The sequence below is a fragment of the Pistacia vera genome, unplaced genomic scaffold (assembly GCF_008641045.1).
Source record: "Pistacia vera cultivar Batoury unplaced genomic scaffold, PisVer_v2 Contig590, whole genome shotgun sequence".
Lineage (NCBI taxonomy): Eukaryota > Viridiplantae > Streptophyta > Magnoliopsida > Sapindales > Anacardiaceae > Pistacia > Pistacia vera.
The window spans coordinates 16,162-304,519 of record NW_022196435.1 but is presented as its reverse complement, the minus strand read 5'-3'; the positions used below and the strand labels follow the sequence as shown (position 1 = coordinate 304,519).

General features: G+C 36.0%; 22 protein-coding genes, 2 non-coding genes and 3 pseudogenes across 30 annotated transcripts; 14 read left to right on the top strand and 13 right to left on the bottom strand.

Annotated features, from left to right (window-relative positions):
- Positions 1-73,139: 73,139 nt before the first annotated feature.
- Positions 73,140-73,231, bottom strand: LOC116109919. The gene has a single exon (XR_004124813.1). It is a non-coding gene; the product is annotated as a small nucleolar RNA R16 (small nucleolar RNA).
- Positions 73,232-73,311: 80 nt separating this feature from the next.
- LOC116109918 lies at positions 73,312-73,391 on the bottom strand. Its single transcript, XR_004124812.1, has one exon. It is a non-coding gene; the product is annotated as a small nucleolar RNA R16 (small nucleolar RNA).
- Positions 73,392-88,883: 15,492 nt separating this feature from the next.
- On the bottom strand, positions 88,884-90,355 carry LOC116109876. Its single transcript, XM_031396110.1, has 3 exons — positions 90,065-90,355; positions 89,595-89,933; positions 88,884-89,426 (listed from the first exon to the last, which is right to left on the bottom strand). Exons 1-3 carry the CDS (start codon positions 90,353-90,355, stop codon positions 88,920-88,922), a joined length of 1,137 nt encoding a protein of 378 aa, XP_031251970.1. The 3' UTR covers positions 88,884-88,919.
- Positions 90,356-92,643: 2,288 nt separating this feature from the next.
- Positions 92,644-93,992, top strand: LOC116109910 (transcription repressor OFP7-like). The gene has a single exon (XM_031396146.1). The coding sequence runs from the start codon at positions 92,831-92,833 to the stop codon at positions 93,806-93,808; it is 978 nt and encodes a 325-aa protein (XP_031252006.1). The 5' UTR covers positions 92,644-92,830; the 3' UTR covers positions 93,809-93,992.
- Positions 93,993-94,731: 739 nt separating this feature from the next.
- Positions 94,732-98,962, bottom strand: LOC116109913. Of its 2 annotated transcripts, none has more exons than XM_031396147.1 (6): positions 98,880-98,962; positions 96,463-98,061; positions 96,303-96,378; positions 95,550-95,935; positions 95,336-95,437; positions 94,732-95,248 (listed from the first exon to the last, which is right to left on the bottom strand). In XM_031396147.1, exons 2-6 carry the CDS (start codon positions 98,002-98,004, stop codon positions 95,093-95,095), a joined length of 2,262 nt encoding a protein of 753 aa, XP_031252007.1. In that variant the 5' UTR covers positions 98,005-98,061; positions 98,880-98,962; the 3' UTR covers positions 94,732-95,092. The 2 variants fall into 2 exon arrangements, with proteins under 2 accessions (XP_031252007.1, XP_031252008.1); XM_031396148.1 differs by having other exon boundaries at positions 95,336-95,434.
- A 3,714-nt stretch (positions 98,963-102,676) lies between these two features.
- On the top strand, positions 102,677-105,310 carry LOC116109902 (outer envelope pore protein 24A, chloroplastic-like). The gene is made up of 3 exons (XM_031396138.1): positions 102,677-102,993; positions 103,359-103,718; positions 104,937-105,310. Exons 1-3 carry the CDS (start codon positions 102,796-102,798, stop codon positions 105,015-105,017), a joined length of 639 nt encoding a protein of 212 aa, XP_031251998.1. The 5' UTR covers positions 102,677-102,795; the 3' UTR covers positions 105,018-105,310.
- Positions 105,311-106,208: 898 nt separating this feature from the next.
- LOC116109883 (FK506-binding protein 5) lies at positions 106,209-111,655 on the top strand. The gene is made up of 11 exons (XM_031396116.1): positions 106,209-106,868; positions 107,036-107,090; positions 107,176-107,275; positions 107,378-107,645; positions 108,106-108,159; positions 108,269-108,408; positions 108,907-109,486; positions 109,666-109,849; positions 109,901-109,947; positions 110,492-110,635; positions 110,973-111,655. Exons 1-11 carry the CDS (start codon positions 106,209-106,211, stop codon positions 111,231-111,233), a joined length of 2,493 nt encoding a protein of 830 aa, XP_031251976.1. The 3' UTR covers positions 111,234-111,655.
- Positions 111,656-112,340: 685 nt separating this feature from the next.
- Positions 112,341-114,736, top strand: LOC116109906 (uncharacterized membrane protein At1g75140-like). Its single transcript, XM_031396143.1, has one exon. It carries the CDS (start codon positions 112,592-112,594, stop codon positions 114,548-114,550), a length of 1,959 nt encoding a protein of 652 aa, XP_031252003.1. The 5' UTR covers positions 112,341-112,591; the 3' UTR covers positions 114,551-114,736.
- Positions 114,737-118,382: 3,646 nt separating this feature from the next.
- LOC116109878 (probable serine/threonine protein kinase IRE4) lies at positions 118,383-129,389 on the top strand. The gene is given in 17 exon segments (XM_031396113.1): positions 118,383-118,900; positions 118,988-119,064; positions 119,158-119,370; positions 119,983-121,197; positions 121,880-122,052; positions 122,141-122,390; positions 123,003-123,095; positions 123,315-123,455; positions 123,528-123,620; positions 124,178-124,370; positions 124,444-124,529; positions 125,382-125,470; positions 126,390-126,441; positions 126,544-126,600; positions 127,405-127,554; positions 128,355-128,429; positions 128,934-129,389. Coding segments are annotated over 17 exon segments (3,303 nt in total). The 5' UTR covers positions 118,383-118,650; the 3' UTR covers positions 129,030-129,389.
- A 2,025-nt stretch (positions 129,390-131,414) lies between these two features.
- On the bottom strand, positions 131,415-136,847 carry LOC116109900 (COP9 signalosome complex subunit 4). 2 transcript variants are annotated; one of them, XM_031396136.1, is made up of 13 exons: positions 136,565-136,847; positions 136,311-136,462; positions 135,353-135,456; positions 135,202-135,262; positions 134,588-134,680; positions 134,409-134,509; positions 133,831-133,939; positions 133,662-133,706; positions 133,483-133,551; positions 133,251-133,385; positions 132,533-132,592; positions 131,825-131,884; positions 131,415-131,686 (listed from the first exon to the last, which is right to left on the bottom strand). In XM_031396136.1, the coding sequence occupies exons 1-13, from the start codon at positions 136,692-136,694 to the stop codon at positions 131,612-131,614; spliced, it is 1,194 nt and encodes a 397-aa protein (XP_031251996.1). In that variant the 5' UTR covers positions 136,695-136,847; the 3' UTR covers positions 131,415-131,611. The 2 variants fall into 2 exon arrangements, with proteins under 2 accessions (XP_031251996.1, XP_031251997.1); XM_031396137.1 differs by lacking the exons at positions 131,415-131,686; positions 131,825-131,884 and adding an exon at positions 131,906-132,164.
- Positions 136,848-138,227: 1,380 nt separating this feature from the next.
- LOC116109898 lies at positions 138,228-166,454 on the top strand. Of its 2 annotated transcripts, XM_031396133.1 has the most exons (17): positions 138,228-138,527; positions 139,159-139,242; positions 160,252-160,370; positions 161,035-161,171; positions 161,260-161,370; positions 161,532-161,630; positions 161,793-161,901; positions 162,025-162,225; positions 162,839-163,007; positions 163,116-163,194; positions 163,279-163,372; positions 163,684-163,780; positions 164,104-164,197; positions 164,813-164,885; positions 165,349-165,522; positions 165,612-165,734; positions 165,947-166,454. In XM_031396133.1, exons 1-17 carry the CDS (start codon positions 138,515-138,517, stop codon positions 166,106-166,108), a joined length of 1,938 nt encoding a protein of 645 aa, XP_031251993.1. In that variant the 5' UTR covers positions 138,228-138,514; the 3' UTR covers positions 166,109-166,454. The 2 variants fall into 2 exon arrangements, with proteins under 2 accessions (XP_031251993.1, XP_031251992.1); XM_031396132.1 differs by lacking the exons at positions 160,252-160,370; positions 161,035-161,171; positions 161,260-161,370; ... (10 more) ...; positions 165,612-165,734; positions 165,947-166,454 and adding exons at positions 140,026-140,162; positions 140,251-140,361; positions 140,523-140,621; ... (9 more) ...; positions 144,603-144,725; positions 144,938-145,445 and having other exon boundaries at positions 139,159-139,361.
- LOC116109907 lies at positions 151,815-155,632 on the top strand (annotated as a pseudogene).
- Positions 166,455-172,397: 5,943 nt separating the features above from the next.
- Positions 172,398-175,607, top strand: LOC116109899 (zinc finger protein GAI-ASSOCIATED FACTOR 1-like). Of its 2 annotated transcripts, none has more exons than XM_031396135.1 (4): positions 172,398-172,949; positions 173,043-173,439; positions 173,541-173,734; positions 174,361-175,607. In XM_031396135.1, exons 1-4 carry the CDS (start codon positions 172,808-172,810, stop codon positions 175,101-175,103), a joined length of 1,476 nt encoding a protein of 491 aa, XP_031251995.1. In that variant the 5' UTR covers positions 172,398-172,807; the 3' UTR covers positions 175,104-175,607. The 2 variants fall into 2 exon arrangements, with proteins under 2 accessions (XP_031251995.1, XP_031251994.1); XM_031396134.1 differs by having other exon boundaries at positions 172,399-172,949; positions 173,538-173,734.
- A 1,792-nt stretch (positions 175,608-177,399) lies between these two features.
- On the top strand, positions 177,400-179,533 carry LOC116109903 (cytochrome P450 734A1). Its single transcript, XM_031396139.1, has 4 exons — positions 177,400-177,946; positions 178,049-178,293; positions 178,403-178,766; positions 178,846-179,533. The coding sequence occupies exons 1-4, from the start codon at positions 177,467-177,469 to the stop codon at positions 179,263-179,265; spliced, it is 1,509 nt and encodes a 502-aa protein (XP_031251999.1). The 5' UTR covers positions 177,400-177,466; the 3' UTR covers positions 179,266-179,533.
- An 881-nt stretch (positions 179,534-180,414) lies between these two features.
- Positions 180,415-184,360, top strand: LOC116109905 (probable protein phosphatase 2C 55). The gene is made up of 6 exons (XM_031396142.1): positions 180,415-180,474; positions 180,883-181,813; positions 181,992-182,313; positions 182,602-182,751; positions 183,407-183,697; positions 184,003-184,360. The coding sequence occupies exons 2-6, from the start codon at positions 181,053-181,055 to the stop codon at positions 184,021-184,023; spliced, it is 1,545 nt and encodes a 514-aa protein (XP_031252002.1). The 5' UTR covers positions 180,415-180,474; positions 180,883-181,052; the 3' UTR covers positions 184,024-184,360.
- A 1,224-nt stretch (positions 184,361-185,584) lies between these two features.
- On the top strand, positions 185,585-187,868 carry LOC116109908 (arabinosyltransferase RRA3-like). The gene is made up of 2 exons (XM_031396144.1): positions 185,585-186,012; positions 186,544-187,868. Exons 1-2 carry the CDS (start codon positions 185,845-185,847, stop codon positions 187,654-187,656), a joined length of 1,281 nt encoding a protein of 426 aa, XP_031252004.1. The 5' UTR covers positions 185,585-185,844; the 3' UTR covers positions 187,657-187,868.
- Positions 187,869-189,132: 1,264 nt separating this feature from the next.
- Positions 189,133-191,403, top strand: LOC116109915 (arabinosyltransferase RRA3-like). The gene is made up of 2 exons (XM_031396150.1): positions 189,133-189,547; positions 190,079-191,403. The coding sequence occupies exons 1-2, from the start codon at positions 189,380-189,382 to the stop codon at positions 191,189-191,191; spliced, it is 1,281 nt and encodes a 426-aa protein (XP_031252010.1). The 5' UTR covers positions 189,133-189,379; the 3' UTR covers positions 191,192-191,403.
- A 1,129-nt stretch (positions 191,404-192,532) lies between these two features.
- On the top strand, positions 192,533-199,360 carry LOC116109882 (J domain-containing protein required for chloroplast accumulation response 1). The gene is made up of 12 exons (XM_031396115.1): positions 192,533-193,119; positions 193,671-194,437; positions 194,544-194,959; positions 195,107-195,209; positions 195,327-196,091; positions 196,198-196,613; positions 196,761-196,863; positions 197,292-197,359; positions 197,622-197,687; positions 197,771-197,848; positions 198,267-198,443; positions 199,119-199,360. The coding sequence occupies exons 1-12, from the start codon at positions 192,647-192,649 to the stop codon at positions 199,155-199,157; spliced, it is 3,471 nt and encodes a 1,156-aa protein (XP_031251975.1). The 5' UTR covers positions 192,533-192,646; the 3' UTR covers positions 199,158-199,360.
- A 9,761-nt stretch (positions 199,361-209,121) lies between these two features.
- On the top strand, positions 209,122-214,078 carry LOC116109896 (deSI-like protein At4g17486). Of its 2 annotated transcripts, XM_031396129.1 has the most exons (5): positions 209,122-209,360; positions 211,833-212,091; positions 212,696-212,983; positions 213,447-213,687; positions 213,827-214,078. In XM_031396129.1, the coding sequence occupies exons 2-5, from the start codon at positions 211,881-211,883 to the stop codon at positions 213,876-213,878; spliced, it is 792 nt and encodes a 263-aa protein (XP_031251989.1). In that variant the 5' UTR covers positions 209,122-209,360; positions 211,833-211,880; the 3' UTR covers positions 213,879-214,078. The 2 variants fall into 2 exon arrangements, with proteins under 2 accessions (XP_031251989.1, XP_031251990.1); XM_031396130.1 differs by having other exon boundaries at positions 213,447-214,078.
- A 455-nt stretch (positions 214,079-214,533) lies between these two features.
- On the bottom strand, positions 214,534-217,770 carry LOC116109897 (lysophospholipid acyltransferase LPEAT1-like). The gene is made up of 5 exons (XM_031396131.1): positions 217,664-217,770; positions 217,144-217,277; positions 216,329-216,469; positions 215,587-215,650; positions 214,534-215,202 (listed from the first exon to the last, which is right to left on the bottom strand). Exons 1-5 carry the CDS (start codon positions 217,680-217,682, stop codon positions 215,183-215,185), a joined length of 378 nt encoding a protein of 125 aa, XP_031251991.1. The 5' UTR covers positions 217,683-217,770; the 3' UTR covers positions 214,534-215,182.
- Positions 217,771-218,528: 758 nt separating this feature from the next.
- LOC116109894 (lysophospholipid acyltransferase LPEAT1-like) lies at positions 218,529-223,764 on the bottom strand. Of its 2 annotated transcripts, XM_031396126.1 has the most exons (10): positions 223,084-223,764; positions 222,833-222,952; positions 222,681-222,718; positions 222,230-222,294; positions 221,660-221,728; positions 221,140-221,273; positions 220,325-220,465; positions 219,583-219,646; positions 219,152-219,198; positions 218,529-219,036 (listed from the first exon to the last, which is right to left on the bottom strand). In XM_031396126.1, exons 1-9 carry the CDS (start codon positions 223,567-223,569, stop codon positions 219,179-219,181), a joined length of 1,137 nt encoding a protein of 378 aa, XP_031251986.1. In that variant the 5' UTR covers positions 223,570-223,764; the 3' UTR covers positions 218,529-219,036; positions 219,152-219,178. The 2 variants fall into 2 exon arrangements, with proteins under 2 accessions (XP_031251986.1, XP_031251985.1); XM_031396125.1 differs by lacking the exons at positions 218,529-219,036; positions 219,152-219,198 and having other exon boundaries at positions 219,306-219,646.
- A 648-nt stretch (positions 223,765-224,412) lies between these two features.
- Positions 224,413-227,568, bottom strand: LOC116109895 (peroxisomal membrane protein 11A-like). The gene is made up of 2 exons (XM_031396127.1): positions 226,703-227,568; positions 224,413-224,695 (listed from the first exon to the last, which is right to left on the bottom strand). The coding sequence occupies exon 1, from the start codon at positions 227,490-227,492 to the stop codon at positions 226,713-226,715; it is 780 nt and encodes a 259-aa protein (XP_031251987.1). The 5' UTR covers positions 227,493-227,568; the 3' UTR covers positions 224,413-224,695; positions 226,703-226,712.
- A 2,280-nt stretch (positions 227,569-229,848) lies between these two features.
- On the bottom strand, positions 229,849-231,411 carry LOC116109909 (anthocyanidin 3-O-glucosyltransferase 5-like). Its single transcript, XM_031396145.1, has one exon. The coding sequence runs from the start codon at positions 231,396-231,398 to the stop codon at positions 229,977-229,979; it is 1,422 nt and encodes a 473-aa protein (XP_031252005.1). The 5' UTR covers positions 231,399-231,411; the 3' UTR covers positions 229,849-229,976.
- Positions 231,412-257,149: 25,738 nt separating this feature from the next.
- LOC116109881 lies at positions 257,150-260,426 on the bottom strand (annotated as a pseudogene).
- Positions 260,427-268,419: 7,993 nt separating this feature from the next.
- Positions 268,420-271,512, bottom strand: LOC116109904 (cysteine-rich receptor-like protein kinase 15). Its single transcript, XM_031396141.1, is given in 8 exon segments — positions 268,420-268,734; positions 268,736-268,870; positions 268,975-269,125; positions 269,240-269,480; positions 269,564-269,774; positions 269,869-270,059; positions 270,139-270,255; positions 270,589-271,512. Coding segments are annotated over 8 exon segments (1,980 nt in total). The 5' UTR covers positions 271,358-271,512; the 3' UTR covers positions 268,420-268,569.
- A 2,259-nt stretch (positions 271,513-273,771) lies between these two features.
- LOC116109880 lies at positions 273,772-276,473 on the bottom strand (annotated as a pseudogene).
- Positions 276,474-280,264: 3,791 nt separating this feature from the next.
- Positions 280,265-283,512, bottom strand: LOC116109879 (cysteine-rich receptor-like protein kinase 15). The gene is given in 7 exon segments (XM_031396114.1): positions 280,265-280,761; positions 280,858-281,008; positions 281,117-281,354; positions 281,449-281,659; positions 281,748-281,938; positions 282,017-282,136; positions 282,753-283,512. Coding segments are annotated over 7 exon segments (1,980 nt in total). The 3' UTR covers positions 280,265-280,452.
- Between the last annotated feature and the right edge of the window lie 4,846 nt (positions 283,513-288,358).

Sequence of the window (288,358 nt, the reverse complement as noted above, 5' to 3'; positions counted from 1 at the left end):
CATGGGTGTTTGTTGTAGGCGATTCACCCAGCAAGTTCACTGGACTACCCACTAGAGGATTCCATATGGATGGTAACCCCAGTGTCTATGGAACAAATCCTCTAACGAATGGTGGTGCATGTGATCCTTAGACTTGAGATCACCGGAGCGCCTTGTGCACCGATTGGTGTAGTTTGACACTAGCCTAACGCATAGTTCTTTTCAGAGCTGTCAATACGGTGGTGATTGGCTGCATCAAGGAGTGTATCAAGACTATGGTGGATTGACAGAGGACTTATCACTCCCGGTATGGGAGAAAGTTATCTCACGGCAATTCAGTATATCAATGACACTAAAACTGTGGCCACAGTGGGATTGGTTTTGCTCTATCTAGTTTTATAATACGGGTCATTGGTCCACTGAATAAATAATATCGAGAGTACCCGAAGGTTGACACTATTTCTATGCCTTCGTCTCATCGAGATACGAATGATGAAAGGATGAATTGCCGGTAACCATATCGTTGACAGGTAGCTACTTTGCTGAATCCGAATCTATCGGGTGGCCATGATGCTTTCTAGGGCCAATCTTGGTCTCTGTTTATTGAGACGATTATTTGGTGTTAATCGCAATACTATAACTTGCCGATATGATGAGGAGCCTAATGGTCACACACAGAAGAATTTAAGATGCCAGAAAAAGAGAGCGTTTTCGTCTTTTAAGGTGAAAGGGTATTTTGGTAATTTCACAGTGCAATTAAATTTGCTGAGGTCGTAGCCTTTATTTAATTTGTTAGAAAATTATAGTGAATTACGTTTAATATGTGTTCGCACTATTTAAATAATTATCATTACTGTTAAATGTTAATATATATTTAAATTTATATTAATTGATTTTAATTGAGATATGATGGAAAATAGAAAAATCAAATTGGGAGTGTTTGGCAAACATGGGGTTTTGGGTTGGAGCCCAAGCCTATTCCGTATGGGATTAGGGCAAATTGTTTTTAAATATAAAAGGAAAAGTGTGGTTTTTAATTAGGTTTTTCTTTGTAAACCAATACACACAGCACCCTTTTTGCTTTCCCACGGCAGTAACACATTTTGAGCCTGAAAATCAATTCAATTGATTTGTTTTTTCTTCTTAATCTTGAAGCCAAAGAGGATCTAGCAATCCCTCTTTGGTTCTTTTAAGATTGTCTTCGTGTGGACTACCAGGTTCGATCCTACACTTGGACGGTAGCAAAACATTTGTCGCACATTTGGAGGAGCCTCCAACGTGCGTTTGTTTCTTTAAACTCATTTTGAATATTTATGCGGATTTTATTTAATATAATTGTAAAATCATACCCTTGATCTTGGCTCATGTAAACGATCCCTGAGTTATATTTTTTCGTTTCCGTTCGTATACGGACCGTTTACTAACAGTACGGTCACTTGGATCATTACGTAGAGGAAAGGTTGGGCAAAACTGTCAAGTTAATATTTTGAGACTTATATGTATTATGTAGTTTTATTTATAAAAGAAAATTAAATATGGCCCCATCTCTTGATACTCGTTTATATATTTCCTTATAATATTTAATGAGTTTTACTGTTATTTTACGAGTATGCTGGCTAGAAAGAGAGTCTTACAGTGATCTAGCCATGGCCTAATATATGTTTCATATAAATCTTATAATCGAAACCCCCACTGATTATGGTAGACGTCTAGCAATGTTCCATACCCCTAAACCACAATGAAGTGTAAACTCCATAACCATTTCTGATCGTACGATTGTGTAGTAAATCCCCTGTCATCTAATCCCAATTAAGAATGGTTCATGGTATGCAAAACTCTAACTTAATCTTTAATCGAATTGTCATCGATATATGAAACTCATCAACATGAAACTACCTTTCACTCCATTCATTATACTCTGGCAAAGATTTCCTTTTCCAATGTTTATTGACATTCGTATGGGACTCGAGATTGGACTATTTTGAGTTAACGGATCCTATCTTGACTCACTGTCCTCACACATGAATAACATATGTACAAACAGCTTATTCACAAGACGTGACTAGTCTGTGCTTATACTCCATATGAACCATATCATGCTATGTTGAATTCAACCGTGATGTCTCGGGTCTAAGGATCAGTGGTACATAGCACGATCCTACGATGCATCATTGACCGTCCATGTGTTTGTCGTAATCTTCATTTTCGTAAATAGTTCACTAACAATTTATCCATGCTAATGTCTTAGTGACACACCTCTTATAATCACCCACACTAATACCATCACATGATATTCAATGGAGACTCAGCATGCCTACTATGCAATGTTATTGCCCTTGCATTACTTCTATGGATTCTTCGATGATCCACCAAGCATCTTTTTTGACAACCTTTGAATTGCTGGCGCCACCAGTCTAGATCAAGTGGGGTTAGGTTTTCCTCTCTTTATGAATCAGCCATGGTTTGTTTAAGGAAGTTTTAGGATCGAATATTTGTCGAATAGGGCACTGTCGTTGCCAAAAATCAGAGAAACGAATGTGTTCTGTCGTTTTTTTGGGTATATGGCTCGATTAAGCGATTTTGAAGGGTGGGGCTCGTTTTCAAATTCAAAATTTAACAAACATTAATTATATTTTACCCACATGTGTTTAAATCTAATAGTTTAACCCGTTTTATCATGTTTAATGAATCCTAAGGCCCCTCCACCCATGCTATTTGGTGTGAAAACACCCAAAATAGCATGAACTGCTACTCCAATTTGGTGAGGTTGAACAGCGCCATGCCAAATTTGGTGCAGCACGTTCATCCACCCAAATTGGCGTGGTACTGTTCATACATATATTTTTTTTTTTTTTTGGTTTTTTGTATTTAAGTTAATTTGATTATTCTTCATATATATTTAATAATAAATTCATAATAAGATATAATTCAAAAAATGATGAAAAATTAAAACAAAACTTTATTCAATGCAAATATTAAACTACAATAACCAAAAGAAAAATTAACACTAATTTAAAAACACTAAAATTAAAAAAACAACATAAACTAAAATAACTAAGATTCCGAGATTAGTTCTGAATCTTATAATCATCAAATAATGGAAAGAACTAGAGTATTTTGAGGTCCTTGACCTTGTTGTTAAGCTCTTTTTGCATAATTCTTGATTGTTCATTTGAAACCCACGTACATTGGTTCGGTTATGGATTTCAAATCCTTGAATAAAATTTTGTTATCTCTTGATATTATGCCAAAGCAATTTTTTCATTTGGATTTCATAATTTTGTGCCCTAGCTGAGTTGCCCTGATTGAAATAGCAGTGGCTGTCAATTTTCTTCTTGATAGTTTCAAAACTGTTTAAAACTTCTTTATCTTTTTCCTTTTAAATTTTGCTTTCTTCCCCCGAATGGATGTTGAGCTGAACTACCCCTATTTTCATCATTTATTTTTAGAGAATGTGACGCATGTCACAATGCACGATAGGGAGACTTTGAATGGGAGTCTCTGATTCTTGCATACATCTCTAAAGCTTGAATGGACAATACATCTTTTTGAATAATCCCCCATCTAAAAAGCTTGAATGGACAATACATCTTTTTGAATATCCACAAATCTAAAGCTTGAATGGACAATATATCATTTTGATAAACCACATCTCAAAGCTTGAATGACAATACATCTTTTTGATATAAGCCACAATCTCAAAAGTTTGAATTGACATACATCTTTTTGAAATAAGCACAAAATCTCAAAAGTTGAATGCACATACATCTTTTTGAATAATCCACAAATCTCAAAGCTTGAATGGACCAGTAACTCTTTTTAAAATAAGTCACGATCTCAAGAGCTTGAATGGATAATACATCTTTTGATTATTATTTTTTATCTAAAGATTATTTTCTTCAACTAAAAAGCTCATACCAAATCAACTTCCAAATCATTCAACTAATATATGATTAAATTAGTGCTTAAATGATCAATACTCACAATATCTTGCTCAGAAGCACCACTTGGATTCTTTTTTTCATTTGATGTACGCATCCCCTCACTTTGCCAATAGCTTCAAGATCAGATGCATTCGCAATGTAAATCTTTGTTTTGAACCTGAGTAAGAAACACGGGTTTGGAACTATTGTAGTCAAGCTCAACTCGAGACCAGAATTGATCACTATTGGTTTATACCTAAAATCGGGTTTTGAGAAACTCAAGATAAATATGACTAGATGCATGTCTTCTTCATTTGTGTACGAAGAGCTTCGTTGTGTAGTCATTTGTAACACAAATGAAGAAGATTATGATTTTTTTTTTTTTTTGAGAGGAAATAGAAGAGATGGTATGAAACTAATGTTCGTATGCTCTTTTATAACATAAGGTTGAATTAAAGCTTGAATGGACACACGTCTTTTTGAGCTTGAATGGACAATCCATCTTTTGAAATACTACAAATCTAAAAAGCTTGAATGGACAATACATCTTTTTGAATAGCCACAATCTCAAAAATTTGAATGGACAATACAACTTTTTGAATGCCACAAATCTCAAAAGCTTGAATGGACAATACATCTTTTTGAAATAGCCACAAATCTAAAAAGTTTGAATTGACAATACATCTTTTTAAAATAGCACAAATCTCAAAAGCTTTGAATGACAATACATCTTTTGAATAATCCCAAATCTCAAAAGCTTGAATGGATAATAACTCTGTTTGAATAAGCCCACAATCTCAAGCTTAAATGAGCAATACATATTTTGAATTATTTTTTTATCTAGAATAGTATTTTCTTCAACCTATAGCTCATACCAAATCATTCAACTAATATTTGATTAAATAAATGCTTAATTTTTATTAAATTAGTATAATTTTCAAAGTAAGTATTATTTAATAAAATATATTATTTAATAAAAATATCAATCCCAATATTTAATTAATATATCAAAATATGAGTGAATAATTAATTTTGATTATAACCATAAAAGAATTATTACCATAAAGAAAAAGGAAGAGAATATTCTATAAGTGAATAATTAATTGTTGATTATTACCAAAGAAAGAAGAAGAGGTATTCTAAAGAATATTTAATAAAAATTTCATTCCCAATATTTAATTAATATAACAAAAATAATGAGTAAATAAAATTATTTTTTATTATTACCATAAAGTAATTATTATTTAATAAAAATATCATTCCTAATATTTAATTAATATATAAAAAATAATGAGTGAAATAAATTAATTGTTGATTTACCATAAAAAAAAAAAAAGGGAATACTCGAAAGAATATTTAAAGAATATTCTATGAGTGAAATAATTATTGTTGATTATTACCATAAAGAAATTATTACCATATGAAAGAGAAGAGAATATTCTAAAGAATATTTTAAAGAATATTCTAAGAATATTCTTTTTAGTGTATATTTGATGCAGTAGGTTGGAGATACAATAGTGTTTTACAGCACAAATCACACCAATTTAGTGTGAACTTGCACCATTTGGTGCAATGGGTTAAAGATGATCTAAGTATGCCTCTTTTCTAAATAAAAAAAGCAAAGAGCTGATGAAGACTGAAGGAGCAGAATTTCGGAAAGATAGAAATCATTGCGGTATCAACCACGAATATCTTGCACATCTTGTCCAATAGTGCATTCGGGAACTAAGAGAATGCTTGTGTAGAGTTCGTTCAAACAAAATCCTGCACTTCCATTTACATAGCATGTCCTTCTAGATGATGTCACTTATGTTAAAAAAAAAATTAGAAAAATGGGTGATGAGTATTTTTGAATTCATTTGCTTCTGAATAATAATCGTATATATTTATGGGAATTAGTGGATTTATTAATGTGGATTTAGAAAGTGTCACAAAGCATTTGTGCATTTTAGTGTGACTATTTTGGTTCACTGGGATCTAGCCATGGGCCTAATATATGTTTCGTTATAACTCTTTATAATCGAAACTCCTACTGATTATGGTATTGTCTAGCAATGTTCCATAACCCCTAAACCATAATAAGTGTAACCTCCAATGAACCATTTCTCATCATACGTATCGTGTAGTAAAATCCCTCTGTCATCTAATCCCAATTAAAAATGGTTTATGGTATGTCAAAACCCTTAACTTAATCTTTAATCGAATTGTCAACGATTACAATGGAACTCGTCAACATGAAACACTTTCATCCACTACAAGAAAACTGACATTTTGCAACCAATTTTTTGCAACCTAACCAGAATTCGTTGCAAAAAGGCTACATTACCAACTAAATTGACATAGTCAACGAACAAGAGGATTAAAATTTTGGGGTCCACATTTCCAACATTTGGCATCTAAAGTTAATTTTTTGCGACTATTTTGTTAGTCAAAACCGGTTGCTTTAGTGCCTAATAATTTAGTTACAATTTGTTCCGGGTGATTTTTCCCTCCAAAATTTGATAGTTTGCATCTAAAATATAATTTTGCATCTACTTTTTTGTTACAAAAACAACTTTTTTGCAACTACATTTAGTTGCTAAATTAGTTGCAAATAATTAGGATTTATTAGTAACTATTATGATTATTTGTAGAAAAATAAAATTACCAAAATACCCATATTTGGACAGTAATTACAAGGGCCGCAAAGTATTACAGCAACTAAATTTGATTTAGTTGCTAATTTAACTTAAAAAATTCATATTCCCCCCAAAATTATTGTTCATGCCAAAACCTCAATTAGGTCAACTACACTAATTCTTTATTGACTAAATTTTTAGTTACAATTGACTTATTTCCATAATAGAATTATATTCAAAATTAAATAACTAATTAGAACCCTTACTTTTAAGTTATTTACAGAATACCCTAACCTATATAAGCAAGCATTTTTGTCAATTTCATCTCTTCTCCATGCATGTTTGCCCTACGTTTTCCCCAAATTTCCCAAACCACACACCCAAATTTCATCTCTTCTCCACGCATGTTTGCCCTCGCTGTTTCCCATTATTCTGAACTGCAGAACCTGATTTCATCTTTTCCCATGCATCTTATCTCTTCGATCTGACGTGTCCATCTTAATCGCTGTTGCCTGAATTTCTGAACTGTAGAACCTGACTTTTTTACTAAGACAAAAGTTTCCCACCTATCAAAATTTTCACTTAGACAAAGTTTTCCACCCATTTTTTCATTCTCTCTGCCTTACTCTTTCTTTCTGACTTAATGTTTGTTTCTGTCCACTTTTCTTTCAACAGAATCTCCAACTTGTGATTCAACTAAACACAAGAAAAATCATGCCACAAAAGAAAGAGAAAGCCAAGATACCCTCTAGGTTTGCAGTAAGTTTTTATCTTTTTCTTATAATGAGGTGAAAAAACAGAGTTCAGAATGGGATATTGTATAAGATGTTGTAGTAATACGTCAAGCCGAGACCAGGTGACTCCATTGTTATCATAGTTAACTGTCCGACAAGAATGGTTTGGGGTGTAATTTGTGGAGATTATATTGCGTTTTGGGTTAAGCACCTGTAAGAAGGTACTTTTTTTTCTTCATTTTAGGGTGGCTGATTGGTAACGTTCGAAGCAATACCGTAGTGTTTTTTGGTTCGAATTTTCTTCATATTTGCGGATTTTTCTCTTGTTATTTCTTTCATTTGGATTGTTTGATGTGCCTTCCTGCTCATGTTGTTTTTTTACTATTTGACTGTTGATGTCTTATGATATGATTTTTAATGTGTATTTGTTATACTTTAGTTTGTGATGAATTCCTTTCTTTAATAGCCTTTTGCCATTTTGTGATTTGTGGTCCTTTTATATAATATATACTAAAGCAAAAATCCTTTTGCCATGCTTCTCCTTTTGCCTTCACTGTTTGCGGAAATTCTTCTGTGAATTTTCCATACTTCTCCTTTATAATTCTGCAACTTCTTTCTTTTTTTAGGATGATATATATAGAACGAATACTGGCTTGTAAAGCTTTTCTTCTTCGTTCACTGGCCAAGGATGCCAAGAAATATTCTTGCACTGTTACGTGCATATGATTTAATCCTCATGGGTGTTATATGCATATGATTTAATCGTGGGTTAAAATGTTTTTCATTTAGCTATTACATTATTGCGAACAATGAAATTTTGCAATTTTAAAAACATATTGGCCCCTGACTACTTGCTTTTGAGTATATATCTAATTAGCTGATGCTTTTTCATCATGTGATGCTTACTTGTAAATAATGTTAAGGAGTTTTTGTTTATAAAATTATTTCAAACACAACAATGGATTGGTGGTCTGTGGGTGTCATTATATTTCCTGTCAATTATTTTGATATTCACTGATGCTGAATGTTATAACTGTTTTAGGGATGTTTGTTAGTTGATCCCAAGAGCATCCAATGCTATTTGCCGACCCATCTTCAAACACTTAACAACAGAGGGAAAGGTGATCTGCCCACTCTGAATTTTCTGTTACTGGGTTTTATGGTAAAAGCATAATTTTCTACTATTTCAACATCCTTGCAGTTTGCCAGAAATTGTTACCTATATGGCTCCACAGTTGTCTATGATGGCACTATATAGGATCATGTGTTAGAGATGTAGCCAAATTTAAGATAAATGCTACCTTCTTGGCAGCTTATGCACTCTATTAATATTGTTTTTAGTTTTTCTTTATATGTTGTATTTTATAGTTTTTAACGGCAAATAATTTGAATGGACTCAGATAATGGTAGTGTTCGTTTCTTCGGGATTCTTGTTTGGGGGCTGCTTTGGAATTAGATTTCAAGCCTTCAGTTAGGCCTTTTTGTGTACCTACATTCTTGGTAATTACAGTTTCTCGTTTATCCTATACCTGGATTGTGGGGGAAAAAAAAAGGATTGAAAAGTTGATTTAGCCAAGTTTTAGTTTAGGGTATATATATCTTATTTAAAAGAATGTCCACTATCTATTTCACTATTTTGATATCCACCTCCACTCATCCTTGCAAACTGATAAAAAACTTTTTCCTTTTGTTATTTACCTGTTTCAGTGGCTGTTTAAATGTTGATGATTCTTTAGGAGTTTAATTTTTACTATTTATAGGATAAAGATTCAGTTTCTTTATAGGGCTGCTTTTGCTAATCAGTATCCAATATTGGTTGCGAAATTCCATGAATTCATTGTACTTGAATGTTGCTTTAAAAGAGTTTCATTTACATGATATACCGCAAGGTATGCTATATTAAGTTTTTCAGTATTTCATCTACTTGCCATCTTTTATTTTTTCCTCGTACAAACTACATTTATTTTAACATGATGAATGTTATTTTTCATAATCACAAACTTTTTCAGTATGGAGGATCAACTATAGTGCCACAGTACATGATGGTTATGTTCTTCAAAAGGTAATTTTTCTTATAGCTACAATTTAACTATATCTAACCTTTTATCTTGATATAGAATAACCTCCCTGGTGATCTACGTGAATCCCTAATGTACATTTCACAACTTATTGTTAATAGTTTTCAGAATCCTTTGTTATACCCGAACTCCAATCAGTTAACTATTAAATTGTTTTTAATGGAGATTGAAATATATCAATAATGGATTTTGATATGTCTCTTTTTACACTACCGATCAACTCTCTTGATAATGATGCAAATCTACTCAATCCTTCTGTGTTTTTTAGAAGTTCTACTCAAATCCTTTTTATTTTCAATACATAATTCTTCTACCATAGTCACTTTGTTCTAGTGATGCAACTGTCTTTGGTGTTACCACTGATTGTTAAATTAGTTGTTATCATGTTTAAGATAAGAGATTACATTTACTGTTCCCTCTTCTTTAATGAATTTCTTGACCTTTGTTTTCTACTGCATTTTTAATAAAGGAATAACATTTTCAGGAAATATTGGTTGATAGAGCTTTCATGCTGCTGTTGGCCATTTTCTGCCTTCCGTTCTGGTGGTGAAAAGAACATTCATCCCACTATTAGGGATACTTTACTCAAGCTATCTGATTCCTTCCAGTTGCTATGCGAGCCCTAGTAAACCTTCTCCTGAAGGTCGCTCCGGTTGGAGATGTTGGTGGTCTTAATGACATTCGGAATGCGATCAAAGAGGTATTATTTCTTTACGTCTGATCTTCTTAGAAATGCAAGCTAGAGAACTCCTTTGAACTCAAACTTTTGATTTTTATTGCTTCCTTGAGTTGTAGCTTATTGGACCTTTGAAGTAGGAACCCTATTGGAGTGTACATTTGTACGCTTTAGATTTTAAGCTTCAAAATCAGTTCATCAAAGTTGAATACTCATTGAAAATCTTTGATGATAAACAATGCATTCAGTCTCTTTTAACATCTAAAAGTTTAACTAATAAAGTTCCTGTTTTTGGAGTTAATTTTTTAGTGTGTCCTTGTGTAAGTGCAAAATGTCAGAGCTAGATGCTTCTAGCTTCCCAGTTGAATGAGCAACTATTCTAAAAACGTGCTAGACGCAAGTTGGTTCAATAGTCCTACTTTTATCTATAAGATGTCACTGGTTTAAATCCTCTTGGAACCACTATTTAAGATTATATCTGTTAGGTTTTCTAACAACTAAGGTTTGTAAATAGTTTGGGTTCTGAACTTGGTGCTCATGCCAAGGGGTTTTTGGATTATAAAAAGAAAAAACAAATCCATTTGTCTATTTGTATCATATATCTGTTGCTAATTCTATATTTATTTCAGATGATTGAATTGCCTTCAAGTTTCCAAATATCTTTGCCAAAGCTCTGATGGACAACCATAGTCAAGTGGTATAACCGTAGGGGGTAAGAAGGAAGAGTCACACAGACGCTGAGCAGCAGCATAACAAGTAAGGCAGCAGCACAACAACGTGAATGAGTTGTTTGACAGGTGGACAACAACACAGCTAGCATGACAAATAAAGGAATAAAAGGAGAACAACAGAGGGGAGACATAGAATATTTTGGAATTTTGGGGAGCTGACCCGCGAAGATCAGCCTGGATTCTTTCTCTTTTCGGTTTTAGCCATATTTTCCTTTTTGCTCAATTCATTGTAATGAGCTACTGAATATCAATCCAATATCCATTTTAAGCAACAATCACTGCCTCTTTTCTGTTCTTGGTTGATTTTAGTCTAAAATGAGTATTGAATGCATAAGTAACTGAGTTACTTGGGTTGGTTCCATCAAATTGGTATCAGAGCCAGCTTGATTCAGGGCATGGTTGGCACAGATGGATAATAGAATAGATAACGTTGAGAAAGATGTAGCTAAGTGACTGAAACGGTGAAACAATGAGGAGATTTTAATCGATATGCAAATTGGATGCGAAAAAGGGATGAAAAGAGGAGGAACGAAGGAGGAATTTCGGGAACTCGAGTCGTGGCAGGGTTGAGCACAATGAACATGAGAATGTAGGAAATCAAGGAGTGCCTACGGGAGGGGAAAACTTTGAAGGCAAGACACCGGGGAATAGGCAGGGTGGCCCATCCGAGAAACTTGGAACCGGGGGTGAAGTGTGGCACCATCGTGAATGGAAGGGAGAAAATTGGAGTTACCTATCTTTTCCGGTGAAGACCCGTATGGATGGATATTCAAGGTGGAACGTTACTTCACTTTCAACTGATAGTTGAAGACATCAGGTAGCAGCGCCACTGCACTATGCATGGAGGGAGAAGCTCTCAATTGGTATCAATGGATGGAAACCAGGTTAATGATAAGTAATTGGCAGAGTTTAAAATAGCTCTCTCCCAAAGGTTTAGCGGGACCCAAGAAGTAGTCCCTTGGAGCTGCTGATAGCCACCAGAAACACTGATTCTGGATTATCGCAGAAAATTTGAAGAAGTCGCAGCGTTATGACAATGAGAAGGAAGAGGTGCTCACTGCTGCATTTCTGAATGGGCTTAGGCTGAAGTAGCTGAAATCAAACTCCAATAGCCCAATCCACCACAGCCCAATTCATTAGTTAGTATGGCCCAATTGGCCTAGCGTGTGGAGGAAAGGAATAGAACTGTGGAGGAATTCAAATTTGGATCTGCGCGTGTAACTAAATGGAATTCATCCCTTTTGGTGCAAAACTTACACCCGTCAACTCGACCCGATGGAAGCTACAAACCCAACATGCTATTGACCCAAGCCACACCATCAACCCACTCAACCCCACAACCACCTGTTCGACGCAACCTAAACGAAACCCCCTCCAGCCCCAACTTGCCATCGTCAGTCAATTTTCCCCAGATTCAGTCCAACACGAGTTCCCCTTCAGGCGAATGATAGAGGCCGAGATCCAACGCAAACGAGAGGGATTGTGCTATCATTGTGACACGAGTATTCTCCGGGTCATAGATGTGGGGATAAGCAGGTACAAGTTCTATTGTTGGAAGATGAAGATCCTGAGGAGGTGAATGAGCTATCTGTAAGGAACTCAAAGGGAAAAGATGCAAAGGAACAATGGAGCTTTCCCTCAGTTCGTTGAAAGGTATCAGTGGGCAAAAACCTTGAAGCTCAAAGGGGAGATTGCAGAGAAATGTGGTGGTTTTAATTGACAGCGGGGCGTCTCAAAATTTCATCAGCCGACAGGTAGTGGATGAGCTCAAACTCCATACCTCTACTAAAATGTTTGGAGTCAGAGTTGGTGAGGGGGTACAGGTAAGCTGTCAAGGGGAATGTCGCGTGATGAAGTACAGCTGCAAGATATTTCAGTAGTCCAACACTTCTACCCCTTCGTATGACTAGTGCTGATGTGATTTTGGGGTTGCATGGTTAGAGACACTGGGAGAAATTACCACGAACTGGAAAAAATCGTGATGAAATTTAACCAGTCCGGAAGAATTATCATGTTGATTGGGGACCCCTCTCTGAGCAGAACCAAGTTGTCATTGAAAAGGATTTTAAAATGATCCAGTATGAAGGGCCAGGCTACTTGTTGGAAATTAATAATTTGCAGGTGCACGAGCATGAAGAGTAACGAATGAGGGTTTTGGGGTGCACTTTTAAGGGAATACCAAGTCTTATTTGAAATGCTACCCGGACTGCCACCGACAAGACATTGTGATCACACTATCAGGCTCGAACAGGCAGCTCCATTCCCCAATGTCAGACCCTATCAGTACCCATATTTCAGAAGATGAGATAGAGAGGGATTGTACAGGAAATGTTGGTTTACGGAATTATCAAGCCGAGTATCAGTCCCTTTTCCAGCCCAGTACTTTTGGTTAAAAAGAAAGACGAAGGATGCGTGTTCTGCGTTGACTACCGAGCACTCAACAAAGTCACCATACTATAAGTTTCCGATACCGACAGTGGACGAGTTATTTGATGAGTTAGGCGGGGCCCGATATTCTGAAACTCGACCTTAAGTCGGGATATCACCAATTCGTGTCCGAGGAAGATACTCATAAGACAGCCTTTCCACAACATGAGGGCACTACGATTTTCTAGTAATGCCCTTCGGATATCGAATGCACCTTCCACCTTCCAAGCTCTCATGAACAGCATTTTCAAACCATACTTATGTAAGTCTCTTGGTTTTTTTTGATGACATATTGGTTTACAGTACTAACTCAGAGGCACACCGCACCTTAAGACTCACATTTCAGGTTCTACTCGACTACCAGTTGGTGGTAAGAAGAAAAAATGCACTTTCGGGCAATGTAAGTTGGAATACTTAGGCCACATCATTTCAGGTCAAGGAATTGCTGTTGACCCTTCCAAGCTAGATTGCTATTAAAATGGCCTGTTCCGAAGGAGGTGAAGGCGCTTCGTGGGTTTCTAGGTTTACAGGATATTATCGGAAGTTCATCAATGGTTATTGGGCAATTGCCTTACCTTTAACAAATCTACTCCGTAAGGATTCTTTTGTGTGCCTGAGGTAGCACAAAAGGCATTTGAAGACTTGCAACAGGTAATGACTACTGTCCCGGTCCTCGCCATGCTAGACTTTTCAAAAACATTCGTCATTGGACAGATGCTTCAGGATACAGTATCGGGGCTGTCCTAATGCAGGAAGGCAACCTTGGCCTTCTTAAGTCAAGGTCTTTCCACTCGCTCGCGGATTCGTTCGGTTTACGAGAGAGAACTGATGGCCGTGGTCCTTGCTATTCAGAAATGGTGCCAATACTTGTTGGGTCGCCGTTTCATTATTAGAACCGATCAGCGAAGCCTCCACTATCTGAATAAGCACGGTTACAAGCGAGAAGAACAACACAAATGGATAATCAGGCTGCTCGGATTGAACTATGAAATACAGTATAAACCTGGGTTAGAAAATAAAGCTGCGGATGCCTTATCCGGACGTGATGGACGGTTGAGTGTATCGCCATTTCAATCTGTTATTTCGCAAAAAAACAAAAAGTGGGTAGAGGCCATTCAACGTGACAGTAAGCTGTAGAAAATTTATCAAGATCGATCGTCGATTCGTCTAGCCATTCGCAATTCAGGTTAGTGGGTCCCTTACTTTACTATGATGATCATTTGGTGTTGCCCAAATCCTGTCCCCAAGTGTAGCAACTTCGTGGGAATTTCACTCTTCCCTCGTAGGTGGTCATTCTGGTTATTTTCGTACTTACAAGCGGCTGGTGCAAGTGGTTTATTGGGAGGGAATGAGGCAGGATATCCGGCTTGTAAAGGCCTGCTCCATTTGCCAATAGAACAATATGATGCACTACAACCAGCGGGCCTCCTACAACTCTACCCATTCCCTCTCAGGTTTGGGAGAGGTGTCCATGGATTTTATTGGGGGGCTTCCTAAAGTCATAGGCTGGACACCCATCCTGGTTGTGGTGGATCGCCTTACGAAGTATAGCCACTTTCTTCCCTTGTGCCCCCTTTTACAGCTCGGAAGTGCCAACCTGTTCCTTACAAAATTGTCTATTTGCATGGCTTTCCCCGTACTATTGTCTCTGACCGTGATAGAATTTTCATGAGTTTATTCGGGGGGAATTGTTTAAACAGTCAGGAACTCAACTCCACATGAGTACCGCCTACCATCCTCAAACGGATGGTCAAACGGAGGTTGTCAACCGTTGTGTCGAAACCTATCTCTGTTGTTTTGCAGGGCATTAGCCGCATCAGTGCCAAATGGGTAGCCTGGGCAGAATACTGGTTTAACACACACTTACAACCACTCTTCAGGAATGACTCCGTTCAAGGCTCTATATGGTCGCGACCCTCCCATTCTTTTCAAATATAGTGAGAACTCTTCTGTGGTGGATGCCGTAGACCAGCAATTAGCAGCCCGCAATTCCATCTTAGAGGACTTAAAGCTAAACCTCACTGGGCCCAAAACCATGAAAAAATATGCTAATGGCAAACGTCGAAGTTCACTTTGCCATAGGGGCTTCGTCTACCTGAAACTTTCAGCCTTACCGTCTTCGATCCCTCACAAGGCGAGTCAACGAGAAGCTCAGCCCCCGTTACTATGCCTTTCTCCATTACGACCAAAGTGGGACAGGTTGTGTATCGCCTCGACTTACCCCCCACAGCCCGATAATGATGTCTTTCATGTCTTGCAACTGAACGAGCCACCACCCCCCTGACTACCCACCCCTTCCCTCGTACTCATAGGTGACCTGGTCCTATAAGTCCAACCTGAACGGCACTACGTAAACGGCGCCTACTGAATGGTAATTATGAAATCCTATCAAGTGGAAGTCACTTTCCCTGTGACAATACGGGAGGATTATGCTGCCATATGCCACCAATTCCCTTCTTTCCACCTTGAGACAGTGGCACTCCTTGGGGAGGGTAATGATGACCACCAATAGTCAAGTGGTATAACCGTAAGGGGCAAGAAGGAAGAGTCACACAGGACAGCTGGAGCACAGCATAACAAGTAAGGCAGCAGCACAACAAGCGTGAATAGTTTGTTTGACAGGTGGAACAACAACACAGCTAGCATGACAAATAGGGAATAAAAGGAGAACCACAGAGGAGAGCATAGAGAATATTGTTGGGAATTGGTGGGGAGGCGCGACCCTCGAAGATCAGCCTGGATTCTTTCTCTTTTCTGTTTTAGCCATATTTTCCTTTTTGCTTAATTCATTGTAATGAGTTACTGAATATCAATCCAAATATCCATTTAAGCAAGACAATCACTGCCTCTTTTCTGTTCTTGGTTGATTTTAGTCATAAATGAGTGATTGAATGCATAAGTAACTGAGTTACTTGGGTTGGTTCCATCAAGCTCCTTTACGTTTAAGGTCAAATGTTCTCTATATGGTCCTCCTGTTGCGGCAAAACTCACATTTTTGGTGCGCTATGCTGCTGCTGCTGTGTTTTTATATTTATATCGGTGAAAGGGCCTGAGCTGTTGAACAAATACATTGTGCTTCTGAGCACGTGTAATGGCATAGCCTTTTCTTTTTATCTATATCCTTAAATCTGTTCAATTGTATAAATTCTTGACATTTTGATGATACTATAACTAATAAGGTGTCTTGAAATTCAAAAATTTCAATCCATTGTTCTCTGCTAATGCAATTGAATAAATATGAAAGCCTTTTATAGTTTTATTTTCTTATATATCTATGTTAGTTATTTGTTTACTTGTGAAAGTTATTTCCAGAATTGAGTTGTTCAGCGTCTAAAATGATTAGAATTAACCACTAAATTTTGGTCACCAGAGATATATACGTCCACTAATAAAATAGTCACAGAAAACGATTTATTTCCATTCCTCGATGTAAAATTGTTATAATTGATTCACTTAAGCTTGCTTTAGGTATATAATGATATGAAACTCAAAAGTTAATTTCACAGGGAAGGAAAAATATTGATTAAATATGAAACGTTTATTGCAAGGAGAAATTTTTTTATTAAAAAATTTGGCTTTACAAGGAACACATAAATGAAAAGGGGAGAGGATAGTAAATCTAAATTCGATAAATTTTAGGAATTTAATCATTATATGCTGATAGTAGTTACAACCAATCTGCCTTGCCTAATTAAGTTAAAAGCTTCATGCTCAAAGTTAATGTAAAACCGCTCCCTAGCCTTCACTGCACTTATCATCAGGCTGTGTAGATGACCTTCCCCAAAGGAGAAACTATCTCCAACATCTAAGTTAAACCTGGCCTTCTTCTTCTGACAATCTATCAATACTCCATATTTGCTCAAGAAGTCCATTCCTAAAATCATATCAAAATCAGACATATAAAAAATAATCAAATCAACATTCAATTCATGCCCATCAATCACTATAGTTTCCCCCATCAACAACTTATCAGTAAAATAATTCTCCCCATTAGGCATCCAGATTTTAACAACATGTTCCACTTTACTAGGCTCCGAACCCAATCTTTTTATAATACCATATGAGATAAAAGAATGGGTAGCCCCATAATCAATTAGTACATATAAAGAGGTAGAGTGGAATTGTAACTGACGAGTAATTGCAAATGGATTGGCTTCGGCTTCTCTCTGAGCCACTGAGTAAACTCTGGCAGTCGAACCTCCAATAGTCTGAAGGGAAGTAGCCTGAGTAGCTTTATAGTCCTTTGCCATGTGTCCTGGTTGTTTACATTTGAAACACACATTGGTCCCTAATAGACAATTCCCTTTATGTTGCCTCCCACATTTTTGACAATGGGAAGATTATTCCTTCTCTGTTGTTGCTGTGGAGTGCTCTTATTCTTGCCACGCTTCTTTTGAAATCCCTGCTGAACTACTGGAGCTGAGGGATTTATGTTCACTTGGTTACTTATACTCTACAGGATAACCCTCCTAAAGGCCTCAGTAATTGCTGCCTGAATCATCCTGTTGATTGCAGCCTCATCCAAAAGAGAAGCATTTTGGGTAGATGTAGGTGGTCCACTATTAGGGGGCGCATTGATAGTCAATGCTACTGGCTCACTAGTGCCCTCTTCATTGACATTCTCCTCGCCCCTCCTATTAACATTTCGTGAACGCCTCGTAGCCATACCCTTTACTCATTAACATTCTCCTCGCTCCTCCTATATATATATTCCTTAGAATTTTCTCTTTCTCTTTCTTTTATGGTAATAATCAACAATTAATTTATTTCACTTATTATTTTTGTATCTATTAATTAAATATTAGGAATGATATTTTTATTAAATAATAATTACTTTTATGGTAATAATCAAAAATTAAATTATTTCACTCATTATTTTTGTATATATTAATTCAATATTGGGAATGATATTTTTATTAAATATTCCTTAGAATATTCTCTTTCTCTTTCTTTTATGGTAAAAATCAACAATTAATTTATTTTTCTTTTATAGTAATAATCAACAATTAATTTATTTCACTCAGTAGAATATTCTCTTTCTTTTTCTTTTATAGTGATAATTTCTTTTATGGTAATAATCAACAATTCATTTATTTCACCCATTATTTTTGTCTATATTAATTAAATATTGGGAATTATATTTTTATTAAATAATAATTACTTTGAAAATTATACTAATTTAATAAAATTAAGCATTTATTTAATCATATATTAGTTGAATGATTTGGAAGTTGATTTGGTATGAGCTTTTATAGTTGAAGAAAATACTATTCTAGATAAAAAATAATAATTCAAAAAGATGTATTGTCCATTCAAGCTTTTGAGATTTGTGGNCCCATGGCTAGATCACAGTGAACCAAAATGGTCACACTAAAAAATGCACAAAATGCTGTGACACTTTCTAAATCCACATTAATAAATCCAGTAATTCCCATATAATATATACAATTATTATTCAGAAGCGAATGAATTTAGAAATATTAATCACCAATTTCTCTAATTTTAATTTTTTAACCATAAGTGACATCTAATCACAGAAGGACATACTATGTAAATGGAAGTGAAGGATTTTGTTTGAAACGAACTCATACACAAGCATTCTCTTAGTCTCCCGAATGCACTATTTGACAAGATGTACAAGATATTCGTGGTGGATACCACTAATGATTTCTATCTCTTTATGAAATTCTTTCTCCTCTAGTTTCCATTCAGCTCTTTGCTTTTTTATAGCAACAAGTTCCCATCTTGAAGGACCCATTTATAGACAATGCCAAAAGTACCTTCACCAAGTACTTTGTCTTTGGAGAAATTATTCGCAGCCTCCTTTAGTTCATAATAAGTAAATGTTCTGGCACTGCACGGTCAGAGGTCTGTGGATGCTGCCTAATTCCTGCAGACTATCCATCTAGAGAGACTCGAGAAAAAAAAACAGAAGAAATAATCAGAAGATGCTCGTTCACATACACAAAAAACAACTCTATAGGTGACACGCAACAATAACAGTTTCCTACAACAAGTGAATTAAGTAATTTACAATAGTTGTTTTCTATATAGGTGAACAGGCATCTCCTGATTGTTTCTTTTGTTTTTTTTCTCTTGTCTCTCTAGATGGATCGTCTGTAGGAATTAGGCAGCATCCACGACCGTCTAACCGTGCAGTGCTGAAACATTTACATATTATGAACTAAATGAGGCTGCAAATAATTTCTTCAAAGACAAAGTACTTGGTGAAGGTGATTTTGGCATTGTCTATAAAGGAGTCCTTCGAGATGGGAACTTGCTACTATAAAAAAGCAAAGAGCTGAATGGAGACTGGAGGAGCAATAATTTCAGAAAGAGATAGAAATCATTAGTGGTATCCACCACGAATATCTTGTACATCTTGTCTGATAGTGCATTCGGGAGACTAAGAGAATGCTTGTGTATGAGTTCATTTCAAACAAAATCCTGCAGTTCCATTTACATAGTATGTCCTTCTGTGATTAGATGTCACTTATGGTTACAAAATTAAAATTAGAGAAATTGGTGATTAATATTTCTGAATTCATTTGCTTCTGAATAATAATCGTATATATTATATGGGAATTACTGGATTTATTAATGTGGATTTAGAAAGTGTCATGGCATTTTGTGCATTTTTTAGTGTGACCATTTTGGTTCACTGTGATCTAGCCATGGGCCTAATATATGTTTCATTATAACTCTTTATAATCAAAACTCCACTAATTATGGTAGACATCTAGAAATGTTCCATGACCTCTAAACCACAATGAAGTGTAAACTCTAATGAACCATATCTGATCATACGTATTATGTAGTAAAATCCCTATGTCATCTAATCCTAATTAAGAATGGTTCATGGTATGTCAAAACCCTTAACTTAATCTTTAATCGAATTGTCAATTGATACAATGGAACTCGTCCACATGAAACTACCTTTCATCTAACATTCATTATACTATGGCCAGATATTTCCCTTTTCCAATGTTTGTTGACATTCGTCTGGGAACTCGAGATTGGACTATTTTGAGTTAACGGATCCCATCTTGACCATCACTTGTTCTCGCACATGAATAACATATGAACAAACTGGCTTATTACACAAGACATGACTAGTCTCGTGCTTGTACTCCATATGAACCATATGCATCCTATGTTGAATTCAACCGTGACATCTTAGGTCTAAGGATCAGTGGTACACTAGCATGATCCTACGATGCATCATTGACCACGTCCATGTGATTCATCGTAATCTGTGATTTTTGATAAATAGTTCACTAACCATTTATCCATGCTAATGTCTTAGTGACACACCTCTTATAATCACCCACACTAATACCATCACGGATAAGAGCAGCTGTTACTTAATAGGTAAGGCAGATTGGTTTGTACTGCTATCGGCATATAATATTAAATTCCTAAAATATATCGAATCAGATTACTATCCCTCCCCTTTCATTTTATGTGTTCCCTATAGAGCCAAATTTTTAATAAAAAACTTTCTTTCAATAAACGTTTCATATTAATCAACATTTCTCCTTCCCTATGAAATTAACTTTTGAGTTTCATATCATTATATACCTAAAGCAAGATAAGTGAATCAATTATAACAATTTTACATAAACACATTTGAATGTTTAAGTCCTAGACATGAACTTGTGAGCTTATGAGAAACTGAATTTGAATCAGTTTAAATACTCTTTTTAATACTCTCTAGGTGACCTCAGCAGGGTTGGCAACAACAAATTTCCCAAGCAACAAGTAAGTGTTTAGATTTGCTTCTATATAATGAATAGGCATCTCCTGATATTTCTTTTGATTGTTGGTTTTTCAAGCTTCACTTAGAACTCATTTAATCACTTTTTTAATCTCTGTCAGGTGACACGCCAAAAGGATAGTTGGTAATGGTGTTTGTAAGTAATAGATGTATCATTCCTTACGCGTCCCCAAGATACTCTCTCCAGCCGATTGGTCTAAGTATTTTCTTTACTTGCTTAGTGAATATAATTAGCTAACATTGATTGAAATTTGTGTGAGTAAAGGGTATGGCTACGAGGCATTCATGAAAAGTTAATAGGATGGGCGAGGAGAATGTCAATGAAGAGGGCACTAGTGAGCCAATAGCACCGACTATCAATGAGCACCCTAATAGTGGACCTCCTATGTATACCCAAAATGCTTCTATTTTGGATGAGGCTGCAATCAACAGGATGACTCAGGCAGCCATTATTGAGGCCTTTAGGAGGGTTATCCTGGAGAGTATAATTAACCAAGTTAACCCAAATCCCTCAGCTCCAGTTGTTCAGCCTCAGCTCCAATAACCAGTTCCACATCCAGTAAGCTGACTACTTATGCTGATGGGTGCTACATGTTCTGAACAAGTGGAACCAATCTATGATCTTTCTCAAAAGCACCAACCTCCGGAGTTCAGTGGTTCAAACGATCCGGTGGTGTCAGAGGAGTGGTTAGAGACTGTCGAACAGGCAATGGCCTTGTTTCCCATGAGTGACCAAGAAAAAGTCCGCTATGCTTCCTATTTGTTGAGAGGAGATGCCCGGGCATGGTGGAAGCTAATGGAGGTAGCATAAAGGGAATTGTCTAATAGGGACTAATGTATGTTCCAAATGTAAACAATTGGGACACATGGCAAAGGACTGTAAAGTTACTTAGGCTACTTCCCTTCAGACTATTGGAGGTTCGGCTGTAAACAACCGGGACACATGGCAAAGGACTGTAAATTAATTGTTGATTATTACATAAAAGAAATTATTACCATAAAAGAAAGAGAAAGAGAATATTCTAAAGAATATTTAATAAAAATATCATTCCCAATATTTAATTAATATATACAAAAATAATGAGTGAAATAAATTAATTTTTGATTATTACCATAAAAGTAATTATTATTTAATAAAAATATCATTCCCAATATATAACTAATATATACAAAAATAATAAGTGAAATAAATTAATTGTTGATTATTGCAATAAATGAAATTATTACCATAAAAGAAAGAGAAAGAGAATATTCTAAGGAATATATATATATTATGTGTATACGTTTCATGATGAAAATAATAAGAGAATGGTTTTATAGAAAGTGTATTCTAAAAACAGGTTATGCAAGTTTTATAGATTTTCACGTGGCACGCCTCGATAACCTGAGTCTAACGGGAGCACCCGGATTCCATGGGATAAGGAGGGTTGGGATGGGTTGTGTCATGGGTATGTTGTTTGCTCCGACACAACAAGATGCGCTAGCCACTCTAGATGTTGTCATGGGTATGTCGTTTAACTTTGAGCGTGAGCTTTTAACTTGATTAGGCAAGGCAGATTGGTTGTACCTGCTATCGGCATATAATGATTAAATTCCTAAAATATATCGAATTCAGATGTACTGTCCTCCTCTCCCCTTTTCGTTTATGTGTTCCCTATAAAGCCAAATTTTTTAATAAAAAAATTTCTCCTTGCAATAAACGTTTCATATTTAATCAATATTTCTCCTTCCCGGTNTTATAGTTTAGAAATTAAATTTAAAAAAATATTTTTAAACTACAGGTTTATTATTTAAATAGGATTTTAAAATAAACTTCTTTCATAGGCATGCGTTTTCTAGGTTCTCAATGGCCAAGGGATACTTAGGAAATACCCGGCTAGGGAGGGGTTTTACAGTTGGTATCAGAGTGCGATTTTGGGTGTTCGAAATAATGTTTTGATTGAATTGTTATAGTTAATTTATATTTAATTGATGTTGATAATGGTGTTTGTAAGTAAGGGAAGTATCATTCCTTACGCGTCCCCAAGATACTCTCTCCAGCCGATTGCTCTAAGTATTTTCTTTACTTGCTTAGTAAATAGAATTAGCTAACATTGATTGAAATTTATGTGAGTAAAGGGTATGGCTACGAGGTGATGGGAATGCAAAATGTCATATTTACCCTCCTTAATGTTTAGTCTTTTATACATATTTGTTTCCTAAATGTACTCATTATTATTCTATTTTGGTTTAGGATGCAAATGGAGGCGTTAATTGCAAAATGGAACTAATTAATTGAATTCGGACAGTTTCAACATTGTTTTGTAATCTGGGCATAAATCTCTCATCCGAGCTTCGATTGAGATGATTCAAAATTCTGTGGAACGCTAAGAAAGATATCTACAACTTTCATGTTTTGAGTTTGGAGAGATACTCGCTTCATCAGGGTTGTAATCGGGCTTGAATTTGACGCACCTGTACTGCCGACGTTCTGGAATATTCCGCCCTGCCATGCAATTCAAATAGGCAGATTATTACAAGAAGTTTTGAGGACATGTGGCACGCAAGTTACAGCTCAGAATCACCACTTTCCTATTTTATTTTAAGACTTTATTTTATTTTCAATTACTCAGATTAGGATAAAGGTTATTTTGGGATTTTACAAAATTTTTAGGAGATTTAGATTGAGTAGAATTAGAATTCGAATGGGATATTTTTAAAGGGAGATCAGATTAGGGATAAGGGATATCACACACGCCTCTCTCTTCTCTGTGGGGGTGGATTTTCGTTTTTCCTTAGAATTTTCGTGATGGCCATGGGTGGCTGATTTTTGGTAACTTGGTCAAAGGAAACGGAGACCTCAGAATCAACCAACTGTGAGATCTAATCTATTATTTTAGTGTTCAATTTTCGTGTTTGAATATTGAATGTTATTCTGTGCATATCTTCATGGTTGATGCATTTAATTACCAGGAGGCCTACTAGTGTATTATTTGTTGCAATCTACTGCTGAGTTTGATATCAAATCCGTAATTGTTTGAACCCTCTAACTTGTGAAGCAATTAGGGTTAATAATTTGCTGCGTCAGGAATTAGTAATCTTAAGAAGAACATTCAACTAAATTAAATACAACCGTTTGTGTTTGTGTTGTTTAGCTTCATCGATTTCTCTAATTCTTAAGGCTGCCATTAGATTAAATCTTTAGCGCTTGTCTAGGGTTGTTTAATGGTAAGATTAATTAAGATCGCTTGTTTCCTAATTAATTACAATTAAGGAGAGATAGGAAAATAGTTCCAACGGTGAATATTCAAAGTAAGAATTGATTTACTTTTGCATCAATGATCAGTTGTAAGATTCCGATGGTGGATGTTGATGGAGACCAAGTTTCGTTATATTAATTGATTTCGAATTGAATTGTTTTTGTTTTTGTTTTTGGCTAAGATTGTTTTCTGTTTTACTCAAAACCCCCCAGCCTTATTCACATCATCGAAAATTCGGCTAGACACTCTTCGTGGGATCGACCCTTGCTTACCCTATTTACAGTTCAGTAGTTAGGTTAGGAAGGTTTTTAATCTTGGTTGCCTACGACAGCACGCCAGATTTTGGAGCCGTTGTCGGGGAGTGATTCTAGTTGATTTTTTTTGTTTTTGTGATTTTTTTTATTGCGTTTTTGTTATTTTTTTTATTTTGCAGAAAAAAAAAACTGTGAACAATAGTACTATTCATAAGGAAAATTTTGGTTGAGTTAGGAGTGCTGTGAGTACCCGTTTTGAAGAAAACGAAATTCTGAGCAACACTAGAATTTCTAGCCCCACCCTCTTGAGGCCAAATTTGAATGTTTTGATAGGGTTTTTGGCCATATTCGTGTTTCTGGCCATTTGTTTTTTAATTTTCTAGTTAGTTTTCATTTTTTGTCATTTATTCTAATTCTTTTATGAGGTTTTTTGTTGTATGACCAAGTCCTCTCATCTTGGTGATTTAACATTCGATCTAGAAATTGAGAGCACTTTGCGCAGGTTAAGGAAGGAAGCTCGGAGAAATTATGAAGAAAGCAATTTGGCTCTTGATTCCCAATTTGCTAGCAACTCTGATTTAGAAGAGGAGGACGTCATGGCTGGAAATCAAACTTTGAAAGAGCTTGTTGCCCCTAATTTGAATCAAGCACCTTTATGCATAACGTTTCCTGTTTTAGATGCTGCCACTACTTTTGAATTAAAATCTGGCCTAATACATCTCCTGCCCACTTTTCATGGCCTTGCAGGTGAAGATCCTCACAAGCATCCAAAAGAGCTTCATGTGGTTTGCACGAGTATGAAACCTACGAGGGTGACCGAGGAGCAAATTAAATTAAGAGATTTCCCGTTTTCTTTGAAGGATTCGGCTAAGGATTGGCTTTATTATCTACCCTCCGGAACTATAACCACATGGAACGAGATGAAGAGGCTATTTCTAGAGAAATATTTCCTAGCTTCGAGGGCAGCCAACATCTGAAAAGAAATTTGTGGTGTAAGGCAGCATAACGGAGAGTCCCTACATGAATACTAGGAACGCTTTAAGAAATTGTGTGCAAGCTGCCCCCATCATCAGATTAGTGAGTAGCTACTTATCCAGTATTTCTATGAGGGCCTTACATACACTGATAGGAGCATGATTGATGCTACAAGTGGAGGAGCTTTGGTGGATAAGACTCCTGAGGCCGCGAGAAACTTAATTGCAAATATGGCGGCCAATTCTCAACAGTTTGGCAGTAGGCTTGACCTTCCATCTAGGCGTGATAATGAGGTAAATATTTCTTCCCTAAAACAACAAATCTCGAGTCTAACTTCTCTTGTTCGTCAAATGGCTGTAGGTAACATGAAAATAGTGAAGGCTTGTGGAATTTGTTCGGTAGTAGGGCATCCGACTAATATGTGCCCAACTCTTCAAGAGGAGCCAGTTGAGCAAGTGAATGTAGCAGGTGGTTTTCCTAGACAACCGCAAAGGAAGTATGATCCCTATTCGAGCACGTATAACTCGAGATGGAGGGATCACCCTAATCTTGGCTATGGGAATCCACAAGTGAATCAGTACCACCCTCAAAACCGCCCAAATTACCAGTAGTACCAGTAGCCATACCCCCCTAAACAACAACCAGACCAAACTGCTAATTCTGGTATGTCTTTAGAAGATATTGTTAAGTCTCTTGCCACTAATACTTTGCAGTTTCAACAGGAGACGAGGGCCAGTGTTCAAAGTTTGGAGAATCAGATAGGGCAGATGGCAACCACAATCAGTAAGCTGGAGGTGCAAAGTTCAGGGAAATTACCTTCTCAAACGATGGTAAATCCAAGAGAAAATGTAAGTGCGATCGTTTTAAGAAGTGGTAAAGAGGTTGAGATTCCAACAAAGGTAGCCCCTGCATCGTCGAAGGGAGAAAAGGAGAAAGAAGTCATTGTAGACAAGAACGTTCCCAACGACGATGGCGTTCCTAAGCGTAAGTTTCCACCTTTATCCGATTATAAACCAATACCCCCTTTTCCTCAAGCTTTGGCAGAATCTAGAAAAGAAGAGTAGAACAGAGATTTATATGAGACTTTTCATAGATGCGAGGTAAATATTCCACTTTTATATGCTATTAAACAAGTACCTCGTTATGCTAAATTCTTGAAAGAATTGTGTACACTTAAGAGGAAACAGAAACTAAAGGGGTGTGAAAAGGTGAGAGTAGGAGAAAATGTTTCTGCAGTGATTCAGAGAAAACTTCCAGCGAAGTGCAAGGATCTAGGTATGTTTACTATCCCTTGTACGATACGTAACACTAGGTTTGAGAAGGCCATGATAGACTTAGGAGCTTCTATAAATGTCATGCCATATTCCATATATGCTTCTTTGAAACTTGGACCTTTGAATAAAACTAGTGTTGTAATTCAATTAGCTGATGGATCTAATGCTTATCCTAAGGGTGTAGTTGAGGATGTTTTGGTACAAGTTAATAACTTAGTTTTCCCTACTGATTTCTATGTGCTTGATATGGAAAATAGAGATCAATCTGCTCCTATTTTGTTAGGAAGACCTTTCTTAAAAACATCTAACACTAAGATAGATGTTCATAGTGGCATACTTACCATGGAATTTGATGGTGAACTTGTCAAGTTTAATATTTATGATGCCATGAAACATCCTATGATGATGATGATTTCATTTTTATTCTATTGATGTGGTTGATTCTTTAGCACCGAAGTTTTTGAACTATGGAAAAGATGGATTGGAGTTGCATTAGTAGCATATTGAGGAAGAGAATGAGGAGTTAGCTTAGTACTGATTTACAGGAAACGGTTGCACATGCATGATTGTTCTCAAGTTACACAACAGTCAGTAACTTCCTTTATTGCATTACCAATTCTAACGAGAGGCCTTTACCTCTGTTTTGCAGGCCCCATTCCAGATTTGAAGCCTCTCCCTAGTTACCCTCAAGTACGTGTTCCTGGAGACGAATAAGTTACTTTGTGCCGCAAGAAAAAAGCCTTAGTCGAGCCAACGACAATAACACAGGGTTGCTTGGGAGGCAACCAAGGGAGTTTGTTTTTTTTTCTCCATTTTAATTTTGGTTATTGTTTGCCTTTTCTTTGCATTTCATCTTACATTGGGGACATGTCAGTTTAAAGTGTGGGGGAGGGGATTTAGGGTTTTGTGTTTTAATTTATGTTCAAAAAAAAAAAGAAAAAAAAAAAATATAGTTGTTGTTTTTTTAGGAAGGTTTATGCTTTAAGTCATGTCTTTGAACGTCTAGTGATGCATGAAATAGAACTTGACTTTGTGTTAGCATATTCCTTGACTTAGATGTTAGCAATCTTTCATAAATAGAGTTAATCATATTTGAATCTTTGTAGTTTGAAATATGTCTTGAGAAGTTGTGTGACTTGGGACGAAGCATGATTGAGGATGTTAAAACACCCTTAAAAGAAAAAAAATTATTTCTCCTAAGCTAGTCCTAAATTTGGGTTTAGCAAATAGGAAAGAAGAAAGGTATGTGGTGAGTGAGGGAGCGTAAAGCACTCACTCATAACACAAACCATGAAATGAGATGGAGCATAAAATGCACTATTCTTTTTCAAAACAGAAAAAGAAAAAAAAAATATCCCTAGTTTGCTACCAGTTTGTAGTAGTAAAGAAAACTTAGAGAAAAAGTTGGAGAGGAGTTGTACATGATTGGTGTGATTAGTTTCCTTGTTTTCCATTGACTTTGGAGTAATTGTGGAAATGATGAAGAGAGATGAATGTCATTAACTCGTTATTTTATTTTGTTGCTTCCTAAGTTAGGTATGAATGCATGGTTAAATATTGTTGCTTATGCATCATGATGGTGTGCTGGATATGACTTGATATGATGGTGTTCTGGATATGACTTAGGAGTGTTTGTTTGAATTAGTTTGCCCGAGGACGTGCAAAAGCTAAGTGGGGGAATTTGATGGGATGCAAAATGTCATATTTACCCCCCTTAATGTTAGTCTTTTATACATATTGTTTCCTAAATGTACTCATTATTATCTTTTTGGTTTAGGATCAATGGAGGCGTTAATTGCAAAACGGAACTAATTAATTGAATTCGGACAGTTTCGACATTGTTTTCGTAACTGGCATAATCTCTCATCCGAGCTCGATTGAGATGATTCAAAATGTGTGGAACGTCTAGAAGATATCTACAACTTTCTGTTTTGAGTTTTGGAGAATACTCGCTGCATCAAGGTTGTAATGGAGCTTGAATTTGACGCACCTGCACGGCGACATTCCTGGAATATTCCGCCTTGCCATGCATTCAAATGGCAATTATTAAGAATTTTGAGACATGTGGCACGCAAGTTACAGCTCAAATCACCACTTTCCTATTTGTATTAAGGACTTTATTTTATTTTCAATTACTAGATTAGGATAAAGTTTATTTTGGGATTTTACAATTTTTAGGAGATTAGATTGAGTGAATTAGAATTCGAATGGATTTTTAAAGGGAATCAGATTAGGGTAGGGAATCACGCCTCTCTCTTCTTCTTGGTGTTGGATTTTCGTTTTTCCTTGGATTTTCGTGATGGCCATGAGGTGTTGATTTTTGGTAACTTGGTCGAAGGAAACGGAGAACCTCGAATCACACGGTGAGATCTAATCTATTTTATTTTAGTTTCAATTTTTCGTGTTGATATTGAATGTTATTCTGTGCATATCTTCATGATTGATGCATTTAATTACTAGGAGGCCTACAGTGTATTATTTTGTTGCAATCTACTACTAAGTTTGATATCAAATCCGTATTTTGTTTGTCCTCTAACTTGTGAGCAATTAGGGTTAAAATTTGCTGCGTCAGAGTAGTAATCTTAAGAACATTCAACTAAATTAATACAACCGCTTGTGTTTGTGTTGTTTAGCTTCATGATTTCTCTAATTCTAAGGCTGCCATTAGATTAAATCTTGAGCGCTTGTCTGGGGTTGTTTAATGGTAAGATTAATTAAGATCGCTTGTTTCTATTAATTCAATTAGGAGAGATAGAAAATAGTTCCAACGGTAATATTCAAAGTAGATTTGATTTATTTGCTAAGATCAGTTGTAAGATTCTGATGGTGGATGTTTACGGAGACCAAGTTTTCGTTCTATTAATTGATTTCGAATTGAATTGTTCTTGTTTTGTTTTTGTCTAAGATGTTTTCTGTTTTACTCAAAACCCCCCTAGCCTTATTCACATCATCGAAATTCGCTAGACACTCGTCGTGGGATCGACCTGCTCCTACCCTATTAACATTTTGTAGTTAGGTTAAAGGTTTTTAAATCTTGGTTGCCTACGACAGCACACCACGAGGTGTTCACAAAAGGTTAATAAGGAGGGGCAGAAAATGTCAATGAAGAGGGCACTAGTGAGCCATTAGCACCGACTATCAATCGCCCCCTAATAGTGGACCACCTATGTCTACCCAAAATGCTTCTGTTTTGGATAAGGCTGCAATCACCAGGATTTATTCGGCAGCCATTACTAAGCTTTTAAGAGTTATCCCGAGAGTATAAGTAACCAAGTGAACACAAATCCCTCACTCCAATAGTTCGCCTCAGCTCCAAATACCAATTCCACCTCTAGTAACCAGACCATTTAGCCATGGGTGCTACACCTTCTGGACAAGTGGAACCAATCTATAATCTTTGTCGAAAGCACCACCCTCCGATTTCAGTGGTTCAAACAATCCAGCGGTGACATAGGAGTGTTAGAGACTGTCGAACGGGCAATGGCCTTGTTTCCCATAAGTGACCAAGAAAAAGTCCACTATGTTTCCTATTTTTGAGAGGAAGTGCCTGGGTATGGTAGGGCTAATGGAGCATACCTATGTGACGAGTGCACTTTCTTGGAATGAATTCAAAGGCTATTTGAAGAGAATACCGGTCGGCGAACTTTTTATCCTGAACTCAAGTGTTCATGGAATGAAGCAGGGTATATGACTGTTAGAGAGTATCTACTGTTTAACCTTAGCCTTCACTTTTGCTCCTACTATGGTGAGTACTCAACAGTGTCGTTAGAGGATTGGTTAATGATTCCCCCAAAAATGCCCAGATTGTTATAGTAGGTGGTCAGCCTCTCCAACTTATAGTGAGGCCTGGGAATGGCCTTAAGAGTAGAGATTTATGTGAATAAGAGAGGCGGATGAAGAACCCCAATTTGGTGATTGATACTCTAATCGGCCAGACAGCGGTTAGAAAGTTGACGTAAGGAATTCCACTCAGGTCTCGGAGACGTAAATGAAGTTCCAGCAAGGATTCAAAGAAGGGTGGCAGAATAAGAGACTCCACAAAGAAACAAGAGAAGGAATAACTTCCCCTTGTCAAAAATGTGGGAGGCACATAAAGGAATTGTCTAATAGGGACCAATGTGTGTTTCAAATGTAAATAATCGGACCATGGGAAAGACAGTAAAGTTACTCAAGCTACTCCTTTCAGACTGTTGGAGGTTCGATTGTAAACAACTGGGACCCAGGGCAAAGGACTGTAAATTAATTTTTTATTATACCATAAAAGAAAAAAAGAGAATATTCAAGAATATTTAATAAAATATCATTCCCAATATTTTATTTAATATACAAATATGAGTGAAATAAATATATTGTTGATTATTACCATAAAAGAATTATTACCAAAAAGTAATTATTATTAATAAAATATCATTCCGCAATATTTACTAATTATAAAAAATAATAAGGTGAAATAAATATATTGTTGATTATTGCCAAAATGAAATTATTACCATAGAAAAAGAGAAAGAGAATATTCTAAGGAATATATTATATATATATGTTGTATACGTTTTCATGATGAATAAGAGTGTTTATAGAAAGTGTATCCTAAAAACTAGGTTGCAGGTTTTTACGATTTTCACGTGCACGTACTCGGTTCCTGCTCTAAGACGGGAGCGCCTGGATTCCATGGGATAAGGAGGGTTAGGATGGGTTGTGTCATGGGTATGTTGTTTGCTCCGACACGACAAGATGCGCTAGCCACTCTAGATGTTGTCATGGGTATGTTGTTTAACTTTGAGCGTGAAGCTTTTAACTTAATTAGGCAAGGCAGATTGGTTGTACCTGCTATCGGCATATAATGATTAAATTCCTAAAATATATTGAATTCAGATGTACTATCCTCTCCCCTTTTCATTTATGTGTTCCCTATAGAGCCAAATTTTTTAATAAAAAAATTTCTCCTTGCAATAAACGTTTCATATTTAATCAATATTTCTCCTTCCCTGTGAAATTAACTTTTGAGTTTCATATCATTATATAACTAAAGCAAGCATAAGTGAATCAATTATAACAATTTTACATAAACATATTTGAATGTTTTAAGTCCTAGACACGAACTTGTGAGCTTATGAGAAACTAGACTTATGAACTCAGTTTAAATACTCTTTTTTAATCTCTCTAGCTGACACTCAGCAGGGTCGGCAACAAAAAATTTCCAAGCAACAAGTAAGTGTTCAGATTTTCTATATATATGAATGAGCATCTCATGATTATTTCTTTTGATTTGGTTTTTTCAAGCTTCACTTATGAACTCAATTTAAATACTCTTTTTTAATCTCAGTAGGTGACACGCAACAAGATAGGCAACAATAATAGTTTCCTGCAGCAAGTGAATCAAGTAATTTACAATAGTTGTTTTCCATGTATGTGAACGGGCATCTCCTGATTATTTCTTTTGTTTTTTTCTCTTGTCTCCCTAGATGGATCGTCTATAGGAATTAGGCAGCATCCACAGCCCTCTGACCATGCAGTGCCAAAACATTTACTTATTATGAACTAAATGAGGTTGCAAATAATTTCTCCAAAGACAAAGTACTTGGTGAAGGTGCTTTTGGCATTGTGTGTAAATGAGTCCTTCGAGATGGGAATTTGTTCTATAAAAAAGCAAAGACCTAAATGGAGACTAGAGGAGCGAGAATTCACGAAAGGTTAATAGGAGGGGCGAGACGAATGTCAATGAAGAGCGTACTAGTAAGCCAATAGCACCGACTAACAATGCGCCCCCTAATAGTGGACCACCTACGTCTACCCAAAATGCTTCTGTTTTGGATGAGGCTACAATCAACAGGATGATTCAGGCAGCCATTACTGAGGCCTTTAGGAGGGTTATCCCAGAGAGTATAAGTAATCAAGTGAACACATGTCCCTCAGCTCCAGTAGTTCAACCTCAACTCCAAATACCAGTTCCACCTCCAGTAACCAGACCAGTTATGCCGATGGGTGCTACACATTCTAGACAAGTGGAACCAATCTATAATCTTTCTCAAAAGCACTAACCTCCGTAGTTCAATGGTTCAAATGATCCGGCGGTTACAGAGGAGTGGTTAGAGACTGTCGAACGGGCAATGGCTTTGTTTCCCATGAGTAACCAAGAAAAAGTCCGTTATGTTTCCTATTTCTTGAGAGGAGATGCCCGGGTATGGTGGAAGCTAATGGACCATACCTATGTGATGAGTGCTCTTTCTTGGAATGAATTCAAAAGGCTATTTGAAGTTGAATACCGGTCGACAGACATGTTATTCATGAAGACTCAAGAGTTCATGGAATTGAAACAGGGTAATATCACTGTTAAAGAGTATGCTACAATGTTTAACTCCTTAGCCTGTTTTGCTCCTACTATAATGAGTACTCAACAGTGTTGGTTAGAGACATTTGTTAATGGATTGCACCCAAAAATTGCCAAGATTGTTATAGCGGGTGGTTAGCCTCCCCAGACTTATATTGAGGCCTGGGAACAGGCATTAAGAGCAAAGATTTATGTGAATAAGGAGAGGTGGATGAAGAACCCCAAGTTGGTGATTGGTAGTTCTAGTTCGGGCTAGATAGTAGTTTAGAAAGTTGAAATGGCGAATTCCACTCAGATCTCGGAGGACAAAGGTAAAAGAAAGTTTGAGCAAGGATTTCAAAAGAAGGGTGGCAAGAATAAGAGGACTCCACAACAACAACAAAGAAGGAATAATCTTCCCCATTGTCAAAAATGTGGGAGGCAGTATAAAGGGAATTGTCTATTGTTAGGAAACGACCCGGTTGCGCAACAGAAAACAAAAAATTTACAACCATGGGTCGTTCCTTAGAACGCAAAAATCAGGGTATAGAAAATTACAGTTTATATTTTATAAGAATCTGCAGAAAAATAAATCCAAAGGTTTAGATTCATATCCACGTTGGAGGCTCCACCAATATTGTCTCTGAACGTGTTTGCTACCGATCCAAGTATAGGATCGAACCAAGAAGTCCACACGAAGACAACCACCAAGAACCAAGGAGGGATTTGCTAGATCCTCCTTGGCCTTAAGAAATCAAGAAGAAAANTTCACGAAAGGTTAACAGGATGATTCAGGCAGCCATTACTAAGGCTTTTAGGAGGAATGTGAAAGGGAAAGGACATGAGGATGTCTTTGCCGCCTTCACCAGCAGGGCCAATAAAAGGCGCAAAAATCAACCAAAGAAAGGTCCAAAAGTTGGACCCAGGAATAAGAGCTCAAAATGCTAGTGGCGAAGGCAAAGAAAGCCAATGGAAAGGGAAAATATTTCCATCGTGGAGAAGATGGACATTTGAAGAGGAACTGTCCTCAATACTTGAACAATCTGAGGAAAAGCAAAGGAAAACCAGGTACGAACTAATGTCTTATGATTGAATATGAATTAAGTGTTAATTCAGATAGTCATTCCTATCCCAGAGAGTATAAGTAACCAAGTGAACACAAATCTGTCAGCTCCTGGAGGTTCGACTGCCAAAGTTTACTTAGTGGCTCAGAAAGAAGCCAAAGCCAATCCATTTGCAGTTATTGGTCAGTTACAATTCCATTCTACCTCTTTATATGTACTAATTGATTCTGGGGCTACCCATTCTTTTATCTCATATGGTATTATAAAAAGATTAGGTTTAAAGCCTAGTAAAGTGGAGCATGCTGTTAAAATCGAGATGCCTAATGGGGAGAATTATTTTGCTGATAAGTTGTTGACAGGGGAAACTATAGTGATTGATGGGCATGAATTGAATGTTGATTTGATTGTTTTTGATATGCTTGATTTTGATATGATTTTGGGAATGGACTTCCTAAGCAAATATGGAGTATTGATAGATTGTAGGAAGAAGAAGGCTAGGTTTAACTTAGATGCTGGAGGCAGTTTCACCTTTGGGGTAGGTCAACTACACAGCCTGATGATAAGTGCAGTGAAGGCTAGGGAGGAGTTTTATGTTAGCTTTGAGCGTGAAGCTTTTAACTTAATTAGGCAAGGCAGATTGGTTGTAACTGCTATCAACATATGATGATTAAATTCCTAAAATATATCGAATTCAGATTTACTATCCTCTCCCCTTTTCATTTATGTGTTCCCTGTAAAGCCAAATTTTTTAATAAAAAAATTTCTCCTTGCAATAAACGATTCGTATTTAATCAATATTTCTCCTTCACTGTGAAATTAACTTTTGAGTTTCATATCACAATATACCTAAAGCAAGCATAAGTGAATCAATTATAACGATTTTACATAAGCACATTTGAATGTTTTAAGTCCTAGACACGAACTTGTGAGCTTATGAGAAATTGGATTTACGAACTCAGTTTAAATACTCTTTTTTAATCTCTCTAGGTGACACTCAACAGGGTCGACAACCAAATATTTCCAAGCAACAAGTAAGTGTTCAGATTTGCTTTCTATACATATGAATGGGCATCTCCTGATTATTTCTTTTGATTTTTTTTTTTTTAAGCTTCACTTACGAACTCAATTTAAATACTCTTTTTTAATCTCCGTAGGTGACACGTAACAAGATCGGCAACAATAACATTTTCCTGCAGCATGTGAATCAAGTAATTTACAATAGTTGTTTTCCGTGTATGTGAACGGGCATATCCTGATTATTTCTTTTGTTTTTTTTTTTTTCCTATCTCTCTAGAGGATCGTCCGCAGGAATTAGGCAGCATCCACGACCCTCTGACCGTGCAATGCCAGAACATTTACTTATTATGAACTAAAGGAGGCAGCAAATAATTTCTCCAAAGACAAAGTACTTGGTGAAGGTGCTTTTGGCATTGTCTATAAAGGAGTCCTTCGAGATGGGAACTTGTTGCTATAAAAAAGCAAAGAGCTGAATGGAGACTGGAGGAGCAAGAATTTCGGAAAGAGATAGAAATCATTAGTGGTATCCACCACGAATATCTTGTACATCTTGTTGGGTAGTGCATTCGGGAGACTAAGAGAATTCTTGTGTATGAGTTTGTTTCAAACAAAATCTTGCACTTCCATTTACATAGTATGTCCTTCTGTGATTAGATGTCACTGATGGTTAAAAAATTAAAATTAGAGAAATTGACGATTAATATTTCTGAATTCATTCGCCTCTGAATAATAATCATATAAATTATATGGGAATTACTGGATTTATTAATGTGGATTTAGAAAGTGTCACAGCATTTTGAGCATTTTTAAGTGTGACCATTTTGGTTTACTGTGATCTAGCCATGGGCCTAATATATGTTTCGTTATAACTCCTTATAATTGAAACTCCCACGGATTATGATAGGCGTCTAGCAATGTTCCATAACCCCTAAACCATAATAAAGTGTAAACTCCAATGAACCATTTCTGATCGTACGTATCGTGTAGTAAAATTCCTCTGTAATCTAATCACAATTAAGAATGGTTCTTGGGGGTCGGTTATGGATTTCAAATCCTTGAATAAAATTTTGTTATCTTCTCGGTATTCTGCCAAAGCCAATTTTTTCANAAGTGAATCAATTATACATAAACACATTTGAATGTTTTAAGTCCTAGACATGAACTTGTGAGCTAATGAGAAACAAAACTTATGAACTCAGTTTAAATACTCTTTTTTAATCTCTCTAGGCGACACTAAGTAGGGTTGGCAGCAAAAAATTTCCAAGCAACAAGTGTTCAGATTTGCTTTCTATATATATGAATGGGCATCTCCTGATTATTTCTTTTGATTTGGTTTTTTTAAGCTTCACTTACGAACTCAATTTAAATACTCTTTTTTAATCTCTGTAGGTGACACGCAACAAGATAGGCAACAATAACAGTTTCCTACAGCAAGTGAATCAAGTAATTTACAATAGTTGTTTTCCGTGTATGTGAACGGGCATCTCCTGATTATTTNTAGAACCCAAAATTAGGGCATAGAAATTACAGTTTATACATTATAAGAATCTGCAGAAAAATCAGTTTGAAGTTTAGAAACCATACCCACGTTTGGAGGCTCCTCCAAGTTGTCTCTGAACGTATTTTGCTACCAACCCAAGTGTAGGATCGAACCAATAAAGTCCAAAAGAAGACAATCGCAAGGAACTAAAGAGGGATTTGCTAGATCCTCTTTAGCCTTAAGAACAAAGAAGAAAATCAAAGAAAATTTTGATTCTTTGCAAAAGCAAAAACTGGCGTGAGAGTGAGAGAGACGGGCTGCTGTGTTTTTCTCTTTTTCAATGAAAAGAATGAATTGAAAAATCTCTACTCTTTTACAATTAAACTTTTTCTTTTATAGTAAAGTTTAATTGCCTTATTCCCATATGGAATCGGCTTGGGCTCCAACCAAAACACCCCTTGTTTCCAAACACTCCCAATTAGATATTTATTTTAATTTCATAATTATCTCAATTAAAATCAATTGACATATATTTAATATATATATTAACATTTAACAATAATGATAATTTATTTAAATATATGCGAACACATATTTAAACGTAATTTCAGTTATTTAATTTTTCTAACAAATTAAATAAAGGCTACGATCTTAGCAAATTTAATTGCACTGTGAAATTACCAAAATACCCTTTCGCCCAAAAAGATGAAAACGCCCTTCTTTCTTCTTTGCTCTTAAATTATCTTCTATGTGTGTGACTCATAGGCTTTTCATCATACCGGCAGTGTGTAGTATCGCGATTAACACCAATTAATCCTCTCACTACACATAGGCCAAGATTGGCCCATAGCAAGGCATCATGGCCACCCAATAGATTCGGATTCAGCAAAGTAGCTGTCTGTCAACGATATGGTTACCATACAATTCAATCCTTTCATCATTCGTTATCTCTACGAGGCGAAGGCATAGAAATAGTGTCAACCTTTGGTTACTCTCGATATTATGTATTCAGTTACTGGACCAATGACCTATATTATAAACTGGATAGAGCAAGAACTCAATCCCACTGTGGCCACAGTTTTATTGTCATTGCCATTTACTGAATTGTGCTGTGAGATAACTTCTCCCATACTCGGGAGTGATGAATCACTGTCTATCCGCCATAGTCTTGATATACTACTTGATGCAGCCAATCACTACCGTATTGATAGCTCTGAATAGAACTGCGTTAGGCTAGTGTCAAACTGCACCAATCGGTACACAAGGTGCTCTGGTGATCTCAAGTCTAAGGATCACATGCACCACCATTCGTTAGAAGATTTGTTCCATAGACACTTGGGTTACCATCCATATGGAATCCTCTGGTGGGTCAGTCCAGTGAACTTACTCTAGTGTATCCGCCTACAGCAAGCACCCATGTGTTGCACCAGGTTGTCAGCAAACAACCTTGACAAGTGAGATCAGTCACTGCCTTTCGAGAGGGTCATTCAATACTATGATAGCCTTACCGTATTACATGTGCCCTTACTTTAGAATAATACTGGGGCTACTAACGTTTCTAGAATAGCCACCATATGTGCTCATAGGGTTCTCACTATCAAGATTTGAAACACTTGATACCTCGTCATGGTTCTACCATTCTAAGTACATCAATACATATTGCAATAATAATGATTTACGCGATATAGAATAAAATGCCTTTTTATTGATCAATGAACATTATTACAAAGAGTCAATTCTACAATAATTGGTTGGCTCTAGGGCACCTACTCTAACAATATTGTCCATTCAAGCTTTTGAGATCTGTGGCTTATTTCAAAAAGATGTAATGTCCATTCAAGCTTTTGAGATTTATAGATTATTAAAAAAGATGTATCGTGCATTCAAGCTTTTGAGATTTGTGGCTTATTTCAAAAAGATGTATTGTCAATTCAAACTTTTGAGATTTGTGGCTTATTTAAAAAAGATGTATTGTCCATTCAAGCTTTTGAGATTTGTGGCTTATTCAAAAAGATATATTGTCCATTCAAGCTTTTTAGATTTGTGGCTTATTCAAAAAGATATATTGTCCATTCAATCTTTTTAGATTTGTGGATTATTCAAAAAGATGTATTGTCCATTCAAGCTTCTGAGATTTGTGGATTATTCAAAAAGATGTATTGTCCATTCAAGCTTTAAAGATTTGTGGCTTATCACAACCCCTACCACCGACCTGCCCAGCGGCAGGCAACTGGCCGACGATACTGGAGCAGACCTGCCTGAGTTGATTTGTTCTTTGGAGTTCCCACCGCTCGTATTTAGATTGCGGAGGCACCAAAACAGTACACTTGATGGGAGAAGATGGCGGCAGCAGGAAGCTGTGCCGGTAGTGGAGGTGGCGGAGATGGCCGGAAGAAATCATGTGTAAATTCTATTAAATTATGAACACGAGGTTAGTCATTTCTTCGTATTATCGCTATAGCGGTGGAATTTTGGATGATAGAGGTGTAGGGATTTAATCGTTATTTAAATGGCCAGACCTCCCAATTTTACATTTAAAAAAAATATCCTAAAATTATTTTTTATTTTTTTTTTAATTTAGAAAAGAGGCACACTTAGATCATCTTCAACCCATTGCACCAAATTGGTGCAAGTTTCACAGGGCTTTTATGGTATTAGTGTCGGTGATTATAAGAGGTGTGTCACTAAGACATTAGCATGGATAAATGGTTAGTGAACTATTTATCGAAAATGACAGATTACGATGAATCACATGGACATGGTCAATGATGCATCGTAGGATCGTGCTAGTGTACCACTGATCCTTAGAACTGAGACATCACGATTGAAATCAAAATAGGATGCATAGAGTTCATATGGAGTATAAGCACAAGACTAGTCACGTCTTGTGTAAGAAGCTAATTTGTTCATATGTTATTCATATGCGAGGACTAGTGATGGTCAAGATGGGATCCGTTAACTCAAAATAGTCCAATCTCGAGTTCCTAGATGAATGTCAATAACATTGGAAAAGGGAAATCTTTGGCCAGAGTATAATGAATGTCAGATGAAACGTAGTTTCATGTTGACAAGTTCCATTGTATCGATTGACAATTTGATTAAAGATTAAGTTAAGGGTTTTGACATACCATGAACCATTCTTAATTGGGATTAGATGACGGAGGGAGCGCAACAACAAGGTCAAGGACCTCAAAATAACTCTTCTTTCCAATATTTGTGATCTTACAGGATTCGGAACTACTATCGGAATACTTTAGTATTTAGTTTAGTTTGTATTTCTTTTAATTTTAGTGTTTTTAAATTAGTGTTAATTTTTATTTTAGTTATTGTAGTTTAATATTTGCATTGAATAAAGTTTTGTTTTTATTTTTCATCTTTTTTGAATATATCATATATGAATTATTATTATAAATATTAATATGAATAATCAAATAACTTAAATACAATAAAAAAAAAAAAGTATGAAACGTACCACAATTTGGTTGGATGAAACAGTGCTGCACCAAATGGTGGCGCTGTTCACGCACCAATTGGTGCAGCAAATGGCCTGCACTTGGAGCAGCAGTTTCACGCTATTTTGGTGTTTCACACCAAAATAGGTGGTTGAGATGCCTTAGATTCATAACATGTAAAAGGTTAAACATAAGATTTAAACACATGGGTAAAATATAATTAACGTTTGTTAAATTTGAAATTTGAAAACGGGCCCACTTCAAAATCACTTAATCGAGCCTATACCCAAAAAAGAGACAACATATTTTTCTCTCGATTTGTGCAGACAGTGCCTAATTCTGACAAATATTCATCCTAAAGCTTCTTACACAAAACCATGGTGTATTCTAAAGAAGAGGAAAACCTAACCCCACTCGAATCTAGACTCCGGCGGCCAGCAATTCAAAGGTTGTCAAGAAGACTCTGGTGGATCATCCAATGAAAGATCAGATCATCGAAGAATTCCACAAGTAAGTTAATTGGCAATAACATTGCATAGTAGGCATGCGAATGTCTCTATTGAATATCAATGTGTGGATAGTGGAAATAAATTAATTTTTGATTATTACCATAAAAGTAATTATTATTTAATAAAAATATCATTCCCAATATTTAATTAATATATACAAAAACAATGAGTAAAATAAATTAATTGTTGATTATTACCATAAAAGTAATTATTATTTAATAAAAATATCATTCTTAATATTTAATTAATATATACAAAAATAATAAGTGAAATAAATTAATTGTTGATTATTACCAAAAAAGAAATTATAACCATAAAAGTAATTATTATTTAAGAAAAATATAATTCCTAATATTTAATTAATATATACAAAAATAATAAGTGAAATAAATTAATTGTTGATTATTACCATAAAAGAAAGAGAAAGAGAATGTTCTAAGGAATATATATATATAGGAGGGGTGAGGAAAATGTCAGTGAAGAAGGCACTAGTGAGCCAATAGCACTGACTATCAATGCACCCCCTAATAGTGGACCACCTACGTCTACCCAAAATGCTTATGTTTTGGATGAGGCTGCAATCAATAGGATGATTCAGGCAGCCATTACTAAGGCCTTTAGGAGGAATGTGAAAGGGAAAGGACATGAGCATGTCTTTACCACCTTCACCAGCAGGGCCAATAAAAGGCCCAAAAAGCAACCAAAGAAAGGTCCAAAAGTTTGACCCAAGAATAAGAGCTCCAAAAAGCCAGCGGCGAAGGCAGAGAAGGCCAATGCAAAGGGAAAATGTTTCCACTGTGGAGAAGATGGACACTAGAGAGAACTGTCCTCAATACCTAAACAGTCTGAGGAAAGGCAAAGGAAAACCAGGTACGAATCAATGTCTTATGATTGAACATGAATTAAGTGTTAATTCAGATAGTCATTCCTATCCTGGAGAGTATAAGTAACCAAGTGAACACAAATCCCTCAGCTCTAGTAGTTCAGCAAGGATTTCAAAAGAAGGTAGAGTGAAATTGGTCAGTTACAATCTGCAGTTACTGGTCAGTTACAATCAGCAGTTACTAGTCAGTTATCTTGTCGTGTTGGAGCAAACAACATACCCATGACATAACCCGTCCTGACCCTCCTTATCCCATGGAATCCAGGCGCTCCGGTTAGACTTAGGTGACCGAGACGTGCCACGTGAAAATCCATAAAACTTGCAAAACCTGTTTTTATAATACACTTTCTACAAAACCATTTTCTTATTTTCATCATGAAACATATACGCATAATCTATAAATATATTCCTTAGAATATTCTCTTTCTCTTTCTTTTATGTTAATAATCAACAATTAATTTATTTCACTTATTATTTTTGTATATATTAATTAAATATTAGGAATGATATTTTTATTAAATAATAATTAATTTTATGGTAATAATCAACAATTAATTTATTTCACTTATTATTTTAGTATATATTAATTAAATATTAGGAATGATATTTTTATTAAATAATAATTAATTTTATGGTAATAATCAACAATTAATTTATTTCACTCATTATTTTGCACATATTAATTAAATATTGGGAATGATATTTTTATTAAATATTCTTAGAATATTCTCTTTCTCTTTCTTTTATGGTAATAAACAACAATTAATTTATTTCACTCAGTAGAATATTCTTTAGAATATTCTCTTTCTTTTTCTTTTATGGTGATAATTTCTTTTATGGTAATAATCAACAATTCATTTTTTTCACTCATTATTTTTGTATATATTAGTTAAATATTGGGAATTATATATTTATTAAATAATAATTACTTTGAAAATTATACTAATTTAATGAAATTAAGGATTTATTTAATCATATATTAGTTGAATGATTTGGAAGTTGATTTCATATGAGCTTTTATAGTTGAAGAAAATACTATTCTAGATAAAAAATAATAATTCAAAAAGATGTATTGTCCATTCAAGCTTTTGAGATCTGTGGCTTATTTCAAAAAGATGTATTGTCAATTCAAACTTTTGAGATTTGTGGCTTATTTCAAAAAGATGTATTGCCCATTCAAGCTTGTGAGATTTGTGGCTTATTCAAAATGATATATTGTCCATTCAAGCTTTTTAGATTTGTGGATTATTCAAAAAGATGTATTGTCCATTCAAGCTTTAGAGATTTGTATCACAAGAATCAGAGACTCCCACTTCAAAGTCTCCCCAATTGATGCCTTGTGACATATCGTCAAATTCTCTAAACATAAATGATGAAAATATTGAGGGTAGTTAAGCTCAACGACCCATTGGGGTGAAGAAAGCAAAAATTAAAAATAAAAATGATAAAGAAGTTTTAAATAGTTTTGAAACTATTCAAGAAGAAAATTGACAGCTCATTGTTATTTTCAATCAGGGCAACTTAGCTAGGGCACAAAATTATGAAATCCAAGTGAAAAAATTGGCTTTGGCTGAATACCAATAAGATGATAAAATTTTATCCAAGGATTTGAAATCTATAACAGATCTAAGTGTACGTGAGTTTTTTCAAAATGAGAAATCAAGAATTATGCAAAAAAGAGCTCAACAACAAGGTCAAGGACCTCAAAATAACTCTAATTCTTTCCAATATTTTGATGATCTTATAGGATTCGGAACTAATCTATTAGAATACTTTAGTTATTTTAGTTTATGCTGTAATTTCTTTTAATTTTAGTGTTTTTAAATTAGTGTTAATTTTTATTTTGAGTTATTATAGTTTAATATTTGCATTGAATAAAGTTTGTTTTTAATTTTTCGTCATTTTTTGAATTATATCATTATTATGAATTTATTATTATAAATATAAATATGAATAATAATCAAATTAACTTGAAAACAAATAACAAAAAAAAAAGATCTGTATGAACCGTACCACGCCAATTTGGTGTGGATGAACAGTGCTGCAAAAAATTTAGCGTGGCGCTGTTCAACCGCACCAAATTGGTCCTAAATCTTCCTTACACAAAACCGTGGCTGATATTCATAAAGAAGAGGAAAACCTAACCCCACTCCGAATCGTAGACTCCAGCGGTGCTAACAATTCAAAGGTTGTCAAAAAAGACGATCTGGTGGATCATCCAATGAGAAGATCAGATCATCAAAGAATTCCCTACGCAAGTAATGTTAATTGGGCAATAACATTGCATAGTAGGCATGCTGAATGTCTCTATTGAATATCATGTGATGGTATTAGTGTGGGTGATCATAAGAGATGTGTCACTAAGACATTAGCATGGATAAATGGTTAGTGAACTATTTATCAAAAATGACAGATTACGATAACGAATCACATGGACATGGTTAATGATGCATCGTAGGATCGTGCTAGTGTACCACTGATCCTTAGACCTGAGACATCACAGTTGAATTCAACATAGTTTGCTTATGGTTCATATGGAGTATAAGAACGAGACTAGTCACGTCTTGTGTAATAAGCCAGATTGTTCATATGTTATTCATGTGCGAGGACAAGTGATGGTCAAGGTGGGATCCGTTACTTCAAAATAGTCCAATCTCGAGTTCCCAGACCAATGTCAATAAACATTGGAAAAGGGAAATCTATTGCCAGAGTATAATGAATGTCAGATGAAAGGTAGTTTCATGTTGACAAGNTCCGATGGTGGATGTTGACAGAGACCAAGTTCGTCATTTTGATTGAATTCGAATTAAATTGTTTTTGTTTTTGTTGAGATTGTTTTCTGTTTTTACACAAACCCCGCAGCCTTTTTCACATCAAAGAAAATTCGGCTAGACACTCTTCGTGGGATCGACCCTTGCTTACCCTACTTACAGTTCAGTAGTTAGGTTCGGAAGGTTTTAATTCTAGGTGCCTACGACAGCACGCCACTAACATTGATTGAAATTTGTGTGAGTAAAGGGTATGGCTACAAGCCATTCACAAAAGGTTAATAGGAGGGGCGAGGAGAATGTCAATGAAGAGGGTACTAGTGAGCCAGTAGCATCGACTATCAATACGCCCCCTAATAGTGGACCACCTACGTCTCCCCAAAATGCTTCTATTTTGGATGAGGCTGCAATCAATAGGATGATTCAGGCAGCCATTATTGAGGCCTTTAGGTGGGTTATCCCAGAGAGTATAAGTAACCAAGTGGACACAAATCCCTCAGCTCTAGTAGTTTAGCCTCAGCTCTATATACCAGTTACACCTCCAGTAACCAGACCAGTCATGCCAATGGGTGCTACACCTTCTGGACAAGTGGAACCAATCTATAATCTTTATCAAAAGCACCAATCTCCGGTTTTCAGTAGTTCAAACAATCCGAAGGTGACAGAGGAGTGGTTAGAGATAGTCGAAAGGGCAATGACCTTGTTTCCCATCAGTGACCAGGAAAAAGTCTGTTATGCTTCCTATTTGTTGGGAGGAGATGCCCAGGTATAGTGGAAGCTAATGGAGCATACCTATGTGATGAGTGCTCTTTCTTGGAATGAATTCAAAAGGATATTTGAAGCAAAATATCGGTCGGCGGACATGTCATCCATGAAGACTCAAGAGTTCACAGAATTGAAGCAGGGTAATATGATTGTTAGAGAGTATGCTACAATGTTTAACTCCTTAGCCCGTTTTGCTCCTACTATGGTGAGTACTCAACAGTGCCGGTTAGAGAGATTTGTTAATGGAGTGCACCCAAAAATTGCCCGGATTGTTATAGCGGGTGGTCAGCCTCCCTAGACTTATAGTGAGGCCTGGGAATGGGCATTAAGAGCAGATATTTATGTGAATAAGGAGAGGGGGATGAAGAACCCCAAGTTGGTGATTGGTAGTTCTAGTTCAGGCTAGACAGCAGTTCAGAAAGTTGAAGTAAGGAATTCCACTCAGGTCTTGGAGGAAAAAGGTAAAAGAAAGTTTCACCAAGGATTTCAAAAGAAGGGTGGCAAGAATAAGAGGACTCCACAGGAACAACAGAGAAGGAATAATCTTCCCCATTGTAAAAAATGTGGGAGGCAGCATAAAGGGAATGGTCTAATAAGGACCAATATATGTTTCAAATGTAAACAACCGGGACACATGGCAAAGGACTGTAAAGTTACTCAGGCTACTTCCCTTCAGACTCTTGGAGGTTTTACTGTAAACAACGAGGACACATGGCAAAGGACTGTAAATTATGTAACAACTGCTGTAAACTAGTACAATGCATGGATAATAACAACAGAAAATTGGGCCCAAAAACTTTCTTTTCATTATAAGTCATATGTCTTTTATACACAAAGAATATTGTTTACAAAAGTCATTTTAAAAGACAAAACAGGGGAAACAGTGTAGCTATTGCTCTTCGCTTGCCGACGTCCCCTCGACTGCATCATCACCTAGATCCTACATCCACAAAGGAAAAATAACGGGGTGAGCACAAATAATGCTCAGTAAGTACAACCCTCTATCTGTCTGTCCCCGTATGTATTACTCTTAATTCTTTCCTTACACTATTCCTGTTTCTATTTCTGTCTCTACTAAACGTCATAGCCTCATCTTATCGGAGGTATGGCCGGATGGCGTTCACACAGCACCATCTCACTCTCCATGACTATCGGGTGGAATTCACACAGTACCAACCCGTTCTTAGTGACTACCGAGTGGGGATCACGAAGCACCTACCCGGTTTCCATAACTATCGGGTGGAGACCACCTAGCACCCACCCGTTCCTTATAACTTTCGGGTAACGATCACCAAGCATTAACCCGTCTCTAATCACTGTCGGGTGATGATCACAAAGCATCAACCCCTTTTTCTACTAACTAATTGGGCGATGACCACAAAGCATCCACCCGTTTCTACTACCCATCGGGTGATGATCACAAAGCATCAACCCTTTTCTAATGGCTAGTCGGGTGATGGTCACAAAGCATCAACCCGATTCTCATAACTGTCGGGTGATGATCACAAAGTATCAACCCATCTCTAATACTCTTCTCATTCACTCCACTTTAGCACTTCTCTTCTCTCTACCCTTAGAGTAGATGCATCCACAAAGTTCTCTACTCATAGAGCAAGTGCATACACAAAGTTTCCTACTCTTTCTTAGGTCACTTCTCAATGCCCAATTAAAGCCTATGGATGTTGTATCTCCATTAATGCACTTATGAAATGCCAACATGCAATGTTACAAGAATTAAGGTTCACTACTCATACTTAAACCTCTATTAGGCATTTCATCAAACAACTCAAGTGCATTATAAAACTCTACTATAGCAATGATTCTAAATCTTTCTCTAACCATCCAAAATGGGGAGGAACCCCCTCACATAGCCACATAACCTGCCAAAGAAGGACACTTCCAAAAAGGATTTCTCAATATCCTTTAATTCAATCTCAAACTACCTTTCCAACCCACAATTCACTTCTTATATTTGAAAGGCATAAACAATCACAAAGCATTAGAAATCTCTATTTAAGCCTCAATAACATGGCATATAACACACATACATAAGTGCTATCAAAACCCTAATCAAGAAATTTCTTAAATCTCAACTTGGGTTGGGGTTTACTTACCTTGTTATGGAGAGATTTCACTAGCTCTTCCTTTTACTTGCTAAGTTTGGCTTTTTTTTCTCTACTCTTAAACAAATGAACAAAAACCCTCAATAATCAATAAATACACAAAACTCACAAGACTTCACAACCAAAGCAAGAATCCTTACCTTAGGATGCCTTAGGTTGATTTTCTACCCTTAATCACTCCAAAAGCCCTTAAAACTCCTTGATCAAAAGAAAGAGAGTTTGAGAGGAAGCAAGAGAAGAGAGTGGCGTTGGAGAAGAAGAATGAGGGGTTTGCAATGTCTTAATTCCTTTTTAATGAAATTTATACACAAGCATTCCCATTTTGCTCTTACTCTTCTTTGGGAATTCCATCTATATCCTTTGATTCATTACAAACACACCCCCACAGTAACATATTCTCCATGAAAAATCCTTTCAATTTACTCCCCACTTTTCCTACTAATTAGGGGTAGAATGGTCAAATTGCCCTTAGGGAAGAAAATATCTAAAACTTAATAAATATTTTGGTCGGCCCGTCGCCGCAGCGAGGAAACTTCTGTCGCCGCGGCGAAACTGTCCAGCAAGTTTCCCCGTGGCTTCAACACCTCTTCGCTGCGGCGAAGATTCTTCTTCGCCCCGGCGAAGACTGAAACACTAAACTTCTTCTATTTTCCACCAATTTCAGTGCAAATATTCAACATAACACTCAATCAAAGGTCAACCAAACAATATTACCAAGAAACCAACTCAAATAAGAGCAAAAGAAGAAACAATAACTACGTACCTCAAGTGGGGTGTTACAAATTATTTGTTGATTATTACCATAAAAGAAATTGTTACCATAAAGGAAAGAGAAAGAGAATATTCTAAAGAATATTTAAGAAAAATATCATTCCCAATATTTAATTAATATATACAAAAATAATGAGTGAAATAAATTAATTGTTGATTATTACCATAAAATAAATTATTACCATAAAAGTAATTATTATTTTATAAAAATATCATTCCCAATATTTAACTAATATATACAAAAATAATAAGTGAAATAAATTAATTGTTGATTATTGCCATAAATGAAATTATTACCACAAAAGAAAGAGAAAGAGAATATTCTAAGGAATATATATATATATATATTATGTGTATACGTTTCATGATGAAAATAAGAGAATGGTTTTATAGAAAGTATATTCTAAAAACAGGTTTTGTAGGTTTTACGGATTTTCATGTGGCACATCTCAGTCACCTGAGTCTAACGGGAACGCCTGGATTCCATGGGATAAGGAGGGTTAGGATGGGTTATGGCATGGGTATGTTGTTTGCTCAGACACGACAAGATGTGCTAGCCACTCTAGATGGTGTCATGGGTATGTTGTTTAACTTTGAGCGTGAAGCTTTTAACTTAATTAGGCAAGGCAGATTGGTAGTACCTACTGTCGGCATATAATGATTAAATTCCTAAAATACATCAAATTCAGATGTACTATCCTCTCCCCTTTTCATTTATGTGTTCCCTATAGAGCCAAATTTTTTAATAAAAAAATTTCTTCTTGCAATCAATGTTTCATATTCAATCAATATTTCTCCTTCCCTGTGAAATTAACTTTTGAGTTTCATATCATTATATACCTGAAGCAAGCATAAGTGAATCAATTATAACAATTTTACATAAACACATTTGAATGTTTTAAGACATGAACTTCTGAGCTTATGAGAAACTGGACTTATGAACTCAGTTTAAATACTCTTTTTTAATCTCTCCAGGTGACACTCAGCAGGGTCGGCAATAAAAAATTTCCAAGCAACAAGTAAGCGTTCAAATTTGCTTTCTATATATATGAATGGGCATCTCCTGATTATTTCTTTTCATTTGGTTTTTTTAAGATTCACTTACGAACTCAATTTAAATACTCCTTTTTAATCTCTGTAGGTGACACGCAACAAGATAGGCAACAATAATAGTTTCCTATAGCAAGTGAATCAACTAATTTACAATAGTTGTTTTCCGTGTATGTGAACGGGCATCTCCTGATTATTTCTTTTGTTTTTTTTTTCTCCTGTTTCTCTAGATGGATCGTCTGCAGGAATTAGGCAGCATCCACGGCCCTCTGACCGTGCAGTGCCAAAACATTTACTTATTATGAACTAAAGGAGGCTACAAATAATTTCTGCAAAGACAAAGTACTTGGTAAAGGTGCTTTTGGCATTGTCTATAAAGGAGTCCTTCGAGATGGGAACTTGTTGCTATAAAAAAGCAAAGACCTTAATGGAGACTGAAGGAGCAAGAATTTCGAAAAGAGATAGAAATCGTTAGTGGTATCCATCATGAATGTCTTGTACATCTTGTCGGATAGTTCATTCGGGAGACTAAGAGAATGCTTGTGTTTGAGTTCGTTTCAAACAAAATCCTGCACTTCCATTTACATAGCATTTCCTTCTGTGATTAGATGTCACTTATGGTTAAAAAATTAAAATTAAAGAAGTTGGTGATTGATATTTCTGAATTCATTCGCTTCTGAATAATAATCGTATATATTATATGGGAATTTAGAAAGTGTCACAACATTTTGTGCATTTTTTAGTGTGACCATTTTGGTTCACTGTGATCTAGCCATGGGCCTAATATATGTTTCGTAGTAACTCTTTATAATCGAAACTCCCACTGATTATGGTAGACATCTAGCAATGTTCCATAACCCCTAAACCATAATGAAGTGTAAACTCCAATAAACCATTTCTAATCGTACGTATCGTGTAGTAAAATACCTCCGTCATCTAATCCCAATTAAGAATGGTTCATGGTATGTCAAAACCCCTAACTTAATCTTTAATCGAATTGTCAATCGATACAATGGAACTCGCCAACATGAAACTACCTTTCATCTTATGAGTTCCATCATCCAAAATTCCACCGCTACAGTGACAATACGAAGAAATGACTAACCTTGTGTTCATAAATTAAAAGAATTTACACATGATTTCTTCCAGCCAACTCTGCCCCCTCCACAACTGGCACAACTTCCTGCTGCCACCATCTCCTCCCATTAAGTGTATTGTTTTGGTGCCTTCGTGATCTAAATGCGGGCGGCGAGAACTCCAAAGAATGGATTGACTCAGACGGGTCTGCTCTAGTATCGTTGGCTAGGTCGGTGGTAGGGGTTATGATAAGCCACAAATCTCTAAAGCTTGAATGGACAATACATCTGTTTGAATAATCCACAAATCTCAAAAGCTTGAATGGACAATACGGCTTTTGAATAATCCACAAATCTAAAAAGCTTGAATGGACAATATATCTTTTTGAATAAGCCACAAATCTCAAAAGCTTGAATGGACAATACATCTTTTTGAAATAAACCACAAATCTTAAAAGTTTTAATTGACAATACATCTTTTTGAAATAAGTCATAAATCTCAAAAGCTTGAATGCACCATACATCTTTTTGAATAATCCACAAATCTCAATAGCTTGAATGGACAATACATCTTTTTGTAATAAGCCAGAGATCTCAAAAGCCTGAATGGACAATACTGTTAGAGTAGGTGCCCTAGAGCCAATCAATTCTTATAGAATTGGCTCTTTGTAATAATGTTCAAAGATCAATAAAAATGCATTTTATTCTATATCGCGTAAATCTTTATTATTGCAATATGTATTGATATATGTCCTTAGAATGGTAGAACCGTGATGAGGGTATCAAGTGTTTGAAATCTTGATAGTGAGAACCCTATGAGCACATATGGTGGCCAATCTAAAAACGTCCGTAGCCCCGGTATTATTCTAAAGTAAGGGCATAGATAATACAGTAAGGCTATCATAATGTTGAACGACCTTATCGAAAGGCAGTGACTGATCTCACTTGTCAAGGTTGTTTGGTAACAACCTAGTGCAACACATGGGTGCTTGCTGTAGGCAAATACACCACAGCAAGTTCACTGGACTGACCCATCAAAGGATTCCATATGGATGGTAACCCCAGTGTCTATGGAACAAATCCTCTAACGAATGGTGGAGCATGTGATCCTTAGACTTGAGATCACCGGAGCACCTTGTGCATCGATTGGTGCAGTTTGACACTAGCCTAACACAATTCTATTTAGAGCTGTCAATACGGTAGTGATTGGCTGCATCAAGGAGTGTATCAAGACTATGGTGGATAGACATAGGATTCATCACTCCTGGGTACGGAAGAAGTTATCTCACAGTGCAATTTAGTAAATGGCAATGACACTAAAACTGTGGCTGCAATGGAATTGAGTTGTTGCTCTATCCAGTTTATAATACAAGTCATTGGTCCAATAACTGAATACATAATATCGAGAGTAACCGAAGGTTAACACTATTTCTATGCCTTTGTCTCATATAGATAACGGATGATGAAATGATCTAATTGTACAGTAACCATATCATTGACAGGTAGCAACTTTGCTGAATCCAAATCTATCGGGTGGCCATGATGCCTTGCTAGGGGCCAATCTTGGTCTGTTTGTAGTGAGACGATTAATTGGTGTTAATCGCGATACTACACATTGCCAATACAATGAGGAGCCTATGAGTTACACACATAAAAGATAATTTAAGAGCCAGGAAGAAAGAAGGGTGTTTTCGTCTTTCTGGGTGAAAGGGTATTTTGGTAATTTTACAGTGCAATTAAAATTGCTGAGGTCGTAGCCTTTATTTAATATGTTAGAAAAATTAAATAAGTGAAATTACGTTTAAATATGTGTTCGCATATATTTAAATAAATTATCATTATTGTTAAATGTTATATTGTTAAATGTTAATATATATTAATTGATTTTAATTGAGATAATGATGAAATTAAAATAAATATCTAATTGGGAGTGTTTGGAAACAAGGGGTGTTTGGGTTGGAGCCCAAGCCTATTCCATATGGGAATAGGGCAATTAAACTTTACTATAAAAGAAAAAGTTTAATTGTAAAAGAGTAGAGATTTTTCATTTCATTCTTTTCATTGGAAAAGAGAAAAACACAGTAGCCCCTCTCTCTCACTCTCACGCCAGTTTTTGCTTTTCCAAAGAATTAAAATTTTCTTTGATTTTCTTCTTTGTTCTTAAGGCTAAAAAGGATCTGGCAAATCCCTATTTAGTTCCTTGCGATTGTCTTCGTGTGGACTTCATCAGTTCAATCCTACACTTGGGTCGGTAGCAAAATACGTTCAGAGGCAACTTGGAGGAGACTCCAAACGTGGGTATGGTTTCTAAACTTCAAACTGATTTTTTTGTAGATTCTTATAATGTATAAACTGTAATTTATGTGCCCCGATTTTAGGTTCTAAGGAATGATCTGTTGTTGTAAATTTTTGTTTTCCAATGCGTAACTGGTTCGCTTCCTAACAGTGGTATCAGAGCCTAGGGTACCAGATTTTACAGTTTTTATGAATGGTTGTATTTGATTGATAACATGTTGCCTTGATGAATTTGCACAAAATCTGCTATGAAAGCATGTTATTTTGTTATCTGAAAATCTGCTGTTGAATGAATGAATCAATTGTTAAATTGGGTTAATAATGTGTTGATGAATGTTATATTGGTTGGTTGATATCCTGGTTGAACGTGTGTGCGTTCGATTTGATTTGGATTCGTGTAAGTACACAAAACTGCAAAAAAACGCTAACTGTTCATATTGGGGATTTCCAGGTTTCGCAGCGGCGACGTGCTCCCTGGAATTTGTCGCCGCAGCGAAGATAAAAACTTCACCACGGCTACGTGTCTGCTACCCCAATTTTGTGTTTTTTGCAAAGGGATCGAACTGCAGTTTTAATAACCTATAAAGCCAATAATCATTTTGCACATTTAAGAGGGCAATTAAGTATTAACCCACCCAATTCAAAAATTGATTGCTTTTGAAGTGTATGCTATGTACTCGTTTGTATATTGCATGGTGCCCGGTACATGAGCTCTATGACCTATGGTGAATGTTTTAAATTATTTTAGGTATGTATGGTTGTAAGTTTTAATAATAGGGCCTGCGTGTCCTGCCTTCCTTCCCCTTCTTGATGTACATTCTCTTCTCATCTAATTCCCCTCGAATGTAAATCGAGGTTTCTAAATTTATTGATGTAAAATTACTTTAAGATTAATTTTATTGTAAATTTAGTATGATGTTTTTGTAATGTACTTCAGGCAGAGCAAAGGAAGAGACGATCATACTTGAAGACTCAAGTTTTTATTACAGGACCCTTAGGTGACCTATCGATTCCTCTAGGCTCGAGGAAATCAGTTTTTAGTTGGGCCATGTACCGGCACATTTTAATATTTTGTTTAGAATGCATGCTAAGGTTGAATGTTCTATAACATGCCAAACAATGTCATTCTAACAAAGATAATAATCTGGTGAGACATTAAATAAAAAACCCTCAATTAAAGTATATTAAGTCACGTAAGCCTTCCATCACTATGGTTTTAATCAAACCACTATTTGTCGAAACCTTTTCACCAAAGCGAAGGGTACACTTCTACCAGTGGGAGGTTAAAATGCATTGGAGTTTTCCTTAATGGTGATGGGTCGACTTAAAATGACGGTTTTGCTTGTTTACCAAAGCGAAGGTTGATAAACGCGTCATAGGCATAGTAGAGAAATGCACATATTGTGTGTACATGGTGACATGTAGTATCCACTCTACTGATACTAAGAATCACACTTGAGGAAGATGGTTGGCGCGATTGGATTGTGTGATTGGCTTGTTGGCTTCATCACATTTGAGGTTGATAGTAGAAGCTATCAACTGGTGTGGACTAAGTTTGTTGGCCTACCTAATCAACTCATTTTGACTTGTTCACCAAAACGAAGGTTTGAAATGGGTCGGTTAGGATCTCAGTCCACTAGGAAAGTCAACGGGCTTTCCTAAGTTAATAGTAAGGGCTATTGACTTAAGTAAAATAGTGGGAGCATCGTTTAATAAAAGACTATATTAAATAATAATGAATATGGTAATGACGATTACCTATTCTGCACTTGTAGATTCACTTAAAATTGAGCGAAATGATCCCAACATCACTGCGACAAATCATCAAACTGGGAGAGAAATGGAATGGTGAAAATTTCGTTGACTGGTATAGAAGTATGAGCAATATACTTCAACAAGCGATATATTATACACCATTGAGCAAGCTCTATCACCAGAGCCTACTAATGGTTCTATCCATGAGACTGGGTATGTATATGTGAAGCATACACATAATGCGAAAGCAGAAATGACTAGATACATTGTGCTTGCATCAATGGCACCATTACTGCGACAACAGTGCCAAAAAATGGATTTAGCTTCTATTCTTCATTTTCTTCGAAGAAATGAGAAGCATATGGTGTCTTGGTCGTTATTCAGATGTAGGATGGAAGAGGGTACCAAAATTGGCTATCATATACTCAAGTTGACCGAGTATATGAACAAGCTTGAGATTTCGGGATATGGACTTGATGAGGGTTTAGCGATAGACCTCATATTACAGTCTTTGCCAGATTCTTATTCTCAATTTGTCTATGACTTTATTGAGGAAGATAAGAAGAACACCCTTTCCAAGCTTCTGGATTTGTTGAAGGCTACTGAGTCAGGCATGAAAATGTGAGAAACATTGACGTTGGTTGAAGTCAGCTCAAGTGAGAAGGCAAGGGCTCAGAAGTCAATGGAAAGAACTGTTGCTGAGAGGAAAGCGGTTGTCCTCACTGTGGGAATCCCAGCCACTGGAGGAAACATTGCAAGGTTTTCCTAGCAAGAGGGAAGAAGAATGTTACTTCTTCATCAAGTATGTTTTTGAGATCAACTTATCCCGTTAACATCTTGGGTTATTAATACAAGATGTGGTTCTCACATTTGATTGATGTGTAGGGACTACGGTAGAGTAGATTGCTAGCCGAGGGAAAGGTGGACCTACCAGTTGGAAATGAAGCACGTGCTGCTGCATTTACTGTAGGATCTTATCGTCTGATTTAGCCGATTGGCTTGTTTCTTGGAACTTGTGGATTATTATGGTCTTTCTTCATTTTATAGAAATTATATTTCTGTGTCCACTTATGACAAATAAGAATATTAGTTTGCTAATGGATTATTGTCCTTGAGTGTAAATAATATTCTTTATGGAACTGTTTCATAATAATATGTTCTTTAAGAAATACAATAAGGATAATCTCAAAATGACAACTATGCCAACTTTGGCAAGTTGAGCTAAACATATCTGAAGGAATGTGGGATAGTATCATAACTCACCCCTTCTTATACACCCCAACACAATGGAGTGTCAGAAAGGAGGAACAGGACCTTACTCGATATGGTTAGGTCCATGATGAGTTTTAGTGATTTACTTGTATCATTCTTGGGTTATGCCCAGAGACTGCGACTCACGTTTTGAACCGTGTGCCATCAAAGTCTGTAGATAAGACTCCATATGAGCTATGGAATGGGCGAAAGCCCAACTTGTCTTATCTAAGGATTTGGGGTTGCGAAGCTTATGTTAAGAAATTGACTTCAAACACGCTGAGCCCAAAATCCTGTAAATGTGTATTTGTGGGGTATCCAAAGGAGACCAAAGGATACTACTTCTACCACCTAGAAGAGCGCAAAATTTTTGTTGCTCAATCTAGTGTCTTCCTAGAAAAGGAATATTTTTTAAGAAGTACTAATGGGAGAAAAGTAGAACTTGATGAAGTTCTAGAACCACAAGATATACTAGACGAAGGACGGGATGATGTGCCATAGGAAGTGGTTAAGCATCAAGAGGAGGTAACTCCACAACTTGTGGATCAAAGTGAACCACCTTAAGTAGCACATGAGCTACGTAGATCTGGGAGAGTATGCCATGAGCCCGAGAGACACGGTTGTCTCGTGACTCAACATGGTGATGTACTAGTCTACCAAGACGATGAACCCAGAACCTACGAAGACATTATATCGGATCCAAATTTCGTTAAATGGCTTGAAGCCATGAAATCAGAGATGGACTCTATGTACCAGAACCAAGTGTGGTCTCTAGTGGAACCACCTAAAGGGGTAAAACCCATAGGGTGTAAATGGGTCTTCAAGAAGAAGACTGACACGGATGGCAAGGTGCATACTTACAAAGCACAACTAGTTGCCAAAGGTTTCAAACATATTCATGACATTGACTATGAAGAAACCTTTTTGCCAGTTGCCATGATTAAATCCATCCGAATTATGCTTGCGATTGCTGCATATCATGACTATGAGATTCGGCAAATGGATGTCAAAAACAGCTTTCCTGAATGGAAACCTTAAGGAGGATGTGTACATGACATAACCCAATGGTTTCGTTCTTGACAGGTAAGCTGATAGGGTATGCAAGTTACAAAGATCCATATATGGACTCAAGCAAGCTTCAAGGAGCTGGAACATTCGTTTTGACGAAGCCGTAAAAGAATTTAGTTTTATCAAGAACAAAGATGAGCCCTGTGTTTACAAGAAAGTGAGTGGGAGCGCAGTAGTATTCCTAGTGTTGTATGTCGATGACATACTTCTGATCGGGAATGATATACCGAACTTACAGTCAGTAAAGACTTGGTTATCCAAGTGCTTCTCCATGAAGGACTTAGGGGAAGCAACCTACATCCTTGGTATAAAGATCTATCGTGATAGATAGCATAGGTTGCTTGGCCTAAGTCAGAGTGCATATATTGACAAGGTACTGAAAAGATTCAGTATGGAAGAATCCAAGAAGGGATTTCTTCTAATGTCACATGGTGTTTATCTATCTAAGAAATTGTGTCTTAGAACACAAGATGAGAGAGATAGAATGAAAAAGATCCCATATGCATCAGCAATTGGATCCATCATGTATGCCATGCTATGTACTTGGATTGATGTCTCATGTGCTTTAAGCACTTGTAGTATATATTAATCAAATCCAGGTGAGCGTCACTAGATGGCTGTCAAGAATATTCTTAATTACCTAAAAAGGACTAAGGATATGTTCTTGGTTTATGGAGGGGAAAATGAGCTCACTGTAAGTGAATACAGTGATGCTAGTTTCCAAACGGACAAAGATGATTGTCGATCGCAATCAAGGATTGAATATTTTGTCTCAATATAGCTGCAGTGAGCTGTGAGAGCTCAAATTGGTGTACTGCAGTGAATTCTACAATTGATGCTAAGTATATCGCATTATTTAATGCAGCCGTGTAGGCAGTTTGGACCAAGAAGTTCATTACTAAACTTGATATGGTTACAAGCATTGTTGATCCAATATAGTTCTACTGCAATAACAATGGAGCCATTGTTGTGGCTGAGGAATCACGGTCTCACCAGTAATCCAAACACTTACTTAGTTGATTCAATCTAATCTGAGAGATCGATCAGAAAAGGAATGTGTAGATTTGCAGAATACCTACTAACCCACAATTGAAGTTTCTGTTGTAGCAGAAGCATGATGGGCACTTAGGTCATTCAATGTTGAGTGCATGAATGATTGGCTATAGTGCAGGCACTTGGGTCATTCAATGTTTAGTGTATGAATGATTGGCTATAGTGCAAGTGGGAGATTGTTAGAGTAGGTTCCCTAGAGCCAACAATTATTGTAGAATTGACTCTTTGTAATAATGTTCATTGATCAATAAAAATTCACTTTATTCTATATCGCATAAATCATTATTATTGCAATATGTATTGATATATGTCCTTAGAATGGTAGAACCGTCACAAGGGTATCAAGTGTTTCAAATCTTGATAGTGAGAACCCTATGAGCACATATGGCGGCCATTCTAGGAACGTCCGTAGCCCCAGTATTATTTTGAAGTAAGGGCACAGATAATACAGTAAGGCTATCATAGTGTTGAACGACCCTGTCGAAAGGCAGTGACTGATCTCACTTGTCAAGGTTGTTTGGTGACAACCTGGTGCAACACATGGTTTTTGCTGATGGCGAATACACCGCAGAATTTCACTGGACGACCCCAAGAGGATTCCATATGGATGGTACCCCATGTCTATGGAACAAATCCTCTAACGAAGTTGGTGCTGTGATCCTTAGACTTGAGATCACAGAGCGCCTTGTGCACCGATTGGTGCAGTTGGACACTAGCCTACGCATTTCTATTCAGAGCTGTCAATACATAGTGATTGGCTGCATCAAGGAGTGATCAAGACTATGGTGGATAGACAGGATTCACACTCCCGGTACGGAGAATGTTCTCACGGCGCAATTCAGTAAATGGCAATGACACTAAAACTGTGGCCAAGTGGGATTGAGTTGTTGCTCTATCCAGTTTATAATACAGGTCTGGTCCAAAACTGAATACATAATACGAGAGTAACCGAAGGTTGACACTATTTCTATGCCTTCGTCTCGTAGAGATAACGATGATGAAAGGATCGAATTGTACGTAACCATATCGTTGACAGGTAGCTACTTTGCTGAATCGAATCTATCGGGTGGCATGCCTTGCTAGGGGCCAATCTTGGTCTGTGTAGTGAGACATTAATTGGTGTTAATCGCGTACTAACATTGCCGATATGAGGACTATGGGTCAACACATAAAAGATAATTTAAGAGCAGGAAGAAAGAAGGGTTTTGTCTTTTTGGGAAAGGTATTTTGGTAATTTCACAGTGCATTAAATTTCTGGTCGTAGCCTTATTTAATTTTTTAGAAAAATTAAATAAGTGAAATTACTTTAATATGTGTTCGCATATATTTAAATAAATTATCATTATTGTAAATGTTAATTATATTAAATTATAATATTGTTTTAATTGAGATAATGATAAATTAAATAATATCTAATTGGGAGTGTTTGGAAACAAGGGGTTTTGTTGAGCCCACCTATTCCATATGGGAATAGGGCAATTAAACTTTACTATAAAAGAAAAGTTTAATTGTAAAGAGTAGAGATTTTTCATTTCATTCTTTTCATTGGAAAAGAGAAAAAACAACAGCCCCTCCCTCTCACTCTCACGCCATTTTTGCTTTTGCAAAGAATCAAATTTTCTTTGATTTTCTTCTTTGTTCTTAAGGCTAAAGAGTTCTAGCAAATCCCTCTTTAGTTCCTTGCGATTGTCTTTGGTGGACTTCATCGTTCGATCCTACACTTGGGTCTAGCAAATACTGTTCGAGACAACTTGGAGGACCTCCAAACTGGGTATGGTTTCTAACTTCAAACTGATTTTTTGCAGATTCTTATAATGTATAAACTTAATTTCTGTGCTATTTTGGGTTCTAAGGAACAATCCGTTGTTGTATTGAGCGGTAGGGATTTGTGTCACTTGTTACTTATACTCTCCGGATAGGAATGACTATCTGATTAACACTTTAATTTCAATCATAAACATTGGTTCGACCTGTTTTCCTTTGCCTTTCCTCAAACTTTCAGGTATTGAGGACAGTTCCTCTTCAGTGTCCATCTTCTCCACAGTGGAAAATTTTCCTTTGCATTGGCCTTCTCTGCCTTCGCCGCTGGCTTTTGAAGCTCTTATTCTTGGTCCAACTTTTGGACCTTTCTTTGGTTGCTTTTTGGGCCTTTTATTGGCCTCTGGTGAGGCGGCAAAGACATCCTCAGTCCTTTCCCTTTCACATTCCCCTAAAGGCCTTAGTAATGGCTGCCTGAATCATCCTGTTATTGCAGCCTCATCCAAAACAAGCATTTTGGGTAGACGTAGGTGGTCCACTATTAGGGCGCATTGATAGTTGTGCTACTGGCTCACTAGTGCCCTCTTCATTGATATCTCCTCTCCCCTCCTCTTCCTTTCGTGAACCATCGTAGCCATACCCTTTACTCATTGACATCTCCTCGTCCCTCCTATATTATATCCTTAGAATATTCTCTTTCTCTTTCTTTTATGGTAATATCAACAATTAATTTATTTACTTATTATTTTTGATATATTAATTAATATTAGGAATGATATTTTTATTAAATATATTACTTTTATGGTAATAATCAACAATTAATTTATTTCACTCAGTAGAAATATCTCTTTCTTTTTCTTTTATGGTGATAATTTTTTTTATGGTAATAATCAACAATTCATTTATTTCACTCATTATTTTTGTATATATTAATTAATATTGGGAATTATTTTTTTATTAAATAAATTACTTTGAAAATTATACTATTTATAAAAATTAAGCATTTATTTAATCATATATTAGTTGAATGATTTGGAAGTTGATTTGGTATGATTTATAGTTGAAGAAAATACTATTCTAGATAAAAAATAATAATTCAAAAGGATTATTTGTTGAAGCGATCCAGTTACGCAGCAAAAAAACAAAATTACAACAACGGATCGTTCCTTAGAACCCAAAATCGGGCACAGAAATTACAGTTTATCACATAAGAATCTGCAGAAAAATCAGTTTGAAGTTTAGAACCATACCACTTTGGAGGCTCCTCCAAGTTGTCTCTGAACGTATTTTGCTCCGACCAAGTGTAGATCGAACGATGAAGTCCACACAAAGACAACGCAAGGAACTAAAGAGGATTTGCTAGATCCTTTAGCCTTAAGAACAAAGAAGAAAATCAAAAAAAATTTGATTCTTTGAAAGCAAACTGTGAGAGAGTAGAGAGAGGGCTGCTGTGTTTTCTCTTTTCCATGAAAAGAATGAAATGAAAAATCTCTACTCTTTTACAATTAAACTTTTCTTTTATAGTAAAGTTAATTGCCTATTCCCATATGGAATAGGCTTGGGCTCCAACCCAAACACCCCTTGTTTCCAAACACTCCCAATTAGATATTTATTTTAATTTCATCATTATCTCATTTAATCAATTATATATAATATTAACATTTAACATAATAATATTTATTTAAATATGCGAACACTATTTAAACGTAATTTCACTTATTTAATTTTCTAACAATTAAATAAAGCTACGACCTCAGCAAATTAATTGCACGTGAAATTACCAAAATCCCTTTGCCCCAAAAGACGAAAACGCCCTTTCTTTCTTCCTGCTCTTAAATTATCTTCTAGTGTGTGACCCATAGGCTCCTCATCATACCGACATGTGGTAGTATCCGATTAACACAATTAATCGTCTCACTACACACAGACCAAGATTGGCCCCTACAAGGATCATGGCCACCCGATAGATTCGATTCAGCAAAGTAGCTACCTTCAATAATATGGTTCGTACAATTTGATCCTTCATCATCCATTATCTCTACACACGAAGGCATAGAAATAGTGTCAACCTTCGGTTACTCTCGATATTATTTATTCAGTTTCTGGACCAATGACCCGTATTATAAACTGGATAGAGCAACAACTCAATCCCACTGTGGCCACAGTTTTAGTGTCATTGCCATTTACTGAATTGCGCCGTGAGATAACTTCTCCCGTACCCGGGAGTGATGAATCCTCTGTCTATCCACCATAGTCTTGATACACTCCTTGATGTTGCCAATCACTACCGTATTGACAATACTGAATAGAAATGCATTAGGCTAGTGTCAAACTGCACTAATCGGTGCACAAGGCGCTTTGGTGATCTCAAGTCTAAGGATCACATGCACCACCATTCGTTAGAGGATTTGTTCCATAGACATTGGGGTTACCATCCACATGGAATCCTCTAGTGGGTCAGTCCAGTGAACTTGTTGCAGTGTATTTGCCTACAGCAAGCACCCATGTGTTGCACTAGGTTGTCACCAAACAACCTTGACAGGTGAGATCAGTCACTGCCTTTTGACAAGGTTGTTCAACACTATGATAGCCTTACCGTATTATCTGTTCCCTTACTTCAGAATAATACTGGGGCTACGGACGTTTCTAGAATGGCCACTATATGTGCTCATAGGGTTCTCACTATCAAGATTTGAAACACTTGATACCCTCGTCACGGTTCTACCATTCTAAAGACATATATTAATACATATTGCAATAATAATGATTTACGCGATATAGAATAAAATGCATTTTTATTGATCAATGAATATTATTACAATAGTCAATTCTAAAATAATTGATTGGCTCTAGGGAGCCTACTCTAACAATCTTCCACTTGCACTATAGCCAGTCATTCATGCACTCAACATTGAATGACCCAAATGCATGTACTATAGCCAATCATTTATGCTCTCAACATTGAATGACCCAAGTGCCCATCATGATTCTACTGCAACAGAAACTTCAATAGTAGGTTAGTACGTATTCTGCAAATCTACACATTCCCTTTCTGATCGATCTCTCAGATCAGATTGAATCGACTAAGTAAGTGTTTGGATTACTGGTGAGACTGTGATTCGTCAGCCACAACAATGGCTCCATTGTTATCGCAGTAGAACTATACTGGATCAAAAATGCTTGGAACCACATCAAGTTTAGTAATGAACTTCTTGGTCCAAACCGCCTACACGACTGCATTAAATAATGCGATATACTTAGCATCAATTGTAGAATTCACTGCAGTACACCAATTTTGTATGATGGAACTCGTCAGATGAAAGGTAGTTTCATGTTGACGAGTTCCATTGTATCGATTGACAATTCGATTAAAGATTAAGTTAAGGGTTTTGACGTACCATGAAACATTCTTAATTGGGATTAGATGACGGAGGGATTTTACTACATGATACGTACGATTAGAAATGGTTCATTGGAGTTTACACTTCATTATGGTTTAGGGGTTATGAAATATTGCTAGACGTCTACCATAATCAGTGGGAGTTTCGATTATAAAGAGTTATAATGAAACATATATTAGGCCCATGGCTAGATCACAGTGAACCAAAATGGTCACACTTAAAAATGCACAAAATGCTATGACACTTTTTAAATCCACATTAATAAATCCAATAATTCGCATATAATACATATGATTATTATTCAGAAGCAAATGAATTCAGAAATATTAATCACCAATTTCTCTAATTTTAATTTTTTAACCATAACTGACATCTAATCACATATGGACATGCTATGTAAATGGAAGTGCAGGATTTTGTTTGAAACGAACTCATACACAAGCATTCTCTTAGTCTCCCGAATGCACTATCCGACAAGATGTACAAGATATTCGTGGTGGATACCACTAGTGATTTCTATCTCTTTCCAAAATTCTTGCTCCTTCAGTCTCCATTTAGCTCTTTGCTTTTTGATAGCAACAAGTTCCCATCTCGAAGGACTGCTTTATAGACAATGCCAAAAGCACCTTTACCAAGTACTTTGTCTTTGGAGAAATTATTTGCAGCCTCCTTTAGTTCATAATAAGTAAATGTTTTGGCACTGCACGGTCAGAGGACCGTGGATGCTGCCTAATTCCTGCAGACGATCCATCTAGAGAGACAGGAGAAAATAAACAAAAGAAATAATCAGGAGATGCCTGTTCACATACACGGAAAACAACTATTGTAAATTACTTGATTCACTTGGTGCAGGAAACTGTTATTGTTGTCTATCTTGTTGCGTGTCACCTATAGAGATTAAAAAAGAGTACTTAAATTGAGTTTGTAAGTGAAGCTTGAAAAAAACAAATCAAAAGAAAGAATCGGAGATGCCCATTCATTAATAGAAAGCAAATCTGAACACTTACTTGTTGCTTGGAAATTTTTTGTTGCGACCCTGCTGAGTGTCACCTAGAGAGATTAAAAAGATTTTAAACTGAGTTCATAAGTCCAGTTTCTCATAAGCTCACATGTCGTGTCTAGGACTTAAAAATTCAAATGTGTTTATGTAAATTTTTATAATTGATTCACTTATGCTGCTTTAGGTATATAATGATGAAACTCAAAAGTTAATTTCACAGGAAGAGGAAATATTGATTAAATATGAACTTTATGCAAGGAGAAATTTTTTTATTAAAATTTGGCTCTATAGGAACATAAATGAAAAGGGGAAGGATAGTACATCTGAATTCGATATATTTTAGGAATTTAATCATTATATGCCGATAGCAGTTACAACCATCTGCCTTGCCTAATTAGTTAAAAGCTTCACGCTCAAAGTAAAACAACATACCATGACAACATCTAGTGGCTACGCATCTTGTCTGTCGGAGCAAACAACATACCATGACACAACCATCCTAACCCTCCTTATCCCATGGAATCCAGCCTCCCGTTAGACTCAGGTGACCGAGACGTGCCACGTGAAAATCCGTAAAACCTGCAAAACCTATTTTAATACACTTTCTAAAACCTTTCTTATTTTCATCATGAAAGTATACACTATTATATATATTCCTTAGAATATCTCTTCTTTTCTTTCTTTATGGTATAATTACATTTATGGCAAATCACAATTAATTTATTTCACTTATTATTTTTGTATATTTAGTATATTGGGAATGATTTTTTTATCAAAATAAAATTACTTTATGGTAATAATCAACATTAATTTATCTTATATTTGTTATATATTAATTAAATATGGAATGATATTTTTATTAAATAATATTACTTTTATGTAATAATTTCTTTTATGGTAATATCAAAAATTATTTTTCACTCATTATTTTTGTATATATTAATTAAATATTGGAATGATATTTATAAATATTCTTTAGAATTTCTTTCTCTCTCTTTATGGTAATAATCAACAATTAATTTACATCCTTTCCATGTGTCCCGTTTGTTACAGTCGACCTCAACAGTCTGAGGAAGTAGCCTGAGTAACTTTACAGTCCTTTGCCATGTGTCCCGATTGTTTACATTTGAAACACACATTGGTCCCAAATAGATATTCCTTTATGCTGCCTCCACATTTGACAATGGGGAAGATTATTCCTTCTCTGTGTTGCTGTGAGTCCTCTTATTCTTGCCACCTTCTTTTGAAATCCTTGTGAAACTTTCTTTTACCTTTGTCTCCGGACTGAGTGGAATTCCTCTTCCTTTTGAACTGCTTCTCTGGCCCGAACTAGACTACCAATCACCAACTTGGGGTTTTCATCGCCTCTCCTTATTCATAAATCTCTGCTCTTAATGCCGTTCCAGGCCTCACTATAAGTCTGGGAGGCTGACACCCCTCTATAACAATCTGGGCAATTTTTGGTGCAATCCATTAACAAATCTCTCTAACCGGCACTGTTAGTACTCACCTAGTAGGAGCAAAACGGCTAAGGAGTTAAACATTGTAGCATACTCTAACAGTCATATTACCTGCTTCAATTCTGTGAACTCTGAGTCTTCACGGATAACATGTGCCGACCGGTATTCTGCTTCAAATAGCCTTTTGAATTCATTCCAAGAAAGAGCATCTCACACATAGGTATGCTCCATTAGCTTCCACCATCCTGGGCATCTCCTCTCAAATAGGAAGCATAGCAACTTTTTCCTGGTCACTCTGGGAAACAAGGCCATTGCCCGTTCGACAGTCTCTAACCACTCTCTTTCACCTCGATCGTTTGAACAACTAACTCGGAGGTTGGTGCTTTTGAGAAAGATTATAGATTGGTTCCACTTGTCCAGAAGGTTAGCACCCATCGCATATGTCTGTTACTGGAGGGGAACTGGTATTTGGCTAAGTAACTACTGGAGTGAGGGATTTGTGTTCACTTGGTTCTTATACTCTCCGGGATAACCCTCCTAAAGGCCTCAGTAATGGCTATCACTCATCCAAAACGAAGCATTTTGGGTAGATGTGGTGGTCACTATTAGGGGGCGCATTGATATCTGCTACTGGCTCACTAGTGCCCTCTTATTGACATTCTCCTCGCCCCTCCTATTAACTTTCTGAATGCCTCGTAGCCATACCCTTTACTCCACAAATTTCAATCAATTTAGCTAATTCTATTCACTAAGCAAGTAAGAAAAACTTAGAGCTCAGCTGGAGAGAGTATCTTGACGTGGAATGATACTTCCATTACTTACACACCAATACCAACATCATTAAATATAAAATAACTATAACAATCAATCAAAACATCATTGAACACCCAAAGCGGCTCTAATACCAACTGTAAAACCCTCCCTAGGGTATTTCCAAGTATCCCTTGGCCATTGAGAACCTAGAAAACGCAGCCTAGGAAAGAAGTTTATTTTAAAATCCTTTTAAATAAAACCTGAGTTTAAAAAATATTTTTTTAATTTAATTTCTAAACTATAATAAGTTCATTGTACAAGTCAAAAAAATATGTTTCAAAACCCTAGGTGTTCTCAGTCTCAAAGCACAAAGACACTCCTCCTTAGCTCCAAAGGTTCACCCTTTCTACCTTATACATATAACCACTTATAAATTTCTCTTTTAACTAAAAGATCAGAACAACTAGGGTTTTGAAACTCACCTAAAACCCTGAAATTGATGTTCTTTAAGTGTGGATGGTGATCTCCTTCGAAAATCAACTTGAAATCCAATGAAAATTTGAGAATAAAAATGCTTGGATTAGTGGCTTTTATGGATACTTAAATCATATGGATTTGTATAAAAAGACCATTATACCCTTGGTTACCGTTTACGCCTTTTAACCATATCAATCAACTTTATGACCATTCTACCCTCATTTCGCTTCAATGACATCACCCCTTACACTTTATAATGGCCACATCTCAAAATACATGTAAATTGACCATTTTACAGTTCCATTCAAAAAAAAAAAAAATTACTTGAAAAGGTAAATTTCATACCTTAGGGCATCAGAGTAATAACGCCGGGTGTACAGTTAAACAAGATACCCATGACAACATCTAGAGTGGCTAGTGCATCTTGTCCTGTCGGAGCAAACAACATACCCATGACACAACCCATCCTAACCCTCCTTATCCCATGGAATCCAGGCGCTCCCGTTAGACCTAGGTGACCGAGACATGCATGTGAAAATCCGTAAAACCTACAAAACTTGTTTTTAGAATACACTTTCCATAAAACCATTCTCTTATTTTGATCATGAAACATTACACATAATATATATATATTCCTTAGAATATTCTCTTTCTCTTTCTTTTATGGTAATAATTTTTTTATGGTAATAATCAACAATTAATTTATTTCACTCATTATTTTTGTATATATTAATTAAATATTGGGAATGATATTTCTAATAAATATTCTTTAGAATGTTCTTTTTCTCTCTCTTTTATGGTAATAATCAACAATTAATTTACAATCCTTTGCCATGTGTCCCGGTTGTTTACAGTCGAACCTCTAACAGTCTGAGGGGAAGTAGCCTGAGTAACTTTACAGTCCTTTGCCATGTGTCCCGATTGTTTACATTTGAAACACACATTGGTCCCAAATAGATAATTCCTTTTATGCTGCCTCCTACATTTTTGACAATGGGGAAGATTATTCCTTCTCTGTTGTTGCTGTGGAGTCCTCTTATTCTTGCCACTCTTCTTTTGAAATCCTTGCTAAAACTTTCTTTTACCTTTGTCCTCCGAGACCTGAGTGGAATTTCCTACTTCCACTTTTTGAACTGCTTTCTGGACCGAACTAGAGCTACCAATCACCAACTTGGGGTTTTTCATCCGCCTCTCCTTATTTGCATAAATCTATGCTCTTAATGCTCGTTCTCAGGCCTCACTATAAGTCTGGGGAGGCTGATCACCCGCTATAACAATCTGGGCAATTTTTTGGTCCAATCCATTAACAAATCTCTCTAACCGGCACTGTTCAGTACTCACCATAGTAGGAGCAAAACGAGCTAAGGAGTTAAACATTGTAGCATACTCGCTAACAGTCATATTACCTTGCTTCAATTCTGTGAACTCTTGAGTCTTCACGGATAACATGTTTGCCGACCGGTATTCTACTTCAAATAGCCTTTTGAATTCATTCCAAGAAAGAGCATTCATCACATAGGTATGCTCCATTAGCTTCCACCATGCCTGGGCATCTCCTCTCAATAAATAGGAAGCATAGCAAACTTTTTCCTGGTCACTCATGGGAAACAAGGCCATTGCCCGTTCGACAGTCTCTAACCACTCCTCTTTCACCATCGGATCGTTTGAACAACTAAACTTCGGAGGTTGGTGCTTTTGAGAAAGATTATAGATTGGTTCCACTTGTCCAGAAGGTGTAGCACCCATCGACATAACTGGTCTGATTACTGGAGGTAGAACTGGTATTTGGATCTAAGGTTTAACTACTGGAGATGAGGGATTTGTGTTCACTTGGTTACTTATACTCTCCGGGATAACCCTCCTAAAGGCCTCAGTAATGGCTATCCTCATCCAAAACAGAAGCATTTTGGGTAGATGTAGGTGGTCCACTATTAGGGGGCGCATTGATAATCAATGCTACTGGCTCACTAGTGCCCTCTTTATTGACATTCTCCTCGCCCCTCCTATTAACGTTTCATGAATGCCTCGTAGCCATACCTTTACTCACACAAATTTCAATCAATTTTAGCTAATTCTATTCACTAAGCAAGTAAAGAAAATACTTAGAGCAATCAGCNTATTGCAGCTTCATGGCATCGGCTCGGCATCATAGTCAAAGACCTACTTAATTTTCATATAGAATATTTAAAAAAGATTTCCAGTTACATATATGGCAGAACTGCCTTAGTCAACAACTAAATTAGGCAGACAAGAACTCAAAGAAGGGTGGATATGTTACCAACCTCCATCAGATTGGTACCTTCACTAAAAAAATTTCGCACTGTTAACTGAAACTTACTATGTTATTAGCAATAGATTAGGTAAACACAATTTAGGTAAATTTGACATTTGTGCTTTTTTTTTTTTGATGAAATCCTCTACAATTTGTCAACAAAACACTATGACAAGTCAAAACCACTTTTATTTTTTTATTTTTTATGATGAAGTTAACCAATCCAACTTATTACACCTGACTAATCCCTAAGTGGATAAACATTTAAAGCATATTCGACGGTGTTCTTTATTTTAAAAAACATCTTTCATATAAATAAACAGTATCTTCATTAATTTTTAAATATAAAAAACACAATTTTTATTCATATCCAATAGACTCTTTAAATTTAATGAAGATACTCTTTATTTTTAAGAAAGAGACTTAATGTGAGAGATAATTAATAAATAAAATGCATAAGAACTTGTAGTTTATTAATTAAAATTAGGATAGAGAGTGAAATTTGACTCCTTAAATGTAGAGAGTCAAACCCACTTTCTAATTTATATTTTATAAATAAAGAATCCGTTGGACTCTTATTTTTATGAATAGACTGTTTATAATAAAGAGTTTAGGTTATATAAAAAGTCATTTGGAGATGCTTTTACAAACTTAATATTCCAAGATATGCTATAAATGTGATAGATAATATCAAAATTCGAACAAAAAAAAGTATAAAAAAACAAACTTTCTTTAACTGTCATGCCAACATTTAACTCATTCACCCAATAACAGCGAAACTACAGTTACTTAAACAAGAGGAAAAACTTTAATCTGTAATTGTATGTATATTACATTCTAAACTTTCAAGTACAAATTGTTAAGCTTTACAATCTGATACATTCCAACAAGTCACCCATCCAGTTTCAGAGGCCCAAAGATTAAACTTGGAGAAACAAATACCACAGAAGCCCAAAGCTCCCTTCGTTCGCAGAATTCCGAGTTTAAGAAAATTTCAATTGTCCTTTTAACTCTTCTTAGGCCATCTCTAACCCATTGGACCAAATTAGTATAAATTTTAGAGTGAAATACTATTTCATCTCTAACTCATTTTACCAAATATTACATCAAAAAAAATATTCTTTTTCTTTTTTTTTTTTATTTTAATAATCAACAATTAATCTATTTTATTCATTATTTTTGTATATATTAATTAAATATTAGGATTGTTTTTTTATTAAATAATAATTATTTTGAAAATTATACTAATTTAATAAAATTAAGCATTTATTTAATAAAATAAATATTACATTTAATATAGAAAAACATTACATCTAATATAAAATGGTACAAAAAAAAAAATTAAAAAAAAATGTATTGTCCATTCAAGCTTTTGAAATTTGTGGCTTATTCAAAAAGATGTATTATCCATTCAAGCTTTTAAGATTTGTAGCTTATTTCAAAAAATGTATTGTTCATTCAAGCTCAAAAAGATGTATTGTTTATTCAAACTTATGTTATAAAAGAGCATACAACACATTAGTTTTGAACACATCTCTTCTATTTCTTCTTAGAAAAAAAAATGCATATATATATATCTTCTTCATTTGTGTTATAAAATGATTACACAACGAAGTTCTTCATACACAAATGAAGAAGACATGCATCTATGTCATATTTATCTTGATATTTCTCAAAACCCGATTTTAGGTATAAACCAATCTAGTGATCAATTCTGGTCTCGAGTTGAGCTTGACTACAATAGTTTCAAACCCGTGTTTCTCACCCAGGTTCGAAACAAAAGATCTTTGCAATGTCGAATATAACTAATTTTTAAAGCTATTGGCAAATTGAGGGGATGCGTACGTCAAATTTAAAATATGAATTCAAGTGGTGCTTCTAAGCAAGATATTGTGAGTATTTGTTACATTTAATTAATTTTTTTTTATCTAATTGATTTTAACGTTATATGTATATTATTTTATAGATGATTCAAGCCAAAATGTTACTAGCACAAGATAAAAGTTACAAGAAAGGTTTCAATTTTGATCATGTATGGCCTATACTTAAGGATATTGAAAAATTTACAGATAATGTTAACGCCGCAGAAGTATTTCAAAGGCAAACCGGTAGGTTTGTATCACAAGAATCAGAGACTCCCACTTCAAAGTCTCCCCAATCGATACCTTGTGACATGTCGTCAAATTCTCTAAACATAAGTGATGAAAATATTGGGGGTAGTTCAGCTCAACGACCCATTGGGGTGAAGAAAGCAAAATTTAAAAAGAAAAATGATAAAGAAGTTTTAAACAGTTTTGAAACTATTCAAAAAGAAAATCGACAGCTCGCTGCTATTTTCAATCGGGGCAACTCAGTTAGGGCACAAAATTATGAAATCCAAATGAAAAATTTGGCTTTGGCAAAATATCAAGAAGATAACAAAATTTTATTCAAGGATTTGAATTCTATAACCGATCCAAGCCTACGTGAAGTTTTTTCAAAATAAGCAATCAAAATTATGCAAAAAAGAGCTCAACAACAAGGTCAAGAATCTCAAAATAACTCTATTTTTTTTCAATATTTTGATAATCTTACTAGATTTGGAACTAATCTACCAGAATACTAAATTGTTATTTTAATTTATGTTGTATTTTCTTTTAATTTTAGTATTTTTAAATTAGTATTAATTTTTATTTTGAGTTATTGTAGTTTAATATTTGTATTGAATAAAATTCTATTTTTAATTTTTCATCATTTTTTGAAATATATCATTATTATGAATTTATTATTATAAATAATAATCAAATTAAATTAAATACAAATAATCAAATTTGATGTGATTTTTGGTGTAAAATTTAATACTCAAATTAACTTAACAAAATAAAATAAAAAAACAAAAAAAAAAAAGCAAAATTAAAAAAAACAAAAAAAAAAATTATTGAGCTGCGCCATATAAAATCATGTTCAAATGTTGTAAGGGCATTTCTAACCTACGCCAATTTACACCAAAATAGCAATATGACACCATTTTACACCAAAATAGCAATTTGGCGCAGCACTTTAGCGCCACACCAAAATGACGTAACGCTTTGACGTAGGTTAATATTAAAATAGCGTGGATTAGAGATGCTCTTACAACATTTGAACATGATTTTATATGGCATTAAAAATTTGATGCTCCTACCCATTTACGGTAATGCCAAGAAAGGACGAAAGAATTTTATGAAGTATACAAAAAACAAATCAATACAAAACCCAATTTTAAGATATAATCATCAAACATTATTTTACCATCCAATAGGTTATGTGGAGACATTAATCTTGAAATAAGTTTAATTTAGTCATACTTAATCTAAACTTAATTATTTTAGTTTTTCATAACAAATAAAGACAGATTATTTGAAACTCATTTTACAAACACATGTTATCTTGTTCTAAATTAGAGAATGCCGACAACTTATTTTCACAAATTTCTCTTAGAACCCCAACAACTTATTCTTACAAACTTCTCTTATAATTTTGACGTGATATTTAATTAACACTATTGCATCAACTCTCCATTACATCAAAGGTACAAAATGATTTTAATTAAACCAAAAAAACGAGCGTTCCTTATAAAGAAATAACCGTTTCTCACGAAAGAATAGTCGTTTCTCAAGAGAACAACATTGTTCCTTAAAAAATAATCATTCCTTATTATTATAAAGAATGGTTGTTCACTCAAAGAACAACGTTGATCCCCGAGGAAAAACCATTTCTTTGATTGTTCCTTACGAAGGAAGAATCTTTCGTTATAAAAGAACAATTACAATTCATTTCTAATAGTGCCTTAGCGTGTTGAGAAGTAATGTGATACCAAATTTCTACTATCATGTTAAAATTGCAAGAGAAACTCATGGGATTGGGTTATAAAAATAGCATTTTTCATAAAATTACTCAAAATTCAAACACCAGCCAGGGCTATAAATAAACTGACAGATAGTTCTTTAAGCTTTAACGTAGATGAAAAATAACACAATGTTAAAGCATCAAAAGAATACCAAGTCTCCCTCGCTTTCTTCCGCACAGAAATAAATAGCAAACTACTCTTGGAAAAAAAGCCGGGTGCCTAAACTTCTCAAATGCTCAACTGAACATAAAACCCTCAACTCAATCAAACTTGCTCAACTGAACATAAAACCCTCGACTCAATCAAAAGAAAACAAGAGAAATTACTAACCTAAGCCCTTAAAACAAATGTCAACAGGCATAATGTTCAGTAAAGCAATTACAGATTTACAGCTTCAGGCCCTCTTACCTCATATTGCCCAAAAAAAGTTTAAAAAGAAAACATAAATTAATTCAGCTCAGAAGGTGCATAGCATATCATTAAAACGCTTCATATTTCCAGACATAGTATAGTAAAGCAACTTCATCATAGCACAGAATAAAAGAAAAAAAAAAAACTGTAAAAACAATTGTTGAAAAAATCGATAACTACAATCACGTAGTAAACATTCAGACTCAGAGAGCTTCCACAAGTGGGAAATTGCAGACATTCAACACGGCATCAGTGTCAGACCGCCCGTCTGCTTGTTTCTCATCATTGACCAACAATAAACTATGACCATATAATTAGATCATCAAGCCATTCACGAGAAACAGAAAACAAGTCAAATTAAGATAAAGAAGGCATCAGATAAATTGAGAGAGTTGTTGTCTTCACACTAAATTCAGTGTGTAGTATAAGTGATTTTGTTTATTCACATCATTCGCCTTCCACTCTTATAAAGATACTAATACCAAAATTACTTTTTCTTCTAAGACTAACATCAACGTAAAGAATAAAAAACTGGACAAAATGGCATCAGATAATAAGCGGAGTTGTATGTCTACACGGTTCATCAGTTCATAATGAAAAGTCTTCATCACTTGCCATATTTCAGAAGAAAAAATAACTACAATTATATGCCCAAAAAAAAATTTGAAATAAAATGGATATCGGTAGGTCCATTTGACACCAAAGCAACTAAGAAATATGCAATGAGCTGGTAAGCCAACCTTTGAGTATCTGCATCAGTTTTATCTCCTTCAGCGTTGAATTTTGCCTAACAAGGAGAGGGTAAACAGATGCAAAAAAAAACCATCTTTCTCTTTTGCTATATTCAAATCAGTAAAATTTGATCTGTGAACAATTATAAAAACAACAACAAAAGAAGAGTAAAGAAAAAAAAGAGATCAAAACATAAGTTGAGAACCCCAAGAGGCGACAAATTGAGAGGTAGACGAGTGCTCTGGTGGCTATTAAATAGAGTTTTATGAACTAGGGTTTTAGATGCTCCAAAATGAATAATTGTCAATGTTTAACCATGGGCCTTAAAGCCCATTAAAAATAAAATTGGGCCCAGAAAAAGGACTGACTGACAACCTGTGTCAGCTATGAGTGTAGTGAACACTGAACAGCGAATTTGAGTAACACTCACGTTTCACCACCAACAAAGCTACGGACACCAGCACTTTTGCACCGAAAATATGTATTAGCCTACGTGTATCCCTGACTCATACTAGCTGTTGTTAGCAATCAAGACGCGTTATTAAATAATAAATATTTTTCTAATGAACGATCGTCCATCAAATATGGACGGTCGTTCACTTACATGGACTCCCTTCCATATTATATGGACGGGAGTCTATTTGCTATGCACGGACGTCCCCATTTAAAGGATGCCCGTCCATAAGTAAAATGGATTAAAATTTTTTTATAAAAATTTGGGACGGCCGTTAATAGGTTATGGATGGCTGTCCCTAAATATTGGAAGGGCGTTCATATTTTAATGGACGCCCATCCATTAACAATTCTTTTTAAAAAAATTAAAAAAATTTACGGACGGCTGTTCATCCGTTATGGACGGCCGTCCATTCATTTTGGACAGGCGGTCCTTAACCAAAATATGAAAATTTTAAAAAAAAACTTTGGGGACGTCCGTCCACGAATTGTGGATAGGCGTCCGTAAGAAATGGACGCCCGTCCATTATTTTGGTTTTTAAAAACTAAAGAAAAAATTTGGACGGTCGTCCATAACCTGTGGACGGCTGTCCCTTTAGTGTGGACGGGCGCCCGCAAATAAGGGACGCTTGTCCTTAACCAAAATATGAAAATTTAAAAAAAAAACTTTGGGGACGCCTATCCACGAATTGTGGACGGCCGTCCCTTACTTTTGGACGGGCGTCCGTAAGAAATGGATGCCCGTCCATTATTTTGGTTTTTAAAAACTAAAGAAAAAATTTGGATGGTCGTCCCTTACTTTTGGACGGGCGTCTGTAAGGAATGGATGCCCGTCCATTACTTACGTTTTTTTAAAATAAAAGAAAACATTTAGACGGCCGTCCATAACCTGTGGATGGCCATCCCTTAAGTGTTGACAGGCGTCCGTAAGTAATGGACGCCCATCCACTATGTATGGATGGCCGTCCATAAGGGTTGAATGGCCGTAAAGGACGGTCGGCCCGTCCACACTTTAATGAAATGTTTTTTAAATAATTTTTTTTTTATTTGCGAAATAACATTAGCTTCTCCACAAACCAGCGCCAAAATTCTTCGAGCGAAAGAAAACCAACGCCAAAATTCTTCACCGCCTTCTGCTTCATCGTTGCCATCTGTTCTTGGCATCTGCATTGCGTCTGCATTTCTCAACCATTTCTTCCTGAACAACCGTTTTTTCCTTATTTTCTAGCCACCGTGACAAGAAAGAAAGTATAAACTTTTCATCAAACATTTTTTTATAGTGGAAAGGGAGATGAAAAGATCAAAATTTGTCCAGATTAGGAAGATTTGTTGAGGTTGTTAACCGATTTCTATTTAACTTATGTATTTATTTAATTTTGTATTATATTTTAGATTGAATATATGTTACAATAGAAAAAAAACTGATCATGAAAATTTGTTGGTGATTATTATGAATCAGATTTGTGAACGCAAACACTAGTATTGGTTTTGCATTAAATTACAGAATATGGAAGAGTCCAGTTTGCCTCATTTCAATGATGTTGAGGTAAATTATGCTCGAAACCTTAACTTTTTCGTTAACATGATTTTAAATTTATTGTATCGTATTGTTTATTTTGATGCGTTGTATTAATACATTCTAATTTTGTCTATTATAAAACTATTAAATGATCAGGAAAATGAACGTGGTGAATTAGAAGATATGGGATGTACAGAGGAAAAAGTAGAGCCTCATATTGGAATGGTGTTTGATTCAGTTGATAGTCTGGTGAAGTATTACAAACGGTATGGTAACAAAATGGGATTTGAAGCAATGATACGTACGTCAAAGAAAGGTGAAGATGGGGAGATGAGATATGTGACAGTGGCATGTTCTTGTTCTGGGAAGGAGAGATGTAAGTCCAGAAATACCTTGAAAAAACAACATGTTGTCAAAACAGATTGTAAGAGTTGGATTAGTGTAGCTTTGAATGGTGAATGCAAATGGGAAATTAAATCAGTTGTACTTGAACATAACCATGATCTTACAAGTCCGACAAAAAGAAGATATTTCAAGGTTAACTGAACGATACGGCCTTATGTGAAAAGGCGACTTAAAGTTAATGATGTGGCTGGGATTAGACCATGTAAAAATTTTCAATCATGTTCAGTTGAGGCAGGAGGTGTAGAGAATTTGACGTTTCTACAAAAAGATTGTAGGAACTACATTGAAAAAGTGAGAAAGCTACGATTTGGAGTTGGAGATGCTTCGGCAATACTTGAGTATTTTAGGAAAATGCAAAAGGAGAATTCAAATTTCTGGTACATGATTGATGTAGATGAAGAGAGTCGATTACAGAATGTGCTATGGGTTGATGCTAGATGTAGGGCTGCATATAAAGAATTCGGTGATGTTATCACCTTCGACACAACGTATCTGACGAACAAGTATGACATGCCATTTGCTGCTTTTGTGGGGGTTGATCATCATGGACATTCGACGTTGTTAGGTTGTGGGTTAATTTCTCATGAGGACACTGAGACATTTGTATGGCTATTTCGTTCATGGCTTGAATGCATGGATGTTGCTCCTAATGGAATAATCACTGATCAAGATAAGGCTATGCAAAATGCAATTGAGATTGTTTTCCCTGGTACAAGACATAGGTGGTGTTTGTGGCATATAATGAAGAAATTGCTTGAAAAGTTAAAAGGGTATAAAGAATATGAAACTATAAAGTTTAAGTTACAAAATGTTGTGTATGATTCCTTTATGCGTGAAGAGTTCGAAGAGCAGTGGAACCAATTTGTTGATGTGCACAACCTTCACGAGAATGCATGGTTATGTGGATTGTACAAAGAAAGAGTACGATGGGTGCCTGCATTTCTTAAAGATACTTTCTAGGCAGATATGTCTACTACCCAATGTAATGAAAGTATGCATGCATTTTTTGATGGGTATGTAAATTCCAAAACCACTTTGAAACAATTTGTGGAACAATATGATAATGCATTGCGAGCTAAAGTGGAAAAAGAAAGGAAGGCTGATTTTAGATCTTTCAAATCTTGGATACCATGCATAACTAATTACCCCATTGAGAAGCAATTTCAAAGTGCATACACAACTGCAAAGTTTAAAGAGTTTCAAGAAGAGATTGTGGGGAAGATTTATTGTGAGTTATCTTTTCTAAAAAAATGTGATTCACACGAGGAGTATCAAGTTTTGGCAGATGTTTGGTTTGGAGATAATAGTCACCGTGTTTCGTATGCGGTATACTTTGAAGAAAGTTCGTGTGATATTCGTTCTACTTGTCATTTGTTTGAATTCAGGGAGATTTTATGCAGACATGTCATTATGGTGTTGATTCATAAAAGGGTTTCACATGTTCCGGAAAAGTATATTTTACGGTGTTGGAAGAAAAATGTGAACATATGTCATATGAAAATTAAGGTCAGTTATAATAGGTGGAGCACCAATATTGAAGGACAATGCTTTGATAAGTTGTCTAATTTAATGCTGACAGTAACGGATATGGCATCAAACAATGAGGAAGATTATAATATGATGACGGAGTTTATGATTGAGATGAGGAAAAAGTTTGAGCAAAAGGAAAGTGAAGGTGGGCTTGGTACAAAAGTGAACATCTCTTCCACAACCGGTTTGACTAGTCAAGATGGGCACAGTCTTCCAAAAGAGGGGACTAGTCTAATTATTAGTCTACAGGCAGCTCGTAGCAAAGGTCGTCCTCCATGTAGAAGAAAGCAATCGAAGATTGAATAAATTGTACGTAGGGTTAAAAAGAGAAAATTACAAAAACAAAGAATTGGTATGACTTATACATTATTTGAGTACTTTTTTTGAAACATTATTTACTTATTTGAAGTTTAGAATAATATCGACTTGATTATTAATGTATTATGATACTTTTTAGGAAAAGGATCATCGGTACATCGACAACATGAACAATTTCTTTCATATACTTGCGTGGCCGATGCGGAAACTCAAGTGTTGTCGAATGATGTTGTTACTACCCAGGTATGTGTTATGTATCTTATATAATTGTAATTGCCTTAAGTTTTTTATAACGTGTGCTAAATTGTGGTTGTTAAACAATGACAGATGTCCACTGGTCCGGTTCCAAATCTCGTAGGACAAAGTAATTTCTATACTGGACAGGAGTTTGTAAATGATGAACATGCCTCGTTGGGAGATGTTTGATATTGTTGCCAGGTTGAAGCATATAGAATTGTATTTGGTAGAAATTTTTCATGCTTTGGTTAATTTTTACCGATCGAATGCAGTTGAGTTGTATGCTTATTCAGTTCTTTTATTTTTAGTATTTTCGTCATTGGTTATGTAGGGTAGTGAATTCATTATAATGACGTTAATGTAACTTATTATGAATGTTTTCAGTATATATTATCGTCACATTGCAGACTCTGTTTGTACATGGAATTTTGGATATGCATTTCATTTGAGATTTGAATTTTTATGTCTTTCGGTATGTCTAGTATTACATATACATATACATTGAAAAGAGTTGTTGACATATGTATAAACAAAAGACAAATCTATTTATAAACAAAAGACAAATTTATTTATAAACAAAATACAATCTTTATCAACAACATCCGCTCAAATCAATCTATTTATAAATAAAAGGCAAAAATTCTTCATCATGGTACAGGGGGTGGAGGTTGACTGGAGGATGAGGAGGCTGTTGAGAAGTTCTTCATCATGCTAAAAATCTTTGTCATGCGTTCCCCAATAATGTCAACTGTTTCTTCAATACTTGATGCAAACATGTTGAAAACACTTTGCAATTGATCATGTTGTTCTTGCATTTGCCTCTTAATACGTGAAAAACGCTCCTCTTGAAACTTTTCCATCCGCTCAAACCTGCCTTCTATTTCCTGTAAAGTATGAGAAGGCATATCTTTTACATTCTTAGATTATTCAGGTTCAGTACTCGTTCTTCTTCTTTTACACACATAGACTTGTCCTTCATTAACCCCTTTTGGAATACTGACACATTCCTGAACCGTTGCATCTCCCTCCATTTCATCCCTAATCACAAACCGTTGTCCTGCCATATTCTTTTTAATCAAACCCATTTTATTCAATGTCACATCCCCCAACACATTAGTTGTAGAAAAAGTAATCTTATTTGTTGCATCATCAGGGGTGATCTCAATATTCAACTTATCACATATTAACGTAACAAGCATCCCCCAATATATTTCTCATTTTTCTGCTTGAATCTCTCACAACTTCTTAATCAATAACTTCGCTAAATTAACTTGCCTCCCTGCTACTACTGCTTCCATGAACATTAAATCCTTAACAGTCACATTTCCATTTGTCTCTTTCCTACCATTAAATGTGAAAGTTAGATATCTATGAAATACTCTCATAGCATGATTTTTTAACTTTGTAGATTTACACCTATGTGGATGGTAAGTCCCTATCCCAGAAACATCAATCCAAGCTTGTTTGGAATCCCAGGTTCTAAATACGTTTTCCAAACCTTCACAATCAAATCCTATCCAAGTTGCTAAATCTTGTGGTGTCACTACAAAGTTCTGATTATTTAATCTAAAAAACATTGTATATGCCTGAAACTCATCACTATCTGTCTCTGCAACTTCCAAACTACCAAAAAACTCATATATCAAATGCTTATATCCATCATATCTCATACTGACCAAACGCTCCCATTTCAAATTATTAATCCAACCATTTATTTCATCACCTAAACCTAAACTTGTTAGAAGTCCTAAATCCAAACTTCTTCCAAGGCAAATATCTCTCTTCGACACATCCTCGTATTGTTTTTTATGTTGCAAGTCTCGAAATTGAATAGCAGATGACGATGTCCTTTCATGAGGAATGGTTGTATTTTTTGCCCTCACCATTTTCTGCTTTCTTCAAAAACCTGTATACATGAAAAAGTCGTCATCATAATCTGTCAAACCTAAACCAACACACAAATATCGGTTTGATCGGAGATTTTTTATAAACATATAAAGTGAATCCAAAAACAAACTTCATGATCACAGAAACAAATTTTAGTGGAACACACATAGCTTGCAAATTAAAAGAATTATCTCAGAAAGAACCTGACAAAATAACAGATATATGGAACCAAATACCAATTGACAGATCACATAACACCAGTCAACAAGAAAAAAATCGAATGAATCTACAAACTAAAAAGAATACTGAAATGGAAAATTCCCATGAACAATATGCAAAAATTGTCATGATACTTAAAAAAGGTGGAATGTAGTAAGTGTTACAAAAGTAAATGAACAAATAATACAGATGAAAATATTTGACGGCAATTCAAATAGTAGAAAAAATATCACTAACTTCTGTCATACTGATAGATCAAAGGGTATGACCATAAGATAAGTAGATCAAAGGGTATGACTATAAGATAAGTCAGTAAAGAAAACAATAAATTGGAGAGAGAGAACAAAACTGAGCAAATAAAATTTCAGAAAGACTAATCTGTCAAATGCTATTCTAATATGAACCAAAATATTGTTACAATATAGCATCTGTTCAGAATTGTTTACAAACATGCTTTCTGTTCAACAAGTCAAAAAACAGATACAAAGAAACACATTGGTTATTGTAGTTGAAAACACATCTCAAAGGTACAAAAATTCCTTCTCCAAGTACTATTCTTAAATTCATAAACCACTTAAGATATTTTCTATGCTATTGAAAACAGTTTGGGATAACACATAAATCATTTCTTTTACTTGTCTAAAATACTAGGACCACGCTTTTAATGTGTTTTGTACTCATAACTTATTTCTCAATTATATTAAAAGATACATTCTCAGATATTGAATAAACAAAATTCAGATTCCAATTTTTATTAATAGAAAAAAGTTGTTTCTAAAACTTGACTGAACAAAGCCTTCAGTTTCGCCACAGAGAGAAATTGGGGATGTGTAGAATTTTAGGCAACAGAACCATAATAAAAAGAGATCCACTGTCATTTTAAAAACCATGGTTGAAAAAAGGTTATTTGGGATGAAAAGACTAATGAGAACAAAATCATTTACCATTAAATTGAGTAAACACAACAATATAATCCTCATAGTCAAGGTAATTCATCACACAAATCCAATAACCAAAATAACTTTCTATAAGACACAATTTATTGCCTTAAAAATTTTAGTGGCACTCAACACAAGAAAAATTATTCTCCAAAATAATAATGATAATAAAATGAAAAAAAGAGAAAGAATAACCAAACAATGAAATTAATTCAATTTCACATTAAAAGAGCTTCTAGGGTATCTATATTAATCTTATGTCATTACATGTGTGTCTACCATAATTTTTTTGAATCACCTACGAAAGATATTAAATAAAGGTTTAAAAATGATCAGCTGACAGCAGGATGTGTCATACACCAATCACCACCACAAAAATAATGATCCTAGACCTTAAGAAATAACAAAAATAGTAACAATGTTTCAGTTGTCTGTGTTAATAAAGCAAGAAAGAAGAAGACGAAGATGAATTGTATTTTGGGAAAATGAAGTCTCACTTTACTAATGCATTACTGTTTCTTTATATACAATAGTCAACTTATGAGTTAACTAACTAAACAGCAGCAATAAAACTAACTCAACAACAATTAATTAACTAAACAGAAACTTAAATTACATAAATGTCCTGTATGGCTAATACCCCCCTCAAGTTGGAGGGTGATAGAGGTCTAGCACACCAACTTGTGTAATAGGTGATGATGAGGAGTCTTTCCAAGGGCCTTAGTAAGAATATCAGCTGGCTGCTCAGAGGAGGAAATATGCGCAGTAGTGATAAGGCCATTCTTAAGCTGCTCACGGACAATATGACAATCAATGTCAATGTGTTTGGTCCGCTCATGAAACATAGGATTGGAGGCAATGTGATGGGCAGCTTGATTGTCACAATGAAGGGTGACTGGAACCAAATTTGAGAAGCCAAGTTCTTTGAGTAATTGGACCAACCAGATGATTTCACAAACAGTAAAGGCCATAGCTCTATATTCGGCCTCAGAGGAAGACTTTGAAATAGTGGTTTGGCGCTTAGACTTCCAAGAAATGAGAGAAAAGCCAAGAAAGAGGCAAAAACCAGTAACGGATTTCTGTGTCATTAAGCAAGAACCCCAATCAGAGTCACTATATGCTGATAAACATAGAGTAGTATGGGCAGGAAAAAATAAACCAAGGCCATGAGTTGATTTCACATATCTGACCACCTTTAGAGTTGCTGCCATGTGGGATTGCTTGGGCTGATGCATAAACTGACTTAATAGTCCAACTGAGTAGCTAAGATGTGGCCTGGTCATACAGAGGTACAATAGTTTACCTACCAATCTTTGATAAACAGTTGGATCCTCAAGGAGATGATCATGTTGTGCACTGTCAGAAGGAAACTGATGGTCATAAGCTGCTGAGGTAAGCTTAATATTGGACTCCATGGGAACCAAGGATGGTTTGAAACTTGATAAACCTGATTCTGAGATAAGTTCCACGGCATATTTACGTTGACAGATGCTGATTCCTTTAGATGATCGAGCTACTTCAAATCCTAGGAAATATCTCAATACACCTAAATCTTTCAGCTTGAAATTGTTATGCAGCAGTTGCTTAGTTTGACTGATCAAAGCTGGATCATTACATGTTATTACAATGTCATCTACATACACAAGGAGCATGACAATGTGAGACTGATTTCTCTTGATAAATAGGGAGTAATCTGACTTGGACTGCTCGAAACCACCATCCAAAAGGGCTGTAGTCAACTTAAAATTCCAGGCCCTAGAGGCATGTTTCAACCCATATAAAGATTTATGAAGCTTGCATACAAGTTTCTGCCCCCCTTGTTTTGGAAAACCTTGGGGTAAGGTCATGTAAATATCTTCTTGCAAGTCCCCTTGCAAGAAAGCATTGTCCACATCAAGTTGATAAAGTGGCCAACTATTGATAGAAGCCAAAGCCAAAACTGTCCGAACAGTAACCATTTTGACCACCGGAGAGAAAGTCTCTGCATAATCAATCCCAACCTGCTGCATATACCCCTTAGCAACCAAACGTGTCTTGTATCTATCTAGAGTGACATCAGCCTTGTATTTAAGTTTGTACACCCATTTGCAACCAATGGGAACCTTTCCAGGGGGCAATGATACTAAAGACCAGATGTGGTTAGTTTCTAATGGTTGAATTTCTTTTTTCATAGCATTGACCCAATTCTGATCCTTAGAGGCCTGTGTGAAAGTGCTAGGTTCTACTAAAGAAAGATTGGACAAGAAGGCTTTGTAGGAAGGGGACACATTAGCATAGGACACAAAATTGGTAATGGATAATGAGAAACATTGGCTATAGGATTATTATGGATTGTAGGGCAAACAAAATCTTGTGTCCAAATGCGAGGATTGGTAAGTCTACTAGATCTTTTAATAGGAGGTGCTTAAATTTGAGGATTATTGGGCACATGAGGAGTTGAATAAACTGGAACAGAACCAGGTGAAACAGTAGTGTCTATAGTCTAGACAGATGGAGAACCAAGACAAGGAGAAGAATTAGTTTGAGTGGAATCTGTAGAAGAAGACTGAACTGATTCTAGAACAAGAAAATCTGAATCTATGGGAAAAAGATTTGAGGAAGGTGTTGGCAAAGTAAAAGGGAACACATTCTCATGGAAAGAAACATCCCGGGTAGCAAAGATAATGTGAGTGGATAAATTGTATAAAATATACCCTTTTTGTGTAAGAGAATACCCCAAGAATACTGAAGGTGCAGCTCTAGAATGCAATTTGTCTTTAAAAGATAAGATTGTAGCATAGGCTAAACATCCAAAAACCTTAAAATGATCCAAAGATGGTGGTTTGGCAAAAAAACTTGTCAAACGGTGACTGACCTTTAAGGACTGCAGTGGGCAGTCTGTTAATAATGTATACAGCAGTTTGGACACAGTATCCCCAAAAATGAGTAGGAATGTTGGACTGAAATTTTAAAGCCCTAGCAACCTCTAAGATGTGCCTGTGCTTTCTCTCAACAATGCCATTTTGTTGAGGAGAATAAGCACATGAACTTTGATGAAGGATGCCTTGACTACTTAGGAGATCATGACAGGTTTTGTTAAAGAACTCTAAACCATTATCGGTTCTAATACACTTTGGGGTCAAACTATATTGTGTATGGACCATTCGAAGGAAATGTTTAATAGTAGAATAAGAGTCTGACTTGAATTGCATAAGAAATAACCAAGTAACCCTAGAGAAATCATCTGCTATAGTGAGAAAATATCTTGCGTTGCCATGTGTAGGTGTTTTGTAGGGACCCCATACATCCATGTGTAGTAAATCAAAATTTTTTGTGTTTGAGATGTACTATTTGGAAAAGGTATTCTAGTTTGTTTAGCTAGAGGGCAGATAGGACAATGTATATCTGTTTTAGACTTTGACAGACAAGGATGAATAAGGGGCAAAACAGAATAAGAAGCATGCCCTAACCTTTTATGCCATAACTCAAAATGATTAGATGATGATAACAAAAGTAAAGAAACAGGCATTTTATTCAAATTCATTTCAAGAGGTACAATCTGTGATGACTCTACAGTATGGCAAACAGCCTTATTTAACTGCCCTAAATCTGATACAAAAGAAGAAATTTTTGACTTTGAATCAAAAAAGTAAAGACCTTGCCTATGCTTACCAATCCCCTTCAATTTGCCATTGCAAAGATCCTAAATGAGGCAAAAATTAGGATAAAAAGTAACAAAACAATTGTTAGAGACTGAAAGTAAATTGTGATGGAAATCTGGAACATGCAGGACATTTGACAAGTGTAAAGTACTGTCCAGAACTACAGATCCTACGTGTTTAACATAACTCTTTGTTCCATTAGGTAACCCTACAAGGTATTTTGTAGAAGGTTCTATAGTAGTGGATGATTGTAAGATAGAATGGTCAAATGTCATATGATCAGATGCTCCAGTATCAATTATCCAGCAACTTTTATCAAGATAATACATCAGGGCAACAGAATTACCTGCTAGGTTTGCAGCTGGTGGAGAAACATTCTCCTTTCCTAGCAATTGAAGGATATGGTTGTATTGCTCAACAGTCAAAACAGGACCAACCATTGACTCTGAATTCCCAGTGTTTGATCCCAAATTTCCAGTATCCAATGGTTCCGAAGTGTGCACTTGATTAGCAGTGGCTTTTGACTTAGAGTTTCCTTTTCCTTTAGTAAATTGATAGTCAGGTGGATAACCATGTAGCTTGTAACAATTGTCACGTTTGTGTCCAGGAATATGGAAAAATTCACATTCAATATAAGGTTTTTTTCCCTTATATTTTTGGCCCTAACTCTGATTTTTTCCATTTCCAGTATGATTGGCATAAAGTGCAGTACTTATCTCTGGATTCAAACTCATTCCTGCCAATATTTTCTGGCTTTCATCTTGATTGACTACTTAATAAGCCTGTTTGACACTCGGTTAAGGGTTCATCAGCAAGATTTGGCTTCGAACCATTGAATAAGACTCGTTTAACCCCATTAAAAACTGCAATAGCTTCTGCTGATTTAAGTGCTCCAAATATGCCTTCGCTGAGACACTATCAGGTGTAGGGAGACTGACCAAAGAATCCAGTTCATCCCACAATGACTTGAGCTTGCTGTAGTAGCTAGCTACTGTATTAGTTCCTTGAGTCAGATTAGAAATTTCCCGATGTAATCCAAAAACTCTAGTCCCATTCACTTTGTTGTACTGCTCCTTCAAATCTTGCCAGACTTGTGCAGCACTCGTGGAGTAAACTATACCATTAAAGATCTCTTTTGAAACTGAATTAAAAATCCATGCAAGTACTAATGAGTTGCATCTCTCCCATTGTGGAACCAAGCTAGAATATACAGTCGATTTGTGCAAGTACCATTAACAAATCCGAGTTTGTTTTTCGCACAAAGAGAGACTGTCATGGCTCGACTCCAAATGTTGTAATTATCAGTTCCGATGAGTTGCTCAGAGACCAGTACAGAGCCTGGTGTATCCGATGGATGAACATACAAGGGCGAATTGGAATCAATCGTCTGAATAGTTACTTCTTCTGTCGATGTTGCCATATCAGTTAACCAATACCAAAATTTATTGTTCCAAAATCAAATTCAAGTAGAAATCAGCAAAGAATTCAGGTTGAATCAAACCTAAATCAAGATTTTGAGCTAAAACAAAAAACCTAAAATCCAAGATTTGGAACTAGAAATGAAAGAAGAAAATCAGATTTTAAGCTTGAGTGAGCTTGGCTGAAGTAAAGAGAAGCTTAGCTGAAGTATAGAGAGTTGATTCGATTTGACCCATTTCCCAGATTAAGAATGCTCTGATACCATGTTAATAAAGCAAGAAAGAAGAAGAAGACGAATTGTATTTTGGGAAAATGAAGTCTCACTTTACTAATGCATTACTGTTTCTTTATATACAATAGTCAACTTATGAGTTAACTAACTAAACAGCAGCAATAAAACTAACTCAACAACAGTTAATTAACAAAACAGAAACTTAAATTACATAAATGTCCTGTATAGCTAATAGTCTGAACAAGAATTGAAAACATTACCGGCTGCCAATGTCATCAATAAAGAAAATTCACTTGGAAGGATGGCGTAGGATTATAAGTTTTATTATAGGATTTTGATTCTCTTAGTATTGTTTTATTTAACTTTGTAACGTTAAATAAAACAATATTTAACTTTGTAACGTTAAATAAAACAATACTATCATGCTCGGAGCCTACATTGCATTTAATAAATCCAATAATATGACCAACCATCAATCAATTCAAGTTTTATTTCCCTCTTCACTTGACCAACTATATAAGAAGATACCATATAAATCCCTGTGTATTTTTCTTTTGCAGGTGATCAATTCAAATGGCTAGAGAGAGACTTGGCAAATTTTGACAGATCTATAACTCCATGGCCGATAGCTGCTTGGCATTCACCTTGGTACAGTTCTTACATAGCTCATTACAGAGAAGCAGAGTGTATGAGAGTGGAGATGGAGGAATTACTTTACTCATACGGTGTTGACATTGTTTTCAGTGGACATGTAAGTCAGGATAACTTAGAATAATGGAAATTTTAGGCAAAACATGTGAATGAAACTACTTCCAGTATATTTTTTAGCATTTAAGAAAAGGCAATTTTCCGTTTGCACTGAACATCACCACAAAGGAAAATAAACATTGAAAGAGGGTTTGGATGCTATGGAGCACTTAATCAATTGAAACATTCTTATACAACCTTATATTTAATTAACCCCTACATTGCTATGGCAGAACACTTCTATTTATCAATCACACAAACCAATCCCACCAAATTGACTGGATTTCAACTCAACTCCATTCAACATTCATCCAACAAAAAAAAAATTGAAAAACGAAAGTGTTTAATTACCAATGGCAGATGAGGAAGACGAAGAACAAGCGCAGAAGAGGAACACGAACAACAAGAGCGCGAAGACGAAGAACAACCAATAACGCAGATGGAAGACGAAGAAGATGGTAATGGTTTTGCGTTTTAATTTTAGAAACTTCCCCAAAAAAAATTAACCGAATACGTAACTTTTTCTTATTTTATTTTAATTACAGTAAAGGATGGTCGTCCGTAAGTGATGGACACCCGTCCATCACTTACGGACAGCCGTCCATAAATAATGGACGAGCATCCATTCCTTACAAAAGTCTGTCCAAAAGTAAGGGACGACCGTCCACAATTTATGGACAGTCATCCAAATTTTTTCTTTAGTTTTTAAAAACCAAAATAATGGAGGGGCGTCCATTTCTTACGGACGTCCGTCCAAAAGTAAGGGACGGCTATCCCCAAAGTTTTTTTTTTTAATTTTCATATTTTGGTTAAGGACGGGCATCCCTTATTTCCGGGCGCCCGTCCAAAATGAATGGACGGCCGTCCATAACGGATGAACGGCCGTCCATAAATGTTTTTTAATTTTTTTTTTTAAATTGCTAATGGACGGACGTCCATTAAAATATGAATGCCCGTCCAATATTTAGGGACAGCCGTCCATAACCTATGAACGGCCGTCCCAAATTTTAACAAATTTTTTTTAATCCATTTTACTTATGGATGGGCGTCCTTTAAATGGGGACGCCCGTCCATAGCAAAAGGACCCCCGTCCATATAATATGGACGGGAGTCCATGTAAGTGAACGGCCGTCCATATTTGATGGACGACCGTTCACTAGAAAAATATTTATTGTTTAATAACACGTCTAGATTGCTAGCAACAACTGGTGTGAGTTAGGGGTACACGTAGGCCGGTACACATTTTCGGTGCAAAAGTGCCGGTGTCCGTAGCTTTGTTGTTTCACCAATTAATGCCGCCATGTTACTTTGTTTAACGTTATTACTTATTACACACAATCATTTGGCTTGCCGGATGACAACCTTAAGTTATTTAGCAACTTAAGTTCGGTCCCGATAGACTTAGTTAAGGTGTATGTAAACTAACCCGAACACTTTTAATAAAAACGTTATTATACGTTAATTTATAATGTCTTAAATTTGTTTTAATAAGTAGAATGAATGTTACAATTGTTTTATTCAAATAAAGGAATTGTAGGTCACAAACCCAAAGTTATGAGCACTTTTGTGCAATTTTGAAGAGTTCAGTTCTTAAACAATTAAATATTTTTTTATAAGAAAAATAATACCACATATTCATATATATACGTTTAAGAGATTAATCATATAACATTTAAACAACAAACAGAGAAAATAACTAAAAGATTTTTTTCTGGACAAATGAATAAATGATGTGACTTGATCTTCCTCACAAGAAAACTTTTTAGTCCAATATAAACCTAAAACAATTTCATAGTTCCTATATATACACACATTAATCTTTGTTTGAAATTATTATTATTTTTTTAACAAAAATCAGGAAAGAAGAAATCTAGGTGACTGAATGCTCTGTAGCGTCTTGTCCTTTTTTGACTTCAGCAGGAGGCAGAAAGGTTTCGTAGGTTAATCCACATATGTTGAAATCAATATCTTCAATCCGCCAAGTCTCTTCAATCTTCCTCTTATGATTATGTGCCCCTCCATACCTGTAAAGTGTGGTAACAGTCTTTCCCGTATGTGCTATATTGAGGGAATCAACATATCTATAATCATCAATGGTAGATGCCATGCTCGTCTCCCAAAACACATTATCATTTCCTTTAACGGTCTTCATTCTCACTAATTTTGTATCCTCGAATTTAATCAGCAGTCCAGTTCTTTGGCTGAAGTAACCCCATACAGTGTGATGGACGATTTCAGTGTTAGCTGAATTTTGCGCTTTCAGAACGTTAGGAGCAGACTCCAGTTTCAGTACGAAACAAGCTTCATTATCGATCGTCTCCTCTCCAATGCATACCGCATCTAAGAATAAGTTAGCCGTGCACCTGGGGTCCAATCCCTGAATATAAATAACATGGTAATTAGTTTAATTGAATGTTAATTAAACGCAACGAACCAGAATCGTGGAAAACGCATCACTGAATAACTGTAACATGAATTTCTATGCCTATTCAATTCATATTGAGTTTAGAAATTGACAAAAGAAAGTATATAATAAGTAGTTGACCTGAAAGAAGCGGCGTAGGGGTCGAGCGGGGCCCCGATGAGCGTGATTGGGTTGAGAAGAGGATTGATTCCATGCAACCTTGCCATTACTACCTGCACTTACCTTAAAACCGGCAACAACAAGTTCAAGGCACCACAGGTCGGGGTTTTTTTGCCATAGCACAAATCCACCAGCCTCACAATTGCCTCTTGCGTGCACACTATCATCACCCTGTTGCATTTCTGATCCTTGCATCTTCACCTGCCCCACAGCATACATGCTATTCACCGTGTTATATGCCGCCTGTCCTCCTGTTGCCGCAACATATTGTTGTACAATATATTTTGCCGTTGACGCTTCCTGTTTGTATGCAACATCACAAGTTTTGTTATCAACAAATTAAAACAATAGATTGCTGTGTGGTTTTAGTTGGAAAAAGTATTTTATTTGATTGTTTAACTCTTGAGAGGAAGATAAATAAGGGAACTCACAATGCTAGAATCTTTAATGGGGCGGCTGAAGGGGCTATCCAATTGAACCTGAAAAGAGATGAGAGGAGAGCCAACAAGTTTGAGCAATGCCATAAACTCATTGTTTGATTTGGCCTGGAGGTATGACGACCTATCAGAATAATGGGATTGAGCTTTCATCAATTGACGTAAATTAGACCAACGTAAAGCGGCGGTGCTGCCCATTTTGATAAACATTTCTTCAGGAATAGGCACCTCCAGGACTGTATCGAGTCCATCTTCCTTATCATAATTAGGACAAAGCGTCCTCATATATTGAAAACAAACGAACAAAGTTTATTATAATAAAAGAATTAAGAAAGAGGAAAGAGGATTCCCAGAGAGAAAGTGGAAACCTTCCTCTTTCTGTGAAGTGGTGGTGATTTTGTTTTTGTGTGGAAATACTGCATTGGCAATGAGACGGAAGGTTGATGAATTTTGTCTCTAAAGGTGCTCCTTACGCGTAGGTTTAGGTGGGAGGTGTCGTGAGGGTACGATTTTAGCGGTATAATTTTATCAGTTTAATTTTAGGACACAGCCTAAACTATGCAGTAGCCACCAAGGGCCCTTGGATATACTCTATTTTTACTTTGTAACCAATTGTGGGATGACATGTCATATATTGAAGGTTCTCTATCATAGGATATCTATTTTGTTTTGAATTAGAATGTGAGTTGCTTTCGTGGATGTGGCAACCCACAATTGGGATTAAATATCATTGAAGTAATATCTAGTTTTTCAGTGCTTGACTTTCTGGACTTTGGATTGACTACCAACCAACATTTATCAAGATCTCATTCTTCTTTTGTAATTATCTTTATCTTGATCCACCCAATCTAGCCGGCCACAATTTTTATTTCTTCTAAAGAAAAATGTGTTTGTGTTATAAATGACCCAATATGTTATTGTCCGCTTTGACACTATGGGTCTTACAGTTTTGTTGTTGGACTTCAGGCCCAAAATATGTCATATTGGGTGAAAGTCTATAACCTCATATATACACGTACACGCACCCTCTCTCACACAAAATCGATGGGGGACTTCACAGCACACCATTTATCATGATTGTACTAATAATGTGTTATAAATGGTCTAACATGATATTATCCATTTTGGTACTACAAGGTCTTATGGTTTTGTTTTTTGGCTTTAGACCCAAAACACGTCATGTTGGGTTAAGGCTATAACCACGTATATACATGCCTCTCTCACAATGAGGGCTTCACAACAGTTTCTGAGTTAAGTCGCAGCGGAAATAGCTTCGGGTTCCCTAATAGGCCCAATTGATGTGAAAAACTGGACCATTCTATTCTATGGACTAATCAGGAACCCAAAAGCGAGATATATTGCTAAACAAACCTATGATCAAGTAGAATGAGCTGGTTTAGGCCAGTTGAACCCCAAAATTTTCAACTTTCTGAGGCCCATTTACCCAGAATTCCAGCTAGGATGGTGCCGTTGGTGAAGACTGAAGAAGTCAAACGGTTGCTTATTCTTTGCAGAATTTAATGTTTTGTTTCTAAGTGATTGTTTTCTTGTCTACCTATGATGCTGCGACACATATGGACTGCTGCGTCCTGATGTTGACCTGAGTTTTTGTCTTCTTTTTCACATGAGAGATTGATTGAAAACGAGATATGAATTTTAAGATTTATAGCAAAAATTGAAAATGTTTTTCAGCAAGCTGTGAACGCGCCCGGAATTGGTCAATGCACGCCTGGAGACAACCTTCTTCCGTTTCACTTGACGGCATTTCCGGGTTTTTTTTTTTTCTTTCCATAATTGTATCCAAGTTTTTGATTAGGTCTTATATTATAATAAGGAAGTCAAATTTTCAAGGTTTGTCATGTTTCGTAACTATGATCCAAATTGACACACGAATTGATGATTCGTTATACAGAGTGAGGGTTAGATTTGTTGCATTCATTACTGTTTAGTCCTTGGAGTTCCATTGAAGAATTTCCAAGTTTAAGATGGGTATATATAGTATTTCAAAATTTATGATCATATATAATCTATATAGTCTAAATTAAGGCAATTACTAACATTTAACGTTGGGTCTGTGTTTTCGAAAATCCCACACTCAAAAGGATGAGTATTTATTTATTTTTAATCATTAAAGTAAACAAAAGCAAATTAATTGCCAATTTAACATTCACCTTATTTTAAATTAGTTTCTGGTGTTAATGAGAATCATTCAAAGTCACCTGAAAGCAACCGATTTATTCCCAACCACCTACTTGATGGACATTTTCGAACGCAACGCTCACAAGGGAATTTCCTGTACCTTTCAGTTTTAGGAATGAACATTTAACCGCATTCCTCACTTGGATTTGGTCATCATTGTTAAGAGGTCTGGATTGGACCCTTGCTAATGGCCGGCCGACCCTCCTCTCTTATATTTATTCATCTAACTTTAAACCCTGTAATTGTTGGGTGTTGTTGCACGCTGAAACTAGCCTTAATCAGATGGCTAAACGCCTCAAGCTAAAACTTTCTCGAGTCATTCCTTCACNTACTTGATGGACATTTTCGAACGCAACGCTCACAAGGGAATTTCCTGTACCTTTCAGTTTTAGGAATGAACATTTAACCGCATTCCTCACTTGGATTTGGTCATCATTGTTAAGAGGTCTGGATTGGACCCTTGCTAATGGCCGGCCGACCCTCCTCTCTTATATTTATTCATCTAACTTTAAACCCTGTAATTGTTGGGTGTTGTTGCACGCTGAAACTAGCCTTAATCAGATGGCTAAACGCCTCAAGCTAAAACTTTCTCGAGTCATTCCTTCACTTCAATTCTGTCGATCCAAACACCCTTCAACTTATGCGCAAACTCCATTGCCCGCACTGTACCGGCTATCTCCATTCAACCCCAAAACCTTTGATATCACTTACCCAATCCTCCCCGCACCTCCACCGTCAACACCGGAGGACCCTTTCGTCAAGCGCCACGTGTTACCCAAGGCCGTATCACTCGGTTGTGGCTGCTTATCAGGCTCATGCACCCCGGACCTAAACGTATACTCTAAACTCCATGAAACAAAGCATTCTACAGATATATACGACGCGTCAAGCGGCAGCAGTGTATCACCGGTTTGGGTGAACGAAAAGTTCAAGAAGAAACTAAGAAACAAAAAGGAGAAAAAAACAAAGGCAACTGTTCCTTCACGTGACAGTGGCTTTTTCAGTAGCCAAGAAGAAGACGAATATAAAGAAACCGACACCCTTATTTCTACTTCAAGAAGCTTTTCCAACGACAGTTCCTTTGAATGGGATAATTCTCTGGAGAGCACAACTTATGAATTTTACAACAGTGAAGAAAATACCAAACGAACGAAGAAGAAAGTAAATACAAATATAAAGAAGATTCGAAGACTGCGACGCTACGCTTCAAAGAATTATTATAAAGGATCGTTGTCGCCAGACAAGTCCTCGATTTTGAAGAGGATGATACCGTGCTCGGTGGAAGGGAAGGTGAGAGAGAGCGTGGCAGTGGTAAAGAAATCGGAGGACCCATATGAAGATTTTAAGAGGTCGATGTTGGAAATGATATTGGAGAAGGAGATGTTTGAGGCTAAAGACTTAGAGGAACTTTTACAGTGTTTTCTGTCTTTGAATTCGAGGCAGTATCACAGGACCATTGTGGATGCATTTTCCTACATTTGGGGAGTTTTGTTCAGCGATTGTTCTGTGCAGGGCCAGCAAATCAGCAAGCTGGTTTAAAGCTTAATCAAGAAGGTCAAACAGATATTATTAATTCGTTATTATTTTTTATTTCTTGAGGTCGAGTAGGATTAGATGATCTGCGCTACTGTTTCATACTTTGATTAGCTTGTAATTTCAGCAATATTAGCCTGCAAAATAAAGCTACTGTATAATTACTTTGTGCTGTATATTCTATGGTTAAGTGAGCATTTAGTTTTTAATAAATAAGAAAAAAAATTGAATATGATTCATTCATGGAGACACTAGAAGAGAATCATGAATAGACAGTCAAGGGAACAGAAACGGAAAATCTAACAAGGTTTGTCAATTGTCTCTAATATATAGTTACATTAAAAATCATATCATGTTAATCAATTGTTAAAACTAATATATCAAATGAACATCCTGACTCACGTGGAATATGACGTGGTCGGGATGGAGACTACCCACGTCACACTTCACATCAATCAGGATGTTCATTTGGTATACAAAATCGGTAAGTTTATAATTTCTCCTATGCTTATAATAAGCATTTAGACTCAGATTATTACTGTATCTTCTTTTCTTCAGAGAATGATGGATGGAAGATAAAGATATTCTACATTCCAATTACGTTGAAAATGATCTAGAAATACAAGTTAAATGTGAGGTTCTACTTTTGTTTAATTATACCCCGTGTATTATCAATTAACAACCTATTAATCTATTATCCGCCAACCTACCTCTTCAACTTAGTGGAATCATTAATACTTCTTGACTTTGTCCATTTATTCTTGGTTGGTAAACTTTATTGTATATTTTAACAAAATTTACTGTTGTCCACAAAAAATAGGGATTTCATTTGGCGTGAGATATTCCAAAGGTAGTAATAGAGTTTAAAGGCAAACTATTGTTTTCTAAACTATATTCGGTCATCTGAACCAATCCAACAGAACCTACTCAATAAATAAAAAAATATGAGAATGAGAATACATAAAAGGTTTTTCAATTTCAGCCAACCAACAAGTTCAGGTTATTGGGGAAATGCCAACATCGAAAACAAATAATTGCAATAAATATCTCAGGGGAATACGCTTGTTCTGGGTAGGGAACTTTGTGCTCCGCTCTGCAGTCTGCAACTCAGGGAAGAAGTTATCAGTGATCTTAATGACCTGGCGGCAAGGAGGGAACTTATATGTGAAGTAAAACTGTAGAAGTTATGCCTCCGTGACTTCAGCAACTTCCCAACTTGTATGTAAGTGCATCAAACTGGGTATAAGCTGTAAAAGGAGCTATGTACAAGAAGCGAGTCCATTTACACAGCTATTTCTCTATATCAGTACACTCCAGCTGAGAAGTCATGTCATCCTTAAAAACCTTGACATGGCAAAGCTTTCCACCTGCCTCATCAGCAAAAGTAATCTTCCTCTCCTTGTTGACTACATTTCCAGAAGCACCACTTCCTGCCTCAGTCAGTTTCTGCTATTCATCAACAAAAGAATGTTAGAAATTATCACCCAAGTAAATCAACACACTTTTTTCACAAAAACAAAATCAGAAACTAACCATGATTTTACAAAACCGGGTGCAGTCCCTAGCCATCATAGAAAGCCATTTTCTAGCAGTTTCTTCTGTTTTATTAGCACTCTTAACGGCCATTGCAACCTGCTAAGCCCAGGATATTTAGAAAATTAAGTTTAGACATCAACCTAGATCCTTAAGGATGTCTACAAAGAAAATAATGTCACTAATATGCCAGCAGGTTTGTACATTGATATACCTCGTCCATATTATGTTTCAGTGATGTACCGGGACAAGCTTCGGAATACAGCATTTCCTTCACAATGTCCTTCATGTAGCTCAACTCTGATGTCAATTTAGTTGCAAGAGATTCAATATCCTGCATCTGCCGTTGTGAGAATGCAATGGCACTCTGTGATAACCTCTGTCTGGAAGTGCACCCAGTGCTAAAACCTGATACAGCATTAGAAAGATGAGGACCTTTGAGAATGCCCTTGGGATGGGACACTTTCTTATCATATTTAGGCTTCCTAAGGACTTGCTTCGTGTTGATAGTGACTCCAGCAATCGTTGTCTTATTGCATCCTTCAGCTCTAATGACATTATTGTCAGCTTGTTTCTCAAACAACAATTTCCCTCTACATTCTGAAATTATCACCACCATATGAAAATAAATTAGACAGAGAATGAGAAAACATCAACGTCATGGGTCTGAAGGCAAACAAGAATGAAAAAGTTAATCTTGAATTCACAATATTTGAATGCTTAAGAAATATAAGAAATATAAGTAAAACACAAACTGGAAATGTCAGAATCCACAACTAAAGTCATTTCTTTTTATCCTTGTAATGAGATGAGGTCATCTAATCCAAACCACTTTTTATCCTTTTTAAATTGTAGTCTGTTTTCTGACCAAACTAAGTGTGAATCTCATCCAAAGCACTTTACAGGCAGGCCACCTATTGGGTGAAACAATGAGGTCTAGTCTAAATCTATTAGTTTATATATTTACCAGAATGTTTGTCATCCTCTAAATCAATGGAATTCATAGCCTTGCATAGCCTTTCCTGAGAAGTAGGAGAAATAGCCTGAAAGTGAAATTACTTAAATAAGAAACTATTTCCACAAAACTCAAAAGAAATCAAATATATATCCAATAGAATATTACAGACCTTTCTGTTTGAAAGGAGCCTTTCAGGAGGACACTGCACTTTTGGATGATGATTATCTCCTAAACCTGATGGTGTTGTAAGCACATCAGTAGCATCAAAGGGATGTAGTGCTCCAGAGCAATTACTTGCTGCATCATCACAGGCAGACAAAGAGAGTTGCTTCCTCTCCCCCAAAGGTGAATCATCAGCCACAGAAACCAAACAACTACTAAGATCCATGCATGAATCGGAACTCCAAGATGAGTTAGGGTCACTAGCAGGGCTAATAGTGCCTGCTTCAACATCAGAAGGCAATTCATCTCTTCTACCCTCCTCAAAAAGATATGCACCATCAACATCAATGATTTCCATACACTGAAGTCTACTATCAATTGCCATATCAAGCATTTGAACATGGCTATCACTGCTACTTGGCCATGACGGCTGATGGACTGAGGAATGACTTTGAGAGTCATGATATATATCAAAGTTGTGATCATTCAACATCGAGATTGGTTCTGGAGAGACATTGTCAAGAGCTGGCCGGATAATATATCCTTCATTCACAAATTCTCTTACTGGAAAACCTGGACACTGGTAACTGATTATTTGTGGAATATCTACATTCATGATCTCCCAACCAGAGACCCTTATATCAGAAACAGACATGGGATTAGCAAACTCAATATACTCATAGGATTCTTCATTTACCACACAAGGCTGCTCATTTCTTAAAGATGTTGACACATCAGTATCCTGAACACATTCACTAGCTGTCACATGTGCTTCATCGATTACCACTCCACAAGAATCCACTTGCTCATTACAATTGTGAGAAGAATCAGCAGCACCACAAATCATGGTTTGGCAATTGAAGTTATCAGGCTCATCAAGCTCAATCTTAATGTCAATAAACGCAGGTTTATAGCCACTAGGATGCCAGAAACTTTCATCAGTCAGCACCTTCTCGGGTTTAGTTGTGGCACTTTGAGATGAAGTAGATACATGACTTCCAATGCACTTCCTCCTTCGCTTCTTGTTTTTTGTAATTTTAGATTTCCAGCTACTGAGAAGCTCCTCAAGGTCATCGCCATCACTTTCAAGCTCAAAGTTCATATATTCTTGTTTTGGAGGGAAAGAATTCTCAAAAGCTTCTTCACTCGAATCAACATGTTTCGGACATTTCCTCTTCCTTGCTTTGCAGCTCTCCTTAAACTGTTTCAGGGTCATATTAACAAGGCTAAGATCATCCAAGTCAGTTTCACTTTCTTCATCACCACTGCTGGGATTAAACTCAGAAGTATCAACTCTGATTGTTCTTCTCTTTGCCCTAGGTAGGCAAGGACTTTCAGAGTTGACCATGTTAGGGTTGACTTGAGAACATTCAGATTCATCTTCTTGCCGGATTGAATCATGATGTTCAGCACCTGCTGTTTCATATATTTCTTTGACTTCCTTAAAGTTGAGTGCAGGCCTCCCACGACTCACATTCAAGGTTTTTATTACCAGACTACCTTTAATAGCCTGGATATGATGCAAATGACTGTAGCTCCGTAACTCCATTAGATGAATGTGAAACTTTTGTCCTTGTTAACGCATACAGAATTGCAATGCTTTGTCCTGCAAAGTACAAAAACTTATAAAGAACTAATCACAGCATAAACGAAATTCCCTGACAGTGATAACGCAGATTCACAATAAATAAACAAGTTATTCAGGACTCCATATATGTGAACAGAAACTCAGAAAATTTTGGCTTTTTGCCGTACATGAATTAACAAGAAAGAGAAAAAGAAAATTCTAAATGTTGACAGGGATGTTCAAACCTATTAGTTAAAATTTTGAAAAACAGATAAAACCATCTCAGATGGTGAATTGACCAGTGTCAGAAGTTGGAAAATCAGAGATGCACAATATCATGGGACAGAGCTTAAACTTTGTATGTGTCATGTCATCCAATATTTTCCACGTCCTAAATTTCGAGTAACATCTCAGCGTGATATCACTAACATGATCTTTTTATTTTAGAAAATGCATCTGAGAGAATCCAGTCGGTCTCTATAAGAATCAAACATTCGAATTGGGGATCCAACCACATTCCGAACTTTAGATTTCGATTTAGTTGTTGCTATCAACTATCTATCTAATATAAAGGCCCGGACTCATAAATTCCTGGACACATTGTTCTAATAAAATAAATAAATGTAGTGTGCCACAGTAGGCGAACAACAGGTGACAAAATCAAGAACAAATCACGTCATATTGAGATCTCCACTGCAAAACCCTAAACCCAATATATAGAAGAATGATTAAAATTAAACTCATTGTTTTCAGATCTAACCTGAAGACAAAATCTATGAACTTCAACAGGGACCTAATCTTGGAATTAGCATTATATCATTTCTAAATAAAATTAAATTATAACTGCACAAACGTACCTATAATTGATGGCCAGATCCACCGAAAGAGAGTGAGGGAGATTTGGAGTTGGCGCTTCAACTGGGAGCTTTGGCAAGAAATGGATATAGAGAAAGCTAGGGCTAGCTCGTGAAATAAGAGAAAGTGGAATGTGAAGACCGCGCCAAATGGATTTGGCGGGAACTCTCGTGTTGTCCGAATAAATGATAGTAGAAACTTTTGGGTGATGTGTATGTGTACGGTGTTCAAAACTCGTTAGTGCATTGCTGTCGTTGATTGTGAGTGGGCTCAGCTAATCTGATTCGTTAGATTAAAACTGGCGCCAAATAGGCTGAAGTTTGAAGTGGATGCCAGTGGCACTGGATGATCTTACTGATCCCTACAGTGGGCCAAATTCGAAATTTATGCAATCAGATATCCTAATCCAACGGACTTGGTAAGCCCATTTAATTATTATGGGATTAATAAATTCAGTTTGTGATGTAATTATAAAATAGATGTAATTACCATTCACAACTTATTAATGCAATCTAATGATTTGATTTTTGTAAAAAACAATGTTATACTCACAATTAAGTTATACAACTGAGTCATACAAACAGACAAAAAACAAATAATAGAGTTATTATTTTACTTAATTTTTGTCTGTTTGTATGACTCAGTTGTAAACAAAACATTATTATTTTGTAAAAATCAAATAACCAGTTGACCCTAATCCTACCATTATATATTACAAGTGTTGTTTTCATCTTTGCTTTGACGACAAAGTACATCGGTTGGAGATTTTATGTAATAAGTAATATTATATTAACAAACGAATCTTATAAACCCGATGAGGCACGGCTTTGACTAGATAGAAATGACCGTTCCTTATGGATGAACAACCGTTCATCGTATAAGGAACGGTCATTCCTTAGGGATTAACGGCTATTTATTATATAAGGAATGGTAATTCAATGAGGAAGGAATGGTCGTTCCGTAGGAACAATGGCCATTCCGTCATAGAATGACCGTTCCTCATCCAAGGAACGACCATTTCTTATCCAAAGAACGACTATTTCTCCATTCATAATGGATGTTCTCTATGAAATAATAGTCGTTTCTTAGTTCTAGTCGAAAGTTGAAACCATTCTGGTGGTGGCTAGAGAAAGTTTATGAGATACATTTGTCAGCCTATTTTTATTTTTGTGTAATGGAAGTGTTGTATTTTTATCATTATTATTTTTTAGTGATTAGGGGTGTCCAGGTTAGCTCATGTGCATCTTAACTAATCTCCAGGGACCTTGAAATTTTTGATCAAGTAGGAAATCTAATGGCTACCCCTATTAGCACCAGGGAGGGACTCAAACTCAAAACCTCTTAAGTAATACATCAAAGAGTTTTATCGAATCACTCAGTCACTCAAAGATAGTTAGTAAATGGTGTTATCGTCAACACCGTCTGTGACAACTATCCGTTGCAATCCACCGGTCCTAATTAATTATTTTTAATCTTTTAACAATTTATATATTCTTTATTTAATTATTGATTTTATAAAAAATAACTTTAGCATTTATGTTAATAATTATGGTATTTGGACTTCGATAGCAGTTTTTTATTTTTAAAAGTCAACAAAATCAAATTTTGAAATCTTTTATAAAAAAGATTATTCTATAAGTATAGATGCTTTCATATTAGTTTATCAAACATTGTTTATATTATAAATTTAGATAAGAAATTAAATGAAAATCTATCACAATCCGAAGGTTTTAGTAAATCTGTAATAGCACCCATTGGTTTAAGAAATGTATTTTAGCCCTCGTTGGTCTCAGAAATAAAACCCTAACCGTGGTTTGTTTGTTATTTTTTTGTAATGAACTTCTGCTGGATTTGCAAATATCATCCATTTAACCTTTAAATTTACCAAGAATTTCATCAATTTAATCTCAAAAAAATATATTAACTTCTTAACATTGTTGACAGATATTAAGAAAAACATAATTTTCTTCAAATTTAAATAGAACAATCAAATAGTTATTAAAAAAATAAGAGTTATGATCGAATTATTGAAACCAGTGAGTGTTAAACAAACGAAGATTAAAATTGTACTTCTAAAACCGATGGATGTTCACTGTAAGGAAAAAAAAAAAAAAAAACCTAACACTTAGGGAGTGTTTGGTTGGGGGTTATCTGGGATTACTAGAGTTAAGTCATATTATATTACTTGATTATCATGTTTGGTTGTTAAGTAATATAAAATATCGGTAATCTTCAAATGGTAATATTAGAGGTAATCTGATTGTCTCAATTTTCTTAGGTATTCTAAAATTACCATGATTATCTTTTTTTCTTATAAATATATCTCTTATTAATAAAATTTTAGGACAATAATGCCCTTATTTTTTAATTTATTTACATAAATATGACTTTTACTATTTCACCTCAATTAATTAACATTTTAGACAAAATTATCCTTAAATTCAAAACAAATTACAGCCCGCTCAGGCCACCACCCCCACCCACCTGCCACCGACAGTGGCTGGGTTGGTGGGGGTGCTTTGTTGATTTTCCAAACTTTTATTATGAGATTGTTTTTGCTAAGTTTTTAAATGTAAGGGGGTTATAATAATCCAAATAATCAATATTAAAGAGTAATATAATAATAATATTTAATTAGAAGACAATTCAGTAATTTAAATAACATATCTACCAATTTATTCCTCCCAACCAAACATATTAATATAATATACGCACCAATTAACCAAACACATTTTTCTAAAAATTTACAGTAATTTTCAAGGTAATCTATCTTCCTAATAATCAAACATTCTTTGAACTAAACGCTCCATTCACTATAAAAATACAGTGACATTCTTAAAAAAAAAAAAAAAAAAAAAAAAGGAGGGAGGGGGGTAAAGCACGGACGCAGCCCAACAAAGGTCAGTGGTCTCATCCGTTAAAACGAAAGACAGGAGGGAGGGGGGCAAAGCACGGACGCAGCCCAACAAAGGTCAGTGGTCTCATCCGTTAAAACGAAAGACTAGAGCTCTGTTTGGTACACATATTATAGTTGCCCAATAAAGTTAAACACAAAATTTTTGTTTGGTTCACTTATTCTTAAAATATAATTATAAATTATTCAATTTCTTTTAAACCCCTAAATTTATTAATTTAATTAAACAATCCTAATTATTATTACTTTTTAAAATTTGACAAAAATCCCCTAGCAACCCATATTTACCAGATTTCGACCACCACTGCTGGAAGCTGACTAGAATCTGGTGTAATGACGCACTACCGACTGAATCTGGTCAGTAGTACACCGATCTAGTATTTTTCGGCTAGATCTACGGTGGATCTGGCTAGATATACAGCCAAAGATCTGACCGTAGATAGTCGTGAACAACGGCTAAGATATGGTCGTCGTTGACCATCAACGACGACCGTATTTTTGGTCATCGTTGACTGCCAAATGCGATTAGATCTGGCTGTCAATGGCCAGATTTAGCCATAGATCTTGCTGAAAAAGACCATATCGACGCACGACTGACAAGATCTAGTTGGTCATACACCGATACGGTGACTCTAGCCACCCTCCGGCGGTGGTGGCCAACTGTCCATATTTAATGAGTGAATTAGGAGTATTTTTGTTAACTTTGAATATTTTATTATAGGAGTATTTAGTAATTAAATAAGAATAGAAGATATTTTTGTTAATTTTTAAATCCTACGTCATAATATCCACACAAATTTTTTTTTTTAGAATATTATTAAAAGCTATCAGAATAATAATGAACTAAACGACCCTAGGATACTCTACCATATGACCTTTCAAGAACAAAGTGGGCAGCCAAACCAAAGTAAGCCTAAAACATAGCTGGTCAACCCAACACATAAGAACGCACACTCCCAACTATCCTATAATCTCTGTCGCTGTCTTTCTTAGTTTCTCACGAAATGAAGGCGTCTTTGAAGGGCAGGTACGAAACAGACAAGAGCAGCGCCGCTGCTACTCTTGCTCTTAACGCCGGCGATGTCAAGCTCCGAGCCTCTATGACCGATGCCACCGTTGTCAAAGGCCCCAGCTTGAACGGCTTGGTTCTAGCCGTCGAAAAACCTGGCTTCTTCATCATTGACTACAACGTCCCTAAAAAGGTAACCATAAAAAGAAAATTTATGTACCAACGGCTCGTTTGGTTGCCTAGAAATGGCAAAAAAGTGATTTAAGTCGATTTTTTTTTTAATTACAATAGACGTGAAGAGGTTGTTATAGGAGTGCAAGCATTTCTCTAATGGTTTTCTCTGTAACCATGCGGAAGTTTAGGGTTTCATGATAGCAATTTATGTTAAATATAATTTGTCATGCATCTGTTTGATAGTCAGAAAATTGCAGGAAGATTAGAAGAAACTTTTAAATATATCGACTATTCTGTTTGTGGTTGAATTGTCTGTTTATTAACTCACTTGACGAGCAAAATGTTCTTAATTGTATCAATTTTTTATATTGTGGAGTGGAACAGGATTTTAGATTTCAGTTTATGAACACGGTTAAGGTTGCGGAAAAACCCTTGAATCTCACTTATATTCACAGTAGAGGTGACAACCGGACAATAGTAGATGGAACTCTTGTGGTTGATTCAGCTAACAAGGTATCAGCTAATCACATGCTTGGTTCGAGGAATTGCAAGTTGAAGTATAGTTATGTTCATGGAGGAGTGACTACGTTTGAGCCATGTTATGATTTGGCAAAGAATTCATGGGATTTTGCTGTGTCACGAAAAGTTTATGGCGATGATGTGTTTAAAGCTTCTTATCAGACATCAAGCAAGGCTTTGGCGTTGGAGTGGTCAAGGAATTCAAAGTTGAATGGAAATTTTAAGGTAAATGGATTGTTGTTGTTTTACTACTTCTCTGATTGTTTGTTGGGTCTTTCTTTTTGCATTCTTAATTGGAAATCGAGTGTTTGATTGATTGTGAGGTGAGCTTTTTTGCTATATATTTTACACATCAAACAGTCCGATCTTAATTTGACCAGATGAATATAATGAGTTTTGGGATATGAAATGGCAATCGATTCCAGATCACATGTATAGCACTTGTCTTAGAGTATAGGTGATTTCTGGTGCACAGTGTGTGTGGTGTGGTTAATGATTTGTTGCAAACTTCGATTTGGTTTTGGTAGTTTTCCCATGTAATCAGATGTCCTTTGGCACATTGCATGGGGCCATATTATTACCATGGAAGATTAACTTAATTGTAGAGTTTATGTTGACTTTATTTTAACGTGTAATAAAAGTTTATGTCATTGAAGCAAACGACTCGTCTGGAGTTTCTTAATCACACCCTGACAGGTCATTATAGGCTTATGATTTTTGAGTTGTGTGACTTTTTCTTTTTTGTATTTTTGTGTGGGAGTTACTTTTTTAAGAGAGGTCTTCCAGGACTGTCCAGATTTTGATGGTCCAGAGGACATCAGGAAGCAATAAGGATAAGGAGAATGTTTTTCTTGCAATACACATTGATGTATGAAAATTGTATTAGGGAGTTGAATTGGATTCTGTTGGGGAATGCTATTACTTAGATGAGTTTTGGAAATTGTTGACACTGGATTTGTGATGATATTGATGATGTGAGTGATGCTGGTGAAAGTGCTATCACTGATGATTGGTGGTACAGATGTTTGACAAGGTTAGGTTGGTCGCAAAATGACAGGCTGTGGTGGCGATTTTGGTACTAGTGTTTAGTTGGAACAGTTAGTCATTGTATTAAAGGGAAGCTGTTTACACATGGCTGATTGCACTGGTAGTTCCATGGAGAGGGGTAGGGTTTGGTCAAATGTTTAGCACCTGTGGGTTCACCTGCAATTCAAGTGGTAAATATTAATCTCTCAGATGTGTAGGAACTATAGATGTTCACATCCCATAAATTTAATTTATGTTTTTAAAAAAAAATTTAAAAATTGAATTGAACTTCCAACTGTTTAATTAGCTGGTGGTTGTACATTACTTTCAGCTGTTTGAAGGCCTAGTAAGTTGTAAGATTGATTTCCTTATTTCTGATAAAGTAATGTCTTAACTTCGATTTTTTATTTCTTCCAGATAACTGCAGCCCTCAATCTGGCTGAGGAATTACAAATCCCAAAATTAAGTGCCGAGAGCACATGGAATTTTGAGATGTAACCTATTCTTTAGTAATCTCTATTGTTTCATTTACCCCTGGAGATTTTATACAGTATTACATCCTCTATTTATGTTTTAGCTGCTTACCCTGATAGTGACAGCTTGATGGAATTCATTGTTACATGGCTACTTCCTCGTATTGAATCATAAATGCAGTCTATTGTTTCAAAATACAAATATTACATTTTGGCAGTGCTGATTTTTATTTGTTATGCAGTCTGTATGGAGATAGAATCAATAATTATTTCCTTGATTTTTCTGAAGAAATAAAGGATATATGGGATTGGAAATGCCGGATATATGTAAGCTGTGTCATCTTGAAGTCGATAATTTATGTTTGAATGTCAACCTCCAATTTTAATCCGTGCTCATGTTTACGCGTTAATTTGTTAGTTTTTGTTCTTTTTCCTCCAAACCCACACTAATGTTCTAGACCTGTACCTGAGGAACAGGACCATTGCAAACTCTCTGAGCCTGAGGTTCGATGTTAGATTTTGTGGTCTTAGCCTAAGGTGGACGTGAACTTTCAGGGAGTGCTAAATGCTAACTACTTCAGCCCTCAACTGTGCTTAAATGAGAACATTACTGTTGTTTGTCTTATTTCTATTCATCCCAAAATACACGACAGACTCCTAAAGCCAATGTGATGGAATGTCCGTGAGAGTTATTGAATTTCACCGTATGCTCATTATTAATTATGTATGCCCAATCGATGGCACAAACTCCAATTTCAATTTTCAAGGAACTTTAAAGTTATGGGCCTTAGCTTTATGATGGTCTTTGTTTCCTTGTATACCAGTAACGGCTCTTGCGTTTCAGGAAGAGGGTGAGAATTTTATGCAATTTGATAAAAATGATTTAAAAATACAAAATAAAATTTAAAAATATCGCAAGCCTAGTAATAAGTTAAGTGCCCATTCAATTTAGGCCAAAATGACTAATGCTCCGCAAGCGCCGTTTGATGCACTACACGAGCAGTCCCCACCAATACATCTACTAAGTTTGGCGGGAATCACCATTTCCGAAACAAAAGGCGATAGCCTTCCCACAAAAATTTCAAAAGATTTGCCGCTTAAAATTCCATTCTCTACAAGAAGATCCCTATCCTTAAAACCTCCTCATCCGGTAAAATTAATAATACCATCATACTCATTTATACTTTACCATTCGCATCGGCAAATAGCAACAAAGATGGAGGGCAGCGACGATTTTGAATCTTTTTCGCTCATCGAAGCACCTTCCTCTCCAGTCCCGGAAAGAAAGCTAAAACGATTGAAGAAAGCTAAAACTCTCGTAGAGAATTCACCTAAATTTGAAGCCCTGAATTTCAATAAATCAAATATCCAAGATTCCGAGCAAGAGAAACTTCAAACCCTAGATTTGGAGACGTCAACTGGCCAAGATGAATTCGAAACCTTAGATTCCAAGATATCAAATATCCATTGTGTCAAGGAAGGGGAACTTGAAACCCTAGATTTGGAGAAGTCAACTAGCCAAGATTTGGAGGAATCCAATTCTGGATCGCAGTCCGGATTGGAGGTTTTTGAAGATGAGAACGGATTGGATTCCGGTGCTGATAGTTTAAGTATGCAGGAGGATGTATCTGGTGCTAAGAGGACTTTAAAATTTGATTCTTTGTCTGAGGAATTTGATGGAAGAAGCCAAGATCAATTTGATGTCATGGAAATGGAAAAGGAAAAGGAAAGTGAGGATATGAGAGAGGATTATTGTGAGAAAAAACGACTACATTCTGATGCATTTGGGGATAAGAAGGATAAAAAGAAGAGAGTCAAGAGTGTTGGTGATGATGAAAAGCCTAAATCAACTGTTGTCTTAAAAAGAACTGCTAAGGTAGTTTTATTTTAATTTTCCGGTAATTATTATTATTATTTTGGTTAACTGATGTCAGTGGCCAGTTTATGAGCATCTCGACTAATCCTTGTGGAAAACCTAACCGCTGATTATTTTTTCCAAAGACGTTTTGGAGTTTTAACTTTTAGTTGCTATAATTTTTATAGGAGAGAAGAGAACAGCTAAAGCAACTCCGTGCTGAGTCTCAGAGACTGTTGCGAGGTAGCATTGGAACTCACTAATCAGCGGCTTTAGTTATTTGAATGGTTTAATTTACACTTATAAAATTTGTGTTCTTTCTGTTTAGAAACTAGAGATGCAGCTTTTAAATCTGTTCCCCTTGTTCAAAAGCCTATATCTTCAGTTTTAGAGAAAATTCGGCAAAGGAAGTTAGAGGCTTCAAAAAAGTGAGTGATCTGTCTATATAGGTTTTGCGTTGGGTTTCACTGTTCACTATTTATGTTTAATTTTAACCATTTATTTTTTCTCACCTAAATTTCTGGTGTCAGGTCTCTCAAATTGAGCAAAACTTCTTTTATTGATGATGATGATGATGGTGATGATGATGATGATGATATTTTAAGAGAGGTCGGGGTCAAGGCTGGTTTTGAAATTGCCCACAATGAGGATAGAGGAGACGAGAAGTCCCCTAGAGCTGTGAGTGAAAAAGCTATTCCCCATCCTGCTGATGTGGAGAGTAGTTTAGGTGTCTTCTTTACCGATGCATCTAACAGTACTGCACATCCATCAAGTCATGAAATTATCCCCCCTCAGATGGTGAGTTGCATTTTGTGATGTAGTATTGATTCTTCTTTTACTGAAGATTCAAGCTATAGGCATAGTATTTTCTCAGTTCACACTGCAACCCTAGCGAAGAGTTAATTCTTGGCTAGATATTGTGATAACTGTGTGACCTAAATACTTTTGGGAGTTCATAAATGATGTTGCCTCACCCATAACGCCATAATAAGCTATTTTTCTTGTTATGGGTTATAGAACTAGTGATGCTTGCTTCCTTATAGAAGTCGATTAGCAGCATTTTGGGGACTGAAGAAAAATACTATATCTGTTATAATTCACAAGCATTTTGGTCAAATGCTATATCAAATTATAGATCACAAAGTGTTCTGGTCATAAGTGTTTATCCTTTAAATGTGTCACCTTAGCTAGGTTTTAATTTTATTTAAATGTCAATGATAATCCATTCTTGAGATTTACTGTTACTCATATACTTCAGGCTGTGGATGAGGAACCCAAGCAAGCATTTCGAGCTCCTATTGATGATACTCAGGTTTATTTTTGTTATCTCTTATTTATTTTTATTTTATGTTGAAGTTTGGGACTTTCCACTCCACTGGACTGCGTGTCATATATAGTTTCTTCATTATTGCATATTGAAGGACCTCTTTGCTGATTCACAAATAAGTGGTTCCAAAGATGAGCTCCCAGATGAGAAACCCAACAGTCCTCTTGAAGAAGTTCTGGCACCATCCTTACTTGCTTTGAACCTGAAGCTTGATTCTGTTCTTCCTGAGGATGAGTAAGTGTTCTACAATTGTTTTTCCTTTTGCTTTTGCAGTCATGCAAAGCAACTTCATTGACTTTATGTGGGTTCATGATTTACTGAATAGTTTCACCATCGTTGATAGGATATGTTTGTGGGACCTTGATTGTTTTGTGTTTCTGCAGATATTACTGTGTTTCTCTGGAACTAACATCTATTATCATCAACATTTTTTCTTTCACTATTAATTTTTTATTTGGATCTAGAACTACATGCTTTTCTTGCAAGTATCAATTGTTAGCCTTGAAGATGAAAGTATGCATATTTTGGAGCTCATTTTAACTGTTAGATCTGAATTTAATGGGGTATTATTGGCCATGGGATTGAGATACATGCAATTATCTCATTTTCATACAGTGGAGAGATGTAATCATTTGAACATTTTCTCGGCACTTCTAGATGTCAAATGTTCCATTCTGAAGTTTGAACTATTAGTTATTGTTAATTTTATAGCTGATTCACTATCTTCTGCAGTTCTGAAGAAGAGGATAATGACAAAGAGAATATCAATCCTTCTCTAGAAAAATTGGATGGCTTGTCTTTGTCTCCAAATGGTGACCCTGTTAAAGCATTTGTTGACGATGAAGCTGAAGAAGAAGATGACAGTGATAATGACCTATTGCGTTTCCAAGATAATGAAGAAGATGAGGATATTGATGATGTTGAAGAACTCAAGGATATGATAGCAACTGAATATAAAGAAAAACCAATTGACACTGAAAGGCGCAATGAACTCCATCAAAAGTGGCTTGAGCAACAGGATGAAGCTGGAACAGAAAAACTTTTGCAGAGATTTAAATGTGGTTCAAAAGAGATAGAAAAAACTTTGTTGGAAGAAGAAGAAGAAAAGGAAGAGGAAAGTGAAGAAGACAACGACGAGTTTGGTAATGAAGATACTGAAGATGTAGCTCCAGCAAATGTTGTGAGAATGAATCTAAGAAAAGTAAAGGAAATGATTCCTCAAATGTTTACAGATAAGGATGATGCATACATATCATCTGATGATGAAGAAACTGAAAAGAGTATAGTTAAGCAGTGCCTGTTTGAGAAATCAGTGAGTTTTCAGCAGTTCATCTCATTTTCTTATTTAAATTTTTTATTTTTTGAATATTGTGTTTACTGGATTGAATATTCTGCAGTCCATGTGTTTTAAATGACTAAATATGTTTTATGCTTTTATTCTCAACTTTTATGTTGTTGTGTATACAAAACTAACTAAACAGTATGATACAGGAAGAGCAGGCTTCATTTTTGTCACCGGCAGAGGATAAAGACTCTAAAGAAGTTTTTAGTCTCATAAAGAAGCTGAATATTGTGCCTGACTCTAGGAGAAGGGTAAAAGCATCAGGTAGAAGTAGTAATATCCTTTCCTCATTTTTTAGTCATAGCGATGACCTTTATGTCACCAAGTTCACTTGTTTTGTGGTACATATTGTTCTCTGAATTTTTGTTTTTCATTTTCTTGCAGCTCTTTCTGAAATGTTGCTTATAGGACACAAGGCAGTGTCGTCAAAGGTAACTAGTTTGCATAGTTGGATGCTGCATACAAAGTTGTTTGGTTACTTTGATCCATTAATAGGCTCTAATAAAATTATAATTTGTTGAATGCAAATTTTCAAACAACACCATTTTTACCTGGTTTTGGCCCCAAGTTGCATCTGAAATTTGCACCCTTCATGTTCTGTCTGTGATAGTGTGTTTGATCCTTGTATCCTTTCTATTCCAGTAAGCCCCATAATATGAATTTTGTGTCATGTAGGAATCTTCTGTTTCATCTTACACAGATTATCAGTTGGCATCAAGTTGAATCCCTTATTGTCATTGCCGTCCTTCATCCTTTATCTGCTTACTGCTTATTGTATAGAAATTAAAATGCCTTTACACTGTTTTATCTTATGCTAGGATCTACCTTCATGATTCTTTTAATATAGATGTCTCTTAATATACTATAATAAAATTGGAATTTTATCAAGTGAGTTGTATCACTGCCATTTGAAACAATGGATTGGGTGTTATTTGATGCCATTAACTGTAATTTTGCCATTGGAAAATGTTTCAGCCATCTTTCCTAGGTCGAGGAGCAAGCCATTCTCTTCCATTACCTAAGAAGCATGGCTCAAGCATGATGCGCTCTTTTATCTTTGAGCGAGATGATAGCAATAGCAAGAGTACAATCTCAGTCTCAGAAGGCTCTTCAGAAACGGTAGGCTCTATTAAAAAGCACAGGAAGCTGACAAATTTTCTGGTTTTATTTTATTCTGCTTCCAATAAAAAAATTGCACCAATTTTAATTATTTGGTTTTTAATGGTGATATAGAATCTCATTTGATGTCTGATGGGCAAAGAAAAAAGGTCTTGTTTCACTTCAAGAGTAGCTCAATCTACCTTTCTAAATATTGCAATGCAACTAGAAATTGGCTACCTATCTTAGCTATCTATAATTTCCAGTTATAGTTGTGTTGACTTTTGAAACTTTTAATGCTGAAATGCTAGTATGCCCTTGTCTAAATATCAATTATTTTTTGGTTCCTGAAATGCAGATTCAGAGGGAGAATCAACCTACAAAAACTGCCTCAACTAGACTTTATAATTCACAAATTAAATCTAGTACTCAAAATACAAAAGCTGCAGCACAAATGAAATCAGGCACTGCATTATTTGAAATATTGAGACGTTCTTCATTGCAGTCCAGCCAATGCACGCAGGACAGTGTGGCTAACTACACCGAATCAGTATTAGCTACGTTCAGATTGCAGAAGCCAATAAAGAAAGAACCTAATATGTCTACAAGAACACTTTAAGGTTCTTTGCCCATAAAGTGTTCTAAATTATGTTTAATGTTGATGGTTTATAGTCAGGTAATGTATCTGTTGAACACTAAATGTAGAAACGAAAAAGCAAGACGGGAGCACATGATGCCTCTTGTTCATCATTGGGATGTCTTGACTGCTTTCCAATTACACAGAAATGCCCTGATAGTTTTATATTTGAAATGCTGGATTATATTGCTTTTGAATCGTTATTCGAAATGATCTGTTAATTTTGGTCTTCTGGGTGACACTGTAAAGCGACTAGGAGCACATTTTGGCAGTCAAATTTGCTGAGATCTGGTGATGCCGTCTCTGTTCTACTCTACAGGTTGTCTTCACGTCAAAGATATCCATTTGGTTTTCTTTTGAGCATGTCGATCAGCGGGGGAATAGTTTCATATTTAGGCGTCTTCTATGAGTAGAGTATATTTCTCTTTTGCCCAGCATGCCATGTGTTATACATTTTGCAGTCTGTTTTGTCAATAAGAGATCATTATGAAGTGGTCGGTATCTTGGCTCCAACTAATGGTCGGCGCGGATTATAATTAAACTCTCTTCTAGAGTTAACCTTCAGTATTTGAGGCTTGGCGGTGTGCCCATGAGGTCGGGTAGAAAGTGGTGAGAGTTTACGGCTGCTGATGGATGGAAACATGAGAAATCCATGCGTTTATACCGCACAATCATCCTGTTGCACTTTTTGTGAAGGGCTAAAGAGTGGAAAAAATGTCCCCTCCGAAAGCAAAACCTTGGGTAATCACGCACTAGGTCAACAATATCATACCATATGAGAAAAAACAAATGAAATGTGAAAGGGGTGTAAAATGTGAATTGTTTAATGGTTTTCATCTAAGAGAAAAAAAAGTTGATTTTTAGCATCAGGTTTTTTTTTTTAATAAAAACAGAAATCACCTTAGGATGTAAGAAAGAATTGAAGGTGAGGACCGCAACAAGATCAGTATGTTCATGTTGTGTTTTGTTGACTAGATAGGACGGAATTATCCTGCTGACTTTTGTAAATCTTTGTCAAAACTCCACGTGTCGCTTAAGTATGAGTTTGGTTATAAATGAATGACAAACCGACCTGTCTAAGTGGTTTCACCATAATTCTTACCAAGGCACATAGTTAATATTAATTTCGCCCGAAAAACCAGAAGTTCTTGCCCTAATTCAACGTACAGACCCAAGTCAAAACCTTACAATTCTGCTCCAGCTCTCTAAAATCCCTACTTCCGATTCTTCAAATCTAACATAGATTCTAGCTTTATATTCCTTATCCAGATCCATAGTTTGCTAAGATCTACAAGTCACAATGGAGCAACACTGAATCCAAATTCTTGAAGCTTCTTCAAATGGCAAATCCTAATAAAGGCAAGTTGTTTTTGCTCTGTTTTCTCTTTATTTTCGCTTCTTCACCTCATAATAAAATTCTGGTCACCTCAATCCAACACGACCACCAATATGAACCTGAGAATACTTCAAGTCAAACTGAACTTAATTTCAGTCAACAAGATTTGTTATTACATAGACTTGAAGAGGTAGTGAGAAACCTTAGTGAAATAGTTTCTAAGTTAGAATCTAAACTATCGGAGTCTTCCAAAGTTTCATCTCTTGATGAGAAGCAGAGTCTCGAGAGTTTAAGATTAGCTCTTCAAGAAAAAGATATTATTGATCAAAGAAGACACGAGGATCAAAGATTATGTAAAGATGTTAATGAAGAGGATAAGATTCGAGATGGAGGTAGAGCGAAAGCGGTTTCAGTTACAAAGTACAGTCCATTTTGGTCTGAGAGGTTTCAATTTGTTTCAGCTGTGAAATTGGAATCTGATCCCACTTGTATTAACATCTTGCCATTTCGTGATTACGAAGGTCATAGCAAATATATCGCTGTTGGTGATGATAAAGGGAGGGTTTATGTGTTTTTGAAAAATGGGGATATCTCAGTTGAATTTTATACCATGTGTGATTCACCCATCACTGCCATGGTCTCGTATTTGTCAGTTTATAAGAATGAGAGTGTCGTAGTCACGGGGCATCAAAATGGTGTGATTTTGATCCATAGGGTTTATGAGAGATCGAATGGAGAAGATTGGAGTTCGCTTGTAATGCAAAATGTTGGAAAATTTGTTGCGGCTGAAAATGAAGGGGAGCGTTTGGCTATAACTATATTGGAAGTGCATTATATTGGGAGAATGAGGTATATACTGTCCACAGATTTTAGTGGAAAGATTATGGTGTTCAAAGAAAATGGAATGATTCATGGTTCTGCAATGCCAACAAGTAAGCCACTTGTGTTCTTAAAACAAAGACTTCTATTTCTGACAGAGAGTGGTGCAGGATCATTGGATTTGAGAACCATGAAAGTTAGGGAATCCGAATGTGAAGGGTTAAATCATTCTCTCGCACGCAATTATGTTTTTGATGCAACAGAGAGGTCAAAAGCTTATGGGTTTACATCAGAGGGGGATATGATTCATGTATTGCTTTTGGGGGATGTGATGAACTTCAAATGCAGGGTTAGATCCAAGAGAAAGTTTGACATGGATGAGCCGCTTGCTTTTCAAGCAATTAAGGGTTATTTACTTACTGTTAATGAAGAAAAAGTTTTTGTGTATAATATTTCAACTCAGCATTATGTGAGGAGCGGTGGCCCTCGACTTCTTTTCTCAGCTGGTTTGGATGAGATCAGATCATCATTTCTGAATTATCAATCAATGGATGTGGATGTGGATGCTGAGAGAAGAAGGGTGATACCCTTAATAGCTAGTGACCGTGAGAAGCTTCTTGTTCTCGGCCTTGGAGGTGGGTATGTGGGAGTTTATTGCTCTAAACTTCCAGTTTTCAAAGGAGAATCCAATGCTATGCTGTGGACGAGCCCTGTGTTCTTCTTTATACTTTTCTTGTTCGGAGCATGGCACTTTTTTGCTAAGAAGAAAGAAGCGCTTACTTCATGGGGACCAGATGACCCTTTTACCTCCGCATCTGCCACTGCTGGAGCTCCGATGGTCTCGAGTTCTGGAGACAGATCATTTGTAGATTCTTCTTCAAGAAGTGCTGATATAATGGATTTGAGGACTGGTGGTCTGAGGGGCCCATCAAGGAGATACCCCTCTCCTTCACGGTATCCTGGTGGATCAACAAGTTCGTTTAGGTCGAGTTCTGCTGATTCCAACCCTAGGCCTCCTGTTGATCCCAATTATAGATCAGGTTCAGATCTAAAGTACAGGGGCTCAACCCTGGAACCTGCAGGCTTTTCTACAAGAAGAGAGACTTTATATGTAAACAATCAAGGTGTGGATGATAGCAATTGATGACTTGTGAAATCAATTGCTTTGAACTGTTTTTTGGGTAAAATTTCTCTTAACTTTTACTCCCATGAATCAAGAGTTCATTTTAGATTTTCTTAAATTGTTCATTTGGCAATTTGGAGTCCTTGAACTTGCAATGTTGTAACTTAGTTTCTAGTTCAAAGAAAATAATGAAAAATTTTACTAGCATGTCTTTTGCCGCTTTTCATTTTAATCCACCAATAGGTTATATACAATAAATCAATAAGAACAACATCAAGTTGCTTCATCAATGAAGTTACCTAGATTATTCCTTGTTTATTAGTAAAAATCAAATCACTTAATCACCATTCCTTCCTTTGATACAGCTGAATGGTATAATGGCTTGGCACTGTATATCGCATTTTGAATCAGCTGACTATTATAGGAAAGCATCTTTTGTCGTTTGTTTTTGCACCATGGTTTTAACAATTTAGAGTTTCTGCTTACCCCTCATTGATCTTACATTAAGAGTAACTATTTACAAATGTTATGAAGTTTTCTACGTTGCTTGAAGAACCGTAATTAAATTTCTGAAAATCTCCAGAGATGGGAGATCTTTACTACCAGAAGTTCAGCCTAAGTTGGAACCAACCAATGGTTCATGGCCCTAACCATTCTGTCCAAAACTAACCTTGAATACCATTTCTGTTCGGCTACAAGAGAGTTGAAAGAGGGTGGTGGCGGTGGATGCAGTTGAGGAGTGGGCTTCCTCCGGATGATTATTAAGGCCTAAACTTACAGAGAGAGCCCAGCCCATACTTACAGAGAGAGCCGAGCCCATTATATTACCTAGTGGTGATTATGGAACATTTAAAACGTCTTCAAATATAATTTATATGTAGATTACGTAGTGATAGCGGAAGCAGCCGGGAGAGTTATGATGCAATGCATTAATTATTAGAAAAATGCTATCCTTACAAAGACTCATACAAAGAGGGTTACAAAGTGACATCATCCAGAAATAAAAAACAAAGAAAAAATAAAAAAAGAGAAAGGGAGAGAGAGAGAGAAATCATAAAAATCAAAGGTGAAGATTATATTTGTATACCCTCTTTATATATGTCTTTATAAAACTAGCATTGCTCTAATTATTATTCTTTTAGAAAAAACTGTTTGACATTCTGTTTGCTAAAGGTGCGATCCTGACCGCACCCAAGTTGCAATATTAATTTTCTGAGTGGCCTAAGCATTATCCAATTCCAGAATTTCGAAGCACACACTTTGTGGTCCCAAATTAGTTTAAGAGTAAACGACATGTTCCCACCAAGGTTTAGTGAAATGACAAGTTACCACCTTTGATTTCAAAAATTCTAGATTCTTATCCTTAAATTAACGCTCCGTTTGGTTCACTTTTTTATACTTTTTAGAAAAGTTTTTGAAAAAAAGTTAAATTGAGTGGGTATTACGATGTAGGATTTGGAAATAAATAAAAATATTCCCTATATTTGTTTATTTACAAACACCATTTATGTTTGTTATTTATTAAATACCCCTATAATAAAATATTAAAAGTTAACAAAAACACCTCCAACCCACCTATTAAATATGGACAGCCGGCTCTACCGCCGGAGGGTGGCCGGAGTCGTCGTATCGGTGCATGACCGGCTGGATCTTGCTGGTCGTGCACAGATATGACCTTTTCCGGCCAGATCTACAGCTAGATCAGGCCATTGACGGCCAGATTTGACCGTATTTTTTTGTCAATGACAACCAAAGATACGGTCGTCATTGATGGTCAACGACGACCATGTGTTGGCTGTCGTTGACAACTGGCTATGGCCAAAAGATCTGGCCGTCAACCGTTAGATCTTTGGTTTTAGATCTGACTTTTTTCGATCAGATCCATCGTAGATCTGATCGAAAAATACTAGATCGATGCACTACCGACCAGATTCAGCCAATAATGTACCATTATACGAGATTTCGACCATTTTTCGACCGTGATGGTCGGAATCTGATAAATGTGGATTGCTGGGGTTTTTTTGTAATTTCTAAAAAAATATTTAAGGGTGTTTAATTAAATTAACAAATTTAAAAGTTTTAAAAAAAATTAAATAATATTGTGAGTTTTTGTAATTTTATTGTTTAACTTTATTGGGATATTCCCAAACGGAGCCTTAACTTTCCCCTTTTTTTAACAGTTAAAAGGTTAAAATGGACATTTACTATATTTTAATATTTTTCATTTATGCAAAAACATCTCTCTCACCGACGCCACCACACCCTCTTGTTCCGGCTTTGTGGTCGGAGTGACGGTGCTGCTGGTTGAGGCCTTTCGTCGAGCAGTTGGTGGGCAAAGACGTGGGTGGCTTGTGGGAGGCAGATGGGAGAGGGGAGGTGGCCGGAAATCACACTACAGACACAAAAATCCAATCCACAAAAACAAACTCCAAAAACAGTCACCAAATTCACCAAACTTCAATCTCCAAGCAAACCCAAATTCAAAGCACAATTCCAAACAAATTCAACTCCAACTGGTGAGCGGGCGGCGTCTGTTCGGTGGAGGTGGTAAGGTGCAGGGGAGGGCTGAGGGCAGTCGGTGAAGGTAGTGGGTAGGAGCTGGGTAGTTTAATTAAGATGAATTAGAAAATAAATAAATAAAATTACCTTGACTTTTACATAAACAGAGCAATAGTATTTTCGATGATTTAAGTCTTCCTTTCTCAATCATTTTTAACTTTTCATTATAATTTAATCATTGTTTATTGTTTTGTAGTCATTGGTGGTATATGATTTCCAATTTTTCCTTGAAGATTGGTTTGAGTTAATTTTTGTTTATGGAGATTCAAAGGGTAGAGTTTTAGCAAGTTTAGGATTGGATTTAGCTGTTAAGTTTGTTTGTGAAGGAAAAGTGTTGATTTTTTCTGGGTTTATTTTCAACTTCTTTGTTTGGAACCATGGGTGGTTTGTGTTCTAAGCCTACAGTGGTGTGAGGACAGCCGTGAGAGTCCAAGAAAGAGGCTTCATCAAAAAGGGCCATTGAATAAGCGTGTGAGTTCATCCAGAAGGGAGGAGACTGTTCGATCAAAAGATAGACTTGAGAAGAAGATGGGAGGACAAGTTTAGTAATGACATCGTCTCCATTCTCCAACCCAACGGTTATTAACAGTATCAATATAAGGGTGGAATGAAATTTAGAAAACGAGGTGGGAAATTGTAATTTCGCTAAACCTTAGGTGGGAACATGTGCGTTTACTCTAAATTAATAAAGAAAATTCCAGCAGCGTCCCTTAGACTTAGTTTACACAAGTCAATTATTATCCTCCATTGTTTACCAGCATATAAATATCTCCTAGTATTTTGACTAATTGGGTTGGGCACCAACCGTGACCATCCGTAATTTAAAAGTTTCCTGTATTAAACAAGACAAATAGTACGTTAATTTGATACTATAAAAGAAGAGCGCTTATACCAAATTTCCAAAATAAAAAAAGACATTATCACTTACATTATTCCTGCGTGGATTCTGAGCACAATTTCTAGTTGAAGAAACGGAAAACTACCAGTAGCATGCCACGTTATTCTATACGTCTCATTATCCAATGATTCCAATCAATTCAACTGCAAATTCAAAAATAGAAAATACAATAAAATATCTTAGATACATGAATTTAAAATATTATTATGATTTTTCTAATAAAGTTAAATATTTATTTTAATATTTTTAAAATCTTATATTACTTTATTCGTCTCATACAATATTAATAATTACTTTTCTTTTTACTTTTTTTTCAAAATACTATTTTAAAAATTCCACTGATGAACCGAATGCATTTTATTTACATTGTTGCGCTCTTTCCTAGTTCAAAACGCAACGGATAGGGACAAGTCGGACAACCATACAGAAGAGAGACTCATTCTACCACTCCACCCAAACTCAGCATCTACCTCTGTAGCTTTCACTCCACCTTCCGATTGATTTTCTGTATATTTTTTAATTGATTTGGTCTGTGTCTTTAATCCTGCTTGAATCTTCATGGGAGGAAAATGTTATTGTGTTACCCATTTTCGTTATGAAAATTTGAAAACCTGATAGACAGGATTCTTTTTCTGGAGTTTGATTTTTATTACAACTTTCTATAATGAGCGAAGCGAGTTGTAATACTAATCAAGACAATGGAATTGGAATACCCTCGGGATTAAATCGGATCAAAACTCGGGAAATTCGGGAAGCGGTTTCTTCAAAGGATCATCAACCGAGTTCAAAACCTAACGATTTCACGGAGTCAAGGAGTTATGGCGTTTCTAGGCCTCCTCATAAGCCAGACCAGAAGCAGAAGAATACGGCCCAAGCTCAAGGACACGGAAAAGTTGCTAAATATTCCAAACACGGTTTGTTTGTGTGCTGAGAAATTGTTTTAAATGATTTTCCTTTAAAAGAAACGTGACGTGTTTTGTTGTTCATATATGTACCTGAAGTCCATAAAGGAAAGAAGATAGCTCGGTGGTTCTCATCACATATTCCCAAGTTCAACCATGTTTCTCCGAATACTGAGGTGACGTTTGGATTAACATGTTATGTTATGCTATTCATCTGAGGATTGATTTTTCTTTGGACTGCGCTAAAAGTAGTATAAACATCCTGACAGGACCATAACTCAGAAGCTAGAGTTAGTGACGAAGAAGTATCTACAAGAACTAAATTACCGCATGAGGAAAACCATTTGAGTGAAAATCAATCTTCAGCTGAGCGTGTAAGCAGTAAAGTGTCAAAAGGATTAAAAAGCTTTTCACATGAACTAGGGCCAAAGGCTGGCATCCCTTCTACTCCTCCTCGAGCCCATAGCTACAATGATTTGAAGGTATGATTGCATTTAATTATGGGAGAATTTTGTTAACAATTTTCTTTTGTTTCTTACTATAGGGACTTATGGAAATATTTCATATCCCTTAAAGATTACTAGCCCTTTTTTCGTGCACTTGGTGCTTGTTAATTTGATTACTTTTGCTTCTTTAAGTTTGACAAAGATCTTTTGTTTCGGGAGGTTACATGGGTTCTATATAACAACTGTTTCTTTTTTTTTTTTTTTTTTTTGGGAAATTAAGGCAAAAAGCACCTGATGTAATTGTAGGGATAAGGATGTCTAAATCTTCATAGATTGTTGAATTTGATCAAGATGTCTTGTTTTACTGCTTGATTTCTAAGCAATAATCAAAATTCAGATGTTTAAATCTATAAGGTGAATAAAATGTCTTACTAAACCTGCCAGATATAAACATGGCCCATAGTTTTTTTGCCTTTGATGACTAATCATATCCTGTTGTATCAAAAGATAATAGGGAAACTTTAATTGAAAACAAATTGTTCCTTATTATTTTCTAGGCGATCAGATTGTTATTGACTTTTATATTTGTTCCTGATAAGCTAATTTTCTGTTTTCCATTTTTTTTAATTTTTTGTGTTTGAATTGCAGGAACTTTTGGATACATTGCATTTAAGATTTGATGCGGCCAAAGAAGTGGTGAATACGGAGTTGGCTACTTTTGCCACAGATGTTAGGAATGTGCTTGAGAAAATGGACTCCACATTTTCAGAAGGCCAGGACATGGCGAAGGATCTTCTTATTCTTGCTCAACAATGTATTGAGATGACCTCTTCTCTGTTTCGCGTTAAGTGTGAAACAATTGTCCAAGAGTTGACTGAGAAGAGGCAGCAGTGTGAAGCAGGACTAGTTAAGTGGCTGTTCACACGTATGCTCTTTATATTAACACGATACACTAGGCTGTTACTATTCCAGAAAGAGAGCGAGCCAATTGCTGAGAAATCTCTTCATAAATTTAAGAAATGTTTAGAAAGTATTCCCGCTGTTGAAACAAGCTGGGTGCCAACTGCTGCTACTTCAGGTTATGCTTTGTATCAAGAAGGTGATACCAAACACAAATTGAAGGGTCAAAATAAACTATCTGCAGTTCCTGAGGCAAGTCAGTGCAGTTCTTCAGGGCCCCCAGATCAGAATTCTGTGGTTATTGAACAAAAGTTGTCATCACAGAAATCCCAAATTTATTCTAGTTCACAAGAGCAACAGTTTCATCAAGTTGATGATAGCCTTCCTGAAAAGTCAGTAAATGTTTCTAGTTATGGTTCACTTCATGAGCAGGAACAAAATCTGGATGGAAGTGATTCAGTAATCTGTCGGATATGTGAGGAAACTGTTCCTATTTCTCACCTGGAATCCCACTCTTATATATGCGCATATGCAGATAAGTGCGAATCAAATTGTTTGGATGTTGATGATCACCTGTTGAAACTTGCAGAGATACTGGAACAGATTATAGATTTATGCAATTTGAGTTCTAATCCAACAATTGGCAGCCCTGAGAAAATACAAACTACAAACTCTGCAATCCAATTTGAAGGTTAATCTCCCAAGATAAGTGAATGGCGAAATAAGGGTGTTGAAGGAATGTTTGAGGATATACATGAGATGGACACAGCCTTCATTGATGATTCTCATCTAAGCTCTATTAACATGAAGTGCTATCTGGGTATGAAGCTTAGCAACTATGGTGCATCTTCCTCAACAGGAAGCATGACATCTGTGTCCTCCACGAATACCCCAAGAACAGGTCATTTTGACTCTTTTTGGTTGGAGCATAACAATCCTTCTGAGAGAGAGGATGTGCAACAGGTCTGTTTACTTTTGTGGCAAATTTTAGTCCTTTTGTAAAATCTAAGTTTCCTAGCTGGTTGCATCATAAATATACCCTATGTAATCCGCTTCTGTGATAGTAGTACATCCTAAAGAAATATATTTTTAATAGCAAAATCTACTTCAGCATCCAGTTGATTTTTGGGGCAATCTTGGAATTTGGAGGTAGTTAGACGCTGTTAGTCAGTTGAATAATTGACTTTGGACAATTGGAAAATGGTCTGACGATTTGGCATCATCAATTCGCTGTGACAGAACTAATCCTTGGATAAAAATACTACAGAATATTCTAATTAAATTAACACCATAAATTGGGGTGGTAGATATTGAGGGTGAAGTTGTAATGATTTATAACCTAGTTGCCTGTTGTCAAATTGGTGTTTCTTTTGTAATACTACTTGCATGAATTGATCTCTTGATTGCATATTATTCTGTTTGAGGCTGAAATTACCATGTGAATTCTCCTAATGTTTCATGATGGGACACTTCTCACTCGCTTGGCTCAAGCTTGTTGTCTTATATGTTTTGTCATTGGCTAGCTTTGACATTCTTGTTCTAAATAATTGAATCTCTTATAAACATTTCTATCCTTCCTATAATATGCCTATAATTGTTTCCTATTTTTTTCCTTTTTTTTTTTGGGGGGGGGGGGGGGGGGCAGATGATCGAACTTGCCGACATTGCTCGCTGCGTGGCAGATACAGATCCTTCAAAAGAAGGCTCCACTGAGTTTTTGCTTGCTTGCATGCAAGACTTGCAAGATATTTTACAGCGTAGCAAGCTCAAAGCTCTTGCAATAGACACTTTTAGAAGCCGGATAGAGAAACTTCTGCGGTAATTTTAATATATTTAACTAATTTGCAGGGTTGAATCTTCTTGAAGCTGACCAAATTAATGTCACAGTTTACAAATACACATGCAGGGAAAAGTATATACTTGCTTTTGAAGTCGTGGATGCAAAGAGTCCTACAAGTTTTAACAAACACAAGGAGAATTCTAGACTTCTGTTGGACAATGCATCTCAAAGTAGCGCTTCTACTCCTTTGCATTCATCGCACAAGGAGCGGACAAGCATTGATGACTTTGAGATCATCAAACCAGTTAGCAGAGGCGCCTTTGGTAAAGTCTTTCTCGCACGCAAACGGACAACAGGGGACTTATTTGCAATAAAGGTAAATTTATATGTTATTCTAACCAAGCTGAACACATTCAATCGCATAGATTTATTTTACTATGTTTGCTTTGAAATTTGAGTCACTTAACCCGTAGATTTGCTGAACCAAAGTTCTAAATTTGCTTAAACAAGAAGTATATAGGATGCAGAAGATTTTACTGCACAGGCCAACTTTGTATAGATAACATGAGAATTTGTGGATATATTTGTTTCTTTCCTAATTTCATGAACAATTTGACAAATCATTTATTGGGTTGATTTATGAACTCTTTTTTGTCGTTTTGATTTGTTGGGAACTGACATCATTGCTTTTTGTGTCCACTAACACCACCTTGTATCAAGTTATTTTGGCTGTAATACATTTAAGCCCTTTTATTCCTATTTGTGCTTGTTAAAAAATATATGTTAAAGAAGTGTTAATATTTCTGAGATTGACACTGCCTTAGATGGAAGCCTTTTTTTGTAATAGGGCATGTGGTCCACAGTTGTAATTTCTTCTTTCTTATCAAAATATGCTTTTTAGAGGAAAAAAAAAAAAAAAAAGAAAAAAAAAAGGCAAAATATTAGTTTGTTGTGATTCTTGATTTAATTTAATACGTTGTTCATGCAGGTTCTCAAGAAGTTGGATATGATACGGAAAAATGATATTGAGCGCATATTAGCAGAGCGCAATATACTAATCACAGTTCGAAATCCTTTTGTGGTAATTTTAATCATAAAGTGCATTGAGCTATAAACCCTTTTGCTTCAACATCTTCTTGACATTTATTAGTTTTGTGCTACTAATAGCACGTGATTGAGCTCTCAATTACTGAAATTTTTTAATATTATTCTCTTTTGGAAAATTTTGATGGTTTAACAAGACAATATTGAAGCTGTATTTTTATACGTGCTGTAAATGAATGTTGTTGTGTTTCTGCAGGTTCGGTTTTTTTATTCATTCACATGTAGAGATAACCTCTATTTGGTTATGGAATATCTCAATGGAGGGGATCTATACTCCTTGCTCAGAAAAGTCGGTTGCCTCGAGGAGCATGTGGCCCGTATATATATTGCAGAACTGGTTTGTTAAAGAATTTTACATTTGTTTGTAAACTCATGTTGTTCCTATCTGACCAATCTTAAGTTGTTTCAGGTTCTTGCTTTGGAATACCTTCATTCTCTTGGAATTGTGCATCGTGATCTGAAGCCAGACAATATTCTAATTGCACACGATGGCCACATTAAGGTCTGGTGTATAAACAACAAAATTATCCAGATGATTTTGCATATATAAGTAGATGTAGTTGGTAGGGGTATACTGGGTGGCATGCCCATGTGAATAGCAATTTAGTTATCAAAGCAAATGATGCAGCATGTAGCTTCTGATTTGACAAGCTCCAACTGCATATTTAATTCATGTTAAATTTGATTCTAGATATATATTAGCACACATGTGGACAAAGGATTGGTTCTATGTTCTGTAAAGTAATTGTGCCTTAGCCATTGGCTTTTGAAGATATGGGTTATCATGTGTTTCTTTACATCTTTTCCTTCTGGCTGACTGCTGCTGATATCATTTTCCTTTCTCTGAAATTAGGGGAGCTAACTTTTGTTAAGGTATCTATTAGTTGCAGGCCTACTAGGAGAAATTTCTTAATTTTCTTCTTATGTAATTTATTCATCACTTGATCATGTAATATATCCCCCTGTATATGTGTACAATTTGTCAGTTTTGATTTTAGACCTGCATCCGCATTTTGTTATGTTACTGGTGTTGTTCTAAGCTTTGCTTTTTCCTACCAGCTTACAGACTTTGGGTTGTCAAAAATTGGCCTTATAAACAACACAATTGATTTATCTGGACCTGGAACAGATGGAACCATGTCTTTGGATTCTCATAATCCTGATGGTCAACAAACAGAGGATAGGAATCAAAACTCAGCTGTTGGGACACCTGATTACCTAGCCCCTGAAATTCTTCTGGGAACTGAGCATGGTTTGAATCGAACCTTGGGTTAGTTTCTTTTTAGTTTACCAGGCAGCTGAAATTATTTCTGGGCATCATGCAGGGTATGCTGCCGATTGGTGGTCAGTGGGAATAATCTTATTTGAATTTATAACTGGAATTCCACCTTTCACTGCTGAACGTCCAGAGGTATGTATCTTTTAGTTTTCTTAATTTATAGTGGTTGCTGAGGAACTGAAATTTAATCATGATTTAGGTGCTGGGATAATCATTTCCCTGGACTCTAGTTTTATTTTGCATTAGCTTTTTTCGTGGATTTTATGTTTTTGTAAGAAGATTTAATATATATAGTTCTGTTTTCTAGGGCTGGACTTCTGGTTGATCCTTATTGTAAACCTCTTTTATATATTTTTTAAGCAAAACTTCTTGTTGTTTCTTGACAAAAAAAGAAATGAAGACTTTGGTCGTATGAATTATTGTTTAAATAAACCATATTGGATGCCTTAGATTATTGTATATTGAGATTATAGCTGTTGGTTGAACAACTCATAGCTTGAATATTATTTCATCTTTGTGATTGTTGGGGTTGGTCCATATATGCAATGGCTTGACTTAATCACCCATTTTTTCCTTTTGTTTTGTGTTAGGATTATTGATGGTTCCATTTAAGTGAAGGGTCATTAAGTAGAATATATTTTGCCATTTTTATTGTGCAATGTTATTTCTTTATCTACATTTCCAAGATATTTTGATTAGTACTGAATATGACACAATTTCCTTGCGACCTCATAAGTGCTATTAATGATATTTGAAGAGGACTAATATATGTTGGAATGTTCTCTCTTCACGTTAAACATCTAATTTTCTGTTGGAATGTTCTTTCTTCACATTTATAATCTCATAATTTTTTTTATCATTCATCCGTGGATCACTTCTAGTTTTGTGAGTCATATCTTATGAGCTTTAGTTATAGGAATGAACTTTCTCTGTCCAGGTGCCTTTCTATTAATTAATTCTTTTTCTTTCATCTTGGTCCCACAGATTATATTCGACAATATTCTTAACAGAAAAATCCCCTGGCCTCATGTTCCTGATGACATGTCTTTTGAGGCCCAAGATCTGATTAACAGGTTTGCTTTTGCTAGAGGCAGATGGTGTTGATGACTGTTTGTATTTGCTTGACTTTATACTGTTTTCTGTCATTCCCACCTTTCAGATTTTCTTTTATTATTATTAGTGACATGAAAAGAATTTTTGACCTTGCCTGTTTACCATATATGGTGAGCAACCACAAACAAGTTTAGAATTTATAACAAAAGTTTATGCTTTAAAAAGGAACTAGAAATTGTTTGAATCTTTGAAGCATCATGTGACAATGCATGATGACATCAGTCATAAATCATGCAGTGTTCTTTTTCAAGGATAATTTCTTTAACTTCTGATAAGTTTTGGCTAAAAGACAAATGGATTCTATTTGTTTAGCTTTTTGTTGTCACCTACCTTGTAAGTAAAGTTTCAGCTGAATTTTATGAATCTTTTGGGAGTTTTCGGGCAGATCTTAGAGCCAGGTTTATACTTATTTTCAATTAGGGATGATTGGTGACACATTTTGAAGTCAATTTTCTATGTTTGTATTTTAGTCAAGTGATGATATTTATCCCCTTTTTTTGCAAATCTTCTCAATACATTCTCTTTACGGACTTAAAATGTGGGCTAAAAGTTGATTTCTGGTGAATTTTGAAGATGTTCTATGTTTTAGTCAAACTCAACAGAGGTAAAGAAATTAACCCTGAATTTACAAATTTTCTCATCATACTCTCTACTGAATTACAATGTGAACATTAAAGGAGGAAAAAAAAGGGGGAAAAGAAAAAAGGAATGTAGGTCCACAATAGCAATTGATCATAAAATTTGTATAATTACCATGTTCAATTTAGAATGTTAACTTTTCACTTAACCAGTTTATAATTTTATTTGATATTCTTTGGTCTGGAGTGGGGCTTTTCTCTCTAGAAGAATAATTTATTCAATCACAATGTTTTCTAATAGGTTTCTTATTCATGATCCAAACCAGCGGATAGGAGCAAAAGGGGCAGCAGAGGTGGTATTTTCACTTTATAAGCATTCATTAAGAAACTTGATAAGAGTACTCATTACTGTAATTTCAGATTGGTCTCTTTGAATGACTTGGATTATTTTATAGGTAAAAGCTCATCCTTTTTTCAATGGAGTTAATTGGGACAGCCTCGCATTGCAAAAGGTAAGAGTGTCTACCCTCTTGGTTCTTTTAGATGCTTAGTATTTTTGTTCTGACATTCTTGAATAATTCAAATCATGATGCAACATGTTTTATATGAGTTACATATTGCTTAGACAATCCTCAGTATGTTAAGATTTTAGTTATTTGCAATGCCTAAAATCCAGGAAAACATATTTTGGAGCAATTATATTGAGAGAAGTGAATAAAACAATGTATAACAAGCATATATATTTGTGTTGGTAATCACTTAAGGTGCATAGCATACCTGCTATGGGTATGGTAATGCTGGTTTTCCAGAGGAGAAGAAAGTTCTTATCAGTGATGCTGCATCTTGAATTTTTGATAGGAGGACATGATTTCATGCTATTTTATCTTTAATGGCTCTGTTTCTAGTTACAAATATGAGTTGATTGCAATTTTCCAACTAAGGTATCACTTAATAACAATTCCCTACTTAGATATCTGAAACAACTACTTACCTCCTATTGATTTGTTTGGGCTTTTGTTATTTGACTAACACATTTTACCCTTGATCCGTTAATTAACCCTAAAACCCTAGCATACCATGAATGCTTTCACTTTTCAAGTTGTGAATTCTTTCTTGAGCGCTTATAAAATTAAGTTTAAATCTATTTTATGTATACATACTACTATGTGGATGTTCTTGTTTGTGTGTAAGAATCTGTGTATGTTTTGAAAGAGACGGGAATTCTGATGCATCTTAGTGCAAATACCGAATCTTTCTCCTTGTGAGGGGGAATTTTATATATTGTTAACTTTGCCTTCATTCGTTTTTGTTTGCAGGCGGCCTTTGTACCGCAGCCTGAAAGTATAGATGACACAAGCTATTTTTTATCACGCTTTAGTCAAATTTCTAGTGGATTTCCAGATGATCAGAATAGTAGCAATTCTGACATTGACACTTGTGGCTCATCCTCAAATTCTGGAATTGAGGTAAAGTGATATTTGACCTCCCAAAAAAAACATGTTTATGATTCCAATGGAAACAAGTTTTTTTGGCTTCACAGAAATATGTATATATACATATATGTATGAAAATTCTTAGTTGTGGACGTCTTGAAGTTTTTAACATATAGACCAAAGGTGAACGATTGGTCATTGTCTTTGATTTTGCATTTTGTGGAGGTGGTGACTGGTCCCTTATCTTTGGTCCCTACGTTAAAAACTTCAAGACTTTCGTACTAGAGATTGACTATATATATATATATATTTATGATATTTTACTGGGATAACTGTTTTGAATAGATAGTTTATGTTTGATTGCATGAATGATATTAATGTGAGTTGCACGTAATGATGCTTGTCTTCAATGGAATTAATTTCCTTTGTTCTGATTAGTGAGTTTCGTGGTGTAATAGTAGTCTCAATTTCATATGCATACCTCATTAAAATATGCTCTTTCAAATTGACTTATATGCTAAGCAGCTAATGCATATTATCTGTGTGCATTCGGCAATGAAGCTAGAGTTCTAGCTTATCATAAGGCACTTGTCTTAATGAATTTGTGATTTTAATTATTTTTATGAATACATAATTTTATACTTCTGAATGCAGAGTTAAAGTTCTAGATCTTAATATAAAGTTTTATTCCATGTCCATTTTGTTCTCTTCTTTTACTTTTCCTTTATTAGCAAGGGTGGTGTGAAGAATTTGTACCTATTTCTTATAAGTTTTAAAGTTCTTGAAATCTTAATCTTTTGTTTTTTTCTTTTTCTTTCTTTCCTTATATTCAGATGGATGAATGTGCTGACCTGACGGACTTTAATTCTTCGCCTCTGGATCTATCATTAATAAATTTCTCTTTCAAGGTAAGCTTAGTTATAAAAACTAACAACATACTAAATACATTGAATAAAAAATGCTTAAGTGAATTAACGACACGCTAAATACTTACATCCGAAATGCTTGAGTGAATAATAAATTTGCAAGTATACTCAGGATTGTGTTTCAAATATATATATAATTGTATCCCAGCTATTGTTAAATTGGACTGGACCGCGCATTATCAGATTCAGCGTTAGAGTTGAGGCTTCAACTCGGCCAATTATTATGACCCAAAATTGAGGATTTGAAAATGAAAGTTAGAATCTTTATTTCCTCAGAATCTTTATTTCCTCTAATTGCCGTAAGTAATGAAATCTTTATATGAATTTATACCATTAGAAATTATAATTTTCGGTTCTCCCATGCTTATGAAACACTCGTGATTCTTCTAAAAGATGGGACACGGGTGATTAAATTTAAGTTCATATGCTAACATTTTGGTTGTAGTAGAACTTGTATCAGTTTTGTGAATGAAGTTCTGTTTGCAGAATTTGTCACAGTTGGCAGCAATAAATCATGACGTGCTCATACAAAACGGCAGGGATTCAGCAAAGGGCTCTCCTGCAAAAGGTCCTGGAGTCTAGGTCATAGTTTTATCCCATACGGCCAAATATACTATAGAGGTATCTGTTTTTGCAGTTTTTGTGGCACAAATCAACTAGAGAAATACATATAACGAAGATAGTGGTAGGGAGAGAGAGAGAGGGGAGGGCGTGTGGTGTTTAGGTGTGAATAGCTCAAGAAGAATTCCAATATTTATACAATACTTTTTCTGAGCTCCAGTATTCGTTCATGTACATGTCATACTCCAGCACCAGCCGGTAATATTTCTAACCTTAGCCTTTGAATTCAACAAATAGAGTTCACACTTTCTTTCTATGAACACTCGTTTTAAAGTAGTATATCTATGAGGTGAACACCTATAAAACTTTTTGGATCTAATGTATGAGAAATTTTTACAATTTTAAAAATTTGTGTTAAAAAAATTCTCTACTTAATGTTTAAGTATAAGCACTTAAGCAGTTGTCTATATAATTCTGAAAATAGATTTTACACATTCAAATAGTAATCTACGAGAAAATCTAGCCAGCAACTGAATCATTTGAAAATCAGATCATAAAATTGGCGTAGAAACTAATTTCCATCTTAACATTGTGAGATTCGTCTAACCTAATCTCATTGCCTATAAACTCTCCCGTCACAGAACTTGCATCTCAATAACAATTGCTCAAACACAAGGCAACTGTAATGGAATCCGCAAATAAAGAGAAAAAAAGAGAGGTGGAGACTTCTTCGAAGAAACGCCAGAGAGTTCAATCAATAAAATCGCTATCATGTGACTCATGTCCCGTTGAAAGGCATAAACTTTGTTAGAACAAGTGAAATTTTACTTGACATTTTTTTATTAAATAATGAAAAAGCACCCAAATCAGAAACTTAAGCATGCATATTAAGACTGACAATTAAAATAAACTNTAATTGTATCCCAGCTATTGTTAAATAGGACTGGACCGCGCATTATCAGATTCAGCGTTAGAGTTGAGGCTTCAACTCGACCAATTATTATGACCCAAAATTGAGGATTTGAAAATGAAAGTTAGAATCTTTATTTCCTCAGAATCTTTATTTCCTCTAATTGCCGTAAGTAATGAAATCTTTATATGAATTTATACCATTAGAAATTATAATTTTCGGTTCTCCCATGCTTATGAAACACTCGTGATTCTTCTAAAAGATGGGACACGGGTGATTAAATTTAATTTCATATGCTAACATTTTGGTTGTAGTAGAACTTGTATCAGTTTTGTGAATGAAGTTCTGTTTGCAGAATTTGTCACAGTTGGCAGCAATAAATCATGACGTGCTCATACAAAACGGCAGGGATTCAGCAAAGGGCTCTCCTGCAAAAGGTCCTGGAGTCTAGGTCATAGTTTTATCCCATACGGCCAAATATACTATAGAGGTATCTGTTTTTGCAGTTTTTGTGGCACAAATCAACTAGAGAAATACATATAACGAAGATAGTGGTAGGGAGAGAGAGAGAGGGGAGGGCGTGTGGTGTTTAGGTGTGAATAGCTCAAGAAGAATTCCAATATTTATACAATACTTTTTCTGAGCTCCAGTATTCGTTCATGTACATGTCATACTCCAGCACCAGCCGGTAATATTTCTAACCTTAGCCTTTGAATTCAACAAATAGAGTTCACACTTTCTTTCTATGAACACTCGTTTTAAAGTAGTATATCTATGAGGTGAACACCTATAAAACTTTTTGGATCTAATGTATGAGAAATTTTTACAATTTTAAAAATTTGTGTTAAAAAAATTCTCTACTTAATGTTTAAGTATAAGCACTTAAGCAGTTGTCTATATAATTCTGAAAATAGATTTTACACATTCAAATAGTAATCTACGAGAAAATCTAGCCAGCAACTGAATCATTTGAAAATCAGATCATAAAATTGGCGTAGAAACTAATTTCCATCTTAACATTGTGAGATTCGTCTAACCTAATCTCATTGCCTATAAACTCTCCCGTCACAGAACTTGCATCTCAATAACAATTGCTCAAACACAAGGCAACTGTAATGGAATCCGCAAATAAAGAGAAAAAAAGAGAGGTGGAGACTTCTTCGAAGAAACGCCAGAGAGTTCAATCAATAAAATCGCTATCATGTGACTCATGTCCCGTTGAAAGGCATAAACTTTGGAAGCACAAGTGAAATTTTACTTGACATTTTTTTATTAAATAATGAAAAAGCACCCAAATCAGAAACCTAAGCATGCATATTAAGACTGACAATTAAAATAAGAATAATACTATGCATACTTACGAGTGTACTAACCATCGTATTAACCTTTGTAAATATAAAGCATAGTACGGATACCACGAGCATAGTACGTGTACTATATGTAATTTTAACAAAGGTTAGTAAAATTATTAGTAAAATCCGTGAGTACACATAGCATTACTCTTAAAATAAACTCCATGCTCATTGCTTTTGCCAGGTACGGATATGCAAAAATACAATTACAAAATGAGCGACCTTCACAAAATTGAACATATTAGTAGGTCAAAAGGCTGAACTATTTTGGTTGGATTTTCATGCATACATACAGAGGTCAAGAATGATTAAATATAAAGTATGGTCATCAACATCGCAGCTCAGACTGGAATTGGCAATCCCTTCTTTGCCATGCTATCTAGTATATCATTGAGGGCTTGACACAAGCCAACTATCTGCAAAATCCAATGAACAAAATATAAGTGTCTCTACAAAAAAATTAATCTAGCATCATGGACAGTTAGACCCAATCCAAATCACAAAATTAAATTTAATTAAAAAGCGAGTGATAACAATCAAGATCTAATATTTACCTGCTGATCCCATTGTTGCAGCTCTTCAGTATCATCCTCAAAATGTATGACAGCTTCCACCTGTGTATTTAATCATTCGGAAATCAGATGGGTGCCAGTGAATAACGAATATGAACCTATTTGCTTGGCTAATTAGCTGGTCCAATTTCTCTATATAAAAATCATATCAAATAATAGACCAGTCCACCAATAATGCAAAAGATGTATAAACAAGGCAACACTACTTTAAATGGCCTCGGTGAAAAAAAAATATCAAATACAAGGAAAGGATGTTCCAGCATTCACATTCATTATTGGTGTCAGTTTAGATTACGAAAAATTGTGTGCTGGTATGCCACACCTGATCAATGGATCCTCTCATTCTGTCCTCATAAATCATTCTTGATGCTATCTTCTCAGCCTATAAGGAAGAATCAACAACATAATAAACTCTTTAAAAAAATAAACACTGAAATATAAATGTAAACTTCCCAGAGGAGTCATACAGCAAAAAAGAAAAAAAAGAAAAAAAGGCAAGACTCGAATAATTTCCATAGCAAGAGAACCAACATAGACAACTAAAAACCAAGATCAAATTAAAACATATATAAGAAACAGCAGAATTAACAGGCACCAAAACTAAAAAAGGGCAGCAACAATGCATTCCAGTAATTTAATAATTTTGAGGGCTGGTACATGTATAGAATAAAGTAAAGCATNATGCCACACCTGATCAATGGATCCTCTCATTCTGTCCTCATAAATCATTCTTGATGCTATCTTCTCAGCCTATAAGGAAGAATCAACGACATATTAAACTCTTTAAAAAAATACACACTGAAGTATAAATGTAAACTTCCCAGAGGAGTCATACAGCAAAAAAGAAAAAAAAGAAAAAAAGGCAAGACTCGAATAATTTCCATAGCAAGAGAACCAACATAGACAACTAAAAACCAAGATCAAATTAAAACATATATAAGAAACAGCAGAATTAACAGGCACCAAAACTAAAAAAGGGCAGCAACAATGCATTCCAGTAATTTAATAATTTTGAGGGCTGGTACATGTATAGAATAAAGTAAAGCATGAAACTAACGACCATGACTTTGTGGAAGCAGGGATTGCATACTTATCATTTTGCCAAGATAAACAATATCATAACTTGAGAAGAGAATAAAATACAGTCTAGAGAAGGGAATGTAGCACAACTAAGCCGAATTCTTATTAAATCTACCATAAAATGATATTAAAGAAGATCAAGTTGAGAAACACCCATAAATCCAGTTTGGACATCATAGAAAACAAGTGTAATTTTCTAGCATAATGATGTATTACAATGATCATTTCACCAGGACTTACCCAGGGTAGTGAAAATTGAATTTATTAAACTCTTAACAAATAGCATGATCAGGGGAAGCAAAACTCAAAAATCAAATTGCTATCACACCTTGTGAGGCGCAATGCCTAGCAAAGTTCCCAACTCCTCAAAACTTATATTAGTGTAAAGCTTGCTTGCACTCAAGAGATTATGCTCAATCATGGCACGATCCAGCACAGTAAAATTGTCAGGCAGAAGCGCTTTCTGTTTAATTTAATGAAAAGTGAGAATTGCCACTACAGCTTACAGCAAGTAAATGATTGAAGATCCAACATGTTAAAGTAGCAAGAGCATTAGTAACCTGATGAGGTTTTAGTTCTTCAGAAAATGCATCAATTTCAGGCCTTCTCAATATTCTCTCCAAATACACCTGGTAAATTCCACATAAAGATTCCATTAAGAGCAAAAAAGTCGTAAAAAAGTATACAAGAAATTTGAAATTCAATTGAATTTGTCAACACACACAAACAGAGAAAGAACCTTTTGCAATATTGGATAAATTTTCAATTTTGAGCACCGTTCATCCTGAATTATTATTCCAATAAATCAGTACAATATAAATTAAGAAATGCAAACTAAATTCTCAAATGCATCTTATATCAAATAAAACTAAATTCTCAAATGCATCTTATATCAAATAAGGGTTTACTTTGTACAAAGTGGCAAGAACACGAGAACGTTGTGGACCTGCAGCAGCCAAAATAGTACATGTCACAGCAGCAGATAGAGCTTGCTCCAATGCTTCCTCATCAATTGTTCTGAACAATAGCAAATTTAGGTAAGTATATCAAGTGCATCACAAAATAATATCTTTTCATACTTCTAAAATAGAAAGAAGGCAAAAGACATACAGAAGTCAATGACATAAAAATAAAACTAGAACTTCCAGCTGCATTTGGCATTCATGATATCACCAAGGTGCCAAGACCAGAATCATACTAATTGAGCAAATAAGAACAAATCTTTAAACCTGGATGAATTTTCACATTTATCATACAATTCTGGGTATAATATTTAATACCAAAGAAACAGATACTGAATTTAAAGCACAACTTAAAAATTGCCAATTTTGTCAACTTAGACTCCAAGATGTCAAATTATCTGAAATTAAGGGGAAAACAAAAACACTCATAGCATACAATGCATGCCAACCACCAAATGTTTCTGAAAACAAAATAACTGTTGAAAATATTGGCACAATTGTTAGCAGCATACAAGTTTACATACTCGTCTCCAATTTGCCGCTTCTCAATTTGAGATATGTCATAATACCGTAATGCTGCTTCCAAGAACTTCCTTTTTAAATCCAGAATCCGAGCATAACAAACCTAATAACAAAAAATGAATCAAGAAAATACAAAATATTCTCAGGAAACAATCAACCTTAGCATCAAAAAAAGCCAAACCTTGTATTGTAAATTCAAGACTTCATGCTGACTGCTGCTAACCAAGAATGAAGCTTTATTAATAAAAGCTTCTGCATTAACAGCATCATCATCCTGCATAATGCAGAGTCATAATCGAAGGCAATTTGAAATGAAGACACATCATCCTTCAGTGAGACCCCCAATCCTAGACATTAACTTATAAACCAAACAGAGCATGAACCACAAATATTTAAAAAAAAAAAAAAAAAAAGATTCAATTAGTGTTGGACAAAAACACTCCAGTGCATTACAATATGTCCACTAAACTTGAAGGTTTACCTTTGCTGAATATAATTACATACAGATTAACAAGCACCTGATAACAATTACCAACTAACCCATACAATTTTGTTTATACTATTGCTGTTACTTTATATATATACCAGAACAACTATCCTGATTATCCCTACCCAAAAGAAGCAAGAGCAAATGCAAATGTGAAAACATAAATACACATTGGTCAGTGCCTCAACATTCAACAGTTACTAAGAACAGGGGAAGTACCATGCTCCATAACAGGACTCATACATATTGACGTATAAAATATGAAATCTTTTCAGCATGAAACTACACTTGCACCATGAAATCAATACCTCTAGGTATAGGCGAGCAATTTGGACACACTTTGACAACCTGAATGTATCATCAATGACTCTGATGCATATCACAAAAGAATATATCAGAAGAGAGTGTAAAAATACCCAATTTTATAAGCAATAAGAGGGAAAAATATTAACCTCATACCTCATTCCAGAGTCCAGATCAATGCCACTGAGCATCTGAGCCGCTTTTGACCATTGCTGCTCAGACTCATATAAATCAGCAAGTTTCTCCCTGATAATTAACACCTACATTCATACAAAAGAAACAGGTTTCTGCTAATGAAAAAACATGAAATAAATTTCTACTAATGAAAAAAGAATCACATGAATTGATGAAAAATAATTGGTAAGTGCCAACTATCTTATTGTCAGTACGTGAAATATACAACCCCAACATGGAAAAAACACACACAAAAGTAAAAAAGGAAACCAACAAGTAGTGTAAAGTAACTAAATTAAAACATTAATAGCATATGAACTTCCGAAGATGCAATGCTCAAATCCATTTTTTTCTAAAACTTTTCAACATTCATTGTTAATTGCAATCTGATAGCTGGTTATAGATGGCAAGGTTCAACACACTTGCAATGTAACTATAACAACAAACAGTATTTGATTTCAAAGCACATACTGTACTGTCATATTATACTTGAGAAAAAGGCCAAATATCCAGCGATCCTGTCAGTCAATCATGTTATGAATCATATACACTTGAAAAGAGGACTGACTACTCAGCAACCTAATAAGGCAATCTTCAGGACAACTGAAGTTTCTATCATATCCACAGAGTTACAAGGGAAGAAGAAAAAATTTAGAACCTCCAAAATAACTCAAGATATATAGAAAATAAGGATCAACTGAAGAACATACAATTTTTTTAATAAAAGAAGCAATTCCATTTACTTATTGTCAAACCATTGACGTCAAAATCTACTCAATAAAATTAAATGGGATGATGAGTGCTGAATAGAAGGGAAAAAAATGATGTCATTCAAAGCAACAACTAATCCCAAATAACTTCGGCTGGTGAAACGGGAAATTCAAATTCGACAATTAGGGGAAAAAAAATCAATGCGGAATCCATATGTTCAAAAAGGAACCTGTTCTTCGAAGGAAACAACACGAGGCTGAATCTGAGCGAGGGTATAATTGGCAATATCTTTTTGCGTCTCCGCCCGTAATCTCCCTAACTCTTGAGCAAAAGTTTGCAAAAGCTGACGCGAAACCACCAACGGTACATCATCCGACAACACTGCCAAAACAAAGTAACAAAAAAGAGAATCGATCTTAATAATAATCGACTAAGTAACCAAAAAATTCCACTGAATTTCAAAAACCCTAGGATAGGAGTTACTATGATCGATGAATTTCCTGGCTTGAACGATGTCGTTTGAGGAGATTACAGAAGAGAGAATGTGCTTGTACTGTTCGATCTTTTGCCTCTGGTCTGTGATCGCAGAGGCCGTCACTAATGCGTTCTCCATTGTTTTTCTATTTTTCTCGATTGATTTTTCTTTGTTTATAATCGAAATCGTAAACCCTAGTTTTTCGAAACACGTTGGCAACAACTCGCTGCTTAAAACACTGAGTATTTGCCTTCCCCTGTCACTCACTGTGTGTTGAACGGTGGTCCTGTTGAGTCCCAGACACTCCTTATAAAGAACGATGTCGTGGGACCTAGTTACCTGTTGTCGATTTAACAGCTATTTTATTAAATATGCTATTAATTCTATTTGTATAAAAAGTTAAAAACTACTTAAGTTTTAATAATCCGATCTTTTTCTCATTCTCATTGGAGAAGAGATTAACACATTGACTAGTTTAAGAAAACACAAATAATATGTTATTAACTATAACTTGTCAAATTAAGTAATTTTTTAATAAAATAATTTTATTAAAACATATATTTTAAATAAACAAATTTAATTATACGTAAATCTTTATGAAAAAAATTGAGGCTTCGTTTGATTGGATTTTGGGAATACTACTTTTAGTATTCCCAAAAAAGTTAAACAGTAAAATACCAAAAAACTCACAATATTATTCAACTTTATTCAACATTTTTTAAATCCCCTAAATTAGTTAATTCAATTAAATACCCCTAAATATTTTTAATGTTTTTGTTACGGTGACTCCGGCCACCCTCCGGCGGTGGTGGCCGGCTGTCCGTATTTGAGGGTGGATTGGGGGTGTTTTTGTTAACTTTTAATGTTTTATTATAAGGGATGTTTTGTAAAAAAACAAACATAGGGGGTGTTTTATAATTTATAAATCTTACATCGTAATACCCACCCAATTCAACTTTTTTTTTAACTTTTTTCAAAAAACTTTTCCCAAAAACATAAAATTGTGAACCAGGCGAAGCCTGAATAATTTAAATTGCGAATTCGTATTATGAAAGGGCAAAGGTGCAGAGTTTGGTGTAATCATCTACCGTGAATAATGTAAGCTGATCTGCTGAATATTGATTTAAAAAGGCATCAGTGACGTGATGGAATTGTATACCACAGTTCATGGAAGTTTGCCATGCAGAATACAAGGACAAAATCCTTCAACTACTTGTTTATTTTGTGGCTATCAAATTGATGCACTTCCCATTTGCCAAAACCATCCTGCATATTTTGAATTTTCTAATATAGAGTGAAGCTGCAATAGGAATTGGGTAAATTTATTCGTTGAGAGCACATTTTCCCATAGGAAATTGACGAAAAGGCTTAGTCAAAATTATATTTACGTTTAGTTAAGATAATTTAATAATATTATTTTTATTAAAAAAAAAAAAAATAAAAAAATTTTAAAAAAAAAAAAAGTAGAAAGTCATCGTCACAGGAAATCTCCTTAGACGAAGAATCGAATTTGAGACTGCATGTCTAATCATATGATTTTTAATTTGTTATAACCATCTAAACTAGTTATGAATAGGTTGAATTTCAACTAATATAATCTAAAGTTAAATTTATTTAGTACATGATCATATGAATAAATAGGCCAATTCATTTGGCATAAAGCCCATAGCAGCAGTTGGCACTCTACCAAGAAAGATGTAAAATAAAAAGAAGCAAGTGGACATAGTAATAAAATTATAGGGAGCACTCGGTTACATACTACCGACAGGTTACACCACCGATGAGAAATAGTGCAGTTAGCAAAGTTTGGGGTAGCCATATCATATCGCTTCCTATAATTAGCTACAAATTTTATTTCTCTACTCTGGAAACGCGATCATCTCTCTCCGGTGGTTTTTTTCACTCAAACAACATATCGAGATCCTTGTAATTACAATTAAAAGCTTAAGCAAACTGAAATGGATAACACGGGTAGGTTTTTGTAATGATTTTCTTCTCTCTTCTGTTGTTGTCAATTCTGTTACGTTGTGATAATGGCGGTTTTTATCCGAATTTCTTTTTCATTTTTTTTCCTGCTCATTTTGTTTGCTGAGTAAATTGGAGAAAATTGAAAGAATCTTAAAACAGTTAATTCACGGTTGTTTGTTACGCGATTCCGAAAGAATATTTTCTGCAACTAAAAGGATTTGTTTCTCTTTAAACTTTGTTTTTTATACCGCAGGGGTTTCAACTGAACTGTGGAGTTGATTTAGTCGAAAAAGGGGTTCGAATTTAGTGTTAAATCGCTTTCATTCGTAGTCTCTTAAGATTGAGTTTAATAGAACTTGAGGCGGTTTTTTTTTTTTTTTATCTTTAAATTAAGTTTTAAGTCTATTCTCATATCGGTGTTAATTTGTGATGGAAGAGGAATTACTATAGATTTGGTTTCGCGCTTCATGTCTATAATCTTGGGGATTATATTAGCTAATACAATATAGTTCTGGGATTGGGAATTGTTCATTGCTTTTGGTGGCTATATTTCTCATTTCCCTACTATTACGACTGATGTTCAAGTTACATTCATGTATTTAACTTGTATTTAAATTCTTTAAATGCTCGGCAGAGAATCCCCAGGGCACTGCAGTGCCACCAGTGGAAGGTGTTGCTGGAGGAGGGACAGCTTATGGATGGAATGATGAAGGTTCAGATCCACTCAAAGGCTCCATCAACCCTGCCGAGGTTCCAACTGGAGACTTGATGCATGTATGGTGCTTGCCAAGCACAGCGAATGTTGGACATCAGGAAATGCCTAGACATTTAGAGCCTGTAAGAATTGTAATATAATTTTTTATTTCTTTTATTTCATGGTTGAATTTTCTTAAAGTGATCTCACCTTAGCACTTGTTTTATGAACATGTTACTTGATAAAAATGCTTATCGCAGCTTCTATTTCCTTTCATTTGCATTATGTGCCCGAGTGTAATGTTCGCAGATGCACACCTGGCTTTACTTACTTACATCTTTGAATAATTTGATGACGTTATGCTTTTTAGGCAATGTGGTTATCTGGTAAATCAATAGCTAATGGTGCTACTAAGCATGTGAATACTTGATTTCTTAAGTGCACATCATATCCATGTGTTAATGCCCACATGACCCAACTTGTTTCTCTTTTTTATGAAATACGTTTCAGACTACGTAATTTAAAAGGGAATTGGTAAGTTCAGCATAGGTTGGGGTGTCTGGGTTTTCTTGGATAGTTATCTTTTCCACTCATATTTTTGGCAAGTGAGCTATAAATTCAGGGACTTACTTCAAGGAACCTTGATTTATGAATATATGATCCCTGCCATCATTTTCTCTCAGAATAAGAAGGAGATGTTTCGTCATTTCTTTTATTTGTTTTAATTGTATCTGCTTCTGATGTTTTATGGCTATGTGGAGTGGCTTTTGCATTCAGGAATCTAAATTTTCTTTTCTTATCTTTAAGATAAATCTTCTGGCAGCTAGAAATGAGAGAGAATGTATTCAAATTGCTCTTCGTCCAAAAGTCTCTTGGAGCAGTTCTGGTATTGCTGGGGTTGTGCAGGTTCAGTGTACTGATTTATGCTCCACATCTGGCGATCGGTTAGTTGCTTGAAAACATATTCTTCTTGACACAGCTTGATGAATCACTCCTCTGGTTTATGATCTTGCTGATATTGGCTCTTGGCAGGTTGGTTGTTGGCCAATCACTATCGTTGCGGCGTGTCGTACCAATATTAGGTTTCCCTGATGCTCTAGTACCCCTTGACCTTCCAGTTAGTCAGATAAACTTACTTCCTGGGTAATGTCCATTCATTGATTAGTTAGTCAGATAAACTTACTTCCTGGGTAATGTCCATTCATTGATTTGATAATGCTTATGTTATTATAGTGTGAAGAAAACTTGGATGGTTTCTTATTGCCTGAAATTGAGATGGCATTGTTGGTCTTTCCCTGCTGCAGGGAAACAACTGCGATTTGGGTTTCTATAGATGTTCCAAGTGCGCAGCCCCCAGGTCTATATGAAGGGGAGATCATAATCACTTCTAAGGCAGATGCAGAGTACATTCTTTGCTCTTTACACATCTTTAACCATATTTCTGAGTTGCATATTTCAGTTTGGAACCATCACTATAAGAAGTCTTTATTGGAGTGAATTCTGAATTGTCAATTACAGTTCTGTAATTTTATACCTGCAAAATAGTAATTCATTCCAACTCGCAGATCTTCATCACAGTGCTTGGGCAAAGATGAGAAGCATCAAGTATTTATGGAGATTAGGAACTGTCTTGACATTGTGGAGCCCATTGATGTAAAACATTTGGATGAAGTGGTGAATTTCTGAGTCTATTTTGTTTCTAATTCTCTCCTGTTTCTCTCTCTCTCTCTCTCTCTCTCTCTTTTGGGGTTTGTTTGAATTTGTTACTGGGTTCTTATGCTAGCCATTGATATATAGGTAGAAAGAGTGAAGTCTGCAACTACATCTTTAAGAAGAATTCTTGTGTCTCCCCTATTTTCTGAGTTCTATTCAGATAATGGACCAGTTGATATGATGGATGAAGATGCTATATCCAATCTTTCAATACGTGTGAAGTTAAGTTTGACAGTTTGGGGCTTCATTTTGCCTGCAACTCCATCGCTTCCTGCTGTATTTGGTGTATCCAATATCTTTGCTAATTTATGTGTTTTTTGAAATTTCTAATATCTCTAGATGACCAATTGTCAGTTTTCTCTTGATGTTCCTCATGAAGAATATGTATGGTATTATATAGTTCCAGACTAGCTGTCCATGAGAAGACTGAAAATTTGAATCTAAAGATGTGGGGAAGTAAATATACTAGTGCCACTGGCTCTTAAAAGAAAAGCAAAGGTGCTTCAAACAATATAGTTATGAAGAAACCAAAAACATTAAATAAGACACACATTCATTGAGTACATATAAAATCAAAGGCCAAGCATATTACGTTGTGATTTGGTGCACACCTTTCAATTTATACTAGTACATTTTGCATATTTCAGTAGGTACATGAAGTTGCTAAAAGCATGTATAATTATGAGTAATTACCTTTGAAAATAATGAAAACAGAAATGCTTTGGCATGCTTTCTGCCATGTGATTGAGACTGTTACTTAGAGTCTGCTTTATCCAATCTTTGCCGTAGAACCTTGAGTGCTAATCTTTTGCAATATCTTCTATTGTTAGCATATTGTGTGCTAGATGACATATAACAGGTAACTTTTATTGTTGTCTCCACTTTAACTATATAATAGATATCTGATACTGTAATTGAGGATCGTTTTGGTGTTCAACACGGGAGTGACGAGTGGTATGACGCACTAGATCGGCATTTCAAGTGGCTTCTTCAATACAGAATCAGCCCTTATTTTTGCAGATGGGGTGATAGCATGCGTGTTTTGACATATACAAGCCCATGGCCGGGTAATCTAGTCAAGAATGCTGAATGCAGTGTTCTAATCTACTTTTACAGATTGACTGATTGCTTCATCTTCCTCGTTTGCTTTAATGTTTCCTCTATTATTTTGGCAGCTGATCATCCGAAATCTGATGAATACTTTTCAGACTCACGACTAGCAGCATATGCTGTACCATACAAAGCAATTTCTAGGTATAGATTCAGTTGTCCATTCTTGCTGAGATATATTAACAATTAAACCTGATCAAGTTTTGCTGGTTTGTGGATGTGAAATAGTAATGGTGGCGCAAAAGATTACTTGCAGAAAGAAGTTGAGATCTTGAGGACAAAAGCTCACTGGAAGAAAGCCTATTTTTACTTATGGGACGAGGTATGAACAACAGTCAATTGGCAGGAAAATAAACTTCTGCAATCCATGTTAATTGGATTCAGCATTCTGGGATGATTTTTGCTTTTTTCTTTAAATTTTTATCTAGTTTTCTTGCCCGTTCTCTCATATATGTAATTTTCTCTGTCATTTTATTCCTGCAAGGTAAACTATAAGTTTGTTATTTTTTGCCTTCATTTTCATCATGTATATTATTGCAGATTGGTCTTATTGTGACTGCAAAGGGCTCTTAATGCAATGCATTTTGTTATGATCTTTCTAATATATATGTGCATGTGTTACTTTAATGACAGCCATTGAACATGGAACACTACAATTCTGTTCGTAATATGGCCAGTGACATTCATGCTTACGCTCCGGATGCTCGTGTTTTAACTACTTACTATTGTGGTATGATTTTTTACTTCATTTCTCTAACATACTACAATAAGATGTTTTTATTCCTCTTACATGTTTTTGCAGTACACTTCATTTGAGTGATTCGTCATCTTGCCCTTTTGTCATCACTTGGGAGTAGCTATAGAAGTTGTTTAAGTTACTAATATGATATAAATTTTCTTGGTAGCTAGCAAGTTGTCCTCTGGTTGCCACAATACATTTATTGTTTTTTCAAGTGACTTTTTTAAGGGTTATATGTTACTGTACTGTGCCATTGTTTTACATTTGGTTCGGTTTTTTTATGCTATAACTCATGGTTTTCTTCTTCTATGTAGGGCCAAGCGATGCACCTCTCGCACCTACACCATTTGAGTCTTTTGTAAAGGTTCCAAAGTTTCTAAGGCCTCACACTCAAATTTATTGTACAAGGTATTGCTCACAAAATAGTCTTCTAACTTCAACTTTAGGCCCGAGATTGTCTTCTCTGTATGGACTGCGTTACATTGAGTTTGAATTGGAAAAAGAGTCTAATTTTATTTGCAGCAGTAGCGTTACTGTTTCGTGTAAGAAAATCATTCAAGTAAAATATATTTTACCAAGTATAAGGATAACACTGCAGGCTCTCAACTACAATTCGTACAAATTTGTCTAAGAATAGGAATTTTCCTGCCTTGGCTATTTAAATTTAGAAAATTTTGATAATTTCATGGCCATCTTTGTTGGAAGGGTCCCGGGTTTGGCAAGATATTCTTACCAGTGTCACTTTTTTTAAGGCTTTAATTGATTTTTATATGAACCTTGCCAGAATGACTATCAACCCATCCTAGGATTCCTCTCAACTATTATTCTCCAACATTTTATTTGACTGAGTATAAGGGCGCAGAATTCAGCTTTTTTCTTGTTAACTACTCTATATGTCTAAAATTAACTTTTCTTTTAGTTCCATGCATTTATCTGAGCTTAAGTGCCAGAAGCGTGTTATAAATGGATAGCATAACTCTGACGTTGAATTGTATCCTAAAAGATGGATTATTTTGTTTGCAGCGAGTGGGTACTTGGTAACCGAGAGGATTTGGTAAAGGATATTCTTGTAGAATTGCAGCCCGAGAATGGTGAGGTAATCTATATTGAGGACTTTTCGGCCACTGCTCTGGAAAAAGTCCAGTACAGTTCTTGTGTCCTTAATGATCCATTCATAACTTATGAATATTTGGTATTTACTATCAACTAAGTGGAGCTGTTGGTGCTTTTGGTGGATTTATCACTGTTACAGAATTGCTTCATGCTCAGGTTTTCGGATTTGTGGTCTAAATGTTAAATCTGCTATCTTCAACACTATTTGCCTTCATATTTCTAGAACCTACTTTGTTATTTTTGACCATCTTATTCTTATCTTTGTATCTTTATCTGATTTAAAATTCCATGTTTAGGTGTTTCTCTGAAATTTATTGTAATGGCTCTAACTGATTGATGCATGTTATTAATTTGATCTTTCGCAAAAGCTGCATGCTTGATGTTGAAAGGTTTATGAGAAATATTGAGGGTTATGCTCAAGGGAACTGAGTATTTTGTTTTTGCAGGAATGGTGGACATATGTGTGCATGGGACCATCTGATCCTCATCCAAATTGGCACCTCGGGATGCGAGGTACCCAGCACCGTGCTGTAATGTGGCGAGTGTGGAAAGAAGGTGGAACGGGATTCTTATATTGGGGTGCCAACTGTTATGAGAAGGCAACAGTTCCCAGTGCAGAGGTAATTTGCCTGGTTACCGAACCCTTGATTGGCTCTTTTAGAATGTCTTTCTTTCTCTCCCTGAGTTTAAAATGTATGTTTGTAAGCAGATAAAATTCAGGCGGGGCCTTCCACCGGGTGATGGGGTTTTGTTTTACCCTGGTGAGGTATTTTCATCTTCGCGTGAACCTGTAGCTTCAGTAAGACTAGAACGCATTCTCAGCGGTTTGCAGGTGAGGATAATTTTTCATAATTTTATGCTGAATTGGTTTGCTAATGCATATACCTTTCAATTCATTTTTCCATATTTTTAATTTGAATGATGAATGGTGTAACATTTTCTTAAATTTTTTTCAAAATGAATCATTTTCTGAATTCTAATTTGTTTCATTAACTGGTGCAATTAAAAATTTTAATATTTTTATATTCTTGAACTTGGTATTAGGATATTGAGTATCTGAACCTCTATGCTTCAAAATATGGGAGAGATGAAGGGGTTGCCCTCTTGGAGAAGACAGGGATGTATCTAGGTCCTGAGCGTTATACACATGAACATATGCCAATTGATGTATTGCGAGGTGAGATATACAATACGTGCAGACCTTGAATACTTTGTTTGTTGTCATCTGAGGAAGTTCACTTTCCTTCTTTTTTGGTTGTAATAGTACACTGTGGACCAGAAAAAAATTATTTCCTTAAAAGTGTGATTGAACAAAACCTGAGAGGCCTTTGTGTAAAGTACGTGTTGATATCAACATGTAGGTAGATTGAAATCCATGTTGTGGTTAGGGGCAGCAGCTTCAGAAATGATGGTTTATTTCCAAAATCATTTCATTTCATTGTTGTAGGCCGTGGCTATGTATTGCCATTCCATTAGCTCTTTTCTTATTTGGCAGGAATCATAAGTTGAACTCTATTGTCTATTGTATGTATATATTTATATTATACATGTATATGCGTATATAAAATAACTATACAGTAATTTCTTATTAATTCGAACAAATCAAAGGGTAAGAAATTGTATTACCAATTAAAATTTAAGATTCTTAATTTGCACTTCTTTTTTAATATTTTTTGGTCTAAACATAGGATCTTTATTTTGATATTTAACGACACTCCTTCCATCTTCAATTATTTATAATATATATTATAGTTACATATATGAGGAGGAATTATTTACAAAAACAAATAAACTCTCTTTAAAAAGTGGTCTGGATGACTAACATGCACTTCATGTCGATAAGATTAGAGGGTAAGCTAAATAAACAAAACGAGCACACTTCTTCCAAGTTCAATGTACAGGTGCATGTATATGTTAGCTCCTGCAATCGTCTTTTCTAGTATGAGGAGCCGTAAGTGGTACTGTTTTGTACATGTTGAAACAAGATTTTGCACCAATTAGATTGATTTGATGGATCTTGAACCAGCAATGTTATTAATGAAAAGTAGTAAGATAATGACACAAAGAGTTTTAAAGTGGTTCGGCGATTTAAACACTTGAGTCTACATTAACTATTTTTGTATTTGTTGTGAGAACTTACAATAATCTTCCTAGAATAATTTGCTAATCCTTTTCTCATCGTTGGAGGGGGTTTATATACAGATTTTGTACAAAAGAAAGAGCAAAAATAAAGGGATTACAATTAAGATTGAAATACAACTCCAATATTCATGCGATTGAGTGCTAAGATTGTGCCAAGATTTCTGTCGATCTGATCCCTTTTGAGATATTCAAGATCTGAAGCTATCTGTGAGTTGGTTAAACAGTTGTAAGGATTGGTTGTGACTAGCTTATGCTAGGTCGAGCTACATCTCGACGAGCTTATGTTGGATCGGACTATCGATTAAGTCAAACTGATTCTGGATCGAGTTATAACCTTGCAATTCTTGAAGCTTGATGGAAAAATCACAGAGAACATCTGCCCCCTAGTGTTCGATGCTCGTATCAAGCTTTAAAGACTATTGCTCGATTTTATATCAAGCTCAGACTTCGTCGTTTGTGTTCTAAATGTAGGTATGGTCGAGCTTCATGAGTCGGACTAATCTTCAGTTGACGTACTCAACACTTGGCTTTTCCTTTGCTGTGATATTCTTGACAAACTTGGAATTTGAAATGACGGTATATGTGTAACTTCCACGCAGTGAGGTCGCATTAAATGCGGTAGCCTTTGGCAGTTACTTTTCGTCGCACGTGGGTGACTACAGCTGTCCATGTGCGAAATCGAAGCGACGTGGGACGACGGTTATGATTGTGGCTGTCTAACAGTTGATCAACCCTCGGGGATGATTGACATGTGGCTACATCCAAAGGCCAAGATTGCTCGACGAATGGAGGGCTAAGATTAACTATAGATCGACGGCTACGGTTGAATCCCACCATTTCGTCTCCCACGCAAATCACTATAAAAGCGGGCAACTTTGTCAGAACTTCTATACACTTTGTAAAAGTTTTCAGATTTTTTTTTGCTTATGTCGTTGTTGCTCTTTCGTTTTCACAACGCTTTTCCGACGAGTTTCTTTCATCTTTATACTTCGGTAAGGCTTATTTCTCATCCTTTATTTGTTTTTTTATACCTTTTTGCGGTTGAGGGTGGCTATTGCCATGGCCACATTGAATTTTTTAGGGCTTTGTTAGTGTTTTTTGAGTGTGTTTCCGGCGGTTATGGGTTTAAGGAGGGTTTACATTGGTGGCTGATGGAATCCTGGTAGCTTGCTTGTGTCTTTTGTCTAACGCGAGCTACCCTGGGTGCTTGAACTGAAAGCAAAGTGTGGATAGGTCACCGAATTTTTGAGCTCTAACACATGTTCACTTCTGTTTCAAGTATCTAGAGGCGAGATTTCACCACGTCTTCGTCGAGTAGCTACAACATTGATCGCATGTTTGATTCTCCTGTAGGCTCAGCGGTTCTCAAGAATGTAATCCCTGAGATTTCTGAGGATGCCGTTGCGTGAGTTGGGACCCCGATGTGGCGGCCTCTTCTGACCATGCTTTTGTGGAGATTTCTCAACCGAAAAAATCTCTAGCCCATAGGTCCCGAAAGGAACCACGTTTCTTCATCTTCCCTCATGGGCTCTTTTCCTGGTCTCCTTTTGGGGTTAGGTTGCCCGTGAGATTCTCGTTCATAAGTAGAATGTGTCCGACGGTGTTGAGATTGTCGACCGTTCCTTGGTGCCGACGAACCGGATTGGTTGTCGGCTGAATTCCAACCTATTGGGGTAACATCAGTGAAGCGTGGCCAGTCGAGATCTTGGGGGGTCAACTGATGGTTTCTTAATTCAACCACGTTTTGTTGCACCACATATGCAACCATTATTCTGATCATCTCCACCAATTGACCATTTTTGGGATTCAACGTCCCTGCCCCCTGCTGGTTCATGGCCTGCTGCCCTGGCAACACTGGTGGTCAATGCTCGACAGCGTCTTGATGCACCTCCTGGTGGGTGGCTTCCAAGTTTCCGTGGTTTCCAATGGTGGTTTTTGATCTTGCACGAACCATTGTGGGCCTTGAGTGATTGAGTCACTAGGATTGTTTGCTGGAAATTCTGAGATTTTGGCGGAGGCCCTCTTTCTAGCGCCAAAATTTTGATACAAGATTTTGCACCAACTAGAGTGATCCAATTGACCTTGACAGAATTGAAACTGATATGTGTGTGATTACGGGTAATCAGCAATGTCATGAATGGAAAATAGTAAAATAATGACACAAAGAGTTTTATAGTGGTTCGACGAGTTAAACTCTTGAGTCTACGTTCACTATTTTTGTATTTGCTGTGAGAGCTTACAATAATATTCCTAGAACAAATGGCTAACCCCTTTCTCATCGTTAGAGAGGGTTTATATACAAATCTTGTACAAAGGAAATAGCGAAAATAAAAGGATTACAATTAACATTGAAATGCAATTACGATTTTCTCGCGATTGAGCCCTGAGATTGTGCCAAGATTGTTGTCGATCTGATCCTTTTCGAGATATCTAGAATCTGAAGTTATTAATAACTGTAAGGATTGGTTGTAATTAGCTTATGTTAAGTCGAACTACATCTTGACGAACTTATGCTGGGTTGGACAATCGATTGAGTTGAACTAATTCTAAATTGAGCTATAACCTCGTAATTCTTTGAGCTTAGTGGAAAAATCACACACAACAAGACAAATATATTTTTCTTGGAAATCTTGAATTTGAGTGAGTCAATCTAAGTATCGACATCTGTAGATACATTTTTCTTATTTTAAATTATACGTAAAATATATGCTTCGTCTTGACTGTGAATCCGTGATTGTATTCATAATTATGAGAAAGCATGTTAAAAGACAAGATTTGTCAATTTCCATGTGTTTAAACTTTAAATGGACTTTATGAAGTACCATTTAAAATGTGAGAACAAGTTTTATGGGAGAAAACGTAAGCTTACCTTTTGTCTTTTGGGCGGTGGATTAGAGTTAAGAGTCAAGAATGATCCTGTGGCAAATTGTAAAAGAGGATATGTATAGTGTTAAACCAAGATTTTTAATATATAGTGGGACTAACCAGGAAAGGATTCAGTTTTGACTTTTGGCCATATCATCATCGCATACATGGTAAAGTGGTGGTGGGAATTAATACAACTCAATGCAAAAAGGAATTGTCAATCTAAGCAATAAAATAATAATGATAATGAATACTGTTTTTTGAAGGGAAATATAATTGGGAAGATGGATGAATATAGTTTTGGTTATTGGAATCAGAAAAGGAAAAGCAGCTACAACATAATCAAATTGCTTATTATCATTGCATTGATCCCTGTCGTTGGTTTTTTTTTCTTTTGGGACATTATTGAGCAGCTCTAGATTTGCACAACTTAACATCAAAAGAGTATGAAAAAAATGAAATTACATTGAACCAGCTAGGTGGTGACTCCTGACTTTCTCCACTAATTTATCTACTTATATTAGTTTTAAGCCAATCCATTACATATAATAGGGTAATTTGGGATAGTGGAAACAAAAATATAATCCACCCAACAAATCATTTGTTATCCAAAGAACTCTCCTATAGTATAATTGTATTAAAAAATTGTGATTGGCCAAAATCCAAATGAAATCTCCTAAGCCTATCCAAACCAAAGTGTTATTTATTATTAGCTTTAAAGCTGCTTTCCAGTGTTAGGCTTTTTAGCTACCATCAATCTTCCTGTTAAACAGCACATTATTTTCTCTTTGCCAGGTCACTTTCCCACATTCGAACCGACTTTCTTTGAAACATAATAAAGCCACTGTTGATTTTTCTGTGACTTGACCAGGGCCAAATCTAGAATCTCCATGTGCCTAAAAAGATTTAAACCAGACTTTAATTTGTTTATTATTCTTGTGTTATCATTCACCTACTAAAGATAAGCTCAACTAAAAAAATTGGGTCCGAGTCAAACCATGTACTGTATATATATATATATATATATATATATATATAAATTGGGCAGAAGCCTTATTAAAAATTATGACTTTTCAGTTATGAAGGTTTTAACTAATACCCTAAGTCCCCAACTATTAAAGCACATTTGTGTGTTCATACTTCGTACTTTCAATTATTTATGTACACGCAATTCTTTAATGGTTTCTAATGATTTGTGGATTATTATTTACTTAATTCTAAGTAAAAATTAATATATAATAATGGGGCAGAAAGAATTCATCTCGGCCGTCCACATCACCAATTCACCTAGGAGTTGATGGAATCCAGTCAGAAAGTTGGTGGTGGAGGCCAGTGCAAATTTGGAATTGTTTACCATACAAACAGTTGTGAAAAGTCGGAAACACCCCTGTGATTGCTTATCATCCTGACTTTTTATAGAAGAAAAAAAAAGATGATAACCTTTGCGATTGCGTAGCTGAGCATGTGCATATGCATATGCATATGAAAAGACAAAAGTGTCTTCATCCTTTTTGGGATACTAACGTAAGCATAACGTAGTATCTAAAAAATGCAACTCTGATTTATCCAACGGTAGAAATCAAACTTTTATAAAAGTTAACGGTTACTGAAGCCGCGACCACGTCAAGAGTAATGAACTGTCACATACTAATTTAAAGCCCTTTACTGAATAGTCAAGGACGTGTCTGCAAGCATTGGAGTGCTCCATGGCCATTTGTCATATGCAGAGTACTGTAACGTACAGGCTATATTGATTATTGACTATTGAGACAATCAACATTTTAGCTAAACTATCACCCTTTGTAACCATCTAATTCACGAGATTGCCACTGAGCTGACCATATTTCTCTTCTCAAGTTACTTGCACACGAAGGTAATCAAGTATTAATTTATTAAAAGAAAAAAGAACATGAAGGCATAATTGTTAGTTTGACGAGGAACATGCCAAATAAAGAAGAATAGATGTAACAGCAGTGGAGTGGGAAGATTAGACAAGGTTTTCTACATAAATTACAAATCATGCCACTGATTTAAAGACAAATAGTAAGATTTGTTTATTGTCTTGCTCGTCCTTATCGGTTCCTTGGCAATTGGCAGGACTCCTAATCGACATAAAATACTATAATAAAAACACACCACATGATCGTGAACTCGTCTACTGACTTAGAACACAGGTTGTCGCACGTGTTGAAATCCAGGTTTTCAGCCTGTGTGTTAGGGGTATAGTTGTCTTTGAGTCGTCCTGTTCACAAAGAACACAAAAAAAATGGATGCATACCGGATAAAAATATTGAAAGCATTTTAGCTAAACGACAAGCACCGCCTAGTCCGACTTCTTCCGACAAATGTCAGCAACTCACTTCTTTTGACACGTGTACGGTCCGAATAGCTTGCGCTGCCTGCAAGAGGAGAGATTTGGGAGTCAGCTGTATCTCTAACCATAGTTAAAACTACAAACCAGGGTTAAGTGGCGCCGCTTTAACCATTTTTTTAATACTTTTTACGCTACAATTCTAATCTCTCTCTCTTCTTGTCTGTCTTCTTCTATCGTCTCTAACTCACTGTTTCTCTCTCTCGATATGAAACCGCCGCCGAATGAGTCCATCATGCCGGTCTTGACTCGTCACTGAGTTTAATCGCTGGTTTATTTGGTTTCACTGAAACTGAGAATTGAGAAACTGCCCACAATTTTGAAAATCCATACCATTTAACCATTTATTTCACATATTTTAGATTTGTCTTCGAGTACCAGGAAGGTTTCACTAGATTTTGGTGAGTAGCTTGAGAGCTTGACAGATAGATGAAGTATAACTAGATTTTCACTTATCAGACCCAAGTTAACCATGTTCTTTGAGCTTAGATAGTATATGAAGACTTGAAATTTCAAGTTTTTTACGTGCTTGAAAGAAATACGATGACCGAGTTTGAAACCGATAGTACAGCTCCTGCAGAAGATAGCATATCATCCCCAGTTAATCAGATTCAAATGATTCCATTACCAGAACCACAAGAACAACAACAGAAGAAGAAAAAGCGTAATCTCCCAGGAATGCCAGGTAACTTTATCGAAACCCAATATCTAATAAAAAGTTACTAGTTTTTCATACTTAATAATGATACTAAAGTGTTAATCTTTTTGGATTATTCAGATCCAGATTCAATGGTTATCGCTTTATCACCAAAAACTTTACTAGCCACGAACCGATTCCTGTGTGAGATCTGCAACAAAGGGTTTCAGCGCGACCAGAACCTGCAGCTTCACCGACGAGGTCACAATTTACCTTGGAAGCTCAAGCAGCGAACCAACAAAGAAAACCGCAAGAAAGTCTATGTGTGCCCCGAATCCTCGTGCGTGCACCACAACCCAGCTAGAGCTCTCGGTGATCTCACGGGTATCAAGAATCTTTGCCGTAGAACCTTGAGTGCTAATCCTTTGCAATATCTTCTATTGTTAGCATATTGTGTGCTAGATGACATATAACAGTAACATTTATTGTTGTCTCCACTTTAACTATATAAAGATATCTGATACTGTAATGGAGGATCGTTTTGGTGTTCAACACGGGAGTGACAGTGGTATGACGCACTAGATCGGCATTTCAAGTGGCTCTTCAATACAGAATCAGCCCTTATTTTTGCAGATGGGGTGATAGCATGCGTTTTGACATATACAAGCCCATGGCCGGGTAATCTAGTCAAGAATGCTGAATGCAGTGTTCTAATCTACTTTTACAGATTGACTGATTGCTTCATCTTCCTCATTGCTTTATGTTTCCTCTATTATTTTGGCAGCTGATCATCCAAATCTGACGAATACTTTTCAGACTCACGACTAGCAGCATATGCTGTACCATACAAGGCAATTTCTAGGTATAGATTCAGTTGTCCATTCTTGCTGAGGTATATTAACAATTAAACCTGATCAGTTTTGCTGGTTTGTGGATGTGAAATATTAATGGTGGCGCAAAAGATTACTGGCAGAAAGAAGTTGAGATCTTGAGGACAAAAGCTCACTGGAAGAAAGCCTATTTTTACTTATGGACGAGGTATGAACAACAGTCAATTGGCAGGAAAATAAACTTCTGCAATCCATGTTAATTGGATTCAGCATTCTGGGATGATTTTTTTTTCTTTCTTAATTTTTATCTAGTTTTCTTGCCTGTTCTCTCTTATATGTAATTTTCTCTTATCATTTTATTCCTGCAAGGTAAACTAAAAGTTTGTTATTTTTTGCCTTCATTTCATCATGTATATTATTGCAGATTGTCTTATTGTGACTGCAAAGGGCTCTAATGCAATGCATTTTGTTATGATCTTTCTAATATATATGTGCATGTGTTACTTTAATGACAGCCATTGAACAGGGAACACTACAATTCTGTTCGTAATATGGCCAGTGACATTCATGCTTATGCTCCGATGCTCGTGTTTTAACTACTTACTATTGTGGTATGATTTTTTACTTCATTTCTCTAACATACTACAATAAGATGTTTTTATTCCTCTTACATGTTTTTGCAGTACACTTCATTTGAGTGATTCTGTCATCTGGCCCTTTTGTCATCACTTGGGAGTGACTTAGAAGTTGTTTAAGTTACTAATATGATATAAATTTTCTTGGTAGCTAGCAAGTTGTCCTCTGGTTGCCACAAACATTTATTGTTTTTTTCAAGTGACTTTTTAAGGGTTTATGTTACTGTACTGTGCCATTGTTTTACATTTGGTTCGGTTTTTTTATGCTATAACTCATGGTTTTCTTCTTCTATGTAGGGCCAAGCGATGCACCCTCTCGCACCTACACCATTTGAGTCTTTTGTAAAGGTTCCAAAGTTTCTAAGGCCTCACACTCAAATTTATGTACAAGGTATTGCTCATAATTAGTCTTCTAACTTCAACTTTAGGCCAGATTGTCTTCTCTGTATGGACTGCGTTACATTGAGTTTGAATTGGAAAGAGTCTAATTTTATTTGCAGCAGTAGCGTTACTGTTTGTTTAAGAAAATCATTCAAGTAAAATATATTTTACTGAGTATAAGGATAACACTGCGGCTCTCAACTCCACTGGTTCACATTTGTCTAAGATAGGAATTTTCCTACCTTGGCTATTTAAATTTAGAAAATTTTGATAATTTCATGGCCATCTTGTTGGAAGGGTCCCGGTTTGGCAAGAATTCTTACCATGTCACTTTTTTTAAGGCTTTAATTGATTTTTACATGAACCTTGCCAGAATGACTATCAACCCATCCTAGGATTCTCTCAACTATTATTCTCCAACATTTTATTTGACTGAGTATAAGGGCGCAGAATTCAGCTTTTTTCTTGTTAACTATATATGTCTAAAATTGACTTTTCTTTTAGTTGCATGCATTTATCTGACTAAGTGCCGAAGCGTGTTATAAATGGATAGCATAACTCTGACGTTGAATTGTATCCTAAAAGATGGATTATTTGTTTTGCAGCGAGTGGGTACTTGGTAACCGAGAGGATTTGGTAAAGGATATTCTTGCAGAATTGCACCCAGAATGGTGAGGTAACTATATTGAGGACTTTTCGGCCGCTGCTCTGGAAAAGTCCAGTAGAGTTTCTGTGTCCTTAATGATCCATTCATAACTTATGAATATTTGGTATTTACTATCAACTAAGTGGAGCTGTTGGTGCTTTTGGTGGATTTATCACTGTTACATAATTGCTTCATGCTCAGGTTTTCGGATTTGTGGTCTAAATGTTAAATCTGCTATCTTCAACACTATGTGCCTTCATATTTCTAGAACCTACTTTGTTATTTTTGACCATCTTATTATCTTTGTATCTTTATCTGATTTAAAATTCCATGTTTAGGAGTTTCTCTTAAATTATTGTAATGGCTCTTACAGATTGATGCATGTTATTAATTTGATCTTCCACAAAGCTGCATGCTTGATGTTGAAAGGTTTATGAGAATATTGAGGGTTATGCTCAAGGGAACTGAGTATTTTGTTTTTTGCAGGAATGGTGGACTATGTGTGCATGGGACCATCTGATCCTCATCCAAATGGCACCTCGGATGCGAGGTACCCAGCACCGTGCTGTAATGGCGAGTGTGGAAAGAAGGTGGAACGGGATTCTTATATTGGGGTGCCAACTGTTATGGAAGGCAACAGTTCCCAGTGCAGAGGTAATTTGCCTGGTTACCGAACCCTTGATTGGCTCTTTTAGAATGTCTTTCTTTCCTCTCTGAGTTTAAAATGTATGTTTGTAAGCAGATAAAATTCAGGCGGGGCCTTCCACCGGTGATGGGGTTTTGTTTTACCCTGGTGAGGTATTTTCATCTTCGCGTGAACCTGTAGCTTCAGTAAGCCTAGAACGCATTCTCAGCGGTTTGCAGGTGAGGATAATTTTTCATGATTTTATGCTGAATGTTTTGCTAATGCATATCCCTTTCAATTCCTTTTTCATATTTTTATTTTGTATGTTGAATGGTGTAACATTTTCTTAATTTTTTTCAAAATGAATCATTTTCTGAATTCTAATTTGTTTCATTAACTGGTGCAATTAAAAATTTAATTTTTTATATTCTTGACTTGGTATTAGGATATTGAGTATCTGAACCTCTATGCTTCAAAATATGGGAGAGATGAAGGGGTTGCCCTCTTGGAGAAGACAGGGATGTATCTAGGTCCTGAGCGTTATACCCATGAACATATGCCAATTGATGTATTGCGAGGTGAGATATACAATACGTGCAGACCTTGAATACTTTGTTGTCATCTGAGGAGTTCACCTTCCTTCTTTTTTGGTTGTAATAGTACACTGTGGACCAGAAAAAAATTATTTCCTTAAAAGTGTGATTGACAAACCTGAGAGGCCTTTGTGTAAAGTACTTGTTGATATCAACATGTAGGTAGATTGAATCCATGTTGTGGTTAGGGGCAGCAGCTTCAGAAATGATGGTTTATTTCCAAAATCATTCATCTTTCATTGTTGTAGGCCGTGGCTAGTATTGCCATTCCATTAGCTCTTTTCTTATTTGGCAGGAATCATAAGTTGAACTCTATTGTCTATTGTATGGATATATTTATTTATACATGTATATGCGTATATAATAACTATACTGTAATTTCTTATTAATTCGAACAAATCAAAGGGTAAGAATTGTATTACCAATTAAAATTTAAGATTCTTAATTTGCACTTCTTTTTTAATATTTTTTGGTCTAAACATAGGATCTTCAATTTTGATATTTAACGACATCTTTCCATCTTCAATTATTATAATATATAATATGTTACAATATGAGAGGATTATTTACAAAAAAAACAAACAAACCTCTTTAAAAGTGTCTGGATGACTAACATGCACTTCATGTCGATGAGATTAGAGGGTAGCTAATAAAAAAACAAGCACACTTATTCCAAGTTCAATATACAGTGCATGTATATGTTAGCTCCTGCAATGGTCTTTTCCAGTATGAGGAGCCGTAAGTGGTACTGTTTTGTACATGTTGATAACAATTTTGCACCAATTAGATTGATTCGATTGATGTTGAACCAACAATGTTATGAATGAAAAGCAGTAAGATAATGACACAAAGAGTTTTAAAGTGGTTCGACGAGTTAAACTCTGGAGTCTATGTCACTATTTTTTGTATTTACTGTGAAGCTTACAATAATTTTCTAAAACAATTTGTTAATCCATTTCTCATCGTTGGAGGGGGTTTTATATAGATTTTGTACAAAGAAAGAGCGAAATAAAGGGATTACAATTAAGATTGAAATACACTCCAATATTCTCGCGATTGAGCGCTGAGATTGCGCCAAGATTTCTGTCGATCTGATCCCTTCTGAGATATTCAAGATCTGAAGTTATCTGTGATTTGGTTAAACAACTGTAAGATTGGTCGCGACTAGCTTGTACTAGGTCGAGCTACATCTCGACGAGCTTATGTTGGATCGGACTATTGATTGAGTCAAACTGATTTGGATCGAGCTATAACCTTGCAATTCTCGAAACTTGATGGAAAATCACACAACATATGCCCCCTAGTGTTCGATGCTCGTATCAAGCTTCGAAGATTATTACTCAATTTGATATCAAGCTCGAACTTCGTCGGTTGTGTGCTAAATGTAGGTATGGTCAAGCTTCATGAGTCGGACAATCTTTAGTTGACGTACGCTAATGTAGGTATGGTCAAGCTTCATGAGTCGGACTAATCTTCAGTTGACGTACTCAACACTTGGCTTTTCTTGTGCTGTGATATTCTTGACAAACTTGGAATTTGAAATGAGGGTATATGTGTAACTTCCACGTAGTGAGGTCGCATTAAATGCATAGCCTTTGACAGTTATTTTTCGTCGCACGTGGGCACTATAGCTGTCCATGCACGAAATCGAAGCGATGTGTGACGATAGTTATGACTTGTGGCTATTTGACAGTTGATCGACCCTTGGGATGATTGACACGTGGTTACATCCAAAAGCAGGGATTACTCGACGAATGAAGGGCTAAGATTCACTGTAGATTGACGCTACGGTTGAATCCCACCATTCGTCTCCCACACAAACCACTATAAAGCGGGAACTTGTAGAACTTCTATACACTTTGCAAAAGTTTTCGATTTTTTTGCTTATTCCGTCGTTGCTATGTCATTTTCACAGACGCTTTTCTGGCAAGTTTCTTTCATCTTTACACTTCGATAAGGCTTCTTTCTCCTCCTTTTTTGTTTTTTTTATACCTTTTTGCGGTTATGGGTTTAAGAGGGTTTACACTAGTGGTTGATGGAATCCTGGTAGCTCGCTTGTGTCTTTTGTCCGACGCAAGCTATCATGGGTGCTTGAACTGAAAGCAAAGTGTGGATTGGTTGCCGAATTTTTGAATTTTAACACATGTTCGCTTCTGTTTCAGGTATCTATAGGCGAGCTTTCACCATGTCTTCTCAGTGTAACCACAGCATTGATCGCATGTTTGATTCTCCTGTAGGCTCAGCGGTTCTCAGACATAATCCCTGAGATTTCTAAGTAGTCGTTGCATGGAGCTGGGACCCCGATGTGGCAGCCTCTTCTGACCACCTCTTTTGTGGAGATTTCTCAACCAAAGAAATCTCTAGCCCATAGGCCCCGAAAGGAACCATGTTCCTTCATCTTCCCTCATGGGCTCTTTGCCTGGTCTCCTTCCGGGTTAGTCTGCCCGTGAGATTCTCGTTCATAAGTAGAATGTGCGCAGCGATGCTGAGATTGTCGATTGTTCCTGGTGCCGACGAACCGGATTGGTTGTCGCTGAATTCCGACTTGTTGGGTAACATCGATGAACGTGGCCAGTCGAGGTCTTAGGGGGCCGACTGATGGTTTCTCAATTCAACCACGTTTTGTTGCACCGCCTGTGCAACCATTATTCTGATCATCTCCACTAATTGACCATTTTTAGGATTCAATGTCCCTGCCCCCTGTTGGTTCACAGCCTACCTTGGCACAACTGGTGGTCGATGCCGGCAGCGTCTTGATGCACCTCCTATGGGTGGTTTCCAAGTTGTCATGATTTCCAATGGTGGTTTTTGATCTTGTACGAACCATTATGGGCTTTGAGTGATCGAGTCACTAGGATTGTTTGCTGGAAATTCTGAGATTTTGGCGAAGGCCCTCTTTCTAGCGCCAAAATTTTGATACAAGATTTATACCAACTAAAGTATCCAATTAACCTTGATAGAATCGAAACTGATGTGTGTGTGATTACGAGTAACTAGCAATGTCATGAATGAAAAGTAGTAAAATAATGACACAATAGTTTTAAAGTGTTCGACCGTTCGACTTCAACGAGTTAACCTTGAGCCTATATTCACTATTTTGTGTATTTGCTGTGAGAGCTTACAATAATATTCCTAAACAATTGCTAACCCTTTCTCATCGTTGGAGAGAGTTTATATACAGATTTTGTATAAAGGAAAGAGCAAAAATAAATGATTAAATTAAGATTGAAACGCAACCCGATATTCCTGTGATTGAGCCCTGAGATTGTGTCAAGATTGTTGTCGATCTAATCCCTTCGAGATATCTACAATCTGAAGTTATTTTGAGCTGGTTGAACATTGTAAGGATTAATTGTGATTAGCTTGTGTTAGGTCGAGCTACATCTGACAACTTATGTTGGGTTAGAAAATCGATTGAGTGAACTAATTCTAGATCAGTTATAACCTCATAATTCTCCAACTTGGTGGAAAATCTCACACACTAGGATAAATATATTTTCTTGGAAATCTTGAATTTGACTGAGTCAATCTCTACAATTTTCTTATTAAATTATACGTAAATATATGCTTGTCTTGACTGTGAATCCGTGATTGTATTGATAATTATGAAAGCATGTTAAAAGACAAGATTTGTCAATTTCCATCTGTTTAAACTTTAAATGGACTTTATGAAGTACCATTTAAAATGTGAGAACAAGTTTATGGGAGAAAACGTAAGCTTACCTTTTGTCTTTTGGGCGGTGGATTAGAGTAAGAGTCAGAATGATCCTGTGGCAAATTGTAAAAGAGGATATGTATAGTTTTAAACCAAGATTTTTAATATATAGTGGGACTAACCAGGAAAGGATTCAGTTTTGACTTTTGGCCATATCATCATCGCATACATGGTAAGTAGTGGTGGGAATTAATACAACTCAATGCAAAAAGGAATTGTCAATCTAAGCAATAAAATAATAATGATAGAATACTGTTTTTGAAGGAAATATAATTGGGAAGATGGATGAATATAGTTTTGGTTATTGGAATCAGAAAAGGAAAAGCAGCTACAACATAATCAAATTGCTTATTATCATTACATTGATCCCTGTCGCTGGTTTTTTTTCTTTTGGGACATTATTGAGCAGCTCTAGATTTGCACAACTTAACATCAAAGAGTATGAAAAAAATGAAATTACATTGAACCAGCTAGTGTGGACTCCTGACTTTCTCCACTAATTTATCTACTTATATTAGTTTTAAGCCAATCCATTACATATAATAGGTAATTGGATAGTGAACAAAAATATAATCCACCCAACAAATGATTTGTTATCCAAAGAACTCTCCCATAGTATAATTGTATTAAACATTGTGATTGGCCAAAATCCAAATGAAATCTCCTAAGCCTATCTAAAGTGTTATTTATTATTGCTTTAAAGCTGCTTTCCAGTGTTAGGCTTTTAGCTACCATCAATCTTCCTGTTAAACAGCACATTATTTTCTCTTTGCCAGGTCACTTTCCCATATTCGAACCGACTTTCTTTGAAACTAATAAAGCCACTGTTGATTTTTCTGTGACTTGACCAGGGCCAAATCTAGAATCTCCATGTGCCTAAAAAGATTAACACGGATGGATGGAATGATGAAGGTTCAGATCCACTCAAAGGCTCCATCAACCCTGCCGAGGTTCCAACTGGAGACTTGGTGCATGTATGGTGCTTGCCAAGCACAGCGAATGTTGGACATCAGGAAATGCCTAGACATTTAGAGCCTGTAAGAATTGTAACATAATTTTTTATTTCTTTTATTTCATGGTTGAATTTTCTTAAAGTGATCTCACCTTAGCACTTGTTTTATGAACATGTTACTTGATAAAAATGCTTATCGCAGCTTCCATTTCCTTTCATTTGCATTATGTGCCTGAGTGTAATGTTCGCAGATGCACACCTGGCTTTACTTACTTACATCTTTGAATAATTTGATGACGTTATGCTTTTTAGGCAATGTGGTTATCTGGTAAATCAATAGCTAATGGTGCTACTAAGCATGTGAATACATGATTTCTTAAGTGCACATCATATCCATGTGTTAATGCCCACATGACCCAACTTGTTTCTCTTTTTTATGAAATACGTTTCAGACTACGTAATTTAAAAGGGAATTGGTAAGTTCAGCATAGGTTGGGGTGTCTGGGTTTTCTTGGATAGTTATCTTTTCCACTCATATTTTTGGCAAGTGAGCTATAAATTCAGGGACTTACTTCAAGGAACCTTGATTTATGAATATATGATCCCTGCCATCATTTTCTCTCAGAATAAGAAGGAGATGTTTCGTCATTTCTTTTATTTGTTTTAATTGTATCTGCTTCTGATGTTTTATGGCTATGTGGAGTGGCTTTTGCATTCAGGAATCTAAATTTTCTTTTCTTATCTTTAAGATAAATCTTCTGGCAGCTAGAAATGAGAGAGAATGTATTCAAATTGCTCTTCGTCCAAAAGTCTCTTGGAGCAGTTCTGGTATTGCTGGGGTTGTGCAGGTTCAGTGTACTGATTTATGCTCCACATCTGGCGATCGGTTAGTTGCTTGAAAACATATTCTTCTTGACACAGCTTGATGAATCACTCCTCTGGTTTATGATCTTGCTGATATTGGCTCTTGGCAGGTTGGTTGTTGGCCAATCACTATCGTTGCGGCGTGTCGTACCAATATTAGGTTTCCCTGATGCTCTAGTACCCCTTGACCTTCCAGTTAGTCAGATAAACTTACTTCCTGGGTAATGTCCATTCATTGATTAGTTAGTCAGATAAACTTACTTCCTGGGTAATGTCCATTCATTGATTTGATAATGCTTATGTTATTATAGTGTGAAGAAAACTTGGATGGTTTCTTATTGCCTGAAATTGAGATGGCATTCTTGGTCTTTCCCTGCTGCAGGGAAACAACTGCGATTTGGGTTTCTATAGATGTTCCAAGTGCACAGCCCCCAGGTCTATATGAAGGGGAGATCATAATCACTTCTAAGGCAGATGCAGAGTACATTCTTTGCTCTTTACACATCTTTAACTATATTTCTGAGTTGCATATTTCAGTTTAGAACCATCACCATAAGAAGTCTTTATTGGTGTGAATTCTGAATTGTCAATTACAGTTCTGTAATTTTATACCTGCAAAATAGTAATTCATTCCAACTCGCAGATCTTCATCACAGTGCTTGGGCAAAGATGAGAAGCATCAAGTATTTATGGAGATTAGGAACTGTCTTGACATTGTGGAGCCCATTGATGTAAAACATTTGGATGAAGTGGTGAATTTCTGAGTCTATTTTGTTTCTAATTCTCTCCTGTTTCTCTCTCTCTCTCTCTCTCTCTCTCTTTTGGGGTTTGTTTGAATTTGTTACTGGGTTCTTATGCTAGCCATTGATATATAGGTAGAAAGAGTGAAGTCTGCAACTACATCTTTAAGAAGAATTCTTGTGTCTCCCCTATTTTCTGAGTTCTATTCAGATAATGGACCAGTTGATATGATGGATGAAGATGCTATATCCAATCTTTCAATACGTGTGAAGTTAAGTTTGACAGTTTGGGGCTTCATTTTGCCTGCAACTCCATCGCTTCCTGCTGTATTTGGTGTATCCAATATCTTTGCTAATTTATGTGTTTTTTGAAATTTCTAATATCTCTAGATGACCAATTGTCAGTTTTCTCTTGATGTTCCTCATGAAGAATATGTATGGTATTATATAGTTCCAGACTAGCTGTCCATGAGAAGACTGAAAATTTGAATCTAAAGATGTGGGGAAGTAAATATACTAGTGCCACTGGCTCTTAAAAGAAAAGCAAAGGTGCTTCAAACAATATAGTTATGAAGAAACCAAAAACATTAAATAAGACACACATTCATTGAGTACATATAAAATCAAAGGCCAAGCATATTACGTTGTGATTTGGTGCACACCTTTCAATTTATACTAGTACATTTTGCATATTTCAGTAGGTACATGAAGTTGCTAAAAGCATGTATAATTATGAGTAATTACCTTTGAAAATAATGAAAACAGAAATGCTTTGGCATGCTTTCTGCCATGTGATTGAGACTGTTACTTAGAGTCTGCTTTATCCAATCTTTGCCGTAGAACCTTGAGTGCTAATCTTTTGCAATATCTTCTATTGTTAGCATATTGTGTGCTAGATGACATATAACAGGTAACTTTTATTGTTGTCTCCACTTTAACTATATAATAGATATCTGATACTGTAATTGAGGATCGTTTTGGTGTTCAACACGGGAGTGACGAGTGGTATGACGCACTAGATCGGCATTTCAAGTGGCTTCTTCAATACAGAATCAGCCCTTATTTTTGCAGATGGGGTGATAGCATGCGTGTTTTGACATATACAAGCCCATGGCCGGGTAATCTAGTCAAGAATGCTGAATGCAGTGTTCTAATCTACTTTTACAGATTGACTGATTGCTTCATCTTCCTCGTTTGCTTTAATGTTTCCTCTATTATTTTGGCAGCTGATCATCCGAAATCTGATGAATACTTTTCAGACTCACGACTAGCAGCATATGCTGTACCATACAAAGCAATTTCTAGGTATAGATTCAGTTGTCCATTCTTGCTGAGATATATTAACAATTAAACCTGATCAAGTTTTGCTGGTTTGTGGATGTGAAATAGTAATGGTGGCGCAAAAGATTACTTGCAGAAAGAAGTTGAGATCTTGAGGACAAAAGCTCACTGGAAGAAAGCCTATTTTTACTTATGGGACGAGGTATGAACAACAGTCAATTGGCAGGAAAATAAACTTCTGCAATCCATGTTAATTGGATTCAGCATTCTGGGATGATTTTTGCTTTTTTCTTTAAATTTTTATCTAGTTTTCTTGCCCGTTCTCTCATATATGTAATTTTCTCTGTCATTTTATTCCTGCAAGGTAAACTATAAGTTTGTTATTTTTTGCCTTCATTTTCATCATGTATATTATTGCAGATTGGTCTTATTGTGACTGCAAAGGGCTCTTAATGCAATGCATTTTGTTATGATCTTTCTAATATATATGTGCATGTGTTACTTTAATGACAGCCATTGAACATGGAACACTACAATTCTGTTCGTAATATGGCCAGTGACATTCATGCTTACGCTCCGGATGCTCGTGTTTTAACTACTTACTATTGTGGTATGATTTTTTACTTCATTTCTCTAACATACTACAATAAGATGTTTTTATTCCTCTTACATGTTTTTGCAGTACACTTCATTTGAGTGATTCGTCATCTTGCCCTTTTGTCATCACTTGGGAGTAGCTATAGAAGTTGTTTAAGTTACTAATATGATATAAATTTTCTTGGTAGCTAGCAAGTTGTCCTCTGGTTGCCACAATACATTTATTGTTTTTTCAAGTGACTTTTTTAAGGGTTATATGTTACTGTACTGTGCCATTGTTTTACATTTGGTTCGGTTTTTTTATGCTATAACTCATGGTTTTCTTCTTCTATGTAGGGCCAAGCGATGCACCTCTCGCACCTACACCATTTGAGTCTTTTGTAAAGGTTCCAAAGTTTCTAAGGCCTCACACTCAAATTTATTGTACAAGGTATTGCTCACAAAATAGTCTTCTAACTTCAACTTTAGGCCCGAGATTGTCTTCTCTGTATGGACTGCGTTACATTGAGTTTGAATTGGAAAAAGAGTCTAATTTTATTTGCAGCAGTAGCGTTACTGTTTCGTGTAAGAAAATCATTCAAGTAAAATATATTTTACCAAGTATAAGGATAACACTGCAGGCTCTCAACTACAATTCGTACAAATTTGTCTAAGAATAGGAATTTTCCTGCCTTGGCTATTTAAATTTAGAAAATTTTGATAATTTCATGGCCATCTTTGTTGGAAGGGTCCCGGGTTTGGCAAGATATTCTTACCAGTGTCACTTTTTTTAAGGCTTTAATTGATTTTTATATGAACCTTGCCAGAATGACTATCAACCCATCCTAGGATTCCTCTCAACTATTATTCTCCAACATTTTATTTGACTGAGTATAAGGGCGCAGAATTCAGCTTTTTTCTTGTTAACTACTCTATATGTCTAAAATTAACTTTTCTTTTAGTTCCATGCATTTATCTGAGCTTAAGTGCCAGAAGCGTGTTATAAATGGATAGCATAACTCTGACGTTGAATTGTATCCTAAAAGATGGATTATTTTGTTTGCAGCGAGTGGGTACTTGGTAACCGAGAGGATTTGGTAAAGGATATTCTTGTAGAATTGCAGCCCGAGAATGGTGAGGTAATCTATATTGAGGACTTTTCGGCCACTGCTCTGGAAAAAGTCCAGTACAGTTCTTGTGTCCTTAATGATCCATTCATAACTTATGAATATTTGGTATTTACTATCAACTAAGTGGAGCTGTTGGTGCTTTTGGTGGATTTATCACTGTTACAGAATTGCTTCATGCTCAGGTTTTCGGATTTGTGGTCTAAATGTTAAATCTGCTATCTTCAACACTATTTGCCTTCATATTTCTAGAACCTACTTTGTTATTTTTGACCATCTTATTCTTATCTTTGTATCTTTATCTGATTTAAAATTCCATGTTTAGGTGTTTCTCTGAAATTTATTGTAATGGCTCTAACTGATTGATGCATGTTATTAATTTGATCTTTCGCAAAAGCTGCATGCTTGATGTTGAAAGGTTTATGAGAAATATTGAGGGTTATGCTCAAGGGAACTGAGTATTTTGTTTTTGCAGGAATGGTGGACATATGTGTGCATGGGACCATCTGATCCTCATCCAAATTGGCACCTCGGGATGCGAGGTACCCAGCACCGTGCTGTAATGTGGCGAGTGTGGAAAGAAGGTGGAACGGGATTCTTATATTGGGGTGCCAACTGTTATGAGAAGGCAACAGTTCCCAGTGCAGAGGTAATTTGCCTGGTTACCGAACCCTTGATTGGCTCTTTTAGAATGTCTTTCTTTCTCTCCCTGAGTTTAAAATGTATGTTTGTAAGCAGATAAAATTCAGGCGGGGCCTTCCACCGGGTGATGGGGTTTTGTTTTACCCTGGTGAGGTATTTTCATCTTCGCGTGAACCTGTAGCTTCAGTAAGACTAGAACGCATTCTCAGCGGTTTGCAGGTGAGGATAATTTTTCATAATTTTATGCTGAATTGGTTTGCTAATGCATATACCTTTCAATTCATTTTTCCATATTTTTAATTTGAATGATGAATGGTGTAACATTTTCTTAAATTTTTTTCAAAATGAATCATTTTCTGAATTCTAATTTGTTTCATTAACTGGTGCAATTAAAAATTTTAATATTTTTATATTCTTGAACTTGGTATTAGGATATTGAGTATCTGAACCTCTATGCTTCAAAATATGGGAGAGATGAAGGGGTTGCCCTCTTGGAGAAGACAGGGATGTATCTAGGTCCTGAGCGTTATACACATGAACATATGCCAATTGATGTATTGCGAGGTGAGATATACAATACGTGCAGACCTTGAATACTTTGTTTGTTGTCATCTGAGGAAGTTCACTTTCCTTCTTTTTTGGTTGTAATAGTACACTGTGGACCAGAAAAAAATTATTTCCTTAAAAGTGTGATTGAACAAAACCTGAGAGGCCTTTGTGTAAAGTACGTGTTGATATCAACATGTAGGTAGATTGAAATCCATGTTGTGGTTAGGGGCAGCAGCTTCAGAAATGATGGTTTATTTCCAAAATCATTTCATTTCATTGTTGTAGGCCGTGGCTATGTATTGCCATTCCATTAGCTCTTTTCTTATTTGGCAGGAATCATAAGTTGAACTCTATTGTCTATTGTATGTATATATTTATATTATACATGTATATGCGTATATAAAATAACTATACAGTAATTTCTTATTAATTCGAACAAATCAAAGGGTAAGAAATTGTATTACCAATTAAAATTTAAGATTCTTAATTTGCACTTCTTTTTTAATATTTTTTGGTCTAAACATAGGATCTTTATTTTGATATTTAACGACATTCCTTCCATCTTCAATTATTTATAATATATAATATGGTTACATATATGAGGAGGAATTATTTACAAAAACAAACAAACCCTCTTTAAAAAGTGATCTGGATGACTAACATGCACTTCATGTCGATGAGATTAGAGGGTAAGCTAAATAAACAAAACAAGCACACTTATTCCAAGTTCAATATACAGGTGCATGTATATGTTAGCTCCTGCAATGGTCTTTTCCAGTATGAGGAGCCGTAAGTGGTACTGTTTTGTACATGTTGATACAAAATTTTGCACCAATTAGATTGATTCGATTGATGTTGAACCAACAATGTTATGAATGAAAAGCAGTAAGATAATGACACAAAGAGTTTTAAAGTGGTTCGACGAGTTAAACTCTGGAGTCTATGTCAACTATTTTTGTATTTACTGTGAGAGCTTACAATAATATTTCTAAAACAATTTGTTAATCATTTTCTCATCGTTGGAGGGGGTTTATATATAGATTTTGTACAAAGGAAAGAGCGAAAATAAAGGGATTACAATTAAGATTGAAATACAACTCCGATATTCTCGCGATTGAGCGCTGAGATTGCGCCAAGATTTCTGTCGATCTGATCCCTTCTGAGATATTCAAGATCTGAAGTTATCTGTGAGTTGGTTAAACAACTGTAAGGATTGGTCGCGACTAGCTTGTACTAGGTCGAGCTACATCTCGACGAGCTTATGTTGGATCGGACTATTGATTGAGTCAAACTGATTTTGGATCGAGCTATAACCTTGCAATTCTCGAAACTTGATGGAAAAATCACACACAACATATGCCCCCTAGTGTTCGGTGCTCGTATCAAGCTTCGAAGATTATTACTCAATTTGATATCAAGCTCGAACTTCGTCGGTTGTGTGCTAAATGTAGGTATGGTCAAGCTTCATGAGTCGGACTAATCTTTAGTTGACGTACGCTAAATGTAGGTATGGTCAAGCTTCATGAGTCGGACTAATCTTCAGTTGACGTACTCAACACTTGGCTTTTCTTGTGCTGTGATATTCTTGACAAACTTGGAATTTGAAATGAGGGGTATATGTGTAACTTCCACGTAGTGAGGTCGCATTAAATGCAATAGCCTTTGACAGTTATTTTTCGTCGCACGTGGGCAACTATAGCTGTCCATGCACGAAATCGAAGCGATGTGTGACGATAGTTATGACTGTGGCTATTTGACAGTTGATCGACCCTTGGGGATGATTGACACGTGGTTACATCCAAAAGCAGGGATTACTCGACGAATGAAGGGCTAAGATTCACTGTAGATTGACGGCTACGGTTGAATCCCACCATTTCGTCTCCCACACAAACCACTATAAAAGCGGGTAACTTTGTCAGAACTTCTATACACTTTGCAAAAGTTTTCGGATTTTTTTGCTTATTCCGTCGTTGCTATGTCATTTTCACGACGCTTTTCTGGCAAGTTTCTTTCATCTTTACACTTCGATAAGGCTTCTTTCTCCTCCTTTATTTGTTTTTTTTATACCTTTTTGCGGTTATGGGTTTAAGGAGGGTTTACACTAGTGGTTGATGGAATCCTGGTAGCTCGCTTGTGTCTTTTGTCCGACGCAAGCTATCATGGGTGCTTGAACTGAAAGCAAAGTGTGGATTGGTTGCCGAATTTTTGAATTTTAACACATGTTCGCTTCTGTTTCAGGTATCTATAGGCGAGCTTTCACCATGTCTTCATCGTGTAACCACAGCATTGATCGCATGTTTGATTCTCCTGTAGGCTCAGCGGTTCTCAAGAACATAATCCCTGAGATTTCTAAGGATGTCGTTGCATGGAGCTGGGACCCCGATGTGGCAGCCTCTTCTGACCACTCTTTTGTGGAGATTTCTCAACCAAAGAAATCTCTAGCCCATAGGCCCCGAAAGGAACCATGTTCCTTCATCTTCCCTCATGGGCTCTTTGCCTGGTCTCCTTCCGGGGTTAGTCTGCCCGTGAGATTCTCGTTCATAAGTAGAATGTGCGCAGCGATGCTGAGATTGTCGATTGTTCCTTGGTGCCGACGAACCGGATTGGTTGTCGGCTGAATTCCGACTTGTTGGGGTAACATCGATGAAGCGTGGCCAGTCGAGGTCTTAGGGGGCCGACTGATGGTTTCTCAATTCAACCACGTTTTGTTGCACCGCCTGTGCAACCATTATTCTGATCATCTCCACTAATTGACCATTTTTAGGATTCAATGTCCCTGCCCCCTGTTGGTTCACAGCCTGCTACCTTGGCAACACTGGTGGTCGATGCCCGGCAGCGTCTTGATGCACCTCCTAATGGGTGGTTTCCAAGTTGTCATGATTTCCAATGGTGGTTTTTGATCTTGTACGAACCATTATGGGCTTTGAGTGATCGAGTCACTAGGATTGTTTGCTGGAAATTCTGAGATTTTGGCGAAGGCCCTCTTTCTAGCGCCAAAATTTTGATACAAGATTTTATACCAACTAAAGTGATCCAATTAACCTTGATAGAATCGAAACTGATGTGTGTGTGATTACGAGTAACTAGCAATGTCATGAATGAAAAGTAGTAAAATAATGACACAAATAGTTTTAAAGTGGTTCGACCGTTCGACTTCAACGAGTTAAACTCTTGAGCCTATATTCACTATTTTTGTATTTGCTGTGAGAGCTTACAATAATATTCCTAGAACAATTGCTAACCCCTTTCTCATCGTTGGAGAGAGTTTATATACAGATTTTGTATAAAGGAAAGAGCGAAAATAAATGGATTATAATTAAGATTGAAACGCAACCCGATATTCCTGTGATTGAGCCCTGAGATTGTGTCAAGATTGTTGTCGATCTAATCCCCTTCGAGATATCTACAATCTGAAGTTATTTGTGAGCTGGTTGAACAATTGTAAGGATTAATTGTGATTAGCTTGTGTTAGGTCGAGCTACATCTTGACAAACTTATGTTGGGTTAGAAAATCGATTGAGTTGAACTAATTCTAGATCGAGTTATAACCTCATAATTCTCCAAACTTGGTGGAAAAATCTCACACACTAGGATAAATATATTTTTCTTGGAAATCTTGAATTTGACTGAGTCAATCTCTACAATTTTCTTATTTTAAATTATACGTAAAATATATGCTTTGTCTTGACTGTGAATCCGTGATTGTATTGATAATTATGAGAAAGCATGTTAAAAGACAAGATTTGTCAATTTCCATCTGTTTAAACTTTAAATGGACTTTATGAAGTACCATTTAAAATGTGAGAACAAGTTTTATGGGAGAAAACGTAAGCTTACCTTTTGTCTTTTGGGCGGTGGATTAGAGTTAAGAGTCAAGAATGATCCTGTGGCAAATTGTAAAAGAGGATATGTATAGTGTTAAACCAAGATTTTTAATATATAGTGGGACTAACCAGGAAAGGATTCAGTTTTGACTTTTGGCCATATCATCATCGCATACATGGTAAAGTGGTGGTGGGAATTAATACAACTCAATGCAAAAAGGAATTGTCAATCTAAGCAATAAAATAATAATGATAATGAATACTGTTTTTTGAAGGGAAATATAATTGGGAAGATGGATGAATATAGTTTTGGTTATTGGAATCAGAAAAGGAAAAGCAGCTACAACATAATCAAATTGCTTATTATCATTGCATTGATCCCTGTCGTTGGTTTTTTTTTCTTTTGGGACATTATTGAGCAGCTCTAGATTTGCACAACTTAACATCAAAAGAGTATGAAAAAAATGAAATTACATTGAACCAGCTAGGTGGTGACTCCTGACTTTCTCCACTAATTTATCTACTTATATTAGTTTTAAGCCAATCCATTACATATAATAGGGTAATTTGGGATAGTGGAAACAAAAATATAATCCACCCAACAAATGATTTGTTATCCAAAGAACTCTCCCATAGTATAATTGTATTAAACAATTGTGATTGGCCAAAATCCAAATGAAATCTCCTAAGCCTATCCAAACCAAAGTGTTATTTATTATTAGCTTTAAAGCTGCTTTCCAGTGTTAGGCTTTTAGCTACCATCAATCTTCCTGTTAAACAGCACATTATTTTCTCTTTGCCAGGTCACTTTCCCATATTCGAACCGACTTTCTTTGAAACATAATAAAGCCACTGTTGATTTTTCTGTGACTTGACCAGGGCCAAATCTAGAATCTCCATGTGCCTAAAAAGATTTAAACCAGACTTTAATTTGTTTATTATTCTTGTGTTATCATTCACCTACTAAAGATAAGCTCAACTAAAAAAATTGGGTCCGAGTCAAACCATGTACTGTATATATATATATATATATATATATATATATAAATTGGGCAGAAGCCTTATTAAAAATTATGACTTTTCAGTTATGAAGGTTTTAACTAATACCCTAAGTCCCCAACTATTAAAGCACATTTGTGTGTTCATACTTCGTACTTTCAATTATTTATGTACACGCAATTCTTTAATGGTTTCTAATGATTTGTGGATTATTATTTACTTAATTCTAAGTAAAAATTAATATATAATAATGGGGCAGAAAGAATTCATCTCGGCCGTCCACATCACCAACTCACCTAGGAGTTGATGGAATCCAGTCAGAAAGTTGGTGGTGGAGGCCAGTGCAAATTTGGAATTCATTACCATACAACAGTTGTGAAAAGTCGGAAACACCCCTGTGATTGCTTATCATCCCAACTTTTTATAAAAGAAAAAAAGATGATAACCTTTGCGATTGCGTAGCTGAGCATGTGCATATGCATATGCATATGAAAAGACAAAAGTGTCTTCATCCTTTTTGGGATACTAACGTAAGCATAACGTAGTATCTTAAAAATGATACTCTGATTTATCCAACGGTAGAAATCAAACTTTTATAAAAGTTAACGGTTACTGAAGCCGCGCCCACGTCAAGAGACATGAACTGTCACATACTAATTTAAAGCCCTTTACTGAATAGTCAAGGACGTGTCTGCAAGCATTGGAGTGCTCCAAGGCCATTTGTCATATGCACAGTACTGTAACGTACAGGCTATATTGATTATTGACTATTGAGACAATCAACATTTTAGCTAAACTATCACCCTTTGTAACCATCTAATTCACGAGATTGCCACTGAGCTGACCATATTTCTCTTCTCAAGTTACTTGCACACGAAGGTAATCAAGTATTAATTTATTAAAAGAAAAAAGAACATGAAGGCATAATTGTTAGTTTGACGAGGAACATGCCAAATAAAGAAGAATAGATGTAACAGCAGTTGAGTGGGAAGATTAGACAATGTTTTCTATATAAATTACAAATCATGCCACTAATTTAAAGACAAATAGTGAGATTTGTTTATTGTCTTGCTCGTCCTTATCGGTTCCTTGGCAATTGGCAGGACTCCTAATCGACATAAAATATTATAATAAAAACACAACACATGATCGTAAACTCGTCTACTGACTTAGAACACAGGTTGTCGCACGTGTTGAAATCCAGGTTTTCAGCCTGTGTGTTAGGGGTATAGTTGTCTTTGAGTCGTCCTGTTCACAAAGAACACAAAAAAAATGGATGCATACCGGATAAAAATATTGAAAGCATTTTAGCTAAACGACAAGCACCGCCTAGTCCGACTTCTTCCGACAAATGTCAGCAACTCACTTCTTTTGACACGTGTACGGTCCGAATAGCTTGCGCTGCCTGCAAGAGGAGAGATTTGGGAGTCAGCTGTATCTCTAACCATAGTTAAAACTACAAACCAGGGTTAAGTGGCGCCGCTTTAACCATTTTTTTAATACTTTTTACGCTACAATTCTAATCTCTCTCTCTTCTTGTCTGTCTTCTTCTATCGTCTCTAACTCACTGTTTCTCTCTCTCGATATGAAACCGCCGCCGAATGAGTCCATCATGCCGGTCTTGACTCGTCACTGAGTTTAATCGCTGGTTTATTTGGTTTCACTGAAACTGAGAATTGAGAAACTGCCCACAATTTTGAAAATCCATACCATTTAACCATTTATTTCACATATTTTAGATTTGTCTTCGAGTACCAGGAAGGTTTCACTAGATTTTGGTGAGTAGCTTGAGAGCTTGACAGATAGATGAAGTATAACTAGATTTTCACTTATCAGACCCAAGTTAACCATGTTCTTTGAGCTTAGATAGTATATGAAGACTTGAAATTTCAAGTTTTTTACGTGCTTGAAAGAAATACGATGACCGAGTTTGAAACCGATAGTACAGCTCCTGCAGAAGATAGCATATCATCCCCAGTTAATCAGATTCAAATGATTCCATTACCAGAACCACAAGAACAACAACAGAAGAAGAAAAAGCGTAATCTCCCAGGAATGCCAGGTAACTTTATCGAAACCCAATATCTAATAAAAAGTTACTAGTTTTTCATACTTAATAATGATTCTAAAGTGCTAATCTTTTTGGATTATTCAGATCCAGATTCAATGGTTATCGCTTTATCACCAAAAACTTTACTAGCCACGAACCGATTCCTGTGCGAGATCTGCAACAAAGGGTTTCAGCGCGACCAGAACCTGCAGCTTCACCGACGAGGTCACAATTTACCATGGAAGCTCAAGCAGCGAACCAACAAAGAAAACCGCAAGAAAGTCTATGTGTGCCCCGAATCCTCGTGCGTGCACCACAACCCAGCTAGAGCTCTCGGTGATCTCACGGGTATCAAGAAGCATTTCAGTCGAAAACATGGAGAGAAGAAATACAAGTGTGAAAGGTGTTCTAAGAAATATGCCGTACAGTCTGATTGGAAAGCTCATATGAAGACTTGTGGAACCAGAGAGTATAAATGCGATTGCGGCACAGTCTTTTCCAGGTTCACTTCATATACATCTCGAAACTCAAAACTCTTTTTTCCTTTTTTTTTTATATATAACTTCGTTTTGACGGTGACGGTTGTTTTTGTTGGTGAAGAAGGGATAGTTTTATAACGCACAGAGCATTCTGTGATGCGTTGGCGGAGGAGAGTGCGAGGACAAAACCCACAGTGGTTGCAAGTGCAGAAGAAGAAGGGAATCAGAATGCGAAGACCCTTGTTGCTTCTCCACCTCCTCCTCCTCACACTCCGTCAACTGGCGTGGTTTCTCCGGGTCTGTCAATTCAGAGTTCAGGTAATTATTTAGTGTTACCTTTCATTATATTGGCGAGTGTTGATTTAGTTTGTATACGTAGAGCTAGTAGTAGAGAGTGAGGAAATCTTGAAAAATGGGGACATTTTATCGTTTTCTTTGTGGCTGAAGAAAGATGAAAACCGCTATTAATGTAATCTACTTTTTATTTTTATTTTTTTAACGTTGTTTTGTCGCATTTTGGTTGTCCTCTCGTGGGTAATCATCAGAACTTTGAGAAAGTAATTGTGGTAGATAAAAGTGAGGTCCTTAATTTCGTTGAAACATGGTGAAATGGCTACACTTCCATAACGAGAGCTCAAAGATCGAAATAAAAAATAGAAGTTTAAGAGAAAGGAAGCCATTATTGCTCTTGCTTTTACTTCTGGAGGACCTTTCCAGTTCACGTTGTTACTCCTTTTAAGTTTAACTAATGTGGCCATGACTTGGAAAAGTTATCTAAAAGAAAAGGTTTTTCTTTTTATTATTATTTTTTTAACTGCTTTTCTGTGCGTGCTTGCGTGCGGCGTTTGATTGCAGCATACTCCCATCATCTTTTTTAAAGTTTTCATCCTCTTTTCTGTTTAACTATTAGGTTCTAACTGATCTTTTTGTTCATATGCTTACAGAAATGCCTGAAAACCCTATAAGCCTTTCCCCGCCAAGACCTGTGGCGACAACCCCTAGCTCTAGCACCACTCATACGACTAGTGTTTTTGCTAGTGTATTTTCATCCTCAGCAGTCTCGCAAACGTCCCAAGTACCATCTTCTTCATTCTCCGATCAAATCTCTGCCTTGCCTCACTCTGATTGCCCATCAGCCTCCGGAATTGAACCCACATCCCTCACCCTCTCCCCATCTCTTTATCTCTCCAACAATAGCTGCTCCCTCTTCTCCAAACCTGAGCAAGGTCATCTCCACTATGCTCCCTCTTCACAACCCGCCATGTCAGCGACTGCATTGCTTCAAAAAGCAGCTCAAATGGGTGCAACATCTTCAAATCAATCCTTGCTTCGTGGTTTTGGTTTATCAATGTCATCACCTTCCTCAGGTAAAGATGCCCATGGTAAGCAAGAAAACAACTCTGCGGCAACTGGGCTTGGGCTAGGGCTGAATTCTGGTTTGACTGACGTTATGATGGATCCGTCGTCCCTGTTCGGGAGCAAACCTACCACACTTGATCTTCTGGGACTGGGCATAGGTGCTGGTGGAGCTTCCACTAGTGGACTTTCTGCTCTCCTCACTTCGTTTGGAGGTGGTTTCAATGTTGGAGCAGCTACAGCTTCATATGGAGGAGGAAGAGGGAGTTCCCCAAGCGATCCATGGGAAGGCGCACCTGAGAGAAAGGCCAGTGGTCCAGCACTGCCATAGAACTTCACATTGCAGCTGGTGTTTTTATTTTCTAGACCATGGTTTTGTACAATACAAACAGCAAGAAGTCAGAGAAGGAAGGGTCATACAGTTAAGACTATTTTGCTTCCCATTTGTAGTTGCTGTGATACTTTTGGGTTAGCTGCTCTTTCCTTTTGAAGTTTTAATTTTTATTCTGTGAGATTATTATATGAATTAGAGAAAGAGATGTACGCGCGTACAGGAACTTTCAGTAGTCACTATTAAGCAAAATCTGCAAATGCTAGCACAGAATATGATGCTTGTTTTGTAGTTTAGTTGCTTTTAAAATATTTGCTCGAATTGAATACTTCGCGTTAATGGGTTTAGTAATAGGAATGGTTTCCCAAGAAATCTCTCGTGAAATTGAGGGCACAATCACCTGTTTCAAAACTGTGTAATATGCCAAATTTAGACAAAGCACAAGGATGTAGTTGAAACGTTTGTAGTTCTTGAATATAGAAGCTGAGGTGTATGATTTGAAAACTCCTGATAATGATTTTATTATTTGGATGATGCCATGATGGTGCTGATATTTTGATGAATGGATGTGAAGTGGGTCAGTACTGGAACTGTGGGTCAGCCTGCAAATGCATTTAATACAGTGAGTTGGCAGCACACTGGCGAGTCAGTTCATTTGACGGTGTGTGGGGCTGTGCCCAATGGTCCCTGGCTCCCTGCTTGCCAGCCTGCTTGTCGAGCTATTGTTCTTGTCATCAAGAGCAGGAACTCTCTAAGCATACAATATTGCATTCGGAAAGGAACTCCACAACACATAAATACAAAGAGATGGTTTTTATTTTATAAATGGTCACTAGGCTCTTCCCTTGCCCCCATGCATCAAGAAATAAGTTTTCACAACAACCCGCGAGGACAATTCTGCACTTTAATTGCCTGACTTGGAGACATTTATCGCAAAACTTGGGCTTTTGTTTAATATTGTTTGTGGTGAACATGGAGTTGAGGTTTTGGAGGCACATGCATGGGTCGGTTATCCTTTTCTTTTACTTTATATATACATGGGAATGTGGGACATACATCATACACAAGATCGATCTTTCTATTAATTACTATTGTATGTGAGCTTACCTTATTTTAATTTTATACCATGATGAAATAAAGATCTTCACATCTGCCGGCAGCCTTCTACGTGCTCAAACCCGAATAGGAACTAGATGCGCTATGTTAATAAGTTGAACCCAATTTTTTACAAAATAAAACTGTCTATTCACTGTTTTCATATCTTCGATGTGTGAAAAGATGACGAAAAATTTAAAATATTAGCTTTAAAATAGAATGAAAGTCACAGTTTTGTCAGTCGGTAGTATGTTTATGACTTACCTTGCAGTATAGTTGCCAAAACTGACTTTGGAAACTTTTCAAACTGAGTAGTCAAGTAAAAGAGAGAAAATTATACGCTAGTCTTTTTTGTAGAATGAATGCTTCTGAATCTTCTTTGTAAAATGAATAGTCAGCAAAAGAGACACAGAATACTAGAAATGCATGTGGTCTTAGTCTTTACATGTTTACCAATACTAGTATTCTGGATCAGTTCAGATATCACCTTCAAAATTTAATTGTGCAGAAAACCCTAGTCTACTTTTCTGCATCGGCTTTATTATGTCATATAGGAAAAAAAAAAAAAATTAATAATAACATTTGAACAGCTGGTCGTCTTGGAATATGATACTTTGATCCTTCAAAATTCATACAATTGTCACTTTGGAATCATTTCACCACAATCTTGATCTGAACACCGGCTCAATGATTTTTCAATAATTCCTTTAAATTTTTGTCAATTGATGGACGGTTGGCATCAAGATTATATCCTTTAAAAAACTTGGTGGAATTTTCGATACTAAAAACTTATTTATAAGTTAGTCAAGTCAAGTATGACAATAACATATGCGAAGACTTAATAAAATAAAAATTGATTCTGGTTGAAGCTCATTAGAGATCAAAAGTTTGGCTGAAAGAAACAATGGAATTTGGAAACCAAAATTTCAGTCGCTTATCAAATGACGGATGCTATACTAAGTCCAAGTCTTTGAAATAAAAAAATTAGTCCGGCTGCTTGCCTCATTCGATGGTAGAGTAGACTACCCCGGCCACACTCATCCAATCCATAACTGCCACGTTTCATATTTTAATAACCCGAAACACAAGTAGCAACTTAGTCAAACCTTAACTGGATTTGGACGCCACAATGGACTCACTGACTTGGCTCAATAATTCCAAGCGGATTCATCAAAGCTACATTCAATTTAATATATACTTCAAAGTTTACCGAGCTCTCTCTAACTTATCGTTACAGTTGCTCTCCTTCTTCCTCCATTCATTTCACTATGCATCTTCTCCTTCTCATTTTTGTGTTATTGATTCTTCTGAAGTTTGTTCACTCAGTCATATGGGTTCCCTATCGGATCCAAAACCACTTCAAAAAACAAGGGATAACTGGCCCTGGCTACCGCTTGATTGTTGGCAACACAGCCGAGATGCGACGTGTGTTCACAGAATCTCGGTCGAAGACAATCTCTCCATTTAACCACGATATACTTCATCGTACAGCACCTTTCTATCACAGGTGGTCACGCATATATGGGAAGAATTTCCTGTACTGGTTCGGGACAGTGCCCAGGCTTTCAATAACCAACCCGGATATGATTAAGGAGATCCTCATGAATACGGGGTCATCTTACGAAAAGTTTGAGTTTAACCCCTCGTCTAAGCAGCTATTTGGGCAGGGACTTTTTGGGCTTACAGGTGACATATGGGCTTTTCACAGGAGGATCGCCAATCAGGCCTTCAAAATGGACCGAATTAAGGTGATCACATTCGCTTTTATATACTACATGTATTATAGTTGTATGAAATATACATACTTATATTAACACGATGGGTCATGTGGCCGAAATTCTTTTGAGCAGGCTTGGATGCCAGAAATTGTGGCTAGTACCTTGAAAATGATTGAGAAATGGGAGGAAACAGGGAAGGGGGAAGATGAATTTGAGATAGACGTGCATAAAGAACTTCATGATCTCTCAGCTGATAACATATCCCGTACAGCTTTTGGGAGTAGTTTTGAAGAAGGCAAGCGTATTTTTTTGTTACAAGAAAAGCAAATGTACCTCTTTTCTCATGCTGTGAGAGGTGTATATATTCCTGGGTTTAGGTAACTTTTATTATTATTCTTAGGTTTGAGTATTGGAATGTTGTGATTCGAAAACTTGAGGTCTATCCATGAGCAAAACATTTCAAAATTTTCTCGTGATTATACGCAGGTTCTTGCCAACCAAGAAAAACATAGAGAGGTGGACATTGGAAACAGAAGTTCGTAAATCAATAAGGAAACTGATAAAAAACAATGGGAAAGCTAAAGAAAATTCCAGAAATCTACTGAGTCTTTTGATGTCATCTTATAAAAACCAAGATGGTCAAGAAGAGAGATTAGGAGTTGAAGAAATTATAGATGAATGCAAGACCTTCTACTTTGCAGGAAAGGAAACAACAGCTAATCTTTTGACTTGGACCCTTTTACTTCTCGCTTTGCACCAAGAATGGCAAATCAAGGCACGAGAGGAAGTGCTTCGTGTCTGTGGAGAAAATGAGCAACAAATTGCGGACAGCTTAAGTGACCTTAAGCTTGTAAGTTCCAATTCTTCATTAATTTATAAAATACTGCAACGGAGAATAAATCTGACTTTTCTATTGATCGTGTTAACAGGTACACATGATACTGAATGAAACACTTCGACTTTACCCTCCAGCTGTCATGTTGATAAGGAAAGCAACTAAAAGCTGTAAACTGGGGAACTTGGACATTCCTGAAGGCATGCAAATATATTTGAACTTAACTGCAATACATCATGACCCTGATATATGGGGAGATGACGTTAATGAGTTCAATCCACTGAGATTTAGTGAAGCCAGAAAGCATTTAGCTGCATTTTTCCCATGGGGTTTAGGCCCCAGAACCTGCGTTGGTCAAAACTTAGCTATGACCGAGGCTAAACTTATGCTAGCTATGATCATCAAACGTTACACTTTCAGGCTGTCACCAACTTATGTTCACGCTCCAATGGTGCTTGTAAGCACACAGCCTCAATATGGTGCACCCATTATGTTTAGCAGGCTTCAAAATTGATAATTTATCGGGGCAGTTTTTTTTTTTTTTTTTTTAAATGTTTCTGGAAGTGAAAGCCTTAGAATAACAAATGTGCTCTTAATTGAGTAACATTAAGTATCTGTGTATGGATCCAAATTTGTTCAACCCAGCCCAGTTAAGGAGTGGAACAAAGCGACGCAGCCATAACAACTTGTTTTTAGTGGGAATTTTAGGCATGTATAATCCATTAATTTGTCGAGTTTATAAGGAAGAGTGGTTTTTAAGCGACATGAAATAAATTTATAAATTCAAAGAATAGTTGGTGTGGTATATATCCTTTTCAAATATGGAATAAATGTTTGTAGAGATCTCTTGATCCAGAATTCTGCCTCTTTCTAGTTCACCAATTAAATTCCAATTTTCCTATCTATTCAGCAATGCGGACCACTCAGTTTTATTGAATTATTTCACTTACAAAAATAGTGTTAACTATTTGTTTACCATCCATTTGGCAAATTTGATGAACGTAAATAAAATATATGATTGGCATTTATTTTGCATTAATTTTTTTAGGTAAGAAGAAAATTTTCAATAATTCACTTTGCCGGATGAACTCTAAATACAACTAACCGTAATATAATTAAAATTTAAAATGGTTAAGCTTATCCTTCGTCCCAACTTCTCTTTTATTGTATAATTTATTTGAGTTAATAATGGTTGACTTTTATGGTATGTATTACTAAAAAATTTATAACCTTAGAGGGCTCGTGATAATATGTAAACTTTAGGGGTAGGTTACGAAAATTCAGAAGATAAAGGTGCGCACGTTAGCAAATCTCTCCTACCAAGTTGGACGAAGCATGTAACTGAAAGAAGGAAAGTTGACCATACCCAACATAATCGAAAAGTTACGAAAGTACCCTCATTTGAGCCCAAAAGCGACGTGAGATGCTGGATATATCCAATGTTAAACCTGTCAAGATGTAAAATGGTGTCTGTAATTAATATGTAACCTTGAGCCATAACTAAGTAGTCACTTTCTGTATATTTAGGGTTTCATTGCAAAAGAACGTTCTGGGTTTTGTTTTTTTCGACCGTTCAAGTGATCGCCACATCCTAGAGGGAGCTAGGCAGGGGGCTCGTGTGTTGCACCTACCGATTCCAAGACGTTGCCGTTATATCCTTTTAATTTCTATAAACAGGAGATAATTGTTGGATTTGATTTAGCTCTGCCTTCTAATCCTCGAGGTAAGTGGTCAGGAAAAAACCACGATTTCGCTTCTTCTAGCTGACTTTCATTTCTGTATTTATTTTTATGATTTATTTTTTGTTATGTTTAAAAATGATGGTGTCTGCTCTTTTAATCTATATTATAATTTGATGCGTATATGGTGCCTGAATCGATAGGAAGATCATCCGCCTGTGTCTGCTTTCATGTTGTTCAGTTCATAGGAAGAAAATTATGTTTGACTTCTTTTGGTTAGACTACTATTCATTTCGTTATTGTAAGAGTTTATATTGATTGATTAGATAACTTGATGCTATTTTTTTTTTTTTTTTTTTAAATTTAAATTCATTAGGTAAGGAGATTTTAGCTATGGTCTTGAATTTCTATTATATGCCGTTACGAGTTACACTTTTTTTTTTTCTTTCCAGGTTTCCTGTAATAATATTCCAAAGGCAGCAGTGAAACTATTCTTTTAGTAAATTTAGATCAAGAATAGATGTATTGAGAATTATGAGATATTCTTTTACACGCAGTGGTGGCAGTCTTGTTCCCTATAGTAAAGAGTTTCAAGCAAGACTGTTTTGTTTAGGAAGGTAAAATGTCTTCCAGTTATTTAACGAGACTGAGGACTGTGGTTCAAAACGGAGTTCAGAGACCAATAATTGGCCAAGAAGGTGGTCTATTTTCTGAAGTTTTGATTGGGCAGGGGAAGTTTCGGTTGTGTGATTATAGGTTGTTTCATTCTTTACGATTTTCATCCCTTGCAGACCTATATGTACTTCTCCGACCAGGAACAGTTTTTGCTGTAAGGTCTGATTTGCTGTTAGCAAACCGTAGAAGGAACTTCTCTGTTGTTGGAGCAATTTCTCGCTCATTTTCTGTTCCATCTGTATCAGGCCCTTCATTTCAGGTTTGTGGGTATCACATTGATCGTGCACTCTCTGACCCTGGTCAATTATCTGTCAGTAGTAACTGTCGAAACAATTCAATGGCTGCTTGTGCTTCCAAACCAGTATCTGGTGAACTTTTAGAGGATTTTTTAACTTCAAAAAGTAGGCACCTGCAATTGTCACCAAACCATCCTGGCATATGTTATAGCATTAAGAGTGTTGACAGTTACCGAAGGGCTAGCATGAGTTTGAAAAAGAATGAGCAGTCGAACAACAATCCAATTCATGGATATCTCATGTATAATGCTGCCAAACGATGGCGCCACTTTTGTCCAAATATAGAGGCCGGACTAAGAGGCTTCCATGGCTTATCGCCTACATGCTCCTCAGCTGGGACAGCTCCGGACGTTTCCTTTGATAATTCTTCCCATGAGGAACAGCTGGCAAGTTCTGCAGCATCTTCAGAGCAGTATGTTCTCTGATTCTGTTTAATTCATTCTAATTTTCTCAATATATTTGAGAAACAATTTGCTAGTTATACTATGGCAATGACAAAATTTGAAGAATTCTTTTTCGTGTTTATTAATTGCTGGTTATGCTATTTTCTTGCTAGCATTTAAGTTTTTCATGTTGTTTATTGGCTACAGGAAAAATTTAGCTGGAAAACACATGAAGTTACTTTCTGGATCATGCTACCTGCCCCATCCTGATAAAGAAGAAACTGGTGGGGAAGATGCTCACTTTATTTCTGACGAACAAGCAGTGGGTGTGGCAGATGGCGTGGGTGGCTGGGCCAGTCATGGTGTTGATTCAGGACTGTATTCCCGGGAACTCATGTCACATTCTGTTTCTGCAATTCAAGAGGAGCCTAATGGTTCAATTGACCCAGCTAGAGTCTTGGAGAAAGCACACTCTAGCACAAAAGCAAAAGGGTCCTCAACAGCATGCATCTTAGCACTCACGGACCAGGTTTGCTGTTTTGAAATGTTACCATATTACATTTTATACCTCTATATAAATTACACATACTTTTGAGCAGCTACAGTAACAGCTTTAAATTGGGTTGGCATTGAAATGAAAGTTCGAGTCACATAAATCTTTTAATGTGCTTCCTACTTTGTCTAAGAGATTTGCTAGAATTGAATAATTTTCTCATTGTGACAGATCTTGTATATGATGCTCGTGCTGCTTCATCCTGTTTGCAGGGGAATGTATTTTTTTGTTATTCTGACTTTCTGGCGATTTTGTTTATCACAGGGTCTTCGTGCTATCAATTTAGGAGACAGTGGATTTATGGTGGTTCGAGATGGATGCACTGTCTTCCGATCTCCTGTGCAGCAGCATGATTTCAATTTCACCTATCAACTTGAGTGTGGAAGTAATGGTGACTTACCTAGCTCTGGTCAGGTTGTTCATGCACGTTCCTTTTATTGCAAAGCTCATCCATTTAATTTAGATCTATTAATAGAAATTTATGATTGGATTTTGTTTTGACTAATGGAAACATATATGTACAGATGCTACAGTAGATTTTGGCATACAAGACATTACATTTTGGTTTGCTCTTGTTAGCTTAAAAGGCTTTTGAATATGAATATATGATGGGGTGTCCTTTTGAATATGTTTTAGGGGAGGGCTAAAATGTTTTTGTCAGCAGACATTCATAAAGCAGTTGCAGCACTCTCTTATGACTTAATAATTATAGGGTACCTGAATTAATCAATCTGGGTTCATTATCTGCTAAATGCATTAATTGAGCACACTTGAATTTTTTTTATTTTTTTCCTTCATTCAATTGCATCCTTAATTATTTTTCGCTGTACTCTACATGATATTTACCTAATGGTTTTCCATATTATATTTCTATTATGGTCTGATATATGTTGAATGGAATATCTCTAATTGGAGAGGTTGCAATTTTTTTTTTTGGACTTCATAGAACCTAGTTCTAGAAAAAAGTAGTGACAATGAATTAGAAGAATGCATTATTTTCTCTTTCAATAATTTTAGTTGTTAGCCTATTGATTGTTAACACTTGGACAAACTATGCCATTTGATTCAGGTTTTTACAATTCCTGTTGCTCCTGGAGATGTTATAATTGCCGGCACTGATGGACTGTTTGATAACTTGTACAACAATGAGATTACTGCAGTGGTAGTTCATGCTGTGAGAGCTGGCTTAGGACCTCAGGTGACAGCTCAAAAGATAGCGGCCTTGGCTCGGCAACGAGCTCAGGATAAGGACAGACAGACACCTTTTTCCACTGCTGCTCAAGATGCCGGGTTCCGATATTATGGTGGCAAACTGGATGACATCACTGTTGTTGTTTCATACATTACCGGTTCCAACAATGTATGTCTATCACACATTATCCTTCTTTTGCATTAATTTATTTTTGTTGCATTGGCAAATCAAACTCTTAACTAATTAACCTCTTGACGCTGATGTATGAAGAGTTTAGTTTTAGGTTGTCCTGTTTTCTGTCATTTTGGCATGGAATTGCCATACATTACATAAGGTGAAAATAAGGAAAAAAAAAAAAAAAAATCTCACAATGAGTTTTTAATCACAACAATAGAAGTTAATAGCATTTTTCCATCGTTGAATAGCCTCCCATTTCAATAAGATTCTAATGTTTGTTTATCCCTATTACTCAGGAAAATGAGTCTTCTCCTTGAGCACGTGATCAGGACTTAAAGGACCTTATTAAGAGGTTTACTGGACAGCACAGCAACACGATTTTGTTAGAAAGCACAAAGTACTTTGTAGTCGATTAGCGTTGTGTGGACATCCTGAGTTCCCCTTCATCTTGATTTATTGGGACCACCTCTATTTTTGTCAAGTTAATTGAGGTGATATGTAGCCGAGGGAGATGGTGATCTGGGTGATTTTCACGATCGAACCTTTTGTATATATTTTCTTTTTAGTGTATAATTTGCTATACTCGTTTTGAAATTTTGAGACAGGGAAAGGTTTTAACCCTCAATGCGGACAGGTGTTTGTGAAGAAAATAATGAATACTATACAGTTTTATTGATTTGTTCGTAGTAGTAATATATAAGTATAATTTATATACTGACTTAATATGTTTTATTAAAATATTGATTATTTAAAATATTATACTTACCGATTCTATAGATTGACTCCTCATTCCGACTGACGTGGAGTGCGATGTGGAAAGTCTCCATGTCGGCCACGTAGCACTTCATGTTAGTTGGGATGGGGAGTCGGTTTGCAGACTCACTAAGTCTTGCTCATTGATTATTCTATTTATTATATTGATTTCTTATATTTATATATGCTATTAATTTTGCATTACACTATTTCGTTTGTGAAAGTGTTGTTTTATCTGTATGAAAGTTCATATCTAAATTTTGGCAGATCGCTATTACCTTGAGTGTTCTTATCCTTCAATCCCAGAAGGTGCTCTCCCGCTGTGATTTAAACGCATTATGTCTGTTAAATGCAAATTCTTTTAATGGGCATAATTTTTGGATTATAGGTAAATATGATCCATCTGTTTCACGTGGATGGTGAATGAGTCTTCAACGAGTATAATCAATGATTTTCATTCTCGGAAATCCGGCTTGGATCGAAGTTCCCGAATTAAGAGTAATGTTTGATCTATAATTCAATTTTATAACGTTTTTTTAAATCTTCAACGTGATAGTTCGTTATTGGTCTGTTTGCAAAATAGGTTCAACCAGCTTGTATAAGTTATTAATGTCCATTTACGAGTTAACCAATAGTGATCTATCACATCAAAAGTTGTGACAGAAGGTTATGAATCTAACATTATTTCATAAGTAATTAATATGTTTGATAAAGAATAAATATTTTGTTTCATGATTATAATGCATGATACTAAAAGAAAATTTGAATTTTTAATTCTTTTTCGATTTATTTCTCCTAAAATGCATTGACATTATTCATTTTGGGTTTAAAAAATGCATGAATCGGGGAGAAGTGGCATTTAATTAAATTATAAATTTAAGGAGAAGCGATTTATTCATGTTGTTAGTAGCCTTATGTCATAATGCAGTTGGTGACGCAAAAGTTTTAAACAAATACGGCTGTTTAATTCCTGGTGTAATTGATCAAAAGAGTCAATGGCGAACTTCAACCGTACGATCACTTCAAGTCTAATCATCTAAAGGTTTAGATTTCATGTCGGTAAAAGGTCAGTCAACAGATTACCGCACTAAACACTGAGTTCCTCCATCTAACTTAATTTTTTTTTTTTTATAATTGCTCTGCCACAACTTGGCATGAAATTTTCTTCTCCTCTCTCTTGTCTGGGTTAGGCTTGGTTGAAAAATCTCCATTACAGACCGTAAACAGATATAAAAAAGTCGAGCTAAGGCTACTGGATCACATATTTTTCCCTAAAAAGTCTTTTTAGCTCAAATCAAAGATCTATCAAAACCCACCCTTCATTCATTCATGCCAAGAACAGGAAAGCTTTTTATATAGAACTATAAACAGAGATTTATAGAGAAATGGCAGGTCGTAGAGATAAAGTCCAATCAATTCGCGGATCTCGAATAGTCGTAGCCATTGTGATCGGAGTTCTTGTCGGATGCGTTTTCGCTTTCTTGTTTCCTCACGGTTTCTTCAGCTCCAATCCGCCTATCCAAAATCGTCGAACAATCAAGTCCAATTACCAGGTTTCCTAAATTTATTTGTTTATCTTTTGTACTTCAAATTACTCTTTCTGAGTGCTTACGTTTTTTAGTTAGTGTTGATTGCTAACGTCAATCATTTGTTGGCGTGTTCTTGAATTGGATTGATTGGCTTTGTTATACTTTCTTCAAATTTATAAATTTCAGAGCGTTGACTTAAAACAATTCGTCTTAGAAGATTAATTGAGTGGATAAGAGATTATTAGTTAGCTTTAGTTTAATATGAATTCGATTAGAGTTGTATTGGGTTAAGTCGAGTTTCAACTACATGATCGCTGATCTTATACCATTACTTTGTGGCTTAATTCAGTATATGGCTTTTGTTGTACTCGTGGTTTTGTGAGCTTGGATGGCTGGCTGTGATTGTACTGTTAATCTTTTAATTTGACATGGTTTGGCATTAACATATATGCTGCTAACAACTAATTGGTTTTAAAGATTTACGGATACCATAAATTCTGTGGCTTGATAAAGAATAGTTACATAGTCTTACTATTCCTACTGTTTGTTTGTTAGAGCGGATCTTCTTGTGAGTCACCAGAGCGGGTGAACATGCTGAAGTCAGATATAGCATCACTAACTGATAGGAATGTTGAGTTGAAGAAGCAGGTCAGGAAGCTTACTGAAAAGCTACGGTTGGCTGAACAAGGAAAAGATCATGCACAAAAGCAGGTAATGGTATTGGGTGATCAACACAAAGTTGGGCCTATGGGAACAGTTAAGGGTTTGAGAACTAATCCTACTGTTATTCCTGACGAATCTGTGAATCCAAGATTGGCAAAGATCTTGGAGGAAGTTGCTGTTGGAAAAGAACTTATAGTTGCTCTTGCAAATTCAAATGTGAAAAGTATGTTAGAGGTTTGGTTTGCCAACATTAAAAAAGCAGGTATTATTAATTACCTGGTTGTAGCGTTAGATGACCCGATTGCAGAATTCTGCAAAACAAATGATGTTCCAGTGTATAAGAGAGATCCAGATGTGGGTATTGATTCAATTGCTAGGACAGGGGGTAACCATGCTGTCTCTGGACTAAAGTTCCGTATCTTGAGGGAGTTTTTGCAGCTTGGTTACAGTGTTCTTCTCTCTGATGTTGATATAGTGTATTTGCGGAACCCTTTTGATTATCTTTATCGGGACTCAGATGTGGAGTCTATGACTGATGGTCACAATAATATGACAGCATATGGCTATAACGATGTCTTTGATGAACCATCCATGGGTTGGGCACGATATGCTCATACAATGAGGATATGGGTCTACAACTCTGGTTTCTTTTATATTAGGCCTACAATACCTTCAATTGAGCTTTTGGATCGCGTAGCTGATCGACTGTCTAAGGAAAAGGCATGGGACCAAGCAGTTTTTAATGAGGAGCTCTTTTTCCCTTCACACCCTGGTTATACTGGGCTTCATGCTTCGAAGAGAACTATGGATTACTATCTATTCATGAATAGTAAGGTCCTCTTCAAGACAGTGAGAAGAGATGATAAACTGAAAAAGTTGAAGCCAGTAATCATTCATGTAAATTACCATCCTGATAAATTGCCAAGAATGCAAGCAATTGTAGAATACTATGTGAATGGCAAGCGAGATGCACTAGATGCTTTCCCAGATGGTTCTGAATGGTAAGGTTAGAACTAAGATCCAGTTTTGTTCCTTGTATGGGCTCCTTATTTCAGTTCTTGCTATTGTTAACTGAAGAATTATAGTGTTAGTTCAATTTTATTTTACTTCCCTCGTTGTTCCTTTGAAGCAATGTGATATATTTTCATCGGTTTCTTTCCCTGGTTGTTCCTTTGAAGTTTTCTTTGTATTCGACTTGGGTAATTTTCTCTTGTTGAGGATTTTGTTGTCTTTCATCATAAAGAGGTTGTTATTTGCACTTGTTCCCATCTGTAGACCTACGCATTATTTGCCTGATCAACTCTTTTCTAGAATAATTTATTTGCACTTGTTCCCATCTTTTGACCTATGCACTGTTTGCCTGACCCACTCTTTTCTAGAATGATTGTTGGGTTTATAAGCTTCTGGAGATTGGATCAGGGACCTCTAGGCAAGAGATGGCTTGAAGAATCCAGTGGGGTAAATCGGTTGCGATAGGAGTATTTATTCTCAATCATGGAAGATGCATGACCAGCTGAAAGCCTGAAACTGAGCTTATATGTGGACATCAGCTGAACCCTCATTCTTTCTGTTAATGTGTTCTGCATTGGTCGATCCCCACAGTCCATATTACATCTAAACAGAGACTATGGATAGGTGGTCTGTCTTTTGTTCACTTATTGCAAATTTTCTGGATGTCATCAGATCAGCATGTCACCGTTCTGGCATGAATATCTCCTTGTCCTTGGAACGCAGAATTACTGTTTTTAACGTTACTATTGCATGAAGATTGCGCATTGAAGGGTGTAGTTTTTCACGTAGAAATTCCAGCAAAAAAATTGTTTTAAAGCAGACCATGCAATTCAATTGGAAGCTGACAATATCTTAAAAAACAAGCATGGCGCTGCTTTGATAAACTCAAAAACAATTGGTAAATTTATTCTTACAAGATACTAAACGTAGGACATGAGTTATCCTGCAAAGACATAAAAAACAACAGAAGAAAACGGATATCGTGATTAGTTTAGCCAACCAAAAAACAAAAGGAAATCATAATCCACATAACAGGCTGTCTGCCCGTAGACAGCGAACTCTCCGTGATGTAGTATCACATAAATTTCAAATTAACTGTTGCCAAGAGAAATAATAATTAAAGTACATGACAAAATGGACTAATACCTTCAATTATCATTTGTATTTTTCTGAACTTATCCTCCTGACCAAAGCTTGTGCGGCTTCAAATCACTGTAAACCCTCTAAACTTCAGCCCCAAGACCCCACTCTGTCTTCTTCTTCTTCTGTATTTTCTCTATCAAAATTTTTCCTCATCACCTACATTATTCCTCACTTTCATTGGCTCTCTGATTTGATTCAACATTCTGTAACCGTTGCTCCAGCTTATATTATTTCCCGCCAATTTTATTTTAAGATGCTTCAACAAGAGTCGATTGATTTGTTGTGATAGATCTGCCTTGTTTGGCAATGTTTTTTTTTTATAATTGCTCTGCCACAACTTGGCATGAAATTTTCTTCTCCTCTCTCTTGTCTGGGTTAGGCTTGGTTGAAAAATCTCCATTACAGACCGTAAACAGATATAAAAAAGTCGAGCTAAGGCTACTGGATCACATATTTTTCCCTAAAAAGTCTTTTTAGCTCAAATCAAAGATCTATCAAAACCCACCCTTCATTCATTCATGCCAAGAACAGGAAAGCTTTTTATATAGAACTATAAACAGAGATTTATAGAGAAATGGCAGGTCGTAGAGATAAAGTCCAATCAATTCGCGGATCTCGAATAGTCGTAGCCATTGTGATCGGAGTTCTTGTCGGATGCGTTTTCGCTTTCTTGTTTCCTCACGGTTTCTTCAGCTCCAATCCGCCTATCCAAAATCGTCGAACAATCAAGTCCAATTACCAGGTTTCCTAAATTTATTTGTTTATCTTTTGTACTTCAAATTACTCTTTCTGAGTGCTTACGTTTTTTAGTTAGTGTTGATTGCTAACGTCAATCATTTGTTGGCGTGTTCTTGAATTGGATTGATTGGCTTTGTTATACTTTCTTCAAATTTATAAATTTCAGAGCGTTGACTTAAAACAATTCGTCTTAGAAGATTAATTGAGTGGATAAGAGATTATTAGTTAGCTTTAGTTTAATACGAATTCGAATAGAGTTGTATTGGGTTAAGTCGAGTTTCAACTACATGATCTCTGATCTTATACCATTACTTTGTGGCTTAATTCAGTATATGGCTTTTGTTGTACTCGTGGCTTTGTGAGCTTGGATGGCTGGCTGTGATTGTACTGTTAATCTTTTAATTTGACATGGTTTGGCATTAACATATATGCTGCTAACAACTAATTGGTTTTAAAGATTTACGGATACCATAAATTCTGTGGCTTGATAAAGAATAGTTACATAGTCTTACTATTCCTACTGTTTGTTTGTTAGAGCGGATCTTCTTGTGAGTCACCAGAGCGGGTGAACATGCTGAAGTCAGATATAGCATCACTAACTGATAGGAATGTTGAGTTGAAGAAGCAGGTCAGGAAGCTTACTGAAAAGCTACGGTTGGCTGAACAAGGAAAAGATCATGCACAAAAGCAGGTAATGGTATTGGGTGATCAACACAAAGTTGGGCCTATGGGAACAGTTAAGGGTTTGAGAACTAATCCTACTGTTATTCCTGACGAATCTGTGAATCCAAGATTGGCAAAGATCTTGGAGGAAGTTGCTGTTGGAAAAGAACTTATAGTTGCTCTTGCAAATTCAAATGTGAAAAGTATGTTAGAGGTTTGGTTTGCCAACATTAAAAAAGCAGGTATTATTAATTACCTGGTTGTAGCGTTAGATGACCCGATTGCAGAATTCTGCAAAACAAATGATGTTCCAGTGTATAAGAGAGATCCAGATGTGGGTATTGATTCAATTGCTAGGACAGGGGGTAACCATGCTGTCTCTGGACTAAAGTTCCGTATCTTGAGGGAGTTTTTGCAGCTTGGTTACAGTGTTCTTCTCTCTGATGTTGATATAGTGTATTTGCGGAACCCTTTTGATTATCTTTATCGGGACTCAGATGTGGAGTCTATGACTGATGGTCACAATAATATGACAGCATATGGCTATAACGATGTCTTTGATGAACCATCCATGGGTTGGGCACGATATGCTCATACAATGAGGATATGGGTCTACAACTCTGGTTTCTTTTATATTAGGCCTACAATACCTTCAATTGAGCTTTTGGATCGCGTAGCTGATCGACTGTCTAAGGAAAAGGCATGGGACCAAGCAGTTTTTAATGAGGAGCTCTTTTTCCCTTCACACCCTGGTTATACTGGGCTTCATGCTTCGAAGAGAACTATGGATTACTATCTATTCATGAATAGTAAGGTCCTCTTCAAGACAGTGAGAAGAGATGATAAACTGAAAAAGTTGAAGCCAGTAATCATTCATGTAAATTACCATCCTGATAAATTGCCAAGAATGCAAGCAATTGTAGAATACTATGTGAATGGCAAGCGAGATGCACTAGATGCTTTCCCAGATGGTTCTGAATGGTAAGGTTAGAACTAAGATCCAGTTTTGTTCCTTGTATGGGCTCCTTATTTCAGTTCTTGCTATTGTTAACTGAAGAATTATAGTGTTAGTTCAATTTTATTTTACTTCCCTCGTTGTTCCTTTGAAGCAATGTGATATATTTTCATCGGTTTCTTTCCCTGGTTGTTCCTTTGAAGTTTTCTTTGTATTCGACTTGGGTAATTTTCTCTTGTTGAGGATTTTGTTGTCTTTCATCATAAAGAGGTTGTTATTTGCACTTGTTCCCATCTGTAGACCTACGCATTATTTGCCTGATCAACTCTTTTCTAGAATAATTTATTTGCACTTGTTCCCATCTTTTGACCTATGCACTGTTTGCCTGACCCACTCTTTTCTAGAATGATTGTTGGGTTTATAAGCTTCTGGAGATTGGATCAGGGACCTCTAGGCAAGAGATGGCTTGAAGAATCCAGTGGGGTAAATCGGTTGCGATAGGAGTATTTATTCTCAATCATGGAAGATGCATGACCAGCTGAAAGCCTGAAACTGAGCTTATATGTGGACATCAGCTGAACCCTCATTCTTTCTGTTAATGTGTTCTGCATTGGTCGATCCCCACAGTCCATATTACATCTAAACAGAGACTATGGATAGGTGGTCTGTCTTTTGTTCACTTATTGCAAATTTTCTGGATGTCATCAGATCAGCATGTCACCGTTCTGGCATGAATATCTCCTTGTCCTTGGAACGCAGAATTACTGTTTTTAACGTTACTATTGCATGAAGATTGCGCATTGAAGGGTGTAGTTTTTCACGTAGAAATTCCAGCAAAAAAATTGTTTTAAAGCAGACCATGCAATTCAATTGGAAGCTGACAATATCTTAAAAAACAAGCATGGCGCTGCTTTGATAAACTCAAAAACAATTGGTAAATTTATTCTTACAAGATACTAAACGTAGGACATGAGTTATCCTGCAAAGACATAAAAAACAACAGAAGAAAACGGATATCGTGATTAGTTTAGCCAACCAAAAAACAAAAGGAAATCATAATCCACATAACAGGCTGTCTGCCCGTAGACAGCGAACTCTCCGTGATGTAGTATCACATAAATTTCAAATTAACTGTTGCCAAGAGAAATAATAATTAAAGTACATGACAAAATGGACTAATACCTTCAATTATCATTTGTATTTTTCTGAACTTATCCTCCTGACCAAAGCTTGTGCGGCTTCAAATCACTGTAAACCCTCTAAACTTCAGCCCCAAGACCCCACTCTGTCTTCTTCTTCTTCTGTATTTTCTCTATCAAAATTTTTCCTCATCACCTACATTATTCCTCACTTTCATTGGCTCTCTGATTTGATTCAACATGCTGTAACCGTTGCTCCAGCTTATATTATTTCCCGCCAATTTTATTTTAAGATGCTTCAACAAGAGTCGATTGATTTGTTGTGATAGATCTGCCTTGTTTGGCAATGGAGAGGTTTTCTCAAAGAGAAAGTGTTCTTTTAGGTTATAGTCCTCGAAGTTCATTCATCAACGACGCTGCTTCTCCCAATTCACCTTACAGAAATTCAGATATTGATTTTAACGATGTGTTTGGTGGGCCACCTAGGCGGTCATCCGTTCACGAGATGCGGTACAGTTTCAGTGAAGCTGCAGATAACTCAGCGTCTAGAGGGCATGATGAAACAGTTGGTTCTCGTAATTCATGGAATGCTCTCAGCGAGAAGCCGGTGTTTGGGGAAGAAGGTATGAACCGCAGACAGCATCGGAGTGAGAACTTCTTTGATGATATTTTTAAAGGCAACGAGTCTTTGAGTTCTTCTCCACGGAAGCGTGATTGGGACCCATATTCTTCTTCACCAGGTTCTCGAGTTTTAAGCCCTGCCCGGCCTCTACCACCTAAAGCCGAACCATATGGGAGTTCACTTCCTGCACAATTCAGGTTTTGGCTTTACTTTTTATCACAATATAATGATGCGTGAATAAACATCTAATAATCTTCCTCTTAAGCCTCACTTATCTCTCGTTCTTGATATTATGAACGTTCTGTATCTTCTTTCTTCTCTACTCTACGTCGTTCATGTATTATTTTCCGATTCCATAACTAACGGTCGAATTTTAGAACTTCATCATAAAATAGTTTTTGGGATTTCTGATATAAATAAATAAATAAATAATGAAACACACATCTCTGTATATTAATTAATATTTGACATGGGGTTGCGTTACTTTCTCAGGTGTAAATTATCAAATCAATTGGCTTAAGCCTCCTTGTATTTTCTTTTGTTACTGCTATCTTGCAATTTTCTATATTTTACTGTATATTATATTGATCAACGCCACAAGTAAAAAAATTAAGGCTTTACTGAGTTTCCCGAATTCCCTTGTTCTCCAATTTCACATACATATCAAAGTCTGTGCTCGATATAGATTTGCGTCCTTGTTCTACTTTCTGATTGTCTCGGCAAATTTTAACTGCATTTTTCCTTGCAGCCTCCCTGCGAAATTGACGAAAGGGATGGAACTTCCAACATTTGGATCCACTCATCGTAGCCCGTATAAAAGCAAGGAAGGAGCTTCAAATGGAATGAATTTATATCCATCTCCTCTTTCAAGATCATCAAGCCTAAACCAGGATCAAGAGGAAAGAAATGATGCTCGATCTTCTCATCGTCAAAGCCTTTTATCCAGGGAGTTATCTCTTAACAGCGAACAGTCATCAAATTTGACCAAATATGATGAAACAGACACAGAAATTGATTTAAAAAAGGAATCAAATAGTTCAGAAGCTGTGACAAATGAGAGTCCGTTTCACTTTTCAATATACAAATGGGCAAGCAAGGGAGTACCATTAGCATTAGCTATGCCTCCTAGAGGAGGGAATAGTTCAAGATTAAAAGAAGACAGTGGCACTGATAGATCCTCCGGCTCTGATGGATGGATTGGAAGTGAGAGAATGGCGAGAGAATTACCTAAAGAAATCTTGCCGGATACTAAGTCTTTCGCAATGGAACATAACGAACAAGATAATGGCTCACCTTCTGTTACAAGCACACAAGATAGAGTAGAACCATGTCAGCGAGTTGGTCCTGATGATTCTATTTCACAAAGTACAGGAGAAGAAACCCAGACCTATTCTCAATCTAAGATAGGTTTGTCTGATATATTAGAGAAAAAGAAGTCTGTGGTTGCTGAAGAAGGTCGCAAGCCTGATTTGAAACCCCTATGTTCTCTGTTTTACGATAATGATTTTGAACAAAGTGAGTCATGATCCATTTCATGAGTATTAGTAGTAATGAGTTTTCACCTATTCCCATTCATCTTCTTAAATACTAAAAGCACTTTGTTTTCTTCTATTCTATGCAGGCAATGAGGATATACCGGAAAAGGCTAGTAGAAAAGAAAGCACCGTGAAAATAACTAAAAAATCATCTGTCGTTTTTGATTCTAGTAGAATCATGAAAAAGCGAGATGGAAAGAAGCCTACATTGGACAATGCAGAAGTTGGTAAGGCTAGCTTGCAAGCTTCAACCATCAACTCAGGAGATCCTGGCAAAATCAGAGTTAAGGGAAAGGTTAAAGAGTTTGTTAAAATTTTCAACCAGGAATCATTAGCAAAACCAGAAACTAGTGTCGCGTCTCCCAGTCAGAGCTCTAGCTGGAAAGCGATAGGCACAGCCAAAGCACGGAAGGAAGTGAATTTTAGCAAGACTGGAACAGATGAGAAAATTCACAGGCTCAATGGGCACACAAAGAAATCAATGCCTGGTGCTCCTATTACGGTAAACTTAAAATAGCTTGATTCAAATCTGGTACACATTAGTGGTGCATTTAATTTAACATTTACCAGATAGAAGCATCAAATTTATTTCCTCAACGGTAATGGTGGGTCTTAAAATTTGAATGTTTTTTTTTTTATAATCATTCAGGTTGATGAATATCTCCAACAGTCTGAGAAACAACATTCTTCCGTAAAGAACACCAACCATATGTCTAATGGTTCTTCCAGAATAAAGGATAGCTCGAGTACTGGTTAGTCTAATTTTCTAGATAATTTATTAGTACATATCATCTGGGACTAGGAGGCTGGAGCTGCCCAAGGATTTGCAGTGTCCTATCCTAAGTTATTATGAAATGAATTAGGATGAGCTGATCTNAAATTGACGAAAGGGATGGAACTTCCAACATTTGGATCCACTCATCGTAGCCCGTATAAAAGCAAGGAAGGAGCTTCAAATGGAATGAATTTATATCCATCTCCTCTTTCAAGAACATCAAGCCTAAACCAGGATCAAGAGGAAAGAAATGATGCTCGATCTTCTCATCGTCAAAGCCTTTTATCCAGGGAGTTATCTCTTAACAGCGAACAGTCATCAAATTTGACCAAATATGATGAAACAGACACAGAAATTGATTTAAAAAAGGAATCAAATAGTTCAGAAGCTGTGACAAATGAGAGTCCGTTTCACTTTTCAATATACAAATGGGCAAGCAAGGGAGTACCATTAGCATTAGCTATGCCTCCTAGAGGAGGGAATAGTTCAAGATTAAAAGAAGACAGTGGCACTGATAGATCCTCCGGCTCTGATGGATGGATTGGAAGTGAGAGAATGGCGAGAGAATTACCTAAAGAAATCTTGCCGGATACTAAGTCTTTCGCAATGGAACATAACGAACAAGATAATGGCTCACCTTCTGTTACAAGCACACAAGATAGAGTAGAACCATGTCAGCGAGTTGGTCCTGATGATTCTATTTCACAAAGTACAGGAGAAGAAACCCAGACCTATTCTCAATCTAAGATAGGTTTGTCTGATATATTAGAGAAAAAGAAGTCTGTGGTTGCTGAAGAAGGTCGCAAGCCTGATTTGAAACCCCTATGTTCTCTGTTTTACGATAATGATTTTGAACAAAGTGAGTCATGATCCATTTCATGAGTATTAGTAGTAATGAGTTTTCACCTATTCCCATTCATCTTCTTAAATACTAAAAGCACTTTGTTTTCTTCTATTCTATGCAGGCAATGAGGATATACCGGAAAAGGCTAGTAGAAAAGAAAGCACCGTGAAAATAACTAAAAAATCATCTGTCGTTTTTGATTCTAGTAGAATCATGAAAAAGCGAGATGGAAAGAAGCCTACATTGGACAATGCAGAAGTTGGTAAGGCTAGCTTGCAAGCTTCAACCATCAACTCAGGAGATCCTGGCAAAATCAGAGTTAAGGGAAAGGTTAAAGAGTTTGTTAAAATTTTCAACCAGGAATCATTAGCAAAACCAGAAACTAGTGTCGCGTCTCCCAGTCAGAGCTCTAGCTGGAAAGCGATAGGCACAGCCAAAGCACGGAAGGAAGTGAATTTTAGCAAGACTGGAACAGATGAGAAAATTCACAGGCTCAATGGGCACACAAAGAAATCAATGCCTGGTGCTCCTATTACGGTAAACTTAAAATAGCTTGATTCAAATCTGGTACACATTAGTGGTGCATTTAATTTAACATTTACCAGATAGAAGCATCAAATTTTTTTCCTCAACGGTAATGGTGGGTCTTAAAATTTGAATGTTTTTTTTTTTATAATCATTCAGGTTGATGAATATCTCCAACAGTCTGAGAAACAACATTCTTCCGTAAAGAACACCAATCATATGTCTAATGGTTCTTCCAGAATAAAGGATAGCTCAAGTACTGGTTAGTCTAATTTTCTAGATAATTTATTAGTACATATCATCTGGGACTAGGAGGCTGGAGCTGCCCACGGATTTGCAGTGTCCTATCCTAAGTTATCATGAAACGAATTAGGATGAGCTGATCTGGCTTCTAATCCAGTTTAAATCTCTTTTTTTCTATGAAACTATGCCAACGTGTGGGCTTCTAACAAATTTATGACAAGCATAAGTTGAGATGCAATAATTCATTCTTTATATGAAGTTGCCATTTTCTCCATTTGCTGTTTGCTGTTGGCTTTTTTTTTTTTTTTTTTTTTAAACTGAGCTGAACTATGTTGCTATGCTACCTATTTGATTCATTCTTTTTCTTTTCTTTTTTCCTTCATGGCATTTAATTATTAATTGTTGGGAGGTATGATATTAATGCATGCATGTACACTTTTTTTACAGCATCAATACCTAACGATCCAAAGGTGGTTGTTGGAGATCTAGATGAATCCTTTCAAGAAAACTTTCAGGTATGCAATTTATCCCTAAAGAATAGATTCCACATGCCCTTATTAACTGTTTTATCATTCTCATAAAGCAGCCCATGGATAATGCTAATGCATGTAACTTCAATACATGAATCCTCATGCCATATAAACTTCTATTAGTATAAAGAAACTAAACTTTTTCTCTTGAAGAATATATATTTAATAAAAGAGCATCATTTTCCTATTCGTAAGGTCTAGTTTGAATTGCATTTCTAACAAGCTTGCTTGCTTGGGCTATCAACAGGTAAAAGAGCTCACGGAAGATGAGAATAAACTGCCACAAGCTGGCAATGATCATGAAGATATCCAGGTTCTGTAGAATACATGCACAGACAAACATGTTCCTTTCAATTTTGTTAGGAAGCAGTAATATTGAAATTTCAGGTGTTGCAGGCCATTGATGCTAAAATACGACAGTGGTCAAATGGAAAGGAAAGAAACATACGCTCACTGCTGTCAACCTTACAATATGTGAGTACAGCATATTGGACACAGTGCCATTCTTTTTTCTGGAAATTCCTTTTTCTTTAATCATCTCATGTTGGTAAGTTGAAGTAATATTTCCTTGAAAAAGGAACTTATGGTGAAGGAAAGGGATTTGCCCAGGGGAAATGTAACCACATTTATATATCTACTACATGGTGGTCAGCTTCTTGCTAATGTCTGCAACATGGTCTTTTGTAATTCTCTGTGTCTCTTTTTCTATTCTTTACTTTTCTTTAAAAAAGAAATTGGTTGTTACCCATGACGTCTAATGATATAATGTGTAAGTTTAGACATTAACGCTCTTCACTTTGTGTAACTAGCATAATATTGGTGACATATTCTCTTTGCTGTTCTGTGTGCACTTTCCTCATTTCTGAAAGATTAATATTGGTTAAACATGTAGGTTCTTTGGCCTGATTGTGGGTGGAAGCCGGTTCCTCTTGTTGACATAATTGAGGGAAATGCAGTGAAAAGGTCTTATCAAAAGGCTCTACTCTGTCTGCACCCAGATAAGCTTCAGCAAAAGGGTGCAGCTTCTCACCAAAAGTACACAGCAGAAAATGTTTTCGATATTCTGCAGGTATATGAAGTTCTGTCATAACTGCTTTATTTACTGACATATGTTGTTTCTTCACAAGGGGAATATGTGTTGGTAATATTCTAGTGTAATTATTGCTATACTTGAGCACCATTTGTACGCTTCATAGATTATCGACTTGATGTCAGATGACTAGCTTCTTGACTTCTGACTATCCTGCATGCCTCATTTTAAATAGGATCTGAGATTTTTGAGACGAACATAGGCTTCCTGTACTTAACAGAAATTGAAGTTTCATAATCCTTATGTTTCTAATCAGTAGAGTATTATATTTTTTACTCAAAATTCCAGTTCCTTTCCAAGAATTATGCGCATGGATTGATCAATCTTTGATCTTTAAAATAATTTGGCTGGTTAACAATGATCTCCAGTCATTTTAGAATAATGGAATAATCAACATATCTTTTTTTTTTTTTTTTTTTTTTTTTGTCTGTGCGGTTGTTCGAAGTAACAAGTTCTGTTGAAAATCTTTAGCTGCTACCGACAAAAAGATGGTTGACAAAGCATTGCCATGTGCGTTATTAACTTGGAAAATAGCAAGACATGTTTGCTTTCTGCATGTGGCCTATGTTGTTTTCGACAGAGAGTAGACAAACAGGTTTTGCGGTGATTGTAAGTTTAAGCTGTAGTAACAAAGTTTTGTGTATTGGCATGCAGGACGCATGGACTCATTTCAACTCACTTGGTTCGATGTGATCAGTAAATGACCAATTACATGTATGTCCACAATGATTCTTTATAAGATCATCAGGTAATTATCATTTTGGAATTGTACAAAGTAAAACTAGGATCTAATTCAAACATCATTTTCATAGTGTGTATAGGCTATCTATATTTGCTTTCTGTTGTATTCAAACTGCCACATTTGATAAATCACAAAGTGCTTCCGGACGCTTTCATCGCATTTGTCATATTATCTTCTTTGGAGCACGTCGAAATTTCCATCTATTAACCTGATGCTACACTGTATTATGCAAGTTTGCCCTGTGGAGAGAATGCATATTTAACTTAACTCTTGTATTTCTTATTGAAGTATATGTAATTTTGAAGTTTTAACAGGCATGGCAATGCCCAACCCCTCCCCGCCCTCATATTCACTCCTTGTCCCGTCCCCATTACAAGGATGGCGGGGATTCCCACGGGGAATTTTTAGAGGCCCATCCTCGCCTCGTTAATTTTACATTAACATCAATTATGAGAACAAACCATGATAAAAACTATTTGAGCATTACCAAACACAATAGTTAATTCACTTTCAATGTTGAGATTCATCCATATGACAAACACTTAAATTAATCGTCTAAACTTAAACTAAGACATTGCACTTGTCCAAAATATAAACTCATTATGTATTTGATCAATTACACCAAATGAATAAACAAAACAAAAACCATTTCAGTATTGTCATATTTTGTAAAGTAAATATATATAATATATTATATACAGGTAGGGCGGGGAAGGGCACTCCCCATTCCCGCCCCTATCCCCACAAAAAGCAAGGAATCCCCGCCACATGCAGGGTGGGGGTGGGATGCGTCGGGGGCCATTGCCATGCCTAAGTTTTTAATGGCCGTTTGGTTCAGGGAATGTTGGATTACTGGAAAGATAGATTACCTTGAAGATCACTGGGAATCTTTAGGAAAATGTATTTGGTTAATTGGTGGGTATGTTATATTAATATGTTTGGTTGGGAAAAATAAATTAGTAGGTATGTTATTTAAATTACTGAATTGTCCTCTAATTAAATATTATTATTATATTATTTTTTAATATTGATTATTATTTGAATTATTATAACCCCCTACATTTAAAAACTTAACAAAAACAACCCCATAATAAAAGTTTGAAAAATCAACAAAACACCCCACCAACCCAGCCACTGTCGGCCGCCGGCAACCTAAAGGCGCACGGAAGGCAGGAAATGGCGTTCTTGCGCCGTATGGCGATTTTCGACTAAAGATCAGGCCGGAAATTGCCAAACGTGACAGATATGGCCTTCGACGGCCAGATTGATGGTCGTTAACGACTTCAGACGTTGCCGTTAATGGCCATCGATCTGGATCTGGCTGTCAACAGCCAGATTGATTACGGATCTAGCCGTCAACAGCCAGATCTGGCATGATCTGGCCATTTCCGGCCAGATATCTAGCCGAAAATGGCCATATCGGCGCACAGTGGCCATTTTCGGCCTTCCGTGTACTGTTTCGGCGGCGATGGCTATTGGTCGCGGCGGTGGTAGGCGGCAGCAGGTGGGTGGGGGTGGTGGCCTAGGTGAGCTATAATTTGTTTTGAAATTAAGGGTAATTTTGTCCAAAATATTAATTAATTATGGTGAAATAGTAAAAGTCATATTCATGTAAATAAATTCAAAAATTAGGGCATTATTGTCCTAAAATTTTATTAATAAGGGATAGAATTGTAACAAAAAAAGAAAATTCTGGTAATCTTAGAATACCTAAGAAAATAGAGGTAATTAGATTACCTCCAATGTTACTAATAATAACCACTATTGGTATTTGAAGATTATCGGTATTTTATATTACTTGATAACCAAATATGGTAATCAAGTAATATAAGATGACTTAACCCTAATAATCTCAGATAACCCCCAACCAAACGCCCCCTTAGAGTATGAACAATCATGACAAGATATGTGTAGAAATGAAAACGGACTCGGGGGCAGTTCTTGATCCAACATTTAGGTCCAGCCATAACCCTGTTAACTACATGCATTGACTATTTAGCCCAAGAGTATTTAAAACGGGCCATATCGACCCGGTAAAAGACAATTTAATGGGAAAGATTTTCAGCGACGAAGTAAAAAATGAATGCCCACTGGCTTTGGTTATTTAAATTTGTCACCTCAAAAGAATATAAAGGTGATTAGATTTAGGTGAATGAAATTCGAGTAATTTTCGTGATTAACGTTTATGTGTTTACAACCCTGTATAATGATGAAAAGTTTGAGGAAAGGGCCCGTCTCAACTGTACTCCGAATTCCAAACTTGAAAATATTTCCCTCTCTCTCTCTCTCTCTCTCTGTGTCTCTAATTTTGAAATGAAATTGTCCTTTTGTTTCATTTTCAGATGTATTCCCTTTGAATCACAAAACCAATGTCTTAAATAGTTAAATGTGGCAACTGTGTCTGACCTGTACCTGAGAGTTGGTTTACTATTTAACAAATGAAGTCCCTCCCTGTATCTATAATTCAATGTCTCTTTTCTCAATAATAGTCATAGAGTATAAGTTTCACGATATCATATTCTATCAATGATATTTAATCATCCACTTAATTTAATTGTAGTTCGTCATACAGTCAAAAAGAGAAGCCATTTGTATCTAAACCATAATTATTATGTTCTGCCCAGAGAAATGGAAAAACTTTGACTGCAAATTTTTTTTCAAAAAAACGAAAAAGCAAATAAGACCAAAAACAAATCAATCAAGCTGATGGGACAAAGGGTCCCATGTAAAAGTTGTTTTGGCTCGACGTGATCAATGGCTGTGAGAGGATGGGAGAGAGGGCGTGGGTAGAAGTCAGAAGAACAACTGAACCACCATGACAGGCAACAGCTTTATGCGTGTAAGTTATAACACGCTTTATTGTCGTTTTCTTAATGTACCAGTACCAATCTTCTGCATATTAACATTCTTGTGTCGCCCATGTTTTGGTAGAGGGACATAAAAGAACCCACACCAAAATTTGCTAGTAATAGTAATACTTGATTTCAGGGTTTAATGTTCTTCGCCAATCATTTAAATGCAAGGATGTGAACATTCCAGATTCATTTCTTATACAACATTTGCGGCATAAATTTTACAAACCAATAAATTGAAGAGTTTCTTTCTGATAGTAATTGACCAAATTTATGAGAGGTGGTGGTTACAGACTTACAGGAGAGGAAAAGATAAATAAGTGATGACACAAGATATTGATGAAGGCAGCAGACATGACAGAAGGAGCTATCCCGTCGTGAGGAAGAGCTGGCCAACTTCAGAGCTGGCCAACCTCTTATTATCTTATATATATTTTCTCAGAATTTTTACTTATTTATTTTTACTTTGAAGACAAGAACACAATTTTTTTCCAATAATATTAAATTCTTTCTTTCTGAGATTTGTTCAATTCGGTTCGAATCGTGTTTTCACAAGGGTGAAAGAACTCATTCAAACAATTTTCGAGATTTTTTTTTCCTGGTTCTGCAAGTTGTAATGCAGTTAAGGGACCATAAACTTGGTTTTGTGATCTGGTCAAAGTCCAATTGCCTTTAAAAATTGATGGATACGTTCAAGTTTTATGCAAATTTTATCATTGCCTTTAAAATGCTTATCATGTATAACATCTAAAGAAAACGACATGTGAACCCCCTCCTCAACCTCCAGTGATTTCAGAGAATCAATCATTCACACTTTAAAATATGGTTGATTATGAGCGGTAATTGATACTGTGAAAGATGAATAGAAGAGAAAGAAAGAGGTGAACTGTAAACAGGAGAAACACTGATTGAGCGAATTAATCTCATCACATGTGAGTTGAATTGAAGTAAGTAGAAGTTGAAATTAGGTGAGTGCGGACCCCTCACTGTCACTGACATTATCACAGACAAGGATTGAATGAATGATCTTACCAAAATTATTTCCTTTTATGATTGATTGTTATTATTGACTGCTAAGAGAGAGAGAGAGAGAGAGAGAGAGAGGATAAAAGAAACAATATAATAATAACTTGGCACGTGCTCACCGGGACAATGACTACTCCAACTCAGTAAGACAAATGACTCATAAATATAGTTTTTGCTTTTTTTTTTTTTTTTAATTAATTAATTGACAAAGAAGGAACTCAATTAAGATTGCCTTGCCTGTGAATGTGATTTAGGTGGTTGAAGAGAAGAGAGAGTCTTTGTTGACTCTCTGGTTATTCTCTTAACTGCTAAATTTTAGCTTCTCTTTGCCATTTGTTTCTTTATCTTCGTCATAACTGGGAAGATGGTAGTGTTTGTTTAAGGAGCAGCTAAACCTTAAGCTGCTGGTTTGTCTCGCCTTTAAATCAATGTCGATCCTCTCAGAATCTGTGAGTTCCTTTACTTACTTTTCTCTTTTGTACTTCTAATTTTCTCTAGTTTTGTTCTTGTAAATTTGCACTGGCATATATTTTTTAGTTGTTTTCAGTTCTTTATGTGCTTCCGTTTTCGCTTGATTCTCACTCTTCTTGGTTGTTTAGTCGCCTGGAAATTTCTGGATAAGAATCAAATTTTGGAGTTTTTTGATAAGTTGTGTTGAGTTTCCTGATATATTTTGCTTAGTCTGACCTATAATTTCCCAAACAACGCTGCTACATTATTCTCTTCTTTTAATTTGGTGATAAAGTTCACTTTCCTTTTCTACAATGTTAGCATGTGGAGAAGATTTCCTCGTAATTCCTTTTCCTTTGTTGATTTTTTTTTACTTTTGTGGACTCTATATATTGTAATGGCAAAAGAAATATAACAATCAACTTTGAAATTGGAGGAAGATCCCCTCCAAATTATCAATCTATGCCTTTTTTTTCTTCGTTTTTCTAAATTTCATTGTTAATATCTAGCTATTTATTTTTGGCATAAATAGTTTCAACTGGATCTGAAGTAAGACGACTTCTATTCTTTAATTTAAAGCTGATCTTTTTGTGTTGAGACCCATTTGACTATTTCTGTTCATAGTTTGAGGGAATGCTACAATTTTATTTCATCTGATGATGAATATTGTTACTTTCATTGCTGCTAATTTCATAGTTTGAGGTGAAAGTTGCTATAATTAGTTTACTTTATTGCGTTTTTAAGGATAAGATTGGTTTATTCTGTAAAGCTTCCAGTGGTTTCAAGATTAGGTCATGATTGTCTGCAGTTGCTTCATGTTCATGCTTCAGTTCATGTTCACGGGAATTTCTATTATGTTCATTTTAGCTTTTCTTTAGTTTCTGATAAATTGCAGGTTTCTAGTGAAATGTACTTTTATATGTGATGGATTTTAAGTATTGCTGGCCAGCCCTAAGTCGTTGGAAATAAAATTTGTTGAGATTTGCAGTTGACTTTCACTCCTCTTTCTTTATTCTCTGCCGGCTGCACTTGTCTTTAATTAAACTCTTATCCAAATTATTTAGAACTACTGTCAACTTCTGATGCTTATAGTTCTCTAACATGTTGACAAGTCCATGTATTTAATCATCCATTTAATTTAATTGAAGTTCTCATACAGTTAAAAGAGAAGCCATTTGTATCTAAACCATAATTTATGTTCTGCCCAGAGAAATGGAAAAACTTTGACTGCAAATTTTTTTCAAAAACAGACGCAAATAAGACCAAAAACAAATCAATCAATCTGATGAGACAAGGTCCCATGTAAAAGTTTTTGGCTCGACGTGATCAATGGCTGTGAGAGGATGGGAGAGGAGGCGTGGGTAGAAGTCAGAAGACAACTGAACCACCATGACAGCAACAGCTTTGCGTATAAGTTATAACACGCTTATTGTCGTTTTCTTAATGTACCAGTACCAATCTTCTGCATATTAACATTCTTGTGTCGCCCATGTTTTGTAGAGGGACATAAAAGAACCCACACCAAAATTTGAAAATCTTTAGCTGCTACCGACAAAAAGATGGTTGACAAAGCATTGCCATGTGCGTTATTAACTTGGAAAATAGCAAGACATGTTTGCTTTCTGCATGTGGCCTATGTTGTTTTCGACAGAGAGTAGACAAACAGGTTTTGCGGTGATTGTAAGTTTAAGCTGTAGTAACAAAGTTTTGTGTATTGGCATGCAGGACGCATGGACTCATTTCAACTCACTTGGTTCGATGTGATCAGTAAATGACCAATTACATGTATGTCCACAATGATTCTTTATAAGATCATCAGGTAATTATCATTTTGGAATTGTACAAAGTACAACTAGGATGTAATTCAAACATCATTTTGATAGTGTGTATAGGCTATCTATATTTGCTTTCTGTAGTATTCAAACTGCCACATTTGATAAATCACAAAGTGCTTCCGGACACTTTCATCGCATTTCTCATATTATCTTCCTTGGAGCACGTTGAAATTTTCATCTATTCATCTGATGCTACACTGTATTATGCAAGTTTGCCCTGTGGAGAGAATGCATATTTAACTTGACTCTTGTATTTCTTATTGAAGTATATGTAATTTTGAAGTTTTAACAGGCATGGCAATGGGGCGGGGAGGGGTTGGGGACCCCATTCCCCACCCTCATATTCACTCCTTGTCCCATCCCCATTACAGGGATGGGGGGGATTCCCACAGGGAATTTTTAGAGACCCATCCTCGCCTCGTTAATTTTACATTAACATCAATTATGAGAACAAACCATAATAAAAACTATTTGAGCATTACCGAACACAATAGTTAATTTTCAGGCATTTGGTTTAGGGAATATTGGATTACTGGAAAGATAGATTATCTGAAGATTACTGAGAATTTTTAGGAAAATGTGTTTGGTTAATTGGTGGGTATATTATATTAATATGTTTGGTTGGGAGGAATAAATTGGTAGGTATATTATTTAAATTACTGAATTATCCTCTAATTAAATATTACTATTATATTGTTTTTTAATATTGATTATTATTTGGATTACTATAACCCCCCTACATTTAAAAACTTAACAAAAACAACCCCATAATAAAAGTTTGAAAAATCAACAAAACACCCCGACCAACCTAGCCACTGCCGGCCGCCGGCAACCACCGTAGCACGGAAGGCAGGAAATGGCCTCCGTGTGCCATATGGCCATTTCCGGCCAGAGATCTGGTCGGAAATGGCCAGACGTGACAGACAGCCAGATCGATGGTCGTTAACGACCTCAGACGTTGTCGTTAAAGGTCTTCGATCTGGATCTAGCCATCAACGACCAGATCGATGATGGATCTAGCCGTCAACGGCCAGATCTGGCCATTTCCGGCCACATATCTGGCCAGAAATGGCCATATTGGCACACAGCGACCATTTTTGGCCTTCTATGCGCCATTCCAACGGCGACAGCTACTAGCTGCGGCGGTGGTTGCCGACAGCAGGTGGGTGGGGGTGGTGGCCTGGGTGGGCTATAATTTGTTTTGAATTTAAGGGTAATTTTGTCCAAAATGTTAATTAATTGGGGTGAAATAGTAAAAGCCATATTCATGTAAATAAATTAAAAAATAAGGGCATTGTTGTCCTAAAATTTTATTAATAAGGGATAAAATTGTAACAAAAAAAGATAATCCTGGTAATCTTAGAATACCTAAGAAAATTGAGGTAATCAGATTAACTCCAATATTATCAATAGTAACTACTATTGGTATTTGAAGATTACCGGTATTTTATATTACTTGACAACTAAACATGGTAATCAAGTAATATAAGATAACTTAATCCTAATAATCTTAGATAACCCTCAACCAAACGCCCTCTTATAGTATGAACAATCATGATTCATGACAAGACATGTGTAGAAATGAAAACGGACTCGTGGGCAGTCTTGATCCAACATTTAGGTCCAGCCATAACCCTGTTAACTACATACATTGACTATTTAGCCCAAGAGTATTTAAAACGGGCCATATCGACCCGGTAAACGACAATTTAATGGGAAAGATTTTCAGCGACCAAGGAAAAAATGAATGCCCACTGGCTTTGGTTATTTAAATTTGTCACCTCAAAAGAATATAAAGGTGATTAGATTTAGGTGAATGAAATTCGAGTAATTTTCGTGATTAACGTTTATGTGTTTACAACCCTGTATAATGATGAAAAGTTTGAGGAAAGGGCCCGTCTCAACTGTACTCCGAATTCCAAACTTGAAAATATTTCCCTCTCTCTCTCTCTCTCTCTCTGTGTCTCTAATTTTGAAATGAAATTGTCCTTTTGTTTCATTTTCAGATGTATTCCCTTTGAATCACAAAACCAATGTCTTAAATAGTTAAATGTGGCAACTGTGTCTGACCTGTACCTGAGAGTTGGTTTACTATTTAACAAATGAAGTCCCTCCCTGTATCTATAATTCAATGTCTCTTTTCTCAATAATAGTCATAGAGTATAAGTTTCACGATATCATATTCTATCAATGATATTTAATCATCCACTTAATTTAATTGTAGTTCGTCATACAGTCAAAAAGAGAAGCCATTTGTATCTAAACCATAATTATTATGTTCTGCCCAGAGAAATGGAAAAACTTTGACTGCAAATTTTTTTTCAAAAAAACGAAAAAGCAAATAAGACCAAAAACAAATCAATCAAGCTGATGGGACAAAGGGTCCCATGTAAAAGTTGTTTTGGCTCGACGTGATCAATGGCTGTGAGAGGATGGGAGAGAGGGCGTGGGTAGAAGTCAGAAGAACAACTGAACCACCATGACAGGCAACAGCTTTATGCGTGTAAGTTATAACACGCTTTATTGTCGTTTTCTTAATGTACCAGTACCAATCTTCTGCATATTAACATTCTTGTGTCGCCCATGTTTTGGTAGAGGGACATAAAAGAACCCACACCAAAATTTGCTAGTAATAGTAATACTTGATTTCAGGGTTTAATGTTCTTCGCCAATCATTTAAATGCAAGGATGTGAACATTCCAGATTCATTTCTTATACAACATTTGCGGCATAAATTTTACAAACCAATAAATTGAAGAGTTTCTTTCTGATAGTAATTGACCAAATTTATGAGAGGTGGTGGTTACAGACTTACAGGAGAGGAAAAGATAAATAAGTGATGACACAAGATATTGATGAAGGCAGCAGACATGACAGAAGGAGCTATCCCGTCGTGAGGAAGAGCTGGCCAACTTCAGAGCTGGCCAACCTCTTATTATCTTATATATATTTTCTCAGAATTTTTACTTATTTATTTTTACTTTGAAGACAAGAACACAATTTTTTTCCAATAATATTAAATTCTTTCTTTCTGAGATTTGTTCAATTCGGTTCGAATCGTGTTTTCACAAGGGTGAAAGAACTCATTCAAACAATTTTCGAGATTTTTTTTTCCTGGTTCTGCAAGTTGTAATGCAGTTAAGGGACCATAAACTTGGTTTTGTGATCTGGTCAAAGTCCAATTGCCTTTAAAAATTGATGGATACGTTCAAGTTTTATGCAAATTTTATCATTGCCTTTAAAATGCTTATCATGTATAACATCTAAAGAAAACGACATGTGAACCCCCTCCTCAACCTCCAGTGATTTCAGAGAATCAATCATTCACACTTTAAAATATGGTTGATTATGAGCGGTAATTGATACTGTGAAAGATGAATAGAAGAGAAAGAAAGAGGTGAACTGTAAACAGGAGAAACACTGATTGAGCGAATTAATCTCATCACATGTGAGTTGAATTGAAGTAAGTAGAAGTTGAAATTAGGTGAGTGCGGACCCCTCACTGTCACTGACATTATCACAGACAAGGATTGAATGAATGATCTTACCAAAATTATTTCCTTTTATGATTGATTGTTATTATTGACTGCTAAGAGAGAGAGAGAGAGAGAGAGAGAGAGGATAAAAGAAACAATATAATAATAACTTGGCACGTGCTCACCGGGACAATGACTACTCCAACTCAGTAAGACAAATGACTCATAAATATAGTTTTTGCTTTTTTTTTTTTTTTTAATTAATTAATTGACAAAGAAGGAACTCAATTAAGATTGCCTTGCCTGTGAATGTGATTTAGGTGGTTGAAGAGAAGAGAGAGTCTTTGTTGACTCTCTGGTTATTCTCTTAACTGCTAAATTTTAGCTTCTCTTTGCCATTTGTTTCTTTATCTTCGTCATAACTGGGAAGATGGTAGTGTTTGTTTAAGGAGCAGCTAAACCTTAAGCTGCTGGTTTGTCTCGCCTTTAAATCAATGTCGATCCTCTCAGAATCTGTGAGTTCCTTTACTTACTTTTCTCTTTTGTACTTCTAATTTTCTCTAGTTTTGTTCTTGTAAATTTGCACTGGCATATATTTTTTAGTTGTTTTCAGTTCTTTATGTGCTTCCGTTTTCGCTTGATTCTCACTCTTCTTGGTTGTTTAGTCGCCTGGAAATTTCTGGATAAGAATCAAATTTTGGAGTTTTTTGATAAGTTGTGTTGAGTTTCCTGATATATTTTGCTTAGTCTGACCTATAATTTCCCAAACAACGCTGCTACATTATTCTCTTCTTTTAATTTGGTGATAAAGTTCACTTTCCTTTTCTACAATGTTAGCATGTGGAGAAGATTTCCTCGTAATTCCTTTTCCTTTGTTGATTTTTTTTTACTTTTGTGGACTCTATATATTGTAATGGCAAAAGAAATATAACAATCAACTTTGAAATTGGAGGAAGATCCCCTCCAAATTATCAATCTATGCCTTTTTTTTCTTCGTTTTTCTAAATTTCATTGTTAATATCTAGCTATTTATTTTTGGCATAAATAGTTTCAACTGGATCTGAAGTAAGACGACTTCTATTCTTTAATTTAAAGCTGATCTTTTTGTGTTGAGACCCATTTGACTATTTCTGTTCATAGTTTGAGGGAATGCTACAATTTTATTTCATCTGATGATGAATATTGTTACTTTCATTGCTGCTAATTTCATAGTTTGAGGTGAAAGTTGCTATAATTAGTTTACTTTATTGCGTTTTTAAGGATAAGATTGGTTTATTCTGTAAAGCTTCCAGTGGTTTCAAGATTAGGTCATGATTGTCTGCAGTTGCTTCATGTTCATGCTTCAGTTCATGTTCACGGGAATTTCTATTATGTTCATTTTAGCTTTTCTTTAGTTTCTGATAAATTGCAGGTTTCTAGTGAAATGTACTTTTATATGTGATGGATTTTAAGTATTGCTGGCCAGCCCTAAGTCGTTGGAAATAAAATTTGTTGAGATTTGCAGTTGACTTTCACTCCTCTTTCTTTATTCTCTGCCGGCTGCACTTGTCTTTAATTAAACTCTTATCCAAATTATTTAGAACTACTGTCAACTTCTGATGCTTATAGTTCTCTAACATGTTGACAAGTCCACAGATAATTATTATCTTCTTTTTTTTTTTTTTTTTTTTTTTTTTTTTTTTTTTTTTTTTTGAATTCCTTATAGATAAATCCCCTTTCCTTCCCTCTTTTTCTAGGAAAAAACTTTATGTAATGATGAACAATTTTTCACTTGGGATTACAAACAAACATTTCCTGAGTACTAGAGATACCTCACGATACAGAGCAGTTAAGAAGCACTAGGTTCAGAAGAGATTTAATTGTTGATAATTGATAATCTTGTTGGAGTTTTTTATTATTTTATCAAAAAAGAAACTGATGCTCTGAGAGGTTTCATTTAGCCACTTTTGTAACGAATAGATATCAAGGTAGAACTTTGGTGTAGTCTACGAGGTGTCAAGTTCTGTCTATTATTTTTAGCAACACTTAGAAAGCTTTAATTTCTTATCAAATCCAGCTTTACTGTCTACTAGTTTCTCATCTTGGCCAAATTTTGAAGTTGTGAAATCACTTTTATCATGCTTGAAAATAGCAATAGCAGCGATTAAACTGTATGCCTCTAAGTAATTTATAAAAGTTAAAAGAAATATAGAATGCTAAGTATGTGCTGCATGTTCATATTATCTCAGAAGATGTTAATCATCTTAGTATACTGATACCTTTTAAAGACTCTAGGCAGTCTTGGCCAGCACAGGGTCTGGTTGTTTATTTGTTTAGATATATGACTTGAAAGTCAACTTTGTGGGGGCTGGTTGTTTATTTGTTTAGATATATGACTTGAAAGTCAACTTTGTGGGGGGGATAATATGAGGAAAATTATAAAGAGAATAAAATAGCATGCCTTTCTTCCTTTTGGCTTTTGTGGAGTCTGCTACTCCATCTTCCGTTCCCCTGTCCTTATTGTCTTTTGACAAATTAGTTGAAGGATATTCCACTTCCAGAACTTCTTCATTGAAAACTTGGGATTAGATATCTTCATAAAATCATTAGTTATTTTCAGAATTCAGCATGTTTGTGCTGTCCTATCCTGTACTTCCTCCCTGTCTCTGTTCTAGAATATTTACATTGATGGTTTTTGTTGCATTGGTATGTTCATTCATACCATGTAGATCAGGTGGCTGTCGAAAGAGTACTCTAATATTATACCAACTTGACTGCTTTGATGATTCTTGATATGCTGCTTTGTGGTGATATAGCTGTAATGTGGTTGAACCACAGTTTATGCTTTTAAGTACACAAAGACTAATGGATTTTTTTGCCTACTAAAATGATAGTACAGTTGAATTTATAAGAACTTTTGAGATGCAATAAAAAGGTTGTAACTGTTGTGAATGATTGAATATCTATTTGTAAAGTGCTAATGTTTTTATCTTTGTATGTCTGCACAGGTTAGAGACGGGCATTGACTGAATTCTAGAATTGTTTTTTAAGCAAGCATGAAATTCGAAATCAAGAAGGGATGGAAATCAATAGTGCCTCTTCGCTTGAAAGGCAAATCAGCCACAAGTTTTTCTTTGTTTCCGAAGATGAAGCCAACTAGCTATGGTCCAGGCCGAGCAGCTGTATATCTAAATGTGTACGATTTGACACCAATGAATGGCTATGTCTACTGGGCGGGTCTTGGTATCTATCACTCTGGTGTAGAAGGTGAGCTACAATACCATCCTTGGATGCATTTTCATTTTTAAATTTTGTACCTAAATATATGATCTCAAGTTGAGGTAGAACTATTTCAGAACCATGAAAATTTCGATGTGTACTGTCCTAATCTAGTTTTTACTCAATCCTATCTGGCTATTTCAAATCTAATGAGCTGAAGATAGTTATATATTGATTTTAATTACAAGGCAACTGTGGTTGGGAATGGATGAGGGACGGCAAACTGATTGGAGATACTATCCTCTAAGGGATATATATAATGATATTTATGGAGAGAGAGAGAGAGAGAGAGAGAGTTGGAGATCCCTCATTCTTTTTCATTTACTTTTACCCAGTAATATGTGAGAAAAGAGCTTAAATTTTGCAGTACCACTACAGCTTCTATAACTAAAATAAACATGTATGTAAATAACTATGAAACTTGATTCTCATAAACAGGTGGGACATGGAAGCTAGATTTATTTTGGACACTCCTTGTTCATGTTAGTAGACTGGTGAATCAATTATACAGGAAGTAGAATATTATAACTGCTCCTTATTATATCTTCTCCATATCTGTTATTATCTGATCATCTGCACCTCCACTGTGCAGTCCATGGTGTTGAATATGCCTTTGGAGCTCATGACTATCCAACAAGTGGTGTTTTTGAGGTTGAACCACGGCAGTGCCCAGGCTTCAAGTTCAGGAAGTCAATATTCATTGGAACCACATGCTTGGACCCTATTCAGGTTAGGGAGTTCATAGAGAGACATTCTGCGAGCTACAATGGCGATACATATCACTTGATTGTCAAGAACTGCAATCATTTCTGCAAGGACATTTGTTCTAAGCTAACTGGGAAACCAGTTCCAAAATGGGTAAATCGACTAGCAAAAATAGGTATTCTTTCCTTCCATCATTTTCCACATTGAGTTAGTAGCTGATTGAATACAAGAACCAGTCTTTTTGTCAAGCATTCTGTGGTTGAGCACTTGTTTGCTTCTGCATAACTGAAACCATGGAATCTTGTATTTCATAACTGTTGTGCTCTTATTGGTGGCCATAAAGACAGGTCATGCTTTTCAAAAATGTAAAACTAATTCCAAAGAATATTCCCCTAGAGCTCAACAAGTTTCATGAACAAGTGAATAACTGTCAGCAGAGGGAGTACCAGATGATAGTAAAATGCTTTGATAATTTATTCTTTAAATTTATGAGCTGAATTCCTCCTATTAAAAAAGTTTATGAGATGAATTCCTATGCCAGACACATTCAGTAAACTGTGGTGGTTATTTGTAGCAGATGTCTGTATTTTTAAATGTACACAATTTTAATTTTATTTAATTTGTGGTGGTGGTGGTAGGTTCAATCTGCAATTGCATACTTCCCGAAACCCTTAAGATTTCTGCTGTGCAGCATGACCCTGATTACCAACCATTTGATAGCGACAAAAGGAGGCTGAGAGGTGCATTTAGTTGTCTGTCTTCAATCTCAATGCGGCAGAAGCAGTTGTCAACATCTTCATTGTTTCTACAATCACCCCTTAGGGGCTGCCTACCGACATGGGAATTGAGAAGGTCAAACAATGGTTCATTGAAGGAAAGGTGAGATAACTGCTTGAATTAGCATTCATGATGATTAGTGACCAGGATCCCTATTCCCTAAGCTTGATTACAGAGATTTGTTTACATAAATGCCAACATGAGAAGGCTGCCATCACTTATATTCTTTTGGTTTTGCAAGTTTTCGGATTGATGGTTGCCTTGGTTTGGCCTCTGCTGTTAGAAACTACTAAGATGGCAAGCAACTGATCAAAGAAGAATCTCGATGGATCAATGGCGTTGCCATCTTTGAAATGTACATTGTGCTCATAACTCGAGTGTTATTTTTCATGTCATTTATTAATGTTCTTGGCAAATAGCTGTCTGTAGAAATTCTGCATCATTTGTGCTACTAGAGATTGTTCATCAATTTGTAAATACTGTCAAATTTGACGCTTGTTATCTAGGCGTGACTTATGAGAACATGCGGATTATATTGGGGTCCGGCCCAGTTCACAGGGTTCAAAGGCTTTTCTCTAGGTTCATATTCAAGAGCTGTTGCAGAAAGAAAAAAAAAATTGCGCGCAGTGAGGGTTCCAGATTTAGAACTCTTTTAAATCAGTTTGAACATTAGGACTCGAAATAAAACTGATCGAAAGGTTAATTTTTTCTTAATAAATTATCTAATGTAAGTTTTAATAATTAGATTCAAGCACTCTCAAATCTCAATAATTAGAAATTAGAATTATATGCGTATCTAAAAATTAATGAAGAAATTTGATGTAAGTTGTTCAAATCTATTAATTTAATAGTTGCGATTGATCAATGAATCTGCATCACTATGTAAAGTAATGAAAGCGATTGTATAACAATTTAATTTTATACCATATTAAAAAACAAATATGTTATTCCATTTTTGGACCTTCAAAAAACACGGAGATGATGAATGTTGCTTTTGTGTAGGTCCAGGGTAGTACAAAATTTGATAGATCAATTGAACGAACAGCACTGCAGAGCATTTGAACCCTAATATTTCTTTTAAAGCTCAGAACCTTGAGTCATGGCAGTAATTAAGAGGTCATAATTTAGAAATTCATGCAAAATTGCAAATGCCGAACCCGCCAGTACTAATTTACAGGAACAAACACTTGCTCAAAAATCCAATGGATATGACCCCACCATAAGAAATGTGATGAGTCGCTCCTGAGTCCCTTGTCAAGGAGCGCATCTCAGCCAATACAAAGGCAGCCTCTGTTTCTAAGCATTAAACTCAACATTGAAGACCAAGTAGCACCAATCACAATACCTAAAAGCCATCTCATAAACGAACATATCAACTTCCTGGATGTCTATTAACTGCTAAATGTGGAAACATCAGAGGCAGCCCTTCTTTGAAAACGCTAGTTTAGCTCCACCACTGTACTTCAACATTGAGGTAATATGTTGTCAACTGATGACAATTAAAACAATTGTTCTGCACAGATTTTCTAAATCACTTTTAATCTTTTTTTCATAAATAATAGAATCATACAATGAATTTACAGACGGCCAATCCGAATTAGCATGGGGAAAACAAACCTGCAGGAACACGAAAGAAATGATTCAGATTTACAGGTGCATACTTCTGTCTAAAAGTGTGTCAGGGCATCAAATAGTTAACTTATTAAGCATTAACGTTGGACATATAACCAAATCTCAGAAGTTGAATTCAACCACCACAACTAAAACTGTATTCAATGACCACATTTTCCATACAAGAAATTACAAGACAATAATGGCACACCAGTTTCTCTTTGAGTAAGAAGGGGAGACACAACCACTGCCTGTTTTAGCTGTGCACTCATGAGAAAATGCCAATAGAAACTAAGAAACTCTCAACTGAGACTAGATAACATTTGGGAGCGAGGCCAAGAAATTATCAATCGTCTTTCTGATGCAAAACACTAGGCAGGCTATTATTACCATTGAGAGCAGCATGATATATTCGCTTCTCAGCAAGCCCAATATCTGACATTATCAAATTACCCTGCAAGAAAAGCAGAAACAGAAACAAATTCATGTCGATACAAATGACAATTCAAGCTGTGGTGGTACTAATAACAATAAAGACCACCATTTCAAAATAAAAGTCAACACCACAGTACAGACCACATCACCACAATACAAGCAACTCTAGAGGAGTTCCAGCGCTTCAGAATACAAAACCCAATGGCAAGCAAAACTTAAGAAAGATATACTCTGACATCTCTTTAGTTATAATCTTTCTATCACAGTTGTTATGGCTTTACCTTCTATAATTGTCCTGTCAAGCTCAAATCCAGTTCCTCTTTCTAATACATTGCGGATTTTTACAAAAATGTTAATGATCTGCTTGTGCATTTTACAAGAATATTAATGATCTTCTCTTATTTAAGTAAATTTTATCCAATGGATACTAATTCCCTATACCATATCTGAGGTCCTAACTCCCAACAATAATGTTATAGCATCAAGGTTAAGTTTTACAAAGCATCAAGGTTATTAGCATTGATACATTAGCCTTCCAAGAGTAGTCATGGTGAAGCCCTCTAAGTTTCATGAGTCTTCTAAGATAAGTTTCTAGTTGAAAGTCAGCTTTTATGCAGGCTGTGAAGAAAAAATGGTTGAAATCATGGTACCTCAATTTTTCAAACTTCTAATGGTTAAAATTGAAGGAAACGCATACCTCGCCAGCCATCAACCTTCGAACATTTTCAGCATAGAGTTTTGGATCATCCTTCTCTTGCTGTGACGGGTAGTAGACAGGTAACCTGGTCACCTCTATATGATTTACAAATTGGCAGAGAAGAAAAAGGACATGGCGTGCCTACAAATAGAAATACATATTTGCATTAACAAAAACAAATTTTAAATATGATGAAAAAGTATATCACCACCTGATATTTATTAATACACAGGATATAGTACAAGGAGATTATGATTATCATAGACAAGGATTATAAGCAATTAGACAAATATACGCTCTAGAGGGAATTTTTTACTCAATGCCTTTGTCAACAAGGAGAAGAAGAGTTAGTTAAGCAACCCAAAGTAGACCTACTTTTTTTTACATCTTGTAATGATCAGATCCAACAAGTTGCCTTTTTTAACTGAACATCTCAATGCAAGACAAACCATAAGACCTTTTTCTGTATGCACCCTGGTATTTAAAGGTACGTACCAAACTCTAAACTGCAAGCATTGGGTCTCCCTTGGCTGTAATAAACTTATGAAACTCAAGAGAAATTCACAATCATTTTTTAAACTAAGAATTCCACTGTCAGCATCCAAACAACTAGAAATATAAGATTCATCCAATGCCAAGCCACCATTTAATGACCAAAACCGGAGAATCTGTAGACTATGGTTTAGTAGAGAGTTACAGAAAACATATGGCACTATATATTGTATCCACTATTAGGAAATCAGGGAACAAATCAGCTTTCATTATATGAGATTGTGGTAACCCATAAATGTACAAGTTGCACGAAAAAAACATACCCCAGATATTGAATCCCAGGCAAGACTGAATCTCTGGTAAGGATACCTGAGAATCACAGGAAGCACAGGAACTCTTGCTAAAAATGCACCAGTCTTGAATGGAAGTAGAAAGTCACCATTTGTAGTTGTACCTTCTGCAATGAAATTGATGATAAAATCAATAACTGATAGGAAACTAGGCAAATACATGTAAGTCAAGTGCAAATGCTCTTAAATTTTATCAATTTGGTCATGGGTACAAAAACAGTAGATTTAAGTTGAGCTATACCATCAGTGTTACGATGACTAGTGTCATGGTTGAATGTTTAGATATAGGAAACATACTCAGTTCCACAGAAAAAATCCTTACGCTTATTCATTTATTTATCATTTGGATTTTCTCCGAGATTTCAACAGAGTGCTATGGCAAATAGGAAAGCAGAGAATATCAAATAATACCAAAGCAATTTATGTAATATGCAGCATAAACTTAAGAGAAATAACAGAGAAAAACGTATGAACAAGATCCTATAACCCTGACCCGGAAATAGCATCATCATTGGAGCAGACTTATCCCGATGAGCTTCTTGAACTCTTTCAGTCACAACACCTGCCAGCAAAAGAGAGCGATTCAGCAATTGGACTTCAAATGCAAGTAGAACTTAAGTCATATGATGACTTTGTTTCTTCCCTACAGCTGGGGAGCCAATCACCTTCTTAATAGCCTAGGCAACAAGATCCTAGCCTGATGAGTCAAATAACACAGACATACTGGCAGAAGCGCCATATGTTATACAGATGAATTGGGCACCCTTAACTTGTGGTTATATTGCAAGGGTGCTGCATATATAACATGACAAACATCTAACTTTTGTACTGTTTTTAATTTATTTCTATTCAGGATGTATCATAAAACTCAAGGAGCTTCTTGCTACAGTACGGTACTATTTAAAAGTGCTGACATGGCATCATAGTATGATATGAGCTACTTATGCTTCCAAAACCTTCCCAACACAAAATTGGTTAAAACACAAAAATACATGCATTTTGATAATAAAAAAATTCAAAATAAATTGCAAAAAAAGTGAGGGTTCCAGATTTAGAACTCTTTTAAATCAGTTTGAACATTAGGACTCGAAATAAAACTGATCGAAAGGTTAATTTTTTCTTAATAAATTATCTAATGTAAGTTTTAATAATTAGATTCAAGCACTCTCAAATCTCAATAATTAGAAATTAGAATTATATGCGTATCTAAAAATTAATGAAGAAATTTGATGTAAGTTGTTCAAATCTATTAATTTAATAGTTGCGATTGATCAATGAATCTGCATCACTATGTAAAGTAATGAAAGCGATTGTATAACAATTTAATTTTATACCATATTAAAAAACAAATATGTTATTCCATTTTTGGACCTTCAAAAAACACGGAGATGATGAATGTTGCTTTTGTGTAGGTCCAGGGTAGTACAAAATTTGATAGATCAATTGAACGAACAGCACTGCAGAGCATTTGAACCCTAATATTTCTTTTAAAGCTCAGAACCTTGAGTCATGGCAGTAATTAAGAGGTCATAATTTAGAAATTCATGCAAAATTGCAAATGCCGAACCCGCCAGTACTAATTTACAGGAACAAACACTTGCTCAAAAATCCAATGGATATGACCCCACCATAAGAAATGTGATGAGTCGCTCCTGAGTCCCTTGTCAAGGAGCGCATCTCAGCCAATACAAAGGCAGCCTCTGTTTCTAAGCATTAAACTCAACATTGAAGACCAAGTAGCACCAATCACAATACCTAAAAGCCATCTCATAAACGAACATATCAACTTCCTGGATGTCTATTAACTGCTAAATGTGGAAACATCAGAGGCAGCCCTTCTTTGAAAACGCTAGTTTAGCTCCACCACTGTACTTCAACATTGAGGTAATATGTTGTCAACTGATGACAATTAAAACAATTGTTCTGCACAGATTTTCTAAATCACTTTTAATCTTTTTTTTCATAAATAATAGAATCATACAATGAATTTACAGACGGCCAATCCGAATTAGCATGGGGAAAACAAACCTGCAGGAACACGAAAGAAATGATTCAGATTTACAGGTGCATACTTCTGTCTAAAAGTGTGTCAGGGCATCAAATAGTTAACTTATTAAGCATTAACGTTGGACATATAACCAAATCTCAGAAGTTGAATTCAACCACCACAACTAAAACTGTATTCAATGACCACATTTTCCATACAAGAAATTACAAGACAATAATGGCACACCAGTTTCTCTTTGAGTAAGAAGGGGAGACACAACCACTGCCTGTTTTAGCTGTGCACTCATGAGAAAATGCCAATAGAAACTAAGAAACTCTCAACTGAGACTAGATAACATTTGGGAGCGAGGCCAAGAAATTATCAATCGTCTTTCTGATGCAAAACACTAGGCAGGCTATTATTACCATTGAGAGCAGCATGATATATTCGCTTTTCAGCAAGCCCAATATCTGACATTATCAAATTACCCTGCAAGAAAAGCAGAAACAGAAACAAATTCATGTCGATACAAATGCCAATTCAAGCTGTGGTGGTGCTAATAACAATAAAGACCACCGTTTCAAAAAAAAAGTCAACACCACAGTACAGACCACATCACCACAATACAAGCAACTCTAGAGGAGTTCCAGCGCTTCAGAATACAAAACCCAATGGCAAGCAAAACTTAAGAAAGATATACTCTGACATCTCTTTAGTTATAATCTTTCTATCACAGTTGTTATGGCTTTACCTTCTATAATTGTCCTGTCAAGCTCAAATCCAGTTCCTCTTTCTAATACATTGCGGATTTTTACAAAAATGTTAATGATCTGCTTGTGCATTTTACAAGAATATTAATGATCTTCTCTTATTTAAGTAAATTTTATCCAATGGATACTAATTCCCTATACCATATCTGAGGTCCTAACTCCCAACAATAATGTTATAGCATCAAGGTTAAGTTTTACAAAGCATCAAGGTTATTAGCATTGATACATTAGCCTTCCAAGAGTAGTCATGGTGAAGCCCTCTAAGTTTCATGAGTCTTCTAAGATAAGTTTCTAGTTGAAAGTCAGCTTTTATGCAGGCTGTGAAGAAAAAATGGTTGAAATCATGGTACCTCAATTTTTCAAACTTCTAATGGTTAAAATTGAAGGAAACGCATACCTCGCCAGCCATCAACCTTCGAACATTTTCAGCATAGAGTTTTGGATCATCCTTCTCTTGCTGTGACGGGTAGTAGACAGGTAACCTGGTCACCTCTATATGATTTACAAATTGGCAGAGAAGAAAAAGGACATGGCGTGCCTACAAATAGAAATACATATTTGCATTAACAAAAACAAATTTTAAATATGATGAAAAAGTATATCACCACCTGATATTTATTAATACACAGGATATAGTACAAGGAGATTATGATTATCATAGACAAGGATTATAAGCAATTAGACAAATATACGCTCTAGAGGGAATTTTTTACTCAATGCCTTTGTCAACAAGGAGAAGAAGAGTTAGTTAAGCAACCCAAAGTAGACCTACTTTTTTTTACATCTTGTAATGATCAGATCCAACAAGTTGCCTTTTTTAACTGAACATCTCAATGCAAGACAAACCATAAGACCTTTTTCTGTATGCACCCTGGTATTTAAAGGTACGTACCAAACTCTAAACTGCAAGCATTGGGTCTCCCTTGGCTGTAATAAACTTATGAAACTCAAGAGAAATTCACAATCATTTTTTAAACTAAGAATTCCACTGTCAGCATCCAAACAACTAGAAATATAAGATTCATCCAATGCCAAGCCACCATTTAATGACCAAAACCGGAGAATCTGTAGACTATGGTTTAGTAGAGAGTTACAGAAAACATATGGCACTATATATTGTATCCACTATTAGGAAATCAGGGAACAAATCAGCTTTCATTATATGAGATTGTGGTAACCCATAAATGTACAAGTTGCACGAAAAAAACATACCCCAGATATTGAATCCCAGGCAAGACTGAATCTCTGGTAAGGATACCTGAGAATCACAGGAAGCACAGGAACTCTTGCTAAAAATGCACCAGTCTTGAATGGAAGTAGAAAGTCACCATTTGTAGTTGTACCTTCTGCAATGAAATTGATGATAAAATCAATAACTGATAGGAAACTAGGCAAATACATGTAAGTCAAGTGCAAATGCTCTTAAATTTTATCAATTTGGTCATGGGTACAAAAACAGTAGATTTAAGTTGAGCTATACCATCAGTGTTACGATGACTAGTGTCATGGTTGAATGTTTAGATATAGGAAACATACTCAGTTCCACAGAAAAAATCCTTACGCTTATTCATTTATTTATCATTTGGATTTTCTCCGAGATTTCAACAGAGTGCTATGGCAAATAGGAAAGCAGAGAATATCAAATAATACCAAAGCAATTTATGTAATATGCAGCATAAACTTAAGAGAAATAACAGAGAAAAACGTATGAACAAGATCCTATAACCCTGACCCGGAAATAGCATCATCATTGGAGCAGACTTATCCCGATGAGCTTCTTGAACTCTTTCAGTCACAACACCTGCCAGCAAAAGAGAGCGATTCAGCAATTGGACTTCAAATGCAAGTAGAACTTAAGTCATATGATGACTTTGTTTCTTCCCTACAGCTGGGGAGCCAATCACCTTCTTAATAGCCTAGGCAACAAGATCCTAGCCTGATGAGTCAAATAACACAGACATACTGGCAGAAGCGCCATATGTTATACAGATGAATTGGGCACCCTTAACTTGTGGTTATATTGCAAGGGTGCTGCATATATAACATGACAAACATCTAACTTTTGTACTGTTTTTAATTTATTTCTATTCAGGATGTATCATAAAACTCAAGGAGCTTCTTGCTACAGTACGGTACTATTTAAAAGTGCTGACATGGCATCATAGTATGATATGAGCTACTTATGCTTCCAAAACCTTCCCAACACAAAATTGGTTAAAACACAAAAATACATGCATTTTGATAATAAAAAAATTCAAAATAAATTGCAAAAAACACATAAACGTCAATGATTTATATCTACCTGAAACACCCTTGAAATCAGATGATTTAGACTCCCGCTGAACATAGACACAACCGAGGCACTTGCTGTCAATAAGAAGTCATAAGAATTGAAACTCTTACCCAATGCACACTATTCCTTAAACAAAAAAACACAACATAAAAGTGCAACAAGCCATGAAGGTAAAGCAGCACAATGCAAGAAAACTACCAACAGATGATTTTTTCTTAAATTGAAAATTTTTAAGAAAAGATGGGTAGTCCTTAAGAACACCCCATCTCACTTCCCAAAAAAATACAAAAATATGCATTTCCAATCAATTGGAATAAGCAAAAAAATAAGATACTTTCTGTAACAAATAGATTTGATGTGAAAAAATCTGAGGAGAAACAAGAGCTAAACTTTATTAAATATTTTGTTGTATTGACAAACCAGAGCTAAATTTGAAGGATGTAGTATGAAGTGAACTAACCTGATGAGACCAACTAGAGGAAGTTTTGCGACTGATCTCTTCATCAACAAAATCCAGAATCAAATTTGACAAAATAAAAAGAGAAACAAGTCAGTAACAACACCAAAAGGTGACCTAAAGCTAATAAAAGCCAGCATAAGTAATTAACAAACCTTGGCAACAAAACTCGGAAAAGAAGAAGACATGTGATACAAAATATCCAAATATGATACATGATTAGATATAATAGCACCAGGTCTTTCAGGTTCTTCAACTTGATTATTGACCTCACTCTGTCAAAAATTAATGAAACAGAGAGAAGAAAAATTAAATGCCACTACACTCTCTAACTAGCTAATGTAAAGTGAAGTAATAAATTATTTGCATTAGCATAAGCATAAGCATAAATACATATGGATAGTACCTGAGTAGATGATGACTTATCTTGAGCATCAGCAATCTTATAAGTCTCTTTAATCCAACAAAACCCAAGCACAAAAAGCATTACTCTAGACAAGAATCTACCACTCCACACAATAACGCTCCTTCTCCACCCGCCCAAGTGAGCGTAATCCTCTTGCTCCTCGTCCCGATTTGGTACCGAGAAAAGCGTACAAATCCGACAAATTAAATAATACAATACCAATACGCTCATCGCCAATATCACTCGTATTGGAACTAGCGTGACCAGAGCGATACCAAGTAGAACCTTCTCCGACAATGGGAGTTCGCCACGTCCCATGGTGCCGAACACGTCGCTGCGCACAAAAGCTGCGAATTTCTTCTCCAATTCTTCGAGGCTCTCAGTGGACTCGGGCTTAAGAAGAGGCCTGTCGTCTTTGGTTGGGCCATCAGCGGGGGCTGTCGAGTTAGCTGGCTTCGAATTCAGGTCTTTCATCTCAGACTCCATTATTTAGGATTTATTTAAAATAATTGGGAAATTATTAGGTCTAGAGTTTTATTGTTGGATAGACATTACTGTTATTTCCAAGTTTGAGCAAGGAATAAGAAAGCTTGTATTGTAGATCCAAGAAAAGGATCATCATCTCTTTCTGTCCACCTCTCCTGAAGGTTGCGGGTAAGTGTGTGTGTGAAAAACCCCATAAAATACGCCACTTGGTGAGCTCAGATTTCAACTTGGTGCGTTCATCATCAGATATTACTGAGATTACAAAACAGCCGTTGGATGGAACATCCCACGATTGTGGGACCAACTAAATTATTTAGTCTTTTATCTTTTTCTCCAAGCTACCCCAATCCTAATCCAAATCCAAATCCAAATCCGATCCCTTCTTTTCATTGGACTCGTTGGGCTTGGACCGCTTTGTCAAACCGAAATACCCATATTACAACTGCCTCGCTAATTTTTACCATTTAATCAGTTAAATTTTATCCCTCTTTGAACGGTCATCACAATCCCATTTTTTGTCAATCTTAAAATTAAGAATTGCGGCTAATTTAGTTCTTCCCTTAAATTGATGAGAGGACCATGCCTGCCCCCTTTTTTTTTTTTTTTTTGGTTTCAATTCAAAGAATTTCTTTGGTTTAAGAAAGTAGTCTACAACAGATTTTCGGGCCCAATTAAACCCCACCTCGCTATCTTATTTCCTAAACTTTTTGTTTCGTTTCATGGACATATAACCAACTTATATAGTTGATTACGATCAAGACACCTAAATAACATCAACATTGTCACTGTCTGGTTAGAGGCATTTACTCCAAACCCATGCATGCATGACAAAACTGAAAGTTACAACTTACAACCGCCAGTACTTTTATCATTAAATGGCCTAAGTGATACTGGATGAGAGAAGACCAAATCAAGTCAGCAGTCATCGGACCAGAAAGAAGTAAATCAACTTCGAGAGAGATAGAAAAGAAGAGAATACCATCTATATATTTCTGTCCATTACATTAGTGAAGGAAATTACCAAATAGAAAGCAATTCAAATAAAACATTCATTGAAGACAAAGCGTATTTGCCTTAGAGAAGGGGACAAAACACATTCCCAAATCCACCCACGTTCACAGGAGCTCTGTATTGCACAGGATCAGGAGAACAATAATCGCATTAGTTAATGCAAGAAGAAGTTAATTTCTTATTTTAGTCAAAGCAGGCTGATTCTCACAGAAAAATCTGAAGAACCCAAATGTGTAGGAAAATACAAATTTAGACACACCAATATCCAAGACTAATGAAGAAAAAAATGAACATGGTAGCTATAATTTAATTTCGACCTAACCAGCAGAAGAGAGGAAAGAGTTTTCCGTCTGGACTAATATGGTAAAAACGTCAAGACACAGATTCTATAAATTCTTCATTATTTTATTAATCTTGTTTTTCCGATTTCTGTTGAATAAAAGTCAGGAATTTATATTCCCAAAGATGCATCTTAAATTGTAACTTGTACCATTATCAGCCAATTGTAATAAAAAATCAGTGTGATGCATTGGAGCCCAGAAGAAGAAAAAACATAAATTGGCAGACAGCCAGATAGCACTTGCAGCAAGTGGAGAGAATCAAACACAATATTATATGCAGCAATAGTACTCGAGCCCACATTAAAGTATCTTGGTGTAATAGCACAACACTCTCCAAGGAGGAGCCAACTGCCTCTAGCTTAATAAGCCTTAACATCAACTGTTGTGAGTTTGAGTGGTAACGAAGATTACTAGGATACCGACATGACATTGCATCAAAATGAATAAAAAATCTGAGAGAGGTGTGCTAACGCAAGCATTTATATCTCTAAGAATATTTGACTCCAACAATTGCTCTGCAACTAAATCTTTGATATTACAAACCCACAATTGTTTAAAACTTGTAATGTGAAAATAAAGCCAGTATGAAGAACCAAAAACAAGCAGCAGAGAAAACTCTGGCATATTGTCTTTTTGTTTTAGTGTAGGACCTCTCAAATTGCTTGCAGTCATATCTTTTCTGTCATCAATAGGTTATGAATTTAACTAATCATCAGCAGAATGAGCACAAACCTAAAGGAAGGATCTGGGAAAAAGGTGAACCCAAAAAACTTCAATGAATTCACTTTGTGTATCCCACAGTGATGGTTAAAAAGTTTTCTCGCTATACCAATTCAGCTAACCATCATCACTGCATCATTAAATTTTGTTTCACCATCATAAAACCTAAACTAAAGCCAAACCACCAATGATAAGAACACACAAAAATCATGCTTTAATGGCCACCAAAATCGGCAAGAAATCCAAGTCTTTCGAGAACTAATAACTGCAAATAAAATTCCTGCACAACCACTAATAGTGGCTACAATAACCTTCCTTTCACAATTCCATTAATCCCTCAACCAAATCTTGAATAATAGGGCAGTGTGTTAATCAACTTCTCCTCTCTTAACTTCCCCATTCACTCCTCTTCTTCTTTGTACCATTTCCACTTGAGATTGCCACTTTTATACTTGATTTCACATGTGCCTATCTTCCTCTGTCCTCTTCAAATCCCTATTTGTAAGGCTAATACTACCAAAGCACCCAATAAACTTGGCCCAAGCATTAACTTTTCCAAAGTTTTGCAAGTGCTTGGGATTGACCAAACCCGAATAAGCCAACCAAATAAACTGTTCAACAAAATAATACAAACCCTCACCAACACATGCGATAATAGAGAGGAAAAGTACTTGTTTTGAATGAAAATCAGTTACTCAACAGGAAAGATTTTGTTAAATGCAAATGCAAAATGTTACCAAGCTCCATCAGTTTTCCTTTAAATATAATTTAAAACAAAAGGTTATTGAACTGTTCTTGTAAAGTATATTGAACAAAGTTAAAGATGGATCCCATCCCAACGCAACTATAGTTTTATTCCTGAGAAATGATGTGGTATAAAGAACCCAAAAAATTTCACGGGTTCACATCAACATTTCATGATTCTAGTACAAGAATACTTTTCACGCTTGGTCACTGTCACAAAGGCAGCTATAAGCACATAACTGCATTATGAAATCATCTTTTATAAAATTCATAATTCAGTAAACGAAACAAATTCCCAAATTTTGAAACAACCGTACCTTGTGAAACTCAGCAAGATACCCAATTCTTATGAGTACTAATAATCGCCGATAAAAGACCGGCAGAGGCCACAAAAAGCGGAGCCGAAAGTGTTCCCTTGCCATCACGAAGATCAGCTAAAGCCATCAACCCATCAGCCAAATCTTGAACAACTGAAAGTTTCTTCATCAACTTCTTCTCTCTCAATTTCTTCATCCTCTGCTCTTCTTCTCTAAATCGATTTCCTCTCGCAATCGCAATCTCAATAGTCGATGCCAAACACCCTTCGTCTTCCATAATCTTCTTCAAATCCTTAAATTTTATGCTAATACTACCTATATAACCAATAAATTCCGCCCAAGCGCTGATCTTTTGTAAATTACGCGAGTGTTTAGCATCGATCAATCCCGATTTAGCTAACCAAACAAACTGTTCAACAAAATAATACAAACCTTCGCCTCCATACGCAATAATAGAGAGAACAAGATCTTCTCTGGAATCTATGCCAGAATTTCGCAAAGCGTTTACATCTTGAATGAATTTACCGAGTCGAAAGGCTTTACGACTCAGTCCCACGCTGGACTCGAAGCTCTTGAGTCGTCCTGTTACAGTAAGAGTTTCAGGCAGCACTGAAGAGGCTAAAATGATCTTGGTTGCATATCTGGAGATTTTGAGAAGCTTGTCCACACCATCGCGTTTTGCTAGGTACGCTTCTAGATGGTTCAAGAAGTCTCTGTTAGTAGATATCGGTTGAATTGGGTTTTGGGAGGTTTGTGAGGGAGCCGGAGCTGTTAAATCTTTGGATTCCATGGAATTGCAGAGCGAAAGAATGTGATATTCGTGGGAGAAGATGGTCAAGGTCAGTATAAACTTCAATTATTATAAATGAAACGAAGCGTTTTGTAATGGGAGTTTGACTTTTTAACAGTTCCGTCACGACAGTTCTAAATTCGGCTAGAAACGTGGTGACAATTTTAGCAATTAGAGATAATCTCTGATGGTCATTGTTATGCGTGCCACTTTCAATCGTGACGTGCTGCGAGCCTAAGATTGGAGAACGGTGAGGATAGAAATGTGGACGAATTGTTCTTTTTTTTATTAAATCATCACTAACTAGATCAATTTGTGTAAAGAAGGGAATTTTTTTTAACGTTCTGGAAAAAGGATTAAACCTTTGTCTCTCCTGCTATGCAGACGGCTAGCTTTTGTAGAGAAACCTCTTTACACAGAAAATAACTTAAACATTATGTATATATATAGAGAGATCATATTTGTTGTTTGTGCTGCATATTGCTCTAAGCTGACAATTAGTTGGAGTGGAGTTTATCCAATGTATTTTGGGGAAGAAGTAAGTTCTATACAAATTATTGACTTATTGTAGAACTTTGTGGTTAACTTTGAGATGCTGCAGCTCATGATCTCAAGACGGTAAGAGAGGAAAAGGGTAAATTTTATTTGCTGGCAAGGTGGGCTATGTGTTTTTCTTTAGTTATTTGGATAATTTTGCAAACATAGTGTAATACTACTACCCTCTTGGAAGTTGGAACAGAAGGGGAATATGATTCGTTTTCACAGATACATATATGGTCCTACAACTTGAAGGCGTGAATAGCAAGGACGTGAGTCAAATTTACATAAACGAGGCACATAATATATAGATATGAAATCTCCTCTTCTTCCTAAACTGGAACCCTTATTCGTGGAGTACGCACTACTAACGGAGGAATTAGGTCGTGCGTATATAAAGGCACTTCGGCTCAAGCTTTGACATCTATTCTAAATCTAAGCTACTTTACATGCTTTTTAACCTTCTAACACTTTGGTGACTTATGTTATTATTTCAAATTATTTGTTTTCAAAAATAAAAAAAAAAGAACAAAATTTAAGAATGTTTCATTAATGTTATTCTCATTATTCAATGAAAACATCAGAGTTTGGTTTGTTATTATTGTTTTATTAGCATATCGTTTTATTAATTGTTATTTAATCATAAAGAAATATACAATGCAATACTAATAATTAAATTTATAAACTCTCTTATAACCTTGATATGGTAATTCGCAATGAGTCTCATCTGTCCAACAATGAGTTTTGTTTGCTCAATTGTAAACTGTCATGTTGAGGTTAGAGGAAAGGATTGTAAGATTTGATGATAGAGACAACATTTATTGAACAAACAAGTTACATCTGAATCATTCGGAGCAAACAAGTTGTATATGACCAATATAGTTAATAATTGCAACTAAAAAGTTGTACTTCAACTTGGCCCGTCCAAAGTGGGAGAACGACATTTTCCCACCCAAGGTTTGGCAAAACAACACTTTTCCATTGATTAAGTTTCAAAATGACACTTTTCCACCCTTAATCAAGTTCTATTAGTGTTTTCTATTAATAATTGATTAAAAGATAAAAATACCCTTAAATAGTTTATTATAAATTAAAATTTAGTTAAGTGAAAGCCTTTACTCAAATGTAAAGATACATTTTTTCCTTTGTTTATTTAATTAATTATGAATATTAACTATTAAGATTTTTTATGTTAATTAGTAAAAATAAAAAACATTATATTAGTAGATTATTGAATAGTAATGATGAGATATTTATGATATTATTAATAAATAAATATTAAGGTCATTTAACTTTAAACAGTTTCATAACATTACTCTTAACTTTTGTAGTTTGGGTTAACTATTTTTTCTTCTTTGAATTTTTAATATCTTACTTTTTGGATAATTCAAAAATAAAAAAAAATTATAAAGTCAAATATTTAAAGGTATTTTCGTATTTTTAGTCAAATATTAACAAAAAATATAATAGATTTTGACAAAGGATGGAAAAATATTATTTTGAAACTTGAATGATGGGAAAGTGTCATTTTGCCAAACCTTGGGTGGGAAGATGTCGTTCTCCCGTCCAAAGTCTTATCAATTTGCTGTAAGAAAATTATTGAACAACTCAAAAGACAATATTTGTCACAAGGACAAACTAAGCCATGCAAGGAGCAAAAATAGTAATTTGTAATTTTGTATAGATATTATGTTCATAAATCATAAATATATATAAGATTACTGATCTAGAATCCAAGACGAGGCTCGAACATGGCGGGCTAACTTGTCCCTTTTTTTATTAGTACACCACAACACAGCACAACATCCTATTACAAGAAATAAAAACACGACATCAGTGTTACAGTAATAGATAGTTCATGTAACGATTCCGTGACCATGCGAGAAAGCTGGGCAATCGATCTAGACAGCCACACAACGTAATACCTTCAAATTAAGAAATGTAACTTTATTGATTACCCTTCCATTTCTTGACAACACAAGCAAGCGAATCAAATGAAGATCCACCAGTTTCTAATGCTCTGGAAGCACTGTGGCCCAGCTGCTTAACCTTATGTCTCATTACCTTTCCTTCTTCACTCTCCATTACCAACCTCACTACCCTGTTTATTTCTTCCCGTCCGATCACCTTCTTTCCAGGTCCTTTTACTGGCTTTACGGCCACCCCAATCTCCTCCGTAAGCAACGAAGCATTCATTTTTTGTTCTGCATAAAGTGGCCATGCGATCATTGGCACGCCATTGGATACGCTGTCCAACGAAGAGTTCCACCCACAGTGAGATAAAAACCCACCTGTTGATGGATGTCGTAGCACTGTCGCCTGTTGAGCCCACGACGGTACCACCATACCTACTCCTTGCGTCTTCTCCAAAAACCCTTCTGGCATATACGCTTTTGGATCGTTAACATCACTTCCCACATTGAAGAATGTAGCTGCACTAGCATCGCTAGGCGTGCGTACAACCCATAAAAACCTTTGCTTACTGAGTTCTAGGCCCCACGCCATCTCCGTGAGCTGTTCAGAACTCAAAGTTCCACCACTACCATGCGCAACAAAGAGAACTGAATCAGGCGGTTGCTTGTCTAGCCAAGCCAAATACTCTTTATCTGATATAGTTAACTGTTCATCTTGTTTGATCAGTGGACCAATAGGGTAAACGGGTGGTGTTGGTATTTGCAAGTAGAATGGATGTTCTCTTATTGTTTTAAGAGAGACTGGCTCAAGATCCTCCCACGAGTTGAGGAAGATACCAGCTGCTAGAGGCAATCGGCTAAGGTGAAATAAACACCATTTGTATTCATCAATCTTCCTGTTTCGTACCTGGTCTACAAGATCTCCGGGTCGTACAGGCGAGCAACCCGGGATCGCAATCGGTTCAGGAAGATCAATAAATTCACCTTCTACCTCACGATCAAGTGTAGGAAGATACAACGAGAAGGCCAAAAAAGTAACTGATGGAGTAAAGAAAGAGTAGGTTGGAATTGAAAGGTCATTGCATACTTGGAAAGCCTGAGTAGAAAATAAATCAATAACAAGAGCATTGGGTTTGCCTAACGCTAACCCAATTAAAACTGACCTTAAGGACTTGAGACTCTCCTCTGCAATGACACATAGGCGAGCGAGCAAAGTAATGTCATCGGTAGTGATAGCTGAGACGTCAACGAGTGGGAGGTCAACAACTTCAAGGCCGGGAGGGAGAGTGGGCGACCGGAGAAGCTGGTCTTGGGCCGTTGTTGCTTCGTTGGTGTTGATAACAAGGAAGCTGACATGGATGCCGTGGTGAACGACCAGACGCTTAGCCAGCTCGAATAGAGGAATAAGGTGGCCCAAACCAGGGCTTGGCAAGATTGCAACATGTGTTAATTGCATGATTGACCTCAGTCACCACTGCGGTGTGTCTGAGTAAGGAAGTGGGAGTACATAAATGTTATATAGACATGTAAGTGTATTGTAATGCAATGCTAGCATAAATGCTCTCGGGTCAGATGCTCTAACCAGGACCATTTAAAAGCTTTTTCGTGACATCATCACAATTATATAGCTTCCGCCAATATTTTATAATATCTTCAACCTCAAATTATTTTTCGAGAATCCAAAATTTGGGTTATTAGATAGAATTCAGTGGCAGTTTCAAAATTCCACATAACCATCATGCATGTTGTTGATGCTTGGTTTTAGAAACCAACACTCGCACATGCAAAGCGTTAAGAGAGTCTTATAAATTATACGTGATGGATCTATAAGATTTGAATATGATACTGAGATTATATATGTTGCAGAAAACATAAATAATAGACTGACAAGAGAGATTTTTATAGTGGTTCGGATGCTTAAAGCAAATCCTACATCCACTGTTATTTTGTATTCTCTGACTATTTCTATGATATTGCCCGTAAGACATACAAAGATGGAGAAATACAGTGTTTACAGAGAGAAATAATGAAGCTCAAATTTATGCCTAGCTCTCATATGTCCAGCCTTCCCTTTTTGTGAAGAGAAGTGCCCATTTATACACCTTTGAGGTCAATGTAATGAGTGTTTTGCAAGTTGCCTTGACACATGAATAGCTCTCATCCATTCTTCTCTTAAAATGAGATAGGGTTAGTATAAGATATCTTTGAGGCGATATGGACTTGACGGGAAGTACAATTTGTCTTTTAGGCACTTGTTGAGTTAACATCAGCGTGACTTTTTAGGCATTATACATATCAAGAGATAAGTGGTAATGAAATTAAGTTTGGTGTTCTTTGGCTTTTGCGTAATTTTGATTTCCGGTTTAACTTGGGTCTTGTTGAGTCCCCTCCGACCCTAATAGGGGTGATTAATGTCCAAATTTATTCAGTCATTCACTGCAGGGCTTTGAGGGATTAATTGAAGTACGTACAAACTGACCAGGACGCCCGATCACCAAAAAAAAAAAAAAAAAGATAGTAATCATTATCTATAAATTTATATACGTGTTTAAAAGATATTGAACTTGGTTTGTAAAGTTTTGCCTCTCGATCCATCTGACAATTTTATTAATTTGATTAATTTAATTCTGTGGCATCTGCAATTCCACTTAGCAAATAGATTGAGCATCTCATTCTTAGATACGATGGTTGGTGGTTGATGTGACCACTTCTTCAAGCATGGGGACCAATCGCAATAACAGAGGGAACAACTTATAGAATAATCTATAAGTTAGATATAAATTTAAGTAACACAAAATTAATGAAAAAATGAAGATAAAAATCAATGATGTCACCATAAAGGTATAATATCACATTAGTTTATATAACCTGTTGAAAGTTCTTAATAGCATGAATAATGGTTCGAATGATGAAGTCTGTATGAATAAGACTTGTTTTCATTTGGATCATGGACTCGAGGTAAAACCAGAAATCGGTTTGTTAAATACTGTCGTAGATAAGTTAGAGCTTTTGACCCAGAAGCGTGAAAACTTAGACAGGAGAGTGAATTATATGGTGTATCGTATATTTACTCTAAATGAAGAATTGACCCAGATCGGAAATCAGATTGAAAAGGTTAATTATGTACTTCAAAAGGTTAAAACACTGGAATGTGTTCTAACTATTTTACTAAGTCGGTGAGATAAGAGATGTCTCTGGTCTTAAGTGACATCGAACAAGTATGGCCTATTGAAGAATATACTGAACAAGAGGTAAAACGGGTTGTGTTAGACCTCTGTAACGGCAACCCAGATATTCGAGAAGAGTATCTGACTTGGCTAGGTATTAAGCGACTTTTGGATGTTATTCAAAAGGCTTTTAGTCAAGGGTGCACAAAGATTTTGTGTTTTATTTGCCGGATTTCCACCATTGAAGTTGCCGAACTAGAAATTCGAAATAAGTGGTTGGAAAAAGCTGAGGCAGTAATTTCTTATTGGCATGGCGAATCTCAGCCGGATCCAGATCCCAAACCATATAAAGAGTCGGACTTCGCAACTGAGTTGAGACTTGATTCAGATTGACCATGGGTGGTCAGGATGTTTTGGATCAGTTTGCGGCCAGTCTGCAGGAAAAATACCCTGGATTACCTCCAGGATATGCACAGTTCGTAACCAAGGAAACCCAAGGTGATTGGGAAAAGGCGGAAAAACTCTTTATGAAAGGTGTTAAGGAAGAAGACTTTGTTTCTAAGGTGGATGGAAAACGGAAGATTGATATTCCAGAAATTTCTACCTCGGATGTTGAGCGAATAAGCAAGTATTATGTGGAAGAAATGAAGAAACAAAGGAAAGGAGAAGAAACTGGAGGATTGAAAATTACTCCAGGTCCTAAAAAGGCAGAGCTCGATGAGCTAATCTCGCAACTCAAGGAATCTGAGTTTAAAGATGATCCCCTTGAAGGAATTCATAATCCTTTAAATTCTTTCGAAGGATTTCTTAAGGAAATCTCCAAACCTGAATATAAACAAACTTATCCCACAAAGATAAGGTCAGAGTTTATACCTAGGGGAATACCTAGAATGGTGGAGATACCATCTAGCGGAAGTTTCCTAAATATCGATTGTGTTACCAATGTAACGGATGCAATCGAAGCATGGGAAACTGTTAACTGGGTTCATATCCAAAACAAGAATTTTGGACTCAGTGATACTTACAAGTTTCTAAGATCCATACTACAGGGCGCTGTAGGAAGCTTTTGGAGAAGTTTAGAAACTGATACGGGTCTGTTAGATACTGTAAGGGACTTAAAGAATGGCAAAGCTATTTTTGCACTCTTCAAGGATATGCTCTGTAGAGAATTTATTGGAATAACTATTACCAGTAGGAATCTTGCAGAGGTGGTTGCCTTAGAAGCTTTAACAAAGCTTAGGCTTTGTGACATGTGTCTGTTTGAAAATTTCGTCTATAAATATAGACGTTATTTTTATCAGTTGCCTGGTGGTACACAGAAAGTCATGAAGAATACTTTCTTTGCTAAGCTTCCCCAAGGATGGGATAAGGCAGCAAACGAGGCGTTTAAGCTTTTACTCGAAAAGAATCAGATTGTTGATTCTTTGGGAGGAAGAACAGAAGCTGTTAGACAACTTGTGAGGACAAGATGTTTGAACGCCAAGCTGAATAAGGAAGCTAAAAGGCTTGAGTTCAACGAATCTTGTTGTCAAAACTTTGATGGCGTGCCAGGACAATATGGCTGTAAGTCGAGGAGCTCGACTAAACATCAAGGTTGGAAAAACCATATGAAACGAAAAGGATCGTTAGGTAAAAGGAACTTTAAGCCGAAACGTTTTCGTAATATGGTAAAACGACCTGTTACTAATAAATGGAATCTTCCAGATCATGAAAGGTTTATTAGGCGCACAGGGAAAGGTAGACTTAACGCTAAGGAAAGCGGAGCGCGTAAGTTTTGTGCTACCTGCCCATCTGGCAAAAACGCAAAAGATTGTAATTATTGCTGGATTTGTGGTGACAAAAATTAGTTTGCGGATAAATGCCCTCATAAGGGTAAGAAGAAGGCAGCGGTACGATTTTTGGAAATCAACGCGGAAAGCCAAACTTTTGAATTTAAGCCAGTTTGGGGATATGACATTAATTCGGATGATGAAGTTTATGAATTAGTTTTGGATTACTCTGATGATTCAGATTCTTCAGAGGATGACTCAAAAGATATGACTTTTGAGGAACAATCTTCAAATCTTCAATGTATAGGTATATTCATGCAAAAGTCTAGAAGTCTTAATGAATATCCTAAGAATAGCGGTATTGGTGATGAGGATGATCTTATCCCAATTAAAAGTGAAGATGAAAACCCTAACTCGGTAATTAGTTCATCATCTAATTACGAGGATCACTCGAGAAACCCGGAGGCTTAGGTAATTCCGAGGTTAACACCTAGAGAAGTTTTTGAAAAATGCTCTAAGTGGTTATTCAAAGCTGAAGGCTTGGAAGCTGTACACGAAAAGCCTGTTCGTGTAGCATTATCTCAATCTCGAGAGGGTGAATTAATACTCTTGGACGATGAGTGGCTACAGAAGGTTAGAAGTCTTGCCAAACGGGCAAATGGCAAGTATAACTATGTACAACTTGGTGCTGTACAAATTTGTGTGCAGGGACTATTCCGTGGAGGAATGAATGTACCTGTTCAGGTTGCTTTACTGGACAGAAGATGGCTTACGTTTGGTAAAGCTCTAGTTGGCTGTTTTCACGCTAATTTAGCTTTGGGAGATGCCTATGGGACGGTTAAACCAGGATATATGGTTAGTCTCACAGATCCATAACTTAAACAGATTATGGTTCTTCGAATTCATACTTCGGGATTAGAAGACTTGATGGCTTCTAGTGACGGAAAAGCTATTCAGTATAGGTTGATTTATCGCTTGATAAATTCTGTTAATCCTATATGAATGAACTCTGGTGCAGACACAGCGGTTCATGGCCCAGGACAGGATTCTGTAATTCCAATTCGACCTACGGTAGTCAACACTAAGGCTCTTATGTGGCCAAAACGATGGGTTTTAGACTATTCACCACAGCCCAGCGTGGTGGAATTAAACCCAAATCAGGGAATTCAAATCTAGGAACTTGATAATGAGGTTGAGGTTACTCTTCCTACGCCTAGAAACTCGGAGTCTTTAGAGCGGAATAAAGAGGTTCAGCCTATTATATCAAGGAAAAATATACTAGAAACAGATGACACTGCTAGTGATGCTGGAAGTAGCGGTAGCAGGAAAATAGTTGGGTATAAATCTGTGCAAATTCCCGTATATGAAGATAAAACTCCAAGCATGAAAATGATGATGAGTCATGAAATGCATTGTCATGCGATAGTTCAGGGAACTATTGATACATGCATACGTGCAAAACTGTGTTTTCCAGAATATGAGAAATATACTCTGGATGTTCTTGTAGACACAGTAGCAACCAAATGTATTGCAAGGAAGCAGTGCTTTCCACAGGAACTTTGGAAATCATTGGAGAAACCAATCCTAAATATGGTTGCGGATGGAGGCCAAAGTATGATCACAGATGTGGCAGAAAACGTGGTTGTATTGTTAACGAGAAGGAATTCACTCTAAGGGAAGTCCTAATAGTGGATTACTTAGAGGTAGATTTTATTCTCGGAAATAGCTTTCTGCGAGGACAAGCAGAAGTTAGACCTTTTACTTAGGATAACGACCACATTATCCTCGAAGGACATAAAATCCCTATTCTTGCTAAGCCTGAAGTTTCAAAAATCAAAAATGGTTTTAGACCGGTGAAACTGAGGTAATAAGTAGATCACATTGTTTTCTAGATTTTGGAAAAGAAAAGATGGTGGTTGAAAACTTCTGATGCAGAAGAATTGGATGAGGCTTGTAATGTTTTCTTTCAAAGACTATATCCTAGTTATCATATAAACCGGATCGCACGGGATATATCGCAGGAGGTTGACCCCTCTGGTGCATGCCTTGAGAGCACGGATAAATTCAAACATAAGGAGAACATCTTGAAAATCGAAAACAAGAGCCAAGAAAACTCTTTAAGGATTGAAGAACTTGTGAAATCCTTTAAAGAGGAACTTTCTCCATGCTTTGATGATCAACCATTAAAGTTATGGGAAAGGAATAGTGTTTATGCTTCACTTGAATTAAAAAGGAAAGATGATAAAATTGTGACTAAATCTTTTTCTTATACTCCCGATGCAGAGAAGGAATTAAGTAAGCAAATACCGGAATTGCTGGAAAAGCAATTGATACGCGCCAGTAAAAGTCCACACTCTTCGCCAGCATTCATGGTCATGAATAGAGCTGAGCAATTAAGAGGAAAAGCGCGGATGGTTATCGACTATAGGCAATTAAATGAGAAAACCATTGACGATGCTTATAAGATACCAAACAAATCAGCTTATTTGAATAAAGCAAGATTTGGAAAAATCTTCTCCAAATTTGATCTAAAGTCAGGATTTTGATAGATTAGAATGGCGGAGTCAAGCATTCCTTTGACGGCTTTCACCTGTCCGAAAGGATTGTTTGAATGGATGGTTTTGCCTTTTGGACTCAAGCAAGCACCATCAATATTCCAGAGAAAGATGGATCAAGTTTTTGGAGACTTATCCAACTTTTGTATAGTTATGTTGATGATGTTTTGGTTTTTAGTAAAACCAAGGAAGAACATGTAAATCATCTTAAACTAGTAAGCAAAAGGTTCCTTGATAATGGAATGATTCTATCTGAACGAAAGATAGAATGGTTTAAGAACAAGGTAAAGTTCTTAGGCGTAGAAATAGGTGAAGGAGGTATTCAACTCCAAGAACATATCTCGAAGAAGTTGCTGGATTTTCCAGACGTGATGGAAGATAAGCATATGTTACAGCAATTTCTTGGATTAACCAATTACATGCGTGAGTATGTGCCCAGTCTCGCTAATGTAATTAATGGATTGACGCTTAAAGTTAATGACAAAGTGCCTTGGATTTGGACACTTGAAGACACTAATTGTGTTAAGCAGACCAAAGCCTTGACAAAGCAGTTAAAACCATTGAAACTCCCAGATGATGAGGATAAGCTCATTATCGAAAGTGATGCATCTCACTTGTATTGGGGAGGAGTGCTTAAGGCTAAGGGTACTGATAATATTGAACGGATTGTTCGATATGCGTCAGGAAAATTCTCTCCTGCTGAAATAAACTATCCTGTCCATGAGAATGAAGTTTTAGCAGTGAAAGAATGTATTGACCGATTTCGATTGTTCGTAATCAGTCAAGAATTTACTTTAAGGATAGATTCTAAATATTTAAAAACTTTTATAAAATTCTCTTTAAAGGATGACAAATCTAGATTAATCAGATGACAAATTTGGTTTGCAGATTATAAAATCAAGTTTGAATATATTTCTGGTAAATCTAACTTTGTTGCTGACTTTTTGTCCAGACATTTCTCTGAAGATTTGTAGGAAAATGACGGACAAGAAGGAAACTGGAAGTCACTTCTCATGCTCCAAGTGTAAACAACGAGGACACTTGAAAAGGAATTGCCCTTTGAGGATCACTTCAACTTCAAAGGTTACTGCTAAAAAGGAGAAAACTGCAGATAAGCAGGCGGCTTCTTCTTCTAAGCAGGTTACTGCGGTACAGCAGGTTAAAGAAGGAAAGAGTTGAGACTATGACTCTGATACTTCAGAAAGAAGGAACCCAAAATTTCAACGATTAAAGGGTGAAACTTGTACGAAGGAAAATACTTCTGAAAAGGAAATTATTCCTAAGAAGGAAAAAACTCAGAAAAAGCGATAGTTTGCAGGTCTTGTAAACAGGAAGGACATGAACAGGCTAATTGTCCACTGCTAAAGACAAAACATTCTGAGGAATCATCGTCAGGCGCTGTAAGCATGGTGACTCCACACACTCTATAAAAGAAGCGGTTAATTGATGCAGATATTTGTGAGAGGTTTAGTTTTCCAGAAGGCTTAAGATTGACTTCAGCTAGTCAAACACTTTGGGAGAATCTGGAAACCCAAATTAGGATCGCAATGGCGACAGGACAAGGGGAAGTACAGCTGCAGAGGTGTTTAGAAAAGCTAGCAAGAAGGTTAGCATGGCTGGAAGCTGATACACTATTCTATGAGGACGAAGAGTTCAAAGGAACTGACGTACTCTATGCAGCAGGAATTCAAAAACTTGAGGTAATGAGAAAATGTCATTTGTTTGACATGTTAAAGCTCAAACTCGAGAATTTGAATGATTTAATAGTAAAATTGGGAAAAACTAACTTGACTGATTTAGTTCAAGGATTATCAGTTTATCCTAATGGAGCTATGGAATTGTTCGCTCCATGGAAAATCTTTAGAAAAGGTTTCTGTAGAGATCTTTTGACTAAAGGATGGATCGATACAATGCAAATTGACGTACAGGAAGCAACGGTGGACCCGAATATGCCAGACGTAGTTAAGCAGATGCTCTGTGTATTAAATCGGAAGGTCGACACATTCACTTGCATGATTACTTCCTCATTGCACAAGAGCTATGATGTTCAGCCTGTACAGATATGGGAATTTCTTGTAGGAGAACCATGGTACCGAATTATGTTAAATAGTGCGGTAAAAATGGGTTCTTATGCACTAAAAGAAATTAAGAAGAAAGAAGAGGAAGATTGGACCAGTTTACACATTGCCAAAATGTTACTGGTAAAATCTAAACTGGAAGAACTCGTGAGAGTAAATGCTACTGTCCATATTCAGAATGGGATTGTGGTGATTATACCAGACAAGTATGCATTAATCCAGGACACTCTGTTTCAACACAATCAGGCCCAGTTGAAAACATTGTTAGAAGGGTTCGAACTAGCCCATCTACCAAAACAGGCCCTGATGGAAGGTATAATTGATCTTCTAAGGTTGGTCTTAGCCCATGACCAGAAAGCCCAAGAGGATGAATCTCTGAAAGAATTTCTTGATCTGATTGAAACGGATAATTTCAAAGATCAATAAATTCCAAGAGGATGGAAATTTGGACAGCTGTAAACGTCCAACACGTATACACGACGTGTATCAAACAGCGGAACAATACGTGGACATCCACGATGTTGCCAATAGGATTCAACGATCCAGATTTAAAGAGGCATTGGATGTTGACTTTATAATAAATGTAAAATTTTAGTCGTCTGTAATAAAATGTTTGTAAGGCACATGGGAGACATGTAGACCTCAGTGTCATTATCATTAAGTTTTATTAAGATTTTAGCTAAAGTTTGTATTTATTTTTCTTTTACTTTTTCTTTTGCTAAGTCAAAGTCTTATTTAAGACTTGTTGTACAATTTTTTAAAGCTTTGTACGTTAGTTTAGACTTTTGTAAGTTTTGTTTCTTTCGCTTTTTCTCACGGATTCAATTTCAATTGAAGTTCGGAACTTCTCTATGTAACGAGAAGTGTATGTACATTTTATTCAAGAGAAAATTAATAATATTTTCAATTTGTGAAAATTCTCTCAATCTCTTGTCTGCTTTTAATTTGTACACTCGAGACAAAGAAAAAGGTTTATTCAAGACGATTGATATCCAGGTATTAATTATTCTGTTAACTGAATTTATTTAATTTTCCTTCCAATTAATTAACTAGGTTATTTAGTTATTAATTGTAATAATATTTGTCTCTGATACCATTTACACCCAACACATAATATTTGTTATACCCACTCTAACAAATATTATTACAATTAATAACTAAATAACCTAGTTAATTAATTGGAAGGAAAATTACATAAATTCAATTAACAGAATAATTCATACCTGGATATCAATCGTCTTGAATAAACCTTTTTTTTTTTGTCTCGAGTGTACAAATTAAAAGTAGACAAGAGATTGAGAGAATTTTCACAAACTAAAAATATTATTAATTTTCTCTTGAATAAAATGTACATACACTTCTCGTTATATAGAGAAGTTCCGAACTTCAATTGAAATTGAATCCGTGAGAAAAAGCGAAAGAAACAAAACTTACAAAAGTCTAAACTAACGTACAAAGCTTTAAACAATTGTACAACAAGTCTTAAATAAGACTTTGACTTAGCAAAAGAAAAATAAATACAACCTTTAGCTAAAATCTTAATAAAACTTAATGATAATGACACTGGGGTCCACATGTCTCCCATGTGCCTTACAAACATTTTATTACAGATGACTAAAATTTTACATTTATTATAAAGTCAACATCCAATGCCTCTTTAAATCTGGATCGTTGAATCCTATCGACAACATCTTGGATGTCCACGTATTGTTCTGCTGTTTGATACACGTCGCATATACATGTTGGACGTTTACGGCTGTCCAAATTTCCATCATCTTGGAATTTATTGATCTTTGAAATTATCCGTTTCAATCAGATCAAGAAATTCTTTCAGAGATTCATCCTCTTGGGCTTCCTAGTCATGGGCTAAGACCAACCTTAGAAGATCAATTGTACCTTCCATCAGGGCCTGTTTTGGTAGATGGGCTAGTTCGAACCCTTCTAACAATGTTTTCAACTGGGCCTGATTGTGTTGAAACAGAGTGTCCTGGATTAATGCATACTTGTCTGGTATAACCACCACAATCCCATTCTGAATATGGACAGTAGCATTTACTCTCACGAGTTCTTCCAGTTTAGATTTTACCAGTAACATTTTGGCAATGTATAACCTGGTCCAATCTTCCTCTCCTTTCTTCTGAATTTCTTTTAGTGCATAAAAACCCATTTTTACCGCAGTATTTAACATAATTCGGTACCATGGTTCTCCTACAAGAAATTCCCATATCTGTACAGGCTGAACATCATAGCTCTCTTGCAATGAGGAAGTAATCATGCAAGTGAATTTGTCGACCTTGTGATTTAATACACAGAGCGTCTGCTTAACCGCGTCTGGCATATTCGGGTCCACCATTGCTTCCTGTACGTCAATTTGCATTGTATCGATCCATCCTTTAGTCAAAAGATCTCTACATAAACCTTTTCTAAAGATTTTCCATGGAACGAACAATTCCATAGCTCCATTAGGATAAACTGATAATCCTTGAACTAAATCAGTCAAGTCAGTTTTTCCCAATTTCACTATTAAATCATTCAAATTCTCGAGTTTGAGCTTTAACATGTCAAACAAATAACATTTTCTCATTACCTCAAGTTTTTGAATTCCTGCTGCATAGAGTACGTCAGTTCCTTTGAACTCTTCGTCCTCATAGAACAGTTTATTAGCTTCCAGCCATGCTAACCTTCTTGCTAGTTTCTCTAAACACCTCTGCAACTGTACTTCCCCTTGTCTTGTCGCCATTGCGATCCTGTTTAGTACTACTTTTAAAATAATATTATAAACTCTTTATATGACNTATTTAACATAATTCGGTACCATGGTTCTCCTACAAGAAATTCCCATATCTGTACAGGCTGAACATCATAGCTCTCTTGCAATGAGGAAGTAATCATGCAAGCAAATGTGTCGACCTTCTGATTTAATACACAGAGCGTTTGCTTAACCGCGTCTGGCATATTTGGGTCCACTAATGCTTCCTGTACGTCAATTTGCATTGTATCGATCCATCCTTTAGTAAAAAGATCTCTATAGAAACCTTTTCTAAAGATTTTTCATGGAACGAACAATTCTATAACTCCGTTAGGATAAATTGATAGTCCTTGACCTAAATCAGTCAAGTTAGTTTTTCCCAATTTTACTATTAAATCATTCAAATTCTCGAGTTTGAGCTTTAACATGTCAAACAAATGACATTTTCTCATTACCTCAAGTTTTTGAATTCCTGCTGCATACCGTACGTCAGTTCCTTTGAACTCTTCGTCCTCATAGAACAGTTTATCAGTTTCCAGCCATGCTAACCTTCTTGCTAGCTTCTCTAAACACCTTTGCAGCTGTACTTCCCCTTGACCTGTTGCCATTGCGATCCTAATTTGGGTTTCCAGATTCTCCCAGAGTGTTTGACTAGCTGAAGTTAATCTTAAGCCTTCTGGAAAGCTAAATCTCTCACAAATATCTACATCAATTAACCGCTTCTTTTGTGGAGTGTGTGGAGTCACCACGCTTACAGCACCTGACGATGATTCCTCATAATGTTTTGCCTTTGGCAGTGGACAATTAGCCCGTTCATGTCCTTCATGTTTACAAGACCAGCAAACTATTGCGTTTTTCTGAGTTGTGTCCTTCTTAGGAATAATTTCCTTTACAGAAGTATTTTCCTTCGTAGAAGTTTCACCCTTTAATCGTTGAAATCTTGGGTTCCTTCTTTCCGAAGTATCAAAGTCATAATCTCGACTCATTCCTTCTTTAACCTGCTGCATCGCAGTATCCTGCTTTGAAGAAGAAGCTGCCTGTTTATCTGCAGTTTTCTCCCTTTTAGCAATAACCTTTGAAGTCGAAGTGATCCTCAAAGGGCAATTCCTTCTCAAGTGTCCTCGTTGTTTACACTTGTGTCCTCGTTGTTTACACTTGGAGCATGAGAAGTGACTTCCAGTTTCTTTCTTGTCCATCATTTTCCTGCAAGTCTTCAGAGAAATGTCTGGACAAAAAGTCAGCAACAAAGTTAGATTTACCAGAAATATATTCAAACTTGATTTTATAATTTGCAAACCAAATTTGCCATCTGATTAATCTAGATTTGTCATCCTTTAAAGACAATTTTATAAAAGTTTTTAAATATTTAGAATCTGTCCTTAAAGTAAATTCCTGACTGATTACGAACAATCAAAATCGGTCAATACATTCTTTCACTACTAAAACTTCCTTTTTATGAACATGATAGTTTATTTCAGCAGGAGAGAATTTTCCTGACGCATATCGAACAATCCGTTCAATATTATTAGTACCCTTAGCCTTAAGCACTCCTCCCTAATACAAGTGAGATGCATCACTTTCGATAATGAGCTTATCCTCATCATCTAGGAGTTTTAATGGTTTTAACTGCTTTGTCAAGGCTTTGGTCCGCTTAACACAATTAGTGTCTTCAAGTGTCCAAATCCAAGGCATTTTGTCACTAACCTTAAGCATTAAGCCATTAATTACATTAGCAAGATTGGGCACATACTCACGCATGTAATTGGCTAATCCAAGAAATTGTTGTAACATATGCTTATCTTCCATCACGTTTGGAAGATCCAGCAACTTCTTCGAGATATGTTCTTGGAGTTGAATACCTCCTTCACTTATCTCTGCGCCTAAAAACTTCACCTTGTTCTTAAACCATTCTATCTTTCGTTTAGATAGAATCATTCCATTATCAAGGAACCTTTTGCTTACCAATCTAAGATGATTTACATGTTCTTCCTTAGTTTTACTAAAAACCAAAACATCATCAACATAGACTATACAAAAGTTGGATAAGTCCCCAAAAACTTGATCCATTTTCCTCTGGAATATTGATGGTGCTTGCTTAAGTCCAAAAGGCAAAACCATCCATGCAAACAATCCTTTCGGACAGGTGAAAGCCGTCAAAAGAATGCTTGACTCCGCCATTCTGATCTGCCAAAATCCTGACTTTAGATCAAATTTGGAGAAGATTTTTCCAAATCTAGCTTTATTCAAACAAGCCGATTTGTTTGGTATCTTATAAGCATCGTCAATGGTTTTCTCATTCAATTGCCTATAGTCTATAACCATCCGCGTTTTTCCTCTTAATTGCTCAGCTCTATTCATGACCATGAATGCTGGCGAAAAGTGTGGACTTTTACTAGCGCGTATCAATTGCTTTTCCAGCAATTCCGGTATTTGCTTACTGAATTCCTCCTCTGCATCGGGAGTATAAGGAAAAGATTTGGTCACAATTTTATCATCTTTTCTTTTTAATTCAAGTGAAGCATAAACACCGTTCCTTTCCCATAACTTTAATGGTTGATCATCAAAGCATGGAGAAAGTTCCCCTTTAAAGGATTTGACAAGTTCTTAAATCCTTAAAGAGTTTTTTTTACTCTCGTTTTCAAATTTCAAGATGTTCTCTTTATGTTTGAATTTATCCGTGCTCTCAGGACATGCACCAAAGGGGTCAACCTCCTGCGATATATCCCGTGCGATCTGGTTTATATGATGACTAGGATACAGTCTTTGAAAGAAAACATTACAAGCCTCATCCACTTCTTCTACATTAGAAGTTTTCAACCACCGTTTTTCCTTTTCCAAAATTTGGAAAACAATGTGATCTACTTCTTGCCTTAGTTTCACCGGTCTAAAACCGTTTCTGATTTTTGAAACTTCAGGCTTAGCAAGAATAAGGATTTTATGTCCTCCGAGGATAATGTGGTCGTTATCCTGAGTAAAAGGTCTAACTTCTGCTTGTCCTCGCAGAAAGCTATTTCCGAGAATAAAATCTACCTCTAAGTAATCCACTATTAGGACTTCCCTTAGAGTGAATTCTTTCTCGTTTAATAAGACAACCACGTTCTCTACCATATCCGTGATCATACTTTGGCCTCCATCCGCAACCGTATTTAGGATTGGTTTCTCCAATGATTTCCAAAGCTTCTGTGGAAAACATTGCTTCTTTGCAATACATTTAGTTGCTCCTGTGTCTACAAGAACATCTAGAGTATATTCCTCATATTCTGGAAAACACAGTTTTGCATGTATGCATGTATCAATAGTTCCCTGAACTATCACATGACAATGCATTTCATGACTCATCATCATTTTCGTGCTTGGAGTTTCCTCTTCATATACGGGAATTTGCACAGATTTATACCCAACTATTTTCCTGCTACCGCTACTTCCGGCATCACTAGTAGTATCATCTGTTTCCAGTATATTTTTCCTTGATATAATGGGCTGAACCTCTTTATTCTGCTCTAAAGACTCCGAGTTTCTATGCGTAGGGAGAGTAACCTCAACCTCATTATCAAGTTCCTGGATTTGAATTCCCCGATTTGGGTTTAATTCCACCACGCTGGGCTGCGGTGGATAGTCTAAAACCCATCGTTTCGGCCACGTAAGAGCCTTAGCATTAACTACCGTAGGTCGAATTGGAATTACAGAATCCTGTCCTGGGCCATGAACCTCTGTATCTGCACTAGAGTTCATTCGTGTAGGATTAACAGAATTTATCAAATGATAAATCAACCTATACTAAATTGCTATTCTGTCACTAGAAGCCATCAAGTCTTCTAATCCCGAAGTATGAATTCGAAGAACCATAATCCGTTTAAGATTTGGATCTGTGAGACTAACCATATATCTTGGTTTAATAGTCCCATAGGCATCTCCCAAAGCTAAATTAGCGTGAAAACCGCCAACTAAAGCTTTGCTAAACGTAAGCCATCGTCTGTCCAGTAAAGCAACCTGAACAGATACATTCATTGCTCCACGGAATAGTCCCTTCACACGAATTTGTACAGCACCAAGTTGTACATAGTTATACTTGCCATTTGCCCGTTTGGCAAGAAGTCTAACCTTCTATAGCCACTCATCGTCCGAGAGTATTAATTCACCATCTCGAGAATGAGATAATGATAAACGAATAGGCTTTTCGTGTACATCTTCCAAGCCTTCAGCTTTGAATAACCACTTAGAGCGTTTTTCAAAAACTTCTCTAGTGTTAACCTCATAATTACCCAAGTCTCCAGGTTACCTGAGTGATCCTTGTAATTAGATGATGAACTAATTACCGAGTTAGGTTTTTCATCCTCATTTCTAATTGGGATAAGATCATCCTCATCACCAATATCGCTATTCCTAGGATATTCATTAAGACTACTAGTCCGTTGCATGAATATACCTACGCGTTGAAGATTTAAGATTGTTCCTCAAAAGTCATATCTTTTGAGTCATCCTCTGAAGAATCTAAATCATCAGAGTAATCCGAAACTAATTCATAAACTTCATCATCTGAATCAATTTCGTATCCCCAAACTGGCTCAAATGCAGAAGTTTGGCTTTCCGCGTTGACTTCCAAAAATCGTACCGCTGCCTTCTTCTTACCCTTATGAGGGCATTTATCTGCAAAATGATTTCTGTCACCACAAATCCAGCAACAATTACAATCTTTTGCGTTTTTGCCAAATGGGCAGATAGCACAAAACTTACGCGCTTCGCGTTCCTTAGCGTTAAGTCTACCTTTCCCTGTGCGCCTAATAAACCTTTCGTGATCTGGAAGATCCCGTTTATTAGTAACAGGTCGTTTTACCATATTACAAAAATGTTTCAGCTTAAAGTTCCTTTTACCGAATAATCTTTTTTGTTTCATATGGTTTTTCCGACCTTGACGTTTAGTCGAACTCCTCGACTCACAGCCATATTGTCCTGGCACGCCATCAAAGTTTTGACAACAAGATTCGTTGAACTCAAGCCTTTTAGCTTCCTTATTCAGCTTAGCGTTCAAACATCTTGTCCTTACGAGTTGTCTAACAGCTTCTATTCTTCCTCCCAAAGAATCAACAACTTGATTCTTTTCAAGTAGAAGCTTAAACGCCTCGTTTGCTGCCTTATCCCAGCCTTAGGGAAGTTTAGCAAAGAAAGTATTCTTTATGACTTCCTGTGTACCACCAGACAACTGATAAAAATATCGTCTATACTCACAGACGAAATTCTCAAACAGACACATGTCACAAAGCCTAAGCTTTGTTAAAGCTTCTAAGGCAACTACCTCCGCAAGATTCCTACTGGTAATGGTTATCCCAGTAAATTCTCTACAGAGCATATCCTTGAAGAGTGCAAAAATAGCCTCTTCATTCTTCAAGTCCTTTATAGTATCTAACAGACTTGTACCAGCTTCTAGACTTCTCCAAAAGCTTCTTGCAGCGCCCTGCAGTGTGGATCTTAGAAACCTGTAAGTATCACTGAGTCCAAAGTTCTTATTTTGTATATGAACCCAGTTAACAATTTCCCACGCTTCGATTGCATCCGTTCCATTTGTAACACAATCGATATTCAGGAAACTTCCACTAGACGGTATCTCCACCATTCTAGGTATTCCCCTAGGTATAAACTCTGACCTTATCTTTGTGGGATAAGTTTGTTTATATTCGGGTTTGGAGATTTACTTAAGGAATCATTCGAAAGAATTTAAAGGATTACGAATTCCTTCAAGGGGATCATCTTTAAACTCAGATTCCCTGAGTCTCGAGATTAGCTTATCGAGCTCCGCCTTTTTAGGACCTGGAGTAATTTTTGATCCTCCAATTTCTTCTCCTTTCCTTTGTTTCTTCATTTCTTCTTCATAATATCTGCTGATTCGCTTAGCATCTGAGGTAGAAATTTCCGGAATATCAACCTTTCGTTTTCCATCCACCTTAGAAACAAAGTCTTCTTCCTTAACACCTTTCATAAAGAGTTTTTCTGCCTTTTCCCAATCACCTTGGGTTTCCTTGGCTACGAACTGTGCATATCCTGGAGGCAATCCAGGGTATTTTTCCTGCAGACTGACCGCAAACTGATTCAAAACATCCTGACCACCCATGGTTAATCTGAATCAGGTCTCAACTCAGTTGCAAAGTCTGACTCTTTATATGGTTTGGGATCTGGATCCGACTGAGATTCGCCGTACCAATAAGGAATTACCGCCTTAGCTTTTCCCAACCATTTATTCCAAAGTTCTAGCTCGGCAACTTCAATGGTGGAAATCCGACAAATAAAACACAAAATCTTTGTGCACTCTTGACTAAAAGCCTTCTGAATAACATCCAAAAGTCGCTTAACATCTAGCCAAGTCAGATACTCTTCTCGAATATCTGGGTTGCCATTATAGAGGTCTAACACAACCCGTTTAACCTCTTGTTCAGTATATCCTTCAATAGGCCACACTTGTTCGATGTCACTTAGAACCAGAGACATCTCCTATCTTACTGGTTGAGTAAAATAGTTAGAACACGTTCCAGTGTTTTAACCTTTTGAAGTACAAAATTAACCTTTTCAATCTGATTTCCAATCTGGGTTAATTCTTCGTTTAGAGTAAATATACGATACACCGTATAATTCACTCTCATGTCTAAGTTTTCAAGCTTCTGGGTCAAAAGCTCTAACTTATCTACGACAGTATTTAACAAACCGATTTCCGGTTTTACCTCGAGTCCATGATCCAAATGAAAACAAGTCTTATTCATACAGATTTCATCATTCGAACCATTATTCATGCTACCAAGAACTTTCAACAGGTTAACGGGTATAAACACATACCCCCCGTCTTCCAAAGCTCTGATATCATTTACACCCAACACATAATATTTGTTAGACTTAAGGACACTGTCTGAAATAAATTAATTTATAGTTTTCTTTCTTTGGAGTCTGGCCATTCTTCACCTTTCTTTGCTTTTACTCTTGTTGATAGGGGTTTAGACTTTAGACTGATTAATTAGGGGCATAAAGCAGGTATAGATAATACAAGAAATTAAGGGAATAAATGGTCAAGAACGTTTACAACTCTCCAACTTTTCTATCCCAATTAATAGACTTTGATTTTTCTGGTGTCTTAATGTTAGAATGGTCAAGCATCTTTAATCGTTGATGTGGACAGAAGTTGAATATATGACATCTGTCTATTCTTTTATGTCAGGTTCAAATTGAATTGATTTAATTATTTCTTTGTTCTAACACCTGTTATCAAATGTGATGTACTTTAACTATTTTACTATGAGGGAAACTAAGGCTGCTTTTTATAATAGTATTCTATAAGATCATCATTACTTCACTTTAGGTATTGTAGTAACAAACTAATAATTATAGATCAATATTATCAATTATCAATCATTAAATATAAATGAGAATAATTAACTATTAAAATAATCTATCCTTCCACAGAACTTTCAACAATAGTCAAGTCGTGTTTGGTTACAAACTTAGAATATGAATAAATCATTAAATATTATTTTTAAAGTTATGTTAAAGTCGTCTTGATGCCAAACTTCTTCATTTAGACTTTTATTATCACCTAAAAGCATTGGGAAATTTTCTATCGTTGGATTACGACCGCCAATGGTCAAATTTAGACTCGATGTTGTTAGTTTCAATCATAAAAATGACATTTTTACTCTCTTTGAGCAATGTAATGTCCTACTTGCCCCTGAAGTTTCATTGTAATTTCATTAATTTTTTTAAACAATCTAATATTAATAAAATTAAAAATGGGCTATTAATTTTTATAAAAAATTTAAGAAAAATTTACTGATAATTTATATAATTTTTTTTTTAAAAGAATAAAACGTATTTGAACTTTAAAATATTCTTATAAAGATAATTTCAAAATGAAAACAATATCAAGTACCAAAATAGTACCAAATATTTATCAAAATGATCAAACTATATAAAAAAAAAAAAAAAATTAGAATTACCTTCCTGTTGGAATTTTGGCTACTCGCCACGATCTCAACCAGATCATGACCAAAAAATGTGATTATTGTGCAATCTCACCAGATCTACCACATTTAGGGGTGTTATTGAGCTGAGCCGAGCTGAGTTTTCGACTTAACGAGCTCGGCTCGTGAGAGGGGAAGAGTAAACGAGCCGAGACCGAGCTGAGCCATAAATTATATGACTCGGCTCGGCTCGACTCGGTAATGGATTAGGCATATTTCGAACCGGCTGGCAAGCCGGTTCGACGAGCCATTTCCAAATAATTTTGTTTTTTTTCAATTTTTTTTTACAAAAATTCGCTGGGCAGCAGTCTGAGTCGTCTGACTGCCCACCTCCATTTTCTTTTGTTTAAATTATTTATTCTTTTTCAATAAAAAATAAAAATAATTTTTTTAATATTATTTTCTTCATTCTTCGAAGGTAGAGGGCTCTTCAAATTCTGTTGGCTTACTTTTCTTTGTTCTCCAATGTCTGAAATTCAAATAAATGCAAATTATAATTTAACTTTGTCAAGGCAGCAGCCATCTCCAAATAAAATTGAAGAAACCTCAAACCCCAAACAAACAATTAAATCCTAATTGACCGATTAAAGTCCCCTACTGACCGATTAAAGTCCGACGATCCGACGACGATCCTACGAAGATGATGACGAACCGATGATATCCACTTCAAATCAGACGATGATGATGACGAACCGACGATGTCCACTTCAGATCTGACGAAGATGATGACGAACCGACGATATCCACTTTAGATCTGACGAAAATCCAAAGAAGATGACAACGATGACGAAGATCTAACGGCTGTCGAAGGTTCGACGAAGATCCGGCGAAGCTGACGAAGATGAACAAGATCTGGCCGAAAATCAACACTTTGTGAGGAGTTTGATTCAAATTTTACAACAAGGGTTCACTGCTACGGATTTTTCGTGATTTGGGGATTTTAATAATAGGGTCTATTTTGTTATTTTTTAAAACTTGTTTGCATTATTTTCAATTAAATCCCAATGGTTTAGAAATTCTCAAAAAACCCCCCACTTTTTCGAGCCAGAAGCGGCTCGCGAGCCTGACGAGCCAAGCCTTGTATGGCTTGAACTCGGCTCGTTTTATCTCAAGAGCCGAGTCGAGCCGGCTCGTAATCAAACGAACCGAGCCGTTAACAAGCCGGACTCGAGCCGAGCCGAGCCGAGCCGGCTCGTGAGCGGCTCGGTTCGTTAACCAGCCCTAACCACATTCTAGCCTAAATCTACCACAGTTTGGCCTAGATTGTGATAGAGAACTCTAGACACAATGGACATAGAGCATCAAATTCATTGCAATGTGATCTAGTGCTCCAAATTTCAGCAACTATGATATTTCATTTTTTTTTTTTTTTAACTTTGATCCATCTAACTTATTTTGTTTAACCAAATATATTTAGGTTAAACTTTTTTGTTTTAAAGTTTTTAATAATTATATAATTTATTTAATGGTTTTTTTTTAAAGTTTATTTTGTTTCATTAAACAATGTCTATTTTGCCTCTATTCCCATTAAATTTAACTGAAGAAACTAATAATAGGTCTTTATGGTAGTTTCTGATAATGTGTAATGACCTAAAAGGACATTTTATTTCCTAAAATATTTTTATAATTTTAAATTTGTATTTTATAAGTATTTAAAAAAATATTTAATAAATTATTAAAACTAATAATTAATAAAAAATAAAAAAAATTATTGATTGACCAACACACCACTGTTGATCGGTGTTGACCATTGATTGACTACCGTTGATTGGTAGTTAATCGATAGTTGACCACCACCGGTTGCGATATCAACCACTTTTATTTTAGCTTTTTTTAAATTTATAAATAAATTATAAAATTATTTATTAAAAATTCATAAGTTTATTTAAGTTAACTTCATAATTTGAGGAATTATGTATAGGTATATTTATTATTTTATAATGTAAAAAATCAGTTTTAGAAATAATCTGATTTTTATAAGCTATCCTTATTAGTTTTTAGATTTTTTTTTTCTATGAAACTGATTATTTATTTTAAACTTAATCAATTTCAAAGAGTTATTTATAAAACATTTTTATTTTTATAGTTTAAGAAATAAATGATTAAGGCTGAAGTTACAAAAATCTGAGTGGCACTCTGTTAGGGCCAAAAATCGTCTTGGGCTTGATGAGGCCCAATAACGAAATAAACATGTCATGGCCCAAGGCCTCAACCCAATCCCGATCGGGCCTACGCTTAAAATCACCTTATGAACTACCCACTCTACTAGTTAGGCTATCTTATAAGTTCAGCTAAACTGGGTTTCAACCCAATAGCCTGCAACAGTCCATAAATAGGAAATCAGAATCTCATTCTATTTCCTCTTCTACTAAGATTCCAAATCTTACTTAAACTATTAAACTTAATCTGATAAAAAAAAGAAGTCATATCTCTTTTATGATATGAATTATCTCCCAAAAGAGAACTCAATGTCCTACTAGGATTCCAACCCCTTGGGTTCACTATAAAAACAGAGGCTTGCCCTCTCATTAAAGGGCAATCTCCCACAGTCAATCTACACTACTCAAAACCATCTATTTGCTCCTAAGTTCTTGCTCCCAAGAACCTGACACCTCCGCCGTAGTCCTAGCCTCCGACAAGACTACTGGTAATTCTTCTTCTCCTTAATTCTTATTAAATCTCTTTCAGCATTGCTGACTTGAGCGTTGGAGTGCCTACGGCAAACACCACTCCGGTGTTTTCCGGAAGCTTCACGCTTGCCCTTTCATGTGTGCAGGTCTAGCGGATTGTCAGTGGCCTCAATCTCACAAGATCAGACCATATTTTCATGACGGTAGATTTTTTGCATCTACAATTTGGTGCCCACCGTGGGGCCCTGACAATCATCTGCTAACGATAACTTACAACACAAGAGGAGGCTTGTAACTCCCTTCGACTGACATCGCTAATCAGAAAATTTCATCATGATAAGAAAATTTTTCTTTACTTTTCTCCATTTGTTTTATCTATTCAGCACATGATATGATACCTTGAAGTATCAAAACACATCCCCCATATTCATAATTTGTTCCATGCATCAATTGGAATATTTCTCACTTCTTGTAGGTGTTTAATTTCTTTTTGGTGGGTATTTCGTGGTCTAAAAACCCTTACATCTCATGGGCATGTTTTTGTGTATTTAAAAACCCATCTTCCTCTCCTTCTCTAGACCTGCAAATTCTCCAACCACAATAAATGGTTTAGAACGTTAACTCGCTTTCGTGTCGAATTACTAAAGTCCCACAAACCTTGAATCAAACTCCCTCAATCCATGGCAACTGGTAAGAATATACACTGACTAGTTTTGACTTCTTGCCGTCAATGCCAAGATACCACTCAGCTCATTCGAAGCAAAGTCAAACCGAGAATGAAATGCCCAACTATACTGACTCCCCTTCAGAATCACCAAATCTCATTCCCCCTCCAAATCCTTTTTCGAAACCACAAAAGCCAAACACTTCCAAATACTAAGGTCTTTCAAAAATTGCTTATCCCATGTTCTATCCAGCATCCGTAAAAAAACTACTCAAATGCCCAAATCCTCTTTCGAAACCACAAAAGCCAAACACTTCCAAATACTAAGGTCTTTCAAAAATTGCTCATCCCATGTTCTATCCAGCATCCGTAAAAAAACTACTCAAAAGCATGTCAAAGCCATCTTCAGCAAACTCAAAACCCATATTTAAGAAAAACCCAAATTTTTCTTCTTCAAAAGTCGATAAAAATCACCTCAAATTCATCCAAGAGTAGCCTAGAAGGTTTTAAGAACACAAAAAGAATAGAGAAAAACAAAATGAAAGAATCAGGAGAAATCACTGTGGAATCTCTGGAGAAATCGCCTACACCTTCGGCTAGAAAGAGTAAAACTTAAAAAGAGATAATAAATAAATAAAAAGTCACAGGTTTTGAATGAATGCCATTGCCAAAGCATTATGGCATTTAATGCACCTTGGTTAAAAATGCCATGTGGCAAAATTTTGGAAAGGTGATTTTTTCTCATTATTTTCAGCCGCCTGCACAATGAGCCCATATTCCATATTTGTGCTCACATCAGAGTTTTATTTGGAATTCTTTGGAAATCTAATTCGCTTTGTAGAATGCACAATGGCTTCACTCGGATCGGTCCGCTGAGCAAGCAACACGTTAATATTTGTCTCAAATAGCCTTGCAACTCCCACTCAATTTTGTCTCCATGTGGCTTTGATCACACTACAAGAAGAACTCTCTCCACTCGGCTCAGCCAACCGAGTGGGAGAAATTAAAAATCGAAAGTGGTTCTCCCTAGTCAACTTCATTTGACTCAGCAGTCAGCACACCTTCTCCACACGATATAGTGGGCCGAGCTAAGTGGATTCTAAGCTACCTCAGAACAAGGATATAATCCCTCAAATTATTTATACAAGTCCAGATAACTCCATTCGACACATACTCAATCACCCCATGTGGCAAAAGTACGCCTAAGTAACAACTATAAAAGTCGTCACTCGGCTCGGCTGGGACTACGACTCTACCTTTCTCTGGAACATCTTCATTTAGGGTTGGGGTTATTTCTTCATTCTGGCTGCATGAGCTTTGTCGAGTGGGTCTGTCCAAGCTCACCCTCATACAACTCTTGCTCGAGTATGACTAATTCAATGCATCTAAAGAGCCACTCGCCTGTAGACTAATCGTACTTTCGTATCACCTCCTCAAAAGCCAAATCAAATACTCTACTTGGTTCAACAAGCACAGGTGGCAACACTTGAAGGGGAAAGGTATGTGTCATTATCTCCTTTTAACTACCACTCTATTTGGTTAAATCTTTCTCTATTCGGCCTATTACTTAAATACATGCAACTCATTTTTCCATTTAACTCACTCTTCATTCAGCCCATAACACATGCACATCATGCATATTGACTCTCAATTAGACTCTTTACTTAAAACATGCATGTCATGCATTTCACTGCTCCAGCTTCAATCAAATGTTTTCAACTACAAAGTCGGTCACGCCGACTGGGCCACATAGTCCTCAAAGGTTTCAACTACAAGTCAGTCACGTTGACTCAACTACAAGCCCCATACAAGCTCCATTTGGCATACACATTCAGATCAACCCTGCTCGATTCACAGATTTACACCTTTGGATCGGCTCTGCCCGATCCACGGATTTACACCTTTGGATTGACCCTGCTCGATTTATGGATTTACACCTTCGGATCGACCCTGCTCGATCCACGGATTTACACCTTCGGATCGGCCTTGCCCGATCCACGGATTTACACCTTCAGATCGACCCTGCTCGATTCACGGATTTAAACCTTCGGATCGGCCATGCCCGATCCACGGATTTACACCTTTGGATCAACCCTACTAGATTTACGGATTTACACCATCGGATCGACCCTACTCGATCTATAGATCTACACCTTCGAATCAGCCCTGCCCGATTCACGAGTTACACCTTTGAATCGGCCTTGCTCGATTCATTAGTTTACACCTTCAAATCGGTCCTGCCCTATTCACAACTCTACACCTTCGATCGGCCTTGCTTGATTCATGAGTTTACATCTTCGATCGGCCCAGCTCAATTCATGAGTTTACACCTTTGATTGGCCCACACCTTCGGTCGGCCCAGCTGATTCATGAGTTTACACCTTCGATCGGCCCAACCCGATTCATAAGTTTACACATTCGATTAAATCTACTCTCTAAGCTAAATACTCTTTAACTTAGAGAGTGGGGGGCTAACTGTTAGGGCCAAAAATCATCTTGGGCTTGACGAGGCCCAATAACGAAATAAATATGTCATGACCCAAGGCCTCAACCCAATCCCTATAGGGCCTATGCTTAAAATCACCTTGTGAACTACCCACTCTACTAGTTGGGCTATCTTATAAGTTCAGCTAAACTGGGTTTCAACCCAATAGCCTACAACAGTCCATAAATAGGAAATCAGAATCCCATTCTATTTCCTCTTCTACTAAGATTCCAAATCTTACTTAAACTATTAAACTTAATCTGATAAGGAAAAGAAGTCATATCTCTTTTATGATATGGATTATCTCCCAAAAGAAGACTCAATGTCCTACTAGGATTCCAACCCTTTGGGTTCACTATAAAAACAGAGGCTTGCCCTCTCATTAAGGGGCAATCTCCCACAGTCAATCTACACTACTCAAAACCATCTATTTGCTTCTAAGTTCTTGCTCCCAAGAACCCGACACCTCCGCCGTAATCCTAGCCTCCGACAAGACTCCTGGTAATTCTTCTTCTCCTTAATTCTTATTAAATCTCTTTCAGCCTTGCTGACTTGAGCGTCGGAGTGCCTACGGCAAACACCACCCCAGTGTTTTCCGGAAGCTTCACGCTTGCCCTTTCATGTGTGCAGGTCTAGCGGATTATCAGTGGTCTCAATCTCACGGGATCAGACCCTATTTTCATGATGGTAGATTTTTTGCATCTACACACTCTTACGTAATAAACAAGATTGAGATGAGATTTTATATCTAGAGGTTCGTTGAAGGGTGATAAACAGAAGGAAAGAAGAAGAAATAAAAGCAGTGGAGATATTTTTGTTCAAGAATCAGTAATGTGGTTAATATAAAAAAAGAAAAAAGAGATCAATTGATTAAGTTGACAATTCAATAAATAAGAGTCAAACGAATTGTCTACGACTACGCGTAGAAGAAAACGACAGATGATCTCAGTCAAATTTATGGAAACTTGAAACTAGAAAGACATTCTTCTACTCAATTCATAGACAACATTAATTTTAAAAGACGAAACATTGACCACATCTCACTTCCGGGCTTCATCTGCCTGAAGGATCTTTGAGTTCACCAAAATAACAATATAAGAAAGCACCACCATGTTATCGAGGATATACTTCAGTAATTGATGCATCATCAACAAACCATGGCATTGATTTGCTTTTTGATTGATCAAAATCCAACTCTTTTGTTGGCATGCTAGCCTCCCTTCTACTACCAAGGAAAAATGCTGGTTTTTGAGAAGCTGGAAGAGTGATAGAGTAACTATTAAGCGTGAGAACTACTGTTGCCATTGTGGGTCTGTCAGCTGGATCTTCCTGGACACATAACAACCCCATATGTATGCATCTAATCACTTCATTTCTCGAGTAAGAATCTGTCAAGGTTGAATCCAACAATTGCAACGGTGTCCCGTCCCTCCAATGTTTCCAAGCCTGAAATATTAAATTAGTCACAATCAATTACCTTCGATACTAATTAACTCTTTTTTCTTTCAACCCTTTACTTGTATGTAAATATATTAGCTCTAACAAAAGGGAAACTAACAATATCTATTTTGCTTACATAGCTCATCAGATCCTCAGCACCATCTGTTTGATAGAAATTGCTGTTTTTTTTTCCAGTAATAATCTCTAGAACTAGGACACAGATTTCATAGAGAACTATCCATGCATAGCATATTCTAGAGACATGTAACCACTGTGAAGAAGAAATAATGTTAAGTTTGAATAGAAGAAGGCCCTGGTTAGAATTCAAATAAATGTTTGTAATTAATTACTTTCAGGCTGATTGGTTGTCATAACAGATATAATGCATATACAGAGCTATATATTGGACAAGTTTTTCCCATGCATTAGAAATACAAGAAAGCTCAAAGACACATTTCAACTTTTATTGTTGAATTTCATGCAGAAATTTGTAAGTTATTATAATGCAATATCTAATGAATTCATCAATCAGATTATGCAAAGGGGTAGTAGACAAAACTCACTATGTCCCAACTATTCTGTCGGTATTTGCTTGAGTTTGATCAACTCCAACTATCCTTGCCATACCAAAATCAGAAATCTTCGGATTCATATCTTTATCTATTAATATATTGCTAGCTTTGAGATCACGATGTATAATTCTAAGTCGAGAATCCTCATGAAGATAAAGCATTCCTTGAGCAATGTCTTCAATTATCTTGTACCGTCTTAACCAATCCAATTCTCCTTGCTTTTTAGGGTCTGCATATATCAATTCAAATTTCAAATTCAAATTAAAGAGCTGAATTCAAATGCATTCTGAAGCAATTGATCCATCTACATAGTACAAATAATAGGATATTGAACACAAGAATTATTGAAATTCATGAAGACAGTTCAAACCATATGGAATATAGTCGAGGCTTTTGTTGGGCACAAATTCGTAGACAAGAATCTTTTCTTCTCCATCCAAGCAAAATCCCAATAGCCTAACCAAATTTCTATGTTGAAGCTTAGCTACCAGTAAAACCTCATTCTTAAATTCTACTACTCCTTACCTAGAGCTTCTTGACAGCCTCTTTACAGCTATTTCTTGTCCATTAGGAAGTATGCCCTGAGAATTTACATTAATCAATCATTAAATCATCTCTTCTGAAACTTTAAATCTCAGCACCCATAACTTTTTTTCAACTTAAAACTTTTAGAGCATGATATCACTGTATCTAATTGGAGACAAAATCTATTTTGTACCTTATAAACCTCACCAAATCCACCTTCACCCAACTTGTTATCGTTTGAAAAATTATTTGTAGCTACTTGAATTGTCCCCAAATCAAATTGCAAGGACTCTACAGTTGTTATGTCATTTCCAGCTGCAACTAATTTCAACAACAGCATTAGTATGAAGCACTGGGAAATAATAGATTTGTCTGAAAGTTAATGATCAATGAAATAGCTTTTGAATTTTTACCATTATCTTCCGGTATAACATTATACTTCTTTTTTGCTTTCCTACTCAGGACGCAATAGCCTGCAATGAAAAGCGCCACTACTGCGACAGCTGTTGAAACAACGATGGCTATGATTATCGAAGAAAAAATTCTTCTTTTTCCTGCAAGAACAGTAATACGTTTCATTTGGTATCCAAGAAAATCATGATTACTAAGTTTATGCCACAAACTCCTATAACTTTCAGTTAAAACTAGTGAGCAGCTCTGTAGTGTAATCTGTAGCCTGTAGATGAATCTCCTGAACCTTTTAAACACACAAAATTAGGATATTTATTTTTCAAAATATCCATATAAGATTTCCTAAAGGATTAAATGGTTAAATAATCAAATGGGTGGGCTGAATTTTTCTAAGCAACACAATATAAGCTCTGTTCCAAATCAATGTAGACATACGGCTTTTTATAAAACTCCACTTTTTATTTATTTTATTTTTTTAAGTTAATAGACATGTGCCATATGCATTTAGTTAATCCGGCGAATTGATACCCAGAAGATGAGGAAAAAAAAAAAAAACTATGAAATGGGTTAAAAAAAAAAAAAAAAGTGCGTTGACTCTACCTTGAGGTAAAAAAAAAAAAAAAAAGTGCGTTGACTCTACCTTGAGGTCCTGTCGCAGAACCTGGAGGTGGAGGAGACAGAATCACTGGCGTAGGTGCCGATGCAGCAGTCACAGATTCATTATAAAACGGGTACACTTGGTACCGAACATAACAACTCGGATACAATACTCTTCCTCCTTGTTTCCCACTACAACAACCCGGCAACTGCGCAATAGCTCCTTGAAGACATCTATTACAATCTATACTTGATAAATCCTTAGTGCACTGCACAAGACTGTATACTGTTTGAAAGGATGTAAATGCTTCCGTTCTTGTTGCAAACATATTGGGAGAATTTATGGCCTCCGTTGCAGCTTCCTTCGTCAACCTCCCCACTAACTCGTTAAATCGGCTTTGGTCAGTACTATTTTGTATATTCCACATACTAACCCGGGGTTCAGACATTATAGAAAAGAAAGATTCGTTTGAATAACGTAGAAGGCACTGTTCGTACCATATTATGGTCTGTTTTTCAACAGGGCAACGTTGAGTTACATCACTGGTAGCAAATCTGACAGAGTCTTGGCAGACGCTGGTGGTAACGTCGCCCCGGCAGAGAAAGAGACTATAGACCTTGTTAGGGTTTTGACCTCGGGTGTTGTTGTAGAAACCATTGCTGGAGTCGGCATTGGAGGGAAGAGAAGAGAGGAGAAGATTGAGGTTGGATTGGTAGGTGCTGTATATGGAGAAAGTTGTTGTGTTTGAGCAGAAGTGATAAACGTATATTGGGTCAGCTGCACAGCTGAATCTGAGCAAAAAGCTTAACAGGAAGAGAAACCCAAAGATCATGAAAGGTTTCATTTTGATGTTTATGTCTCAGCTTTTGTGAAGTAAAATATATCCGGTTTGTTTTGTATCTTCTTGTGATTGTGAATCAGATGTGTAACGTGGACACAAGTGTTCACTATGCGAACATTTGGGTTAGCAGAGAAGACTCGTCTACACAAGTCAATAAAGATAATTCAAGCCAATTAATTTTCACGAAAAGGACAGAAAATTTGAGTCAAATCTGGGGAAAGTTAGACGAGAGAAAAACACATTCAATGGATAGTGACATAAGTGATGCAAGATGCGTAACGTTTTATTCAACACGGCCAATTCCGCTCTTACTTTCTGGGCCCATTCTTATTTTTTAAAAGATTTGACTAATAATTCAAGTATAATAAAAGGGCACAAAGACTCAAAATGCAGCAGATTACAAAATCAATGGAAAGATGTGACAAATTAACTGTTTTTTACAGAGCATACCATCAAGGCTGGCGATAGCACATAATGAAAATTATATCATAAACAAGAAAATACTGAGCATACATCTCCTCCCTTTCAGGCTACATCTGCCTGAATAAAGTTGGCCAATACAGGATCACTATATGATAAAGGATCTTTCAGTTCACCAAACAACAATATGTAAACAAGCATTTTTGTCACTTTCTGTTGTACAAGTGAATTGAAGTCTAAAACACCCTATTATCGAGGATATACTTCAATAATTGATGCATCATCAACAGACCATGGCATCGACTTGCTTTTAGATTGATCAAATTCAAAATCCTTTGTTGCCATGCTAGCCTCCGTTCTACTACCAAGGAAAAATGTTGGTTGTTGAGGTGCTGGAAGAGTAATAGAGTAACTGTTAAGCATTAGAACTATTGTTGCCATTGTGGGTCTGTCAGCTGGATCTTCCTGGACACATAACAACCCCATGTGGATGCATCTAATCACTTCATTTCTCGAGTAAGACTCTGTCAAAGTCGAATCTAACAATTGCAACGATGTCCCATCCCTCCAATGTTTCCAAGCCTGAAATAGTAAATTAGTCACGATAAATGAGCTTCTGTTCTAACTCTTTTATTTCCTCACCCTGTATTTGCATGTAAAGATACTAACTCTATTGGACATAAAGGACATTTATGTAATTTACAGCTAATTGTTGTTTAGTTAGTGTAGTTTTAGAGAAGCTGAGTTAGTTAACTCATATTCAGCTGCTGTATATAAACAAACACTGATGCAGCAGTAAAGTATGATTCCATTTTCCCAAAATACAGTTCGAAGCACTCCTATTTGCTTTATTAACATGGTATCAGAGCATTGAAGATTCATCCTTAATCTAGGAAATGGGTCAATTCGAATCAATCCTCTGTACCTCAGCTAAGCTCATTCAAGCTTAAATATCTGATTTCTTCATTTTATTCCTTGAATTTCTAGTTCGAAATCTTGGATTTTAGGTTTTGTTCTAGCTCAAAATCTTGAATTAGGTTTGATTCAACCTGAATTCTTTGTTGATTTCTACTTGAATTTGATTTTGGAACAATCAATTTGGTATTGGTTAATCGATATGGCAACACCGACAGAAGAAGTAACTGTTTAGTTGATCGACTCCAACTTGCTCTTGTATGTTCATCCATTGGATACACTAGACTCTGTACAGGTCTCTGAGAATTCTTTTTTGGTTAAATATATTGCTCAAGTAGAATTCCTTTTTGGTTGGATACTTCAAGAAAACAATTAAAATTAAGAAATTTAACAATTCGCCAAGCCAGCTGCAGCTTCTCATACTCATCTTGAGCCTAAATAAATAAATTATAGGTCTCTTTTAATTTTATCATGCATGTAAAGTTTATATTCATTATCAAATAATGATATCAAATAAGAACCATTCAATGATTTGTCACAATCCTTGGTCAGACTCATTTTAATACTGTAGACCAATTATTTAATAAATAATTGAATAACAATTACGAATTTATTATACATTAACAAGTTCTTTATAAACTAGTCAACTGAATCAACATTTCTATCACCTAATGTAAGCATTATTCTTTTTGAGGCGTAGTTGACTTTCCTTTCCTTAGAAAAGTATCCTGCTTCGCAAGTGTAGAAAAGAAAAAGAATAACATTTCAATAGTAAAAGGTCTGGAAAAAACTTTATTTTTTGGCAATGAAGGATGCCGGAACTATTTGAAACTACTGGAGTTGGAGTGTCAATAATGTTCGTAGAAACTTCCTTACAGGACAAAAACAACCAGGAAAGTTGAATAATTTATAAAGACCATAGCTTAGAGGCAAAAACATTGACCTCTTCTATAATACTGCTGCATCAATATAATTAACTAAAAACATGCAGCAGGTAGCTGGTTGATTCTTTTACAACTTTTGACCATTCAAATAATGTTTACTGTCAAAATATTTGACAATTGCAGGGCTGTGTTGGTAAAATTCTGAAAATAGGAGGTTAATTTGGTTTCATTTGAGCCCAAAACTGTAAAAGGGTCTAATTAAAAATCACTCTATAGTTTATTTCTTCACAGAAGTGACAGAAAGTTCACGTTTGTTAAAATATTATTAATTATATGCTACCATAGTACCATAGTTTGTTCTTGTCTATCCTAGAAAGAACTGATTTTTGGTCTAAACCATGCATGCGTTTGTGGTTGACTTCTCCTCGGACAGCTAATGCTTTTTCCTGCATGCGTTTGTGGGCACCTGCTAAGTCTCTAATGTGTTTCCTACTTGTATTATAACCAATAAAATTTCTAATTGTAATATAATGATTAATAAAACTTTTTTTATTCTTCATAAATGATTTGGTCACAGTGCAAATATCCCCCAACCTCAGTATCCTATATGTCTATTAACTAAGCAAGCCTGAATTTACCTTTCCACATAGCACCTCCACTATAACCCAACATTTTGCCCTAATCTATCTTAATATTTGGGGCCAATATCATACCCCAAATCATAATAGATCCATATTTTTTCTCGCAATTGTCGATGACTTTTTTCGGGGTACATGGACATTTCTTATGCATCCAAAACCCAAACACTTACCCACATTAAAAACTTTTTATCTATGGTCACCACCCAATTTTGTACTTCCATCCAAAGGGTTAGAGCTAACAATACTAGAGATTTTTTTAATCATACTTGTTCATCTCTTTCTTTATCGCTTGGCATACCACATGAAAGCTGTTGCACATATACTCCACAACAAAATGGGGTTATCGAAAGAAAACATTGTCATCCACTAGAAGTAGCCCGTGCCCTCAAACACCAAGCCCATATACCCGTCTTCTTTTGGGGTGAATGTGGGATCACAACCACATATCTGATCAACCGCATGCCAACTAGAGTCCTTTATGGAAAGACTCTTTATGAGGTATTATTCAAGAAACAGCTAACTCTTGCCCACTTTCGAGTATTTGGTTGTTTTTGTTATGCTGCCACTCTTGGCTCACATGACAAGTTTGGCACTCAGGCCACCGCTGTATTTTTATGGGATATCTTGTGCTCTAGAAGGGTTACAGAATGTATGATCCAAATGAAATCAGGTTCATGATCTCCAGAGATGTTGTGTTTCATGAAGACATATTTCCATTTGCCACCAAAGATACTATTTCATCTCCATCGCCTAGGCTATTTCCTGAAGATGATGCTCTACCAGGTCCTCTTTTTACTATGATACTTACTCCTCCGGTTTCTCAGCTCGATACTCCTACCTCTAATTTTGACACAGCAGCCACTGATGATGCTCCAGCAGAATTACCTATTCAGATACCTATTGTTGTTTCCCCACTAGGATCCCCTGTTCCTCTTCCAATTGTTCCCAAACGCCACAATACTTGGCAGACTCGGCCACCGATCTAGACCACAAAGTATGAGTGTCCCACAATTTTAGATTCTTCAGGTACACTTATCCAACCTCCAATTATGTGAGTTATGATCGTCTCTCTCCTGTACATAGAGCTTGTATTAGTCCCATCTCTGCCGACCAAGAACCCACTAGTTACTCAGATGTTGTTCAACATTCTCACTGGCCTCAAGCATTGGCTGATAAACTTACTGCTTTGACTCATATTCAAACCTGGGATCTAGTGCCTCGTCCCTCTCATAGAAAACCCATTGGTTGTAAATGGGTCTACAAAATCAAGCACTGTGCTGAGGGCTCCATTGAACGTTACAAAGCCCGATTGGTAGCCAAGAAATTCACTCAGCATCAGGGATTTGATTATCAGGAAACTTTCTCACTTGTAGCCAAACATGTCACTGTTCGTGTTTTCCTTACAATGGCTTTCGTTCGTGACTAGCCTCTCCATCAAAGCAAGGGGAGAACATAGTATGTCATCTGCAAAAATCCATCTATGGACTAAAACAAGCATCTCAGCAATGGAAATGAGAAATTCAGCAAAGCTCTCACTGGCATAGGATTTGTTCAATCCAAACATGACTATGCATCATTTACCTGGCACAGAGATAAAACTTTCATTACTCTAATCATCTACATCGATGACATTCTTATTATAGGAAATGATGAAGTAGGCATCAAATCCTTGAAAGAGCATCTCAATAGACAATTCCGAATAAAGTATCTAAGAGAGGCAAAAAATTTCCTAAGAATTGAAATTGTAAGATCCCCAGCAAGAATATCTCTTAGCCAACATATATATGTCTTGGAACTCATTTCTGATTCTGGGCTATTAAGATCCAAGCCAAGTATTATTCCAGTAGAGCAAAACATCAAATTGAATACTCAGGAGTATGATAGTGGGATATCATCCTTTGAAGATGATCCACCTCTGGAAGACCCCACAAACTATTAAAGACTTGTTGGGCGATTGATATACCTCACCATGACTCGTCCAGACATCAGTTATGCAGTTCACATTCTTAGTCAGTCCATGCATAGACCTAAACGATCTCACATGGATGCAGCGATAAAAGTTCTAAAATACTTAAAAGGGTGTCCTGGTTTAGGACTCTTCCTTCCCCGAGACAAAGTTTTGGTATCACAACTCACTGTGACTCAGACTCGGCCACATGTCCGATGACAAGGAAATCACTTACAGGTTTCTGCATCAAGCTAGAGGGAGCTCTTATTTCTTGAAAAACAAAGAAACAATCGATAGTATCTCTTTTTCAATAGAAGCCGAATATGGAGCCATGGCAAAGACGAGTTGTGAGATCATCTATATTCTAGGGTTTTTGGAAGATCTAGAATTACAAGTAAGAAACTCTATTCTTTTATACTGCAACAACAAGGCTGCAAATGACATAACAGCAAATACAGTACTCCATGAAAGAATGAAACATATAGAAATTGATTGCCACTTTGTCAAGAGCAAAATACAAGAAGGGGTAATTAAGATTTTACACATTCGTATTTCAGAACAACCAGCAGACATCTTCACAAAGCTATTATGCAGTAGACAACATTAGTATCTACTTAGCAAGCTTGGAGTTTTTGATATCTACAAACCACAAGTTTGAGGGGGAGTGACAAAATATGACAACTTTCCCTTGATCTCTACTGGCTGAGACTAAGGAATGATTATGGCTTCAATCAATCACCTTAATTAATGTGATTGATTGAATAATTATAGGGATTTGTAGTTATTATTTTCTTATTTTACATTTACAGAAATTGTATAAATTGGCCATCGTACAGGTTTGCAATACAATATAGAAAATACACATAAATTCTTTCTCTCTTTCTCACTTCTCTCTTTGGCATACTCTGGCAGTATCAATATCTTGAACTGCTTATCTTGCCCCTCTTTTTTGATTCCTTACAATGTATACTTGATGTCAAATTTTATTTATTATATTGATTTAATAAGAATTTTAGAGAAAATTAATTATTTTAAAATTGTTTCTGATTCCATTTTGTGTCAATGAATTTTATTATTATTATTATTATAACAATATTAATCTAATAAAATTAACTATATTATATTTTTATTTTTATTAACGGTCAATAAATGATTTATAAGCTAGCGGAAAAGTCAAAAGCGTTTCTTTGAGGGTAAACACTACGGAAAAAAATAATGACAATCTTAAGATCATGAAGAATAGTCTTGACACCTTAATCAATTTTGCAAAACAAGATTTCAATATTATAAAGAGGTCATAAATTGATCTTGGCGTAAACGTCACAGGGAGAAAGAAGCAGTAATTTGGTTCTTTTTTCATATTCCCTAATCTCAATTCTTTTGTATTATGTGCCAATGAAANCTCTAATCATCTACATCGATGACATTCTTATTATAGGAAATGATGAAGTAGGCATCAAATCCTTGAAAAAGCATCTCAATAGACAATTCCGAATAAAGTATCTAAGAGAGGCAAAAAATTTCCTAGGAATTGAAATTGTAAGATCCCCAGCAAGAATATCTCTTAGCCAATATATATATGTCTTGGAACTCATTTATGATTATGGGCTATCAAGATCCAAGCCAAGTATTATTCCAGTAGAGCAAAACATCAAATTGACTACTCAGGAGTATGATAGTGGGATATCATCCTTTGAAGATGATCCACCTCTAGAAGACCTCACAAACTATTAAAGACTTGTTGGGCGATTGATATACCTCGCCATGACTCGTCCAGACATCAGTTATGCAGTTCACATTCTTAGTTAGTCCATGCATGGACCTAAACGATCTCACATGGATGCAATGATAAAAATTCTAAAATACTTAAAAGGGTGTCCTGGTTTAGGACTCCTCCTTCCCCGAGACAAAGTTTTGGTATCACAGCTCACTGTGACTAGGCCACATGTCCGATGATAAGAAAATCACTTACAAGTTTCTGCATCAAGCTAGACGGAGCTCTTATTTCTTGAAAAACAAAGAAGCAATCGATAGTATCTCTTTTTCAATAGAAGCCAAATATAGAGCCATGGCAAAGACGATTTGTGAGATCATCTATATTCTAGGGTTTTTGGAAGATCTAGAATTACAAGTAAGAAACTCTATTCTTTTATACTGCGACAACAAGGCTGCAAATGACATAACAAAAAATACAATATCCCATGAAAGAATGAAACATATAGAAATTGATTGCCACTTTGTCAAGAGCAAAATAGAAGAAGGGGTAATTAAGATTTTACACATTCGTATTTCAGAACAACCAGCAGATATCTTCACAAAGCTATTATGCAGTAGACAACATTAGTATCTACTTAGCAAGCTTGGAGTTTTTGATATCTACAAACCACAAGCTTGAGGGGGAGTGACAAAATATGACAACTTTCCCTTGATCTCTGCTGGTTGAGACTAAGGAATGATTATGGCTTCAATCAATCACCTTAATTAATGTGATTGATTGAATAATTATAGGGATTTGTGGTTATTATTTTCCTATTTTACATTTATAGAAATTGTATAAATTGGCCATTGTACAGGTTTACAATACAATATAGAAAATACATATAAATTCTTTCTCTCTTGCTTGCTTCTCTCTTTGGCATACTCTGGCAGTATCAGTATCTTGAACTGCTTATCTTGCCCCTCTTTTTTGATTCATTACAATGTATACTTGATGTCAAATTTTATTTATTATATTGATTTAATAAGAATTTTAGAGAAAATTAATTATTTTAAAATTGTTTCTGATTCCATTTTGAGTCAATGAATTTTTTTTTTATTATTATTATTATAACAATATTAATATAATAAAATTAACTATATTATATTTTTATTTTTATTAACGGTCAATAAATGATTTATAAGCTAGCGGAAAAGTCAAAAGCGTTTCTTTAAGGGTAAACACTACGGAAAGATAATGACAATCTTAAGATCGTGAAGAATAGTCTTGACACCTTAATCAATTTTGCAAAACAAGATTTCAATATTATAAAGAGATCATAAATTGATCTTGGCGTAAACGTCACAGGGAGAAAGAAGCAGTAATTTGGTTCTTTTTTCATATTCCCTAATCTCAATTCTTTTGTATTATGTGCCAATGAAATATCCTTATCTGTTTATTGCAATTTATGAAAATAGAATTTTCTTTATCCTTCAGATTCATGGACGTAGTTCAACACAATCATATACAATTAATGGAGCGTAATAAATTCTTTATGATTCTAATGGGGTAGACATTCATGTCACTATTTACAATCTACCTAGCTTCACTTGCACCAGAAGAGTTGCAATCTCATTAATAATCACCGTGGTGAGATACTAGAAAGTGTCATGTCACATGCAGAAGGATCTGTTGTTGAAGACTGATTAGGGAGAACAATTCTACCTACAGAAAATGCAGGCTGTCTTGGTTCAGGAAGACCTATTGATTCACTGCCCAAAAGAGCCACAACAGATGACACGGGGGGGTCTGACAGCGGGATCTTCCTGCACGCACAATAGCCCAATATGTATGCATCTGATCACTTCTGGCGTTGAACATGATTCCATCAATACAGGGTGTACAAATTCCAGTTCTTTTCCTTCATTCCATAGTTGCCATGCCTGATTGATACCAAAGAAATTAACAAGGTTTCCCTTATATTATCCATTTTTAAATGAAACTTACATTGAAGAAGTTTAATATTTTAACATATATGTCAGCATACATATGCAACGAGTGTTTGAGCTTGTCCTGTAAGATAGAAGCCGCTATTTCTTTTACCACTTATGATCTCAAGCAGAACAACCCCAAAACTGAAAACATCAGATTTGATTGAGAATAGTCCCTCCATAGCATATTCTGGAGCCATGTATCCACTGTTTCAAATGTAAGTTTAGGGGATGGAAAGACATCTATAAACTTGGAAAAAGGAAATTTAAAAAAAAAAAAAAAAATAGGGAGAGACATATATAGGTAGATAAGAAGCATACTATGTTCCAACTATTCTCCCCGTCTTAGCTGCATTCTGATTTTCATCACAAAATATTCTTGCCATGCCAAAATCTGAAATCTTGGCAACCATCTCTTCATCAAGCAATACATTACTTGGCTTTAGATCCCGGTGAATGATTTTAAGCCTAGAATCTTCATGAAGGTAAAGAAGTCCTCTGGCAATTCCACCAATAATATTGTTGCATATCTTCCAATCAAGTTGTGATCGTCTCTCAGAATCTGAAATTTTTACCACACAAGGAAATAAGTACATGTAACAAAGCACTTATAAACCCATGCTTAGATGGATAGTGGAAACACACCAAAGATAAAGAGGTCCAGACTTTTGTTAGGCATGTACTCATATATAAGCAGCTTTTCATCTTCCTCTATTCCACATCCCAGTAGTCTTACAAGGTTCCTGTGTTGAAGTTTTGCAATTAGTATGATTTCGTTCTTGAACTCATCTAGACCTTGCCATGATCTCCTTGACAGCCTTTTAACTGCTACTTCCTTCCCATTTGGTAACACACCCTGAAAGATCTAAAGTCAGATAAAACACAGGCCTATATATGCTATGTATAACATTAGAGATATAATGAAATTAAAAATTAATATAGTAAATTACCTTGTAGACAGTGCCAAACCCACCTTGTCCAAGCTTATTTGAATCAGAAAGGTCATCTGTAGTTGCCTTTATTATAGCCAGATGCAAGAAGGGTAATTCCTCAGAACCGACTAAGTCTCCTTCATGTGCTAGTGTGACTGGTGTTGGTCTTACCAATTCATGTAACAAATCATGTTGGCTTCTTTCCTCATCTGTAGAAAAATTGAAGTCTTAGTTGTTAGCAGATTTGATGCAGTAAAATCCTTTCGGAAGACATTTTAATGATTTTACCTTCTTGTCCTCCTTTCTTCCACCGGAGATAGACAACAGAGGACACTATGAGTACAGCTATTACAAATGCTGATATGCATGTAACCGCTACAACCATCCCAATCTTCCATTTTCCTCCTGCTTTCAACTCAAAATCACCGAAAAACAAGACATAATCAAAACATAAAACCAGTTACTTCCAGTGAATAAACCAGAGGAAGTAAACAACACTATAAAAGATGCAGAACACACAGCTCAAGATTTACAAATCTTGTGATTGAAATGCTACAAGACTGTTTTCCCAGAAGAAGTTAAAAAAGTTTCAATTACCTCCCAGGACTAGTAAATCCTAAAAAACATATTCATTAATTACCTTATAATTAATTAAAGAAGATAATCTCCCTCTAAAACTTGGTTAAGAACAGAATTATTTTTTTCTCCAAAAAACAGGGGATTTTAGGATGTCCTTACCTGCTGGAGATGGGTATGTTAAAGACATACTTGAAGCATTATAGAAGCGGTACAGCTCAAATCTCACATTACAATTTCTACTAACGACAATCCCACCTTGAAGACCTTGGCAACATGCGTTGAGATCTCCCAGGGCGGAGGTTATACAACTACGGCAGTCAGATTTTTTGATGTCTGGGGTACACTGTACAAGCCCGTATATATTGCTTTTAGAAAATTTGATTTCCCCGACTGCAAACATGCGTTTTGATGGAGTAAATGAAGCCTCACTTGAGAGGTTATTCATCAAATACATTAAAACTTCATTAAAATGAGACGGATTTGAAACATTTTTCTCCAGACTATTGCTATCGGGGTACTTTCCAGTATAAACCATCAGCGAAGAGAAATTATGAAAGGAATAATGAATTTGACAAAATTCATACCATATAATATTTTCTTAACTCATGCATCCGTTCAAGAATTCTTGGCTTGCAATTTTAATACAATTCTGACAAATAGTTTGGTTGACATCCCCTCGACAAAGAGCTTCCCCATACACACGATCAGCGCCATCTCCAAAATAGTTATTGTAAAATCCTGTTACCGAAGTATTGGAAGGTAACCAATGAAGAAGCTGGTAGAGGTTATCTTCAAATTGGCTATTAGCTGTATAGTTAATTGCATCATTGAAGCAATATGTATAGAGAGGATTTGCATTAGTAAGGGCAGAAAGCATGAACAATGGTATGATCACTGAAAGCATAGTTGAAAATAGATTCTTTACCATATTTCTAAAAAGGGAACAAACTGGATCAATACTTAATCCAAAAATCAATAAAGGCAGAGCGATATAATCTTAATTATCATACAGTTGCTGCTGCTGAGTAACTTCCATGATCGAAACACAAAAGACTCAAAAAGAGAACAATTGGTTTATTGATTGATTTTGGAGGCTTCATGGGTAATATCCAGCAGTCGAAATTGTTGGCTAGAAAGAGTACATTTTATTATAGAGAAATAAATTAATGGCAGGTTTTTGGTTTTTTGTTGACTATTGAATTCTACATGAATTAATAAGAACTTCCTGGATGGTGCTTGGAACTTGAATTGCGTAGAGATAGGAGTGGGCTTAAGTACTTGATCACTAATTTAATTACCTCAAGGCATATTCATAGTCACAGACATCTGATTTGACATCCTGTACTTGAATTAACTAAACATTAAACAATGTGATTTCGTCATTTGTTAGAAATGCATTACCGATTCCAATAAATTAAACATTTAAGTTTTGAGGGGAAAAAAAAAGAAGAAGAAGAAAAGTTCATGAATTTTGACTTTGGTATATTCAATTCAGGGTGAACTCCAGTTAAATATATTGCTCAAGTAGAATTCCTTTTTGGTTGGATACTTCAAGAAAACAATTAAAATTAAGAAATTTAACAATTCGCCAAGCCAGCTGCAGCTTCTCATACTAATCTTGAGCCTAAATAAATAAATTATAGGTCTCTTTTAATTTTATCATGTAAAGTTTATATTCATTATCAAATAAGGATATCAAATAAGAACCATTCAATGATTTGTCACAATCCTCGGTCAGACTCATTTTAATACTGTAGACCGATTATTTAATAAATATTTGAATAACAATTACGAATTTATTATACATTAACAAGTTCTTTATAAACTAGTCAACTGAATCAACATTTCTATCACCTAATGTAAGCATTATTCTTTTTGAGGCGTAGTTGACTTTCCTTTCCTTAGAAAAGTATCCTGCTTCGCAAGTGTAGAAAAGAAAAAGAATAACCTTTCAATAGTAAAAGGTCTGGAAAAGACTTTATTTTTCGCAATGAAGGATGCCGGAACTATTTGAAACTACTGAAGTTGGAGTGTCAATAATGTTCGTAGAAACTTCCTTACAGTACAAAAACAACCAGGAAAGTTGAATAATTTCTAAAGACCATAGCTTAAAAGCAAAAACATTGACCTCTTCTATAATACTGCTGCATCAATATAATTAACTAAAAACATGCAGCAGGCAGCTGGTTGATTCTTTAACAACTTTTGACCATTCAAATAATGTTTACTGTCAAAATATTTGACAATTGCAGGGCTGTGTTGGTAAAATTCTAAAAATAGGAGGTTAATTTGGTTTCATTTGAGCCCAAAACTGTAAAAGGGTCTAATTAAAAATCGAGTAATGCTATAGTTACAGAAAGTAGTATACCGAATTTATGCACCAAATAACGTAATGCAATCATGACCGTCGATTAATTATATATAATTAATCGACGGTCAGAATTATATTACGTCATTCGGTGCATGAATTCGGTGCGCTCCTTTCCACAATTGAATTATTTTTCTTAAAAATCACTCTATAGTTTATTCCTTCACATAATGAGTCAACCTCTGACAGAAACTCAGAAAGTTCACGTTTGTTAAAATATTATTAATTATATGCTACCATAGTTTGTTCTTGTCTACCCTAGTAAGAACTGATTTTTGGTCTAAACCATGCGTTTGTGGTTGACTTCTCCTCGGACAGCTAATGCTTTTTGCTTTTTATTGACTTGGGTTTAAAGAATTCCTGAGCGAAGACTTGTGCAGCACAATGAATTTAGGAATATAGCAATGGACCAAAAATATAGTAATTTCAACGAGCTAGCCAACCCATGTGGAGACATTTTGAATGTCGTATTCCATATCGAGATTAATAATTTCCTTGGTGAAATGAACAATCATAGATGGTGGCATCTTGATATATTTGGTATATGTTATTAGTTAAATTCCATCTTGTGGTCATTGTTTTATGATTTTAATATCCCTCTGAATTTATTAAGATAAATTCAGTACTAGTCAAATCTTGAAAACAAATTTAATTAATGATTCTTGATAACATCGTGTTTAATTGTGTAAAGTTTTCAGTAGTCTGCAATGAGATTCTTATTTAGAATATGAAATATTTGTCAGTATTCACGTCGACAAGGAGCAACTTTAAGGTCTTATCTTTAGTCAGCTTTTGGCACGTCTATGCAATGCTTTTTTGGAACCAGCTTAGATTTTCGAAGTCACTTTTTAGGTATTTCTACCTATCGAAATAAGACAGCTAAAAGAATTAAAGCAATCTGACTGCAGGTTTCTTACGGCTTAAATGAAAAGCGACGAAACTTTCTTCCAAATATTGAAAATTTTATCCTGGAAACCGAAAGTATTACAGACTCTGCATAGGTAAATTACAAGTACAAATTCTAACACTGAATTACAGGACAAGACACTAGTGCATTTCAAAGCCATTGGCTTTCTCCATCACCTAGGCAATACATCAGAAATTGTTAAGTAATTAGCCAAACAATTGTTATCTTCTAATTGATAATGATCAGTAAATCTTCCCAATGAGAAGGCAGGTCTATCAGGTTGTCGAAGAGTTTTGGTTTCCCCTTTCAACATTACAACGGCAGAAGACATTGTAGGCCTGTCAAATGTATCATCTTGAACGCACAACAAACCAATCTGGAAGTATCTTAGAAATTCATCATGATCCGTTGTATCAGTTAATAATGGGTCCATTAACTCCCATGCATTCCCCTCATTCCATAGTTGCCATGCCTGCATCATCATTTGGTAAATATGGCTAACATTAATGTTTGCACTTGTAGAACATTGATATGAATTGCAGAGTAAAAAAATTTACCTGCGCTAGCAGGGTAGGAGCTTTTTTTTATTTGTAGTAGCTGGCATTCCTCCTTCCAGTGATAATTTCAAGCAAGAGCACTCCAAAGCTATAAACATCAGACTTAATGGAATATAATCCCTCCATAGCATACTCTGGAGGCATGTAACCGCTATTTCACCAATAAAATAACAAGATTTTGCCAATAAATTCTATGCATTTGTTTTATGGGCTTTCCTAATGAACTTTTAATATTACAATAGTAAACATATGTATTTTTACATGTCAAATTCAAATAATTTCTCACCCAAAAATTAAACAAGTTTAGTACTTACTATGTTCCAACTATTCTTGCAGTATTAGCTTCTCCTTCACTCCCAGCAAAAATCCTGGCCATTCCAAAGTCTGAGATCTTTGGATTCATTTCAGAGTCCAACAAGACATTACTAGATTTTAGGTCTTTGTGAATGATTTTAAGTCGAGAATCTTCATGAAGATAAAAAATTCCCTTTGCAATTCCGTTTACAATATTAATACGTTTGCTCCAACTGAGTTGCACACGTTTCCTTGGATCTAACCATTAAATATAGTTTCTTTGAAGTCAATTGGAGGAGCCAAGCTGGAAAAAAAAAAAAAAAGACATAAAACTTACCAAAACGGATTACATCAAGGCAGCTGTTTGGCATAAACTAGTAGACAAGCAGCTTTTCCTCTCCATCTACACAAAAACCAAGAAGCCTAACAAGATTTTTGTGTTGTAGTTTCAGTATGAGTAGGACTTCATTTGTGAATTCCTCGGTACCCTGGTCAGAACAAGTGGAAAGCCTTTTTACAGCTACTTCCTTTCCATCACCTAATATACCCTGAAAAAGCCACTACCTTCTGGTTAATGGAACAATCAGTTAATGAATCATTAGATACATTATTTTCTTTTACCTTGTAAACAGGACCAAACCCGCCTTGTCCGAGAATATTGGAATCAGAGAAACTATCAGTTGCAACATGTATAGTTTCTAGATCAATATAAAATTCCTGAGCCTTTAGATCATCTGTCCCCTGAACATGTTGGTCACGGAAATCTGTTCTGTTATGATCACAGACTATTGTTGGATTGAACTTGAATATTAACTTGAGCCTCCCCTGAAGCACAGTGACAAAAAGTTAAACTTAACAGAAGAAGGTGATGTTAAAAAGGAAATAAAACAAAGGAACAAAAACATTCCAATATGCATCTTTACTTTTCCGACTTCCTTTTCTTGTTCTAATACAGTAGACTGTGCAAGCCAAGGCTACCAGCAATATTAGACATACCAAGACAATTGATAGAATTATAATTATCAATATCTTCCTTTGGTTGCCTGCATTTGAAAGCATAAAATTCCGAATCTTGATTTTTAATTCATCAAACACTAGTATTGAAAGTAGTTCCTATTGGAAGGTACAATCAACAGTAATTACCTTTCCCTGTGGCTCTGTTTTCATCAGTGGCAGCAGGTTCAGTGACACCGTCATAGAAGGCATATAATTCATACCTCAAATAGCAACTACGACCTCGAGAAAAATAGCAGCAAGATGAAATATCCGCAATTGCAGTCTCGAGACACGTATTACAATCATGAGCAGATAAATCCCTAGTGCACTGAACTAAAGCCTATAACGTATCTTTATCGGTAAAGGATACATTTCCCGTAGCATACATCTCAGTTGAAGGATCAAAAGCTGCTGCCTTGGTGAGATTACTTAGAATTTTCTTCACGACAGATTTATATCTTTCTGGTTCCGATACATTTTTTACGTTAAATTTGGGGATGTTTCCTCTGACATCCAGCCGGCCAAAGAAATTTTCATTAGAGTAGCGCAATTGACATACTTCTTCCCAAACAACTGCTTCGGTTTTGTTTGGACAAAGCCTCTCACCATCTTGTGATGCAATTTCTATGCAGGTTTTGCAATCATCAGTTTGAATATAGTTCAGGCACATGTACAGACCATAAACTGTGTCCGAGGAATTTCCAACTGAGGTATTGAAAAACTTGGCAATAGAAGTATTTGAGGGTAAGGACCTGAAAAGATAATCGAGGTTATGTTCGAATGGACTATCAACTGCATAATTCGTATTTTGTGGACAAAGATTGTAGGGGGGATCCGCACAAGCAAGATCATGAAAAGCGGCTATGAGAAAACAAAGAAAAAGTTGTTTAATAGTTCTTGAAACGCTGAAGATATGAACCATTTTCATTTCTTCCACAGTAAACTCTGTGGTTCTCAGCTGAAATTGTGTCTTCCTCTATAGAACCTTAAGCTAGTTATATAAGCAAACCATGCTCATGGAGTCAGTCTCTTCCCATCTAGTTCAGAGGTCTTTTCTAGGAAGAATTATTGGAGAAAATCATGACATTCCTTTTCTCAAGTCATGAACCACTGGGAAAATGTCTTTATTCTAATAGTTTACATCATGGAAAGGCATAAATTGAGGAGTAATGCTACAGCCACAGAAGGTTACGCACCGAATCTATGCATCGAATGACGTGACAAAATCCTGACCGTCGATTCATTATCAGTTAATATTAATAAACGGTCAGGATTTTGTCATGTCATTCGGTGCACAGATTTGGTGCGCAACCTTCGGTGGCTCTATCATTTTCATAAATTGAGAGAGTTATAATGAACCGTGGTCCTGGGACTCTACTCCAAAGGAAATGACGGCTCTTTACCCCTTCTTCACATGCTTATTAGATGATATTCTTTTTGTCTTTTTCTTTTTTTAAGAAATTAGTATTCAGAAACGTAGCAGTGCGGCATGACTTGGTTAACAAAAAAAAAAAAAAAGGGCACGACTTTAGACACCAGGGCTGCTTCAAAGAAACTGCCTGATCTAATTGAAATAAGCCCTCAAGCTGACCCTAATTTCATAGTACAGTGAATTTAGCTCGAAATCAATTCATTGGCCATGATTGATTGAAAAAAAAAAAAAAAACTAAACTAATAATTTAGAAAAGTCAATGACAGCAACTAAATCATAATAAACTTTAGGGGATGTTTGGGTGGGGTTTATTCCTCATTATTAAGGTAATATCATCTTATATTACTTATATTATCATGTTTGGTTGACAAACAGTATGAGATTTAGATAATCTTTCAAAACCAATAGTAATTATTATTGCTTATATAAGTGATAATCTGAATACCACCATTTTATTAAATATTTTAAGATTACTTGATAATCTTAATTTTATTACAATTTTACCCCTAACTATTAAAATTTTTGGACAATAATGCCCTTATTTTGAAAACAACTTACAAAAATATTAATGGGCTATTTTATCCTTATATACAAAATATTTAGGACATAAATACTCTTGAACTTAAAAAAAAATTACCCAAGACTGGTGTTTAGATCTGGCCACCACCACTGATCACTAGCGTCGGTGTCGGAACTGCGCATGACTGGCCGGATCTAACCAGTCATGCATTGATCTGGTTGGAAACAATCAAATCTATCCTGGCCGTTAATGGCCATGGATCGGACCAAAAACGGCCAGTATAGATCTGTCCGTTTTCGGCCAGATCCGATTGGTCATATGCCATCTTAATTCTTAGTCATGATTGTCAGCAGTTGGCAGTGGCTTAGGTGGCTGGGGTCTTTTATTAATTTTTAAACTTTTATTATGGGGGTGTTTTAGATATATTCTTAAATGTAGTGGGTTAAAAAATAATCTAAATAATAAATAAAAAAGAGAAGGGCAATTCAGTAATCTGCATAACATACCCACCAATGTATTCATTCCAACCAAACATATCAATATAACATACCCACTGATTTATTTCAACCTAACCAAACGCATTTCTCTAAACATTCTCAATAATCTTCAAGGTAATCTATCTTCCTAATTAATATAACATTCTCAGTCATACAATATTCCCCGAACCAAACGCCCCCTTAAAATATGACTTTCGATAACTGCTTATAGAACAATAGTCCTAATTAGCTTTTGAATTTAAGATGACTACACTCTGCAAACATCATATGCCATTCACATGCCCCGAACCTCCACATTCTAAATTTTTCTTACAAATGTTGCATGTTGGGAATGAATTTTAAGAATGTGTAAGTTGATAATTAGGGTGTGATTTATTGATTAGGGTTGATTTTGTCTCTTTTATGATATTCAGGGGACAAGTTGTCATTTACATTTGGGGATTATTTTATTATTTTTTATTCGTGTAAGGACCGAATAATATTTTCCATCGTCACTATATAAGGAAAGTGAGCGGTTGTGCAAAAGCAGCAGCCGCTCACCCCAAAGCTCCACCACCGCTGACCCTTCATCTCCATTTTTTTTTTTTTTTTTTTTTGCGACTCTCCACCTTCCCATAGCCATCAGTCACATATCTCCATCGGTGATGTTTCTGCTTCCGGCCACATATCTCCACTTTTCGGCGAACCTTTAACTTCCCCTAGTGCTCGCTGTCACCTCTTCAGGTTCCTTTTGCATTTCCACCGTCGATCAACATCGATTCAGTCAAGAAACGTCGGCGACTCTTCGTATTCTGCCGCCGTGACCGTTCGCCTTCCAGCCGGGTTTCGTCCATTTTCGGGCAACATTTGGACTTCTCAGCTCCCAATCTATCTTACTCAGCACTTGATCTATCTTCTAGTGAGCTTGGATCTCCATTTCGCCACCAGCCATCATGAACCGCCACCTTGGCTGTTCGTCTTCCTCAGCCACAAACCACCCTCTCCAGTTGCCGGTCACTTGATTTCCACCATGACCAGCACCATTTTAGTCTTTCCACCCACCATCAGCACCATGATGAGCAGCTAAGCTCCCAATTGCTTGTTCCGGTGATGGCCAGACCACGATCGACGACCACAACTTCTTTTTATTTCATTTCTTGACTGACTGGATTGAGATGATTATTGGATAGATTGTTTGAATTGTGTGTTGTGTTTGAATTATGTTTGTTTTCGTTTCATGTTTGATTACAGATTTTGATGCACGATTTGTTGAATTGTTGATGTCCATTGAGGACTTGTGTTGAAATTGAACTAATTGCATATTGAATGTTGGTTTGAGAATCTTGAATGTGATTATTGCTTTGAATTGCTTCAATTTAGATTGTGATCAAGTGATAGTACATTCTCAGTATTTCTGCTTGGAATTCATGCAATGTGACGATTGGTTGATTGGATAATACAAGGTTAATATGTTGTACATATTTGCTTTGTACTAGCTAGTGGTTTATATTGTTAGCGTTTTTGGGTAAATAGATGATAGCTCTGATTGAAACAATAGAGAGACATGATAGATTATATTTAGGTATAGTCTTTAACCAATCAATATGTGATTAAATTAATAGAGACATGATAGATTATATCTAGATTGTTGAAAAATTATTTTATATGATTTGTCTAGCTTGTAGGTTTAGGAAATCTAAGAACAAGGAGAAGAAATGTCGGTGTTAGTTTTGGGTCAAACCGAATCCAAAGGGGCATCGTCTTTACTATTGTGTCTTAGTTAGTAATTTTTAATTACTTGCAATTAATTAATTTTCTTAGTTTTTAATTAATTAATCAATTTGTCAATTTCATTTTCATTATTCAAATATATATTAAGTCGTTAATTTTATTCTCTACGGATTCGACCATTTTTATCGCTAATTACGATACTTAGATTTAATTTTATAGTCGTGACAATTGGCTAGACAAACATCCACTGTAGATTCTGACCGTCTACAGTTATACCTTGAGGGTTTAGACAATATTCCAAAATTTATATTTATTATGAATAATGATATATTAGGTAATCTAATTTATGTGTTCAGAAAAAAAAAAACGTGTTTAGATGTAAGTTATGGAATTTAACTTTTTTATGGATTGGATAACTCAATCAAATCCACTATCCACAAAAATCCAATCCACTCAATAAATTCATAAAATTATAAAAATGGATTAGGTTGGAATGCAATCCAAATCCACAGTTTTACCACCATACTCGTGTGTTCAACAATCATGGTTATGGCACAACTAGTTCCTCCAAATAATTGAGAGTAATAAATTAGTTATTCTTCTAATGGAATAGATATTCTCTTCAGCACCAATCTACCTATCTTCAGTTGCACTTTCAGGGTGAACAAAAAATGGAAGGAGAAAAAAGAAACAAAGGTAGTAGACCATTGGTCTTCAAATACACAAAAGAGATGCAATCCCATCAATAATCAACGCGGCGAGATGCCAGAAAGTGTATGTCACGTGCAGAAGGGTCTGTTGTTGAAGACTGATTAGGGAGAACAATTCTACCCACTGAAAATGGCGGTTGTCTTGGTTCATCAGGAAGAGGTATTGATTGACTGGCCAAAAGAGCCAAAACCGATGACATGGTGGGTCTGATTTCAGGGTCTTCCTGCACGCACAACAGCCCAATATGTATGCATCTCATCACTTCTGGCGTCGAACATGATTCCATCAATACAGGGTCTACAAATTCCAATTCTTTTCCTTCATTCCACAATTGCCATGCCTGATGCCAAAGAAAAGTTGTTTCCCTTATGTTATCCCTTTTTAAACGAAACTTACGTGGATAAAATTTTATATTTTAACATATATGTCAGCTTACATATGCAAGGAGTGTTTGAGCATGTCCGGTAAGATAGAAGCCGCTATTTTTTTTACCGCTTATGATCTCAAGCATTACAACACCAAAACTGAAAACGTCAGATTTGACTGAGAACAGTCCCTCCATTGCATATTCTGGAGGCATGTATCCACTGTTTCAAATGTAAGTTTAGGTGGTGGTTTAACATCTAAAAACTTGAAATGATTACTCGGCAATATATATATATAAATAAAGAGACATCGGTAGATAAGAAGCATACTATGTTCCAACTATCCTCCTAGTCTGAACTGCATTCTGATTTTCACCAAAAATCCTTGCCATACCAAAATCTGAAATCTTGGCAATCATCTCTTTGTCCACCAATACATTGCTTGGCTTTAGATCCCAGTGAATGATATTAAGCCTAGAATCTTCATGAAGGTAAAGAAGTCCTCTGGCAATTCCACCAATAATATTGTAGCACCTCTTCCAATCAAGTTGTGACCGTCTCTCAGAATCTGAAATTTATACCAGATAAGGAAATAATTAAGTACTCGTAACAAAGTTTTTAAGTACTTATAAACCCATACTAAGGTGAAAGCGATAACAGACCAAAGATAAAGAGGTCAAGACTTTTGTTAGGCATGTACTCATATATAAGCAGTTTCTCCTCTCCCTCTATTCCACATCCCAGTAGTCTTACAAGGTTTCTATGCTGAAGTTTTGCAATTAGTATGATTTCATTCTTGAACTCATCTAGACCTTGCCTTGATCTCCTTGACAACCTTTTAACTGCTACTTCCTTCCCATTTGGTAACACACCCTGAAAGATCCAAAGTCAGATACAAATTCAGGCCTATGATATTTAAAAACATTAGAGATATAATGAATTTAAGAATATAGTACGTTACCTTGTAGACAGTGCCGAACCCACCTTGTCCAAGCTTATTTGAATCAGAAAAGTCATCAGTAGCTGCCTTTATAATGGCCAGATACAAGAAGGGTAATTCCTCAAAACTAAGTAAGTCACCATCTTGTGTTAGCGTGACTGATGTTGGTCTTGCCAATTCATGTAACAAAGCACTATGGCTTCTTTCCTCATCTGCATAACAATTAAAGTCTTAGCCGTTGGCAACTTTGATATGTAAACTACTTTTGGATGCAATTTAAATGATTTTACCTTCTTGTCCTCCTTTCTTCCACCGGAGATAGACAACATAGGACACTATGAGTACAGCTATTACAAATGCCAATATGCAGGCAATTGCCGCAACCATCCCAATCTTCCATTTTCCTCCAGCTTTCAATTCAAATTCACCATAAAAATTGATCAAAACATGAATACTAGTTACTTAAAGTGAATAAATCTGAGAAAGAAAACAGTACAATACAAGATGCTGAACATGCAGCTCAAGATTTATGACATTTTGTGATCAAATACTACAAGAAAAGCTTCAATTACCTCCCTGGACTAATAAATCCTAAAGGAAATTTCAATTAATTTCATCAGGATTAAATCATGATCATAATGTCTTGGTTAAACAAAATTTATCGATTCAAAAAAAAAAAAAAAAAAAAAGGCCATCATNAATTCACCATAAAAATTGATCAAAACATGAAGACTAGTTACTTCAAGTGAATAAATCTGAGCAAGAAAACAGTACAATACAAGATGCAGAACATGCAGCTCAAGATTTATAACATTTTGTGATCAAATACTAGAAGAAAAGCTTCAATTACCTCCCTGGACTAATAAATCCTAAAGGAAATTTCAATTAATTTCATCAGGATTAAATCATGATCATAATGTCCTGGTTAAAAAAATTTATCGATTTAAAAAAAAAAAAAAAAAAAAAAAGGGCATTATAGGATATTCTTTTTCTTAATAAAAAGTGAGAACGATTAAATGTCCTTACCTGACGTTGATGGGAATGTTAATAACATACTTGAAGCATTATAGAAGCGTGCCAGTTCAAATCTTACATTGCAGTTCCTACTGAACACAATCCCACCTTTACGACGACGGCAACATGAGCTAAGATCTCCTAAAATGGAGTTTAAACAATTGCTGCACTCACTTACAGTTATGTCCCTGGTACACTGTACAAGCCCATATATAGTGCTTTTCGAATATTTAATTTCCCCGACTGCAAACATGTTCTTTGATGTATTTGATGAAGCCTCAGTTGAGAGCTTTTTCATTAAATGCATCAAAACTTTATTAAAATGAACAGGATTTGAAACACTTTTTTCCTGATTATTGATGTCTGGGAACTTTCCAGTATAAACCATCATCCCAAAGAAATTATGGCATGAATAGTGAATTTGACATAATTCGTACCATATAATCTTTTCTTAAGTTTTGCATCCATTTATGATTTCCTGACCTGCATTTGCAATGCAATTTTTACAAACTGTGGGGTGGACATCCCCTCGACAAAGGGCCTGCCCATAAACTCGATTAGCTTCATCTCCAGAAGACTTATTGTAAAATCCTGTTGGTGAAGTATTGGAAGGTAATGATTGAAGAAGTAGCTTGAGGTTAAGTTCAAACGTGCTACCATGTGTGTAGTTATCACCGGAGCAAAATATAGAGAGAGGATTTGCATCAGTAAGGATAGAAAGCATGAAAAATGGTATAATTAGGTAAAGTATAGCTGAAAGTAGATTGACCATCTCTCTATTCAGAAAACAAATTGGATCACTATTTTAGCCGAAGAGCTGTAAAGGCTGAACAATAAGATCTTAATCGTCAATAGCTCCATGAGTGAATACAAAAGAGTTAGGAAAGGGAGAGTGGACACGCAAGAAAGTATGCTGAGAGTAACGTGCGGAAAAATTTTCCAAAAATTTTTTGGTTTCCTCGACTTACTTTAGTTACATATCTTTGAAGAATATTCAAGGAGGATTTTAGATATAAAGATAAAAAAGCAATGATAATATTGTTCTAAAATTTCAGAACTTTAGTTAAAGAATATTATCATTTTATGCTTGTATGAAATCCTTGCTTTAGATATCCATATAATCTAGGGGGAAAGGAGTGGTTCGTTGATTTGGCTTTGTGGATTGACTTAGGAGCCTCTATGCCTAATATCCAGCAGTTTTTTTTTTTTTTTAAATAAATTATTCTACTTGAACAGATAAGTTATAAAAGTCCTCGATGGTTCCTGGTACTTGGCGTAGAATGTGGAGTGGGATTAAGACATTAAGTACTTGATGTGACAAAAATAAACTCCAATTAAACTACTCAACTGGAATTATTTTTAGTTGAATATATAGTTCAAGATCAAATCTTGAAATTCTCAATTCACCATGAACTTCCAGATTAAGCTTTAACAATTAGTATATCCAACCAGCTGACTTATCTCAATATGAAACAGGGTATCTCATACTCTTTTTGAACCAATGAACCAACCATAGACCAAGAAGCATGATGGCTCAGCCATAAGTTTTCTTCATTGAGAAAATCTAATGGCCAAGAAAAACTAAACAAGTTTAGTATCAATAATATTGTTGATAGAATGGCAAGTTGCACACTTCCCCATTTGTTAAAAAAGAGAAACGATTCAAAATCCTTAAGTCAAATCTTATATTTATCAAGTTTAGTGTCAACAAAATGCTTAATTGCATGATAATTACGAATTTATTAAAAATTTCACGAGTTTTTAGTTAATAAACTGGTCAATTGTCAACATCACCACCATCTAACTATTATATATTCTCTGCTCCTCTCCTTGTTTGCATAACTTTCACATAAATTCCAAATACTAACATTACTAGCTCAGCATATTTATTAGCGTTGAATAAGAGGCATAGTTGAATTTCCCTTTCTCCCAGAAATTAATATCCAAGTTTCCACGTGGTGGAAATTAATCAATTTCTTGACAATGAAGGGTACCGAAACTTGGAAATGCAAAGAAACTTCCATACAGAAAAGTTAGTGCGGAAGAATTTACTAGTAGAAATTCCTGAGTCCTGACAATAAATTAAATGAAATTAGGACCACAAATAAATTAATTTCCAAGGGCCTTCAAGACTCAACACAGATAAGACATTTTAAAAGTTGTATTCCATCATTAGCAATTTGATTAGTGATGCTGATTGCAATTGTTTTGTGGAATCTTTATATAATTGATATCAGTGGTCAAATTCCATCAAATGGTCAATGTCTCATGATTTATGATATTCTGGACTAGTATCTGCTCATCTGCTTTTGATATCTCCTCGAATTGATTGAGGTAAAATCACTGGTCATGATCTTTAAAACAAATTTAAGTCGCGATTACATCTCCCAACTTTAAATAAAAGTTTTAGGCCCAACACATGCACCTATCCATAGTTTGTGATAACGATAAGTTAGTATCCAAAAGGTTTAAAAATAATAATTATCCACTTTCTGTCCAACTCTATTAATAAAATCTGTTTAAAGAAGGATAATATAGTAATTTCATATCTATTAATTTTAAATTAATCAATAAATCCCTAAACTTTTTTTATCATATTTTTTTATTTTGTTTTTCTCTTCTCTCTCTTATCTTCTTCTTCATCTCTCCGTTCTCTTTCTTTCTTTTTCTCCGTCTTTTGACTCTTTTCCCTCCTCCCCTTCTCTTTTTTACTTTTTCTTCTCCCTCTTTTCCCTTCTCTCTTTCCTTTCTTCTCCAGTTCTTCGTCTTTTCCCTCCCCCTTCTCTTTTTTCCTTTTTTCCTTTTCTTCTCCCTCTTTTCCCTTCTCTTTCTTTCCTTTCTTCTCCGTCTTTTCCCTTCTCCCTTCTATTTTCTTCCTTTCTTCTGAGTCAGGACCTCCACCAGCTCCAAACTTGCCACCAGAACCACCAAATACAACCATCACCACCACCACAAACCACCACAAATTTCAAACACTTCCAACCCAAATTGTAAAAAGTTATAAAAATTTGAAAAAAAATTAAAAATTAAAAAACCGAAGAGGAAAAGACCACCAAATACAACCATCACCACCGCCACAAACCACCACAAGTTTCAGACACTTCCAACCCAAACTGTAAAAAATTATAAAAATTTAAAAAAATTTAAAAACTGGAGGAAAAGACGGGTTCTTGCCTAGCGACCAAAGGGAAAAGAGGGAGAAGAAAAGTTAAAAAGAGAAGGGGAAGAGGGAAAAGACAGAGAAGACAAGGAAAAAAAAGAACGAGAGGAGGGAAAAGATGGAGAGGAAAGGAAATAAAGAGAAGGGAAAAGAGGGAGAAGAAAAGGAAAAAAAGAGAAGGGGAGGAGGGAAAAGAGGGAGAACTGGAGAAGAAAGGGAAGAAAGAGAAGGGAAAAGACGGAGAAGAAAAGTAAAAAAAAGAGAAGAGGGGAGGAGGGAAAAGACGGAGGAAAAGAAAGAAAGAGAAGGGAGAGATGAAGAAGAAGATGAGAAAGAGAAGAGAAAAATGAAATAAAAAACTATAGGGATTTATTGATTAATTTAAAGTTAATGGGTATAAAATTACTATATTGCCCTTACTTAAACAGATTTTATTAACAGAGATGGATAGAAAGTGGTTAATTATCATTTTCAAACCTTTTGGATATCAAATTGTCGTTATGGCAAACTATGGGCAGGTGCATGTCGTTCGGCCAAAGTTTTATTAAATAAAGGCAAATTATATTAAATAGTACTCTTTCTTTTAGTTGAGAAATAACTTATTTGCAAAGGTTTATGAGAAAATAGTCTTATCTCAATACTTCAGCCTGGTTAGATAAACTTACTTCTTTCAGTTGCTTATCTATTTCAATTTCTAGTAGGGGTGAACATGGGTAAAAGATAGAATCAGAACTAGAATAAACCCCATTAGGGTTTGATTCCAGTTCTGAAAAATTGGAACCAAAAAATCTCAAGTCTGATTCCGGTTCCTGTAATGCTAGAACTAGGAACCGGAAACTGGAACAAAGGTCCAGGTACTCGAGTAGAAATTGAGACTGAATTATAAATTTTGTAAACTATTAGGGGTGCATTGTAACTTTTTGGGGGTGTATTTAAAACTATTCCTTAAAAAAACTGCGGGGCACTAGAAACTGATCACCCCTAATTTCTAGAGCCTTGAAGTGAAACAAAAGAATCTCTATATGATAGAAACCCTATCGGCTAATATCGTGCCTATCGATTTCAATTGATTGCTTGAAAAATGCTATCGAGTGATTATAGGTAGAGATGGGTGAGGGGCAGGGATAACAAGGAATCCCCATCTCAGCCGTGTATTAAGGGGTAACCCCCCAGACTACCGGAACTTTGCAGGGAAAAATCCCTGAAATCAAAATTTCATTTTTTTCACTGATTTTTCCACCATCCAAACAACCCCTAACATGGAACAAGATTCCCTCGCTGATGAAAACTTCCTTCTCTTCTCCAAATCTGAAACCAAACCTAAACCAAACCCAAACCCAAACCCAAATCACAAACTACTAAAGAGCAAGACCCTAATTTCAATAATGAATCCCCACAACTTGAAAACGATGGCATTTGTGCTACTGATACTGCACCGATTGGAGGAGGAGTTGTACAGGGTGTCGACGTTGGTGATGACGCCGACGAGAGAGCTAGCATTTCTATTCGCTGAGCAATTTAAGGCTTTGGTTGCTTGCTTACATTTGAAGTACGTGTAAGTTGGTGTTGTGAGCGAGAAGGGTTGTAGAGAATTGGCTGTGATGAGGGATTAGGGTTAGGGGTGGAAAAAATAGATATATATAGGGAAGGCAAATCTAAAATGTATAAATATATAAGGATAAGGTTGTAATTTATTGGGCGGGGCAGGGTAACCTCTATCCCCGTCCTAACCCTATCCCTAGGGACAGGGAATTTCTTGGTCCTCGTCCTTGACTTTTTCAAGGAACCCCTGCCCTGTTCAAGGTGGGAGAAGACAAGTCCTCGTCGGGGCAGGTAAAACGGCCATTCGTAATTATAGGAGATTTTGGGTTTTTAATTTATTAAAGGATATTTTGTTCCAACAAGTGTTGATATTTTAGGATAGGAATATTTCTTGGGATATTTTTCGAACAAATTATTTTTCAATTCAATCCCCAAAAATAGATTATTTAATATCCTAAACTATTTTAGGAAACCCTGAAAAATTGTAAAACCATGAAGTTCTAAAACTAGCTACCCTAAAATCAAATACCATTTCCAAAAGGACACAAAAGGTATTTTCCAATCGTAAATATTAAAGTAAAAATATTTTTAATATATAGGCATAAATAATATTGTAGTTTCAACTAAAATCGGGATCTTTTAATAATTACAAAAAATTATAAAATTGTTATGAATAAATGTGTTTGTCTCTTGCAATTCTATAACTTCCCAATCTTTCATCTTCTCTAACTCTTGAACCTTTCAAGTCTACAACTTCAAGTCATTTCATTAGCTTTTAATTTCATTTATAATATTTCATAATCTTGAGACTATAAATAGATGTACTCTGAAAATGATATACACTCAACTTTGGAATAGAAAAGCATTGGTTCTATTTCCCATCAATTATCTTCTCTCTTTTCTTTATTTTATAATA

Bases quoted from the DNA above. Each gene is read 5' to 3' on its own strand.
- LOC116109876 (XM_031396110.1), bottom strand. From the start codon at position 90,355: ATGAGGACGCTTTGTCCTAATTATGATAAGGAAGATGGACTCGATACA. The intron at 89,934-90,064 runs GTGAGTTCCCTT...GCATACAAACAG, and splicing joins CCATTAAAGATTCTAGCATT to GAAGCGTCAACGGCAAAATA. The intron at 89,427-89,594 runs GTCAACTACTTA...ATTTATATTCAG, and splicing joins CCCTACGCCGCTTCTTTCAG to GGATTGGACCCCAGGTGCAC.
- LOC116109910 (XM_031396146.1), top strand. From the start codon at position 92,831: ATGGCTAAACGCCTCAAGCTAAAACTTTCTCGAGTCATTCCTTCACTT.
- LOC116109913 (XM_031396147.1), bottom strand. From the start codon at position 98,004: ATGGAGTTACGGAGCTACAGTCATTTGCATCATATCCAGGCTATTAAA. The intron at 95,438-95,549 runs GTATATCAATGT...TCCTGGGCTTAG, and splicing joins TGAAACATAATATGGACGAG to CAGGTTGCAATGGCCGTTAA. The intron at 95,249-95,335 runs GTTAGTTTCTGA...GATGAATAGCAG, and splicing joins CCCGGTTTTGTAAAATCATG to AAACTGACTGAGGCAGGAAG.
- LOC116109902 (XM_031396138.1), top strand. From the start codon at position 102,796: ATGAAGGCGTCTTTGAAGGGCAGGTACGAAACAGACAAGAGCAGCGCC. The intron at 102,994-103,358 runs GTAACCATAAAA...GGAGTGGAACAG, and splicing joins ACTACAACGTCCCTAAAAAG to GATTTTAGATTTCAGTTTAT. The intron at 103,719-104,936 runs GTAAATGGATTG...TATTTCTTCCAG, and splicing joins AGTTGAATGGAAATTTTAAG to ATAACTGCAGCCCTCAATCT.
- LOC116109883 (XM_031396116.1), top strand. From the start codon at position 106,209: ATGGAGGGCAGCGACGATTTTGAATCTTTTTCGCTCATCGAAGCACCT. The intron at 108,160-108,268 runs GTTTATTTTTGT...TGCATATTGAAG, and splicing joins CTCCTATTGATGATACTCAG to GACCTCTTTGCTGATTCACA. The intron at 109,487-109,665 runs GTGAGTTTTCAG...AGTATGATACAG, and splicing joins AGTGCCTGTTTGAGAAATCA to GAAGAGCAGGCTTCATTTTT.
- LOC116109906 (XM_031396143.1), top strand. From the start codon at position 112,592: ATGGCAAATCCTAATAAAGGCAAGTTGTTTTTGCTCTGTTTTCTCTTT.
- LOC116109900 (XM_031396136.1), bottom strand. From the start codon at position 136,694: ATGGAGAACGCATTAGTGACGGCCTCTGCGATCACAGACCAGAGGCAA. The intron at 134,510-134,587 runs GTTTGGCTTTTT...TTTTGTTATTAG, and splicing joins TCTTGAATTTACAATACAAG to GTTTGTTATGCTCGGATTCT. The intron at 133,707-133,830 runs GTAAACCCTTAT...ATAATAATTCAG, and splicing joins TTCTTGCCACTTTGTACAAA to GATGAACGGTGCTCAAAATT.
- LOC116109898 (XM_031396133.1), top strand. The intron at 139,243-160,251 runs ATCCACTCAAAG...ATGAAGGTTCAG, and splicing joins ATGGAATGATGAAGGTTCAG to ATCCACTCAAAGGCTCCATC. The intron at 160,371-161,034 runs GTAAGAATTGTA...CTTATCTTTAAG, and splicing joins TGCCTAGACATTTAGAGCCT to ATAAATCTTCTGGCAGCTAG.
- LOC116109899 (XM_031396134.1), top strand. From the start codon at position 172,808: ATGACCGAGTTTGAAACCGATAGTACAGCTCCTGCAGAAGATAGCATA. The intron at 172,950-173,042 runs GTAACTTTATCG...TGGATTATTCAG, and splicing joins TAATCTCCCAGGAATGCCAG to ATCCAGATTCAATGGTTATC. The intron at 173,440-173,537 runs GTTCACTTCATA...TTGTTGGTGAAG, and splicing joins TGCGGCACAGTCTTTTCCAG to AAGGGATAGTTTTATAACGC.
- LOC116109903 (XM_031396139.1), top strand. From the start codon at position 177,467: ATGCATCTTCTCCTTCTCATTTTTGTGTTATTGATTCTTCTGAAGTTT. The intron at 177,947-178,048 runs GTGATCACATTC...TCTTTTGAGCAG, and splicing joins TCAAAATGGACCGAATTAAG to GCTTGGATGCCAGAAATTGT. The intron at 178,767-178,845 runs GTAAGTTCCAAT...TCGTGTTAACAG, and splicing joins GCTTAAGTGACCTTAAGCTT to GTACACATGATACTGAATGA.
- LOC116109905 (XM_031396142.1), top strand. From the start codon at position 181,053: ATGTCTTCCAGTTATTTAACGAGACTGAGGACTGTGGTTCAAAACGGA. The intron at 182,752-183,406 runs GTTGTTCATGCA...CATTTGATTCAG, and splicing joins ACTTACCTAGCTCTGGTCAG to GTTTTTACAATTCCTGTTGC. The intron at 183,698-184,002 runs GTATGTCTATCA...CCTATTACTCAG, and splicing joins ACATTACCGGTTCCAACAAT to GAAAATGAGTCTTCTCCTTG.
- LOC116109908 (XM_031396144.1), top strand. From the start codon at position 185,845: ATGGCAGGTCGTAGAGATAAAGTCCAATCAATTCGCGGATCTCGAATA. The intron at 186,013-186,543 runs GTTTCCTAAATT...TTTGTTTGTTAG, and splicing joins CAATCAAGTCCAATTACCAG to AGCGGATCTTCTTGTGAGTC.
- LOC116109915 (XM_031396150.1), top strand. From the start codon at position 189,380: ATGGCAGGTCGTAGAGATAAAGTCCAATCAATTCGCGGATCTCGAATA. The intron at 189,548-190,078 runs GTTTCCTAAATT...TTTGTTTGTTAG, and splicing joins CAATCAAGTCCAATTACCAG to AGCGGATCTTCTTGTGAGTC.
- LOC116109896 (XM_031396129.1), top strand. From the start codon at position 211,881: ATGAAATTCGAAATCAAGAAGGGATGGAAATCAATAGTGCCTCTTCGC. The intron at 212,092-212,695 runs GTGAGCTACAAT...TCCACTGTGCAG, and splicing joins CTATCACTCTGGTGTAGAAG to TCCATGGTGTTGAATATGCC. The intron at 212,984-213,446 runs GTATTCTTTCCT...TGGTGGTGGTAG, and splicing joins AAATCGACTAGCAAAAATAG to GTTCAATCTGCAATTGCATA.
- LOC116109897 (XM_031396131.1), bottom strand. The intron at 215,651-216,328 runs GTATGCGTTTCC...CTTTTCTTGCAG, and splicing joins GAAGGTTGATGGCTGGCGAG to GGTAATTTGATAATGTCAGA. The intron at 215,203-215,586 runs GTAATAATAGCC...GTGTTCCTGCAG, and splicing joins ATATCATGCTGCTCTCAATG to GTTTGTTTTCCCCATGCTAA.
- LOC116109894 (XM_031396125.1), bottom strand. From the start codon at position 223,569: ATGGAGTCTGAGATGAAAGACCTGAATTCGAAGCCAGCTAACTCGACA. The intron at 222,719-222,832 runs GTTTGTTAATTA...TTGTTGATGAAG, and splicing joins TTCCGAGTTTTGTTGCCAAG to AGATCAGTCGCAAAACTTCC. The intron at 221,729-222,229 runs GTAGATATAAAT...TTTTGCTGGCAG, and splicing joins TGATTTCAAGGGTGTTTCAG to GTGTTGTGACTGAAAGAGTT.
- LOC116109895 (XM_031396127.1), bottom strand. From the start codon at position 227,492: ATGGAATCCAAAGATTTAACAGCTCCGGCTCCCTCACAAACCTCCCAA.
- LOC116109909 (XM_031396145.1), bottom strand. From the start codon at position 231,398: ATGCAATTAACACATGTTGCAATCTTGCCAAGCCCTGGTTTGGGCCAC.